This window comes from Brachionichthys hirsutus, chromosome 15 (genome assembly GCF_040956055.1).
Source record: "Brachionichthys hirsutus isolate HB-005 chromosome 15, CSIRO-AGI_Bhir_v1, whole genome shotgun sequence".
Lineage (NCBI taxonomy): Eukaryota > Metazoa > Chordata > Actinopteri > Lophiiformes > Brachionichthyidae > Brachionichthys > Brachionichthys hirsutus.
The window spans coordinates 1,459,780-1,730,751 of NC_090911.1; the positions used below are offsets into that span (position 1 = coordinate 1,459,780).

The following is a 270,972-nucleotide window of genomic DNA, read 5'->3' on the forward strand; positions in this document are numbered from 1 at the left end:
GAGGTTTTCAGTTACTGTTAGATGAATATTAGCCCTCTCAGAGGCAGGCTAGCTGTTTCCAATCTTTATGCTAAGCTAATTGCTGCAACCTGTGCGTGTTCAGTCGTGGTGAGGATCTCGCTCTTCTCATCAAACTCACGTATAAACAGACACAAACAAACAACGTGCTCATCATCTGCTCATTGTTCTATTGTTGGCATATCATCCTGTAAACACAAAGGTTCCCAAACATTTTTGGCATTAAACCTATGAGAGTTTTAAAAGACTATCAAGACTATCAAGTACATATGAAGCAGATTGGGAACCAGCACATCATAAAATCTCACTCGGAAAACAATGTCTTAACATTTCCTAGAGGTGGCGCTACAACTGAGACAAATTAAACTCACTGGCTGAGTTTAACATCAGCTCTGCCTAATTAAATGTGCTCTTAAGTTTGTATCGCTTAAACTGCCACTAATATATATCTATTTACATATGTTAAGGATACGAACAATCCTGATAAGTCCGGCCTTGTGACTGTCTGCACATAAAACAAAGCGATTTTACCACTCTGCCTTTTTTTTTTTCTTGGGGGGTATCATGAGTCCAGGTATATCGAGTAGATCTGGCTGAGGCAGCGGTCCACGCCTCCTGACTGGAACAGGAAGCTGTCATCTGAACAGAGCGATGTCGGGTAACCGCCTCCTGCCTGGCACTGCAGCTCCTGCAACGCGTCAAACCCTGAGAGCAAAAAGAAGAAGAGTCTCAATGTTTTTGTCTTCATGTGGAGTAACGCATCGAAATCAGCTAACAACCATTAAATATCCAAGCGCTTATATATATTTATAATACATGTGACATCATTAAGATGTGACTCGATCTCAAATAAGCTGGCAAAGGGTCACATTTTCTAAATCTGTCCCTCGTGGAAGGTGCTCTTTGTTTTTCATGAAGTTATTCACACTAAAAGTTCCTTCACGTTCTAAACGTTTAATCCGGAAGCCGGGTAGCGGGATCTACTGGAGGCCACGGGCGAGAGGCAGGGAGCACCCTGGACAAACCGCCAGTTCATCACAGGGCCACACACACACACACACACACACACACCCCTACGGACTTTGATTTGATTTGATTTGAATGCTTTATTTCGAACTTGCAAATTAAAAGACAAATAGAAAACAAACAAGCCGAAAACAATGATAATAGTCAAACCAAAAATAACAAAGTCAAAACAACAATAATAATACAAACAAAACATGTCCGAAAAGGAGTAGGATGAAGCATTAGCTTTTTTTGAACCTACCCCCTCTCCACTACTCAACAAGCCATTCCTCTAACATACATACATTGAATACATTTCCAAGTAAATAAAAAATTGCAATTATAAACAAACATATATTTTACATAATTATTATTATTTATTTATTTATTTTTGCTAGAAAATAATTAGAAAATGAACCCGATATATCCACAAGATAGAAAATAAATTAAACAACAAATATACTTTCAAAAAATAGAGTCAAAAAGTGTAAATAACTAATTCATAAATCACTCGTGAAAACACCTGATCATTAAAGCCCTTCTCCCTCACTGTATTTCATGAAAACCTTGTGTTTGTACCGCTTTTTAAACTGGGTCATGCTTGGACACTGCTTGAGCTCCGCACCCAACCCATTCCACAACCTGACTCCACAAACAGAAACACAGAAACCTTTTAATGTTGTACGTGCCCGCTGATGTTTGAAGTAGTGCTCACCCCTCAAGTTATAACCCGCAACTCTAGTAAAGAATAATTTTTGAATATTTCCCGGAAGTCGATTGTTTATAGCTTTGTGCATGATTTGTACTGTTTGAAAATGAACCAAGTCAGTGAATTTTAATAGTTTTGATTGTAAAAATAATGAATTTGTGTGTTCTGTATAACCGGCATTGTGAATTATCCTTATGGCTCTTTTTTGGAGTTTATATAGTGATTGTGTTGTACATTTGTATGTATTGCCCCAAACCTCTGCACAGTAATTTAAATATGGTAAAATAAATGAACAATAAAGAATGTGGAGTGATTTGTGATCCAGAATATGTTTTACTTTGCTCAGAACTGAAATGCTTCTTGACAGTTTGCTTTGTACATGTTTTATATGCAACTTCCAGTTTATTTTATCATCAATAATTACCCCAAGAAATTTATTTTGATACACTCTTTCAATATTGACCCCATCTACTTGTACCTGAACCTGTTTTTTTTTATTACAATTACTGAATAACATGAATTTAGTTTTACTTAAGTTTATTGATAATTTGTTTCTGTCAAACCACATTTTAAGTTTTCCCATTTCAGTAGAAATCCTCCCCACTAATTCCTGTAAGTCCTCTCCAGAACAAAAAATATTCGTGTCATCTGCAAATAATACTAATTTTACGTTTTCTGAGACTTTGCAAATATCATTTATGTAGATTATAAACAGTTTTGGACCTAACACTGACCCCTGTGGGACACCACAAGCAATGTCCAAGCATGACGATGAATATTCACCCAACTTCACAAATTGTTTTCTGTTGCTTAGATAACTTTTCACCCAGTGCAATACAATTTAGTGTAACTAATTCACCTAAGTTCCATGTTTTTTGGTGGTGGGAGGAAACCGGAGAACCCATAGAGAACCCACTCAAACGCAGGGAGAACATGCAAACTCCTCACCCCCCCCCACCGTTGGATTTGAACCTGTGACCTTCTTGCTGTGAGGCAACAGCGCAACCCACTGCACCACCGTGCTGCTGCTCACACTAAAAGTGGCAGAAATAATCGTATGAATCATAGAAACCTTTGATGGCCTCCTCTCTCCCTCTCGAAACCCGGTCGATCAGGAGGTGAAGTCGGACACGCTGCATCAGAAACTCATTGCAATCGTCGGACACCAGGCGAAATGCCTGTGTTTTGCACATCCAACGATCCCTTTGGATCACGTTCGCACTTCCTTACCTGCAGAGTGAGAGGCGGTCGGGCTTGTGAAGTAACTGGCTGGTCCGAAGCCTCCACAGCTGGCTGGTTGAGCCTTCGCTTCCCTTTGCTCACATCCTTGGACAAGCACAGAAGAAACAATCAGCATCAGCAACAGCAGTTTGCATCAAGCTGAAGTGGCGGCGCCGAAGCCATCGCTACCTGGCTGGCTGTAGGCTTCGTGGTAGTCCTGCGTTGTGTCTAAGGATGAGCTCGCCGGGCTGAATAAGCTGTTCCTGTTGGCAGGTAGGAAACGTATCAAGGCCCCACTCAGACCCCCCCCCGAAAGCCCCCCGATAACCTTAGAAAGAACTCTCTTGTTCCTTCATTCATCCGTCTTCATCGCCCGATGGCAGTTGCTTTAATACCACCTCGTCCGTTTCTAACTGTCTTCCAGCTGGCTTGAACACGACTCCTGCTGAACAGTTTAAGGTTTCTGTCTCATAGAAATGACTTCAGCTTCTCATAACGCCGCCGCAGGTCGTCCGCGCTCCATCTCAGAGCCAAGAACACTGATGGCAGCAGAAGATCACGCTATTTTAAAATAAATCAAACAAATTCCATTTGAAATATGAAAGTATGACTAACCGAGGCTGGAGCTATCCAGTCGTCTCATTTGCTGAGGGAATACGCATCATGTTTTTACACCCACTGAAATTGCTTGGCTAATGGACGCCAAGCAAATCTTCGCCTTAGTATTGTGTAACAGCGAAACAGCCCGGCAGCAGCTGTGTGGTCATACACAAACAACTTGGACAGATAGGACAGCTTATTTTAGGGGACGTGGGGCAGCAGGGGCTGTTATACGCCGCCTTTGTCTAAAGCTGTATCCATTGCTCCGCTGCAAGAATGTGCTGAGACAAACACTCTGACTCAACGTGGAAACGAATGAGTCAGAGGAGCCAACTCGAGTAGAAGGAAGAAAGGCGGCCAAATATCTCTCCAAGGAGACATCAAGCTGAACCCCCCCCCAGTATGCTATTTGAATCCAGCCCCTCCTCCTTCGCAGAGCTCGCCCTCGAGTGCTCCAGGACGATGCACCGGAGTATGCTGTTCCCCGGGGACCCCCAAATGGCCTTGGATTCTGCTGGACCGGTTTTAGTCAGGCCTTGTCAGAGATCTGAAGGCTGCTGGACCGAGTGCCGTCTATGTTTGTATCTGACAAGCAATAAAAAGGAAATGGAATAGATTGTTTTTTGGGGGGACTTATCATTTATCATCCTCAGGTCTCTTTATGAGCCATTTCCCATGTCAAATGCTATTACATGAAATATAACGGCCTCTGCTTTCAGCGGAGAGACACAGTAAAAGCCAGAATTAATCACGAGGACTTTTGACTCCTGAACTGATAGAAGTTACAGATGGCTGTTGCTTTTCAAGATAATAAAGGCAGAGGAATGAAAGGGGGCTTTGCTGTAGCATGACTGTTGAAGCGAAAACGCTGCGATGACTTCAAGCCCCAGGAATTCAACACTTTCGCAAATTCCCCTCAGTGGCCCCAAAACCATCAGAGCTGACCTTAACCATAAACACAGCGCCACAACTTTCACTCTTGCAACAACATAACTGAGATGTCTGAGTGGGGGGGGGTGCTATTTCGATCCATTGCCTCGTCCGCCCCAAACATCCGAGGTGCGCAAGCTTATCGGAGAGCCCGTTCTGGATAGAGCAGACTTCAGGAAACTGCTTCTCTGATCATCCGCTAAAGCAAACCCCATCCATACCCCCCCCCCCCTCTGTCTACCTTCCGCCAGCTGCCCTCCTTGTGGATGGAATGAGAACAATCCTGCTAGCATTGGAGCTTTTTAATAGCAGCACGTTGACAGGATTAGAGTGGTAAATATGATGCAAGCACTACAAACAAAGCTAGAGCCAACTTACTCAAGATACAGTCAATCTGAAATATGTGGGCGTGTTAGTCATTAAACTTTAAACCGGTTCCGATGCTGCTCAAAGCTTCTGCAGAGCGTATAATAGTTGTTGTGTGGCAGACATTCTGGTTAGAGAGCTTGAGTCGCACATCGCTGACGTCTTAGCATTGAGACTCTCAAATGTTAAATAGCTAAAAGACATCGAAATGGCTCATCTTAACCAGAGGTTGCATGGCTGGCGATGAGATCAGAGCTTTAGCAGGCCGCTCAGCCGCATCGGAGTAATGCTAATGGAGGAGCTAGATGGCAGCATGGGGGGGGGGGGGGGATTTGGCTGCACACCTTGAGGAGGGTGTGGTATGCTGCGTTCAGGTATCAAATGAAAGGCTACCTTTGCTTTACGATGTTCCGGGGACTACCTGCTCATTAGGAGCAGTCACCATTCACACACCAGTGCAAAAGCTGCTGGGAGCAATTTGGGGTACAGTATCTCACCCATGGATGCTTCAACATGTGGGCTGCAGGGCTGGGGATCGAACCAGCGACCATCGGACAAGCAGACCACTCTGCCACTGAGCCGCAGCCGCCCCTGTCCTGTTATTTTTCTTAAATGTTGTGAGGTTGGGCCTTTTTTGGGGTTAATTGTGATGAAACCTGGTCTAAAGGTTGTGTACTTTAAAAAAACTACATTAAAAAAAACTACACTACAGATTTCTGTCAGACGTGGTGGAAGGATGGGAATCCTGTCGGGGGGAAAAAAACACATTTCATTTTGATGCACAAAAGATCTAGAAATAGGTTTTTGTTTTCTTAAAACACTGGAAAATGTGCGCCTTTAGAAACTATACTCAATATATATAAGTACAAAGATAGTCGGTGAACCCTGCCACAATGGACATCAACTGGCAAAACAAACATAATTCAATGAAGATGTGTATATTTGAAGGCCATTTCTGTGGCTAAAGTCTTAATGTGCTCTGCCTTCAATCGTTAGAACCAGAAAGCTGGCGGGTTTTAATGAAACATGGCTTTTGGATTGGGCAAAAAGCTTTTTGTCTTTCGGTTAAACTTCTTGATTAAGTTTCAGACCATAGCAGAGGAGCGTTCGCACGCCTAAAGTTGGAACAAGCGACATTTTGGAAGGGATCGTCTCGCCTTGGCAGATTTATGTGCTCTACTGAGAACCCCCCTAAGTTAAAAAAGAGGATTTGCTCGATGAATTTTAATTGGTTGGTTTTGTACCAAAACATGATTTGATCAAGTCCAGAATCCAGATCTTATCATGCAGCAAGAGACAGACGTTCTGTATCTGAATGAAGTTGGGTGTTTCTACTACTTATTATCGAATCATGTACTTTCAAAGATATTCATCAGGACATTTTATTATGTTTCAAGCGTTGAATCTTTTCAAGGCCCATCTGAAGTTTAGCAACAACATAAAACACTTTCACATTAGCCTGCTTGTATTGTTATTAACCCCGTAACAACCCTCCTCTAGGGTATCCCTGATTCTCTCACAGCTTTTAAAGTCAGTTAAACTAGAAAAGCACTCAGAGAGCGCAGACCTCCACCAAGCAGCTCGTTTCCCTCCTAACTGGATCTACACCGTCCACATGGTGATCTGGATCTACATCAAAAGGTTCTAGATTGTTCTTGGTATCTTTATACACCAACCATGAAAAGCAAAATTGAATCAGAGCTAAATTGTGTTTTCAATGTTAAAATTTAATATTCTTTCCTGACCTGATTCTGGATCTGAACCGGATGAAATTCAGTGATGACATAGAGACCCCCACCCTACATGACAGTGTCAAATTCCATAAACATCGGTCAATAACCAACCGAGATATTGAGGAACACATTTTGAAGCTGGATTCAATAACAATGCAGGGAAGAAGATGAAGAGAAATGTGTTTATTTCTCAAAAGGTGTTTCCATGTTTTTTGTATTTATTTTTCATCACAGGCCATTTGGGACAATTAATGAAGACTAAGCTGTATTTCACATCGTCTTTTGCTGGACCGGATTAAAACATGTTTGAAGCTGTTCAAGGACATGAAACGCACTGAATGTCAAGCCGTGTTCCTTTTCCCGGCTGTTTGCTACACTGAATATAAAAACCCATTAAAAACGATTTCGTGTGAAACTATGTGAGCAGATTTGTTATAATTCGTTAGACCACTGACGTGTTATTTTAGGCCGTATTAATCCTTTTTTATTTGGCAAGCCAATGAAAGAGTCGAGTCTACAAACTATTGCTCTGGAGGCCGTCAGCTTTTTCTCTGTCGTCTCTAGGCCAGACAAAATTTGTCTCCGTTTACCCGCGTAAAATCTGGCAACTAAAACACCCAACCGCAAAGTCAGAACTCTTTCTCTGATCTATTCAAGAATGCAGAAGCTCACATCCCTCTCCCTGTTTATGTTCGTTTCAGCTACGATATGCTTCATGAGCGGCGAAGCAAAGCGACTGTGAAATATTTAAATTTGTGCCCAAACATAATGGAGGTTGAAACATGACCTCTGAGCCTGATAGGGTCTATGGCTAAGTGAATGCCATGATTCTCAAGAAGTGGAATGAAAGCAGTGGCAAACATCTGTATTTAAACGGGCAGTTCTTAATTGTGACTTCACAACGAATGCTGCCGTGCCACAGATCTGAGGACTCGTTCTCCTGTTAAAGATGCGTAAACAACGGCCTTCAGGAACACCCACCCATCCGTGGTGCCGCCGGGGCTGCTGCCGTCAAAGTTCCCCTCTAAGCCGTGATACCTGGAGCCGGTGTCTGCCGGAGGAAGGAACTCGGAGCGTCCCATGCTGTGGACGACGCTGCTGCTGCTCGAGTACATACCTGAAAGACAAACAAGCCACGCTTTGAGCGTCTCTGCAGTCTGATTTGACTGATTATATCAGGGTAACTGCATACTTACATACTTGTATGCATACTTAACAGTCAGAACGTGGCATTTAACTTTAACGTTTGCCCATTTCTGATAAGTAGAAGGTCCTCTGGGGACATTTGCAAAGCGAAACACGGACATGCTTGTTTCACTCTGAATAAACACAGCTGGCCGTTTCAGGCTCTCCCCCTCAACGTCTTTGGGGATGGCTGCAAGTGGATTGAAGTAACAGACATGGACACTCTTCCCACTCTTTTGCCAGCGGAGTCTCCATGTACAGGACAACTTCTTGATCCCAGTTCAGCCATTGAAATGGAAAGAAAAAAGAGATTGGCTGGAAAACCATTCTGGAGAAGTTGAGGGATGAATGGGGAATGTGCCAACTAGCCCGAGGTTGGTGCCCAGAAACTGGACAAGGTAAACACTGGCATGATGAGCTATCAACGGACGAATGGGAGACGGGGGGGGGGCGAATGAGGCCATGGGAGAAAATGACAGAAACGGCTTAATAACCCAGGCGCCCCAGCATTTATGCTTTAATGTTCGTTATTTTGCTTCCAGAGAGGTTTTGGATGCGACGTTTCCACTGCTTGTGCTACCATTTTGTCTGTGCACACCTGTGAAGTCGTCCAAGCCTGGCAAAGGTGAGCTGTTTCCACAGTGGGATGAGGCGGAGCCGTGGAGATGCTGCCTTGCAAGACAATCGCTCAAGATGTCAGACTCCATCATTGTGTGCCCTTGAACCTGTCAGAAAGGCAAAATGCAGAATGGCCTTATGGACAATTCGTCATAGAATGATTGCAGTGAAGCGGCAGTTTGTGTCACAGTTGGGCAAAGCAATTCCCATAGAGCTCAACTGTGGGCTTGAGTTTTTATTACAAACAGTAGATCAATTAGAAACACAGTTTTCCACAGGCAGGTTTCTGCTTTTCATTTTTCAGCGAAGTGTCTGGTTCCTGTTTTTATCCCACAATCTAGCTGTTCAAGATTCAAGATCTAGAAATCTTACTGGCCAATTTTATCCTAAAACATTATAACACAGTTATAATTTACTTTTTAATATTCTGTGTCAGCAGACCATCCCGGAGGACTTTCTAATTGTACATCCAGGAACCACACAAGACATTTAGTGGTTTACCTAAAGCGGTTTTTCCTTTTTTCATTTACAGACACCAACAATTGCAGAACAGCATCTTAAAGAAATGTAAATCTGCTCGGGGGATTGTGAACTTTCCTTATTTCCAAGTCCCGTTTAGCCCCTCGGGGCTTTCTGCTATTGAAGTGTTAGTCATGTCACAACTTCTAAACACACGTGGTTCTGTTTAAAACAAACAAGGCATGAGAATACACTCAAAGCCCTCATGTCACTCACAGGCCATAGAAAACAAACAAGGTCCAGATAACACAGAACAATAGGCTCCCTATTCTAACATCCAGCCAGCGTGGCGACGTTTTCTGCTGTATTCCATCTGCAGAATACAAAATATTCCAGCTCTGCTTTTGCCCTTCTTCTGGTTGTCCTTCCTCCCTTCCTCTCAGTAGGGTCTCATCAACCCTTCAACAAGGAGCTCCACAGAACCCAGACCTCGCACTAAACTAGACAGCCTTAAATAAATCCCGGTAGAAGGATGGACCAGAAAAGAGCTGGATTAACGGATTGATTCAAGGCAGTGTTATCAGTTCCTGGGATGTTGCCAGACTGCATCAATTTCCACCAAAACTTGTGCAGGGCGTGGAATGGGTTAAAATCCCACCCGGCTTATCTGACATTGTTTGGTTTTGGCAGCGGTAAATCAGCCCAATGTTGAATATTATAATTGAGATGAATTGAAAAGTAAATACTGTTGAATAATACATGAATATAGATAATCATCTTTCTCCACCCAGCAGCTGGGTTTAAGGAATAAGATAATACAAATGTCATAAAACACTGAAACGTTTAATATATTGCCAATAAAAGCTCTCAAATCAACATGAAAAGTTTAAAAAGTTGCTTTTGTCACCTTGGCTTCCCTCTCCTGGACGACTTTAGTGGCGTGGGCTTTGACATGCTTTCGCAGAGAGCTGGGGTCGGTGTATCGCTTGGTGCATCCAGGGATCTGACATGCGTACGGCTTCTGGGAGTGCAAAGATGACAGACAAAAGAAAACTATGAAGGAATACAGAAAGAGATATTATAGTAATGCGTAATTAGAAGTGGGTTTAATCATTTCCCAGAATTAAAACATCTGTGCACCAACACCGCTATATGAGACCCGCTGTCTAACCTTCAGATGCTACGTAAGCAAACGGACAAGAAGAAAAACATCCCACCAAACCCCGAAATGCAGCAACGCATCCATTGTGTTTACTTTATTATTTGAGAATGTTTATTTTCAATGCAAATGAAACCACACATTATCATAACTTCAGTGTTTTTGCACTGTCAACCAATAACTGGCTGATTTTTTTATGATATTTTAGGTTCATGATCAACAAAATGAATTTCAATATACTCAATACTCATACTCCATATTTCCTATGAGGACTTGCACATGTTCAGGACAAAATACATTATTGTCACACAGGACACGATCTCAGACTCAAAACTAGCAGGGGTCTAGAAGTCCAGAGTCTTAATCACTTGGAATAAAATGCTCTCAGTGTGTGACTCGGTGTGGCAGTTTAGCTAACAGAGAGAGGGCGGACATGAAGATTATGTCAACAGTTTGCGTAGGATGCCCCTTTACCTTTAGTCTGCAGGCTTATGGAGAGAAAGAGAGAGAGAAGAGTTAGGAGGAAATAAAGCCGCTGTGCAGACGCCTCCTATTCAGCCATGACTCATCTCATTCATAACGTGAACAGAACCGACCTGCAAGCATCGAAAGGGAAGAGCGTTCATTCCAGCATCAGCATAAATTAGTGCAAGGAACCCGATTCTAATCTGGTCAAATCAGGCTGCTGTCAATTCAAATGATAGAAAGTTTAAGGCGCATAAGTGATGTGTATATATATATAAAAAAAATCTATTGCTTATTTATTTTCTTTTTTAATATTATAGTTTACCATTTCCATTCATGCACTATGCGCATACTGTCAATTTGGTATTGCTGTGTCTTGTTGAGTGCAGCTCTGTGCCTCTGGGATTAATAAAGTGTTCTGATTCTCATTGCTGCCTTTTAGGCAGCACTGTCACCTATATTTGAGTCAATGAGCCCATTTACATGAAACAAATTCATTCCACGTCTTTCTTGATCCACTATTACGAGTGATAAACCACAAGGAAGGAATTAGGATTTCATGAAAAGCACATTTACCGTTGGTTGATCCTTGAAAGTTTACGGACCAGAGATCACGTGCATAATCAATAAGAGCAATGAGGGAGTTCAGAGCATAGTCTTCTATCTAAATGATAAAGGACAAATTCATGCACAAATTAAGAACTGAAAATGTTTGACCTGAGCTTTATAAAAACAGTAGAGGTGAAACTCCTGGCTGTGTTCTACTATTCATTCCTTCTGTCCTCATTGTGTTTTCTTTATCCAATACTGGTTGTCTAATGTAATTTATGTAAAGTAAAAAAATACATGTAAACTCCACACAGAAAAGCCCCCCCCCCACCCCACCCCACTGCACGACTTCACTTGTACTTGTACTCGAGTACTTCTTTCCGGTCATACAGAAAAGAGGTAAAATAAAATAAAAGTTTATGTCGAGGCACTTTTTAGGAGATTTACTTTGGGGGGGAAAACTTTTATGACTGGCTGTTATTTATAATTCGAGTAACACAATTAAAGCTGTTTTTTTTATTATTATATAAGTTATAGTGTTAAACTATTTTCAGTTAGTATTTACATTCAGACAGTCCTCCATCGGGCCTCACTTCTGGCGCCAGATGCAGCTAATTTTTTATTTTAGCCAAACTTCTATTAGCAAGCATGAAACCACAAAAATGGGAAATGATGTTCTCCTCTTGTTATAATAACACTGGACTGCAAACTGCAGCGCCGTCTCACGCGTGGAACAGGAGCGCCGCCTCCCTGGATTACTGCTAAGTCCTCATAGCGTGTCAGCAGGAGCAAAAATAACTGTGGTATACCGAATAAATCCACAACAGGTATGTACTTTCACAGTCCTGAAGACTCCCCAATTCAGAATAAGGAGGAGGAAAGAGGGAGCAGATGCTTTTTAAATCAATGTAATTTTATGTGCATTAAGTTCACCATAGAGTGCATCGTCCTGATTACTCCACCAATGTTATAGATCATGAAAAGGTTTGATGTACCACATGGAATCTGTAAAGTTGTTGGCTTTGGGGATACAGTAATTGATTTTGTACCACACATTCTAAATGACGTCAATGCAGACATGAATAATGATGGGGAAACTCTTCAGAGCCCTGCGTACCGCAGTCCGATAATATTGTTGGATACACAGTTTTTACATGCCTCAGAATCAACGGGAACAGAGATACCGTCTTCGTCTTGCTCGTCACCTCAACCACCGAGGGTTCGGTGCCCAATGCAAGCGGTGGCTAATATACTGTAGGCTCGTACCCATTCATCCTGTTCGTATTGGACATTTATAGAGCCCGTTCTAATGCCCTTCCTCTGCCCGCGACAGACCGATGAAGTCACAGTTGGTTGATGTCTTTTGACCATGAAAAAACTAAAAAATGGAATTCCATACTGAAAAAAAAGATGTTAGGATAATTTAAGCCTGTCGGCTCACAGCAAGTCTTGTGTTCAAATCCACCGGAGGTCCTGGGACGACTGCAATCAATAAATGTGACTAAAGGACAGCGAACCGGCAGCTTGTCGGGTGTCCCCCGTCTCGCATCTGCATCCCTCAATATCACCAGAATGAGGAACAAAGAACGGATAAAGCAAAGACGAACATGAGTCTGAATACATCACAGTCACCAATGGGCCCATGTATTCTGCTTGCTCACAATGAAGAGGAATAAAACTTTGTTTCTGACGCCTGCCGATGCTGATGCCAGCAGTCGCTGTTGGTGAGAGGCACAAACTGTTCTGGTCAGCATGTCTTCTACCATTTATTCTTGGTAGGGCTCCTGAAATCATACGAAACAAACCCAGAGTCTCGCAATGGCTAAGGAGACGCCAGAGAATTCTGCTGAAACCAATTATGGCATACAGACGCAAGATAAATTTAAGCAGGAGAATATTCTTCTTTTTACACACAATGTGTACTGCTGTAAAATTCCCTGTATTTTAGTTATCCTTATTATCCAAGAGTCTCTTTATTTATAGTACACTCCAAAAAAGGAAACTTTATTGTGGAATTTGTGGCAGGACTCTCATTAACCTCAAGTTTATGATGAAACCGCTGATCTAACATTAAAGAGAGAAAACATTTGAAAGTCTCACTCGGCTTTCCTCCCTTTTTTTTTTAAACTTTATTAGTTTCTTTGTGCTTGATTCTAACAATCACACACACACACACACACACTACATGGCTTTGGCTTTGCAGGATGCACATTAGATCGCTCTGCATCATTGTCCTCTGTGGCTCTAATGCTCATAGGTCGTACAGATTTGTGGCTTTTAAGCTTGTCGTAAGGTAACAACGCTTCGCTCCGACTCAGCTGACCCAGGTTTGAGTCTCACCTTTGCCATTTAGTTAGTTCATTTTTGCTATTTTACAGATTGAATAGTTTTCTGCATGTTTTATTTTTTGTCTTGCAGACTTTTGGGAGGCTCTTAAGGTTACAGACGTTATGTGTTTTTGTGGTGTTCAAACTTGACACCAAGGTTTGGTCTTTTTAGTCTACGATACTCTGACTGCATTTGAATTTTTTATGTCTTTTTTGTCCTGAAAGTGTCCCACAGGCTTATTCTGGTAAGAGACCAGCAAAATGATGAAGGCTACAGGTAGCTGGGATTCTATTTTGTGATCTCTAGTAAAAGATGATGCTGACTGCCTGGTTTTATGGTATGTTCAAAACATATCTCCAAGTTGCTCCTTTTTAAAATGTCACGTGCAACTGTTGAGCAAGATGGTTCCGTACTGACCGTGTCCAGATGCGTGCGCTGGTGTTTAGCCCGGTCGCTGGAGTTGCTGAAGGCCTTGAGGCACCCAGAATGCTGGCAGACGTACGGCTTCTCTCCTGTGTGGCTCCTCAGGTGGATCTTCAGGTTCTCCAGACGTGAGAAGGCCTTGGTGCAGCCCTCGAACTGGCAAAGAAGACGGAAACAAGGCCGCAAGGGCTTTTTTGAAATGCTCCTCTTAGAGAGGATGTTTGACTGTACTTGTACTCTAACATTCTATCTAATAAATATATTAATCATCATCAAAGAGAAACATTGTGACTACAATGTGACACAACCGCCACAGCAGATAATTTCAATAGGCCGCAGAATCTGGACTAAAGTGAACGGACCCACGCCAGGCACAAAGTAAAAACCTGTTTCAGCAGGCTACGTTCACAGTCAATCACAAATATTTTAGAAACTGTTTTCATGTCAAAGGGGAAATGTAAATATTGTTCTAAGTCTGATTTGAGCTTCCTGTAGAATTATTGAGCGTTAGGAAACAGACAATCGTGAGCTAAATCAATGGTTTGAGGAATAAACCGAAAAAGTCCACCAATAGCTGACATGAAGATGAAGTGTCCTCTAATGACAAACAAATATAAATCATTGCACTTATTATATGGTAGGTTTAAATAAAATTAGCTAATCGAGTGCCAGCCATTTTCAGCTCAGCTGTATGCTGAGTAACACAGTTTTCGCGCATTTTTCCCGATTTCCAAGCCCCACAGAATATTCTTTACTATGACTACGCACACACTGAATCTGCCAAACGAAAGATCAAAGTCTCTTCTTTCATCAGGAAATAAAACTGTTCCTACCATTTCCATTTTCCTTTCCGCAGTTATTGGCTGTTGAAGAAAATCAGATTTCAATGTCAGGGTTGGCAGTGAATGTTTGGGTTATTAAAAAAATGTCTTTAGATGTGAACGGCACTCAAAGAGTTAATGCTGCATATTGTAGAGTTATTAAAAGTGACATCCGGGCTTGTTTTCTGAAAAGGATGTTTTCTAAATCTTCAAATGAGATCATAATCTGATTCTTCCACTCGTGGTGTACTAGAGGGAAATATGGAAACAGTTGTGCCTCCCATTATTCACTGCAGGGGTTTTATTGGTTGCACTAATGAGTCCGCAAATGTCAGTCACCTCATTTAATCTGTACACAAAAGCACACTACATCATGGTCATTGATTAATCCAAGATTTTGACTCACCTAAAAAAACAAAGAACTAAAAGCAGCACACGAAGCATAATCAATCCCACATCCGCAGTAATTAGCGCACAGAGAACAGATTAAGGACGTTCACAGTCACGAATAAACGAGGAGAACATGTGGCGGATCAGGGAGTTTAAAGTTGTGAACTGCGATGTGAGGACAAACATTAGTTTGGGCTGTTTGACAGGAGGAAAGACAGAATGTTGGTTCAGTTTTGTTTGTAAATGCTACTATAGTTAACAATACTGCAAACAATATATATATAAAGCTAATTCTGAATGCAGCTCCGCCCTGACAAACAGGTATCGGAAGCACTGGCGGGATCAAGCCGGAATGGGTGCCATACATAGGGCGCCACAACCGAGCTCGATCACAGGCTCGGTTCTCGGTCAACACAGCTGGGCTGATGGGTCGGGATGGGGGGGGGCGAGACAGTGGGATCCAGAGGAATGAGATCCATCAGGCTTGGCTGGGGGAGAGCTCGTCTGCAATAGGAGAGCACTCGGATATCTCCACGCTCACAATGTGCCCGCTTGAACCTTACATTTGTATCGCCGTCTGAAAATATATTTAACAAATTGCATTTATCCTCAGGATTCATTTCCAGGAGTTCTTTCATGGCAGATTGTCCCACTCTCCCATCCAATTTCATGGTTATCAATCAAGCAGTTTATGTAGTATCAACTTAAATTGAATAAAAACTCATATATATATTTTTATGGTAAAAAAAGAAAAAGAAAACTCCGGACTCCGTCCCAATACCTGCATTCCCTTCGAAATGTAATGGGTTGTTCTTTTCTTATGCTCAACCCTCCCACCAACAGACGAGCAAAACCAACACTGGTGAAAGCATTACTTCATTGATCGAGGTGATAACATGCTCTTAAAATTCATATAACAATAGCAGTCTGACCGAGAGAGTCCATGAAGGGGAGAATAAACTAAAAAAAATATGAAGGAAAGTAAACTTAGACAGCTTATTGTAGTCACTAATGGAAAAATAGAATATCACCAGACTTAGCATTTTAATAAGCATCCAATTGATTTCAGAATTAGGTCATGCTTTGTGAACCTTGTTGCAGCCTGAATCTGCCTGATTTATGACTCCACACAGCAAGCTGGTCAATCCGCCCGAACTCACGCCGTTCATGGGAAAGATTCATTTTCCATTGCTGCTTTGGAATGACTTAATGCACACGTTCCAGCCTTAAAGCTTGGACCTGCTGTTGATTTAATGTTCTGAATACAGACAAGCCTCCACAGTCATATATTTACAGGCGGGCAGCAGATTAGGTCATTTTAATGAATTAATTCACTTAAGTATGAAGCAAGTCCCTGAGTTCAGATTTCTCAAATAAACACCGTTTATTTAGAGACAGGTCTCGGGTAATTATGGAGGGGAATTACTCACACTGTTCAAGCAGACACAGGTGATGATCATGTGCTGGGGTTCAAAGGTCATTGTTGTGAAGGTCAATGAAGGAGTCTGTGTTTCTATAGGCTGAACACGGCCTGAATTCGACTTTAATGAATGTGTACAACTACACAAGTTCACTTTCTGGAGTGTGCATGAACACTAGTTAAAGGATTTTCATTGAAATTGCCCTTTACTAATCAATGCATCATTATTGAATCATTAGTTATGAAAATGGGTGCAGGTTTGCCTGTCTTTGTGTATGTGTTTAATTGTTTAAAAAGGATACCCGTTAGTTGCTACCCAAGTAACAAATAGTTACGAGATCATCACTGTCTAACACACCTTGGGTCAGTGGCCGCTCAGACATTCTGTCAGCAGGTTAGAAATCAATTCAAAACGAGACGTCCCAGTTTTAAGGAAAACTGCAGAATGTGGGTTCTGCAGAACAGCCTCACACTAATGACCTCCAGAATGTGGGTTCTGCAGAACAGCCTCACAGTAATGACCTCCAGAATGTGGGTTCTGCAGAACAGCCTCACAGTAATGACCTCCAGAATGTGGGTTCTGCAGAACAGCCTCACAGTAACGACCTCCAGAATGTGGGTTCTGCAGAACAGCCTCACACTAATGACCTCCAGAATGTGGGTTCTGCAGAACAGCCTCACAGTAATGACCTCCAGAATGTGGGTTCTGCAGAACAGCCTCACAGTAACGACCTCCAGAATGTGGGTTCTGCAGAACAGCCTCACAGTAATGACCTCCAGAATGTGGGTTCTGCAGAACAGCCTCACAGTAATGACCTCCAGAATGTGGGTTCTGCAGAACAGCCTCACACTAATGACCTCCAGAATGTGGGTTCTGCAGAACAGCCTCACACTAATGACCTCCAGAATGTGGGTGCTGCAGAACAGCCTCACACTAATGACCTCCAGAATGTGGGTTCTGCAGAACAGCCTCACACTTCTCTGCCGGTGCAGCAATGTCTGCTGCTCCATGCTCAGAAGTGACGTCAGAGCTCAGTGCCTCGACGTCAAAAACAGACAACTCCTCCTTCATCCTCTGGAAAACGTGCGTCGCTCGAAAAAGAAAACATCTCCCCCAGCCTCGCCATTTCTTCTTCTGTTTGCACTCCAGCTACAAAGAATCGCGTCTCCTTTTCACTCTGGCGTGCTGAGATGACGCTCAAACTACCTGTGGCGGCGGACGTCGATTAGCTGCGTAAAAACGCACGCGACTCTCCTCGTTAGCTGCGGCATCCGGTCACCGGTCACTCACTGGCTCACGTTGAAAAGTAGCACAGCATGAATTTTATTTTCAATTCAGGTTGGATTTTGTTTTTGTGCGCTGCGGAGATTTTCGCATCAACAGTGCACAATTACGCACGTGCGCAGCTTAGAGGGAACGTTGGTGGCAAGAATTCTCTAAACAGCTTAAAGCTGGACTCTGAAACACTGGAGAACAAGAGAAAGAGAAAGAGAAAGTTTGATTTTAAAAAGTAATTACACCCCATCACCCCCACCCACCCACAACCCCACCCCACTCAATGCATTCCACTTAACACCACGCCACTGAAACGCATGATAGTGCACATTGGACCCTTTTATGATTGTGATTCTTGGTGAGTGAAATGAATGCACATTTTACAAGGTATGCTTTTTGTTTTTGTAAATAAAACATCATGGGATTTTTTTGTTCTGTTGGCTGACCTTTTTTGCGACAAGCATCCAAAAAGCGATGAGTTACAAATAAAAAATAGTACATTGTTTGTTTGTTTTTCTTCTTTTAAAATGATCAGTTTAAAAATCAGTTTACCGTAATGAACCAGCCAAAAGCAAAGAAAAGGACTTACGATGCATTTGTTGGGTTTTTCCCCAGAATGGACCCTCATGTGGATGAGCAGCTTGTAGCGCGCGTTGAAGGGTTTGTGGTGTCGCACACAGCCGGCCCAGAAGCACGAAAACTCTTCCCCTTTGCGCTGATCGATGTGCACCTTCTCAATGTGCCTCACCAGCGCCTCCTGACTGCTGTAAGTGGCACTGCAGTCAATCCAATGACATGGCTGGTCCTGCTGGTCCACTGCAAGGTCCTGTCTTGTGGGTCCATTAAGCTTCTGTAATGTATCTGCGGTACTGTCCTGACCGTCGTGGCTGTGAGGCAGTAGGCCCACCTGGAACAGTGCCTCCTGCTGGCTGTTCCCTTCATACGGTTCCCTCTTACATGCGGAAAAATCCTCTGCAGGCTCTTGTTTGATGGAATGATACTTGTCCTTTATTGTTTGTTGATAACTGTTGTTGCCCCCAGGTGCATTAGAAATAGGCAAAGATAAAGATGAGGAGGAGGAGGAGGAAGAGGAAAGAGAGGATATCGGAGAGCCAAACGGATGAGCTGGAGGGCAACTGCTGAGCATACAGGACAAAGAGAGGCAGGGCTGGGGGTAACAACTGAACCTCGGGTTGTTGTTTTTAGGATCTGTACACACGGTTGTGGCAAAGTCCTCCACAGCTGCTTCTGTGTGGGGTCCGGCTGTCTTACAGCTGAGCAGAGAGGTTAGGTCCCGTCCCAGCGACGACAGGGACAGGGAAGTCCATGGCGCACAGCAACCACCCAAACCGCCTGACTGCGTCGACGACTGAGAAAAACCCTCCGAGGAAAGTGGGGCCTGAAGGTCCTCGGCATCCACAAACAAACTTCCAAAACCTGGAAGAGTCAGCTGAACATCTGGAGGGCCGAGGTCAGGGGGCCACATCTTGGCCCCCAACGATTTCCACTAAGATCTCTGATGATTCTCTTCAAGCAGCTTTAGGAATCCATTGGAGGCAAAGCCACCGATAGGCTCTTTCAATTCTTAAATCTTCTTAGATTGCTGCCGTCGTCTCATCTCATCCAGAGTCTTCTGTCATTTGTTCCGAACTGCTGCTGGGTCAGTCGTCTGCATGCACTGTGGGAGACAGAAGCCAAACCCACATGAGTCATCTTAAAGGACAAAAACCACAAACACAAAGCCCTTTGTGAGCCAACAGCGGTCGAAGTACCCAGAGAGGGTTACAGGGTAACTAATTATTTTAGTCCAAAAAGTTCTCAATTAGATGTAGAAGCTTTGCGTGTAAACTCCTGCCAGGCCCTATTGAGGATCACGAGATGAATAATGAAAGAAAAAGGAAAGAGGAATCACCAAAATCTATATCCAAATTACCTATAATTCCCACAATGCAACTCAATCAACGATACACTGCCTGGAATTTGTTGGTTACGCTAGTAGCAGCTAATGGGCTCAGATACGCTGTCACTCTGCTAAAATTATTTAACCACAATTAAAATCCAACCAACAACGACTCAAGTGACATCACATGTGGTAATTGATTCATCTTCTGCTCCCAGTGTTGCAAACAAAGATAGTAAAGAACTAAATTAAACTTTGTTTGCACAGTACGCATGCGTATACTTGATGTGTAAAATCGTAATTCAGATCAATTGAATCAAAATCAAAGCAATATAGAAAGTACATAGTCCCACATATGTGCCATGTAGCTTTTATGCACCGATTTCAGCTGCGCTCATGCAGGCCTTGATCTACTGCACTGCTGTGAATCAGTGGCTCGGCTGGCGTCACAACGTGCCATGGCGTTGAAAGAGCCGAAACATGAAACCAAAAATGAGTCATATTCTGTTATTTCATCATTTAGTTCAGTCATTAAGCAGCAGAGAGGGTCCCAAATGGAATGAAATAGCATGTCCGAGCGCCTCGTCCGCAGGCTCCAATCAAACACATGGAAGTGTGACGCTCTGTATATTTAGTCTCCTTTGAGGCGCTGTAGGAGTCAGGGCTGATTCATGACTGCGGGCATTAAGGCCACCCTTGCAGCAAATAGCAGCCGTTGTGTGGCCGCCGATTGCCTGGAACCTGGTCCAGATGCTTGTTAACAGAAGAGTAATGGACCACATCGGACTGTTAGCTAATGACGCCGCATAGAGGCTGGAAAAGAGGGGATCACCCTGAGGTTCCACCTCCCTGTCACATGCGCAGTAGTTCTACGGTGATACGGCACTTCAGCGTTTATTGGAGTTGATTTCCCTGTCTTCTGCCATTTAAGAGATATTGATGACCTAATTCACAACAGGATCCCTGTCAGGCGTTAATAGCCATCGACAGATTCAAAGGGATTTCATGCAGATGGTTCTTTCACGAGCCAGCTGAGAGGATGAGTAAGTTCTCCTCTGCGGTTTATATTAGCCGATGATGGAGTTACTAAGTGTGGGTCCTTGCCCCACAGTTTCCTGGTACAGTCGGGTTTACAGCTTTATAATTATTCCTGTAAAGGGCAGGAGTTGCCACCGTGGAGTCACATAGGAGAGCAGTCATGGGAGGCGTGGCTGGTTCTTAATTAGAGTTGGACAGGATTAATGATACGTGCACAGCAGAAGTCATCAATCAAGGCGTTTGAAATATAATTGTTACCCAGTACAAAGGTAACAACCGTTACATTTAAGATTCAAATGTAAAATGAGAAGGAGAAAAAACCTCAAAGGATATTACTGATACGTCATCTTTATTAGTCATTAAAGTCCAGCATCAACTGAGAAACAACGAGGGTGCAGACGGGGGGTTTCTTGCCCCTGAATGTTCAGGAGCCATTTCTTGGCCCAGATCCAGAAAGAAGAATCCTAAATTAAAACCAAGAAAAGCGTCTCGCATAACCACAACCGAGCATGCAAACAATAAAACAGCAGGCACGTCTCATGCGGTGGCTTTTAAAGCCCCACATGTTAAGCTGAGCTAAACACAGCTGTGGCATTTCATGACAAACAAACAAGAACTCATTTCACAATAAGCCCTTTTTTGCAAATGGTTCGGGGCTTTTACGTTCCACTGAAACATGCTGAAGCCCTTCTTTAGATTGTTTAGTCAAAAAAAATGAAAGGAAGCTTAGAAACATTTATGAGGCATGAGGGTTTTTTTATGTTGTTTTAAATTAAAGGTTGTTATTTTTTTATATACTGCGCAAACATAATCGATAAGACTTTTTTTTAAAGATCTTTAATTGTCGGTGGTGGTATAGCATATTCAGTACAGAACCATATGGAATTAGCATCATGTATATCCAAGTACATTTGAGAACACTGCCTTTATTTCATTTCTGTGTAAATCATATCAGATTCTATGACTTAGCGAAGGATAATAAGAGCTGCAGATCTTAGTTCTTGGATTGGATCAGAATACTTTTGTGCAAAGAAGTACCCATATGTGTAGTATATTTTAATGGAATATGTTTGTAGGAGAACAAAATGTCTTAAAGGTGGTTGGCTGACCACTTTCCCACATGTCTCAGGTGTTGTTGTGAAAGACGTGAGAGACCAATAAGGCTATAAAGGAGAATTCTGAGCGGAGGTGGAAAGTTTTCACTTTGATTTGCACCTCGGGGTCCCCATTTTCAAAAGCAGCAACCAGCATTTAATTGTGAACAAAAAGCACCTCAAAGTTGTACAAAGAACGGAGAAGACAAACAGGTCAGCCGCCTCACCAAACCAGGGATGTGGCTCCGATGAGTGACAGCAGACTGGCTAACATCCTCCTGTTACAGGTGTGAGCACAGCAACAATAAGGACCCGCCTGCTCTGCCTGCAGACTCCTGATAGACATAACCCATGAGATACAGGGTTAACCCTCACCCTTCCTCCCACCTCCAAAAACATGCAAATGATCTGAATTGGTTACACTAAGTTGTCCATACGTGTGAGTATGTGTGTGTGTGTGTGTGTTTGTGTGTGTGTGAATGATTGTGTGGCCCTGGCAGCTTGTCCAGGGTGTCCCCCGCCTTTCGCCCATTGACTGCTGAGATCGGCACCGGGTCGCGGGCCAAGCTCGAGCCTGACAAAGCGGTCAAAAATAAATGAATGAAATATTCTGTTAAATGTAATTAAAGGCTGAAGCTTTCTAAACAATAGTCGGTGTTTGGTTGCATTTCCCCCCCGGAGGAAAAGCAAATTATAGTCTTAATTTTGCTGTTTTTGTTGCATCAATAGGTGTAGCCTAAATGAAAGACATATTGGCTATTTAAATATTGGCATATCTAAATTTTAAAAGCCAAACCTCCAGATACAAATCCTGCCAATGGTGTGAGCTCACGTATAAATTTTGAGCCAAACGTAAATCCAGGTGACAAAACCACAGCTGGCTGCAAGAGCTGCTTGAAAAAGACGAGAGGAATGCAAACCACCGCCAGACCCCAACAGGAGGAGGCGATCGCTCCTCCATCCCTGGTATACCAACGCTCCCGCTGGAAGAGGAGATGCAGAGGACGAAGGCCGTTTGAATGTGCTCCAAAGAATTCTATCCACACATGAAAAATAAAAACACTCAGTTAGATGCACCCTCTTGATAACTGTGAGCCACATGAAACGCGCACTGTTTCTGTGGAATGTCCTCACTTAATGTGATGGATGTGATCATTCGTATCCATAACACTGCAGGCTTCTTTGTTGTTGCCAGAAAAGATTATTTGGCTCCTTGCACATTTTTAAAGGCAGTTTGGGTCAGAGGAAACTCAGTGGGAAACTGCGAATAACCGAGTCTCATGTTGCACAGCATAACGACGCGTTATTGGATCAGGAATCGGGCATATCATCTCAGAAAGCGGTCCGCATTGCTGCTAACTTTAGACACTCCCATAGCTCCCTCCTACAGTACTTCCAATAAATCATCGAGAAATGTCAAATTTACTATATCGCCAAACTAACTGCAGCTTTTGTTTCTCATTGTATATTTTTACAGGTCGGATCATTTTTCTTCATTTATCCATCAATTTTCTTGTAGATGAGACAATCTAATTGTCGTAAGATGAAACAATTGTCTCATCGACAGCTGCTTTTCCACTTTACGGGTCACGGGAGTTGCTATCCCAGCTTGCCATGAGCAAGAGGTGGGGTACACCCCGGACGCATCGCCAGCACATCATAGTTCATTTATATTATTTATAGTTAATATAATAATTCATGTTGCTAATTAGGCTGAAATAAAAACAAACAGTCTTAAACTGCGATATACTGCCACAGTGAAATGCTTCATATACATACATTTAATCATCAGAAATAATAATAATCCAACCATTGTTGGATTTATCTCAGACAAACAAATGCCGGCGATGACAGAACCCCCACCTCGGGGGTAATAAAAACATCTCAGCGCCACCACGGCTACATTAACAACCCAGCTGGGCTGTCAGCATCACTATCGGAGTTTGAGATGTCATCATTCTGCCTTACATTTGCTTTCTTCAACCTAAGTTGCATTTCCTTTACACATAAAGCGTGTTTACGGTGTGGATGCCTTCCTCTTCTTCCATCAGTGCTCACCTATCCCTCCATCCTCCTCTCCTGGCAAAGCATTTACAAGCAGGTGTGGATCTGTGAGAAACTGTGAGAGCACAGATGGCAGGAAATTCCAGTGAAATGACAGTAGCTCAGACTAAACCACAAGACAGCCTCAGCAGAGCCGGAGAGCAGGCCCAGCAGGCCCAGCAGCAGCGCCGATGGACTCCACTGAGAGGAGCCGGCTCTCCAGCGCCTTGAAATAGGATCAGCTTCTTAGGGCGTCTGCTAAAACTCTTCTATGATGGAGCGAGACTGGTTTGGTGGGCACAGACTGGCTCCAATGTGTCGTTCCAAACAGAGTTTTGGGTGCTATTTGCTCTCAGAAACGTAGTGAAAATAGATACAGCCCATGTCTGGTTAAACATGAGGAATGCTGCCAAAATTATCACGCAGGTCAATATCAGGCAACACTTTCCAGGTTCTCGCCCAGCAGCTCAAATGGGAAACTGAGAAATAGTGCAATGAAACAACACAAATATCGAACTGGAGAGGGCCCTTTAAAAGCCTGGAATTAAACAGTTGAAGAAAGTTTCAAGCAAACATCAATTTTATGGCAAAAGCAGCAGCCAATAAAGAACACTCTTACAGTTTGGTCTCGCGACTAGCGCTGATGGCGAGGTCTTCCGGTAAATCTTGAGCCAATCATGTCAACGAAAATGATTCCAATCAATCAAACCATCAAAACAGAAAGAAGAGAGGAGTGAGACGAATCAACCAGAGGTAAAGCAAGTGTAAAGGTCAAACACTGTCCCCCGTCGCACCTTTACACAGGAGTGAGTCTGATTTCATTTGATAGAAATGTCCTGCCCCTGTGTAAATTTACATCACAAAACACAGGATGAGATGAGCAGCTCTGATGAAGCACGTTCCTCAAAGCTTGGTGTCTTTCCATCGTTGTCTCTGGGGACACTAAAGAGATCTTTAAAAACTGTGACTGAAATTTAATAAACTGTCAAATACTGAACAGAACCTGTTTTTCCACTCACTACAAGAGCTACAGACACACGTGTTTGCTTGTAGAGGTAATTTATTAGTGACAAAGAGACAATGGCTGAATTAAAGGTGGGGGGGGGGGGGAATGTGAGACTGCATTTGAAGCCCAGATTGTTTGGCAGATAAAAATAGCTTTCTGGCCGAAGGGGAGTGGAAGTTTTGGAGTCGTGTTGCGAAGGCATTTGGGAATGAAACCAGATAAGGAAAATGGCTTATTAAAAGGGATAAAAAATGAATTTATACTGTAAACATACACTTATAACCAAGGTTGTAACTATTACTTCCGGAATAACCATTACTGAAAATGTATATTTTATTCATTGCAAACATTTCTCCCTCCATTTGCAGCGGGGCTTCTGAATCCTTACAAACACCTTCTTTTGTGTGTGATAACATTTCCAAACGTAAACCTGCTTTGCTCCGGAAGCGGATGAATCGAGGACAGCCGAGTGAAACCAGGGCTTCGATCTTCCTTACAGATCCTTTTCATTTCCCTGCCTCTATGTTGTTGTTTTTTTTTGTGACCCTTCTAAGAAACAACTCCCTTCATGTTGTCTATGGACCAACACCAACTACTGTAAAAACAGTGGACTTTGTTGCTCCTGGCTCTGTTAGACATTAATAGGACATAATACTTTTCTCCTGTTGCCGATTATATTCACCAATATACAGTATATGCTGGAATGTTTTTTCATTGTCAATGCTTTGATTTAATCAAAGCTCATGCTGAAGAACTCACGGTAACCAAAGGTGGAAGGGTGATGTTTTTACGAAGGCCTTGTCTCATCTCCAAAAAACAACATATAAAGTAGAATTAGGCTGTGAAACTTTTAAAGCCATGTAGGGACACATCCCTGCTGCGTTAATCTACATTACGACCATTTTAATATTCAATGGAATGAAAATATGTTGAACGCACAGAATAAATCCTGTAGTACCTGTCTGAGTAGTTGAGTTCATTATTACTTTCATTTGCAGCTAACAAATATAACAAGTTTGTTTTTTTTCCACTCACCGAGCCAGGCAGCCAGAGACATTTAGCAGCTCGATCAGGGGTCACAAACTCAGATTACCTGGGGGGGCCACAGGAGGCAGAGTCCGGGTGAGGTCGGGCAGCATCAGGTATTCCACCGAACCACGTTCCCTCTAAGCTGCGTGCGTGCGCAATTGCGCACTGCTGATGCGGTCTTCGCGCAGCGAAAACCTCCGCTGCGCGCAAAAACAAAATCCAACCTGAATTGAAAATAAAAGAAAAAAGTTAAAATTCATGCTGTGCTACTTTTCAATGTGAGCCAGTGAGTGACCGGTGACCGGCTGCCGCAGCTAACGAGGAGAGACGCGTGCGTTTTTACGCAGCTAATCGACGTCCGCCGCCACAGGTGTTTGAGCGAACAACGCGGCGTGGCCGATGTGGAGGGAAGACGCTTAATAATAAAGACAAGGCGAACGGGCGGTGACGTCATCTCAGCACGCCAGAGTGAAAAGGAGACGCGATTCTTTGTAGCTGGAGCGCAAACAGAAGAAACGGAGAGACTGGGGGAGATGCTTTCCAGAGGATGAAGGAGGAGTTGTCTGTTTTTGACGTCGAGGCACTGAGCTCTGACGTCACTTCTGAGTATGGAGCAGCAGACATTGCTGCACCGGCAGATAAGTGTGAGGCTGTTCTGCAGAACCCACATTCTGGAGGTCATTACTGTGAGGCTGTTCTGCAGAACCCACATTCTGGAGGTCATTACTGTGAGGCTGTTCTGCAGAACCCACATTCTGGAGGTCATTAGTGTGAGGCTGTTCTGCAGAACCCACATTCTGGAGGTCATTACTGTGAGGCTGTTCTGCAGAACCCACATTCTGGAGGTCATTAGTGTGAGGCTGTTCTGCAGAACCCACATTCTGGAGGTCATTACTGTGAGGCTGTTCTGCAGAACCCACATTCTGGAGGTCATTACTGTGAGGCTGTTCTGCAGAACCCACATTCTGGAGGTCATTACTGTGAGGCTGTTCTGCAGAACCCACATTCTGGAGGTCATTACTGTGAGGCTGTTCTGCAGAACCCACATTCTGGAGGTCATTAAAGTGTGAGGCTGTTCTGCAGAACCCACATTCTGGAGGTCATTACTGTGAGGCTGTTCTGTAGAACCCACATTCTGGAGGTCATTAAAGTGTGAGGCTGTTCTGCAGAACCCACATTCTGGAGGTCATTAAAGTGAGGCTGTTCTGCAGAACCCACATTCTGGAGGTCATTACTGTGAGGCTGTTCTGCAGAACCCACATTCTGGAGGTCATTACTGTGAGGCTGTTCTGCAGAACCCACATTCTGGAGGTCATTACTGTGAGGCTGTTCTGCAGAACCCACATTCTGGAGGTCATTACTGTGAGGCTGTTCTGCAGAACCCACATTCTGGAGGTCATTACTGTGAGGCTGTTCTGCAGAACCCACATTCTGGAGGTCATTAAAGTGTGAGGCTGTTCTGCAGAACCCACATTCTGGAGGTCATTACTGTGAGGCTGTTCTGTAGAACCCACATTCTGGAGGTCATTAAAGTGTGAGGCTGTTCTGCAGAACCCACATTCTGGAGGTCATTACTGTGAGGCTGTTCTGCAGAACACACATTCTGGAGGTCATTACTGTGAGGCTGTTCTGTAGAACCCACATTCTGGAGGTCATTACTGTGAGGCTGTTCTGCAGAACCCACATTCTGCTGGTCATTAATAGTGAATGTGTTGAATTCAAGTCCATAATGAGGCTAGAACTTAAACGTGGGTCAATCAGCACCTTCTCAGACGTGGTTCTGCAGCACTAAAATCTAGGAGCTCAAACATCTCAGCTGTTTGTGCTGCATCTCAAGCATCCAGAGCAGAATGTGAAAGAGAACTTAGTTTAGTGAAGCGTATTAAAGTAGCACCCAGAAATGGTCTGGAAGTGTTTGGACCAGTCGATGCATAAAGTCAAAGCTGCAGGCAGACGAGGACGTCAACCTGGACAACGTGTCCAACCGTTGGAGACGTGAGAAGTACACAGGACACATGAGGTTATATACTGTATTCTGGAGACGAGGAGTTCCACATGAATGGATGAATGGATGAATGAATGAATTTTGTTTTCGAACATGTATAAAAATATGTAAGTATTTGTACATACAAAAGAAAGAAATACTAATAAAAAACAAAAGACATAACAAAACGCAGAACATTGTTCAAAAAATGAGTAGGAAGAAGTGGAATACTTATTTAAAAAAATGTCTACCCTATTATTCAGTTTATAGCAAAATATTCAACATAAATACTTGCATTAATAAACCAAAAAATACTATTATATATAAATCACCCATCATCCACAGTTAACACCTTTCCTCTTCTGTATACTTGTTTAGAAAAACAAATGTTGTACCTCCTTTGCTTGTTAATTTTATGTTTTATTTGTTGATTTATCTCTTGTTTTTATGTTTTTTTTATACTCTTGTGCACTTTGAGGTTTGCTTTCAAATATAAAGTGCGTTCAACATAAAATGTATTATTATGACGTTGCTCACATTTGTCCGAGGGTCTGCTCAGGGAGTTTGTGTGTTTGCTCAGACACACGAAAAATTAGAGGGAACACACCAAACATTGTTTGTTAAAATCAGACCATTTCAACTGATGGAAAAACACAATAAAATCTGTATGATCCCGAATCCAACACGGGTAATATTGATTTCATCCAACTCTAAAGTCAAACATACTTTTTTCAAACACAGCAATAAGAAGTGATGGCTATGAGATGTTGTGAAATGTTTCTCTGCTTGCGCAAGATAAAAGGAATCTTCCACACACAAGTAGGTAAGTGGCTTTGAGAACACTTTAAATTCTAACCTCTTTTCAGCATTTTTTACAATCGAAAACTCAAAAGACATTCTTAAGATAGCATTAATTGAATAAAAAAATAAATATAAAATTCACGGGCCTCAATCACATAAAATTTCGTTCTGCGGGCCACAAATTATCATCCAAAGGGCCGCAAGTGGCCCGCGGGCCATGAGTTTGGGGCCCCTGAGCATTAAAAACTAGGGCAGCGCTAAAAGGAGAGTGAAAATTATGGCGTGTCCAGGTCTCTAATGGAAACATGACTCAAAGCCAATGTCAGAGTTTTCTGTCTGTTTGTCTGTCCGAGCGCATAAGTCAAAAACTAGTAACCCAATCGACTTGAAAATTTTACACAAGCAAGGTTCTGTCCGTGGCTCGGTCCTCCCCGAGAATGGCGTTGATCCGGATCTGGATCCAGATTCTAGAATTATTTTTACATCTGGAATTGTACCTGTGCTGTAAACTGCCACTTTAAGAGGGAGGGACACGAATGGCATGATGGGAAAAAGAGTCCAGAAGGAGTCTTGTAGTACGTTCCGGAGCAGCAAGCTAGAGCAGGTTTGGCCCCTCTGATCCGGAAGCCCTGTTTACTGTCTCACAAGTTCAAATAGTCTTTTGGAGGCGGGGTCTGCAATCTCTGATTGTCGTTTTCTAGTTTCTATTATATTATAACCCCCAGAAATAATCTGACATTTAGAATCATCCTGTAAAAATCCTCTGCGTATTAACTGGATATACTCTTGCAAAAAAAAGGTTACAAACATATTATCCACCTGTGTCACCCCTGAGTGTGCAAAAAAGCCCCCCTCTGGCTTGGAATAATATATCCAAACAGGATTGCACAGGATTGTTACCCTCGCCGAAGCCTCGAGTGAATATGTCATGAGGTTTTGGCAGAACCCCCCCCCCCCAAAAAAACATGGAGTTTATTTTAAGTTGTGAATTTAAAGCCGTCTGCTCTGAGCTAATCCGAAAGAAAAACGAAACAAGACTACCGGTATATACAAATATAGATCATGTGATGATGTGCAATGGCTTGTTTAACTGTGGTATTAAGTTTCAAGATATATCTCATTATTTCTCTTTTGTTGCTTGTTTGAATGTCTTGAGTTATTACCACATCAAACTGTGGGAGACTGTCATTGTTTGAGGGGATTTATATTTTAAACTAATTCAGCACAAATCCAGTCCTGTTATTTCCTTTGGTTCAGGGTTGTTGTTGTTGTTGTTTTTATCTCTACAAGAATATGTGCGTCACAACAGAAAACCCAAACTTTTTTTTTGCAATCATCTGATGATGTGAATTTATATAAGACAACGCTGTCTGATATGTGTGTCACAAAAGCTGCATTTTATGGTCTCAGTTATCGAATTTGGTTTGTAAAAAAAATACATAAAAACACACAAAAAGAGCAGTTAATAAAGAAATAAATCTTTGTTTCTTTCACGGTCGATCCATAATTTCCCGTTTATCTTTGTCTCCATAATAATAAAATGTGAAAGCCACCCTCTGCTCAGCTCTCCTTGCTTTTTGTGTCTTCCGGAACAACTCCCCTCGGAGGCAGCTCAGATTTTCTCTTGTTACCCTCGCCGAAGGGGAGGCGAGGGTATTGCAATTGGGTCCGTTTGTCTGTCTGTTTGTTTGTCTGTCTGTTTGTCTGTCCGCGCGCATAACTCAAAAACTAGTAACCCAATCGACTTGAAATTTTTACACAAGCAAGGTTCTGTCCGTGGCTCTGTCCTCCCCGGGAATGGGGGAGGAATTCTAGTTTCATATATGTTACAGTTCAACAGTTGTAGTTGTATCTTTTCCTGTTCCGGAGCAGCAAGCTAGCGCAGGTTTGGCCCCTCTGATCCGGAAGCCCTGTTTACTGTCTCACAAGATGGAATAGTCTATTGGAGGCGAGGGTCTGCAGTCTCTGATTGTCTTTTTCTAGTTAATGTTTGTGAAAGGTATGTTTTTAGACATGCTAACACTCTGTGACTCTGCACACTTAAATGCATCAAGTCATCTTAAATCCCGAATATAAACATGAGCAATAAAGTATGTATTTAAGATATAACTTCTACGATGCACCAGAACAGCAGTATTAAATTGTGTTCATCAAAAGTTTATTTGATGCAGAGAAAAGTGCATGAAACAGATGACTGTTAGTTACAAATCCCCAAAAAAAACACTTAATGGAAGAGGCAATACACTAAAACCTTTAAAAACAAATTAATGACAAAATCATGTGAAATTTAGGTCAGATTACAACTTTAATTCCACATGAACATTTTTGATTTTGTGATGAAAGCAAGGTAAAAAGCCTCATTTTGAGATTATCTCTTTCAAACTAATATATCCTAAGTCTCGGAACATCCATAAAATGTCGAGCCAACCCAAAAGTCGACTTTTATCCTCTTTTTCCAAACATTTGAACTTGCAGTAATGTTTTCAGCAGATTCAACAGCTGTGTCAAAATGAACAAATGTGTTTCGATCAAAATATAAAAGACTATATGAGTTATAACCTCTATAGAAACACAGTGTTACCATGTGAATGCTTAAGTTACATCAACAATATGAGCATCTGGTGAAATAATCGCTGATTCACTGGTAATGATGATCAACAACCTGATCGACCTTCCAAAGACCTATTAAGATAATTCTGCATGAAAGAGCACAAGTCTTGTTTGAGATGCCCTTAAAAGTCACATTTATTGGAATAAATGCTGTAATCAGTGATCAGATGAACTGTGAGTCAACATTTTTTACAATGAGAACACCAGCTGAGACCGAGTATGAAGCACGATTCCCCAGCTCAGGCTCCATGACAGTAATGATTAAAACAAGCTCCCCATCTCCTCACAAAGCCACATTTCCACCCCCTGTGCAGCACTTTTCATTCCAGCCACATTACATAAATCAGCGGAATGCTGAAGTGGAAACGAAGAGGGGGGAAACATCACAGGAATCATGTGGCGAAGCGTTCACTAAAGCAGCATATCTATTAATTGGCTCCCTCAAATCGGTGTTGTGCAATCAACACAAATGACGTTGTAACATTATTACTATGATTAAGTTGAGCTTTCAAGTTGTAACTTTAGCTTGAATTTTTGGTTTTAATGATGACTTGTCAGCCATTCAGAATAACTATAATACATACTTTATGGTGCACACAACTTCATTCCGTGAGTTTATTGGATGCTAACTTAGACCTGGTGTTTTCACTGTTAACAACCACAGATTAGGATATCACATATTTTTAACTAGAATAGCACTCACAGAGCTCAGACGTCCTCCATGCACCTCAGTTACCCTCCGTAAATAATAGTCAAACATTTATTGTAGTATCTATGGTTTTAGATTACTTGACCATGAAAGCATACCTTTAGTGATTGAATTCAATTTGATATCTTTATTAGTTCAGTAGTTATTCACAAAAATCACTTATTTGGTACATGCCAGTTTTCGTTTGGATCTAGCACCAAATGAGTCTGTTCGCACACTTCTGATTCCTCAGTGTTTTAGATATATTTTGGTGTTTATTTCATGTCTATGTCTTATTTTGTTCCCTTGCAGTGATGAAAATTCCAAAGATCCATTATTTTTTTCTTGATCTGGATCATAGCACCTGGAATTATGCCAGGAGCCAGATCAATCTTTGATATCCTGTAGAGATCCTCTTGGGAATTTATCCTGTATTGTGTGTTGAAAATATTCTGTCAATGATAAAGAATCATTGAAACAATTTCTGGAGCTGGACGGTGATCCAGATTGCCTCTAAAATCTCTCTGTCACTCTTTTCCTGTACCTGTCCTTGTCTTTGTCTTTCTACCGCTGTCTTTCTCTCTCTCTCTCCATCTCAACTCAGCCGGTCAGACAGATGGCCGCCCACCATGAGCCTAGGACCCTAGGTTCTGTCCAAGGTTTCTGCCTGATAAAAGGGAGTGTTTTCTTGCCTCCGTTACCAAAGTGTTTGCTCTTGTGTGTCAAGTTGGGTTCTGTCTTTCCCTGCTAATCCTGTAAAGTGCCTTAACTTTCTGCTATGCTCTAGCACTATAGAAATAAAACGGAATTGAAAATTGAATTGAATTAATCGCTTGTTCTGAGGCGAAAAATCCCAAAGATTTCATCAAAAACCCTCCACAATTTTTGAGTTATGTTGCTAACAAACAACCAGATAAATAGTGACAAAAACACAACCTCCTTGGTAGAGGTAACAAAAAAAAATTCATTATAAATATGCAGTATAATGGATGGTGAGCTTTAATTTACTGTTGACATGATCCCAACCAATGCAAACGTTTTAGGCATAAAGATTCTATACTATAGTATACTTTTTTCCAAAGAAATGTTCAAATCTCTTCAAATCTCCACTTCTTGTATTAAAATGTCGGGTTCTATAAACATGCAAATACTTCTTTCCATTTCAAAAGTTTAACAGCTGGACACAATATGTTTTCTACATCACATCCATTGAGTTTGTTGGAGGTTTCAGGTTTCCACATCAACTTGTGCAACATTCACGATTTGCCCCCAAACGTCACGTTCCAAAAACCGTGCTTGTGTGATCAAATTAGCTTGAAGAAGAGAGCAGAGAAACTATTTCCTCTCCAGCAGATGGAGATGAAAACAGTGTCAAATCATAAATATTGACGGGAGAGCACACAAGTTAAGCAGCAAGACATAAGACGTTTGTGGTTAGTTGGATGTTTTTGATGTTGTATCTCTTTTGCTATCACAATAGGGACTTTTGCATAATTTCATTACAGTTTACTACACACTATTGTGATATTTGAACGGGTATTACTATAGCAATATATATATATACATATATTGTATTTTCTGTTGTAACCCTGTATTTCAGTACAGGCTTATAAGTTTTTATGTTTTTTTAACTCTTTACTGACTGTGTAAAGGATTCGAGGGTAAAGACTATACTAAATAAAGCCCTCTACTCCATCAGGAGGTGGACTCCTCGTGCCTCCCTCATTTGTATAAATCCCATCAAAATTTGGGCACACTCTTTGAGAGCCTGTCAAACATCTGGACCCTTCTTTACACCGATAAGACTTACATAAATACACAAAGGAGGCAAACAAGCAGAGGAACCTTTAATCTGCATATCTGATTACACAATGAAACTGCAAGTCAACGTTGTATTTCTGATTCCCGCAATGATGCACAGAGCTGTAAACAAATCCTCTGGGACAGTGCTCCAAACGAAACCAGATGGGTGCAAACAATTCACAAAAGGACTCATTCTCCAAGAAAAATTGGGACATTGTACGGCTTTCATCCGCTAACTCAGTACAGAAAACAGCTGCTACTGGTTTGTTCTGCTTGCCATCCACTCGCCTCTCTTACACCTGCAGGGCAGTCGTTCAGAAATAATAATGATCTTTTTTTCACAGCGCATTTAGTGACTTATGATATTATTAGTGTTATTGTTAATCAGGGTTAAATTGAACATTAGTTACCAACCCAGCCATGAATTCATGACATACCATGCTTATAACCTCGTTTACTCATTAGCAGGGTCATAAAATAAGATTACTGCTACTACTACTACTACTACTACTACTACTACATGAGTGATTGTCTGTCTTTGTGTGGCCCCTCGATGAGCTGGCGTCTCATCCAGAGTGTACCCCGCCTCTCGACCATAGCTGAGATAGACTCCAGCAACACCGAGACCCACAAGGCAGATAAAGCAGCTGTAGATGAGACGACTGAGAAAAGGGATGGATGGATGGATGGACGGACGGATGGATGGATTGATGGATGGATGGACACTCATGGGGCAAATCAGGCCAGAAATTATTTCAGCTTTCAGTGAAAAAGATATTGTGCTCACTTTGTGTGCACAATCACTTAGCATGCTGAAATCACTATGACATCAAAAGTAAAGTATTTAAGAAAACCTTTAGACTCGGGTCACTTTTCCACCAAATTGTTTAAACATGGCCTTATTATTTACATGGCATGAGCCCACTAAATACAGGAATCAGTAATAAATAAATGTGGGACAGCATCATTTATTTATTTTTATTTCATTGTTCTGTTCTCTAAAAGCAGAATGTGTCTAATGTCTTGTCCACTCTCTAAATGTCTTTGTCGTCATAAGAGCAGTGTCGCCTCCTGGCTGATTGTGGTAACACAACAGCCTCTGCCCCTTTCCAACATGTATGCAATAAAAATACAGAAGAATTGGAAAAATTATACAGTGTGATTTACAAATGTATTTTGACATGAAAGAAAATGTCGAAGATTAATGTTGCAAAAATTGCTCACTGTTACCCTGTTCTTTCCTCATTATTTCACGTGAAACCTAACCCTAAACCTGACCACATAAAGTCACTGCCAATAAAATATGAAAGTATGACGCACGCCATTGGGCTGACAGCCACTTAGGCAGTCGTCATGACATTTTAATAGGCCAGTTTGACTGTTCAAAAGCACAAGGCAATAATAAAATAAATAAAAAACAATAAAAAAAATAAACATCGGTGTGTTTTTTTAAAGACCGATTGTCATTATAAAGGAGTTTAATGTAGTGTTGATCATTCTAATGTATAGAGTTTATAAGTGTAACGTAACTGTAAGGTGAAGCTGCCAGCATTAGTAGTAATTATTTTCGGATCAACAAAAATAAAATATAAAAACTAACAATGACATTATTTACAAGTAATTCATCTCTCCATTTGCTTGTGTGTGATAAAATACATCAAAGTAAAAGTATCTGAAAGTTAAACAAGTCGCGGTTAAAGGCAGAATTGATTTTCAAAGACAATAACATTTAAAACTGCAGGAGTCTGGAGTCTGGAGTGACCCCGCTCCCTCTGGCTACTCTGCGCAACAAAACCAGCGCCCCTCCCCGCCAATGCGCCGACTCGGTGCGTTATCTCGCTGACGAGGGGAGCTAGCTTGTTGCTAAGGGGCTCGGATCGCTTGACTTAAACCAGGTCGTTTTACTCGTAAAGATCGCGGTGAGTATTTTGGTCCGAGATATTTTTCTTTTTTCCTTCCTTTTTGTTTTGGGACATTTTCCGACGATGCTTTTTGTTTTGTTTTTTATTTTGCCAGTGGACAGAGCATAATATACGCCAGCCAGCGTCATAGCTAGCTTGGCTAATTTCGGGACGCGCACTCCACGAAAACATAGCGGTGGTCGTGCTTTTAAAAATGCGCCTTGGATTATTTTTAGCTCCAGTTTCATACATTTTTGAGGTTCTGTGGTTTTGTTTTTTGCAGCATGTAAGACTTCGTTGATGGGACTGCTGTGTCTTTGCACGCTCTCATCCAGCTCCCAGCTAGGTTAGCGCTAGCTAAGAATATGAGTGTCTCTTGGTTTCATAGCCGTGGCCTGATCCTTATCCGTTATCGATCTCGTATTCTCCACTACAAATTCAAGACCTGTCTGCAGGTTTTCCAAGCAGATGAGCTGAGTTTACTGCATTGTATTTTTGTTCTTTTAATTTCGTGGTTGGCTAACGTCGGCCATGCTAGCCGATGCTAGCACAGGGCCTGTGTTTTACACGAAAGCCTGATGGTGGCGCTGTCGACCTTCCATGCTGGTGTGTTGTCCATGTTTTAGGTAATTTTATATACCGGTAATCGCGATATTTTGCTTTTCTCATGCAGCCAAAGCTGTATTTAGTTTAGTTTTTTGTTGGGTATATTTCTCATGATGAATAATTGTTTTTCCTGATTTTGGAAGCTCTGGATTGCCTTCAGTTTTTTATTGTATATTTTCACGTTATAATAATCAAGCGGGTATCAAAGAATATTGTTTTTTCAGGTGCATCTAAATCAACTTTGTCTCTAAACCCGCATAGATTCAAGACACAATCATAAATATCCATTCCAGTCTTCATTGCTAAATGCTATTATTGCAATTGCCATAATAAAAACCCTGTCTGCATATTTTCTGACAGTATAGAAGCTCGGCTCTAGTATTATAATTATTGGATTAGCAACAGAACTTTGTAGTGAATCCCAACATGGTTATAGCCTGAAATAAATTGGACTGAGTGGCAGAACTTTATGAACCGTTTCCAAAGAAACATCAAACAAGTCATTGCAGATTGTGGTACGAGTGTCATCAATACCGCAACATAAAGTAAAGATTTAATTAAATCTCATCAGAGCATATGGTCGTTCAACTTGATCCTCTGCTGGGATCAATCCTAAATGGCTTGAACTACGAGGTTACACTGAGAGTACTGTTTATCCGACCTACACATCACCGATACGAGACGTGCGTCTCTATGGTGCGTTCAAGTGAGCAGGATAAGCAAACCATGGAGGACCACAATGCAGAGTCTGTTCAATGGGGGGGGGGGGGCAGCTCTATTCAGAACGAGGGGCCTTTTCGGAACCGGGCGGTGTTTGAAACCTTTTTAATCTTCTTTAAAATACGGCACTCTTGGCGTTCACGCAGGAGATCACATACGAGTCACGTCACGAACTCGCAAAAAAAAAAAACGGATTTCACAAGAAACTCCAAATTGAGCATTAAGCCCTGCAGTGTGAACTCGGCCTTAGAGTCCACCTAATGCACCTCTTTGTCCACCTTCCACGTTGTTTCACCCCCAAGTGGCTAGTATTATTAGATTAATTGTTTTAAATCTTGGAGGCGCATGCTTTTTCGTGTCGCTGTGTCTTTTCACTGACCCGTGTCCTACAGCCAGCTCAGTTTGACTGAGGTGTGTTTTCTGTCCCCACAGTATAAATCGTGAGGAGAGAAGGTGAAGGTCCAGACACTAGCCCACCGTGTCAGACGACACCCCAGCCAGCACACAGACGCTATGGAGTGAGTGAATGTTTGACCCCGTTTTCCGGGGCGAGTTCCTCTTCGTGTCGTTGCTTTAGTGCTGCTGGCGCCGTCCACTTTGGCGGAATCCCTAAATCACGGAATGACACCAGAAAAGACGAGTGAATTTGACTTGGACTCATTTTTGGGCTGCTTTCTGTGCGTCTTCCCGATAGTCGTTCCAGCAGCCTGATGGCCAGCAGCAATGTCACCAACAAGACTGACCAGCGCTCCCTCAACTCCCGGGTCTTCATCGGCAACCTCAACACCCTGGTGGTCACCAAGGCAGATGTTGAGGCCATCTTCTCCAAATACGGCAAGGTTGTCGGCTGTTCCATCCACAAGGGCTACGCCTTCGTCCAGTATGCCAACGAGAGGAACGCCCGCGCTGCTGTCATCTCGGAGGACGGGAGGATGATCGTGGGACAAGTGCTTGGTGAGCTTTGTTTCTGTTGCTGGACTTTCTTGACAGAGGGACAGTTTTTCAAATTATTAAAAAAAAGTGGAACTGATTAAAGCAAGTTTTTGGCCTGTAGTTTGCCCAATCTACTTCAAGATACCAATGTCAAACTGGGCGGGGGGGGGTCTACACCAGTGGTTCTCAAATGGTGGGGCGCGCCCCCCCAGGGGGGCGCGGTGCGATGTCAGGGGGGGCGCCTGTGATCGCGGAGAAAATGTTTTTTTGCCTTATGAGAGTAAAGTGTAATTGCACATCCACTCCAGTAGTTGGTAGTGGCGCCCTGATTGTCAGAGTGCGCGCAGGGAGGATTAGCAGAAGAAGAGCGGTTGTAAACAATCTACGGTGGGAGAAGAAGAAAGACCAGACTTCCTCATTTTCTGTTGCAGACTAAACAAAATGGTAATAAAGTTATTCTTTGTTGTAAGTTGATCTATATTTCTTTCTTTTTCATATTTCTTTGTATGTTAATAAGGATAGAAGAGTGGGGGGGTTTTTTCGGGGGGGGGGGCGAAATGTTTTTTTCTTCCTAGGGGGGGCGCGACAGAAAATAATTGAGAAGCACTGGTCTACACATACCTAAAACATGAATTTCTGGTAAATGGTAAATGGACTGCACTTGTAAAGCGCTTTTCCCACCTTTCCGGTGTTACATGAGGCCTCACATTCACCCATCCACACACACATTCACCCTCCAGTGGGCGGCTGCTGCCATGCAAGGTGCTGCCAGACCCACTGGGAGACATTTGGGGTTCAGTGTCTTGCCCACGGACACTTTGACATGCGGACAGTCAGAGCTGGGATTCAAACCACCGATTTACTGACCACTCTACCAACTGAGCAACAGCCAATTTCTGGTGCACTTTTAATAATAATAAAATCTTTCTAACATCATTTCTTTGCTTTTTTCTTGAGAAATATCGGTAAGTCATGATCTTGGAATCTTTTCGCATAATCCCCCACTTCCTCATGGAAACCTGCACTGCACCAGGGATTATCTTTTTCTAAGTTGCATATTGTTGGAGTTTCTCAAATTCCAGTTGGTACAATCATGTTAAACTCACGTTCTTGAGACGAGTGCTTTTGTTCTGGGCCTCATCGCATCATGTTACGGAGGTGAAACTCAAACTTCAAGAAGAGAAAACGGTGTAAACTAAATCTCAGGGCGGCACAAAGCCATGATGAGGCTGGACCCATTATTCCATTGTACCTAAAAGAGTCACATGATAGTTTGATGCTCAGAATGCCCCTTCTAGAGGAAAGCCCTGCTGCTACAGGTTTTATTGTTGTCATTGTTGTCATTAGTTTGATATTTATTCTCCAGTATCTGCCTCGGGAACCTTTTACACCGAACTGGTTCAGCACAGTTCAGACTACAATTTCATCTCAGCTTCCAGTCTGTATCATTAGTACCGGTACTTGTTATCTCGCAGTACCAACCTTTCTGTGAGCCTTTGTAAATGTAAGCTTTCTGGAGATCTGGAATATTAACTTGGCTCGAGATCAGAAGCCGATGTTGGCTTTTTTCTTGTGTGGAGGTCATCTTGTCGTTTTTGTCCAAAGCTTAATAGGCATCTACAAAATGAGAAGCACAAATTAGTCGCAGCTAGTCCGCAATGGTAAAAATCTAATCTTTAAAAAAAGATTGGGCAACTACGCCTTCTCAAAAGGTTGCTCTGGATGTTTTCAATAGTCCTGCTAACCGAGAGAACCAGAATATAACCTCCTTGGCAGAGGCGTTAGTGGAGCATGGAGGGATAGCAGGCGCGAGTAAAACACATTTGGGTTGTGCTCCTCGGTTTCGAACGTTTTGGACATTAAGAGTTTGGATCTGAAACCCTCTCACTGATGTGTGTGTTTTTTTTGTCAGACATCAACCTGGCTGGTGAACCCAAACCCCAACGGCCCAAAACAAGCAAGCGTTCAGCTGGAGACATGTACAGGTCGGTCACAGCATTGTTACTCCTGCAGAGACAAAAGAGCACGACAATCTGTCCGGGCATTGAGCCAGAAAAGTCAGCGTGAAATCTTTGTCTCCCCTCCTCCATACTTGCTGTCTTGGTCCCGCCTCATTCTTCTTCCCGAGCAGCGGCTCCTCCTTTGATCTGGAGTGTGACTTTCAGAGAGATTATTATGACAGGTGAGTTTAATAATCTCATCCGGCGGCTCACCTGTCTGGCACTGTTGGCTCTATTTCTTGAACTTCTGGTTGTGAAAGAAAACAGTGTTGCGTAATTTCAGTGTATCAACAAATACTAGAGCAGCAACAAACACAGTTCAGAATCCAGGACCGAGTTTAATCTGTCCTTTCGTTATTCCGTGCTCGAAACCAGAATGTACTCGTACCCATCCCGGGTTCCCGCTCTCCCTCCCCCCTTGTCACGGGCTGCGATCCCACCCAAGCGCCCGCGGATCAGCCTGAGTGGAGGAAGCAGCCGGCGTAACAAAACCAACTTCTCATCTTCCTCCAAGAGCAGTCCGAGGACCTCCTCGTCCAAAACAAGTAAATGTTCTGACTGCCTGTTGGATCATCTGGAGCTTTCTGGACCCATTAGCAGAAAAGAGACGGGCATCCAGGCAGACGACTAATGCGATGGAGTCGTACGAATGTTCACGTTGGACACGATCCTTTGTTGGAGATTAAAGTCAGGCCGACATGTGCCCTGCTTGATGAAAAGTCTGTGTTGGTATTTTGGGCCTGATGGCATTTGTCTCGCCTCTCTGCATTTCTTCCACTGCGTGTGTGATAGTGAAGCCCATTGTGCTGTCTGACAGGCAGTTGAGGCGCAGCATAGATTTGCTTTTACCGTTTAAAAAAAAATAGCTGCAGTCACATAACATAAAATTAGAGCTCGTTTGACTTCTGGAGTTAAACCATTTCAGAGTTGAACTACCTAAACTGTAAAAAAAAAAAGAAGACTTTTTTAATAGTGTACATGTTGGAGACATTGTGTCTCCACCACTTTCTCTTTTCTCTGTAGTGAGAGTGGACGAGTTGCAGACAGTCAAGCGGGAGTTGACCCAAATCAAAAGCAAGGTGGACGACCTGCTGGAGAGCCTGGAGCGCATGGAGAAAGACCACAACAAGAAGTCTGGTAGGGCGGAGGGGGGGGGTGTTAAGCAGAGAGAGCCTGTCCGCTGCATGGGTTTAAACTGAAACCTCCAGCCGAGCGATCATGTTTCACAAATATAAAGCCGAAAGCACCGGCTGGTCCGGAACAAGCAACCGAACTTCACCGTCCTGTTTGGCAGGAGCTAAGAGCATCAAAACGGAGCCCGGAGAAGTGACCTCCCCGCCACGCCCAAGCCACAAAAAAGATGAGGGCCTGAAGAGAGACAGAGACAGTCAGGAGTTGAACGACTCGGATGAAGACGACGACGACGACGAGGAGCTGGAGGAGGGAGACCTGCTGGAAGAGGAAGAGGTGAGATTGAAGGTCAAGTCAGACCATCGTAGCAGTCCCTCCAGGTTCCCAGCATAAACGGGGACGATCACTGGATGGTTTTTATTATTGACGATAGAATAAAGAAATGCCCGATCTGCTCCATGAAGCCACTTCAGCTCTGAGCTCAAACGTCTACTGGAGATCTGCATCTCTGTCCATGTGACGATTACTGCACGCCTGCTGGGGGGGGGTCACACATGGTCACACATCCTTGCTTTGTTGTTTGTTGGCCGCTGCTCAAATCTGTGACCATTTTTAATCTTTAGATGAGAATCTGTCATCTTGAAACGTATCTTTTCACAGGTGCTTTTATAAACGACTCGATATCTTCCGCCTCCAGGTAAAGAGTCAAGAGAGGGAGGAGGAGGACGAGGAGGAGGAAGGAGAGCACGTGGAAGGCGACAACGATGGCGACAGCGTCAACGGTGAAGTGGACTCGTAGACACGGACCGCGCCCCGCCCTGCCCCCTGCAGCGAACACGCCACTTCCAAAAGGAACTGTGACTCTTGTTTTAACACTCGTAGATATAAGAGGAAAGCCAACGCACGCTGTCCGACTGTCTGACCGCGAGGAGGAACGTGAGCTCCAGAAGGTTTTACTTTAAACGTGTGTCTGTGTTGTCACTTTTTTTATACTGTTCAGTTTCAATTTAACTAAAAGGAATAAATTGCAATAAAATATTAAAATAGGGAAGCTTCTCTTTCCCTTTTTTTTAATCTCCACTGTTCAACGTTGCTGATTGTATAAAGATGAAATGGACGATTCCCCCCCCCCCCCCCGAGGGCAGGAACCCGTTTGTTTAACGGAGAACACGCCCTCGTTCCTGCAGGTTCTCCACGGTGAAATTAGAACACTCTGGACTTTGTTCACCGGTTCTGACATCACTTAGAGCATCAAGTAGTTCTGATCAGTACACAATGAGCTGCAGTCAGATGGGTTTTCAACCTCGCAACTCGAACTCCAGTTGAATTATTTTAGTCATTTATTAGCAGAAAGTACGACAAAGTAAACCAGTACATAAAATACACAATGTCCATGTACATCCTGAACCATCTTGGCCTGGGGGGGGTTAATGGGTCCAAGATAAAGCCATGGAAGTTCATCTTGTGGCATCGGATTCAGCTTCAGGTGCTGTTTAAACAAGTTCAAGAGCAGAAGATCAACGTTCCGTCATCCTCGTAAGAACCCGAAGAGTTCCTCTAGTTGCCAAAGAAGTGTCTGCAAATAAGAACTTAAACCAGAGAATCAAAGTGCAAAAGGATCCAAATAAATGCATTCAAATATAACGTTTGACAATCATGCGTAAATCCAGCGCAAAGGCGTCTTCATAGCATCAGACTGGTCCGGGGGGGGGGTCGAGGCCCTCAGGCCCCAAGCATGGGGAACACGAAGAAGGCCCCCAGCAGGATCAGCACAGCTGGCGGGGGGAGAGACAAGGCCTTGATCACATGCTGGTTCTCACACGCAGGGCGCCGGCGACGCGCTCCGGGGTGCGCCCGGTCCGGTCGAACCCGTCGGTCTGGACCGGCCGGTTACTGTTAATACTCGGCGCTTTGCCAATCACGCGACGATTGCAAAAACAAATTTCATCCCTCGTTATTACGCTGATCAAACATCTCAGACGTGGACGAATAAATCCACGATCACATATGTATGTATGTGTGTACAGTGTATGTATATGTATGTGTGTGTTATTGCTGCTTACCGGGGGCGTGGCCTGGCCCCGTGGAGCCTGCTGATGAGGCTGTGGTGCTGTTGACAGTGGTTGTGACATTGGGAGAAGCTGTGGTGCTGTTGACCACGGTGTTAGCGGCCGGGTCAGCAAGGTTCAGGGGGCCGGTGGTCAGCGAGGCATTGAAGGGACCGAGGGTCGCTGGGGGGGGGCAGACAGAGAGGTGGGGGATTATATCACAGATCAATGCGGCTTAATGTCAAATAAATGCATCCAAGTTACATCTGAAAGATCACGGGTGTTGTGTGGGGCCTATCCCAAATTTGGGACACCCCGGACGTGGGCTAAAGGAATCCATACGCACAATGCAAATCACTTTAAGAGGAGGAATACGATTCGTCCCGCTGGACGATGGAGAGACATTAATGCTGGATGGACATCGTGTTGAGTGTCTGCTTACTTCCATTCAGCGTCCCAACGCCCAGCGTGACGTTGAAGGTGGTGCCGGAGTTGCTGCCGGTGGCGTTGACGCTTGTGATATTGAAATCGCATTCGATCATAGTTCCGTTCAACCTGTATCGAATTCCTGTGACCCTCTGAGCAAGAAATGGGAAACGTCAAACACGCGTTATTAATGCGATGCTCAAATTAAAGGACGACAGGAACGAATCCCACGACAAGACTTCAGGACAATGTTGTCAAAAAAAGACCCGTCCCGCCAAAATAAGACAATGTCCTCCAAACGTCCATATCATGATGGTTTTATTTTGGGCTTTTGGTGCATCCGTCGGTTTGAGACCTTACCGTCTCCACTCCGGTGATCATGTTGCTGGTGGTGTTCAGCTCTGCGGTGACGAAGGCAAACGTTCCATTGTTCTGACCGCAGGCAAACAGCTTGGTGATGTCCTGGAGAGGGAGAGGGAGAGGGAGGAGACGGAATGAGGCGCCCTGCTCTCGCACAGCCTCAGACTGAGTTCAGTTTCCAGTCTTTCTGGTTCCCTTTGTGTGAATAACTTTGCAATCATTGTGCTGTGTTGTTTTTTTTTTTACTTCTACTTCCCTGCTTTCTCGTGTTTGAATTTCTTCAGTCTTCATGTCTCTCAGTTGAACAAAAAGACATGTGACTCACACCACATGGCGCTACTCCGTCAACACGTCTGAGGACAAACGGTGCTTCTAGGAAGCAGCAAAGCGACGCTGACGTCGTGTCGCGGCCATCAGTCCTGCATCTCGAGGACCGCAGTACTACTTAGAACACATTCGACTACTTTTACTATTACTGCTACCTCTAAGGCATTAACTACAATGAAGTACTTTTCTTACATGTCAAGTTGAATGTCTTTGCAGCAAAATAAATAATGTTGAAAGAAAATGTAAAACAAAAAAAGCAATTTGCTTCTGAGGTCAGGCTGAACATATTTGTTTTAGAACGGGATGCAATACTTGGAAAGCGGCTGTTATTATAATTAGAAATCTTATTTTTCAACTTTGTTGGAAATGTTTTACTTTGTTAAACGGTGGCTGCTTTTTCTGTATTAAGTGAAAATACCTAGATATATTATGTTCTTTCCCTTTTTTCTTTTTTAAGTGTAACATGTGCATTACCTGAGACATTATAAGTCCTATTGCGACATATCCCCCGGACTCTCCTGAGAGTTGGACGGTGGCCTGATAACCGTTGGGAGGCATCGCCATTCCAATTACCAAAGAGGAAAACAAGCAGCTGTTTCCGGCACAAGGGATGCATCCAGCCGGGTTCTCGACACACAGTTTGGTGGTTCCACAACCATCCCGGGTGATGTTCGGCTGGGAGACACAAACACAAAACATACTCACATACTTTCCTCTCAGTCGATTAAATACAGTTTATTCCAGGGTTTCAGAGTATTTTCCTTTTTGAAATGTCTGTGAAGATTCTCGGTCATTCAGGTTCAGAACCGAACCGGCTGGGGGTTTTGGGGGGGGGGGGGTTCTTGACCCCATTCTAGGGTAAAAAATAAAATAAAAATGCTAGAATGTCTCTACATTTTTTTGTCTTTATTAACTTGAACTGAGTTATAAATAAAAGGAGAATCAATTCTAAATTAATTGAAGTATAAGTTAAAAGATACTAAATCAAGTCAAAAGTATTCTGAGTTTGAATTACTGCACTTTTTATACAGGATTTATTTCAGTTTCAAGAGTAGTTTTAGCCATTATCATTTTTGAAATGATATTTATTTACACCGACGGGATAAAAGAGAAAGAACGCCGACCTGGCTCGAGTTGTCAAACGATAAATGAGACGTTCCGTGGACAGCCGGGGACACGTAGAGCATCAGAGCTGCAAGCAGCAGGAGAAATCCTCGTTCCATTTCTGACTGGGGGGAACAGGAAATGGACCCAAAAAATAAATAACATACAGCTACTGTTAGAAATAGTCATTTATAGCTTCCAAAACAATAATAACTATGTTACGACAATACAAGGAGGATGTAATTATGATATCGGAGGAATAGGAATGACTTTTTCTCTTTTTTCCAGCCTTTGTGACAAAGTTAACAAAGCGACTAATCACTATTTAAACTTCTCTGTGTACTTATATATAAGGGGCTTGTCAAATATAGTTTATTTGTATTTTATAGCAAAAAACAACAACAAAGTATTTAATTTCCGCAAATGAATCCAATTGAAATAAAAAATGACACAATTGAAATGCAATGCCGTAAGAGAATCCCGAGCAGAGACACTCACCTTGGTTTTAGGGATCGGATGATGAGCTGTGAGAATGTCCTGCGCCGGCTGTCTGCTCGTCTGTGAAGACGATCCCTGCGGGGACGATTTAAATCAGCAAGTGTCAGCAGAGGTGCTGCGAGGGCGTTACCTGATGAGGACTTACCTGACTGGATGCCAGGAAGACGTCCACATCTCACTGACTTTTCTTGTTCCGTGGGCTCTTAGGATTAGAACTGTGTTCTGGACCGACCCAGTTCAAGGGGTTCGGTAGAATCAGACTGGAAATACGGCCTCTTGGCTTTATACACACCAACAAAATGAACACACAAAATATCATTAACACATAAAGTAAAAAAAAAAGAAAAAGAATAAGAAAGAAATGTTGTGTCGTTACTGTCACAGATATTTATCCACCATCAAATGGAATATTATATAGAATGTTTGTAAGAGAGGCCTTCAGGTGGTTTTCATGTTATTTTCTCACACATCTGAATAAATCCGACGGCAATGCCTTTGGAAATCTTCCTTCACCAGAGTGCTTTGCATTCGATCATCTGACAGGATTATGCATCCAATATCGCAGGTTTATTCGTTGCACAATTAGAGATTAAGCTTTGTGGTATGTGTGTGAAAGCAGGAAACTTTGTCACCAGTCCTGTCTGGTGGGTTTGTCTTTGTAACAATGAAGTCCTCATCCATCCTGCTGAGTAAAGGTTATGTTGTAGTAAAAACAGAGAACTCACAAACACCAGAGTAGACGGAGAGCGTATATGTATGTTTCAGTATAATGCGTGGACACTCAACAACGCTCAACGTTAGAAGTAACGCTCAACAGGGACCAGGATCGGTGGTGGTGAAACTACATTCAACTCTTTTCACAGGAAGCAGAATAATTCATTTTTTAATTTAAATGTTTCATTTCTAGTCCCCCGTTGATTTTTCCTTTGCTCAAAAAAAAAAAAAGAGACTTTGGGAAAAGAGTTTCCTTTCTCAAACATTCCAAACTTCAGGGTGAAAAATGGATTATATGAGTTGTAATTAATGTTCTGATTTGTGCACTAAATAACACTTAACTTAAATAACCAAATAATAATGTGCTGCCAACCAAACTACGTTCAGTTCTTGTGAAACTAAAGAGAGAAACCTGCGTGAGCGTGACTCACACCTGCTGTGGGTCGACCCATATTGCAATCTATCGATCCATAAATACGATACGCTGATTCCAAAAAAAGGTAAATACATGTAAAAAAAGAAGAAAATAACAACAACAAATAAATAAAACCCAAAGAAGTTACATTGAAAATTCCATTTAGTTAAAAATACACATCAATTCTGATTCCCTTTGACTTTTCATGTTGGTGTATAAAGATACCAAGAACAATCTAGAACCTTCTGGTGCTGATCCAGATCACCAGTTCGGAGGGGAATGAGCTGCTTGGGGGAGGTCTGTGCTCTCTGGGTGCTTTTGTAGTTGTTGTTTTTTTTATATTGAATGAATGCTTTATGGAGTCTGGGAAAGTTGTGAATCCTTAAAAATGGGATCTCTTCACAGGTAAAGCGGATTGGTGTCCACGATGAGACAAAGTCCTTCAAGAAGGCATCAGGACGTATAAAACAGCCAGAGGGAAGGGCCTTTATTACGCCGGTTATTATACAGTAATAATGATGTCCACTTTTGCACTTTTAATATGTGAATGAATGAACGTGCCGTTTGTGAGAGCTGCTGCAACAGCATAACTTCCTGCAAAGGATCAATAAAGTATCTCTCTTCACCTGGGCCCCGCCCTAACCACCCAGCCCGGGGTCCTGTGTGGTCCATCCCGGGGTCCTGCGTGGTCCATCCTGGGTTCATGCGTGGTCCAGCCCGGGTTCCTGCGTGGTCCAGCCCGGGTTCCTGCGTGGTCCAGCCCGCGTTCCTGTGTGGTTCATCCTGGGTTCCTGCGTGGTCCAGCCCGGGTTCCTGTGTGGTCCATCCCGTGGTCCTGCGTGGTCCATCCCGGGGTCCTGCGTGGTCCATCCCGGGGTCCTGCGTGGTCCATCCTGGGTTCCTGTGTGGTCCATCCCGGGGTCCTGCGTGGTCCAGCCCGCGTTCCTGCGTGGTTCATCCTGGGTTCCTGCGTGGTTCATCCTGGGTTCCAGGCTGATTTCTTAGATGACGCACATGATGAGTCAGCGTACAGAAATATGTGTTTGTTCTACACTTACAGGTTTGGGGACCCAAAAAGGTTCAATTGAAGGATGGAAAATATTGATCAGCCAGACGATTTACCTATAAGGTCTGGAATGAAATCTTTATTAATCTACTGGAGTGATAGCTACCTCCGTCAGCGTTTGTTTGTTTGTCTGTTAGCAGGATTACAGAAAAACTGCTGGATGGCTCTTGTCCTAATTTAGATCCCATTAAATTTTGAGCGCAATCCGGATACCTGTCTGGATGCAACAACAAAAAATGGAGTTTTCCCATTTATTTATTATATTTATTTATAATGGATGTTTTTTTCAAAAACCTTATTTTGTAAAAGATTCATTCATTTTCTAGGTGCAACAAAAATATCATAATCAGCAGATGTGGAAAGGTCTGCACTTAAAACGCACGTTGAATCTGACTTCTGGCGCCAGACGCGTTTCGAGAGATGATTAACCGAACCGGCTCCTGTCACACAACATTCTCGTCAATCTCCAGACATCTTACTGAGATTAACTTCAAAGTTAATCCCAACTGGGTGAACATCTTCCCCAATTCATCAGCCTTTTGCTCAAACGTTTGGGGAAAACTGGGATGGCAAGACCGTTGTCCACCGATCAGGAGGTCTGTGGTTCGAGTCCCGTCGGATGCCAGAACGTTGTGCCATGTTTAATCGTGCACGGACAGACGGCATTCAAGCCAACGCCTTCGCCGCACTTTGTTTCCCCCAGTCGATATAAAACGTTAGCCTTTGATGCTGTCACTCGGGCTGTTGGCATCAAGCAGAACAGGTTCTACCTGCCGTGGGTTCTCTCCAAGCGATGACAGAACGAGCGACTTTTGGGGCTTTCCTCCTCCTGGAAGATTCCATCCGCACCACGTGTCTTATAACAGACGATGACAGGATGATGACAGGATGAAAGAGTCTAACAGACAGAAACCTCGAGCAGATCCGAGAGAGAGAAATAAGGAAACTTTGTATACGGTATCTGCATCTACCTCTGATGTTGGTTGTAATTCTCACTTTATCTGTTATTGTTTAAAAAATATATATAATATTAATTTCTGTTATTTCATTTATTGATGCGTTGACATAGTAATTTCTAAACGATGAAGAGAGTCTCTGCCTGACCTGCTATTATCACCGCTGGAGATAGGGAACTACTTTAATGTGCAGGTTCAGCGTTCTGCTTTGTTTATCTGCAGCGTCTTTTATCAATATAATCATTAGTTATAGAAACGTAGTAATGAATGTCCCCTGGGTTTGTACTTAGTAAAATAATCGAGTACAGATCAATATTCCTTCATCCTTTAAAGCCGATCTATCATAACTAATGCACGTGGCCTTTCAGGATTTTGAGACTTCTTCATCACAAGTTTGATATTATTTGAAAAACTTCATGTACACGATCAGACACATATGCATTATCCATGCAAAAACTCAACAAATTAAAGCACAAATATACAAAAGTATATCTATTTTTTTTTGGGGGGGGGGGGGGGGACACATTTGTAAGAAGGTTCCATTAAGACCCTATTTTCCAAAAATGATATAGTTTCCTGTAATTATTTCATTGTTTAGGGGCATTAAAGGGTTAATTATATTAAAGGATGATGAGCAAAAGCAAAAAAAATATGATTGAAGGTTTTAAAACAAAGGGAACGACAGTTTAATCAAATATGATCTGATTGTTTGAAAAATACAAGAATAATAAAACAGGATTGAGGTCGACCCGTCTGGAATCTGGCTTCGTCAGACACTCGATCTTCCTGTCAGGGGAAGGCGCGGCCGTTTGGGTTGCCGCAGGATGAGCTCATCGCCGCATGCCGAGCTCTGTCACCCAACACAATGCCATCGCTGTCCGGAGTATCGAGGGAGTGTGCAATGACGCACAAGATGCCGCAAGATCAACACAGCTATTTAACTGGAACAGCCGGTTCATTTCCACAAAGTTATTTTCTAATTATCAAAACAAACAAACAAACACAATTTTATTTTGTTTAGTTTCTACAACGGCGGCCATCTTGTCCTCCTGGTATTGCTGTTCCCAGATACTTTTACGTCTCCAGCGATGCTACTTTTGTTTGTCTGTTGGATTGTACTCTTGGTTCTATAAGGTCTGCAGGGCAGATTTACACAGCGTTTTGTAGGAGAATGGCGGAAAGCGTCCCGTAGAATTGGATCTGGATTAAGATATTTTGGGCGTCGGCGTAATTTTCCGTAGAGACTTAAAAACTAGTGACCAGATTTCAATAGATGCGTGTAATCGTTTCTCCCTCGTCGACGGAGTCGCTCTGGTTATATTTAATGAAATCAGATCATACTTCAAGAGCACGACGGGACGACAAGACGGTTCTCGGTTCAAATCCACCCGAGAAGCCACTGAAGCCACCCCCCCCCCCAATTTCAGCTTTAATGATGGGCAGGGTCCTCTATCTCATCACGGAATTTCATCCGGATCGGATGTGGATATAAAATGGGGTACACTTGCGTTTCGGCCTACTCTACATTTAATAGGTTTATTGTTTTCATTCCAAACCTTTATTTATACTCATAGGGCATTGATGTTTCCCTCATTCACAATGACGACGAGTTTACAGCAAGACAAGAAAGAAAGAGAACTAAAAACGATTACGATTTACAAATGTTTAAAAGCAGTAGCAGGTTGGATCTCGTGTGATAAGTTAAGTACCATGATTCCAATCTCGCAAGGAGGAGATATAAGGAGGACGTTTAAGTACCTCAGCGGCTCAGAGAAGGCCTCTAGATAACATCGCCGTAATCTAATCTAACTGATTAATCCTACTGATTAATGGCAGACTAGAGCGGTGTCAAATAGAAAGCCCCACCTCCTGCCGAAGCTTGGATGTGCTTTGAATGAGAGCTTCTCATCAATCCACAGCCGAAGATATTTGAGCCATCAACAGTTGATGTGTAAAAATCAGCATTTCACTAGTTCTGGGAACAAATGTGTGAGTGTCTTGTATTAAAGTGTGTGTGTGTGTGTGTGTGTGTGTATCCGCAATACAGGAAAGAATAGTATCATCTGCATATAAGTGAGCATGGCAACCGGTTAATATTAATATTAGAGAAAGTTCACCAAATATCACAGTCATAAAGGAACTATCATGTAAAATGTCTTCTGGATCTGATCCAGAATGAGGTCTGGAAAAAATATTAACTTTTAACATTGAAAACTCCAGTTAAAAATACACATCAACCCTGATTCACTTTGACTTTTCATGATTGGTGTGTAAAGACACCAAGAACAATCTAGAACCTCCTGGTGCTGATCCAGATCACCGTGTGGACGGTGTAGATCCAGTTAGGAGGGGAACGAGCTGCTTGGGGGAGGTCTGCGCTCTCTGAGTGCTTTTCTATTTCGTTCTTGTGAATGTGGAAATGTTGCGTTGTTTATCGCAGGTTGGTTAACGTTCTATTTCAGAGGCTTCAAGCATGTTTGTGTTAAAAGTTAGGAAAATAAATGGGCAGAAAAGAGAACATTTATGTGACTAATAATTTATTTGTTCAAAAATTCACCAGCACCATGAAAATATTCCCCCACTTAAAAATGACATTGAGTAAACATGAAAGCACAACAAAGTGCACGTTGCACAGCCGTCACCTGAAACCCGGAAACGAGAGACACGAGGAAGGAAACGCCTGATTCCAGGCAACGGAACCAAACGCGGATTTTTTTTCCCACCTAATCTTCCGCTGTTTCCGTCTAGATCAGCTCAGTGAGGAAACTCAGAGGAATATTCCACTCGAGTGGAACTTCCTCAGACGAGGGGAAGTCCCGTTGGTCACCAGGGTGACGTCGGCGGCAGTCTTTCCTGGTAACCGTGGTAACCTTCCAGACTAAATGTGCAGCCCGTCTTCCAGCAGCTTCCTGGACTGCCTTCGAGACCCGCGCTGGCCGTGATGATGATGATGATGATGATGATCGAGGTCGCCATCGTTTGCCCTCATATCTCTGTCCTTCCTCTGACTCCCCCCCTCCCCCTCCCCCTCCCTCTTCCCCCTGTCTTCAGCCCCTGCTCTCTCGAACCGACTCCTCATGCTCTCGATCTTGCTCCCTCGCCTCTCGTCCTCCGGAGCTGCTCCCCTCCTGGAGTCAGATTCCTCTGGCCTGCCTCCCCCCTCCCTCCCTGAATGCTCCTTTATCCACGACGCTTCATGTCTTTGATGTGATTCGGTTCTTCCCGTCTCTCTCTTCTCTCCTCTGCTTTTTGCCACCTCACCTCTCTCATCCCTCTCTCCCCTGTCCTCCTCAGTCCTCCTCCAGCTCTCTGTCCTGTGGCTCCCTCTGGTTTCTGGTTTGCTCTCACTTTCTCTCCTGGGGGGCTTTTCTTTGTCACTGCTGCTGCTGCCATGCCTCCACATACGGCCAGTCCCCTCCTCTTTATTCATCACTCCTTCATCGCTTCCTCTCTGGATCTTTGTCTTGCCCCTCCCCTCTTCTTGCTTTGGTCTACCTGACCCAATCTTTCCTTCCTTGTGTTCATTCCCAGTCTTATTCCACTCCCTTTCCCTTTCCTTCTCACCCGTCTTGATTCCTGCACCACTCTCTTCTTTTGGAACGTCTTTCTTGCTCTGGATTTGTTCTTTTCCAGCTGTAGCACGATTCTCAGTTTCTTTTTTCTTTTTTCTGTCTTTGTCAGGCTGTTCTTTTGAATCCTCCTCTTTGGCTCCTTTCAATGCATCCCTTTTCTGCTCCTTATCTTCCTCTAATTTGGAATCATACTTGTTTTTGCCTTCCCCCTTCTTTTCGGATTTCTTGTCATCCCCTTTTCCCTCCTCCTTCTCCTTCTTTCCTTTAGGCTCTCTGGATTCTTTCGAGCTCTTCTCTTCATTGTCCTCCTTGTTATTTTTTAGATTCTGCTTCTCCAGCTCGTCTCTCTTCTTCTTCTCCTGCTCCTCCTCGGCCTTCTTGTCTAGTTTCTCCTCCAAGAGGTCCAGCTCCTGATCCAGCTCAGCCAGCTTCTCTGGATCAGACTCAAAATCATGGTCGACTTCCACCTCCACCTCCTTAATCTCCTCGTACTCCTCCACCTCGATGCCATCCATGGTCTTCTGCAGCTGCGTCTTCACCTTGTTCAGCTCCAGGAGGCCGTCCTGGAGTTCCTTACACACGTCCCTGATCTTGGTGGCAAACTTGGTTTTGGCACCCTTGCGGAGATCATGGGAGTCTTTGGCAAGGAAGAAAACATCGAGGGCCAGGAAGAGGGCCGACATGACCCCCGTGGTGACGCTGATGGCCTGGGCGGCTTTGGCGGCACCTCCTGCAACCCCTAGAATCTGGACTGTGCTGATGAGCTTATCGGTGTTGATCATCAGGGCTTTTCCAGCTCGGCCCCCCTCCTTCATCACATGCTTGAGGTTGTGGTTCAGGGCCTTTTTGGTAGCACTTTGTGAGTACTTTTCAAAGTCCCACTCGTCTAGGGTGTTCATGCCCGCCTGCAAGACGCAACGAGAAAACAAATGTAGACAATGATTGAATACTTTAGCGAGAAAACGGCAACTTATTGAAATGTTTATTCCACGAGTGGAGTAGGTGCCGAGTTTGGTGTGTTTATATAGATTTTTAGGAGGGGTAGAGGTGGATGCTGGGGGGTGCACAAAGAGAAGGCCAAAAAAAGCACAAGCATTGACAGGCAGAGAAAGGGATGTGAAGTTGGGTGGATTATTCGTCTTATCTGGATACAAATTCATCGCTTTTCACGAGAGACGCTTTAGTCGGTGACATTTCCAAAACGTTATGTATTAAATAAAATAGCATATATGAAAACTTGGAGTTTGGACTCATGAGCCATTTTCTAGAATTTCATAAAATAATAATAATAATTTCTTCACAGATAAAATGCTAATTTGTATTTGCTATTTTAACTCATATCTAGTTCTGAGCTTGTAAAAACAGCTCCACTTGACCTGTAACACGATTTACGCCCCGTGAGAACGCCCGTGTGGCGTTCGCCGACATGTCCTCACCTGTACGAACTCCATACACTCTCTGATGACTTTGATTTCATCCTGGTAGCCCTGGATCATCTTCTCCAGCTTCTTCCGGTCCATGTTGGAGTGGACCGTGTCTGTGATATTGGCCGTCGCTGAGGTGATGCTGCCCGCCGTGGCCACACCGATCCCCACCGCCGTCACAATAATGGACGCACCAAAGGTGAACGGAGCCAGGATGAGCCCGGTGATTGTTGCCACGCTGCCGGCGACGCTGGCCACCCCTCCACCCACAGCAGCTGACACCGTTTTCTTGTGGAACTGATCCGAAGCGTCAGCCAGAGCGAGAAGCTCCAGGATGCGATGCTGTAGGGACGCCCCCCGCTGGTTGAAAAGGCGCACAAACAGCCGGGCTGCCATGTAGACTCGGTCGGCAGCCTGCTCCATGGCCCTGCAGAGACACGGGGAAAGGACATCGTGTGTTCCAGACTGTTCAAGTTCAAAGAAATCGTGTCCAAAGTGAATATTGCAAATAAAGATGGCTGGATCAACCAATGAGATAAGCAGCCTCCATAAGTGGAGTAACAAGCCTGTACAAATCCTGTCAGGGTGACAGCAGAGCTGAGAAAAGAAGCTACCCTCACATTTCCCCTTCATCTTCACTGAAGTTGGATGCCTCGTTCCATTCCGTCCAACCTGGAAGTCGACATCATAAAACGTTTATGTGGAGGGGAGAGAGGAGACCAATAGACAGAGTGATGGGTTATTGTTTTATTCAACTATGAAGGAGCATTTATGGAATCTTTTAAAGGAAAAAAGCACAACAACAACAACAACAACTCGTCTGGTTAAGACAATCAGACAAACCTTTGACTGTATTCCACCACTGCATCAGCTCATCAGCTTCCTGTAAATGGAAACTCGTCAATAAAAGGCACAGTGAAAAACAGCGTTCGCGTCTGACCCGTCGCCTGATCTAACAAAAATTAAAATGGGTAAAAAGCTCACCTCCTCGGGGGCCGCAGGGTCGTGTTCCGTTGGGTACGCTGCCATCTCAACGGGTTGGACCACCAGCTCCTCTGAGCTCTCCTGAAAAACGAACGCAGGAGCAACGCTGACAGAAAGTCACTTTCTTTGTGCATCCACTGACGCAGACACCCACAATGTACGATGAACGAAAGCTAACGGCTAACTAGGAAGCAGCATCTAAATGACCCTGCATGAGAAATGCACCAATTTATTCATGAGATTAGATTTGGTATTGATGAAGTGGATCCATCATTCAAACCCGGGCGGCGTCTTGATGAGACAAGCTGTTTAATAACATCATAATGCTAACCTGTGCTGGTTTCAGATCCCGCATCTCAACAGCCTCCTCCTCAATAGCAGACATCCTGTCTGGACCCTGTGGAGGGGAAGAAACAAAACGTAAGAAAGCGGTAAACGTGTGGAGCCAAACTCAATGCAAGAGACGCTGAATCACACTTTGTGGCGATAGAACATGCACGTTGAGACTTTAACAAGCTGATTGGGTTCTTTAATCATTTGAAAAAGCATCGTAGTAAAAAAAGCAGCTTCATCTCATCACCGTTTTCTTTGACCTGAGATAAGTGAGCAGAGCGCCTTGGTTTCCCTGTGCCCCTGAACGCATCTCATTTTAATCAAAGACGTTGGTGCTCTATTGTGATTTGTGTTATTTATTTATTAATAAATAGAGAACCCACGCAGACACGGGGAGAACCCGGAGAGAACCCACGCAGACACGGGGAGAACCCGGAGAGAACTCACGCAGACACAGGGAGAACCCGGAGAGAACCCACGCAGACACGGGGAGAACCCAGAGAGAACCCACGCAGACACGGGGAGAACCCGGAGAGAATCCACACAGACAAGGGGAGAACCCGGAGAGAACCCACGCAGACACGGGGAGAACCCGGAGAGAACCCACGCAGACACGGGGAGAACCCGGAGAGAATCCACACAGACAAGGGGAGAACCCGGAGAGAACCCACGCAGACACGGGGAGAACCCAGAGAGAACCCACGCAGAGAACCCGGAGACAACCCACGCAGACGCGGGGAGAACCCGGAGAGAACCCACGCAGACACAGAGAGAACATGTAAACTCCTCACAGAAAGGCCACAAGCCGGATTCAAACCTGCGACCTTTTCGCTGTGAGGCAGCAGCGCTAACCACTGCGTCACCGTGCAATGTTCACGGTAATCATTTTAATACAATATAAAAAAAGGGTAAATACTGAGCGTGTCGATGTCTGTAAATATTTTAAGCGGTCCAAATGAGTCGGTGAAGCTCAGTGACAGATCAGTACGCACCAAAGCTACGTCAAACTTGGGTGTTTGGGTTTTCTTGACTCGGAAAGACACAACCTAAAAAAGGAAAAACAAGAAAGGAGGAGTTAGGAAGGATCCACGACAAGGTAGGAGGAGGATTAAACTATTTTAACATCGTGACATATGCCATGCGCCCAATTTACTCGGGTTTTCTTCTTGATGGTTCTTTTGCGTCTCAGGCCGCCTCCTTCTGGGTTCTCCGTGTCCTTACTGTCCTGCATCCGCAGACAGAGAGCAACAGAACGGAGGGATAGTTCAGCAGCCAGTAGTTCGGTAGTTTATTACGTAACGAATCACGCGGCGCTCTTGTTTTCTGAAAAGCATCTTTCTGGGACCACAGAGATAAAAACGTAACGATAACAAACTAAAGGCCAACGGAAGTCAAACAGTCTACAAACTTGACCTGGTGTCAGGAACGAACATCTCGCTTCATCTCGCTTCAATCTCTTTCCTTTTCACACTGAACATTGGGGGAAAATTAGTTTCCCGTTTATTTTGATGGTTTGACTTTTGCTAACTTAAATTCTACTACTTGTGTGAGAATAAATTGCGATTTCTGGTGCACAATCCTAATTATTTTATTAATGAATAACAATTTAAATGTATATCTAATTATTTATTTGTCAGGATCACAATAAAATGTGTGCGATGTTTCCATACACGTCAGAGTTCTATCTGTGCTGCTCTTTCTAACTAATAACAATCAATAGATCGTCACGTCCATACCTGATGATCAATTGTTTTGGGCGTCCTCCTGAAAATTCCACCAAATCCTCCTTTTTTCTCCTGCTAGAAAAAGATCACACACGAAGCATAACTTAAAGGGCCCCCAGACAAAGCGAGACTGCAGAAGTCCTCACCTTGCTGCCGCTTCCTGCTTCACAAAGATTCTCAGCGCTGGCTGACAGTTCTCCTGCGCCGCCCTTTGAGTTCAGAAAATGAAAATCATCAACTATGAAGCCGGTGGTGAAGCTGAAACACGCAACAGAGCTCGACACTCGTTGAAAAGTAGAAAGAAAATATATTCAAAATCTATTTTTAGATGCTCTTTGCTCGACTTTTTTTATAGTACTCCCAGATGTTTGGAGTGTAATCCATGATTTCGGCCGTCAGCATCAGCGTTGTGAGAAGTGTTACCCTCTCAAAGGTGTCAAACACGAACACGCCGGACCGCTTCAAGTATGTCTCACCTGTGCCGTCTCCACGAGGCTGTCCCAGCTGGAGGACAGGTCCATCGTGTCCTGGAGCGGATCCTGGAGAACGAGACACAATGTTTGGTTGGATCTGCTCAAAGTTCAAATGAGCCTTGAACTGCGGCTAACCATGCCGCAAACAAAACAAAGCAAATTGAGTCAATGCGGTCACCGTGGTAACGGCTGAACGCTCAGCCAGTTTAGGCTTTTTGAAGATCCCCGCCAACCCCCCCTTCTTCTCCTGAAACAGACGAAAGTCTAATGAGTTAATAGTCACTCAAAAGCAGGACAAAGAAAAGCTGGCTCAGATTCACCAGGTGTTTGTGTGCCAGCCTCCTCTGTATCATATCATCATCATCATCATCAATCGTATCTATCGGCAGAGTAACGGTGGAACTCATTGATTTTATTTTCATTGATTTTATTTTATTTTTTTATTGTTCTCGTTGTCTTCTTGAGTATAAACTTTTAACTTTAAATGACAGGACTCTGATCCACCGTTGGAATCTTTACGCCACACTACCCCCCCCCCCACTTAAGAAAGCACAACATTCAAAACGCAGCCTCAGCGTGTTCAGCCGCTTTCAGAAACGCTGCTACGTGTGAGCACGCTTTCGTTACACATTACCTTGGGGTTTCCTGACAGGCTGTCCACGCTCCCCGTCAGCTCCTTCCAGTCATCGTTGTCCTGAAGAAGAAGAAAAACAAACGACAGGAAATGACATGCGCAGCAGCAGGTGATGATGATGATGAATATATTTATTAGATAGAATGCTAGGGGCCCAGCGCGACTGGCCACACACACCTACCCCGGCCTCCAGTGCAGGCGTTTTAGCTGTTTTCTTGATCAGCCCACTGAACAGCCCACCTTTCTCCTGATGAGCAGACATCCACACGGCTTCATTCAATAATATCCACTCCACTCATGCTGAGTGTAAAGAGAACATGGAACAAAGACTATTGTCCCCCTAGTGGTGCCTTTAACGGCAGGTAACCGTGGTAATGCACACAGCGACGACTCTGACCTCATCCAATATGTTTTCGATGCTGGCTGATCTTTTGAAGATGCCGGTCAGACCTCCTTTCTTCTCCTAAACATGACAGAGTTCTGTTATCAGGGGGCAGAAACTGCAGTGACATTCCCAAGTCCTGCATGAACCGGATTTGGCTCGCTCATTAGGAACAGGGACACGCAATATTCGGATCCAGCAGGTCCGGATTACAGTATAATCTGAAGCTTCAGCACATTATAGATACTCATGGATCCATCCATCAGTCGCTCTCATTCCTGTTGTGGTGGGGGGGGGGTAACTAAGTACCGTACATGTAATGTATTGTTTATGTCACACTTATTCACACCCTCATTAGTTTTGATTTAAAATAAAAAGGAATAAGAATTACCAAAACTCAACGTGTAACTTTTTGAAGAGAAATCATTTTGTTTTCCTTTTAAAATTGCTAAAAAGAAATACATAAAAATAACCGTATGGTTAAAATATAACCTACTTGGACTGAAAATGTTCGATGAGTGAGTTTCATGTCTGCCCTTTGCTTTTTATTCTTTTATTTATTTGTATTGTATTTATTTGTAAATGCAGCGCTAAACAGCAACAACAACCACGAAAAGCACAAAAAGTCGTTCCTACAGAAGCGAAGGAAAATCGAGATCAAGTGATATGAAAGCACCTTCGACGCGGCGGCGTTGGACAGATTCTCACAGCTACGAGAGAGATTGTCACTGGGCATCTCCTGCTTCTGAATTCAAACAGGGGGGGGGGGGACAAATATTTATTCCATCCAAAACAAGAAGCTATTCAAACTAATCACATAAATCAATGAAATGCAGGACCTGGTCCGCTGCAGCGTCCTCTGCCGGCTTCTGCGGCTTCTTAAACAGGTTGCTGAAAATGCTTTTCTCCTGAAAGATCAATCGTTGTCACTGAGCAACAATAAAGAAATGTCTGTGTTTGTGTCGTTTGCTGCTCACCTTAGTGCTGCTATTCTCAGACAGGTCGTCAACGCTGCCCGCCGGCTCTTTCTGAGCCTCTTTGTCCTGAAAATGAATGAATGAATGAATGAATGAATGTTGCAGGACAACCCCAGATCCGGCGTTCCTGCCTAATGTCGCCCTAACCCCAACAGTCCACCACGTGATCGTTCTTGCACCCACTTTGTGCCGCAGCGTCCGAGTCACCAATCAGCTTTGGTAAACAGTAAACAACATCCAGCATGGTGGCACAGTGGTTAGCGCTGTTGCCTCACAGCAAGGTCACAGGTTCAAATGCAACTTGGGGCCTTTTTGTGAGGAGTTTGCATGTTCTCCCCGTGTGTGCGTGGGTTCTCTCCGGGTTCTCCGGCTTCCTGCCACTTCCAAAAACTTGCAACGTAGGTGAATTGTTCATGCTAAATTGTCTGTAGGGGTGCGAGTGCCTGCCTATGTGTGGCCCTAATGTGAACTGGCGATATGTCCGGGGTGTACCCCAACTCTCACCCGTAGATTGCTGGGATAGGCTCCAGAACTTAAAAGCAAACAGATGCGTTCTTGTACCTCTCCAGGATGAGCAGCTTCATCAGGTTTGGGAGCCTTCTTGAATAATCCACTAAATATTCCTCCTTTCTCCTTAACATACACGTTCAGACAATGAATACTTGTTCTTAGGGTTATGTCATTATTCAGATTCCTTTTCTAAAGCATGTAGAATACAGAACAACGCAAAACAATCCTCACTTTGGTGTCCAGAGCTTCGTTGCTGCCTGAGAGCTCACTGCCTTGCTTCTCCTGGGAGAGAATTAAAGCACAGGAAGCCGAGGAGGCGACAGAACCGTCACATTTCATGAATTACTGCGAGGAGCAGCTGAGCTCAACCATCACTTTTCTAAACTTGTCACAGCTTGACTTAGAATCAGTCTAGGAAGTTCTGTGAAAGCACAATGATTGGCTGAGTGTGACGTCGAGAACAACAGAAATGTTGATCGAGATGAATGCAAGAAATAAAACACTTTTTTTAATCTGTCCATAATTCTTAAAGATGTTTTTAACTGTAATTCTAAACTAGCAAAGGCCTGAAAACAGAAGAATATTAATTCAACTGTTCAATGACATGCAAAAATCTGACCTTGGCGTTGGCAGCTTGGGGAAGATCGTCACTGCTGGCTGACGGATCCTTCCGTGCCGAGACGTTCTCCTGAAACAGGAATTAAATTAAATCCAGATTAAACGTCCAGAACGTTTACGTTTACGTTTAAGTGTTTCAATCCGAGTGCATCGTGTTTTTTGTCATGCCTTTTTTTCTACATAGCGGAGGCTGCTTTGCTCAAACACGGATTCAGTCACGCTAAGCTGTGTGAGAAACCCTTCGGAGCATCGTGAGAGGTTTTCATCTGTTCAGTGGTGTTTTATATTTATGGTGTAATTTGGATTCCTTTAATTACACAGATCGTTAAAGCCTGCTGAATGACAGACACGCAGCTAGTATGTTAGAGTGAGCCCTGTCAGTCCGTGCATCCGTGCGTCCGTGCGTCTGTGTGAAGAGGCCGGGCCTTTGTACCTCTCCAGATGTTTTTGGGGTCTTCCTGAGGAGTCCACTGAACAAGCTGCCTTTCTCCTAGAGGGCAGAGAACAAATTCAAGAAAGTTGATGACTTATTTTCTTGACACTCTTCTCTTTCTTTCGGCTGAGGGGTCGCCACAGCAACCCAACGTTCTCCACTTCACCCTGTCCTTTGCATCGTCCTCCCCAACACCAGCCACTCTCATGTCCTCCCTCACTACGTCCATGTCTCTTCTCCTGGGTCGTCCTCTAGCCCTGTCCTTTGCATCGTCCTCCCCAACACCAGCCACTCTCATGTCCTCCCTCACTACGTCCATGTCTCTTCTCCTGGGTCGTCCTCTAGTCCTGTCCTTTGCATCGTCCTCCCCAACACCAGCCACTCTCATGTCCTCCCTCACTACGTCCATGTCTCTTCTCCTGGGTCGTCCTCTAGCCCTGTCCTTTGCATCGTCCTCCCCAACACCAGCCACTCTCATGTCCTCCCTCACTACGTCCATGTCTCTTCTCCTGGGTCGTCCTCTAGCCCTGTTCGCTGGCTGTTCCTTCCTCAGCATCCTTCTACCGATACGGTTTTTCCTCGCACTGGTTTATCGGGCCGTTAGCGACGAGTCTGACCTTGCGGACTGACCTTGTTCTCCGACAGGCTGTCGGTGCTGGAAGACAGCTCAGTCTGTAACGACGCGGCGCCCTTCACACAACAAAAGGGTTACTCATGTCAGAATGAGAGATGGGAACAATATTCCAGGCAGTTTGTAAATACATGCTTTACCTCCTCCAGTCTGGGGTCCTCTGACAGTTTGGGGGATTTCTTAAACATGCCACTGAAAAGGCCTCCTTTCTCCTGATGATTGAAGAAAAACCACACCGTAAAAAATGACTTGTCCGTTTTAGCTGCTGTTTGCATTTGGGTAAAACTGCCTCGGTGATTTGACAGGCAGCCTGTGCTCGGAGAGGAAGGGGAATCGTCCCCTTCGTCGTAAGATTCGTGTTAGACTAAATAGCTGCAACAAAATAATGTGCGTCAGTGACCAAATAGGCTTTCATAGATAAAACAGGAAGTAGAAGCATCGCATTACAGATGGAAGATGGGTCGTTATAAAATGAATTACAGGTCGGTCGCCGGGACGAATCATTTCGGAGCCTTACCTTGGTGGGGGCGTTCTCAGAGAGCGTCTCGGCACCGTCTGGTGGGTCTGTCGGCAGCAGCTGAACACCATGAAACAAAGATTAACAAACACAAAATAAAACTACAGAAATCCAGCCGTTTGATCTTCCTGCTGCTCACATGGACGCCACCTTCTTTATTCCCTTTCTCTTCACAGCTCAAGAACACGGAAGTCCGTGCATTTCCACTAACAATCAGTGCGTATAAATGTGGGTCACACATTTTCACCTTGCCAGCCGCTTCCTCTCTTGGTATCTTGGGAGACTTTCGGATTATCCCACCAAAGAATCCTCCTTTCTCCTAGCAACATGCGATTAAATTACACTCTCAGTCCAGTAACGGCTCAGCGAATCCAGTCAGATCACAGATCTCTGAGCTCACCTTTGAGTTTTCAGACAGATTATCATTACTGCCTGATAGGTTTTCACGTACAGACTGTTGGTCCTGAAGGGCAGATGAACTGGTTCAGTTGGGTAATCTACTGGATTAAAGTAATCCCACTGAAAGACTTTTCGTCACCTTGTCAGTCGGAGCTGCTTCCACTGGCTTCGGAGACTTCCTGAACATCCCACCAAATATTCCACCTTTTTCCTGAAGCAGAAGTGCATGATTGATCACGCAGGATCACTGAGGAGGATCTAGTCTGTACGTAAACGTTACCTCTGCTCCAACACAAGGCAGAATGAAGACGCCGCTCACCTTACCGCTGCCGTTTTCAGACAGACTCTCACTGCTGGCAGACAATTCAGCGTTAACGGTCGGATTCTCCTGAAGCACCAACAAGAAAGAAGGGATCGTTCACATGCCATGAATGCCATCAGCACTTCTGTGAGATGAGGCACGAAGCCATCTTTGAAACAGACCTGTGCAGATGCCTCATCTATTGACTTATTGGAATGTTTCTGCTCACGAGAGAATAAGCCTCTCATTTCCTGTAAATAAAAAGGCCGGGGTAATATATTAAAACATATATTTGTGATCATATTAACTCAGTAAATGCCAGTGACGTTGAAAGACGTCAATCTAAATCCAAATCTAAGGACAAAAGACGTCAACTGGGATTGAAACTGAATTCTGACTCTCTTCGACAGCCAATGCAAAACGATAGGAACACACATTGTTTTTCCTGATGAAAGAAGAAGCTTTAATCTTTCATTTGGTCTTTGCATAGTCTAGTACCTAATATTCTGTGGGTCTCGAAAAATAGGGCAAAATTAGCTGAAAAAGGCTGGCACTGAATGAGTTAAATGAGAAAGAGCATCACATGCTAAAGATGCTGCACAAAACCACAAAATGACCTACTTGGGACTTTTCAGAACTTTTCTCTTCAGCGTCTTCTGCCTCTTCAGGATCGCTGTTTGCTCTGACCTGGAAATGGAGCGTAACAGAATGAGTTGGGGCAGGAAGGCACCAAATGTGGCACATTCAGCATCTGAACATAAGCAGAAGCACTGAAGTTACCGATTTGTCTTTGGGAGTCCTCCGGAAAATCCCAGCAATTAGATCTCCTATGTCCTGAGTAAAACAAAAAGGGGGTGAGAACAGAAGCCCTGATGTTTAATGATAAGCTCACTTTAAAGGCAGTTCCTAAACTTCTCAATTTGATTCGATAGTCAACAGAAAATCTCTCGTCTTGCAGAAAAATACCGTTTTCCGTTTCTGTCTGCAGAAATCTAATTTTGAAACGGACACATCTACGTTGTCGTTCCTTTTTCTCTGGCTTCGTCAGAACGGACGTTTGAACAGAATAAAGGCCTTTAAAGTTTATTTTCTGTCTCTCTTACCTGTTTAGGTTCTGCATACTTTTCCTGCTTGTTCTTCTCTCTGGATTGTTCTCTTTCTGTGCCTGGTTTCTCCGTGCTGGCCTCGGGACTCGGTTCTCCTTTAGCCTTAGACAAAATCAGCACAGATTGGTTTCAGACAAAGAATTTAAGTCGTAAATGCTTCAGACAACTTTGCTGAGAACTGAGAACGGTCACAAATGGTGGGATATTTGGTAAAATATGAAAGTGCAGGTTTTAAAAGCTGACAGTGAGATAATCTCATGTGTCCCTGGGGGGTATTTTCTGTCTGAGAAATGAGTAGAAATGAAGGAAATGATGAAAAGACATTAAAATATCAGGGGGAAGAAACAAAAATCAACTGGGTAGTTTAGCTGTGCTTCTTAATTACATTTCCTGTTAGTTGCTGAGAGATGAAAAGGTTCTAAAGCTGCTTCCCCAGCACATGAGAAGTGAACCGACTTTCAAGTTGAACAGCTTTTTAACTGCGCTTTGGACAAATCCCACTCCCGGAACGAGCCCAAGCTCACATTCTGACCAGACTCAGCCCTCGTTGTGTGTACGCGACAACGCTTCGTGGAACGATGTGAAAGTGGCGCACCAGATAGGAAGTGTCACGGACAGACCCCCATTCCTATATCTCACTTTGAATGCAGTGGTGTTATGAATCCTAGCATCAAATCCCACGTGTACAAAAAACAAAGACACACACAGACACACACCGGTTTGCTGCCTGGAGCCTGTTTGGTCAGGACAACATCAGATGTTTCTTCTTTATCACCGTCATCCATCACATAACTCTAAGAGGGGGGAGAGAGAAGACCTGCAGCTGAACAGCTGCCCAAAACAGAATCCAACAAATGTTGTAGAATTTGAATAAAGCGGGAAGATTACAAGGATCTTTTTTCCACTTCCTCTGAAATAGGTAGATCAAGCATCTGTTCGAAAATGTTCCTTAAAAAGTCAACACATTTCCTGAGGCCTCTGTTGACGGATCAAGCATGGGGCAAGCTAGCAGACAAGCAGGACTGTTACTGGTCTGTCCTCTACTGGGAGCCACTCGAGTTTGAATATTTCACATGAACACAAACGTAACTGTCTAAATCGACACAAACGTTACAGGTATGACCGCGAGTTCCCTCTTCTGCCTCCAGTAAGAACAGAAACACACATAGTTCAGAGGAGCTGTGGGCTTACAGTGAATGTCGGAGACTTCTCTCTTTTGCTCCGCTGAAATATTCCAGTAAAAAATGTCTGATTGTTCTATGAACAAAAGCACAAATGAGGACGGCGTCACTTTACACACAGGATGACATCAGCGCTGGCTGGAGGTTAGCAGAAGAATCTCACTGTGTGTGTTTGTGTACCTGTGTGTCCTCAGCTCGCACCCTGTGGCGTTGGCTGTATCTAGTAGCGTTCAGCTCCTGCATGCACACAAACACACACAGGAACAAACACGTAAAACCTTGAATACAGTATCTCAGTGAATATTTTGTGTTATGCCTTCTCACACTAAAATGCTGCCGATTCACCGGACAGATCAACCCTAAACTAAATGGTATTTCCCTTGAGAATGAGTGTTAGTTACTGCACTCTGCTGGGGCACTGAAGTACTCGAGTACCGCACCCTTTCTGTGTGGAACCAGAGCAGTCAGAAAAGATGAAGCTGATAAAACCCTCGTGAAAACGGTGTCAGAGTATTTGAGCAGCGCTAACACAATCTGCAGTTTGAGCGCTGACATTGTGTCCGCGTGCTCCGGTTACAATGGAGGACATGCAATGTCAAGTCGATGCAATGGATGCATGTTTGTTACTAAACACAGTTTTCACATGTATTGGTTTTTATTGCATTGGCCTCCGTTGGAATGGGAAGCGGAATGCCGAGGAGGAAACGTGTCCGTCTGTCTGTTAGAGGTTTCTAGAAAGGCTGAACCGGATCTTCTCGCCCACTGCAGGTCACAACTCGCTTCAGACCGCGTCCATCAAGCTGTCCGCCGCCACTGCAGACGGGAACGGGCCGAGAGATCATCCTTGATGTAATCAAAGGGAGCAGCTAGGAGTCGCCTTGCTGGGGGGCGGGGGTTGTTCTCTGAATTATGTGTAGGTTATTATATTATTAATACTGTATAAGAGTAATAATAGACTGACTAAAAGGTAACAGTGTCAACTATTTTGTGTTTCTCCCCTGAGTCTGCTGAAAAATAAACTACTTGACCCCCAGAAAACATGAATCCGGTCATTCAGAGCGTGGAAATGGACAAAACGGTGTCCTGTACTCTTTGTAAAATGAAAATATAACTACTCAATCACTGTTTTGGTGAACCGAAGATATTACGCAATGCCTCCAGCGTCATTGTTTGTGTGCCTGAATGCCTGTCGGGTGGGTGGGGTGTTTAGAGATATCGCTTTGGCCTCTCTAAGACTTATTGCTCAACATGCCAAGTCCAGCACGACACAGACGCTAACAAACTTAAAGTACTACGTCACAGTTCTCTTTTCTCCACCAGGCCCATTCGATAAAATTCAGTCATTCCCTCTGTTCAGACCAAAACAAAAATGTGTTGGTTTCTTTCTTGATATGTGCAGAGAGAACATAATTTACAGTTAGTACTTCATCATTTCTGGCTGCTGTGTGTGTGTGTGTGTGTGCGTGTGTGTGTTTTTGTGTGTGAGACTTAGTTCCTAAACAGAAAACACAATTCTGTTGCTTGTTTTTTTATTTTTTTTTAGCTCTCCTTTTTTCTTCAGCAACTATATGCTGAATTAAGAGAGAGAAACTTCTTCTTTCCATTTCTTACTTCTTGTTTTTTTTAACAGCTGGTTGAATCAGTTTTCAGATGTCAGCAAATATAGATATTCTAATACTGATACCGAGTACTATACTAGGTTTCCCATTTTCACAGACTGGAAACTTCTGCGTCCTAATTTATTTGAACTGCTGCCTGTTCTTAACCTCTGGGATGGATTCATTCAACCTAAAGCGAAACGCTGCTGCTCCACGAAGGATCACTTACAGCATCTGTAGGTCGTGAAGGCGCCGGAGGAGTCGGCCTCTCGGGATCGTTTCTTTTCATCTGCAAGGAGTATTCAGCATTACAAAAGGCTCCAGTCATAAAAACCTAAAATACTCTCTACACTTCAGTAAACCATCTCAGTAAAGTTGCCACAGAGCTAATTATAGATTTATTCAGTACCTCTGGAGGCTTTGGAGGAGGTTTAGGCTGTAAACAGAGACGAACATATTAGTACTGCATACATGAAACAGTAGTATCGTTTTTCTCTGCTTTACCCACAACGTCTTGTGTATTCTCTGTAACTCTGCTTACCGGCCTTGGTCTCTTTTTGACTTCTGGCCTCATCATCCCTGCCTCCATTTTGCCTGAAACGAGATCATCACATCTTCACACTTGCTCATTTCTCCATCCAACAGTCCAAAACACACAAACTCCATTATAATAAGTGCCCCCCAAAAAAGCAGCAAATCCTCATAAGAAAGCATTTTTTTTGAGGGGGGGGGGGGGCTGAAATAATTAATTACTTATGAAAATAAAATGATGAGAAAGCAACAATATTCTCTTTTGTATTCAGATAGATTTGAGATAAAATCTGAATTCTATGCTACGAGATTAAAATGTTTCTGCTGCAGGTGTGTATTTGTTAATAGGATAAATTATGCTGTAAATACAACAAAGAAAAATAATACTACGGTATGTAAATACATGTCACGTGTAAGTACACTTTAAACGTATACTGTACGATATTCTCGCCATTGTCAGATTAACAAACATCCAGCCTCTTTGATCTTCTTTTCAACGCCTTCATTCACTTGGTTGCAATGTGCCAACAAAACTCAATGAACTACGTAATCATTCTGATTCCTTACTTGAATTAAAAAAGAAACAACTCCAGATTCAAGATCATTAGCTGATCAATCAATCAATCAGTCAAAAAAATTAATGAATTTCATTATTATGTTCTTAAAGGAGATTGTTTCAAGCCGTGTTTGTTGTTGGAATGTTTAGATGTAAAACTGATTTCCATGGAACTCAGCCAGAATCGACTTCCATTTGTGTGCAGATTAGGATAAATGTGTTGTTTTTGTGAACATTCCTAGATCATTTCAATATTTTCTTTCATTTCTCATAGAATAATGGACCATGATTACAAAAGAATTAGGTGTACATGAGTGTGACTGATTAATTTAGGACAAAGCTTAATTGAATTAAAGGAGCGTTGACAAGGAATGAGGTCATTTATTTCAAGTTTGCGTTCCTAGAAGCCAAACTAACAAAAGATTTTTAGATCATAAATATAAACACACAATACAATTGTTTAAAAAGGTTCTAGTCTCCCATAAAAGTAAAACATTTAAATTAAATAAATTAAATTCAAAGCCCTATCAGGCTTATCAAAAATCAGAGTAGACCTGTAACAATAATTTAATGTTACTACAGGTAACAATCCATCATTTAATTGGCCAGATCTATGAATTATACCGGAGACATTATAGAACATTTTGAAAAATATGACATGAAAGAAAGTGAAGATTAAAAAAAATAATATTTTGTAATTTTGTAATAAAATTAATTATTCAAACAGGGAACTAAATAAATAATGTGCTGTAACACAAACAAAACAGGTAAAACAGCTGCATCTATTCAAAAGTGACTGAGCAGCAACCCAGAATATTTATGTATATTAGGTTCTGTGTAAAGTACTTCTGCGCTAGAAGTACAATAAAAAATAAAATAAAGCTCCAGAGGAGTAAATCCCTCATTAACTTCTGTCACTTTGTGTTTGACCGGTTTAGAGAAGCGCCACATCTTCGCTAGCGAATCGATGAAAGTTTAAAATACACTCGGATATAAACAACTATCATCTAAAACTGAACAACTCGATCAACCGTGACGTCATCCTGTCACCTACCGAATACCTGAAGACTGTTCAGGGACACAGTACTTCACATTGGGTCGGAACCGACCAACAAACAGCTGCTCAGGCTGGGTCGACGTCATCCCCGCAGAATTTAAACTTCACCGCAGCTGCACCCGCGGTGCGTTCACGAGCTCCCGCAAAACCCCGAAATCACAGCTTCGCTACTCCAGCGGGTTTTCGTTTGTTATTGTTGTACACGCGGCACAATTAATTTTTTTTATGTTCATTACGTATATCACATGACATGTTAGATACATTTGATAAATCAGCGTGGCTTTACAATCGTGAAAGAAACTTTTGTAAAAATATATGTTTACATTATTTAAAATGTTTATTTTAGAGTTAAACAATAAAGAAATATTGATATACACACACAATCGATTCGGCTTCCAGTCTCCATCAACATATCTCAATCACTAATCAACACTCAAAGATATTCTGCCCACCTGTGACGTAAGTTTCATATTTCAAGTTGCAGTATTTACCTTTACATTCGGTAACTAAAATATTTCACCCAAAGACAACACGAGTTACAGGTCTAACAAAGCATCTCGATCAACACGCCATACCTGTGTTACACCCCCCCCCCCCCCCCCCCCCCCACAGTGAAATCCTCCGCTGTGGAATCAGGTGGATTCATGTACACCAAAAGACCCGTCATCAAAAGCCCCTCTCAGACTGATTTCAAAGAGGACAGGTAGAAATGAACGACAAATATCTCACCTGCTTTTTCTTTTTTTTGCAGTAGGAGCGGATGCGAGGCTCCTTCTTAGCTTTGAGGTGGCTGTGGACTCACCTGGGAATGGGGCGGGGCAGCTCAAGTCTACCTGACACCGTGGGAGGGACAGAAACGCGTTTCCCAGTGTGACACTGACTCAACAGTTTCACGAGCATCAGCAGAAGCTACATAGAAACCGACACAGAAAAGGTTTGGCCATCTTGCATCTTATTGTGAACTCACAGCCAAGAGCTGAAGTGGAAAAGAATCGAACCCTTGATTTGACCCACATCATCAGTTTTTATTAAATTTAGCTGGTGGATTGTATATATGGTATATAAATAATGTACATTTTACCTCTCTAAATGATCACCAGACACAGACCAGCACTAAATACAAACTAAAGTTCCATGGATCATTCCAAATATTCCAGTTTAAAATATGGAATATATTGGAATTATACTCATGGGAGACTGATATCAATACTGCTGCAGCTGTTGATTAGGTTTTATGTCATATGTAGGAAGAAATGGGAAACATTTGACATAGAAACACATTTCTGTCATCTCAATAGGGTTCTGACCATTAACGTTTATATAAAAGGTTATATAAAATCAAACTAGAACTTAAATTGTGTCAAAATCCTTCAACATCTTCAGGTAGCAGCCTTCCATCTCAATTTGTCACAGACAAATATTTAATCTAACTCTAACTCTAACTCTGAAAACCACAAGCTATGTTTGTTTATCCAAGTACAACAGGAAATACCAGCTCGAATGATCAGACAGAAGGAAATACATTTCATAAAAAAGTTTAAACTGACAACTTGGTTCTGTTGTTTTAAATAATAAAGGTTGGATCTACTTTTCTGAAACATTTTGCACATGAAAATAATTATTGACTGAACAAACAACAACTGCAACAAGATTGACAAATAAATACGAAGGTGCGTATGAATAAATTATGACTAAAATTATGAATGAGAATAAATGTTCTTTTTTAAAAACGTCACAATAAATGAACTTTAGTTTGTTTTTTTTGTGGACAAGCTGATGCATTCCTGTAAGTGTGAGATCCTATTGGCCCAGTCAAGAGCGTTTTACACCTGTAAAACATGTTCTCACACGAAAGAGGAAAATACAATGGACGAACCTGTCAGACTCCCGAACCCTGATTGTACCTTAATTTCTACCTCCATCAATGAGGTTAGGTTATGTTATGTATGTTTTTGTTTTTAGGTACAATTACATAACGGGGAACTTGAACTAGCTTAGCGGAGGTTCATGCTCCAGTAATTTACCATGACATACTTATGACTGCTGTATTCATGAAAAACCAGTTACGTCAGGCATTCAAAAGTTAATGCCGACTGTTACACGTCAAAGTGCTCAATAAGTGGATGTTAACCCTCCCTGAAGATAAATATTTACCCCTATTGAGTATTAACTAGAGTAAATGTTGCTGACGGAACCATTCCAGGATCCAATAGGATCGAGTAACGACCAGTTCAGACTGAGACTGATCAGCCGACCACATCAAAATGTATTCCCTGCATCATCAAGGCACTGATCCATTAGAGTACAAAATCCTTATCGAGTCAGTGAATTCATCTTTGTTTTTCAAACACAAGCAGTGCACTTGAAAAGTTCAATAACAGTCTAGAATTACTTGGAACATTTTCCTTTTATTAAGTTAAACTGCATAAAATCAAATACATGAATGAGATAAATCTCTGAATCGCATTTTCTTGATAGACATGTCAGTTTTTATTTTAATAGGTCTGAGAAGCGTAATCGAGAAGAGCACGGGTCGTCACTGTCGTGTAAAAGCGCTTTGGACTCCAGAAGCCCGTCTCTTCAGGAAACAGTTCATTTTCACCACTTGAGTCTCCAGACTGAAGTTTGCCATTTTAAGAAACTGGAAATGCAAACAATGCAGATGCTCGTGTATTGATCCAGCACATAAAAAAACCAACTTAAATGTTACGTAGGGGAACTAGTGATGATTGAAGCTCCCCGATGAAGCCACAGTTCAAAGACGTCGCCGTGTTTACGTTTCTGTCAATCATAATCTCGCCTCTCAATGTCTTCTTTGATGGCTTTTTTAATGCGGTCAATTTCGTCTTCCTCTGAACTGTCATATTTGTGATCTTTCCCTTTCTCGTCACCGCCCAAGGCAGCCGACTGGTTGGCGCCGCTTTCTGGCGAGGTGGCCTGCAGCTCCTCTCGGATGGCGTTGAGCTCCACCAGACCATCGTGCAGCTGTGTGGCCACCTCCCGGATTTTGGCTGCAAACTCAGACTTGGCCCCTTTCTTGAGTTCCTTCGAGTCTTTGGCCACAAAGTAGATGTCCATACCCACGAAAAGCCCAGTAAGAACGCCAGTAGCCATACTGGCAATCTGGACCGCTCTGGCTGCTGTGCTGCCGGCCACATTGGCGATCTGTACCACGCGCATGATCTCGTTAGCGTTGATGAGGATCGCCTTCCCTGCCATGGCGCCGTCCTCGTAGAAGCTGCTGCTGAGCACAGGGAAGTCTCGGTTGTAGGCGTGCTTTTTCATCTTGATCAGGTCGAACCTCTTCAGGTTCTCGATACCCTGCTTGATGAATTTCAGGCACTTGTTGAGGTCCTCCATCTTCTCCTGATAGTCCTTAACAATCTTCTCTACCTTTTTGCGGTCCATAGAATTGTTGACCTGGTTGGAGATGCCGGCCCCAGCCGACGTCAGCCCACCCGCCGCGGCAACACCCAATCCCACCGCTGTCACAATAAGGGACGTTCCGAAGGTGACTGGTGCCAGAGCGAGGCCCGCGATGGTAGCCACGCCCCCAATGGCGCTGGTGGAGCCGCCAGTAATTTGAGCGATCTTTGTGTTTTTGTTGAACTTGTCCAGTCCGTCTGCGATGCCGTTCAGGTCTATGACATGCTGCCAGAGGCTCTCGGCGCGTTCTGAGAACAGCTTGTTGAAGACGCGGATGCCCTTTTGCACCTTCTCTGCCGTCACAGCGAATGCTCTGAGAGGAAGCAAAAGAATTAGCTCAAGTTTGCACGAGTCCGTCTCATACAAATGTTCCTGTGATATCCAAATTCCTGTCCAGTAACATATATGGAATATGTCTTCATTTCTACAATGCAAACTGCTTAGCAAATCTGGACATCTTAACATTGAAGCTACATTTGCTAAATATGGGGGGGGGGGGGGGGGAAAGACCTATTTGAACCTTCACTTACTTTGCCTCTTCTTTTTCAGTCATGTCATCCTCTTGAGGCGTGTCTTCCCATGCTGAGAAAGTAGTGAGGAATGATACTTAAGATGAGATGAACTAGTCCATTTGTTCAGCTTACTTACAATTAGGAAGAAGGCTTGAACATTAAGGATATCCAAAAGCAATAATATTTCCACCACATTTCAGATCCAGGCAGAAGGGATTTATTCCCATCGGCTTTTCCGAATGGGAAAATGTGTAAAAGAGAAGAAGCTCTAAGGAACATTAATCTGAAAATGTACTCTACATCCAAGAATATGGAGCATTCTGACTCAACAGAGCATTAATATAACTACTGAAACCACAGCTGTCCATGTATAGAAGTAGAGTCTTTAGTCCCTAGAAAGGCCCGACACTAATGTTGGGATGAAATATCCCGACTTGCAGAATTTGTGCAGCTGATCATTTAGATCATTTCTTTGTTAAGCCGTGCAACACTGAACTCAGAAAATCATTTCTTATTGGACCCGGCTTGGTGCTGCAATGCTAATGTAGCAGTGCCAGAACTGAGCCCACGTTAAGTGTTGTCCCAAAACCGTTGACATAAAATCTTTGGATCACGGTTGTCTAAAATGTATGAAGCAGTGATAATATCTGTTTGATTAGAACCTCGGAACACAAGCTCTACGCAGTCTCAGGACAGGGATGCAAACTAATATTTAGAGATTAAGCTGCTCAAAGAACCAAAAAAAACTGTTGTAACTTACACTCCACTGAGTTCCACCAATCCATAAGACGTTCCGCATCCTGAAAGATAGCATTAGATTACTATTTTTAGATGTGTATGGGTCGCGTTTCTTTAATAGCATGGCATCAGAATATCATGGAATGTGATATGGTGACATGTCTTGCTCCAGAAACCAACCTCTCCCTCCCCAGTCTGTGTTGGCCCGATACGGAAGTCCTCCAGCCGGTCAAACAGGGACCGGTTCCCACCTTCATTCTGCAGGAACACAAATCGTACAGCTTAAAAGCAGACATGGATGCAGCTTCTTGCCTTTGTAGTTTACAGTAGTTCATGTGCGAGTCACTCAGGCAACATGGCTGCCTTTATTTTCCTGTCGCTCTGAGCTCATTCAAGCGATCCCACGGATGTTCTGCACACGGAAAAGGACCGAGTTCTTTTCTCTTATTGTGGAAGTGTTGATCCAGCATGTCTGATATTATCATTTGTACTGACTTTCTAATGTTATCTTGTCACTAGCGGAACACGAAACGGTCCCAGTGTGAACGCAGCTTAAGTGGAAAACCACACATTTCAAATGTAAACTGAAATCATAGAGCCATGTCCTCGTTTTGGCCGTGTGTGCGTGCCGTAGACAGAGAGGAGGAAGTGGCTGTCGGAGGATTCGGCTTTTTGTTTTCTGAAAAGGGAAGCAGAAAAACAAGTTGGGGCACATTGCGGCCTAAACTAATCGTGTGCGCTCGGGGCATGCCCAAACACTTTGTGGTGGAGTACAGGTGTGTGTGTGTGTGGGGGGGGGGGGCAGTCAAGGATGGGTCAGGTGACTGAAACAAAGCCACAATATGAAAGGCGAATCTCGCCTTCTGGTGCACAGACACCGACACCAGAACGCACTTTAACTTCAGCAAAGTTCAACTGTGAGAGGACCGAGGAAGAGTAAGAGAGTGCCTGATGAGGGTTGAATCTTCTCTACCTCTGCCGTGTTGCCTTCATCCTCGTCTTGTGCATTTTTCTGGGCAATTTTGGCCTGGAAATCAGAAACACGACACAAAAAAAGGCAAGAATGAGAATGTGGCTGAAAGACTGAACATCAGATAGATCTAGTTTGCACAAGTCATGGGCGAACGCTACCTTGACCCGAGGCATGAACGGGTTGTACCGCTTAGGTTTCTTGACTTTTACCTAAAAATAACAAAAATAATTAGGTTAAAATGAGCTCCTGGTGGTTTTCATTGTAACAATCAAGCAAAACACTGTTTCGACAATGTGCATGAAGGAAATGAACAGAAAGACCTCCTCTGCTTTGTCTTTGCCGTCCTCCTTCTTTTCCTCCTGGGATGCAGAATCCTCTTTGTCTCTCGGACCTTCGTCTTCGGACAGAGGCTGACGTGGGTGCCACAACGGAATAAACGATTGAACGCGTTAATGACCTAATTTAAACCTACGACGTACATAAAAGGTGAAGCACACATCAAATACCTTGGCTGCAGCTCGCTGTAAAAACGCATTATGGCTTTTGGGTTTCTTCACTTTGGTCTGTTACAGAAAGAACCGAATGTTAGCAGACGTGAGAAACAGCAACAAGTTATGAGCACCAATAACTGGGAGGCATTTGATCATGTTCTCTAATTTTGATCATCTTATTCAAACATACATTTATTTATTTTTATTGTGCTTCAGAATATATTTAACTGATGCTCTATGCTTGTGTTTAAATAAATTCATAAAGGGCTATGCAGTGACCTTGAAGTGTAGGAATTTCTAGTCTTCTCTCAAGATTCCGTCGCTGATGTACATTTCAATAGACTTTTTAATTATAATTACACATAAAGGAAGCACCATCGACTCAAACAGTGGCAGAGCTGTGTAAATACACACGCGTTAACTTTTATTTACTCCGTATTAGACACAGTTGTGTCATTATGAGCTCATCCTGTACGACCTTTAACCCCACGACCTCACTGACCTGCTGGGGCTCGGTGTGGCTGGAACCACCAGCTTTGGGTATGTCTGATAACAGACATGATAACAAATATAACTAGGAGTAATGTCTCTTAATTTGAAAGGGACACAGGAAGTTAGTTAAAACTTCCATTGTTAATGCTGAACAGACAGGTGTGTGTGTGTGTGTGTGTGTGGCACGCTGCTGCGGACACATGTGTGTCTTTCATGAGTCTCACTGATCCGGCTCTGGAATGAATGAACTTCTAAGCAGGAAGCAGGAAGAAGAACAACATGTTACATCCACCGATCAGTGCGTTTGTTTTCCCCTCCTTGAAGCACATTTAGGCCGACACTGGGAAAGGAAACTGATGAAGGCATAAACTCACCGCGCTGCCTCCTGGCCGGTCGGCCTCGCCTCCCCTTTCAGTCTTGCAGGAATCCTCATTTTTGATGCCTTCGTCATCCGATTGGTTCTACAGCGAATTGGACGCATTAAATTTTAATTACAGGGCGGTGCTTTCCACATGCCTGACGTGTTGAAGCCAACGGTGAATATGCTGATCATTGAAGACACAGGCGTGTTCCTCTAATTTTAAAATAATCCGAAACCACTTTCATATCGTCTTTGAGGTCTCCTCCAGATGTTTGCAGACACGCAAGCAGCTGATGATCCTAATGCGTCCGCTGTGGGCCATCGCCTGCCTCACCCCAACGTTCAGTGTCAGGGTACGCGCACCGGCGTACATCACAGATAAACTTGCTATGTTTATTTAACATTTCTGGGCCAAAGCATGCGCGGACCTCAGTCCGTAGTTTGTGTGCATGTCAGTACCTGATGGCAGCTCTTCTGCTTTTGCCAACCACGTTTTGCTTCCCTGTTGAGTTCCTGAAAAGGAACCTTTAACCGCCTAGTTAATAAGCTGTCAGTGAAGTAGATGGATACGCCTCATCTCTGAGACACAGACAGATATTATTCTCTAAACAATGAACGACTAATTCAGCTCCTCTGACAGTCTGCCAGGCATTACTGTTGGTTCTGCCGTTTCCTCATAATCATGGGAGAAAACAAAGCATGCCTTACGACCCATCTAACATGATGGCATAGAGACGCTCTTCTATTTGCATGAGATGCAACACTTTCTTCTTGTTGACGGAAAAATGACATTTAACTAACGCAACTCGTGCACTGACAGATTCCATCTCACACGTTCAAATTCTCATTTAGCAGAAAGATTCAGCCAACAAACACATCACAAAGATTACCTGCTTATCTTCAGCCCCTCCTGGTTCCACTCTGCTGCATGTGGACGTCCCTTTCGTCTCCTGTGGATAGATCACAGCTGTAACAAGGCAGCGCAACAGGCAGCAAAGGAGCGCCAGCACAAACCTCTTCCGTTGGTCGGGAGGGGAGCTGCGGGCTTTCACTTCGCCCCTTCCTCTCTCGCTGGATCATCTTGCCTTTGACCTGACGAGATACCGGGGGAAGCACAGAGTCAGCCACTGAGGGGGAAGCAGGAGGCTCTGACGAAGAACAAGCTGGATTTAAAAGGGCAGGCAACAGGAAGGAGGATGCGGCGAAGGCAAGGAAGAGGAGGAGTGTAAGGAGGAAGGGCGAATTAACAGAGATATTTAACAAAGTTGATCAGCTGTGCGTGTGCGTGTGCGTGTGCGTGTGCGTGTGCGTGTGCGTGTGCGTGTGCGTGTGCGTGTGCGTGTGCGTGTGTGTGTGTGTGTGCGTGTGTGTGTGTGCGTGTGTGGTCATTGATGACTCATGAGTGATGTGAAAACAGACTGACCACATTTGGCTTCTCCTCCACTGGCATTTCTGCTTTCTTGAGACTCTCAGGGTCTTTATGGTCTTTCTGAACATAGAATTCAAAATGTCAGCAATGAAACCAGATCAAGCAGAACCAGACTCATAACTTCAGGAGCAGCGTATTACGGTCTTATTAACAATCTACTTTACGGCCCTGAACTACATCTTTAAGGTTCTTGACTAAAACACCTCTTAGATCTTCGGGCGCTTGTGAACTATGTCTGCTGTGAGGTCATAGCTGGCCTTCAATCTAAAAGTTGCTTCACAGGAATCTGAAGCAAACGCCTGCCTGGGGTGTGTCAGAGACCAGGGAAACATAAAAACACACACAAAAAGTGTATTTTGAATGAATATGAAACCTTTAAGTTTTCAAAAAAACTCTTCCTGCTTTTCCTGGAAGCCTGTAATTTATTATATAATCTTGAAAATGCAAACACGATAAGATACGGTACTAAAGACTTTCCTTTTTAACAAAGCTTATAGTCAATCAATACAATAATCAATATGCTGTCATAGGCCAGCGCTGGTGGCTTAACCTGCTGTGACACACTGAGCTCCTCCCTCTCTATCTGGTTATTCATGTTATAAATATATATCAGTAATCCCTGCAAAAACGCTGACCCATCCAAGTCAGCATTAAAGAAAATAAATCTGAGATTATACTGGATATGACTGCTGATCAGTTTCAAAGATTTATGAGTGCCTTTTGAAAACTCTTAAACATTCTGGCAGACAACCTCTGGATAGAAATTATAATAATTTCATTACGCTGCCAGAAATGTTGCAGTCAAACAGGAAGAAGTAAGAACACACCTTTGTCTTGCTGCTCACAGACGGCTCGTCGTCATCCGAGGCCGCCAGCTTCTCATTCTGCAGAGAGAACACGAGTCCTTCTTTAAAGAGAATCGCACCCCTACGCTTCTCTGACCTACATCCAATCCAAACCGCCCTCACTTTGTTCGCATGTCGAAACGGATTCAGCTTCGTCATTGCCTCGGCAAATTTACTCTGAATTTGGAATAATACAGAAAGAAAAAAATGATCGACAACAACAACAAAAAACATTAAAACCGAAAGAGATTTGCATTTAAAACAAAAGTAAGCAAAAGTGTACCAACCTGCTTGTGACCCTCCCCGTTGTTTAACGCCTCCTCAGCGTCTGACGCAGACTTCTGAAGATTCAAACAAGATTTATCATCAAATACAATCATTAGTAGATAGAGGTAAAAAAAAATTTTTTTTAGCAGATTATCTACCCATAATCCATAATTAAACTGGGATTTATTTTACACCCGAACTCAGAGGACAACGTGTGTTCACCCCCCCCCCCCCCCCCCCCCTTCAGCTCCTGCTTCATGGTGTTAAGGAGGGATAGAAAAGTTTCTGTGAAATGTAGTAAAACATCATCATTTCTTTACTTTACGTAATTAGCGTATTCGTTCTTGACTCATCACCAAAAGTGTCGCTGGTGAGGTCACAACCAATGAATGGCATCAAGGTGAGCTGATAACACGCAGCACTGATCGATCATTAGAACACACCCCCTACCTGGCTTTCGACGTAGAATGTGCTCCTTGTTGCGCTGAAACCGTCCTGAAATAAATCAGCGAGAGAAAGATGCAGATTTTATTGATTTATTTTTGTCTTAAGAGACGTAATCAGGACCTCCTGGTGTTACATTTATGTATCCTGAACGTACCTGCTTGGCTTTAAGCTTCTCTGTCGTCATGGCGATATCCTTTGAGCCTCCCGATTGTTCAGCCTTTGCTTTTTCCTGTAAAAACACACCACAACACATCACCGATTTCAGAACACGACATTCTGACACGCTGGACGGACAAAGCAACTCCCCTGATACAGAGATCGATTGATCCGAGATGAATTTAAAGGATTCTTTAGGGCCTTCGGGACAGAAAACTGAAAGCAGCTAAAAGCTGACGCGTGTTTTGTTAATGTTCACAGCAAGTGAAGACGGATGAGCAGCAGAAGACTCGCCTTTGAAGGCTTCTCTGTGAGAGCGTCGCTGCTTGCAGCAGGTTTGTCTTCCGCAGACAAATCGTCCTACACAAAAAGGACAGAGACAGAATGCAAGACACAAAGATAAGTAAAGACAATGAAACATGCACTATTTGAGTAAAAGAAAACAAAAATCCATCCGATTAGCCTGCTTGATCCATGGAAATCAGATTCTTAGATTAGTGAAATGCCAAAAAAAAATACAAATGTTATAATCCCTTTATCTGGATCACCACCGAAATGCGATGGCATCTTTCCAGGATCACGTCGCCTCCTCTCCAGGTTCTGTGGAAATCTGCTGAGTAGTTTTCTTGGACCCGAGCCCAAGGTGAAGGCAGAGGTCAATATTAAAGGGTCCACGGAGAGCATTTTTATCTGATTATCTTTTGACAAAGGAAGTAAAAATCTGCCGTCAACTCGGTAGCTATAATCCCATATTTTTCGTGACACCTTCTTGGATTCTACCAGAGCCCCTTGACAACCAGCTCAACAAATGCATTGACAAATGTCACATCAGGACAGAAAAGATCTGAAAAAGGATTTCTATTTGCAGCCCGCCTTACCTGAGAAGGAGATTTCGTGACTTTCTTTCTGAACACACCGCTAAAGAATCCTCCTTTTTCCTGACACAATAACATGAAACCAGGACTGAAGTTATTGCTGCTTGTTATTTTTCATTATGGGATGGCGTTGACAAAATGAACCTTGGCGCCGCCGCCGTTCTCTGTGAGATTGTCACTGCTGCCTGAGAGTTCGCTGTGTGCGGACAAATCGTCCTGGAGGTGAGACACAATGTCGGAAAAATCATTTCAACCTTGCTCTCGGATTTTATATCGATACAGTTTCAGGGCACGATCACACTGACCGATTAAAATATGACATTAGCCTTACCTGAGATTGTGTCCTCAATCCACTGGGCTTTGGGGATTTTTTAAACATGCCACTGAAAATCCCTCCCGTCTCCTAAATCAAAAATTATATGAAGATTATAGTCCAAAACAAAGGAACGAAGTTAATCAATCCTGCTCTTACAACCTCACCTTAGCATTGCTGTTCACGGACAGACTGTCAGTGCTGCCTGAGAGCTCGCCGGGTGCAGACAGGTCATCCTGGAGGTGATAAACATCTGCTGATATCATCGTCATCGTCATCATCATCATCATCATCTCTTCAGGTGTAAAGCATTCAGATGATTTCACCTGAGATTGCGTTCTCCCTCCAAAAGTCTTTTTAAACATCCCACTGATTATTCCTCCACTCTCCTGCGTCATGAAACACAATAACTGCCATATGAAGCATTCTCCTTGAAATAGTGAAAAACATCAAAACACCGGCTTGTTTTATTGTTTAACTTAGTTAAATAATTGATGAGACTCACTTTTGCGGCATTTTTCTCAGCCGGCCCGTCGGTGCCCGGCGTGAACTCATTCTCCAGAAGATCCTAAACACATAATAATCATCCGTCAGCCATTGAGCGGGCCGTGGCGTTCTCCTGACAGGCAGCAGAGGATGGCGTTTCACCTGAGAAGGCCTCCGGACATGCCCCGGTTTAGGAGATCGCTTCAGTATTCCACCAAACACACCGGATCTCTCCTTCAGAGAAAAACAGGCTACGGTTTATTTCCACCGAGCGACAGCACAGACTTCGAACCAGAGCATCAGAGGCTGAACCGACCTTCGATGCTTTATTGTCTGCGGCGTTCTCGCTGTTGGCGGACGGTCCAGGATTGTCAGAGCTGCCCTAGAAAACAGGAAAAATGTGGCATTTTTGATCTGCATGCTTCTATGAAACTATGGAGACACACGTTTTATATTATTTTCTGAGATGAACTGGTAAAAGATTTGCGTAAAGAAGCAGCACAGACACACAGGATGAGAAAACGAATGGCCATAGAGAAACACACATTAAAACTAAATTGAGAAAACATGAAAGAGATTTTTTTGGGGTGTTTCTGTGATATTTGCATAACGTTCATCGGATCACATTTAAGGCACAGGAACCACCAAATGGTTTTACCTGTGGCTTAAATGATAAATAAGGAAGTGAAACTGGTTGTTGATTTGTTGATAGACTTGACTAATATGCTAAATTTCAGTTTAATATCGACAGTAAAGTCAGAAGTCCTCTCCCAACCTGGAGCTGATCCTCTTTGGCTGCTTTGGCCGTCTTCTTAAACATTCCTTTAAACACACCTCCTTTCTCCTGAAATGAGAAGATAAGACTAAATGATAGAAAAGAAAAAAGATGGGACAAACGTAAATAACTTAGAGAGCCTCACCGCGGTGCTGCCGTCCGTCAGACTGTCGCTGCTCTTTGAAAAGTCACTAGTGGCTGATAAACTGTTCTGTAGAGTTAAAACAGGCATAAATACATAAATCATCAATCGGGTTTGCGTAGGCTAAATTCAAATGAGGAAAAATTCCTTTTTTCCGTTTCTGGTTATTCATTTTAAATGAGTCAGGCGTTTTAAAGATCAATAATACCACCTCACCTGTGCGTGGACGGAGGGCTCTGCCGACTTGGAGGACTTTTTGAACATCCCACTGAATAATGACGGCTTTTGCTGAATCAGGAGTGGAAAACGTTTCACATTAAACTACAATAAACTAATTTATTGTTGAGTCGTGGAGAGGGGGTAGGTTTAAATAAGCTAAGGCTTCATCCTACTCCTTTTCGGACATGCTGTTTGTATTATTATTGTTGTTTTGACATTGTTATTGTTAGTTTGACTATTATCATTGTTTTCGGTTTGTTTGTTTTCTATTTGTCTTTTTAAATTGCATGTTCGAAATAAAGCAATCAATCAATCAATTCACAGCAGAGAGAAAACGATCACTGGTGGATGGCTGGTTATTAACTCTTTCACCGCTGATGTTCTGGTTCTGGTTCTGCTCTGTAAAGTCAGCCTTTCATCCTGCTCATTGTTAGAAGTGGAGTCTATTCTGCTGGAGTATAAAGCCAGGACAACAGAAACTGTGTGGCATGACGTCAGCGGGTAAGGGGGGGGGGGGGCAGTAAACAACAGCCCCCACCTTTAGCCAACGTTGCGTTTAAACACAGACTGTAAACACTCACGTCATCTGCTCCCTCACATTCCAGGTCCAGTTCCAGGTTTTCATACCGCTCCTGTCAAACAGCAGGAATCATTTCCACCGTCACTTTTTAACTTTTTCTTATTTTTCCACACATTAAGCGACAAACGAAACAATAAATACTGAAACGGTTTGTCCCGAGCAAAAACTACAAAGACGTGACAGCACGAACGCTAACGAGCCAAGTCAGCTACATAAACTCACCATCACCAGCTCGGCGTCAGCGCCCGTTTATTGTTTGGGTGTTGTTTGTTGTTTCGCCTCGGTGAGACGTTCCGGGCTCCCCGTCACGGTCGCTTCTTTTACCTCCCGGTGGTGAACCTAAAGCTCCTCCCGAAAACAAAGCTCCAGACTTCGGATATTAGCCGCTTGACCTGCGTGGGGTGTCATGATACTCCACGGAACTTGTTCATCCAGTTTTCTTTCTTTTACCTGCAGGGCGTCGCCCAGAAGAGGGCGTGTCTGCCTCACTCACCTGGGAGTTTGACATCAGCCCAGTGCTGCTTTCAGGTGCTGCTTAGGAACGTCGGAAACGCTGACTAGTGGCGCGCACATTGAAAAAGTGACGCTATAAACCTTTATTTCACCGGGTAAGCCAATTGAGAATTAACTCTCTTTTTCCCAATAACGACCTGGACCTAAGGTGCATGTTTTGGGTGGTGGAAGGAAGCCAGAGAACCCGGAGAGAACCCACGCAGACAGCATGCAAACTCCTCACATAAAGTTGGATTTGAACCTGCGACCTTCTTGCTGTGAGGCAACGGCACTAACCACTGCGCCACCGTGCTGCAAATCTAATCTAAATCTAAATAATCTAACTCTAAAGCACATTGAATGCAAATTCTCATTATCCTGAGTAGGACTTGGTTTCAGACGCTGGTTCCGTTTGTTCCGTCTTCAGTTTGTGAGACAGAGCCTGATGCCGTAGAGAAACATCTAAATCTAAAGCATCTGGTGATCCAGGCGGCGTCATCCATCGGGCTGGAGGAAAGTTTGCCTTAGAATGGTGCCACTTGCAACAGAGGTCAATTCTTAATTTGTTTCTGAAATACATGGCTTCAGGAGCGACAGACTGTTGTGTAGTCATAACTCAGAATCATCTTTATTGATCAAATGTGTACACAAATAGATTTGGTTTCGCTCAAATCACTTCGACACAGGTGCAAGGATAATTTTTACCTTTTGATGCATGCACAATCAGGGAGGCATGGACAACTTAGGATAAAATAAAAAGAAGAACTGACAGTACTTTGGTCTGAGGCCACACTGAAATATTTATTTAATAGAACATTGTCGCTTAAGTTACATGGAAATCAAATCACACGAATGTCAGACACGAAGGAGATTGAACAAATGTAGGACTATTCCCATAGAGATTAGTTTTCTGTTAGATTATACGACGCGGTTCAGTCCACTTCAGATTATATGGAGTTAGATGTGGCTTGTGTCAATAAAACCAAAGCACTGCAGTGCAGATAACAGATGTGAAAGCTGATAATCTGGATTCACCATCATCAGCCATTCATATCTCACAGCCACCTTTACTCAACTTTGCATGAAACCTGTATCAAGTTACAACTAACAATGAGATTACACATTTAAAGCACCATTCACAAGCAGCTGGATGAAATAAGGCCGTCTCCCCCAATCCAAAAGAAATAGTCCTAGTTAGATGCAAATCCTGTTTCTTTGAGACATCATACTGAATCTGTTGAAAAAGCAACCTTTTTTTTTCATTCCTGAAAAACATAAAAAGACGACAAAGTGCTGTTTTGAACAAACCTTTAATGTCAAAGAAAAGACCTTCATGCTTCTTGTAGCCACATCTCTTGTTACTACTCTCACTTAACACAATTCAAACTAAAGAATTCAACAAACAAACTGATATTTTTTTTAACTTTAATTTTTTTCCTGCTCATTTTGTCTGCAAGTTTCTACTGCTACTACAATCATTAGCATACATGTGCATTACCGTTTATATTGTCAGCTTCAACACAGCGATTAGTGTTTCTATTAAATGCAGAGTTTCTCTTTCCATGAGAGGAAGTAGATGTTTCCCTGTTCATCACCACAAACCAGCTCAGTGGGCGTTTTAGGGTTCACTTCCAAATGCACGACAGGTGCGCCACACACAAACATGCCCACCTGGACACAGACAGAAAAAGATCGTCAGACCATTTACAGTGAATCCTATGCCATTTGTTACCTTTACCAAGAGGCAGGTTAGCCACGTTCACCATGGCAAAGGTTCACATTCAACATGTAGATATGAAGCGGGATTGATTTTCTCATCTAATAATCAGCCGGAGAGGAAAGGACTGCAAACCCTAAATGTCAAACTGTTGTGTCGAGAATCTGCTGCACCTGTTTTTTGGTATTTCTGTCCCAGAGCTTCACCGTCCGGTCGTAGGAGCCCGAGATGATGACGTGGTCGGTGAGTCTCAGCACACTGATCCTGTCACTGTGGGCCTGTGGGATCACACATCGTCATTAAAACACACGCAACCGTCTCTGATGTCCCCTCAGCGTTGAACGATGAATTGATGCTGGAACTGGCAGTTAATCAGGTGTCTTTTGGTAATCATAACTTAGTCAGCGATAGTTTGGGCTTCCCATTAAGTCCCGACCAACAGCCAGGATTATTTTGTCTTACAGGTTTTCTGCCGCTCCATGTAGAAGGTTCCGGTGGCCGGATAAACCACATGTTGCCCTTCACGTCTCCGCACACAATCAAATCTGAAAGAAGGCAAGACACCCTGGGTAGCCACAGGAAACACAAACTGGCAGTGCAGATGGCATTTCTAGCTGATGTTTATTACCCTCAAAACATGCACCTCTTTGGCCTCCTTCAAAACGGCCCTAAAAATACACCTTTTAGGGGGACAGAAATGGAGATAGTCATCACGACTCTCTCCGGATCAAGCCCCCCCCCCCCCCCTTTTTTTTTGTCCACCTACGTTGCACATATTAATTGCCTTAGTAATTTATTGTAATTTATGTAATTTATTGTCATTCATTGTCATTTTGCATCAGTGGTGTAATTTATTTTAGATTAATTGTTAGTTTGCATCGGTGGTGTAAAATCATTTTATTTTTGTTTTTCTAATGTTACGTTGCATCAATTGAGTTATTGAATATTGGTTTTATTTGTATTTGTATTGTTAAATTTGTATTGTTAATTGTGGATGATTTATGTATGAAGGACTTTCAACGGAAACAAGACCGCAAGGGCTTTTTTGAAATGCTCCTCTTAGACAGGATGTTTGACTTTATCTGTACTGTAATACATGCTACTGTGTGACTGTACTTGTACTCCAACATTCTATCTAATAAATATATTCATTCATTCATTCATTACCTCTGTTCAGAATTACAGCCGATATCATGCTTCCCTTTTTCTCCTCCTCGTCAGTCTCCAGTGCGACGGAGCTGAAAGCTGAAGTGAGGGGACTTTTTGGGCCCATGGTGAACTGAGGAACGAGACATCAGTAATGAGTGTGGAATAATACACCTGAATGACTTCCCTTCTGTCGGAATACAAGCACTGCAGACAAAGGAGCAATTATTGTAACCAATAAATGTCTACTAAACAAGGAAGAAATTATTGTTTTTACAAAAAGACAAGCAGTACATTATGAAATTAGCAAATATATTTAATTTCACTAAAAGAAATTGATGGTGTGTTTTGTTCTTGATATTTAGAAACTAACCAAGAAGCTGATTTGAATCTCTCCCTCTGCATCGCCAACCAGCCACATGCTTTTCTCATCATTAGGGATCAACCCCAAAATTCGGACTCTCAGCTCCAAACTGCAAAAACAGAGAAGAAGAAAGTCCGCTCACTGTGCAAGACAAAAGCTGGGAGTATTATATCTAGCTGAGCTAAACTGTACAGCAAGAGACACTCGATAAACAAAGACTTAAATGTTAATTGCTGTGAACATTCAGAATCATTCTGGTCCACCGTACAGGCCTCCTGTAGAACAAGATTCAAATTTATGTATAATGTGATCTGGTAATTTTAAGAAAATACCTGCTGACAGGATGGATTTTAAATGCTAGACAGTTCCAAAAACTGGTTATTGAACGAATTTATATTTTAAATAAGTAATATTTATAGTAATCTGCCCTGAGCGAAGGGTTAAAATAACGCTATTCAGCCCCTGAGCATAAAACACAGGATGCAGCTTTACCTGGTCACACTCCTGCTCCAGAGGTCTTTCTCCTGGCAGTTGATGTCATATAATTTTCCACTGTGCGTCAAACCCATCAGGACTGAGCAGTAGTGGAGGCCGACCACTGGCTGCTTCACTTTGTAGCTGTTGACCTTCAGCAGGCTGGACGAGCAGGGACACGGGACAGGACAGCTTAGTGCCACCAATTAGACGGCGTATTTCATTCCTGGAACCTAAATATCAGGTCATGTTTGCAACTGAGAACTGGTTCTCAAAAGCAAATACAGCGATACACCTTGAGATGAGAGTATAATTAGTTCCTGGACCGAGCCGGTAACTCCAGTTACTCGTACCTCAAATAAATTATTCCCATAGAAAATAACTGGAAAAGAAACACAGGCGTTTATTTTATTTGACATTTTGACTATTTGTTACTCTTGACTGAACAAAGGTTGAAAGTTTTTTGTGTTTTTTTACCTTGCAGTGCCGTCTTGTTGATTCCACACCAGCTTCCACACATTGATGTAAAGTTTCATGCAGCTGACAGCAAACTGGTTATCGGGCATGGAGCAGATAGCGGCGATGCTGCCGTCTGAAGCCTGACACACACACACACACACACAATGTAATCACACAAGCATGAGGTGTTCAGAAAACAGACCTTTTTTCGGTGTGTCCTCACCTGCTTGTAGCCAATCACGGCGTTGTGCTTCCATAACTCGAGCAAACCAGATTCATAACCAGCGAGAAGCAGATCGTGTACGGGAGAGAAACAGAGGGCTGTGACTGAGCCTCTCTGAGTGGGGGAGCGCTCTGGAAAAGCAGCGCATGAACAAATGTTGGTCAGGATTTTTAGTCTGACCCCTGGAGATGAGCAGTTTCTCCTGCAAGTCAAATCAACTCTAAACTGTCCTTTTACTGTCCAGCCACCGGATGAGGTCTGCTTTTCTCACCAATGGTCACTGAGCATGAATAGCAGCGCACTTCAGAGACATTTCAGCTTTAATCATGCCTCTGAGGCTAAATGTTTAGGCTTCCCTGCCTTAATTACAGCACCGCTCAATGATTTCATCTAGACAAACAAAATGTATTTTTCTCTTTAGAAAACGCTGGACATGTTTCATTATAAAGTGCTGAACATTTACAAGAACTGAAAACAAAAATAATAAGCAGCCCATAAACAAGGAAAACAAATTAGATATTTGCTAAAAAGATCCTCAGATTAAAAGAAAACCCTGAAGACAATACTTTGAGTCATCGTGTCTTACCTCTTGTCAAAGTCCAGCATCGTAAGGAGCCGTCTTCGGAAACTGAAAGGAATTCTGGGAGCCCTTCTTTGCGAGCGACTCCACGTATCGCACCGCTGTGACCCTGGAAGGTGTTGAAGTGCTCCACCTTGAAGTAAAAATAAATAAGAGAGGAAGATGGATAAATAAAGTGTGTGTGCATTCTTCTACAACAGCCCTGAGGAGGATACTCTGTGAACACAACAGGAAAATGATTCTAGTAGGATGTAAATGCCTGACGAGCCTTTTCTTGTTTTACGTTGACTGACAGACCTGTAAGGGTTTCAGGAACTGCACTGTGCCATCATCGGAAGCAGTGACAACAGTCAATTCTCCTGGGTTCTCTCCTTCGATGTCATCTTAAAAACAATGGAAGGAATTAAAAAAGAATTGTTACAAAAATCTTACAAATCTGCCTCACTGGTTATATGAAAAAGAGATGGAGAGTCAAAGACAACATGTGGAAGTAAAGGCATGTTTTGCACACGGCAAACCTTTCATCGGTAGGACTGAGCAGTAGTGGATGCGTCGCTTGTGTGCAGCAATGTGGCAAATTTCAACGCTCGCTTCCCAGGTCCAGACATGCAGCGACCCCTCTGCACAGCTGGCGACCACATACGGCCCCTGCATAGAGAAAATACCCCGATGAAACATTTTAACAGCCACAAACGCTAAAATAAACATTAATTTAGGGGTTCAGGAGAGACGAAAGCCACACATACTGCATGTTTGCCGATAGAGTGATGTGTGACTGCTCACCTGAGAGCAGACAGATGTCAGAGGACTCCTCCAGGAGATTTCTTTGAGGTATCCTCCATCCTCCAGGTCCCAGACACAGAGCTTCCCATCATTCGAAGAGCTAACCTGGAAGGAAGATGAAAGGCTGGTGAAGAGCGCGTGACTCAGGATAGGACCACGACTCCACCGCCAACAGCGCCGAACACAAACGTTATGCAAATGTACCGCACAGGCTGGAGTCCAAACGCAGTCGGTGACCCAGTCTCTGTGAGCGTGAGGGAAGGACCTGGATTGAACGGCGGGAGAGACGCTCACATTCCACACCATCAGGGCCTGGAAGCAACACAGAGCCAGTCCGGCGTTCGTTGGGTTAGATAGCGACTCAACATCTGGACCTTTACCATCACAGACACCAATTGTTTCATTTGCATGAACACAATGTACAGGCCACTGATGAAATCATTCTTAATTGGTGTGGATATTTACTTGCTCTTGTTATTGCATTGACCATTATCCCATCTAAGATTGATTATAGATAAATAAGACAGCCATGCTGTACTGCGTTTACATCAAAACCAAAATCCCGACTTTGTCACAACGCCAAAGTACAAACACGTCATACGTGATCTTTTCCACCAGAGAGCAGCTGGGCACCGTCAGGGCTGAAAGCCAGACAGGTGACTCCTCCAGTGTGGCCCCGGAGAAACACCTGAGGATCAATACAGGGCTCCCGGGCCAAATCACTCAGCAGCCACAGCGCGATGGTGCAGTCCTCTAATTCAGCATAATGAAACAGTGATTAGCATCAAGTTCGCCTTTGTGAGAGACTGATGAAGCCTGTTACAAACCCAGTGAGGGTCTCGTTGTTACTTGACGCCACTTACCTGAAGCTGTGGCCAGGTAAGTGGCGTTTTGCGCCAACGCCAGGATGACGCCCGCTTGTGCACCAAACAGTCCCCACATGTTCAGGCCTCCCAGTATTCCCGCTTCTCCTTCATTCCTCTTCCAGACCCTGACGCGTTTGTCACTTCCTCCAGACAACAGCAGGTTTGGTTCGGTGTGGTCGTCGCCCAGGAAGACCCACAGCAGGCACAGGACGGACACGGTGAGGTGATCCGAGGCCCAGATCTTCTTTGCTACGGTTGAAATAAGTAGAACTGATCATGTTTATCGCATCAGTTGTGTGCAAAAACTTAATATAGAAGGGAGGAGACATGTGAAAGAAATTAGCATATTACTGGTACATGAATAGAATAATGTACAAAATAGTTGTTAGCCAATATTAGTATGTATGGTTTGTATCAGCTTTATCTATAAGACATTGCCTAGTCCTGTTTGTAACTGCAATATAGAGGTTTTAATTGATGGACTGATGGCCGACTTTTAATTTATTGGCATCACTGCAGTCTTAGAAGTTAATTTGATCAACTCAAATGCAAATGAACTGATATTTATCAGAGAAGGGTTGGTCTGGTGAGTGCATAAACACACCGGAATCAATACTGAAGAGCTTGAGACCATCGCCATGGTAACCCACAGCAGCATAGTCTCCATCTACAGCCACGCACAAAGCAGCAGGCTCAGAGCTTGCAGACTTCCATTTCTTCAGAGGAGGCTCCAGCTCGCACTGGAAGACCAGAATAGAGAAAATGAGAAATGAACATTTTCATTTATGTGTCAACTTTTATTTAACAAACAGAAAATAAAGGCAAATCACGCAGTAAAGATGAATATCCAATAATGCAACGTGTTTAAAATAGCTAGGGAGCTTACGGCATCGCTTTTCAAAGCAGCAACTGAACGTCCCAGTCCAACTGACCAGAGATGGAGCTGTTTCACAAAAACACAAGTGATCACAGAAGAAAAAGGCAAAGGTTAATGCTGAAACATTCCTTGTGAGCACCAGCTTGGTGCAGCACAAATATCCTGCAGAGACCTGTCTCAACAGAGAGCAAGAGGATGCTGAATGTAGACGGACGTAAACCAAAAATGCTAAATTAAGCAAACTGAAGAAACCAATGATGAGATGCACACCTTCAGAATTCAAACACAACATGAGGGACATTTGTTTTTAAATGTCGTCTTGTACTTTTTGAGGAGATGCTCAAAATACACCAAATAATCCTTCTGTCCTTTTTTTCATGAATTATATCTGGTGGCTGACATCGTTGATATGAGCGTCAATGGTAGGATATTTTCAACATTCTGAAAAGTTTCAATTTCTGTATTCAATTTAACTATAGGAGGTTCTGTACAAACGGTGACGTCTCACCATGTGATCAGATCCAGCGCTGAGCAGCATCTTGCCTTCATCAAGCAGGGTTAGCGTCTCTGTGGCTCCAGAGTGAGCCTGAAAACATCCTACACAGGTGGAGGTGGGCACCGACCACACCCTGATCTCCCCAGCCACCGAGCCAGAGCAGAGCATGGAGGAGGAGGAAGCAAAGGAGAGAGAGTGCACCGAGCGGCGGTGACCCAACAGGGCCTGAGGGAACAGAGGGATTTGTGTATTACGGTATATAAAAACAACATCCAAAGTTCATCCATCAGTTGGGATCTGAATGCCTCTGTGGCCTTTAAAAACAAGTAAATACATAGATGTCATCCATGCATCAACAGAAAAATGAAATGAGTAGAAATGTAAAGGTAATTTTAAAATACATTGTATTCTATTGAAACATTCAAAGGACAACTCAGACTAGAACATGCAAGTCCACCCTCAACAGGTTCTAGATTCTGGCGAGTTCTGCTAGTAGTGGATGATGTGGCCGCAAGTCTCAATCCCAACACAAGAATGAGCTTCTTTTAAATATACATCCTCAACCAGCTGACATCACCTGGGGCAATATTCACACTTTTTGTTTCCCCCAAATGTGCACTTGTTCTCCCAAAGGCCTGAAACATGCCCGTGCAAAAATCAGTGGACTTCCCCTTTAAAATGCCATTTCCTGTCCTAGTTTTTGATTTCAAAGGGTGAACGTTACGTTTCGGCTAGCAATGACTGACCGCTTGAGTTTTATTCTGGAGCCAGTTCCACACAATCACGGTTCCATCCCAGCAACCAGTAGCTAGCAGGCGATCTTCTGGGTCAAAGGTCACACAGGCCAAAGGGCTGGTGCTTTGCATGGTTGCTACCACATGACCTTTAGCAGAGGACCAGACCTGGCAGGAGACACTCAAAACGAGTTACGGAGCTCATCAGTCTAAGCAGACAGCAAAACTCACATTAAAAAAAGCCCAACCCCTATTCTATAACATCCGGCATGCTGTGTGAAAATAAATGTTTTGTTCATATCATTGAATATACAGTAAAAAAAAAAAAGTAAGTAGTAAGAAGATACAAACTTTTATTTTACTAATCAACTCAATTGATTTTTATAAAATAAGTATTAGCATAATCTGAACCGGGACCCTGCAGAACATTTAAAAGTTTCGTTTACCTGGGATACATAGTAAATACTCTCAACTACAAAATGATTAAACGCAATACAGAAAACCAAGGAGCAAGACGATGAAAGAACAGACGGTTACGTTTTCAAACACTCGTATTAAATGACGGCGAGACGAGACTAACCTTCAACGTGCAGTCCAGCGATACAGTGGCGATGTGCTTCTTGTCTGTCGTGGTGTCGCTTGCTGTTATTGCATTAGTGTGGCCATCGATAAGAGCAGTCCTGCAAGAAGACAAGCACTTAGCCTGCACAATAAAATGATGCTTTTTATGTTCCGTGCTACTGTACGACTATTCCCTCCGACCTGCAGCCTGTCCCAATGTCCCAGATCTCAATTCTTCCATTGAAGGAGGTGGAAGCGAGGTGTCCATCCTTCAGGAAGAGACAGCTCGAGATGCCGTCGCAGCTGCTCACCAGCAACTTCACTTCCTGAAGGCATCCACGAGGGGGCTCATGTTCAGAATCTCTCTAAGCACGCATGAACACCTGTAACATACCTGTCCGGTCTGAGTGCTGATGAAATGCAGTAATCCCTTCTCAGTGCCGACCGCCATCAGCTCTCCATCTGAGCTCAAAGCCACACAGGTTGGTCCGGATGAGAAGGTTGACACCAGTTTACTGCGACGAGGCACACAAACCCAAAAAACACGTTACTACGCGTCTACGCAATTAACACAAGGATAAAAAGACAACAACAAAAATACAGCTCCCAAACGTAATAAGAACATTTTGGGAACACAAGACGCTTCCAGACAACCAGTTTACCTGGCCTCATGTTGAAGATGGCGGGTATTGTTTAGCCACTCGACCACACGCACACTTCCTTTTCCCACCAGCCCTTGCGCCCAAATGTGAGCAGAAGTCTCAGGAGGTTCGTTCAGAGCTTGCTGAATGCAAAGAGCTGGCCAGGAGGACAGCAGAAGGGCGTGGCGCTCCAGGAAACTCCGGCATTCCTCGAGACGATCCTGGATTCCAACTGAGAGCACAAAGAGAGAGCATTTTACGGGGAATAAAGCACACTTGGAAGTGATTTGAGTATATTTATGCACTTACATGAAGGAATGGATTTACGCCTGTCATCTACCAAAAATGCACAGGATGCAAATGTTAGCATAAATGGGCTGTTTAAGCCGCACAACGTGGGAATTGAATGAGTAAACAACCAACAGATTAATGAGACCAAAACCGTCAGAGCGTAATGACATTCATCATTCATGCTCACCGTAGGAGCTGTAGGTCTCCAGTAGGTGGTGCAGGAGGCCATGGCGGACATTAGCATACAGGAAATAGTAGCTGGAAAGCAGGGACTGAAGGGCCTCCAACTGGCCACTCTGAATCTGAACAGTAGGAATGAGAAACTGCATTAAGTACCACACACACATACAAACACAATACAATAGTCGTTAATGCTTCTCAAAAAGAGAGAAAACAGTTCGTTAGTGATTAGAAATACAGAAATGCTTGTTTTCCATATTGCTAAATATTTGTATATAGTTTGTGTACTGAACCATGAAAGTGCAGTTTCTGATGCTGTAGAGCAGCGGTCACCCGCGAGCCATGGCTTCTCAAGAGTTTGTATAAAATAAAAGACTTCTGAACAAGTCAAATCTGTCCCCTACCTTGTTAAAACGTTGTTAATAATTAGTGCCAGTAATCATTAAACATGATCAGTGTATGTACATAGATGAACATCATTAATGATTAATGGTACATTGATACACACTTCTGAAATAAAACATTTGCTCAAACTGGTAGCCCTTTGCATGAATCGGTGCCCAGAAAGGAGCCCTCGGCTTCAAAAAGGTTGGTGACCCCTGCTGTAGAGCATTTATTTCTGTCCGATTTCTGACAGAAGACAACTAACCAAGGAGGAAGGCAGGTGCAACACAGTATTAGTCTCGCAGTGAAGGAAGGTATCGGTCCCCTGTTGGTCAGCTAGTGCCCACAAATGACCTGAGATAATAAAGTAATGCACATGTAATTAAAATACACAGGATAGTACACATATTTCTGCAGCCTGTGGGTACTTCACCTGCCAATACAAGGTGAGCTCTACTTCTGTCACTTTCTGCTGGGAGGAAAAAGTCCTCAAAGGTCCTCCTCACCTCTGGATTGGTCAGAGTCAGCTCATTGTCAGATGTGTGGCAATGAGATGGTCCAATCAGGCTGCAGGAATGATCAGGTACATTTTTATTATCTTTAGGATGTCTGCAGAAATAGCTAAAAAGGCATTTTACTCCAAAATGTACATTCCTCAGACAGGGAGCAAATGTGAAAACATAATAATTGTATAACCATTTCGGCTATCAAAATGTTTTACATTTCAGTGGAACAAAGAAAGAACTGGGAAAATAAAAACCTAATTAAAATGATAGCTTCAACTTGCATACCTTTTCAAGCTGTGCACTATACGAGTGAACTTCGTCATTGGAATGCGCCCTTTGGGACTCCTGGACAGAGGCAGTACTTCCTGCCATGATGCACGTCCGCCCAACGAGGACAGGTCGTTGCACGTGCTCAGAATGGCACACAGGTCGCTCTCCCTCAGGGCTGTGGAGCACAGCGAGAACATGCCGAGGCGAACAGCAGCAGCTCAGCGAACCATCGGTACAACGTCCTTTCAGCATCCTCTGAGATTGTACTACCAGCCAGTCTAGCATCAACCTCTCACCGGTGGCGCTGACAGTGAAGGCAGCCAGGGCCCAGCGGAGTCCCACGAAGCCTCTGTACTGCAAGCAGAGCCTGTCGAGGCTGTAGTGCACCAGCTGGCTCAGAGACTGGGGCAGGCCGTGGAGGTTCTCCTTCAGCTGAGGCAAAAGCAAAAGCAAAAGCAGCTCAGGCACACAGCAGGGCGCTCGAATATCTCTAACTGTCAGCAGAGTCGGTAGTATGAAGGGAAAATGTTTTCACTGACAAACAGCAGTGAGAAATCTAAAGGAAATCCATCTTCAGTCGGGAAGTGTTTAGGAAAGTATTAAAACCTTATCAAAGGAGGCGAAGTTCCTCAGGTCTTCACAAGCCAGGTGCAGGTAGAGAGGATTCACGGCTCCCTTCTTCATGATCAGAGTCTGGAGCTGGACAGACGGATGCAGCAGCGTTAAAGGAAAGAAACCCAAAAGTAATTAAAGAAGCCTTAACGGACCAGTATCAAGGATTCATGGAAATCTCTTGACCATCCTCTCCTGGCATTTTCCCGTTAGGGGTTGACAGAGTGGAGCATCTTCTTCCAATCCTCTCTCTCTCCTGCATCCATCCATGGTCTCCCTCACTGGTCTTCCTCTTCTCCTCTTGCCTGGCAGCTCTGTCCTCAGCATCATTTTCCCTACATCGCTATCATCTCCACTACATAGACTCTCACTTTCCGTCTCTTTGCTACCTTCCACTCCCTGGATCCTCACTTTTAACTCCTGTAATTCTCCTCTTCTGCAGATTCGTTCATTCTATAACACACACACACACACACACACACACCTGATTGTTGAAAGCAGAGTCACTAAGCTTCTTCCCGAACGTGTCCAGTCCCTTCTGAACGATCTCCTTCCGGTCCGACATGGTAAGCTGCCCCAGCGTAAACAGGGTGGCGTTTGTTTTCTTGGCCATGGTTTGTAAGAGTGCCGCTTTGGATGTGATGCTCACGATCAGACAAACACCCTACAACAAAAAGAGCGTCTGTGTTATTGGCGCAGAGAGAACAGTCGCAAACAAAGCGATCAGAAGGCGTAAATGTAGGTGGGTTGTTAAGGACACCATTTATAACAAACCTGATAAATAACAAGAATCATTTTAATATGTTTTGTCCTGCTTCCGACCCAGTTATACGTCGAAAGATCAGAATTCTAACAGTTTGAAGAAAGTTCCATCTAATCAAGTAGCTTGTGTGTGAGGATTTTCTTCTTAGAAACTCACCTGTGGAATCTGTTGTGGTATCCAATCACAGCTCTGCTGGTCTCTGCCGTCGCGAACAAGATCCACCCCGTCGACGAGCAGCACCAGAGGTTTCTTCTTCACCTCATTCAGATTGGAGTGGAATTCCGACAGCAAATCCCTTGGATCAAACATAATGAGAGGTGGCTGTGCGGGTTTAGAGAATACGACACGCGTGTTAATTTGACCTAGTACATTCAATTTTCTTCAAGAAAACTCAAAGTGTAGGTACTTGTAAGAATAAGGAAGAGGCGACTCCTCCTCAGCTTCTTTCATATTCCGCAACTGCTGAACAAGAAACTGAAGCAAGATTTCCACAGAGCTCGCCGACTGGCTGGCAGTGGTAGAGTAGGAGACGACGTTACAGATGAGATTTGTCCTCGACTTAATCCCAGTCCTGAGGGCATCGGCGAGGGCAGCCTGCGTGGAGAGAGAGCTAATAATGGTAGCAATGCTTCCCCATGTCGAGAACTTATCTACCTGACAGTGTAGTTTAAAGTCAAACACAAAGCTACATCTCTGGAAATCTAAACCCTTAAAGACAGCTTGGTGACTCAAATTACCCCGATGACAGACGGCAAAGAATTAATGAAGAGGAAATGTATACTCTCGATAGTGTTTGTCTGGTTGTTGCAGTTTCACTAACTTTATTGTACAATGGTGGAAACAACTCATCATTTCATACCAATTTAGTTTTAAATGGAGGTCAAAATGGATCACATCATGTCTGACAGCTGACACCAAGTTACATGAACTAACTTGGAGCAGTAACTTGAATCTAGTGCAACAAAACAGACTATAATGACTGAGATAATTAGTGATTGCTTTTTGCCCAGTCCTAACGGAACCCAACCGCCATCACCGGGTTAAAGGTCGCGGCAGCCAACGCAACACAACGCCATTCCTTTGAGAACTTTACCATGAAAACAGTTTTGCCGTGTCCAGGTCCTCCCTCCACCAACATCAACCCTCCTTTGATCTGGATCTGCTCCACTGTCTCAGCAGCATTGTGCAGCAGCTTCGCCCGGCCAAAGAACTGCCTCCGCAGCGCCTCCTGGTGGACATCTTGTATAGTTGCGTTGGACAAAGCGTCTGCCTCGTCGCTCTTCTGTCACATGAAGACAAGGCTTTATTTTTATATATTGAAAAACACGTGTGTTTGGTGGTTTTACACAGAGGAGCAAAAAAAGTATAAGCACAGACACCGACAACCAGTAGCCAAGTCCAATCCTGAGTATTTCTTTTAGGATAATTATGACAATATTGTCAAACAATAATTACATTCTGTTCATTTTTGTTCAAATTTAATTGTTATTTTCTGGTTAAAATGTTACATGCAAAGTGATGAGTTTGCAGTTTTTTTAATATATAAATTAAACTATTCAACATGTGGGCAGGACAGAGGCGTAGTGGTTAGCGCTTTCGCCTCACAGCAAGGTTCAAATCCGTTTGGCTTCTATGCTCTCCCCATGTCCGTCTGGGTTTTCTCCGGTTTCCTCCCACCTCCAAAAACATGCAATTTAGGCAAACTGATTACTTCAAATTGTCCATGGTGTGTGTGTGTGTGTGTGTGTGTGTGTGCACGTGGTTGTTTGTGTGCCCCTCGCCCATATGAAGCTGGGATAGGCTCCAGCAACTCCCGTGACCCGCAAAAGCAGAAAAGTGGAAGAAGACGGATGGATGGATATTCAACAGTTGATAAACAGCAGCAACATATTTTTCTTTTTTTTATTTACTTATGGAAACTCCAAACGCAGGAAGCCTTCTTGTAGCGCTTGTATTTTCGTGTGGGATTGCTATATTTACTTAATTCAAGTATTTACACTCCATATCTAGCATAACCTGGTTTCCGGTACCTTGAAAATGAAAACTGAATTATCAGAGTGACTCACTTCCACAAAGAGCTTCACAACAGCCATCCACAGGTCTTCAAGTACAGCCTTGGCAAAGCCCTCCAGTTTAGTCAGATATGGTTTCCCATCCACGATACCGCCCCACTCACACGAGTAGCTGAGAACGAGAAAGAGAAAACGTCTTCTGATGCTCTTGCATTTCAGAATGCTCGGACAAAGAGCATCTACTACATCTCTAGTGCGTCTGGTTTGTGTGCTACACAATAATGTGGAGAGAAGGAGACGAGCTATTCGAGTCCCGGTCCTGACCGATGCCGTGAGCTCATAAGAGAAGAGAGGCCCCGTAATCCACGGAGAACATTTCTCAAACAGTAAAAATGGCGCTTCGCAGCTTTTAGTACGACTATAACATGAACGGTCGAACAATTACGCCATTTCTAAGGATGTAGTCATTTTCCTTTGGTCAGCGACAGAATTCAGAGTTGATGCGTTAAATGAATACGACTCTAATGATGTAGTTAATATATTTTAACACTGAAGCTTCAGCATTAAAGGATCCCACATGACTCACTTTTCAGTAACCTTGGCCTCACTGGCCCGGACGCTTCTCTTCAGATAGGCCATTTTTGATTCAGCCTCCTTCGATTCTGGAACAAAGTCAGTTCTCCAAGCCACCGGAATCGATCTGAGAGAAAGTTAAGACACAAAGCAGTTGAACAGAACCACAAATATCTTGAACATACAACCCATAATCCTTGTAACACCACTTTAGGAACTCTCAGAACTTGGTCAACAAGGTTAGAGTTCAAACTGGATGTCAATGAGACCATGCAACGATGTCACCTCGCTCTTTACTAGCATCCCCACCAGGGAAGCAGGAAGGACTGTTTAAAAAAATAAAACAGCTCACAAAAGACCACGCCGCCCCACAGAACAAACCTCACCGGGACCGCATCCTCCTGGACCTTTCCTGTGTAATCCGCACTCCATAATGCGTGTATAATCCGTACTTCATAACGCGGGTGTATAATCCGTACTTCATAACGCGAGTGTATAATCCGTACTTCATAACGCGAGTGTGTAATCCGTACTTCATAACACGAGTATATAATCCGTACTTCACAACGCGAGTGTGTAATCCGTACTTCACAACGCGAGTGTGTAATCCGTACTTCACAACGCAAGTGTGTAATCCGTACTTCATAACGCGAGTATATAATCCGTACTTCATAACGCGAGTGTATAATCCGTACTTCATAAAGCGGGTGTATAATCAGTACTTCATAACGCGAGTGTATAATCCGTACTTCATAAAGCGGGTGTATAATCAGTACTTCATAACGCGAGTGTATAATCCGTACTTCATAATGCGGGTGTATAATCAGTACTTCATAAAGCGGGTGTATAATCAGTACTTCATAAAGCGGGTGTATAATCAGTACTTCATAATGCGGGTGTATAATCAGTACTTCATAATGCGGGTGTATAATCCGTACTTCATAAAACGGGTGTATAATCAGTACTTCATAAAGCGGGCGTATAATCAGTACTTCATAACGCGAGTGTATAATCCGTACTTCATAACGCGGGCGTATAATCCGTACTTCATAACGCGGGCGTATAATCAGTACTTCATAACGCGGGCGTATAATCAGTACTTCATAACGCGGGTGTATAATCCGTACTTCATAACGCGGGTGTATAATCCGTACTTCATAACGCGGGCGTATAACCCGTACTTCATAACGCGGGCGTATAATCAGTACTTCATAACGCGGGCGTATAATCAGTACTTCATAACGCGGGTGTATAATCAGTACTTCATAACGCGGGTGTATAATCAGTACTTCATAACGCGGGTGTATAATCCGTACTTCATAATGAGAGTGAATAATACTTACTTTATAACGTCTGGGTCTCTGAAGTAACAGAACATTCGCTGGTCTGCGCCGTCTGGAAAAAGAGCCTGGAACTGACGGATCTCCAGCTCAGTGATTGACAGGCCTGCTGGGGCCGACGCCAGCTGCACACAAGGAACATTTTACTTCTCCATTTCTAAATGAAACATTTTTATTTATTTTTTATTTTAAAGCAATGAAGGTTATATCATTTCTACAGAACTGTGATTGGCATGATCAAGATTACACTTCTTGATTGAACCATTTCGACTGTTTTTTATTTCAACCGTAATGCAACAAGTGACTAGTAACAGCAGCTTACATTATGAAACACTGGACACATTTGAATCCAATGAGGACAATATCAGATTGCGATCCCTCGTCTTTTTCGTTTTATGGGACAGAGACATCAAGTGTGCAACAGCAACGCTTACCCAGCTGTGCTGTGGCAGCTCAGGCAGGACCGGTTTGGGAGGCACCAGGCCGTACCTCTCGCCCAGCATTCCCACCATCATCTGGCTACGACACACCTCTGACAGACACAGCTCTGTGGCCCGGCCCGACTCCTCCTCCGTCACACCCCAGCGGAGCTCCACCTCCTGCAAGTAGATGCAGTGGAATGCAGCACGGCGGCGGAGCTCCGGGAACACGCTCCTAACCAAGACGTCACGCTCGGCATACATGTCTCTGAAGGTGGAGGAAACAAACACACGCACAGCGTGCCACCTGGAGACGGAGAAAGGAAATGGTGTTAAAGGTCAGGGTGAAAATTCATGGAAAGACCGTCCACATTGGGCGCCAAGCTAGAAAACCGCTTAGAACCATTTTGTTGTCACAATTAAAATGACCTCAACTTCGGGGTTGGTGGTATTGCATCAACACTGTCTGGGGTCTGAGGGCTCTCAGCTCCCTTTGGTGGGGGGATGTTGAACAGTTTGTCTAAATGTTCCACATGGTCCAACAGCCTGGAGGATCCTCGTTCTGCCACAAACCTGATCACACGAATAAATGTTAAACGTTGCAGAAAACACACCTGTAAAGTTTTGATATCACTCAACATGGTAACCATAAAGAGTGTCCCTGAGCCCTGTTTGTTAAATAAACTACACTGGCTGTTAACATAAAGATGTAGAAATCATCCTCGTGTAAGTTTTGGCAACCGTTAAAAGACAGAGCCATTATTATTGTACTGTAATCAGAAATCAATGGTTTGTCTTCAAGTAAAATCGGGTTTATCGGGTCTAATAAATGTTTGTGGCTTAAAATGAGCAGCCAGACATTTTACCTGAGTATCTGTTCACTGAAACCAATCAGGTTGACACAGTTGCTGTCTGAGGGGTACTCCGATGAGCTGCAAGACATCAATACGAACGTAAATAGGTTCCCAAATTAATAAAAAAAAAAAAGAGGCTAAACAGAAAGTGTTCGATGCGATTGGTTGGAGTATAACTTTAGCCTCCCAGCACTATCGATCAGATAAAGGAGCAACAGCGGCAAAATTGAGCATTACCGTCCGGTCAGATGGACGTTCACCACGAGAGCCTTGTCATTTATGTCCTTCCTGTAGCTGCTGATGGCCCACTTAACAACCTCAGTGACCCAGTGATCGGTCAACACAATGATGTTGTCTACCTGAAGCACAAAAGCATGCACGGAAGGAAGCATCTTAATTATGACAACGTAGGTTGGAATAAATGTGATGCTAATATTTGAGTTATCGTCATCAGACAAGTAATTTAATGCAACATCCTAGAGAAACAGAAAAAGAGCACAGCTTAAAATAAGAGTATGAAAGCTGGAGATTAAACATTGATTTTTGCAACACTACCAAACACCAGATTAGATATATGTAAAACGTCAACAAAAACAGGATGAAATGATTTATAAATTGTTTTTAAAACATAAATGCAATTTAAAACTGTGTAAATTCAAGATACTTAAAGTTCAATCTGTTACTTTTTTATGCAAGTAATATAAATTCATGTCTGTTTATTATTTACCTACTGAAGGATTGAAGATCCTGGACAGTCGGTGTTTTTTCATAATGTGAAGTTTTTGTTCATTTTGAATGCAGAAGGTAACATATTCAAATTCCTTGGATGAAATGTCCTTAAACTCTTGAATTATCTACTTGCTCAGATTTTGCCATTGTGATAAACTTTGCTTTAGAAGGGCGGGACTTTAAACAGCATCTTGTGTTATACTTAATTATATATTTTGTTGATTTTTTATAAATATGATTTGGTACATTGTTAGACATACTGTCCTTTGTATTGTTTTCAAATGTTTTGAATGTCAAAAAGGATTACTAAACGGACCTGGGGTCGCCCAGAATAAAGACTTTTTTGAAAAATCTTCGAACTCACCAGGCAGAATCATAGAGAACAGCACCCAGGCAGAGAAACAAATATACATCTCAAACATATCCGTGTTTATACACACACACTGACCTTGTTTTCCTTGGTGAACAGGATGGACTGGAAGTCACATTCATCTGAAAACATGTCACCGGCCTGTGAACACATACATTTCCTTCTTGTACAAGAGCTTCACTTTGATTGAATGACACCACATTAATAATTTATTATCTGAACCACATTATGGTATAAAATGGTACTGACCTTTACTTGTTTCATCACACTCTTGACGTTATCCAAAACAACATCCGACTCCAGGTTGATTTCTTTGCACTGATACCAATCCATGAAGTAGAGCTGGAAGTCCTCCGCTCTGTTGCCAATCATCAAGGAGAGCAAAACGGCCACCTCCATCACCTGGACGAAAGTCAAATGGTGGAAATCATTTATTTATTTGTTTGTTTATTTATTTCGACCACGTAAACAACCATGAATAAAATGATAAAACAATGCCAAATACATGCGCACACATATACATAAACATAAATACATATATATACTGTACACATATGTAAAGACATATTCACACACACACGCAGCACATGTAACATTAATTAACAATAACTCGAACAATAAATAATAACCATAATGCACTAACTATGCAATTTATGTGAGTGAAAGGGAGTAGGAAGAAGTAAATACTTATTTAACCCTACCCCTTCTAATCATCAAGAAATTAAGCACAACCCCCCCCCCCCATTAGACTTACATTGCTCAAACCTGTGTTGATAAATTAAGCATGGACCCCGCTGTTCTCTCCAAATGTTCATTTCTTTATTCAAAGTGTTACCGTTGTTCAGTTGCGGCCATTTTTAGGACACAATATCGATGACAAGTGTCAGCCTGGCTTCAGGACAGTGCTTTTAAATTTGATGAACAAATCGGCCCTGTGGTCAAAGGTGCTTTTTATCCAAGCGTGAAGCTTTCACCTAAAGAATTGGCGGCATCCATGCCTCATCAAGACTCAACCACTGCAACTCCCCGTGTGCGGGATCAGACATGTTCTTTGTGGTGCCTGCAGATGGTGCAACATGCTGCTGCTCGCCTTTTAACTAGCAAAACAACAAAAATAACCACATCGCAGCCGGTCTGGCATCCTGTCCACTTCAGAATGGATTTTAAGATTCTGCTGTTGGTTCTTAAGATGGTACTTAGCTTAGCTCATGCATGTCAATAAACCAGCTAGAACACTGAGGTCGTCAGGTGGGTTGCTGCTGGATGTCCCAAAGTCCAGGCTCAAAACTCGAGGGGCCCGAGCTCTGGCCCCGACTGCCCCTCAATTATGGAGCAGCTGACCTTTAAATATTAGAACTGCACAGACTCTTGAGATGTTTCAGTCGTTGAAGACTCATCGCTTCTCGCTGGCTTTTTTTTTATATACGGACTGCTTTGAGTTTTGTGATTGCTGTACATTTTATTTTGTTATATCCTTTATACTGTAATGTTCTCTGATTGTACTTTTCTATTTTATAGTTGCATTTCTTTGTTTTAGGGCTTTTTAGATTGTATTTAAACAATTGTATAAACAAATTTGACTTTGTTAATTTTGAAGAGAAAACAGTCCCTTACAGTCGGAGTGAGTTTGTCTTCCTCCTTTTTCTTCCCTCCTCTCCTCTTGTCTTGGTTCTCTTCTTCCTCCTCGCTGCTTTCTTCCTCGGATTCTCGTGGCAGACAGAAGTCTTCTTGGAGGCGTGTATCAGACTGCATGTTATGGGAGATTAGAATGGCGGTCCGTCCGGGGAGCGGGGGCACGTTGTGGCAACAGGAGATCTGAATGGCCGCCTCCAGAGCGCTGCGGTAGCAGTTCAACAGAGGAATGGTGTACTTCCTCTCACTGGACACAGACACATTCAAAGTGAGGATACAGTTCCTCGTTTTAAATCCACACAGATGTCAACTTCTGTTTCTAGTCTATATAGTTTTACTTACCTTTCCCAGTAATTCTAACTACTTTTGTTGCACAAAACATTTGATACTTTGCTGCAATAACTACAAATCAGAAACGTAATGAACATGGAGTGTATCAAATAAACACTTCTGAACATCCATCGCATCATACTTGGCCTTCTGGAGCTCAGTCTTTTTCAGCCGGTATTGTCGGTAGATAAATGGCACTCCAAGTGCTGCCCGGATCCTGTTCCTTGGACTTGTATCCCAGTCCTGACGACGGAAGCGGATGCTTTTGGGAATCTTCTTCAGGATTCCCTTCAGGATGTCTTTGACAGGTGGCAGAGCTTTCTGTGATTTTGAGGCTGAAGGACAAAGAGAGGAGATCTGTGTTCTCATTTTCTTGCTTGCTTGCTCCTGCTTTTAGATTAAAACAAGACATTTATTTGATGTTGAGGTGGACTGTTTACACATTTACTTAAGTTCTACAGAATAAATAATTGGTAGATTTATTCAGAATACACATCTGTAATGACACCAATTTACTGTATATATTAAATCAACGTTTCCATCCTATTGTTGAATGCTTTCTTTATGTTTTCTTCATCAGGCTCACCCAGAGCGTGAAGCTGCATGATGACTTTGTAGGCAGTGAGGAATCTGAAGGGGAACAGTCGGCTCTGAATGATTGCTCTCTGTCGGCAGAGAGAAAGCAGCGGTGAATAACAGGTCTCACGCAAGTTACGCGAGACCTGACAGAAACCGCAACGGCCAACTGACCTTGTCGATCAGTCTCTCGAGAATCTTCTGGTGATGAACTTCACTGATGCCCACATTTATCATGTTCCTCAGATTCCTCAGCATGGCCATGAAGGGGAGAGACCGATTATCTAAACACCAGAGATATTACCGGTACTCATTAATGTATGTGATCGCAGACACCCGTGTCCACATTCTGGACCAGATTAGGTATTACAGGTCCGTATATTCAGACAGTATTATTATACACGTCTGCAGACATGGTTTTTATCTTTATAGCAAACACAGGAACCCGCTGGAGAATAAAAGATTCACCTTTCTATCTATGAATCAATGCATAGATAGAAAGGTGGTTTGGCCAGGCTACTCTGAAACAGAAAAAGGGTTGGATGTAATTGTTAAATGGTCAGGTCGTCTGCTTGGTGAAGCTCAGACCAGCCCTGCATCCTTGTACAGTCGGCAGGTGCAGAGGAGCGCCTCCTCCGTGTTACGGGATGACCTGCACCCCCTGTACGGTCATTTTGTCTCTCTGGCCTCTGGGCGGAGGTTACTAGTGCCAAGGTGCCCAACTCAGCGGTACAAGAATAGCTTTGTCCCGACTGCGGTGGGTTTGCTGAATATGCATTAGTCTGTATTTTAATCCTTCATCTTTTTATCGGGTTTTATTTTAATCAGAGTCTTAAATTTTGGTTTGTAACTTCCTTTATTGTGGTTTGCCAACTTTTTTTTAAATTTATTTTATTATGACATCTTGGTTTACTGGCGTTGATGAAATATTATTTGAGCACTTTTAACGGTTTGTTTAAATTTTATATGCATGTTTGCTGGTTTTAAATGGATATTGGACATTTTAACTTTACCTCACAGCAAAACAAATCTACCTTCGGGTACAAATAAAGTAACCTTGAACCTTGAAAGATGTGTGCCTGCATGTTTTCCACAGACCTATGAGCTTCTCCCAGGTGGCAGCCTTGTTGCCTTCCCGACTAAGCAGCCTTTCCCACGTCTCCGGCTCTTTGAGCTTCATTCGCTGCCCGGCTCTTTCCCTGTCCCACGCGCCCTTCATTCCACTGTGGGTGAATGTCTTCAGGTCGGTGGGATACCTGGAAACATCAGGAACATTTAGAACGGAATCAGGTCGTTGCCAGAGAAAGCCCACTGGTAAATTCATCTGTTTTCACGCATTTCCTCCCGATCTTCCACGCCCCACAGAATATTCTTTACTATGACACACCAAATTTGCCAAATGAAAGATTAAAGTCTCTCCTTTCATCAGGAAAAAACAGTGTGTTCCTACCATTTATCGTTCCGGAGTTATTGGCCGTTGAATAGATGCAGATTTCAATGTCAGGGTTGGCAGTGAATGTTTGGGTTATAGAAAACGACGGGAACGGCACTCAAAGAGTTAATTCCCTCATAGTTTGAATATAAAACAAAATAGACAATCTAAACATTAAATTAATAAAATACCAATGATGAGATATTTATATTCTAAATAAGGAGATCTGGAGGTCATTAGTCAAGCAGTTAACTTGACTACGATGTACATTTCCTTTTGTGCGTGATGTAAATGACCTAAAAAGGTCATTTATGCAGTAAATATAAAACATTTATTATTTTTATGATTCCTAGAAACAGTTTCGAGTAAAAAACAGGATTTCTGACAACTATTTTAAACACTTATCTTTTTAGGACACGTTTAAGATACCTGCTAGTAATAAAGTATCCTTGTGTGTGCTTATTCATAAATATAAACTTTATAATGTATTGCTGTATCATTAATCTAAAACAAATACCAATAGGCGGCATTCAAGAATGAACGAGGACAGATAGCAGGTGAATTAGTATCTGAAAAGTACTGCGTAACTAAACTCAATCAACTGCTGCAGAGTGTCCGTGTGGCTTACTTTTTTCCCAGGATGGCCATGACGTGTTCAGCCGGTTCTTTAATGTGAAGTTTTGCAATCATCTTCTTTATGCTGAACTCCCTCTGTTTTTTATCCACAACCGCTTTGCTGTCCTCCAAATGCAGCTGCCAGCACAGAGAGAAATCCAGTCACACAGGAGTGTGACGCTACAGTGAGAAGGTTCGACAAATGGGAGGTAAAAGCCAACCTGAAGAAACCTAAGAAAGCTACTTTATCAGACTAGAAAAGCACTCGGAGAGCACAGTCCTCCACCAAGCAGCTCGTTCCCCTCCTAACTGGATCATCATCAAAAGGTTCTAAATGGTTCTTGGTATCTTTATACACCAACCATGAAAATTACAAATGAATTGGAGTTCATTTCTATTTTTAACAGATTTTTGAATCCATAAATGGGTTTAATGTTATGGTGTAATGTTTTCCTGACCTCATTCTGGATCCGATCAAGATGAAATTTGGTGGAGAGATAGAGCCCCCCCCATGACTGTCAAATTCTATAAACTTCAACAAATTCTTATAAACAGAGATAGAGGAAGACAATTTGAAGGTTTATTGACCGCAACGTTGAGGAAAATGTCAAAGTGATCCAGAATGCAGGATCTCTTCGTGATCATCACTAAAATTCAATCCCCTGTTTCTGGCAAGATTCCCAACATCTGAAAATGTCATCATGATCCATCCAAAACTTTGAGTTATCTTATCAACAATCAGACAGACAGAAACAAATGCCGGCGAAAACATAACCTCGTCAGCGGAGGAAATTAACTTTGAATAAAACCGTGACACAATTAACTTACAAACTTGGACAGAATAGTTGCATCTGATCGAAGGAGGTTCGCCCACTGCTTCAGCTGCTGATCAGTCGGTTTCTGAAAACCAAGGAAAGCGTAAAGAGAAAAAATAGAGAAACCACTATTGGAAGGTTTCACTGAGCAATCGACACGTTTACCAAATTATAAACCAGATGTAGCACAATGCTAATCATGAACCCGCCCCGAATGATGGAAAACATGATGCAGTCATCTTCAGAATGAGTGTGTATTTATGAAGGAGGGCCAAGATAGTAAGTCTTAGTATATCTTCTCTGTGGACTGTACTCAATTGTGTTTAATTTAAAACAGTTTTATATATGATAACATTCTGTTGAGCAACACTTTGCATCGGGTGAATGACGATGAATATATTTAATAGATAGAATGTTAGAGTTAGAGTACGATGGCGCAAATTGGCAGCCTGTCAGTCTGCCCCAGGGCAGCTGTGGCTACAGCAGTAGCTTCACCACCATGTATGGTGTGAATGAATAAAGCACAATGTGAAGCGTCTTTGGGTGCCTAGAAAAGCGCTCTATAAAATCAAGCATTATTAGTAAGTACAGTCACACTGTAGCATGTATTGCAGTACAAATACAGTCAAACATCCTGTCTAAGAGGAGCATTTCCAAAAAGCCCTTGCGGTCTTGTTTCCGTTGAAAGTCCTTAGTATATAAATCATCGACATTTAACAATACCAATAAAAATACAAACAAATCTAAAAAAAACTAAAATTACTCAATTGATGCAAAATAACAATAAAATAAAAAAAATTACACCACAGATGCAAAATAGCAATAAATTACAAAGACACATAACATATACAACGTAGGGGGACAAAATAGGGGGTGGGGTGGGGGGGGGTGATTGATCCGGAGAGAGTCGTGATGACTATCTCCGTTTCTGCCCCCCTGAAAGGTGTATTTTTAGGGCCGTTTCGAAGGAGGCCAAAGAGGTGCATGTTTTGAGGGCAGGAGTCAAACCGTTCCACCCTTGGGGGGCAGTATTGTAAAAAGATGATTTACCCATGTTTGTCTTATAGGAGGGGGTCATCAGGTTGTTGTTTGAGCTCCCTCCAGCCACGAGTTTGAATTTGCGGTTGATTTCACGTACCTTGGCTTGGCGTCTGTTGCGGTTGTGCTTACAGCGGTGTTTACGCGTGTTGTATTTTGCCAGCTGGTACTCGGTAAACTGCTTGAATTTGTCGACCATTGCCTTCTTCAGGCACATCGGCAGGGAGCGGCTGAAGCACTGGAAGCAGGAAAGCGCCGTTAAGACAGGCTAGAGCTAACGGAGCTGATGCATCCAGTCGGCACCAGGAGCTCACCAAACTGTAGATTCTGACCACCTCCAGCCAGTCTGAAGGCAGCTGCACAGCCGCACAGAAGAACCTGCGCAGGTGCGACTTGCTGGAGGGCAGACTGGCAGCCAGCGCCAATAAAAAGTTTGCTGTGATGCGGATATTCAACTGCTGTCGGGTGTAAACTGAAACCTGAATATTATTAGGAGGGGGGGTACAGAAAAAAAAAAGATTAGAACATTTCTCCCGTAATAACTTATCCGATCTTTATGCTTTGATTGCATTCAGACAGACGACCTGGATGCACATAACAACTCTGTGGTAACATTTAAACTTAAACCTTTACACATTAAATACATTATAGGATATTCCATTCCAAAAAGCAACTGTGCAGTGATCTTCAGAAGCATTGAGGAGGAGACACCCGACAGATTTCGGTTGCAGCGACTAAAAAGCTAAAAAGAGAGAAGAAAGTGTTTTCTATGTTTATTTTAGCCAATACTGCAATGTCCTAGTCGGATTAAAACACAGCAAAGCATTATCACGTTAAAATCAAAAGGTACATTTAATGTTTGTGATCCAAATACAGATGCTTTCACATAAATACGGCTCCTCTCTCACTCGCCTTAAGAAGGAACTGTGGGTCGTCGACAGACACATCCTTCGCCAGGTTTATGATCTTGGTCCAAACACTTTCCTTCGAGTCCCAGTCCTTCTGGCCGGGAGCGGTGCTCTTATTGACCAGGGAGCAGCACACTTCATTCAGGAGGAGATACTGAAGAACACCAAGACGAGTGTGTAAGAGTGTTACTCAACACACACACACTGTCATTTGGTAGCACGGCTTCAGGGAAATACTGGAGCATGTCTAGCCATATAAAATGCTCTCCATCACCTTTTTGTCTTTTAGCTCCTCTTTCATCTTAACATCTCCTCTATCAATCTCTGGAAATTCCTCCCGTCTGGCCACCAAAGCTTGTCCAAAGTCCTGGTTGTCCATCTTCATCTCCTGAACCGGTAATTCCACGGTCATCCCGGCACCATCGTCTTCATCGTCCTTGTCCTCCTCGGACAGATCATCATCGTCCACAGAATCGGTCTAAAGCCGAAGTACATTAAAATGTGTAATATTAATAGAATACAATATAATCACTGCAAAATAAGACACAACTGGAGTCGGTCAAGTATGTTAAGTGTCAGTTCTCGATTTATGCTAAAATCAAATGGAATATTTCATTTACCACGCTTGAGTCATCAAAACTGAATTGCATCTCTTCAGATATTTCATCTCCTCCGTCATTCCTCTTCTGCTCTCCACCCAAACCACGATCCCAGTCTGGGGGGGGCGTGCCGATCGTTGAGACATTAGGGGCAGTGGCCAGGGAGAACGCCAGCGGTAAACGGCGGGTTAAGAGCTTGTTCTCTATGCTGATGAGAGGCGTGGTGAGGGGAGGTGGGACGGACGCGGTGGAGAGAAGGGAGGAAGAGGTGGAAGACAGGTGGGAGGGCTGCAGAGAGGGGCAAGTGGAAGGTTGTGCTGTAAAGAGGCCGGGGGGGTGCAGCAGCGTCGAGGCCTGCGCCAAGAGCTTATTCTCCAGTCTCGGAGGACTGTAGTTTGAGGACAAACTTCTCCCACATGTGGCCCTCTGCCGCTGCCCTTGGGCCACGTCTGCCTGCTGCAACGTCAGCGATCTCATCTCTGTGGAGAAACGCATCGATTAGCTGGTCAAAGGCTGTCGGGGGTGTAAACTCCTGCAGTCAAAGCGTTTAGAAGCATATTTCTGCTGTTTGTAATGAAGGGTGTGTGTGTCCATTCATAAAAAGGGATTAAAGTCCACATGGCACGAGAGGGTCGCCCTTCCCTACAAATCCAGTAGACTCCATTCAAAATGAAGGAAAACCACAATGCCTCCATAAAGTAAAATAAAAATATCGCTGTATATATATTGAACACAATGAGCGAGCACTCAGCAGTGAAGTTATGTTGTGAGAAACAGCAGGGAATGTCCATGAACTCAGATGCTCTCCGAGGAAGTGACGTTTGTTGTGCTGCGAGGCCTTCAAGCTAGCAAAGCAATTATTTACGCCTTTTCATAATTGAGTGCCGTAATGGAGTCAAAAAAAAGAAAACAACGCAACTTCAACATCGCAACGAGTCACCATGTCATACAGTCATCACTTCATGTCCCGGTAACTTCATTAAACGACATGTTTGTGGGCGTGGCTCGCTGTCAGCAAACATCGTGCACGGAAAACTCACCGCAGATCACGCACTTTTCGCTGTCCCCGCACTTTTCGGTGTCCCCGCGGTGTTTGGGCTTTCTGTTTTAATGTTCCGGAGTTTTAATGGCATCTATTTCTGTGCTTATCGAGCTAGCTCAGCTGGTGCTGGTTTCCGGTAAGTGTCGTCATACTTTGCAGCTGCTTCGCCAGCGCTGATTGGTCGGTTTTATCGTGGCCTTTTCTTTTACCGTAATAGCTTGAATATGAGACCCTGCTCTACATTAATGGCATTTTAAGTCAATAGAGGACACAATAGGGGGGCGGGGGAGATAAGCTTTACTAAAATAATATTTACTAAAATAGTATTTACTAAAAAGAACAAAAAATAACACTGATTAATGCTGGAGTTTTACTGATCCTATGACTTCGGGAGACTTTACCGTAACTATTTGTGTGCGGCTCCTACGAGGAAGCGGAACGCTCCATTTCCGCTGCAGCAGTGAGAACAGGCACGCCAGGCAGGGCAGAGCAAAGCCGAGCGGGGCGTTCCGTCTACGCTGAGTTTATTTACGAGGCCCTTTAACGTTTCCGGACCGGTATTTAACGGACTGAGGACTGTTTCGAGGACAACCCGTCCCGTTGTCCCTCCGGCGTTTCGCTTTGAGGAAGCAGTTCGGCTAGCCTGCTGAATTAGCTAGCTAGCTAGCTAGCTCGCTAGCGATGGGGACGAGAGCCAGTCGCCTGCAGGAAGACCCGGTTCCCTCTGCCTTCGGGAAGGATGACTCAAAGCGGGATTCCTACAGGCGCCCCCGCTTTACGAGGCCCACCAGTCTCATGGTGGACTTCTCTGGGAGCTTCGAGGACACGGAGACCAACCGGAGCCGGTCGGAGGAGGGCAGCGACTCGGACCTGGGGCAGCACGGGGCTAGCGCGGAGGGCAGCCCCGCCGACCACCACAGCATCCCGCCGAACATTAGCCAAGCCTCTCCGGCGGACGGCAACAGCGGGGGGGGGAGACCCGAGGAAGACGGTAACGGATGCCCAGACCCCCCCGCCGGAGCGGAGCATCAACCCGGACCCGGAGAAGGGCCAGGCCGCACGCCCCAACGCACTTTCTCCGAGCGGCTGCCCGGGAATCGACACTCCTCCGCACGGAGCGTCGGTGCGAGGTCCGCCCGGGTACGAGGCTCACACCAGCGGCCGGTGTCGGAGGCTTGGATCGGCCTTTACCGTGTGAGCAACCGTCACGGCAGTAAGTCGACATGCTGACACGATGCGGGCTCGACGTGGAGCTCGTCTTTAGGCGCCATGACTCCCAGCTGGAGCAGGAAAACGTTCCGCTCATTGTCTCCGGACATCAGTTCAATGTTCGGACGTGGCAACGTCGACGAGCCGGCGTTAGCCCCGAGCGTTGCGGCTCAATCTAAATATCAAGATGTCCAGTCCGACCCCCCCCCCACCCCCCAAAGGGTCGGTCTCCTCGGGAAATCCAAGCTCAAAAATGAGCATTAAAGTCGGCCCGTGAGTTCACTCCGGAAGTGAAAACGCGTGCTGCGTCTCCATCTTCTAGTCAGATACACAGAAATGGTGGCCGTGAATGAATAGACAACAGTAAGGTGGGTGCCCCCCCCCTCCCCAACGTGGAGGTAGCTGGGTCCACGAACCATTCGGGGTTCGGTAACGTCATCCATGCAGGCTCTGGGATTAGAACCCAGCCCTCACACTGGCCTAAGCTGGCCGTCCACACGCACGCACGCACACACGCACACGCACACACACACACACCCTCTGTCAGTCATGTCTCAGCTGGTTGTGCTTCGCTCTGCGCAGATATCCGCTGTCCTTTCTGCTCCAAGCCCTTCCCAGGGGGTCGGATTGAGGATCACCTGTTGAGCTGCCTCACGTCTCCGCCTCTGCCGTATAACAGTAAGAGCCTAGAAACACGCCGACGCTGTGAGCGGCTGCAAACGCTAACGCTTCCCGTGTGTGCGTGCGTGTGCGTGTGTGTGTGTGTGTGCGCGCGTGTGTGTGTGTGTGCGCGTGTGTGCGCGTGCAGCGGATGTGCTCGGTAAAGACAGTGGCGAGTGTTCCATCTGCCTGGAGGATCTGACCCAGGGGGAGACCATTGCCAGGCTCGCTTGCCTTTGCGTTTACCATAAGAGGTGAGAGGTCGTCCGGATCGGCTCCGATAAAAAGAGCGGCGCAGAAGTGCAGCTGAGATTCAAACCATTTTGGCTACAGTTCGGGTTTCTGATTCGTGACATTTCACCGTTTCTGCGCGTTTCGGCCCTTTTATGGTGAGTCTTCCTGTGTGACGCTCACTATCGATCGTTCTCTAGCACAACAGTTGTTTTCTAATTCTTTCTTCATAGAGAGCTGACGTGTTGCTTTCAGATGTTTTGTTTCTTTTTATCGCCCATTTGTGTCCAAGCCGTGCTGTTTATGTTAAAACGCATTAAAGGGCGTGACCCAGATGTGCGGTCACGGCGTTCCAACCCCTCCCCCCGTTCCTCCTCCTGCAGCTGCATTGATTCCTGGTCCAAGGTGAAGCCCTGCTGCCCCGAGCATCCTTTCGATTGACTCCATCGGTCATGCTTCCTGCAACGCCACCAACCCGACTCAGGTACGTCAACGGAGACCCCCCCCCCCCGAACGTCAGGACATTCATTTGCCGTTTTCATGTCTTCAACCCCATTGAATTTAATTTGTGGTCGTGTTGGTGATGGGAAGGAATCTCCACAATGATTAATATTCATATTCGCGCATCCCAGTATGGAACCAGAGCGGCAGCTAATAAGTGCTGATCATCAATTGGCCAATGACTTGCATGCCTAAATGTTTCATTGATGGTATTCTATTAAATACCCTAAATCTATGTTTTTACCTGTACAGTAGTCCCTCATTTACCGTGGGGGTTACATTCCAAAAACAACCCGCAATAAGTGAAATCCGCAATGTATAGTAATTTTTATTTTTTTTAATTATTATTATACATGTACATAAATGTTTTAAGGCTGTAAAACCCCTCACCACGCACTTTATACACATTTAACAGTCAGGCATTAATCTAAATAGATTGTTTCAGTATTATAGAATGAAACCAAAGATCAAAACCTGTTTTCAGAACTAAATATAAATATATAGTACGTACAGTAAACGTTTTCCTGTTAATAATGTTAAGGCGTGCAGGTCGAGGAAAGAGCCGCTTGGAGTGCAGAAGAACAAATATTCTACTCGTGCTGTCTTTAGCCTCTCATGCTGCTTTACTGGATAGCTTAGCACAGCGGAACGGCAGCGGCTACATGTATCAACAGGAAGAAACAAAACCTAAAAGGGACGTGACGTTTATGCTCCTACAAAATAAAAGCCTCTTTTTACACAGAGAATAAGAGCGCTATTAAACAAACGCTTAACAAATAAACATGATAGCTTTTAGAAATGACGAATTTAATTTTAATGATCAACCTACGAGGTTGAACACATAAGAAGTTATTAATAGCGACTCGCGCGTATTTCACAGTTCCTCCGACCGCGCCTCGCCGCTTCAAGGCGCGTTCAAGTGTAGAAAAAAATCTGAAAAATTGCATTAAAACTATATCGAGGGACTACTGTAATCAAATGTTCTGCGGATGTTTGTAATCAGATATTGTGTTCTTTCTCTTCATTCCAGACGTTGTAGCGTTCTGGATTCAGCCAGACTCCCGTGACCAGCCGCTGGTTTTATTTTAACGACGGCACGCTGGGCTTCTCTTTCTGCTCTTACAGGAGACGACACTGAATCCGATCAACTCCGAACAGAACATGTGTGATTTAAATGAAAGGCCCACTGTCCCCCCCAGTGGGGGAACCTCCTGGAGGTGTCACCGGACCGCTCTCTGTTTGGATCGGTCCATCTGAACTTTTGTCTTGGCCATTTCAAGCCAGCCAGCTAACCAGTAATGCTCTGGGTCCGGGGCCCGGCCCGACCGGGACCAGAAGTCGACGAGGTTCCCGCTTTGTTACAGACTTGGCCTGAAACTGATCCCACAACGATGGAATTTGCCCGAGAAAGATCTTGAACTTTGGGAGTAATACAAAACAAAACAAAGTGTTCTCGGCTGTGACGGAACCTCTCCTGAATACATTTGGTCCTTTTTATCCAGTATTTTACAGAAAGAGTTTCGTTAAATGAATGTTTCTCCTACCTGTAAACATTTCGGGGGGGGGGGGGGGGGTTGAATCTAAGTGTTTTTCTGAGTAGGTCAGCTGAGTGATTAGCGCTGACTTCAACATGCTGCTACCTGCTGAGAGGCTCGGGAGGTCAGAGGTTTTTCATTGGGTCATGGTCGCGTTGGCATCAATTTGAGCACTTTCTTCCTTCAAGGCTGATACCCCCCCCCCCCCCTATAAGGTCTGGGATGAAAGGTGTGTGCTCAGATGAGCAGGGACGACCCATCCTGAATATGACTGAGAGTGTGTATTGTGTGTCTTTATGTGTGTGTTGACTGTAAATGGCCCAGGCGGGTTCACGTTCCTTTTTAAAGCTAGGTTTTAGCTACGAGTCTTGCTGTTACACGTAGCATTGGTGTTCAGCAGGGCTGCTTGTGCGGCCCTGTTGTGCTTTGAGTGCGACTTTTGGGTTTCTATTCCACCAAACACCCTCGGGCAGATTCTTGGACCAGACCCCGGGAGATGCTTTTGCCATCTGGGTTATATTGATGCCGAACCGTGGAGGCGTGTGTTTTGGGGTCCATGTTTGCACCGTGTGGCGTTTGCTCGAGGCTATGGGCAGCTGATGGTTCATGAATGAAGCGGCTCCGCCCTCGAACTCTTCTCTTTGGTTTTTTGGGTTATGCTTTTCGATATTTCCGGACATTGTGAACGACGGCGTTCCTTTACCTTCCGTGTGTCGATTGCCTCTGCAGGTGTTTCTCGTGTTTTTGTGACTGAGGTGGAAGCACAATAAGTACCACTGCTAAACGGAGGCTGCCTGCTGTCGGGGCAAACTGGGAAGAGACAGAAACAGGAATTCGTTGCTTCTGCTGCCTGATCAAAAGGTGATTGGGTGTTCCAATCTGTGTTTGAGAGCAGTGTGGATCAATTTAGAGGTCAGGTTTACCGCTGCCCACGCCCCCACCCCGCACACACACACACACTCACGCACTGTTCTGGTTCTGGTGTTCTGCAGTTTAAGGTGCTATGACGAGTCCCACCACTAGAGGTCAGGCCTGTGCACGTTTATCTTTTATGTATTGAATTGAAACATTGCCAAAAGTCTGTGCTTTGGGGGCATTTTGTGGGAGCGTGGAGAGCGAGCTGCATTGATTATTAGGTGTTCGTTTGTTGTGATAAGTTATGATGTCGTCTACTTTGACTGGGAGGGGCTGCGTGTGTTTGGGTGGGGGTGGTACTGTTTTACTCGCTTACCCCTTCTAAGCTGTGTGGTGCAATACCTGGGTTGTTAGCGATGCTAACTAAACGCTCGGAGTAAACTCGCTCCTCGCCAACCATGGATGCTATTTTGTATGAATTCCCATAAATCCATTGAGGCCATTGATCCCCCACGCGCCGAAGTATCTGACGAGAATGTCACCACAGCTGTATCTGCATCATCAAGATACGGACAATCTGCCTTTTCTCTGGTGTAAAAACGAATTTACATTTTATTTATTAAATTGTAAATATGTACCGGTACTGCAATTCAAGAAAAACATGGCTTGGTCTTCGTCTGTTCAATATACTGTTTCTAAGCGCCAACCTTTTGTATGTCTCAGAAATTGTTTTATATGTATTTTTTACAATAAATATGCGTGCGAAGTGTTTTGTGTTTAAGTGTCAGTGATTGATTTGTGTGGCTTTTTTGTGCCGTTCAGTGAGAGCTCAAGATACGAAACATTATTTTCCACTTGACACACTAACTTTACAAATGTGTTGCACAAATCTTTGTGACATAATTTCAAACTTTTTTTTTTGACGTTTGTTGTTCACAACAGAAACTGAGTGGCCTTTTTAAAAATCAGCTGTTACTTCGTGTCTGAGCACGAGACGGATGTAAAACTGTGTTGCTGAACAGTGATATCACAGATGGACTGAAATTTCATTTTAGTTTCACCTTCAGTTTGGATTCATGAAAACATCCCGAGTCGAGTCTGCAAACTTAAAGAACTTCTGCCTAGCAACAGCTGACACCGATCCTTAGTAACACATTACATTTCAGGTTATGTCCAAGTTTATTTAATGTTGCTTCTCACGCAGAAAGCGAGCGTGTTCTGAGAACTGGACCGTGCCAGACTGACCCGAGTCACCTCGGAAGTCCCCGGACCTCACACGGACAGCCTCACACGAAGTGGAGTAATAATGGTGTTTCCAATTTCCAAACTCTGAGCCTCCCCGTCTCGCTGACGGGAAGTGAAACTCCACATCAGGTCGGCAGAATAAAGTGTTTTGTTCTGCCTCCTCCCGGCACCGTGCCATTGGACCGTTGGTCTCAGACACTTCTGGAATCCAAGCAGAAGTAAGCAGAAACTACTCTTTACTCTCAATTGTTGTCAACAATGTTATCTTACTGTCGACCTCATCTTATATACTGTGCTTGTTGTACCGGTAGTAATTACAGCAGGATATTAAAGGGTCTTTTAGTCCAGATGAAAAGTAAATATATGTTTCCATTTAATTTACTAGTGTCTACTTTTGGAATGTCTTTATGTGGGCTGACCCTTTAGTGTCGGGAATGTTTTATGAACCTAACAAGGTTTATTTGTTTTTAAAGGAATTTAAGGACATTCTTTCACACTGACAACAAACAAACCAATGAACGACCTCCAGCTGTCTTGGTTCTCTGGCATTGTTCATATTTCTAGCAACAATATGTCTTTTTTTGGGGGGGGGGCTCATTGTAACGCAAACATGTTTTCAACCATGGATTCAAATTTCTGGTTTATTATGGGGGACCCTGACTTCCAGAGAGTGAATGAGTCCAAGACTTCTATTTTTCTATAAAATGACAAACCGAAACGTTTGTCCTCTGTCTGCTGAAGCGGTTGTCCTCTGTCTGCTGAAGCGGTTGTCCTCTGTCTGCTGAAACGGTTGTCCTCTCTGCTGAAGCGGTTGTCCTCTCTGCTGAAGCGGTTGTCCTCTGTCTGCTGAAGCGGTTGTCCTCTGTCTGCTGAAACGGTTGTCCTCTCTGCTGAAACGGTTGTCCTCTCTGCTGAAGCGGTTGTCCTCTGTCTGCTGAAACGGTTGTCCTCTGTCTGCTGAAGCGGTTGTCCTCTGTCTGCTGAAACGGTTGTCCTCTGTCTGCTGAAACGGTTGTCCTCTCTGCTGAAACGGTTGTCCTCTCTGCTGAAGCGGTTGTCCTCTGTCTGCTGAAACGGTTGTCCTCTGTCTGCTGAAGCGGTTGTCCTCTGTCTGCTGAAGCGGTTGTCCTCTCTGCTGAAGCGGTTGTCCTCTGTCTGCTGACACGAGAGAAGAGGCCCAACTGCTCAAGTTTTACTTCCTGAAGTTCAGTCCGTTTCTGAGAAACGAGTCAGCAGCGTGAGTGTTTCACAAAATATAAAACCACAAGAGAGACATGTTCACTATTGATGAAGGTGAGAACTGTTCATTTATTGGTGAGTGTTACAACCGAGGTTTCCACGGCAACAGGTCAGGATGAGACCAGAGACCAGAGCTGCTGTCCCTTCGCCCTCTTTGTAGCCACTGATTACTGATCAGCTACAACCTATTGGAAGGAGGCGGAGACAAAAATGAATGATCAGGCCAGAGGGGTGGTGTGTAACTGTGTTATAAGTAGAGCCAGAATCCATCAGGAGTTGGCATACCCCCCCCCCCCCCACTATGAACAAAAGCTCTTTCATTTTAGCAGTCAGCTCTAAACAAATAGAAAAGCTGTGTAAGAATGTCGATTTTGTCATTTCTCAGTCACAAACGGCTCTTTTTTTGAATAAACAGGTGTAACTAAAGGCAGCGTGTGGTAGATGTGTGGACACAATGTGTTTAAGATAAATAGTATTTGTCAATGACAAATACTCCACAGACTCAATGTGATAAAATCTAATAAACAATGACTAAATGCTCTCCTCCAGAATGTCGGACACAGCGGACGTCCTCACAGAGACGGAGGCCGCTCCTCCTGGTTACGACTCCACCTCACCGCCTCCGTCCTACTCCTACCAGGAGCAGCGACCTCCACACAAAGTGGACACGAGTTGCTCTCAGCCTGCTGCTGGTTATGAGTCTTTTCGGGACATTTGTCCAGAGGCTCCATCGGACACGACTCCCCTCATCACCTCATCATCTTTTTATGACAAGAGCGTGAGGAGAGGGTTTGTCAGAAAGGTTTGTGCAACGCTGATCAGGGATATCCGTCTATCACGCATTTGAAAAAAACACAACTTTCTCTGAAGTTAGATCAGCTGTAGTTCATGAAGGTAAGTCCATTTTTGGGAATTGATCAATAATCTAGTAAGGTTGTAATAAATAAATAACCATCCTTTTATGCATAAAAGAAATGATTCTAAATCCTGACAGCTGCTGGGGCCTCTTTGCACAGGTCTTCAGCATCCTGGCTCTTCAGCTGCTCTTCACTTTCAGCGTGGTGTGTGCGTTTACCTTCTCCAGCGTGGTCAAGCGTGCAGTGCAGATCAACCTGTGGGCCTACCTCAGCTCCTTCATCATCTTCGCCATCGTTGTCATCGCACTCAGCTGCTGCAGGTCCTTCAGTCGCCGTCACCCCTGGAACCTTGTGGGACTGGCGAGTTGTTTTTTTAAAACATTCTTGACACTTTGACTTTGGAATCAGAGCAACATTTCTTTTTTAATAAATAAATTAGAATTGTATTTCAAGGTTGAATTTCATGTGCAGGTTGTGGTCACTCTGAGCTTGTCCTACATGGTGGGAACCGTCGCCTCCTTCCATGACACCATAGCTGTTGTCATCACCATGGGAACAACGCTGGCCATTACTTTCACAATCATTGGATTCTCAGCACAGGTCGGCGCTGCATTCCAAAATCCAAGGGATTGAGAACTATTACAAGAGTAAAAAGAAGTAAAAGTAAAAGCTAAACGCGCTGCCGCTGTTCTCCGTAGGCCCGTTTTGACTTCACTCTTCTGTCTGGTGTTCTGATGATCCTGCTGGTGGACCTGGTCCTGTTCGGGGTCTTCAGCGCCTTCTATTACTCCTACGTTGCTGAAATCGCCTATGGATGTCTGGGTGCCCTGTTGTATTCACTGGTAAGGAAATAATATATATATATATAAAATCAGATGTCTGAAGATGTGTGTGAAGGCTTCAGGCTTTCAGTTCCCTCGTAAAACAGAACAGAAACTATTTCTACCGATACACTAATTGTGGTTTTATTACTTAGAAACCTAGAATGTGTTTTAGGGTATCATCAGAATGTATTTTTTCTGATACCATTTACCTAGAGATCAAGCCCCCCCCCCCCCCTGCTGATTCCCTATTGGTAATGCTTTAACCGGCCCCCCTGTCCTGATCCCTCAGTTCCTGGTGATCGACTGTCAGCTGCTGATGGGGCTGATGAGTCACCGCCTGGATCCAGAGGAATACGTCAACGCTGCTCTCATGATCTACATGGACGTCGTCCTCATCTTCCTCTGTCTGCTGGGAAGGAGATGAAACAGTGCACGCAGCACAAGAACACACACACACACACACACACACACACACACACACACACACACACACACACACACACACACACACACACACACACACACACACACACACACACACACACACACACACACACACACACACACACACACACACACACACACACACACCAAGCCCGCGGTGGAACATCCTTTATTATCATCATCATGTTGAAACGTCAGTGAATGAATATCAGTGTTCTGACAGAATCCTTCTTATGCATAAACAAATCAATCAGACAATCCCGTCAGAGCAACATTTAAAACAACAACAACTTGCAAGGCATTTTACTCTCTTGACATTTTGGCAATTGTTCAGCAGAATAACAGATAAGATGCCGTGTGTGACGAGCAATGCTGTACAGATTACATGATCCATCTTCGTCCAACGGAACCTTCAGAGTCCAACTGACCCGACGTGACTCGACGTCTACAGCAGGCTTGTTCAGTGACTGGTTCACTGTAAGGATGCCGTTAGTTACCGTCTGAATTAAATAATCGTGGGGAAAAACAACTATTCAAGCGGCTCCCTAATTTGCCATTTAAAATGATATAAAAGCTGGTTTTATTCAACCACAGAGAAAAGCAGTGAGTCCTGACATTCGGCGCGTTTGCCTGCCCCAAGAATAAAAGCTGAGCAGCATCAACCGTAAATGAGGGGCCGAGCGGTGCGTCATCCATCCCTTGTGGAGGACAAGCCTCCCCGAAACACCCCGGCCTCACCACAGCGAGGAGTAGTTGAACCTGATCCGGAGCAGGTACCGCATGCGAGCCTGAGCAGGGTTGTAAACGATGAACTCGTTGTACAACAGGGAGTAACTGCTGCGGTTACCGACTCCCGTCTTCCCCACCGGCCCGACCGGCACGGTCGCTCCGTCCCTGGGAGAGAGAGAGAGAGAGAGCCCTGTCTGTTGATTTGTCGCTTCCAAAACGTGGCGAATCGAATCCAAAAATAATGAAGTGATGCTTCTGGAAAGAATTTGGGCAGCAGTGGCTCAGTCTGTTTGGATTTGGGTTGGCCACCGGAGGGTCACTGGTTCAAGTCCCGGCCCAGACAAAAAGTGTGGACTGGATAGGGGCCAATCTACCTCCATTTCTGGTCATTTTTTGCTCCAGGGCACTGCCGATGTGCCCTGGAGCAAAAAATGACCAGAAATGATGACTTGATGGACCCAATCACTAATTGACTCCAGCGAACTGTTATAATCTAGATCCCGGGCTAAAACGTGCTGCGCATGCTCATTTCATGGGTCCACACCAAAATGTGCGACCGATATTTAGCCTGTATAAAAAAGCATCCGCTTACAGTGTGACAGCGTTTTTGGGGTCGGGTCCCGTCTGTCCCAGGCCCTTGGTGCTGTGTTTCCCCGCTGGCAGCTTGTTGGCCTCATAGTCGGCGCCCAGCAGCTCGTTGCAGTCTCCCAGAGCGACCTGCACACAGACACGGGGGACACGCGCTGAAGAATGCTGACTCACAGCTGGGCTCAACACGTGGAGGGCGTGGGTTCAAATCCTGTTGCTTTCATGCTGCTAGGAATTGTGGCCTTCAGGCTTACGGGGGTTCGACGTAAACAGCCTGTAAGCAACATCACCTAGCACAGTTTGTCTTAGGGTAACTACCACCGGGGCAAAAGGGCAAATGCTCGTCAGAAATGTCACCATTTCCTCAAACGAACTGAAAAGCTGAGATCCAGAATGCAGACACTTTTCATGCTTATTACCCTCGCCAAAGGGGGGCGAGGGTATTGCAATTGGGTCTGTTTGTCTGTCTGTTTGTTTGTCTGTCCGCGCGCATAACTCAAAAACTAGTAACCCAATCGACTTGTAATTTTTACACAAGCAAGGTTCTTGGCGTTGATCCGGATCTGGATCCAGATTCTAGAATTTTTTAAAGGATTCTTTAACATTGCAAGATAGGGCACGTTTTGACATTTTTCTTAATTTCTTCAAAACGCATGGCGGTATGGATCTGATAAGTCACACATCACACATAAGTACTCCTTAAAGGTCTATGACCATGACTAATTTCGGCCGGATCCGGATCACAATCCGGGTCTGAGAGCTAATTTTCGTTCTAAAATCAGCATTTTTCAGGAGTCCATCCTGACCTCAATTTTGGAGCTAGAGACTTCACATTTGGTGTGAACACTCATAGTTCATTCTAGTTTCATATATGTTACAGTTGTAGTTGTATCTTTTCCAGTTCCGGAGCAGCAAGCTAAAGCAGGTTTGGCCCCTCTGATCCGGAAGCCCTGTTTACTGTCTTACAAGATCGAATAATCTTTTGGAGGCGGGGTCTGCAATCTCTGATTGGCTCTTATTATTATTATTAGATGAACTAAAATGATCTTCATCTGATACATGCATCGCGTCCCCAGAATAGAACTCACCTCACACAGCAGCAGCAAGCCAACATGGCTGTTCTGATTGGCGAAGCAGTAGTTGGCACTTTTTGACGACACGTCAGCAAAATAAATACCTTTTCCAAACTAAAAAATGAAGGAGAAGCAGGGAAACCATTAAATGGTGCGGAAAACACGTCAAGAACAAAAGAAGTTCAAATGAACCCCTCCTACCATGTAGCCGGTGACGGGGGCTTCTGGCGGCGCCACTCGGAGCCCCTGACTGAGGATGCCGACCCAGTTTGCCAGACGGGAACCGTGCCACAACAGAGTCCTGGTGCACAACGGCGTCACATCAATGTTTAAATACGGATTATTCTTGTCATAGCGGAAGTCAGAGGAACATCAACGTAGTTCACGCACGCAGCGACCGGAACGTGCACCGTGTGCTACTTATTACCTGTTGTGTAACTGCGAGAGGAAGCTGTCGCTCTCCCCTTCTCTGTCCACCGAGAAGATGTCGAGGACGGTCATGGTGTAGTCGGAGTGGGTGGGGGCGTGAGTGCTCCGCAGGTACTCTTCTATCACCTTCACACAAAGAAGAGGAACGTTCGGACAACGTTCCCGTCAGCCTTTGCTGCTCTCTGAACTGCTATCCGTCAGATAAAAAGCTGAGAAGGGAGTTAGAAACTACAGAAATGCCTCCACATACGAGCGCCCCGAGATACGAGCGCTCCGAGATACGAGATACGAGCGTTCTGAGACACGAGCGCCCCGAGATACGAGATACAAGATACGAGCGCTCCGAGATACGAGATACGAGCGTTCTGAGACACGAGCGTTCTGAGACAAGAGCGTTCTGAGACACGAGCGCCCCGAGATACAAGCGCTCCGAGATCACGCATGTAATCTGGCCTGTGGGTCAGTGCTCCTGTAATCTGGCCCGTGGGTCAGTGCTCCTGTAATCTGGCCCGTGGGTCAGTGCTCCTGTAATCTGGCCCGTGGGTCAGTGCTCCTGTAATCTGGCCTGTGGGTCAGTGATCCTATAATCTGGCCTGTGGGTCAGTGCTCCTGTAATCTGGCCTGTGGGTCAGTGATCCTATAATCTGGCCTGTGGGTCAGTGCTCCTGTAATCTGGCCTGTGGGTCGGTACTCCACAGAGATTCTACATTCACCATTTCAAGCTCACAGAACTCAGTTCATTTTCTGCCGTGCACTTTTTTTCTGAATGGCTGTTGCGGGACAAACAGACCTTGAACTCGTGGCAACTGGACTCCAACGGCTGCAGCTGGCACCTGAGGGACGAGTACTGTCTGTCCAGGGGGTGTTCGTCACCGTCCTCGCTGGACTTCACCATTTTTACTGCTATCTCAATGTCACTCAGAGCCTTGAACAAGAGCAAAGACCTGCGTCACAGATTAATGTGAAGACATGAGTCGAGTATTTATTGACAGGAAAGGGAGGCGAAGGAATGCGGTAAAGGGCAGCGGGTGGAGGCAACCCCGTCACTGCAGGACCCGGCCTCGTCCTACGGAGCCGCATTGCATCCTCCGACTGGAGATCTGTTAACAAGGAAATCCTTTACCTCCAAAAGTGCAATCTTTTCCTTCAGCTCATCTTCTGTGCGGATGATTGGAGGAGTTTTCAGCCTGAAAAATGACACCCTTTAGATTAAATTCTGGAGCAACATCAGGGCATTTCTGTCCAGCCACATCCTCCTTACCCAAAGTCATGAGGGATGCGGGTGTAGAACTGGTTGCAGGCTTCAAGGAGCTGGTGACTGCTGCCCTTCTTCTTTAAACAACCCTCGATCTTCTTCAGGGCTGTGTAGCCTGCACGGATCTGCTCTGAGGTCAGCTTGCCTGAAGGTAGGAAGACAAACACTGAACCTGAAAATGCCCCAGCACGGCAATGAGCGATGGAATCCCTGTTCCCTGCAGAATTCACTGTTACCGCACATTTATTTATTTCAGATTAAATTGCATCGAGGAAAATGTTAATTCTGGGGGTATTATTGAAAATAAAAAGTATATGAAAGACAGATTCTGGTAGAGTTAGAGTCAAACAAACCAAGAGGAGCTTTGCGGATGTCAAACTTCATCTCCAGGACGCACTCCTCCATCGCTCTGAGGTCACAGATGAGCTCCAGCAGAGACTGGATCTTCAGATCCAGCTTGGATGGCCTCTTTTTGGGAACAGCGTCCACTGTGGTCTGGTTCTGCTCCTGGAGTCAAAGCAGAAATCGACGTTCACAATGATCTGCTGCTCACGATTCACGTGCTAAATGTTATTGAGCAGCTCTAGAGACGTCCGGTCCATTACCTTCTCGTTTTTGCTGAAGTCCATGAACACCATGTCGTACTTTCCAGCGACTTTCTCAAACGCCGCTCGGTGTTCCCACTCGTTCTTGGTCTTATCAAAGAACCTGTAACAGAGCAAACCCAGTTTTACTGAAGCCGCTTCAGTGTGACACATTCGGAAATGCTAAATGCTAATTAGCGGCAGTCTCACTTTTTCTTGAAGACATCTTTGGCCTTCTGCAGGTCTCCACCACAGGCAGTCAGACTGTTCTGACCCACTTTTCCCACTGGAGGAAAGAAAGCGCAAAACAAACATGTTGTTTATTATTTCAAGTTTCCAAAAAGCCATCCGAGCAGGAGGCTCGTGCTGCTTCCATTTAAACCCGCACAGGCTCACCTCTGCCCCACCTCAGCCAGACGGCGTACGCCTTGGAGCCGTCGTCCTCCAGCAGCTGCATCAGGTAGTACTTGTTGTTGTTAAACTGGAGGTTTGTCTACGCAAAACAGGCGGCAGGAGATTTGAATGCAAACCATGCACCTTTCTGACTTCATCTGGTAAATGCCTTTCATTCAATGTTAAATATTATTCAGCAGCTTACCTGATTTAGCATCGTGTCGTAAACATCAGTTCCTTCACTGTAAACATGGGCCTGAAAGAGAGATGGAAGAGTTACTCATTATTATAGTTACTGATAATGTGCGGCAACTGCAGCTGATCTGAATGTTGTTATATGAAAATATTACTATTATTATTATAATATGAGACCGGCTAAATGTCCATATCCCTAAATAAGAAAGACAATACCAAATACTTTAGCAATATCTTTTCCATATCAAAGGTTTCCTTGACCTGCTCACAAGATTACATTTGGGAGAGGTTCCACTACGCAAAATAAGGACTTAAAGGATTTAGAGTTGTGTATCGCGAGCTCTAAACTCTGCCCTGCTCACAGAAGGAACTGCAGCATAGCTAAAGCGGGCGTCGAACCACAACCTGGCCGATGGTAACACGGCTTTATTTTCTCATGGGGCCATGAAGACGGTACCTTTCCAAGTTTGGCTTTGCATTCGGGGTCCACTGGTGCTTTTCCTTTCATGACCACTGTCCTCACGACCTCTGTTCAACATCCCAAAACCAGAGACCAAACATTACTGTGGAAACCTGATCCAAGGTAATGCTATATATCTTAATGAAGCTGGAGATACCAAAGGAAGCTGCCATAGCTGCTAAGCTTTGTGGGTAATTCCTGAACACACACAGACAGCGTCAGGTTCACATTACCTTCTCTATTTGTTTCCTCACTGGGCTTTTCTTCTGTTTTTAATTGACTCGCGTTTTGCCCTCTTCTTCTCTTAGGTGCGGGATGCTGACTCGTCTCCTCCTCTTCCTCTTTAACCTGAACAGTCGACTCACGATTCAAACTCTCTGAATAAAGGAAGAGAGAACACATTTCAAATATTCTTAGGAACTTGTTTGACATAAATATCAAAATCATGCTCATGAAAATGAGCCTAACCCTCTTCGGAGTCCAAGTCAAACACCAAATTGCAGCCATGGAAAAGACAGAAATGAGCAAAGTTATAGCTTCCTGTACGTTGCAGCGTAACAATGCCACAACACCAAACACACACACCTGGTTTTACCGTCTGACAGCGGATCTTCCTCTTGTATTTGGTGACGGGATTAATCTGGAGCATTTTCTTGAGGTTCACGTCAAAAGATTTCCCGGTTTCCAGAGACAGAAGAAGAGTGGTTTGTCCTGAAGAGACAGCCGAGTCCAACAAGGCGCCGGCAGAAGGCGAGTACGGTTCCCATTGTCCTCCATCGCCTTCCCACTGCCACACTGAGCGGCAAGGAAAATAGCACGGATCTTATGACCACTGTGAAATTAGTTTCATCTCAAAAACAGCAGTTTATGCCAGAGTAATGCGATGCGACAAGTTTATAAACAATTAAGCATGGAATAAAAAATGAACTATTAATATTGCTAATAACGTTTATATTTCTGTTGGCTTTATCCAGTAATAATTCAGAGTAAAGAGTCAAAGTAGGTAGTAGACAGTACTGTAACTCAGTTTGACAGCTCTGGAGAAGATTGATTAAGTATGACAATTACAAATATTTGCATTAGTAGTATTAGTGGCAATAAAATGAATAATATTACTAATTTTAAAGCTCTCAGCCTTACCCACCAAGGTGAGTTACCTTTATAATAAAAAGTACCAAATACTCTGACTTCATTGTAGATTTTTTCCTCCACGAGTTTCCTAAAACTAACGTATCATGATAATTATTAGAAACAGAATGTATTTATTCTATGCTTCAATTATGTTGTTTAAAAAGCCTTTTGATGTAAGACACAGCAACACAAACGCATCAGTTCACCTGTCCTTTCAGTTTTACTGATACTAATATATAATATATAAGTTGTAGGCGCTGTTTTAGCAGAGAGTCGTTCTTTTCGACACTAACTTGATCAATAAGACCTGGAAGGACAATAAATAATGACATTAATAGATCCTGCTTAAAAGCTGCCAACTCTGCCCGGACGCGAACCGGCCCGAGTGACGTAGATACTGGCTAGCTAGCTAGCGAGCTAGCCTTCTACAGGACGCCAAGCACCAACCTGTTTTTGACTGGACATCTTCATCCCGCTGCGCAGTCTGGCCTTTATTTGCCAGCCGCTTGGAAGACCTCATGGTGGTTTATTAAAACGATGGCGGAGGGAGACCCGACAGTCACCGCAGACAGGCTGCTAAAGGTTCCCCGCGGAGGAAGCAGGATCAGGATGTGTCACTCAATTATCTAAAGAAAATACATTCGTGTTAGAACCTCGTCAGAAACAGCTGACATTTTCTTTGCTATCATAATGGTTTAAGGGCAAAACTGAAATCAATAAAAAAGATATATCTTTAATAATAATGTCAACCTGAACTGTACGGCGTGACCCCTGGGAACAAATCTCAGGACCAGACGTTCCGGCTTCACTGATCGTCGGAATTATTTTGCGGGTGGAACAATACAAATATACTCTCGGTCCGGAACTGGAAGCCGAGTTCCGGTTCCGGTTCCAACCCAAGACAGTCACTGAAGCATGGCGTCCCGGAGCTTCGGCGCCTGTGTCCTCTGTCATCCTGTCCTGAGGATGACGTGCAGGGTGAGCGCGGTTTGTGTGTGTGTGTGTTTGTGTGTTTGTGTGTTTGTGTGTTTGTGTGTTTGTGTGTTTGTGTGTAGCATCGTTGCTTTGGAGGTCAGACACACAAAGACCTGAGAGTTTAACAGTTTAACACACATGCATCCCATGAACAGTTCTTCTTCTCATAGCATCTCCTATTGCTAGTTTTGGCAGGGAATATGTTTTCTTAAGACATCAATTATTATATATAGAACTATATTGAATTAAGATACATTTTAGTGTAGCTGGTTTCATGGGAAGGAAATCCCTGAATCTAAATCGACTGCTGAATACAGTAGATATAAAACAATAAATAGACAACAAGCAACCATGTCCTAGTGTTTTGAAGTGTATTGTTGATTTCATCGTTCATGTGTTGCATGTAGCTACGGGCAGGATATCAAACGAATGATTTAATCAGACATGCCTCTGAGAATATATATCCATACTTTGTAATTTTACTAGAAATGCAACTAAATAACTTTAAAACTTTGGATATGTAAATCTTGAATCTGTCCGTCATGTTAAGTATCAGATAATCAGTGGAACTGACAAATACAATTTCCTTTTAAAAGACTAAAGAATAAAATCAGATTCAAAAATCTCGACATTAAAACTGTCTAATGATATTTAATAGCGCTCTCTGTTCTCCATCCATCCATAGAGAATGAGTGCAGCGGCAGACCTTCAATCCCAGATCGATTTTCTTCAAGGACAACCACACAAGAAGCACCCAGGCGTGACCAAGCTGAAGAATCTGGGCCTTCCTGACAAGCTCCAGGCGGCTGCTCTGTCAGTTATTCAAGGCAAGTTTCAGAAACGGTCCGGCCTAAAATGAGAATCCATCGGCTGCCTATTTGACTGTCACTGATGGGAAAGATTCGGTGAATTTTCTTATTCCACAAAACATTTGCGACGCTTCACAGCAACCGGGCCTGCAGCATTCTAGAAATGGAAATAGAGAGCCTCTGTTGTCATTGCATGGTGGATATAAAACGAGATTAGGAACCAGACGAAGAAGTTTGAGACTTCCAGGGGAACCTCGGGGTAAGAACGGATGTTGAAGAAGCTTCGGTGTTGAACGCCTCGCTGCACCGACTCCTGCTTGGCGTCATGAAACCCGGCAGCTGGGTTTTCTACATGGAGTTGTGTCACGGGTGTTGCTGGAGCTAATCCCAGCTGACTAAGGGCGAGAGGCGGGATGAACGTGTCTCCATGCGCATCACGGCGCCACACAGGCAACCAATCACACGCTACGGATCATTTTGTAATGATTCATTGCCCTAAATGGCATGTTTTTTGTGGTGGGAGGAAACCGGAGAAAACCCACGCAGACACGGGGGGAACATCCAAACACCGCACGCAAAGGGGTCGAACACGGAACCTTATTTAATGACAGCGCTATCCACTGCGCCACTGCTTTTATACCCTCATTATGGCTGCCAATTAAGTTCCAATTGCTACTTTTTGTGTGGCTAAGAAGCCAAAGCGTATTAGGAGTCGTCTTCCTCCACCTGCGCCACGCAAAGGTACAATTATTGTGTTATTTTTATATTAGTGTATAACTGTAATGCGCTTTTATATAATTAAGTTTATCTTTAATTCCTTTCTATATTTTTGCCACATATAATCCCATATAGAAAGTGTTTCTGGTGCTGGAGAAGGGGTTATCTGGATTAACATGAATTCAAATGGGATAAATTGTTTCGGGTCACGAACGACGTCAGAGAACGGATTAAATCCGTGAACGGAGGTTCCACTGTACACCGAAAGCTAAAAAACGACAGAATATAAACGTGAATTGACTCCATATACCTCTTATTATTGCACAAGCAAATCTGCAGCGATCCGAAACTAATCAGAGAAAATGTTATTTACACCCTCTCTAAACTGAATTGTGCACTGTAGCTGTAAAACTGAACCTTTCAGCGCACAACTCCCCAGAATTAGGTGCACAAGCTCAAAGGTGCGATACAGGCCTGTGAAACGGGTGCAAATGTTTTTTGTGTCAATCATCTATTTCAGTCGTTTCGCCCTGCAGGATGGATCCTTCGTGTTTAGTAATGAATTAAACTTGTACGTTTTGTGGGAGAGAAACATTCCTTTTCTGGAACTGTTCCTTTAAACCAGTGCTTCTCAATTATTTTGTCGCGCCCCCCCTAGGAAGAAAAAAACATTTCGCGCCCCCCCCCCCCCCCCCCCGAAAAAAAAACCCCACTCTTCTATCCTTATTAACATACAAAGAAATATGAAAAAGAAAGAAATATAGATCATCTTACAACAAAGAATAACTTTATTACAATTTTTTTTAGTCTGCAACAGAAAATGAGGAAGTCTGGTCTTTCTTCTTCTCCCACCGCAGATTGTTTACGACCGCTGTTCTTCTGCTAATCCTCCCTGCGCGCACTCTGACAATCAGGGCGCCACTGCCAACTACTGGAGTGGATGTGCAATTACACTTTACTCTCGTAAGGCAAAAAAACATTTTCTCCGCGGTCACAGGCGCCCCCCCTGACATCGCAGGGGGGGCGCGCCCCACCATTTGAGAAGCACTGCTTTAAATGAAGTGGCTCTTGCTCACTGACGACTCTAACTTGATCCGACCTCTTCACTGCGGCCGCTTGCAGGAGCTCAGGTGGCCCGGCTGACTGAGCGCAGCCGTAAACTCACAAACTTCCTGTGGAGCAGAAAACGAGCAGTCGAGGATTTCACTCTGAGGAAGAAAGCTGCGAGCCTGGAGAAGGAGCTTTGGGAGAAAGCGATGGAGACGCCAGATGGTGGGTGACGCCCGCGTGAGAAGCACTCGTGGTTGTATGAGGAGTGGACATGTTGCAGCAGCTTCAGGAAGCTAAATGCGCTTCCTTTTGCAGGCGCAGACGAGCAGCTGCTGGAGGAGCGGATCAGGAAGAAAGTGCTTTCAGAGCTCAGGCGCACCACGTACCGCTGGACCGCTATGAAGTAGGAGCCGCTTCTGTCTAATGAGATCTAAGGATGCAACCGGGACTTGATTTATAAAGAGATAAATGACTTTTCAGTAATTTGAATGGAGAAAGCACCAAAGGAAGAATTCAGAGTTTATGCTTTAACTGTTTGTTTTTCTTCCTTCTGCTTGATTTTGAGATGTAAGGTTAGTTTTAACACAGCTCATCTTCGGTCTCAGGTATGATGAAGAGTTGGGTGTGGTCTACATGGCGGCTCGCCTGGCTGGTGGCTATGCAGCAGTGAGGAGAGCTATGAATGAGGTAATGAGGTGGGAGCAATCTAAGACCAGGTCTGCTCTCCAAGAGACGTTGATTCAGATGACAAAGAAACAACATCGCTACCCCTGATGGGTTGGGGGGGGGGGGGGGGGGTCTTCTTTGTGCCACCTTCTGTCCTGTGTGAAAAGTGCATTTTCCTTATTTCATTTACGTCAGATAAAGAAGAGGGATCCCTCCTTCGCCCCTCAGTCTCTCCTGGACTTCGGATCGGGGCTGGGAACAGTCGTCTGGTTGGTGTAACACGCCGGTGCAGCTTAAGACGTGTATCGTGTGAGACTATAGTTGCCCGTCGTCTTCCACAGGGCGTCCCACTCGTACTGGGGGGACTCTTTGAAGGAGATGGTGTGTGTGGACAGCTCCGGGCAGATGAACATCCTTGCAGAGCGACTCCTCAAAGGTTCGCTCACATTTCCTGCGGTCTTGATTTGGGGTGTTTCTTGTTTGTTTTTTTAACGCTTAAAGTGTGTTTGTTGTTTTTTGTTGTTGTCGCCGAGCAGGTGACGATGAACGAGCCGAACCTCCCATCAAGCACGTCTATTTCCGACAGTTCCTCCCCGTCTCTCCGAAGGTAAATACAGTAGTCCCTCGATATAATGCGGTTCATCTTCCGCGACTTCGCTGCTTTGCGGAGTTTTAATGCAATTTTTCAGATTTTATTTTTTGCACTTGAACGCGCCTTGAAACGGCGCAAGGACGAAGGGGCGCGGTCAGAGGAACTGTGAAATACGCGCGAGTCGCTATTAATAACTTCTCGTGTGTTCAACCTCGTAGGTTGATCATTAAAATTAAATTCGTTATTTCTAAAAGCTATCATGTTTATTTGTTAAGCGTTTGTTTGATAGCGCTCTTATTCTCTGTGTAAAAAGAGGCTTTTATTTTGTAGGAGCATAAACGTCACGTCCCTTTTAGGTTTTGTTTCTTCCTGTTGATACATGTAGCCGCTGCCGTTCCGCTGTGCTAAGCTATCCAATAAAGCAGCATGAGAGGCTAAAGACAGCACGAGTAGAATATTTGTTCTTCTGCACTCCAAGCGGCTCTTTCCTCGACCTGCACGCCTTAACATTATTAACAGGAAAACGTTTACTGTACGTACTATATATTTTTATTTCTCAAACAAATGTTTAGTTCTGAAAAAGTTTTGATCTTTGGTTTCATTCTATAATACTGAAACAATCTATTTAGATTAATGCCTGACTGTTAAAAGTGTATAAAGTGTGTGGTGAGGGGTTTTACAGCCTTAAAACATTTATGTACATGTATAATAATTGTAAAAAAATTAAAGATTACTACATTGCGGATTTCACTTATTGCGGGTTGTTTTTGGATCGTAACCCCCGTGGAAAATGAGGGACTACTGTACTCCACTTTAGTTCAGGAACATTAAAACACGTTCTGCGTTCGCTGGGAAGGTGCGTTTCATTTCCTCCACCAACAGGATCTAGAGGCTGTTTGTCAGCAGGATTACACAAAAATAACAAATAAATTCAGACATTCTGCCGCCGTTAGCATGTAGAATCAAGCGCCTCGCACACGTTTCCTCTTTGATCATGGTTCTCGTACGACTGGAGGATGAGCGCCGTGCCGTTTCCCCCGTAAGGTGCAGTTCGACTTGGTGGCGGCGGCCTTCACCCTGTCGGAGCTCCCCAGCACCAAGGAGAGGGAAGAGGCCGTGTTGACGCTGTGGCGAAAGACCGGCTCCTACCTGGTTGGTTGGAATGTTAATAAAGCTCTGCCGTTAGAGGGCGTGCACGTGACTCTGCTGTGAGTCGGGTTGTTCTTGTGTTGCGACTTTAGACTGCATGCCATTTATTTTCTGTCTCGTATAATAATATCAGGTTGTGTTTTACACATTTGCTTTTATAGGTGCTTGTGGAAAATGGAACCAAAGAGGGACACCAAATACTTATGGAGGCCAGAGACACTTTATTATTGGTAATACGAGTAATTCAAAGGTTCTGCTTTATAGATTGTTTAACAGTTAATCGCAGCAGGTCTCCTCCTCCAGACACAAGAGAAAACCCTCCATGACAGCAGGCCGGCGTCGGTCTTTGCTCCAGTGAGTTTAAAGCCAAACTGGCTTCAGATTTTACCTGCTGGTTTTTTCCTCATCTCTGTTTTTTTATTTTATTTTCCAGTGTCCTCATGAACTGAAGTGTCCCAAACTGGCCGTGAAGCCCAGCTTTCCCTGCAACTTCCAGCAACTGTACCAACCGCTGCGCCTGCCCGGGTTAAAGGTCAGCTTGTGGGCTGCACGTTGTTAGTAGGCAAACACCGGCGAGTTTGGCATGAAGGTTCAATCCCGACCTCAAGAAGTAGTTTAATCAAAAAAAAGGACAAGTCAAGTATCTTTTCTGAGGCTACAGAAACAAAATGCACTAGTGACAAAAGCCTAAGAAAAATGTGTGATGAGAAAAGCACTCGGAGAGCAGACCTCCGCCAAGCAGCTCATTCCACTCATAACTGGATCTACACCGTCCACACGGTGATCTGGATCAGCACCAGAAGGTTCTAGATTGTTCTTGTATCTTTATACACCAACATGAAAAGTCAAAGTGAATCAGAGTTGATGTGTTTTTTTAACTGATTCTTGAATCCATAAATGGATTTCAATGTTAAAATTTAATTATTAAATTCTGGATTTAATAATTAAAGAAGACATTTTTTATGACCGTGATTTTTGGTCAGTGAATTGAATGCAGATTTTAAAACGTAATTTTTTTTAAAGCCTTCATTTATCATTTCATTCATTTATCCATTGATTGCAATGTTAATGAACGTTTCAACATGATCCAGAATCTCTTCTGGATCACCAAAATTGAATCAACAGTTTCAAGTCAGAGTCCCAACCTTTCCTGAAAATGTGATCAAGATCTGTCCATAACGTTTTGCGTTATCTTGCGAACAGTCAGACACCGGTGATTACGTAACCTCCTCGGTGGAGGCAAAACATTCAAGTAATTCTACTTAAAGAATTGATCAGATCGCATCATCTATTGATTGATTTTCAGCACAAGGAGCAGCAGGTGGAGGAGTTCAGTTATTTGATTCTGACTCGGACAGAACCAGTACAGGCAGAAACGGCGGCCGTGGACTGGGCCCGGCTGATCGCGCCCGTGCAGCGGCGGTCCAGACATGTCCACTGTCGACTGTGCTGCCCGGACGGACACCTTCAGCACCTGGTGGTGACGGCACGCAAACACAGCAGGTAAAGGCCGTGTGGATTTCAGTCGGGTTCAGATCCCTTTCATGGATGGGAAGTATCGGGATCATGTTTCTTATGTGGGATTTGAGGCGATTGATAATGAGCTAATACCTGGAATTCCTGATACGGATGTATCAATTCAGGTCGTTTGTTTCCAAAGTGTTCAATCACAAGCATCTCTGCAAAAGTGCTACGCTAAATCAAAGTCGCAGATAGGCAGTGTTTTCATTTAGAAATGGTTAAAGGGCAGCGTATTCAGAGCTCCGGACTTTAAGGCCGTTTTATTCTCCTCTGAATGAACGCCGACTCGTGAGAACCGAACTGAAGACGGTTTCGTGTCCTTCCAGAGACTTGTACCGCTGCGCTCACGGCAGCCACTGGGGAGATCAGCTGCCCGTGCTTCAGAAGGCCGATGACGGCAGCCAGACTGACTGACGAAGATCAAACTGCTGGACTCGCCAGAATGTATCGAAGGCAGACTGACAACTTTCAATAAAGTCATAACCAAGTCTGATTTAACTGAACTCTGCTTTATTGTTCACCACGGGAAACCGAGAGCACGACTTTAAACAGGCATGTTGTGATCTGGACAGACATTTCCTCCTCCTTTAGTGCTTCCGGATCAAGTTCAGACAATCTGGACTCCCAATCCTGATCGTCTTCCACAGCTTGATTCTTCAATGTCTTGCGACATTTTGTTTACACCCTATTACTAGGCCAACCGCTAAACAAATCACACACATGCGCGTGTGTATATATACACATCATGTTTATACATATACATATATCTGTTACAGGATTCACAAACCCGTCTTGTGTGATATAAAATACAAATCCTAAACCATCCTCAAATCCAGACATGGGCAAACCCAGGCCCGGGGGCCATACGCGGCCAGTTGGTCTTTTTAATCCGGCCCGCCAAACTTGTCCAAATTATATCATTAAATAAATTGTATTATAATTAAACCTCATTCATTTGACCTTTTCCCTGTAATGCTACCTGTAAAAGGCCAAATCCCTAATGCAATAGCTTTCATGTGTCATTTATATTAGCTCACACAAATACTCCATCTGTTCTCGGTCCGGCCCCTCTGTCAAATTTTAGAACCTATTGTGGCCCGCGAGTCAAAAAGTTTGCCCACCCCTGCTCTAATCTGAAGACTGAGATTTGTAGAATACCAGATTTCTGATTTCCTCCGAATGTTCGTCCGAGCCTTCGTATTTGTTCTTGCGGCTTCTGCTAACTTCCAACTATTTCGGCCAGTGCGGAGACCAAGTCGAGGTACTTGTACTCGAATCCAGCCTCTTGAGTCTTCTTCGGTAGGACCTTTTGACCCTGTGTGAGGACCAAGGCCCTCTCGGAGCCCAGCAGGGCATTTATGAGGAAGGCGGGTATGGGAATAACGGTGGGCCTCCCGAGCACCCGGCCCAGCGCCTTGGTGAACTCCCGGTTGGTGTTCAGAGCCGGCGCGACCCCGTTGAGCACTTGTGGTGAAGGAGACGGCGCGTCCTCGGGGTTCTCCAGAGCGTGGACAATAATTCCTGCCAGGTCGGTCACATGGATCCAGGGAAATGGCTGGCGTCCTGAGCCCAAGGTGCCCCCGAGGCCGAGCCAGAAGGGCAGGAGCACTTGCTTCATGGCGCCACCATCACGGCCCAATACTGCCCCTGGTGGAAGGAGGAGCGGCTGTTACCAGTCAAAGTTAAAGTAGAGTCTCCTATTTGTCTTCAGGTTTTTATTTTTGTGATTATTGGGAATTGAATTTATTTCATTCTAAGTATTTTAAAAATGCTCCTAAAGGAGCAGCGAGCGAACTCCAAACGATATATTCTTACTGTTATTTAAACTTCTATGTTGCTCATTTATGTCGACTGTGAAAGCGTTTTATTTGTTCTTTTACATGCGATCAATCTGCAACGCTTCTGGCGGCTGAACGTAAAACAATCGGGGCTTCCTGCGGTAACTTGAAATCAAACGAGCTCTTTCCATACCGGGTCTGATGACAACTTGTTTGGTCGCTTTGGCCGCATCCTCAGGAAGAAGTGCAGAAGCCTCCCATTCGCTCACAAGGTTGGACAGGAGGTCAAAGGGGGTCCACTCACTGTCTTCTGTATACTCAACCGTCAGACTGGGCTTGTAACAAGCTGAGAGCAAAAAAAACAAGAGACAATCAGAGATTGCAGACCCCGCCTCCAATAGACTATTGGATCTTGTGAGACAGTAAACAGTGCTTCCGGATCAGAGGGGCCAGACCTGCGCTAGCTTGCTGCTCCGGAACGGGAAAAGATACAACTACAACTGTAAGATATATGAAACTAGAATGAACTATGAGTGCGCACACCAAATGTGAAGTCTCTAGCTCCAAAATTGAGGTCAGGATGGACTCCTGAAAAATGCAGATTTTAGAACAAAAATTAGCTCTCAGACCCGGATTGTGATCTGGATCCATTCTCGGGGAGGACCGAGCCACAGACAGAACCTTGCTTGTGTAAAAATTTCAAGTCGATTGGGTTACTAGTTTTTGAGTTATGCGCGCAGACAGACAAACAAACAAACAGACAGACAAACAGACCCAATTGCAATACCCTCGCCCCCCCTTCGGCGAGGGTATTAAAACAACAGGTTTAATGTGCCATCGGTCGATTTGTGGGATCTTACTTTCAACCTGTGGCGAATCAGAATGCTTTATCCTAAGATGTATTATTAGCCAAAGACTTACCAACACCTGACACCAAGACCCAGGAGCGAGGAGGGCTCGGAGCGGCCGCGATGGATCGGGCCAGGCTTTTAGTCGTGTCGACCCGACTGGAGAACAAGTCGTTCTTGTAGCTCTCATTCCACCTGAGAGCAGGTGAAGAGCGACTCGGTGAACTGGCTGCGTGAAAACAGCCACACGTCGTGGTGTAAGTTCACATTCACTGCTCACCATCGCAGTGGATTCAACAGGTTCTCTCCGGCCAGGTTGACGGCGCCCTCGCATGGCGGGAGTCCCCGAGACTCCAAGTCAACCTGCGGACACACAAGGCGAAAAAAGAGCACGCGTTTATAAACGAACACACGCTCACAACGTAGCAAAAATGAATTCAGGCGATTCAACAGAGTGGATTCATCTGAAAATCATACCCACGTAATCCTGCCTGGGCCAGGCCGTCTGGAAATCACCGTGACCTCGTGACCTTTGTCTCTGAGCAGGCGAGTCAACTCACGGCCCACGAAGCCAGAGCCCCCCCCTAAAACAAAGCGCACACAGACGTGGATGACACAAATGACATTTGACCCAAGTGCAATAATCAATGTGGCGCATCGCGTATGTGAACACTCAGCTCAAATCACTTTATTTGTCCCCAACGGACACAAAAGTAGCTTAAACAACACGATCGATACACAAAATCAAAGGTCGTGAACTCAGTTTCAGTTTTGTGATTGTCTCGTTATTTTTATGAGAAAATTAGGTAACAGCTTGTGTGTAGGTTACGTGACGTCACGTTGGCATTTCCGTGCGACGCATAAAAATATAATCGATAAAAAACATCAGACCTACCTACTAAAACTCTCATCGTCACCAAACCCTCAACCTGCACGGTTGATAATCGCGTTTGGTCACCGACACGGCTTCCGTTATCTTCTTCTTCGTTGGTTCGTTTGGCAAACAGTTTGTACGTCCGCCACCTTCTGAACTGGAGTGTAATTGTTTTTAGTCACATCAATTGGTGCGGGTACAAGAACAATATGTGCATCAAAGACCTGTGAATAGAAATGAGTCGATTGAAAGGGCAGCGGCGCAGATTTTACACACTTTTAAAACACGTTAGCTGCAAAGTGATTATTCTGCTTTAATCCCGTTTAACCTTCTGCTTTAATCCTTCATGTCATTCTGATTCACTTGCAATAAAAAAAAGTGCGTCAAATATTATTTGGCAACGATTCCGAGAAACATAAACAATGTCTTTGTTTTAATGCTCATGTGACGTGCGACATTTTTAATGCCTCGTGATCACGTGATATCTACGTGATGAGTCTCAGTCCGTTGATTTTTTATTTGGATTAGTATTATTTCCATATTACAGGCTATTCCAACTGTAATCTGAACGCGTCATGAACCAGAAGCTATAAACGGCACGTGACGGCAATGCTCAAGTTCTATTGGTCCATGGCACGCGTCTGAGGAGCCCGTAGAAAACGTCACCAGAGAGTCTTCCATCCAATCAGAAATGATCACCAAAATCTGTGGGGAAAGTATTTGGAGCTTTGTCTTTTTTTGTGGGACTTTAGTGCGACAGAGAGCATCAAAGGTCAGAACCGGTTGATCGACTAGATTCTACCATATATATATTTATTTGTACTTTTCTACCGGATTGTTGTTTTTTTTATTCAGTTGAAAAAGCTTGAACTGAAAGCTGACGCATGTTTTAGAAATTATTAGAAAGAGTTTTTCACACACAAAAAAAAACAGTCCAACAAAAAAGGGACTGTTTGGCTTTGTTTATTTGTTTCATTTGTGTTTATTTGTATTTATTTTGTAAGAGTTGTGAGTGAACAACACAGGTTTATAACTTATTAGATAGTGGAGAGGAACAGAGGGAGGCATCACCATCATGGTCGAACCCGGCGAGGAGCCGAACCGGGCCGTGCGGCCTCTCCTCCAGCAGGCTGACAGCCAGCACTCCCACCGGATCACCAACTTTTACATCGATAATATTTTGCGACCGGACTTCGGCCTTATGAGAGACGCTGAAAGTTTAGTCCGGGAAGGAGGCCGCCTCAAAGTGACCTTCCAAAGAGCGGAGCGATCAAGGAGAAAGTCCTCCTCCACTGTCCACCTGCAGCGGGACGGATCCGGCGGCGATGAGGACGTGATGGACGGTGAAGCGGCGAACGAGAGCCGGGGGGGTGGCGGAGACTGCCGGGGCCCCCAAACCAGCGCGGCCCCTGCAGCCAAGTCGATGCTGTGGCCAGCCTGGGTTTATTGCACCCGCTACTCGGACCGTCCGTCCTCCGGTGGGTGGACAGTTCTGCAGCCATGCACTTATCATTATTAGATTTGATTGATTGATTGATTGATTGAATCATTTCTAACCATTTTAGTTCAAGCATGGACATTATTCTCTCAGAGCACGCAGACTTCTTTCCATCCTAATCGATATATCAACGGTAACAGTTTGCAAAGCAGTTTGTGAACTGCCATAAAATGTTATTACAATTTAACATCTTTATTATTTGATGCGTTCGATAACCAAAACGATTAGACTGAGTTCAATGGAATGGATGAAATCTTATTATACTAATGTTCGCGTTGTTTTTTTTGGCTTTGAAACTCCATTAGATGAAGAAAAATAAACGTTAAAAAAAACTCTGGAAAATATAAATGAGGGGGGAAAAAATTAAATCGAGAAGTGAGGCAAACTCAAGTTTATCTCCATTCTCCCCAGTATTCTTTGTTGATATCTCATTAACATATTTTTTAACAATGGAGGTGTAAAAAGTGGGTCCCAAAAACCGAGAAATTCGATGCGGAATATTGATCGGTGTTGGCCTTTATCAAAGCTGGAAATAAAGTAGAGGAATTTCAGCAGCTACGGAATTATTGAAACATTTTTTCATTCTTTCACCAAAGTGCTGTTTTATTATAGCACCCAGGATTATCCCGTTTTCTAATCACAGGATGAAAGCTTGTCTTTGAGCTGCGGTTATTTTGATAGGCATAATACGGACTTTTCCTTCGTTGGGATTTAGAAATGAAATGAGCATTAAACTATGTTTGAAAATGACCTGAAGCGAAGCAGAGGAAAATATTCTCCTATAGAGACAATCAAAAGCTAAAACGAACCGCCAGAAATGATGACGTGTTTTACGGGGAAACAAAAGTTTCCATGAAGGTCAAGTCGACGAGCAGAAAGAGGCTGCAAAATAACAATCAGGAGAAATAGCACTTAAATGTATTCAGTATTTATTATCATCCCATCCGAGCATTTCATTGTTGTGAGCCCTTCACCATAGTAGAGTAATGGCGCACCTAATCCTGGATGGCCCGGGATGATCATTTTAGAAGAAAAATGTTTCGTCCGTTTCATAATAATATAATAGAAACAAAACAGTTTTTCATATAAAGAGTTTCTAAGGAAATTGAGAGGGAACGAGGCGAGGACGCTCCCATCCTCCATCCGATTTAACCCCACCCCCACCCCCACCCATTCTTAAACTGCGCCCGTGGATCTGAGCACGTCAGTCACCGTGAAGCTGGTGTGTTCCTGCATGCTGCACAAAATCCTCCATTTAATTCCAAGTTATTGGAACCAAAAGTGTGACGTTATCCATCCTGATTGGGTTCGGCTTAAAATGAACCCAAAAAATCATCACATTTATACGAAAACATTATCATTTCGGTTATTACGCATCATCTGGACGGATTTATTTTAATTACATAAGTTATATTTGGCCTTATGGATTAACTTTAAAGAACTGAAAGGACCATGAAACGGTCCAGTAGTGTTTTGTGTATTTGTAAGACAGGTATTAATTGTTTTTCTGTTTTTAATAGACATATCCTGATGTTTTGTTTTTTTAAGATTCACACACAAATATATAGAAACGGTTCTTGGAAGTGAAAGCACTTCTTTATATTTAAAATGACTGCTCTTAACTTTGTCTCCCATCCAAGGGCCCAGATCTCGCAAACCGAAGAAGCCGCCGGCCCCGAGTCCAGAGGACAAGCGGCCCCGGACGGCCTTCACGGCGGAGCAGCTGCAGCGGCTGAAGGCGGAGTTTCACGGGAACCGGTATCTGACGGAGCAGCGCAGGCAGGCTCTGTCTCAGGAACTGGGCCTCAACGAGTCTCAGATCAAAATATGGTTTCAGAACAAACGAGCCAAAATCAAGAAATCTGCGCTGAATACAAATTCTCTGGCGTCGCAGCTCATGGCGCAGGGACTGTACAAGCACGCCGCGGCCAAGGAGGGCAAATCGGACAGCGACTAGGCGAGGCAAGGGGGCGGGGGGGGGGCAGGGGGTGCAGGCGGGCCTGAGCCATGCATGTAAAACTACAACACTTCTGTAGCCGAGCGGGATTTGTAGTGAAACCCAACTAGAGATGTGCGCGCAGTCCCGAACGCGTTTCCTCTGACGCTGCGTTCCATCCCGGGATGGAAGAGTTCTCCCTGCAGGTTAGGGTTAGGGTTAGGCTCGCAGCCTCAGTCCGGCCTCGGACACGCAGACACACAGTGACAGTGTGGCGCACTGACCGGAGGCCCAACTGGACCCCGGATCTGATGAAATCTGCTGGAATCCAAAGACGTCCTGATGCGTTCTGCTCATTTCCGGGCTTTACGCCCTGATTTTCTCCATTTGTCCTCTTCCTCTTTTTCTTCTTCTTGGGTTCTGCTGGTTCTCTCCGGAGAATGGGTTCTCCGGTTGGTTAATCCACTGAAGGGTTCTGAGATTGCAACGAACTCAAATGGAATCTTATATTTATTGATTCGTCAGTCTGGAGTTGAATTGATTTTCAGTCTGGAGCTGATTGGCGGCCGTTTGTTTGCAAAGTCCGCGCATTGGGCTCCGACGGCCGAACCATGGACCTGTAGTTGGAGTTCGAGTCTCATGTAGCACGACTTTCACGAATGTTAGAGAAAAGAGGCGATTTAAGGCCTCCCTTATTTATAAAAGGAGAACCGGCTCAGGCGCACATTATTCAGATTTCAGCAATGAGGCTCAAACTCAATTGTTTTCTCCTGATTTTGTGAATCGATATTTATTTTTACTACCGTCTCTCAGTGATTCAGTTTGTCTTGCGTTCTTGGAAAAACAACGACAACAACAAAAGCAAGATTTTTCTTACATGTTTTTTAAAAGGCTAAAATGTTGACAGGGTTATAAAGTGGGATGCGATGGAAATAATTCAAATGATGTGATTGTGAAAGTAAATAAAAGACAAAAAAATATGTTGAAGAATAATGAATTACAGCATCTACGTCACAATATTCAGATTATTTCTTTAAGATTGTTGAAGCTCTGCGTAAAACCAGACAAAACAGGAAGGACGCAGTGGTCTTCACAGGTGACGTCACCACCGCCACACCAATGACGTTTTCTTTTCATTCTTATACTGCACTTGTCGAGAATTTCATGTGTTTCTGTGTATTTCTGTTAGTATTCATCTCAGGTTTGGCTAAATGTAGCAGTATATGTAAATAAAACAAGTTTACATTTCAAAGAAGTTGCTTTGGCTGCTTTCTTCTCGTTTCTTGCGTCCTTCGTGTCGAGATAAAGCCATAAACTCCGGCGGTTAAGTGAAATGATGATCAGCTCATTGTGGTAAACGTCCGTATTTGTATTTATTTTTGTGTAAATGTCAGTAAACGTTTCTTTGTGTATATTACAGTAATAAAAGCATTTTATACTGATTTTAGAGGAGCCTGAAAGAGAGCTGTGGTACCAGAGTCAGCCTCGAACACAGGAAATCCTTCAGTACCAACGCTCTGGACTGAAATTATGAAAGTCCACTGATCCTATACCTGACAGGCTCTGAGACAAATCACAGGTTATATTTATGCTTTAAAAACTCTAATCATCAGCCGAATCTGTGTCAGTTTAAACAGATTAGACGTATTCAGAACCTAAAAAGACGCCCGTTTGCTTCCGGTTCAGCCATCAGAGATGGACACGACAGGATGAACGAAGAACTATCAGCATTTTCATCAAGCAAATGACTCTGGAGGTCATTTTTTCATTTGTTATTGAATGTTCATTCATTCATTTTCTTTAGCTGCAGCTGACCTGAGCTTTGTCCACGGCAGCCACCTCATTTGCATTTCCTTTATTAGCTGCATGTGTGGTGGAAATGCCCAACAGTCACTGACTGGACGAGCTGAGCTCTTCTTCACTTGGTGAAAACAATGTGCACAAACCCCTTGGTGGCAATACAGCCTGCTGCTGCTACATGCTAAAGTGCTAAAGCTACCAGGACACAAGACAGCAAGGTTCGCTCTCTGCCGAATGCAAGCTTGGATGGCAGTAATCTGGGTCACCGACTGTCCACATCAGTCCCTTGCAAACCTCCATGCGGACGTTCTCTTTACAAGTGGACCGACCGATTCTCCCGTCCAGGACCTTGAACTGCTTTGACGAGCAGATGTTGGGACATCAGGGCCGCTTGTCTGTTAAAAGACATTGGTATCATTCTGTGGTTGGCATGGCAGCACACGGTGGCCCTGCAGATGCAGCCAGGATCCTTGTAAACTAGATCCAATCCCAGGACGCTGAACCCTCTTGGTGTTCCAGCAGCACAGAGTTCGGTTTACAGTGAGGCCCAGCTCATCAGGGATGCATCTGATCACTCTTATTGAAGACCAGTGACTGGTTACTATAGTAACACTTGGACACATTGATTAGGCATCTTAAGCAACAAGGTGCCTAATCGGGAGACTGACATTCAGACTTGCAGTTGTTTCCGTGGGTAAACTCTCAACCTGAAAGAGAATTTCTGCAATGAGCACATATAGATGTGGGCGAGTGGACCTATCTGGACCTATCTGGACCTATCTGGACCTAACTGGACCTAACTGGACCTAACTGGACCTATCTGGACCTATCTGGACCTAACTGGACCTATCTGGACCTATCTGGACCTAACTGGACCTATCTGGACCCATCTGGACCTGGACCTAACTGGACCTATCTGGACCTATGATAACTCAAAACGTTACAGACGGATCTTGATTATATTTCAGGAAATGTTGTTAAATGTTACCAGGAATACAAGGCTAAATGTTGGTGATGATCCAGAAGAGATTCTGGATTCTGGACCAATTTGAATATTTTGTTAACATTGGAGTCAATGGAGCTTAAAGATCTAATCCTCGATATCTTAGTTGATTATTGGCTGATGTGTATGGAATTTGACACAGTCATGCAGGGTGGGGATCTCTATCTTATCACCGAATTTCATCTGGATCGGATCCAGAATGACATTAGGAACAATATTACCCATTTATGGATTCAAAAATCAGTTAAAAATACATATCAACTCTGATTCACTTTAACTTTTCATGGTTGGTGTACAAATATACAATAACAATCTAGAACCTTTTGGTGATGATCCAGATCACCATGTGGACGGTGTAGATCCAGTTAGGAGGGGAATGAGCTGCTTGGCGGAGGTCTGCGCTCTCTGAGTGCTTTTCTAGTTTCTTCATTATTTTGATGTTTATTCCAACATCATGTCTTTTTTAGCTTTATCCTATATAAAATGTATCAAAATATGTTCTTTGTGAATTTATGCTTCGTAAAATGCGCTTAGTCCAACCCAGTCAGTTAACCATTTGAGTTTATTAACTCAACTACATTAATTTAACTTATCTGAAAATATTTGTTTGGAGTCGAAGGAAGTCAAGTTCTTATTGATAAGGTAACTTGAGTAACTTAATAAAACTCAATTAGATTTAATTAACCAATCTAATATTTGCAATTCTATCATGATATTCACCATGGTGATTTATATTCCAGGTTTTTTCCCACTTAAGTTATCTAGACTCAAAAAAATAATTTGAAATGTGCAAATTAATTGAGTTAATAAAATAAAATAATATAAATCTACTGTTTATGTTGGACTAACTCAGCAAGTTTTACAGTGTATGACATTTGCTTCCGTGATCTGTTTACAAGCTTAATGACAGCTTTCAATTCCATCGCATATTCTTCATCAGCTCCTGAGAGAAGATGAGTTCATTTCACGTACAGATCAAAGCTCAAAGCTCTGGGGCATCACACGAACATTGTTGAAATGCAGAAATATCATTCCATAGCGTTTCAAATCGAGCCTGCCATCCTATTAAGACTCGGCCTAAACCTTAACCATCGTTAAGCAAAAAGACCAATAGAGTATACGGCAACATATACCTCCGTCTAGGACAGCTCATCCAGGCCTCCTCTGTCCAGTCTATAGTTTAGCCATAGCTATGTTATATATTTCAATAAAAGGGACGGGGGTGTTGTGGAAGAAATATAATTACAGCTGCTAAAAGAAGGTGAAGATGAAGAATGGGGGATGACATCAGGCCAATTTCACACTCAGGCCTTGGATGGCCAGGCCAAGCCTGGCTCTCGCCATGCTAGACTGATCAAAGCCCATTGCAGCTGCCCCAAAGGACCAGAGAAGGAGGGACACTTAACTATGTTAAGCTCCATGGCAAATATATTATAATCTTGTTATAATACAAGTTAATGTTGCAGCTCAGCGACCAAACTTCTAGTAAGAGAGTAGAAAGACACAAGAATACATTAGAGGGGTTTCTATTCGACAAGGCAAAGTTGAGTCTCAGAAAATCACCAGATGACTAATTATCAAGTCAGAGCAGCTGGGTCAGAATTAGGGTTAAGTATCATACTCGGCTCTTTTGAGGGTACAAACTAAATCCTAAGGAGGAGAGGCGCACATAAATCAGTCGGTTTCAAACGGAGTGAGAGAATCTCACACCTTTAGGGTAGAGAACTTTCATTAATGCAATGGATCCAGCGCTGAAGTCGAACCCAAGAAAGCATCTGGTTAAAAATTGAATATATTCAAACACTAGACACTGGTCTCAGCCTGGAAGACACACTCTCAGTCAGAAAACCATTTGGACTCATAGCCAATGTGAATTTACGACTTCATGACCCACGAGTCACAGTGCTGTTTATACGAGAAGGAATCTCTTAGTAGTGGAAATGTAGAAATCTGTAAGACAATTGCAATCGGTCAAATTGTACCATTGATCACTAAATATTCAACCTATTTAAACACATGAGAAATTATTTTCTGAAATTCCAAGTTTATATGCACGGTGGCGGAGTGGTAAGCGCTGTTGCCTCACAGCAAGAAGGTCACAGGTTCGAATCCGACTTTGCTTTGAGAGGCCGCTGCCCAACATGCAGGTTCAACAGCGTTCAGTCGTGCAACCCTCAATGCTGGATTACAGGAATTCAGTGCATGGAAATATGTTTCCTGGAGCCTCCCAGGCTTCCGTCACACATTAGAGAAGCGTCTTCCCATGATGCATTGCCAGATAAAAATAAAAACGTGTCACCAAAACTGTAAAGCAGCCTCTAATTCTGGTGTCCCTGTACGTTGGTGCAACCGTAGAAAAAAAAGACAGGACGTAACATTTAACCAATAAAAATACTGACTTTATTGTGACAGAAATGACTAAAGGTTATTTTATTAAAGGCCGCTGTGTGATCACTGAGAACAGGAAACCCTATAACTCCTCAGGAGAGGGGCGTCCATCTTTACAGTAGTCTGGAACCAGAACCAGAAAGACAAAATAAAAGCACATCTGTTGAGGTTAAACATTCAGATTATAAAATCTAAAATCATGTGTGACACACCAGCAGCAGAAGGTGAACGTGATACCTGAGATTCTGCTGCATAACTCCAGGTGAGCATGTTCTGCTTCCTGGTTGAACAGAGCGATGATGTCGTCCTCCAACTCCTCCACCACAGTCTCACACTAGAATGCACGAGTACGGTGAATCAATCTCTGTGTGTGTGTGTGTGTGTTCACATATTACATTCATGACATGCCTCATTTTCCTCAATCATCATCAACCCCTCCCAGCTTGGCTTTTAAAGGTGCGACAATCTCCCTCCCGTCCCGTCGCCGTCTCGGCCCCACCACAACCACAAGCCAGCATTCACCGGATGTACTTCTGACACCGTACTCACTGCAAATGTCAGAGCATTGGACGCTTCGGGGCCGTCGAACTGGAAGTTTACCAAGTCCGGGAAGTCCCCAGTCGTCCTGGGAGCAAACCTCATGTAGCGCTTAATCTGGGTCTCTGGATCCACATGGAGGGCGTAGTCGCTCATGCTGCTGCACACCCCATCCAGGAGCTCGCTCAGGTGAGCCTCTGAGCGAGCAAAAGGCACCTGACCACAGAAAACATGAAGACATGAAGAGGGCTGTTTGCACTGCAAAAAAAAAAAAAGGGCGGCCAAAACAGAAGGAATGCACTCGGAGGTGGATCAAAGGAGAAGAAGAGTTCGTTATTAATAAACAACAACAAAGATTTCCATCTGCAGGTCCCACCTACCTCAGATACATGCTTCTGAAATCTGATTTAAAACATGTAGACACACACAGACACACATCTACACACACACACCTACAGAGAGACACACACACACACACACACACACACACACACACACAATGTCTTGTTGTCTTTCTAAATGTTGCCTCGCCTCTTAGGGTCTGCTTCTCCTCCCATGTTGACCAAAGCTCTGCGAGGGTCACCAGACTGACCTCTGGCTTCCGTCCTCTTCGTCCTCACTAACAAAACTCGCCATCCAACTCTGACTTTTAACCTGCGCGCCTACCCTTCAACCTCTCCATCCCAACCCCACCATCCTCTTCCCCCCGCTCCAGGACACACACACAAAAAAAGAGCAAGGCAACGATGTCTAGACGGGTCACAACAGGTGCAGCGCCTTCCTCTCAGCGTCTCCGGAAGAAGAGCCGGTGACAGACGTGACACGCAGGAGGTGAGGGGGCAAAGTTGGTTTCCTGAGGGGCTGGGGCTACTGCAGGAGACTGAAGCCGCAGGAGGCCTGAAGCGGAAGCCAAGTGCATAGAAAACTGCTCATCTTCTCAACCCCCACGCTGCTTCTGCAGCTTCTTCATCCTCCCATGCTCCACGAGTCAAAAGAGGAAATGACCTCCATCATCCTTGGTCAAAAGGGAACGGGGGGTGCGAATCAGAGGCTCAGCGGAGAAGGATGAGTGGCATCATTTAATAATTCCTGACCTTTATCTGTCTCTGAATCTGCCGAGTTTACTTCTAGGAAAAGCCAACTGATTGCATTAACCCCCCTGACACACACACACACACACACACACACACACACACACACGCACACCCTTTGCTTTGACTTTTCACAAAGGGCCTCTTTACCATCTGGTTTCCACCAAATCCTTTGCTGTATTGTTGCCTCTGACTCTCTCAAAACAGCAACTTCATAGCAGAAATAAATGCCAACCAATCACGGAGCCTCCCAATTCTGACACTTGGATGCTTTTAGCGGAAAATCACTCAAATTTGACGACATTTGTCAACTAAATGTGCTGCTTCGTCCAATCAGGAACGTAGAGTTTTATCCATCACTCAAAAACAGTTGCTGATATCGCTGCAGAGGAGACTCGCTCAAGTGAATTAGTGATTGTTTGTTGTCTAATGTTACAATTGTGTTGAAAGATTATTGGGAAAAACTGCAGAAAAATCTTACAAAATGCAATAATATTGGTCAAAAAGCACAATCTGACATTATTATAATAGTAATAATGACATTATTAACAGTTCATTAACCCAAGTGTTTATTTGTAGAATTACAATCTTCACTGATTACTGCTCAGAGAATTGAGGGTTCATAATAAGTAAATTAAAAGAAAATGAAATTCTTAATTAACTAGTCTGGTGTAGTAGTTTCATATTTGAAACATCCTCATGGAACTATGAGCTATAAAAATGGCCAAAATGATCGTTTAGATTGTGAATATTGAGTGTGTCTCCAGTATCTTATAATCATGACTACCGTAATATATAAAGTAAAAAATATTCTGAAGAAAAATCTGTTAGGAAATTGTAGAAATAGAGAATAAATATTAAAGGAAAGCCACTGAAATGGAAATGGACCCTTTTTGGATTTGTAAATGATGAAATATTTACCAAAAAGTATTGATGATTGCTAAAAGATCATTTTAAGCACGTAGAGCATTTTCCCATCTATCCTATATCTCAAGTGGTTTTCAACGCATTGGATAAAATCTGGTTTAAAATTTGAACTCAAAGTTCATGTCATCGAGAAGCCATTTAAAGCAAAAACAAAACTGCACCCCCCCACGTCAGTTCATCTCAGTCCACGGGCTCGGTTTGGAGTCATTATCATGTCGTGCTACAAAATGCTTTGGAATTAAACCCCTTCCTTGCCAGTCAAAGCCTCGTGAAAGGGAGCTGTCAGTCACAGCGCCGTTTGAAGAATGGGATGGGGGAGGTGGAGGTGGAGGTGGCGTGTGTGTGTGTGTGTGTGTGTGTGAAACCATGGGATAGAGAATAGGCTTCTCAGGGATGCTATCCTCCATTCAGCTCCCATTGGACAGGGAGCCATTATGGAGCGTCAGACAGCAGCCTTTCATTGTCCTGCTCATATGGGCCAGTGAGGAGCAATAAATTAATAACAAATAATTAGAATAGTCATCAAAGATCAATGCGGAACGAAAAGCCGGCGTGTTGATTGTTCGGTGAAAAATCAACGTGTCGATGACAACAATAAAAATAAGGCAACAATTTAATTAAACAGAATTAACCATGTGAATTCCATGTGGTGGCTGATCAGCGGGAAATGGTCATGAAACGCAGGAGGAAGCGGGGGGGGGGCATGGGCAACCTCGCAGGAGGAAGCCGAGCCACACTGGGGGGGGGGGGCATGGGCAAGCTCGCAGGAGGAAGCCGAGCCACACTGGGGGGGGGGCATGGGCAACCTCGCAGGAGGAAGCCGAGCCACACGGGGGGGGGGCATGGGCAACCTCGCAGGAGGAAGCCGAGCCACACGGGGGGGGGGGGGGGGCAACCTCGCAGGAGGACTTGAAACTGCGAGCATGGCTCTGTGAAAAGTAAAGTAAGTTAATGTCAGTGGGACATCAGCGAGGCAGCACGGCATCATCATCATCATCATCATCATCATCATCATCGTCCTCTGCATGACCACCCAAGTTCAAACATACACCAAAACACTCCGATGGTTTGCAGGATGTGTCGCCACCTAGCGGTGACGGTGCACATTACAGAAGAGACTCATCCTCCGGTGCCATCGTTAGAGGCCCGGTTGCCGTGGGAGACGGAAGCCTGGATCTTTAACGTGCGACTTTGAAATGGACCGCGGGAGTCCTCGCCCAGACAGCTTTATTTAAATTGCATTACGTGTTGTTACCGTGACAACAGTGGTTGTGTAGCAGCCTGATCATGTTAAGGCATCCACTGCCATTAACTTGGTATTTGGAACTGACTGCAGCCGAGTGACTTCCAACGCCGAGCCAGAAGTCGGCCCTGGTTCCAGGGCTGAACTCAATGCGCTCATTTCAGTCGGATAAATGTAAAGAATTCCTGGGAGAGGTCGGCTCACCTTTCTGGGATATATTACGTGTCCCCAGCCTTCCGTTCTGAATGCACGACTTCCCATCGGTCACCAGGAGATCATCTCATCGCTCCAACTAAGTTCAATGTCCGTGGAAGCCTTAAATGCGTCATTGTTGCAGCAGGCAGCTCGAACCTTTGTGCTACCGAGCCGCCCCATGGCTCCAGGAAGTCTTACTGTGAGGAGGCCAAAGAGCAGACTTAAAACCTGCAAATCCTCCGCACTGATGGCATCTAAGCTGTGACACCCCTCCCTCTCTGATCACACCGGGTCAAGCCCCACTGAATGGGAGGGAGCCGGGAGGGCATGGGGTTAGTCAAGGTTTGGTTCTGCTCTGGCTCAGCAACATGTGATTGATCCAACAATGCAACAGGTGGAGGTTGGTGACAGCTAAAGAGGAGGAGGAGCTCACCTTGGAGGAGGAAGCACACTGCTAACTGGGATTACATACACCGACACCCCCCCCCCCCCCCCCCCCCCCGAAAAAACTGAACCGAGTCGTAAAATGCATTCGTAGTGAATTAATGAGTCAGTATCGGCAGCCATCAGAAAGCTCGGTCCCTCATCCACAAGCGAGGTTGCTGGGGCAACGCTCTGCACCTCCTGCCAGCCCGTCCATCCCCAGACGGTCCTTCACACATTTCTGAAACAGCAGACATTTAGCCCACAGCACAATGTTTGTGCCAAAAAACGGCACCAGATTTCAAAATTATATCTAAAAGAAATGATCAAAATCACAATTTTAGTACGTAAAACTGTTGCTCAATGATCCATTTCTCACATAAGCAGTGATCAGGCTTTATCCATGTTATCCCCCCCGTTCCCCTTATCAAGTGGGACAGACTTTCAGCTCCCTGAACCATCAGCCAATCAGAGAGCGTCTCTACCTTTTTGTCCTTGATGCTTCCGTCAGGATTGAGTCGGAAACCTCCAACGTTGATGGTTCTCTTTTGATCCACCTGACTGATTGAGTAGTTCAGCTCGTCCACGACCGCTTTGCACGCTGGGAAAGACAGGCAAAACCTCAGCAATGGTGAAAAGAGGAGAACAGGTGAAGGTAGCCGACGATGTCGCCCCCCCCCCCCCCCCCCCACACACACACACACACACACGCACACAGATGACCATGTGGATCCAGATAGGAGGAGATCGAGCGGCTTGGGGGAGGTCTGTGCTCTCCGAGTGCTTTTCTAGTTTGTCTTTTGTGGTTTATTTTCGTCGACTCACCGGAACAGTACAACATCTCATCCCTTCTCCCCTGGCAGCTTCTGACGAACACGGAAAGCATCACAGTCACACGAACGATCCACGAAGCCACGCCCATCACCTGAGAAGACACGAAGAGTTGTGTGGAATCGAGCACCGAGGCAAAAAGCCAGTTCAGTGTTTTCATTTTAAACTTCCTGGATGAGAGGAAGACGCACGCGTGGGTCATTGTGTAGTAAAGCAGTAGCAGAGCAGTAAAAAGTACACCAACTACTAGATCCATTAGTCCAACCTGGTCGCTGATCGCATCAGGATTGATCAGCAAACTTCAGATAAATTATTCAAAAGCCGGTTTTCCATCAATTATTGCTGCAGCAGGATCAACAGGAATGATTTCCGTGAGGCTGAAACGCGCGAACAGCTGTCTGTCGGGTCGGACTCGAAGGACTCGGACACGCGCCTGTGTTTAAATGGGCGTCTCCAGACGGGTCGGACTCGAAGGACTCGGACACGCGCCTGTGTTTAAATGCGCGTCTCCAGACGGGTCGGGTTCGAAGGAGTCGGACACGCGCCTGTGTTTAAATGCGCGTCTCCGGACGGGTCGGACTCGGACACGCGCCTGTGTTTAAATGCGCGTCTCCAGACGGGTCGGACTCGAAGGACTCGGACACGCGCCTGTGTTTAAATGCGCGTCTCCAGACGGGTCGGGTTCGAAGGAGTCGGACACGCGCCTGTGTTTAAATGCGCGTCTCCAGACGGGTCGGACTCGGACACGCGCCTGTGTTTAAATGCGCGTCTCCAGACGGGTCGGACTCGAAGGACTCGGACACGCGCCTGTGTTTAAATGCGCGTCTCCAGACGGGTCGGGTTCGAAGGACTCGGACACGCGCCTGTGTTTAAATGCGCGTGTCCAGACGGGTCGGACTCGGGCACGCACCTGTGTTTAAATGCGCGTCTCCAGACGGGTCGGGTTCGAAGGACTCGGACACGCGCCTGTGTTTAAATGCGCGTCTCCAGAGTTCTGGATCTCTGCTTTTCTTTGAAAAGACGTTTCGTGTTTCCGGACCGAAATTTCAAAGTAAAACTTCAATGACCAATCATTTGCGAATTTTGAGATTACAGTTTACCACGGAAGTATTCCCTCCATTACCGATTATTGTCCCACTGTGCTGATCAACTGTAGTTCGATCATATTCTCCACGAGAATGCGGACACTCGCTGCGTGACTCTGCGCACTGCGCCACGTGCGCCGCCTTATTGTTTCCCACTTGACGCAGGCGACGGCGACCGTCGCCTGCTGTCGGGTCGCCACGTTCTATGACGTGCAGAACTCGTCAACCAATCAAAATGACCTTGTTGCAGACAGACCAATCAAACAACTACGGTGTCTCACGCAGGTGTTCCCGAAGCAGGACAAAGTGAAATAGGTAGGAACAAAAATAAATAAATAGCAGCTGGAACCCAGGTCTGGACAGTCTCATTTTAGGAGGAGGGTCAGTGAGTGACGTCACCTCAAAGATATTTACTGGTCTGTAGCACTGAGGTTAAACTGGTTATGTTGGTTTTCTGTTGGAGCTTATCATTCTAATATAACACAGCAAATAAAATCAGGAAATGATCTAATCATCTTTAGGCGTCAACAGCATCAAGGTCCTTTCATCTTGCAGAGGTTTAATATGATTATTGCATAACACAATAACACAACTCAGTTCCAAAAGAGGAGGGATGCTGTGTTAAGTGTAAACAAAATGATATTATATTATTCATTTGCCAAACCGCTTTGTCTGTTACTGGGTCGCGGGTCGTGCTGGAGCCTATCACAGCAGCCAAAGGGTGAGAGGCGGGGCACACCCTGGACAAGCCGCCAGTTCATCGCAGGGCCACACACAGACAGGTTAGCATTCACACACACACACACTCACACCTATGGACAATTTAGAATAACCAATTCACCTAATTGTTGGTGGGAGGAAGCCAGAGAACCCGGAGAGAACATACAAACTCCGCACAGAAAGGCCGCATGTCAGATTTGAACCGGTGACTTTTTTACCGCGATTTGCATAAATTGAGTAATTTAATATTAGTTTTATTTGTATTGTTAAATGTCGATGATTTATGTACTAAGGACTTTCAACGGAAACAAGACCGCAAGGGCTTTTTTGAAATGCTCCTCTTAGACAGGATGTTTGACTGTACTTGTACTGTAATACATGCTACTGTGTGACTGTACTTGTACGTTAACACTCTTTCAAATAAATATATTCATCATCATCATCAGGTAACAGCGCTTACCACTGCTCCACCTGTCAAAGCATCGGGGCTTTTAGCTATTTGGGGGTCTGCTACCGCTGCCTCCTCTTGGACAACAGTTTCCAAGCAGAGTTCTGAATTTACATATATTACAGACACTAGAATTTTACAATAATTGTTTACAAAATAAATACCAAACTATTAAGATGACATAAATGCTTTGAAAATATTATACCTGGTGCAACCTGGATCCTTGGCATTGGTTTCCTTCCTCTTTTCTGGTGAGGTGGCTCATGAGGAGCAGAGGGACCATGTGTTCAAGCTGACATGCCGGTGGATGGAAGAACTGAAAGGAGAACTTATTTGAATAAACTTCATGAACCCCAGAGTAAATATTCTTACATTATCCCAAACGTTTTCTGACAAAGATCGAGTAGATTTAGTTATTTCAATGTTTTTTCTGATGTATTTTTGTCATATTTTTCCTTTTTGTATAATAAAGAGTGCTCTCGGGCCTCGCTGTTACAGGCAATAAGTAGTGTTTCAAAGACATTTCCTTTTAATATGCATTTTCTTCTTTTGTTAATTTTAGCATATGTTTCTTCTGAAAGTCCTCTTTAAAAAAAACTATACATATTTATGTTTCTATTGATTCAAAATTAAAGACGTTGTTCACAATAATTGAATTCATTTCTGGGTACTGATTTCTTATTGATTGTTCATGACAGGAAATGTTCTCATGTTGATGTTTTGTGTGGATAATCTAGGTTGAACTTCAATTCGCGTTATGCAGGGGGGGGGTTAAATTCCATTAGAAAACGTATTTATGAATATCAGTCCATATAAATCCACCAAATCACAAATGTTTAGTATGATCCCTTTTATATAAAGGTACAATGACTCACATAATTCGTTAAGACTACTTAACAAGAACAGATAAATAAATACTTAACGAATGGCGCATCTGTGACCCCCCTAAACATTTCACAATCATGTAGTCCACGGCGCGCTCAGCGATTTGGCGCTAGAGTGTGTTTAGTTGACTGTGCGCTCAAATTTAGCAGCTGAAATACGGCTTTAGGGTGTTTTTTTAAATATTACATCTTATCAAATCAATGGATAATCATGTCTGAAGAGGAAAACAAGGTTTCCGACGAACTTTTCAGAGATGTCAAATTCTACGTTGTAGGGGACATTGACCAGAAGGTGAGGCTCTCGACGTTAGCCGCTAAATTAGTAGCATGCTAACTTGCGCGATCCATCCTGCTCAAATGAGGCTTTGCTGTGGATGCTAGCAGCTAGTGCTATGCTATTTGACAAACATTGAGCTAGTATGTGACCGGCCACATTTTATACGGTGTAAATCTGTGTGCGTGATTGTGCGTATGACACTCAGCTGTGGATAGAACGCAACTTTACCACGCACGGTACTTCCCGTGCTCCTCTTTAGCATTATATATGAGTTTCGCAGAAAGACGGACAGGGTAGCTGCGAGCTAACAGAATGCGGCGTATCACACCGGCTCGATGCGGTACACAAATCGGTCGTTTGTCAGGTTGCTTTTCGTAAACCATTATTTCTGCTGTGCGGTAGTGTTGCGTAGTAAAACGTCGAGATGAAGAAGATAAGGTGGATCGTTGCTGTGTATCAACCTTCGATTGTCAACATCTTGCTAAATTGGGCGCCTCTTACTGCGCATGCGTCACCGATATTTGCCTGTGCGATCGGAGACCTGTGGTACCGAGGTTCACTTCCTGCCAAATAGTGGCTCGCAGGAGAGGAGCGTGTTTATATACTGCAGATGTTGCGTATGAACATATACATTCCATTATGGTTTGTAATGATAAAGGTGGAGCATCGTCGTGCGGTTCAGGGAAACATGGCGGACACGCTACGTCTGTGAAGAATGAAGAACACGCAGAAGTAGCTTTTCTACCAAAGTCGGAGTCAATTTTACTGTTTACTAATGCAATTATGCATCAGATGTTTCCGTTTTGATATATTTTTTCACAGGCAGTAGTTTTAATGATTGGGTGATGCTATATCTCTATAGCTGACAGACTCATCAGAAAGATGATAATAGGGTATGAAATTCTGTTTTACGTTTTCTGATGGTATGGCAGTTCTACGTCGTATGATCAAAGGTTAGCGAAACGATGTAAATATCCACAGTAGTCTGAAAATGGCATCCATGAAGTAGCCATTCTACCACAAACCCCAACATATGTGGGGCTGCGACTGTCTGGACACAAGCGCGTCTAATAATAATAATGAAAATCTATTTCTATTTGCGCAAGTTATAATTGTCTGGCCTGAAGTAGAATTTGATGGCTCTTATTCCACCTCTTGTCCAGGTGGCGCAGCTCCTTAAAGCGGGGAAAGGGAAGGAGGTGTCCTACAACGCTCTGGCGACGCACATCATAGCGGAGGATGGTGACAACCCTGAGGTGGGCGAGTCCAGAGAGGTTTTTGACCTGCCTGTTGTCAAGGTAAGGGTTGTGTTAAAGTATATGTTCATACTACTACTGCTACTACTGTACTTTATTCTTGTACCGTAAGGGGTCCCCACAGCAAATCAACCTTCTCCACTTCACCCTGTCCTTTGCATCGTCCTCCCCAACACCAGCCACTCTCATGTCCTCCCTCACTACGTCCATGTCTCTTCTCCTGGGTCGTCCTCTAGTCCTGTTCCCTGGCAGCTCCATCCTCAGCATCCTTCTACCGATATAGTCCCTGTCTCTCCTCTGGACATGTCCAAACCATCAAAGTCTGGTCTCTCTGACCTTGTCTCCAAAACGTCTAACCTTCACTGTCCCTCTTATTGTCTCATTTCTAATCCTGTCCAACCTGGTCCCTCCCAAGGAGAACCTCAGCATCTTCATCTCCTCCACTTCTAGCTCCGCCTCCTGTCTTTTCCTCAGAGACACTGTCTCTAAGTCGTCCATCATGTCTGTCCTCACCACTGTCTCTAAGCCGTCCATCATGGCTGTCCTCACCACTGTCTCTAAGCCGTCCATCATGGCTGTCCTCACCACTGTCTTGTAGACCTGTCCCTTCGTCCTATCACAGAGCACACCTGATACTTTCCTCCCCCCGTTCCAGCCTGCCTGCACACGATTCTTCACCTCCTTTCCACATTCTCTCCATCACTCTGCTCTGTTGACCCGAGGTACCTGAAGTCCTCGGCCTTCTTTACGTCTCCATAAAAATTTGGACTTTGTCATTTGTGCAGTACATTTGTTAGTTTAATTCCATACTCCATTTGGGGCACACATCCCGTCTGTTTTTAGTAATGTACTGGACTTTCAGTCCTGCCTGTCCTGCCTGTTCTCACTCATCGTGATTCATTAATGTATCCTGGTTATTTACGGCATGTCTGACGTGTTTACTGTGTAAACAATGACTTAAAGCCCCTTTAAATAAGTATAAGTGAGAGAAAGTGGAATGTGAAGCAGTAACTATTGTTGTCTTCATGTTTCAGCCGTCCTGGGTAATCCTTTCGGTCAGATGTGGTGACCTGCTACCGTATCCTTCCACGATACAGTCCAAAAAGAAAACAAATGATGAAATGTCGGTTGGCATGTTGTTGATCCAAGTAATGATGAAATATATTTGAATCCCTCAAAATGGCATCATTGCTGCGTTTGTTTTTCCATAATCGGCAACATCAGAGTTACAGGATTCTCTCCAGAATCAGGACAGTTGTTCTTCGGTGTTACAGCCTGCCTTCCTCGGGTGAGTGTGTAACGTGTAAGCGTGTGTCGTCAGAAATGCTCCAAACCTGGGATGGGTTTGCCTCAACAGCCCCCCGAAATACAAAGGGATCAGCCCCCAACATGCGTTTAACGCAGCAGTATGGATCTGCTACGTATATCATATTTTTAAAGCCTCTTGCGAGCACCGGTAGCGCAGCGGTTTAGATACTCCCTGTGTGCAGTAGCTTTGGTCTTCATGCAGTGGTCACGGGTTCGCAGCCCTTTGCTGCATGATTACCCCCTACTCTTACCGTAATTGCTGAACTATTATGCGCACCTGTGAAAAAGCCGCACCCACTGAATTAAAAAAAAAATATATTTTGTACTAAAATAAGCCGCACATATTCGTAAGCCGCAAGTGCATTGAGACAAATGATATTTAACGGAACACGGCTCGTAACGATATCCGCAGCAAGTCTTCAAGGTGAACAGCCTCTGGCATGTTAGATCAAGGGAAGTCGGCAAATTAGATCCGTAACTTCGGGATAAGGATTGGCTCTAAGGGCTGGGTCGGTCGGGCTGGGGTGCGAAGCGGGGCTGGGCTCGAGCTGCGGCTGGGGGGGCAGTCGCCCCGTCGCCCTCCCCTCTCCGCCCGTCGGAGGCTGCGCGGCGCGCGCGCCCGCCTGGTGGGGTGTCCCCGTCCCCCTTGCCCCCGTGCCCCTCATCCTCCGTCCGCGGGAGTGTGGTGCGGCAGGGGTGGGGACGCCCGGGAGGTCGAGGGGGTGGGTTCCTTCCCCGCGGGGCGGCGCGTCCGACACCGCGTAGCGGATGGCGGGCAGGCGGCGGTCCGGCGGCGGCGACTCTGGACGCGCGCCGGGCCCTTCTCGCGGATCTCCCCAGCTACGGCGCCCGCCCGGGGGGAAAGCCCCGCTTGCGCGGGCGGGCGTTAATTTCGTAACGAAAATAAATAGGCTTTAACGAAACACGGCTCGTAACGAAAGTGGGAAGATATACGTAAATTTGCCGCGTCGTTGCATAAACCGCAAGGTTCAAAATATTGGAAAAAAGTAGCGGCTTGTACACCGGGAATTACGGTACTCGCATTTCTTGGCATACATCTTCAGCTGTCCTACTAATTAAAGACAAACAACTCCAAAACAATAATGTTTTCAAAAGTATATATATTACAGCCATGATATTAACTCAACAGCAAGTTAGCTATTATAAATGTCATTTTCATTTTTGTGTGATTTAAAGACATTCCACTTCAGTAGTTTGCAGTAGTTAGCTAAAAATACTTTTGTCATGTTTTCTGAATATGCCATGATGTCCCCACAGTAAAACACGAGTCAGCTAATCTGTGAAAACCGTCAGACTCCTATAGCTCCACCTAGCCGCCCTGGCTAAATCTAAACCACAGTCAGGAGGACATTCGGCATCCAAGGCCTCCAAAAACCCCTCCCTGCAGAGGGTATGTGGGGGTGGCACCCCTTCAGACTCTCCCCCGCGTTCTGCATAATGCCGTAGAATTATATGTGGCAGGTTTTTGCAGAAGGCATTGGGAGAAAATGTGATGCTGTTTTTTATTTTTCCAATTTAAGAAACTCCTTTTTGAGATTCCTCCTGATGAATTTGCAATTGGGTCAGTAAAATGTCAAAACTGTAGTGATGAGAAGTTATTGAATATTGAGTGACATTAATTTGGCTTGCTTGAAAGTTTTATGGTGCATTTGAGGCTTTTTTTATTATTTGTATTTTATTTTTTTAGCAGTCCTAGAGTATCCAGTGAATGTTTCACTATGAAACAGGAAGTTTGAAACTTCACTGTTAAAGATGAAATCCCAATAAAGTGGGTTTGGTTGGAAAAATACTTTATAGTAAAACCATATTCTTCCCTTTTGAAACTAAATTAGATGTAGATCTTTTTAAGAGATTTGCATAGCATGCATCTGCTGAGTGATTGAATGCAAGGCATGCAAGAAATATACAATTTAGAACTTTCAGAAATGTTGACATAATTGCATTACTATACTGAATTAGGAAACTGTGTTCAAGTATACTTGCCTGCGTAGTGCCTGAATATTCAAGTGTAGTCTTTTCTCCAATTAGATAATACTGTACTGCGTGACACTTATTAAAAATGGCTGATGCAGTAATTGACCGTGAACATCACATCTCAACATCTGACTAACATTCTCCATACAAGACTAAAGTGAGGAGAGATTTTCAATTTGATAATACTAAGATCATTTTAAGCAGTAATTTTCAGACCTGACCTGCCCGACGTTTGAAAGCTCATTGTGTGTTTCTGTATGTGTTTGTTTGTTTGCACACAGCTTCCATACGACCTTAATGCCTTGTGGGCTTACATAACATTCTATGGCGGGGAATGCCAGCTTAACCTCAACAAGAAGGTCACACACTTAGTGGTGAAGGAACCGAAAGGGGTAAGTGCATGCTTTCACACAGCGCGTGCTATTTCTAACCATTCACGCTGCTCTGGGCTAGAACGTGGCCGACTCCTGATCAACTCCGCCAAGGAGGTTAGCGGTCTGTCTGTTAGCAAGATAGCTCAAAACGTTACGCCCGATCTTAATAACATTTTCAGGGAATGTTGGGAATGTTACCGGGAACAGATGATTACATTTTGGTAACGATCCAGAAGAGATCCTGGATTCTGGATCACTTTGATTATTGACCGATGTTTATGGAATTTGACACGGTCATGGAGGGAGGATCCCTCTGGATCCGGATATGATCAAGATTTTTCAAATAATGGTGGCTACACTTGCATTTCGGTCTCCTTTGCGCTTAATATTAGAAACAGATTTCTAACGAGCGTCTTTTTATAACTGAGTCAATTCCACATTGGACATGGAGGATTTGTTAACTCTTCAAACAATTCTGTTTGTAGGCCTGTTAGCAGAATTATGGAAAACTGAATGGATCTTGATGAAATACAAATCTGAAGATGGGTCTTGGTTTAACTTAGATCCCATTAAATTTTGAGAGCGATCTGGATTCTGGATTTTATCATTTACTTGTAATGGAGTCTTTAAAAAAAATCATATTGCAAAATATGCATTAAATTCACTTTTTTTTTTACAGTAACACACAAACCTTAATTTTTAAATATGTAGCTAAATTTGGCAACCCAAAACAGTTTAATATCCGATACACACAAAAATAGGAGCCGCATGTTCTTTACTTTTTTGCAGGACTGTGGAAAAATTGCTATATTCATCTTTATAAGAGTCTATTTATATAGTGGCTACTTTGGTTGTATTTTTCCTTCTAGGCAAAGTTCGAGTATGCCCTGAAAAACCCTGGCATCAAGATCGTCACCCTGGACTGGATAACAGATTCAGCTAAAGGTAAAGTGACTGCTCTCCTCCGCACTATACAAAGCTGTTAGCGCTATCGTCTCTCGTAGGTAAGAACTCGTAATAAAACCACTTTTTTTGTTATATTACAGTAATATATCATTTTGTGTGTGTCTATATGGCAATCAACATGCTTTTTCCATCGTTAGCGTTGATTCGAGTGTTTTTAAAACAGCCAGAAGTTATTTTATATGGACATTTTTTTAAAATTGAGATATCAATCAGTAAATTGAGTTCTGAGCTCGGCCCAGTAACGGATTATACTCGTATCTCAAGGTATGACTGTAGTTACATCATGAGAAAACAAATGCCAAACAATTGTAAATGAGTTTTTTCTAATTTTGTACAGACAAAAGCAGGAAAAATGAGGCATTCTATCATCCCAGACTCACCTACACGGGGCCTGAGGAAGAGGAGAGTGAAGAAGACTCGTCTGACCGCCACTCGCATTCAGATGGAAGCTACAGCCCTCAGCGATCTCGGTTGTCCTATGGTGGATCTTCTGGTGAGGGGTCCAGCCCCCACAGACGACCAGGACCCAAAAAATTTAAATCCATGTCCCCAACCTCACCCCGAAAGCCTGCGCACAGCAGCGAGCGCATGTTTGATGACTCTGATGAAGACTCCTCCACAGAAAAAGAGGGCACCAACCTCAACTGGACACCAGCTGAAGTTGCCACACCTACCGCCCCCATTCCAGCAGGTACAGCCAGACGGCGGAGTGGGCCCCCCAGCAACAAAGACCCGGCTTCCTCAACGGGCAGTGGGCTGATAAACCTCTGTGCCACCGTGCCTCCTGTACCGAGCAGGGGAGGACTCGCGCCTGCTGAGGTTCGCGCTGGCGCTGCTAGCAGTCACGGCGCACAGCAAGGTTAGCGTAACAAACCTAGCAGAGCACTACACGGTCACTGTTGGACCTCTGTCAAAAACCTGCCCCGCGTTCTGAGGGAGCAAACATCGCTGTGGCCATTTTGTCTCAAAGTTTGTCTCAAGCTGTTTTTACACGGGCTGCTTCTCACGTTTGGGTTGTTGATCAGCGCTCGCCACTGTTCTTGGGTGTTTCTGCCCAACTGCAGTTGTTTTAAAGTTATTTGAGGAGTAGAACGTCTCATAATGTGTTGCTTCTTAACAGTGACTGTCGTTGGGAGATTCGAATTAATAACATGTCACTTTTCACTGTGAAGCTTGTATTTGTAGCTTCGTCATATCACGGTCACGGGAATGTCTCTGTCCCAGTGTGTTGTCTCTGACTCTTAGACCTGTTTGTCCCTTATGGGTTCTTCCAGAGAGCATCCCCGGGTGGAACTCGGCAGCTAGAACACTTCGCAACATCACCAACAACTCTGACATGCAGCCGGCCAATCGACCTCCGAACGTAGCACATGTAAGGAATGGGAATCAACGGCGAGCGAGCCCCACGGTTGTATTTCTGGAAGACGTATATCCTGCGTTTAAAATCATGATGCCCCTTTCTCTTCTTTCTCGCTGTGTCGTAACTTCCCTGCTGCTGTCTGCAGCTTTAATTATTTTCACATTTCACCACACTTTTTTCCTTGGTTGCATCGAGATGAAAATTCTGATAGTCGTACTTTTCCTAATGTTTTAATTCTTTGTCTTTTGTTCCAGATAATCCAGAATCTGACAGCCAATCAGACAAAGCCAGTTGATCATCAGGCCAATCAGAGCCATTCTCAGGCCCCTAATAATACCAACCCTCTACTGTTCAATCAATCCAAACTGGTCGCGCAGCCTCTCACAGCAGAGCAGCAGCAACAATTACTACAGCAGTCACACCAGGCTGCCCAACAACAACAACAACAACAACAACAACAACAACACCAACAGTTACCACAGCAATCGCAGCATCCTATGATCCACCTGCAGCAGCAGCAGCAGCAGCAGCAGCATCAGATGATCCAGCTCCATCACCAACATCAGCAGCCACAGCCACAGGTTGCACAGCAAGGATTTACACAGTTGCCCCAGCTGCCCCAGCAGCAGCAGCAGCAGCAGCATTTCCTACAACAGCAGCAAATGCACCAACAGCAAATGTTTTCACAACAGCAACAGCAGCGCACCTTTTCCCAGCAACACCTGCGTCCTCAGCAAGTCCTACGGCCCGGTTTGCAGCAACTCCAGCAGCAACAGGCACTCCAGCAACAGCTGCAGCAGTTCCAGCAACAGCAACGCATGCAGATGTTACAGCAGCAGCAGAATCAGCAGCAGCTGCATCTTCAGCAGCAGCAGCAGCAGCAGCAGTTCCTACATCAGCAGCAGCTGCAGCAGCAGCAGCAGCAGCACCTGCAGACTCAGCAGCAAGCACTGCAACAGCAGAACCAGCCGGCCTTGCAGGACCAACAAACAACACTGCAGCCTCACCTCCAGCAGTCTTGCTTCTCCCAGCTGTTCGGCCATGAACCAGGGCAAGACGGTGAGTGTGCACAATCGCCGTGGAGGGTGATCGGGGTCACTACAAGCTGCCATGCTGTTAAATCGGAGCGGCACTGTGGAAAAACGACAAACGCGCTGCCTTTAGCATTGATTACGGCAAACAGTCCCCGTGGCCCGGCTCTCGTGAGCTTGTGTGATGTCACAATGTTCATTTCTGTCCAGAGTTGCTTTGAATAGATTCAACTGGACTTGTAGGAAAATGTTAAAGTCGCCAGGGTCTTTAAGTCACAAGAGGCCGAGACCAGTCGTGTGTGTGTGTGTGTGTGTGTGTGTGTGTGTGTGTGTGAGTGATATAAGCTGTGGGCTGCGTTCGGATGATGCTTGTGTCTTTTGCTCCGAGGAGCTTCTTTATTCCTTCTCTCTGGCCCTGATGAGCACTTTTTTTTTTTTTTTAGCTTAGCACACTTGCACGGGTGTAATGTGTAACGTGTGATGTGTACATCCTATTCTTTGAATGAGCGGCCCTTTGTCTTAAGGCACAGTTTGTTGTTCGCGGTATGCGGGTGTTACGCCCCCTTTTGGGCTTGTGGTGGAAAAAGAATTAATCAATTAATAATAAAATAAAAGCTATTTATTCGACAGAAACGTAGTCAAATGAGGAACAAGCAAATGCATTAAGGAGACGGGGGGGCCAACGGGGGCTGCTCAAATCAAAGAAATGAATAAAACAAAATGTCTCGCTCTAAGGTGGCAATCCCAACGAGGTCGCTTATGCATAAATCAAATAAAAGGCAAGTGCATGGGGGAGCCATGCGTTGAGTGGCTGTAGGGGCTGCGTCGGCTGATGAACCCTTCATCTATTTCCTCTTCCTCAGTTTATTCCACAACCTGCCTTTCTTCTTTGTGTATAAATGGACAGGTTTGTGTGTGTGTGCAAAAGTATTGATAGCTCAAATGAATATGATGCCTCTGGTGGTGAAGGTCGCGAGTTCAACGCCCGTGCATGGTACACCTCTTTCCTCCCGTAAGTGTCGGAGCAGACTTGCTATAATTCTGTTCAGTCATAGCAGTTAAAGTGGAATCTGCGCCTGGACGTCGGAAAGGTTTCGGCTTGTGTGACGTTTTGCTGTTGTTGTTTTCAGTCCCACAGGACGGCTTCCTGGTGGGCTGCGTCTTTGCTGTGGCTGACTACCCAGAACAGATGGCTGACAAGCAACTCCTGGGCACGTGGAAGAGGGTCAGTCACACACACACACACACGCACACACAAACAGACAGACGGCGAAAGTCTTTACAAACAGAGGATCAGCATTAAAACATGATTTACTATGGAACCAGAAATAATGATTAGCATCACAGATAGGAAGTTCATGTGTTCTGAACTCTCCATAGGTCATTCAGGCATGTGGGGGGGCTGTTGACCCCACTCTGACCAGCCGCTGCACACACCTCCTCTGTGAGAGTCAAGTCAGCAACATGTATCTACAGGTGAGAGTGTGTTCGGGCTCCAGCACCCCGGAGCAGGCCCTGGTTTCACCAGCAGGTCGGGGAGATGGGAATGATGGGAGGCCGTTCCCTTCACCTGTTAATGGAACGCCGTCCACACGAGAGCGCTCTGCAGATCATGCTGCACCAGCATACGGCCGTGAGAGCCAATCAGAAGCCCCGGGCATGACTGCTTTGGCGCAAACGCATGACCTTCCGGTCGGGAACACTGAGGAACCTGTCCAGACACGAAAAGGGTGTTTGAACAATCTCCAGCAGGAGTTCTTGCATCGATGGAGCAGCCGTTCACGTTTGGACGGTAGTCCCAGGCGCATGAAGTTCTCCAGACGCTTGTTATTTACTCATTTGTGCTAGTTTCCCGGTTAATTTGGGGGGGGGGGGGGGCTAACGTGACCAAGAGGAGATTCTTGGCGAATGTTACATCTGAAAAAACCTGGTCGTTCATCAAAACAGACTCTAATAATCAATCAATGATTTAGTCTTTCTGTGCGGCCCGGTAACACGTGCCTCCCGGACCGGTCCCGGGCCGCGCCCGGTGGATGGGGACCCCTGGTGTTCAGGATACTGGCTGTGAGCTGCGCTTTCCAGATTCCCATCTGCTCCACAGATTGCAAACATGCAATATAGGTGGCTTTAATTTTCACCTGATGGATGTTGGTCTCCATAGCAACGCTGGGTGAAGTGGTGACCTCTTGCCCGTCACCTGGGATGGGAGATGAATGGTCATTCGCTTTACTGTCATCGGTATCACGGCTTCATTGACGTTTTCTGTGTCAGGCACTCAGAGAGGGGAAGCGCTGCGTGACAGCCCATTGGCTCAACACGGTACTGAAGAGGAAGAGGATGATCCCTCCTCATCGGACGCTGCATCTTCCCTTTGCCTTCCCTCCTGGAGCCAAGCCTTGCTCTCAACACGTATGTTCAGCTTCATCGTTCATCGTTCACGGTCAGGTTTGTTGGGGGGGGTCTGGCATCTGATGTTTAGAGCTAAGCTCTTAACAAATGAGCAAAGACTTCCTCTTGGGATTTGAACACATGACAGACCATGCCTTTAGTTCCTTCAGTCCACTCCGTGTTTTTGTCCGGACCGGGACTTGAACTCTGGCTCCCAACCCCCTGAGCCACTGCTGCCCCCTATAGAAAGGACAAATAAATAAATTATAGAAGAACACAGTAAAATTATGCAGTAATACTTAAAAATAAAACATAATTGTACCTTTGTTGTTGAAACTGTGTGGAGCAGGTGGATGGAGAAGAGGGGAAGGAAGAAGACTACTCCTAAGGAGAGCTCTTCGAGAGAGAGTCACATTCCACAGGAACATCAGGAATCTGGCTTTTCTTTTTCTGGTGTTTTCTCTCTGCATCCATTGAAATGTTTCAGGAACATGAACACCATTTTCGTGTTTACCTAATATTTCCTCCTTCATTTTGATTGTAATAGGCCAGAAGCAACTTTCAGCCATAATGAGGGTAAATTTAAAAAACAAATGCACAAGAAACATGTTTCAAAAAAAGAGATCACAATGGCAAAAGTTGCGAACAACACTGCGTACAAATAACGAGTTTGACGAAGCGGTTTAAATTTGAGCCGGACTAGAAAGGACCTTTCTGACTACAGTCTGTCCGTCATTTCTGGACAAGTTGTTTCAAGTTGCTTTATTTTTATTTTATTTATGTATTCATTTATTTGATAGGGACAGTGCACATTAATGAACATCTATACAGACGCATCTAATAGACGTAAATATGCCGGATTTTAGCAAAAATGCTAATTTACATCCGCGGTCCCTGGGCAGGTTACATTCGGCTGTTTGGTCCGCTTTAAACGGACCACAGTTCGTTTCCTCGTTAGGGCCGGTGTGAAAGCTCATCCGAACTCGGGCGCGGATCAAACAAGCGAACTCTGGTCCGCTTGAAAACGCGGGTCTGGGTTTGTTTGCAAGCGAACCCTGGTTCTGTTCGTATGCGGTGTGAAAGCTCACCGGATGGAACACAGGACCAGATGTACGTAGTAACGCTTTACGCAGTGCGTCTAGGGAAGTACAGCTCGCACTCCAAACCTAAACAAGCATGGGAGAGGGAGGGGCTTTCCCTTCTGCTTTGTCCAATCGACGAGCGCCCCTTTCAACCACGTGATGCTGCTCAGAAGGTTCAGTGCGCTATAAGAAATCAGTGTGAAAGCAGAACCGAAACAAGTGCAACAGTGTTACGACTTCCAGCTCCCCAATCGAACCGAGTCCGCTTGGTCGGGTGTGAAACCGACTTTGGTTATTTGTGTAGTGGAGATGTTTGAACACGATGTCTCTTTAACCATGGCTCTGTCTCTGGTTCTGTCCATTTCCCCTCAGATTATTTCGGTGACGGGTTTTTTCGATGCCGACAGGGATGACCTGAAGCTGATGGCCTACCTGGCCGGCTCCAGATACACTGGCTATTTGTGTCGCAGTAACACCGTCCTCATCTGCAAAGAGTGAGATATGAAACGCAACTCTGCAGCAGGGCTCGCCTGCTGTGAGGGTTTCACTCGCACGAAAGTAAATGCCCGATTCTAGGATGTGTGTTTTCTGCTCCTCTAATATTGCTTTTCTCTTTTCAGACCCGTAGGTCTTAAGTATGAGAAAGCCAAGGAATGGAAAATCCCATGCGTGAATGCGCAGTGGCTTTGTGATATACTGCTGGGAAACTTCGACGCGCTGCGGCAGGTCCAGCACAGCAGATACAACATCTACACGCACCCTGAGCCGCTCATCCCAAACCCGCAGCTGGTCCAGAACCTCCTGAGTATGTGCAGCACAATGTGCCAGCCTTTTATTACTAGCTTTATGAGGGGTAATTGTTGTTTTTGTAATGATGGTGGGGTATTTGGCAGTGGTAAATAACATGTGTAAAGAAGTAAAGCACTTCAAGGCATGAGAGAAGTAGCAGCCGAGTTCCAGAACGATGTTTCATTCCCACAAAACGATGAGCTTCATTACACGCAACTATTATTAGGATTAGAAAGGAAATGAAATGTCGCTTGACTGATGCGTTTTTCTTCTGCAGCTCCTTGGAGAATGCCCATCAAAGTATCGCCCGAGGCTTTAGCGGTGAGTTCTGCCTTCGCTGCGCCCCCTCGAGCTCAGTCCTGAATGATCCCGTCTGTTTTATCGGACAGAATGAAATCTCTTTAAATCGTTTGTGATGACTTCTCAGAGGAGTTATCAATAATGCCTTTAATGCCAAACTTGTATGTGAAATTTCCACTTTAAAATAGTTCACTTTTGCAACAGAACATACATGATATGATTATTTTGTTTTGTATTGCTCCCCCCCCCCCCCAGTCTGTTTAAAAATGTGAGTCAAGCTCAAATTCCTTATAAGAGTTTTTATTTCCATTCACTGGGAAACACTTCACATTATATTCTGACTCAAAACATGAAGACAAACAGAAACGGCTCTTTGGCCATGAAAACGTTGAGGCGTGTGAGCCAAAGAACACCGTCCCACGGTTGAATACGGTGGGGGGGGGGGGGTATCGTGCTGCAACTGGGACTCTCATAAAGGTTGAAGGAATCTTGAAGACAGAAGGATGCGTGAGGCTCCAGGACCGTCAAATCTGGAGCATGGGCTGGAATTCCTCAGGAGATGTACCAGAGACTCGTTACAAACGACAACGACAAACTACTGCGTGCCGTTTATCAGCAAAAGCAACACACAGTTGACTGTTAGCATCAGGGAGGCTAATCATTTTGAAGTTGACTGTTAGCATCAGGGAGGCTAATCGTTTTGAAGTTGACTGTTAGCATCAGGGAGGCTAATCGTTTTGAAGTTGACCGTTAGCATCAGGGAGGCTAATCATGTTGAAGTTGACCGTTAGCATCAGGGAGGCTAATCATGTTGAAGTTGACTGTTAGCATCAGGGAGGCTAATCATTTTGAAGTTGACTGTTAGCATCAGGGAGGCTAATCATTTTGAAGTTGACTGTTAGCATCAGGGAGGCTAATCATGTTGAAGTTGACTGTTAGCATCAGGGAGGCTAATCATGTTGGAAGTTGACTGTTAGCATCAGGGAGGCTAATCATGTTGAAGTTGACTGTTAGCATCAGGGAGGCTAATCATGTTGAAGTTGACTGTTAGCATCAGGGAGGCTAATCATTTTGAAGTTGACTGTTAGCATCAGGGAGGCTAATCATTTTGAAGTTGACTGTTAGCATCAGGGAGGCTAATCGTTTTGAAGTTGACTGTTAGCATCAGGGAGGCTAATCGTTTTGAAGTTGACTGTTAGCATCAGGGAGGCTAATCATGTTGAAGTTGACTGTTAGCATCAGGGAGGCTAATCATGTTGAAGTTGACTGTTAGCATCAGGGAGGCTAATCATGTTGAAGTTGACTGTTAGCATCAGGGAGGCTAATCATTTTGAAGTTGACTGTTAGCATCAGGGAGGCTAATCGTTTTGAAGTTGACTGTTAGCATCAGGGAGGCTAATCGTTTTGAAGTTGACTGTTAGCATCAGGGAGGCTAATCATGTTGAAGTTGACTGTTAGCATCAGGGAGGCTAATCATGTTGAAGTTGACTGTTAGCATCAGGGAGGCTAATCATGTTGAAGTTGACTGTTAGCATCAGGGAGGCTAATCGTTTTGAAGTTGACTGTTAGCATCAGGGAGGCTAATCATGTTGAAGTTTACTGTTAGCATCAGGGAGGCTAATCGTTTTGAAGTTGACTGTTAGCATCAGGGAGGCTAATCATGTAGAAGTTGACTGTTAGCATCAGGGAGGCTAATCGTTTTGAAGTTGACTGTTAGCATCAGGGAGGCTAATCGTTTTGAAGTTGACTGTTAGCATCAGGGAGGCTAATCGTTGTGACTGCTCACCAAGGTTCTTCCTAGCGTTTGCCCCCGTACATTTAGTATCGCTGTGGGTCTAGTGAATGATCAAACTCGTTCTCCTTGTTCAGAATCTCCAGCTGCTACAGAAGCAGAGGTTGACCGACTCCACCAACCAGCCTGCAAACAAGAAAGCAAGGTCGGTGTGACTGCCAGAGATCAGATCTACAAATGATCGTGCACTTCTGTAAAAGGACAATGTCGTGTTCGCAGGCTGGAGGAGATCCAGTCCCCCAGTAAGAAGCTTCCTCCCGAGTCCACGCCCAGAGTCATGTTCACAGGCTTCGAGCCCACACAAGTGCAGCTGTTCACGAAGGTACCGAGACATTAACGATGGTGCTGAGCTCGCTGCTTCTTCAGCGTCCTCCTGCTGTGGCGTGTTCTCAGTGCTCTTCATTCTCCTCAGAGGTTGTACGCTTTAGGTGGAGAAGTAGCAGACAGCAGTCAGAAGGTCACTCACCTGGTGGCCAGTAAGGTGACTCGCACTGTCAAGTTCCTCACGGCCATGTCTGTAGTGAAGCACCTCCTGAGCCCCGAGTGGCTGGAGGACAGCTGGAGAAGCCAGCAGTTTGTAGGTACGGGTGTGTTTCCGCTCATCAAAGAAATCAAAGAACCGATCCTTGGATTCAGCTTTTCCTCTTGGGTCGACTTCCCATTTGCTTCTCTTTTGTTTTGTGTTGTATTTTTCCAGCGTAGTTGTCTAAGTAGAGATGTGTGGAATTATAAAGTAATAAGACTTTTCCCCAGCCGGAGTCTTTGTTTTTTTTATTGCTCTGTGTGTTGCAGACGAACAGAGTTATACTCTGAGGGATGCGGAGGCAGAGGTCTTGTTTAGTTTCAGCCTGGAGGAGTCTATAAGGCGAGCCAATAGTACGCCACTCTTTAAGGTAAAACCACTTCGGTATATTTATTCATACATGCTGTGTGTTTTTGGAAAGGTCTTAACCCTTTACCCGCCCGTCGTTACGGTAACGGTGCTGCATTATTAGCGTAACTACTAGCGTAAGGGGCTTGAACGGTGGTGAAGCTGTCTGAACCGGGCTGCCCTTTTCTCCTCTGGCGGCTGGTGTAGGGGAAGTATTTCTACCTCACCCCGGGGATCTGCCCCAGCCTCAGCACCATGAAGTCCATCCTGGAGAGCGCTGGAGGAAAGCTGCTGGCCAAGCAACCCTCCTACAGAAAGATTGTTGAGCACAAACAGAACAAGGTCCTTAAAAATGCCCGCTTCACTTCTGCTGCCGATATAATTACTCTTTCTTAGCGTCCTAAATTATAACGGCTGTTAAAATTAGAACTTTAAAATACAACAAAGTCAACTATTGGAATGCAATTTAAAAACAACAGATTATTCTGTAAAAATGGTTTGACTGTGGTGTTTTGTTTTAGAACCTCCCGGAGATCATTTTAATATCCTGCGAGAACGACCTCCACCTGTGCAGAGAGTACTTCTTGAAAAACATCGGTGAGTAAATGCGTCGTTGGCTTAATGGGTGCCCCCGTGTTTTACCCCGCCCCCAGCCATCGCGGCTGAATGCTCCTAAATCTGATGTGGTATTAAAAACAGTTCCACCCAAAAATCATAAAACTTTGTTGTGAGCTCAGTCTGTGGTCTTGCTTTTGGGTGGCTACCATCGCCCCCTAGGGTCCTGGCATGAATACTACGGTGTTTTGTTTTGTGGATCAGTGTGTTCAGAATCATCTTCATCACAAAGGAAAAACTTATGTGGAGTAATTCTCATCTTCTTGCTAAAACGATCCTGTGAAGGCTTGTCTGAAAGGACTACTGATAATTTACCAACAAAAACAAACTTTATTTTAAGTGGACAGCACGGTGTCTGTGCTGCACGCCACGCCGGCGTTTTAACTTGCCTCATCGTCCGACTCTTGGTGGCCGCTGTCTGTAGCCGCCGTGTTTAACGTGCTCTGCTGTTCTCTGCTGTTCTCTGCTGTCTGTTGGCCAGATGTTCACACCGCTGAGTTCATCCTGACCGGAGTGCTCACCCAGAAACTCAACTATGACTCATATCCTTTTCAGCCAATGACGGCTCAGGAGAAGAGACTTTTGATTTGACTGTACTTGCTTTTCCTTGCATGGAGTATATATATGTATATATAGGATGCATATTTAATTTAGGTCAAATTAGATGTTCTTAGGGATGAAAGGTCCATTAATCCAGAGCACTATGAGAGAAGGATCATCAGACTTCATCATAAATAATAGGAATGATCCGGTGTGGATGACCCCTGACATCGACCTTATCCAACGCCTTTGGGATGGACGAAGACTGCAAGCCAGGCTTCTGACCCAATGCCATCCCTGACCTCACGAATGGTCTCGATGAAAGGTGGAACAGACGCTCCAGAATCTTTTAGAAGGCCTCTCCTGAGGAGAGGAGGAAACTCCAAGAGTTAAATATTCCCGTCCGGCTTTTCTGTTTGTGTAACAAAACAAATGCGAGCATTTGGTGCCCTTCGTTTTCCTTGACAGCCACACGTATAAGTTCACTTGATGCTGTTGCAGTAATGACATCAGGAAGAGGAAGAGGAAGAGGAACGAATCAGGAAGCCACTTTCATTCAGTCCCGTTTTTATTTCTGTGAACTCTTGTCCTGTCATTTTGTAGCTTTTTGTTACTAATTTGAACATAAATCGTTATTTTTGTGAAGTTAATGTTTGAATTTTGAAGGATTTTGAACCTTTCCTGTTCTTCATATGGATCGTGTAATCGCTGTAGCACTTACACGCTGCTTTTCGAATAAAAGTTGTACGTTTTTTGAAATCTCTCCGCTTGTTTTCTGAAGAAGTTTTCACAGGTTTGTTTTCAAATGTACGTGTGCGTAAAGAGTGGGATTTGTAGCTTTGCCCCAAAGGCGCAAGGACCCCCCCCCCCCCCATTTCTGTAAATATAGCCATTTCGTTAGTGATACGAGGTCAGGTGTGAATGGGAAGCAGGTGTGTTTGATCTCACACTCACTCTGGTCTCTGGACTTTGAACACGACACCTCTCCAGCACATTGCTGGGCCACACGAATTACAAACACTCACACCTACGGATAATCTGGAGTAATCCATTAACCCAAATTGCATGTTTTTGGCGGTGGGAGGAACTCCGGGAGAGCCCACAGATGGGAATCGAACCTGGCACCTTATTGCTGTGATGCCACAGCGCCACCTGCCGCCCAGTATGAGATAACACGGTGTAAATTAAATAGTAACGTTTGTGTCCCGCTGGCGACGTGAAAATGTCATGTGGCGTGCGCTGCTCTCTACTGCCAGCAGAGGGCGCTCAAAGTGCAGGAAACGCACACGTGACTGCACCAACGGGAAGTTACCTCCGCCCGACTGCCTGTCAAGTAACTCAAATCGATTGATGACATTTTCAGGAAATGTTAGGAATGTTACCAGGAACAGATGATTACGTTTTGGTGATGATCCAGAAGAGATCCTGGATTCTGGATCACTTTGACATTTTCATTAACATTGCAGTTAATGGAGCTTCAAAATGTGTTCATCAATATCTTGGTTGATTATTGACTGATTTTTATGGAATTAATGTAAATCATGTCTTGTTCTAAATCAAAGTCACGTTACAAAAATGGTTTTAGTGATAATAATGATGCCTTGAACTATGTCCCCCCCTACTCCCAAATAAAAACACTTCAACCTCATTTAACATGGAGTAGCACACACACACACACACACGCACACGCACACACACGCCCTCCCACAGTTTGCTGTTGTCTGCTGATATGTGTCATTGATCCTCTATTCATTCCTGGAGCGGCCCAGCTGTCCACGTCACTGCGCCTCCAACGGCTCGGATGCTTCTCTGGCTTCGGTTTTCTTCAGGGAGCCTAAATCATTGCTGCTATAAGAAGAGAAAGGAGAAGCAGAAAGAGCAGTGAAAATACCAAGCAGACATTTTAAAGATTCTCTCTGAGAAAAGGATTTAGGTTTTGATTAATTAAAAAAAGAGGAGCATATTGTTTACCCCCCAGGGCAGACTCCTACAGGAGACGGGATGGGGTCACATCTCCATTCATCAGCGATGCCCAATCTAGTGTGGGGCTACTGGGGAGGGGGGGTGGGGGCTTACATTTCCTCATCCAGAGATTATGACGCTCAGACTCTGGCAGATTATGTCTGTCCAAAAGAGACTCCACCGGGGGAGGGGGGGGGGGGATTAACAAATATTTCCAGATAGTTGTGTTGAGTGAAACCAATCAGCTTTGTCTTTAAGGGGAGCTCCAGGCATCAAATGGCCCACAGATGTAAAAGCCGTGGCTTCAGAAGACAAATCCGCTCGGATCCTTTCATTTCAATATGTTTGCTAGATTTGATAGTAATTGGCTTTGATTTTACTAATCCAAAAACTGTTCGCAGGAAGTCTCTGCTACTCAATTATAAGCATTAAATATTGTCTCTTCATGGCTTAATTACAAATCTGCTTTTTGTCATAAACACTAATCCCAGTGACGTGGATTAACTCACTGGAATGAATGACAAGTGGCTTGGTGATTATTATGACTGCAGACTGTGAAAAATAGTTTATATATTAAAGACTTTCATTTGATCTTTCTATTCAGGTTTTCTAATACTCTGTCTCATCCATTATTATATTAGTAGCAATATTGCTAATGCTAATTAGATCATGTCAAGGTTGTTGTCACTGCTTTCCTGAATCCTACCAATTTAAAACATTTCAATAAAACAGAGAATTGCAGTCGTCTCATGTTCATGCCGATGGAAATCCGGAGCTCCACGGCGAATTCCAGCGTTCCGAAAGATTGGGACTCAAAAAAACTACAAGCTCAAAATACAAACTATTGCCTTCATGTTGTAGAATCCAAGTCTGGACATGAGATCCCAAAATGACTCCAAAATTGTCTGAATCATTCAGTGCAGCCTCTGAGTTTGTCTTGCAGGTTGTTCTGTAAGGCAGACAGCGTCACTCTGCCTGCGGTAACGGGTGCGAGTGGCGCAGTGTGTAGCGCTGACACCATGCAGTGAGAAGCGTCCGGGTTTGTATGTTCTCCCCGTTTCATTACGCGAACCCGATCAGCGGGTTGTGTCCTGAATTTCTCCTGAAACATAACCCACGGATATTGATCAGATCTTCAGGGGTCTAACGGAATAGATCCACAATCACATGGAGCCGGTTCTGATGCTGGAGCTGCATGAATCGTGTTTCCAGTGCAGCGAGGCTATAAAGACTGTAGAACCGGATGATGAGTGACACTTTGAATGTTTATTCCACTTGATTTGCTGTGTGCTTCGATTCGGTGACGGTCGTCCTTTCATCCCATTAGCTCCAAATTCCTATAACTGGTTCTATAAATACGCGGGCCCCCTTATCAGGGCCGGCGCCCTGCTGGGAGGGCATATGGGCTGCTTTGTTGCCAGGAATGGAGTGTGTGTGCAGGGTCCACCAATCCTCGCCCTCGCCTGGGGAGTTAAACAAATTGATTGGCAGGCTAGAGGCGGTCGGTTCCTCGCACTGTGGTCCCTATTCATGAACACAGAGCCCGGAAAGCGGCGCCGCCGTGAACCGGCTGAAAAGGCGGAACTCAGGCGGACTTAGGGGAGCGGTGGAAGGGGCATCAGTTTATTCTTCAAACATGCACGTCCACATTTTGTTGCCTCCAACAGACTCCCATTCCAAAGTGGAGGTTTGGAATCTAACTGCGTAAACTAGAAAGACAATCAGAGATTGCAGACCCCGCCTCCAAAAGACTATTGGATCTTGTGAGACAGTAAACAGGGCTTCCGGATCAGAGGGGCCAAACCTGCTCTAGCTTGCTGCTCCGGAATGTACTACAAGACACCTTCTGGACTCTTTTTCCCATCATGCCATTCGTGTCCCTCCCTCTTAAAGTGACAGTTTACAGCACAGGTACGATTCCAGATGTAAAAATAATTCTAGAATCTGGATCCAGATCCGGATCAACGCCATTCTCGGGGAGGACCGAGCCACGGACAGAACCTTGCTTGTGTAAAATGTTCAAGTTGATTGGGTTACTAGTTTTTGAGTTATGTGCTCGGACAGACAAACAGACAGACAAACAAACAAACAGACAAACAGACAAACGCACCCAATGGCAATACCCTCGCCTCCTCTTCGGCGAGGGTTTCCAGCTGAACCACACAACGGCCGGGTTGCGTTCACTGTCATGTTCACGTCTTTACAGAAACCTGCATCCGCAGAATTCTGGAAGAATTCTGAAAAGTCCGAGAGTTGCTCTCAGTGGCTCGCTGTACGCACCCATTAAACAGGCGAGCAATTAGCCAGGGCCAGTCATCAGCAAGACCCCCCCCCCACATGCACATCGGCTACAACAGGCTGACCAGGCAGAGCATGATGAACAACACACACACACGGGCCGTAATCCCTGAGTCTTGTCTTGTGCCTCTACGTGCAGTTAGATCTCGGCCACAGCAAGCGTGACTCCTGTTCTGGAGGCCTTTGTCTCGGCTGCCCTGAAAGGCTTCTGGACTCCTTCCTGGGGCGACAGAAAGGCTCCCTTTCAGCTTGGTTGAGGATTTCTTTGACTCAAACGTGATCCAGAAACAGTTTCGATGTCGTTCAGAGCGAACGGAAACAAAGTGAAGCTTTTTGAAGATTGGGACAGGTGCGGAGGGAGGGGAGGTGCCGAAATGTTTGCGACTCGTCTGATTCGTATCGACAGGTACGATGCCGTCCTGATGAAGCTCACTCGGAATACGGGTTAACCATTTCATGCCCGATCCCCCCTGCAGGCGTAATAAATCACGTCGGTCAGTCCCGAGTCCCGAGTACAGGTGCAGGAAACAAGATGTTTGTCGTATGGTGTACAGCTTGAAATGGATGGAAACCTCAACATGGAGGTGTACAGACACCCCCCGCCCCCTCGGACCAGTATCTTGGTGGTCTCGGTCCTCTCTTTGTTTTCTCCTCCAACAGGAGTAGAAGCATCTGGACTCTCTACCAGTCATATAGAACGGAAGAAGCCTCTTGGATGAAGGTGAAACGTCTTCAACCAAACTTGAACGAGTCCAGTCGATTCTTCCTTTTGGCTCTTCTTGATTTACACACCCCTTAGTAGAATTTGAGAGCGATCTGGGCCGCGATGTGGGGGTTTCATACGATGCCCAATAAAAGGCATTGTTTGCCTTTCTGCTCTACAACATCTATATTCACACATGAAAATGTAATGAGAGGAGCTGCAGATTGCAAACACCCTGTAGTGTTTGACAACACTTGTATATTTGGTCAATGTCCGTCCGTGTGTGGGAGACCTCTGAGAGAAGACAAACAGCATACAGGTGGATTCACAGCTTTCAAGGGCTTCTTTATCTAGCTCAAATGTTTGACTGCCATTCAGCCACCTTGAGAGCTCCAGTAGAAACGTTAACAAGACCAATATGCACCATATCTGAGTGATTGATTAGTTGCTCACACCAGGGACAGGCATTGTCCCCTCAGAAATATAACCATTGTAGTTAGTTATTAAGGTGTTATAAAGCAAAGTCATCCCACGATTTTACATCAGTCAGTTTATTTCATTTGTCAGCATGTCTGACGTGGCTGACAAAGACTCTTGAGCCGGTCGGATTACATTTTGCCCTGATCTGAAAACCAAAGCCCTGTCATTTCGGCAGACTTTCTCAAAGAAGGTTTACAAAAATGACAACCCATTGTGTTTCAGCATGAGCTTTACATGCAGGACTCGTGGCTGAATGGGCTGGCGACAGGGAACTTCCATGTGAGCTCATTTACGATGTGAAACCTGCCCTCTTTTAGGAAGTAATGGCCGATGCATCCTCGGGACCATCAAGCCTGCATCGGGGCTCGTAACCTTAATCCTGAACCACACCTTCAGGTTTTGGAGCAACATGCGCTGCCAAGTAGATCATGATTTTAATGTTCTCCTCAGTTCCAAGATGCTTCCAGAGTGTTGTTAAATGAAGAAGTGATGAGCAGAGCGGTTTGCAGCACTATGGAGGAGCTCAGTGAAAGCTCAGCCCACCCACTCTCTATTTATGCAACCATGTGACAATAATAATAAATAATACTAATATGTTTGAGGCTGTATGTTGCTGTAAACCATTCTAGCAATGGAGAAATGGCGTTTCCAAGGCAACGTAGAGGCGGTTAATGATTGACATGCTGAGCTGGCGAGAACGGCGGTGAATGGCGTGAAGGTAGAAACATTTATGATGCGGTCTTCATGCTAGCAGCAAATGCTGATAAGGATTTGAAAGTATCCTGGCATTCTGCCACATCCCCGACGAGTCTGTTCTACTGTTAGGAGCGTCTTCTGTTGTTGTTGTTTCGCTTGCGCTCCATTTTTGTATTTTTTTTAAAAGAAAGACTTATGGAAATGTTTACTTAACATAACCAATTGGGAACAGGGGGGCTATCAGAGAGCTGTTTGCTGATGATCTGGTGATCTCAATGGAAACGGTTAAGGCAGGCATGGGCAAACCAAGGCCCGGGGGCCATATACGGCCCGTTGGGCTATTTAATCCGGCCCGCCATACTTGTCCAAGTTATATAATTAAATCACATTTTATTATAATTAAACCTCATTCATTTGACCTTTTCCCTGTAATTCTACCTGTAAAAGGCCAAATCCTTTCATGTAATAGCTTTCATGTGTCATTTATATTAGTTCACACAAATATTCCATCCATCTGTTCCTCGCCCGGCCCTTCTGCCAAATTTTAGAACCTATTGTTGGCCGCAAGTCAAAATGTTTGCCCACCTCTGGGTTAAGGGACCGTTTAAATTTGAAGAAGTTGCATGGAGAAGAGGATTGAAAGCGGAAGGGGCTGCCTTGGGTTTCTCCTGTTATCACTGTCATATTTGTGTGTTTTCATGATCCTCCTTTGCATGTACGTTAATTGTTCCAATATGTAGAGTTCCTTACATTAAAAGCAAACGCACATGTACACTCTCAGAAAATCATTTTGTTATAATATCTCTTTATTTTGTGTACCTGATGCAGTCGGTCAGACTAACCAAGCAGATAATTAAATAATGTGACTGCAACAATTTATTGCCCTATAGCACTACTTTACTCGTAGCTTTTATTGCTCATTCAACTGCTTATTTTATGTTTACATTACTGAGAATCATTTTCCCATTTCCATGCTCTTAAGTCCGTAACTTCCCAACACCACAGTCATGCATGCATTGTGTCTTTGTGGATCTAAAGAAAGCCTATGACGGGGTGCCCAGAGAGGAACTGTGGTACTGCATGAGGAACTGTGGTACTGCATGAGGTACTGTGGTACTGCATGAGGAGGTCTGGAGTGGCAGAGAAGTACATCAGAGTAGTTCAGGACATGTAGGACAGTTGTACGACAGCAGTGAATTCAATTCAATTCAGTTTTATTTATATAGTTATCTCAAGTCACTTTACAGGATTAGCAGGGAAAGACCTGCAGAGAAATACAGAACCCAACTTGACCCACAAGAGCAACGGAGGCAAGGAAAAACTTCCCTTTAACAGGCAGAAACCTTGGACAGAACCTAGGCTCATGGTGGACGGCCATCTGTCTGGCCAGCTGGGTTGAGAGAGAGAGAGAGAGAGAGAGAGAGACAATGGCAGGTCGGAGATGAGTCAAAAACAAGGAGATGGATGGGGAAGCGATAGAGAGACAGAGCAGGAGCAGACAAAAACAAGATATAAGACTGAAATGCTAATGCCGGCGACGTGAACATCAGTGGTGAGGGCCACAGGTCCAGGTTCTGCAGCACCACGGACAGAAGGACCTGAAATAGAAAGACGGACAAACAGAGGGAGAGAGAGCACAAGACTACAGGAAGAGAGAGAGATTACTCACATATATTTATAACAGTGTGAAGTGTGAGGTAGGACTAACAGGGGGCTTTAGTGTAGAGGTGGGATGCACCAGGGACCATCTCTGAGCCCCTTTTTGTTGCCATGGTGATGGACAGGAAGCTCCTTGGAATGTGATGTTTGCAGATGACATTGTGATCTGCAGTGAGAGCAGGTAGAGGAGAATCTAGAGAAATGGAGGTCTGCTCTAGAAAAGAGAGGGATGAAGGTGAGCAGCAGTAAAACAGAGTACATGTGTGTAAATGAGAAGGTCCCAGGGGGGACAGTGAAGCTACAAGGAATAGACGTAGAGAAGGTCGAGGACTTCAGGTACCTCGGGTCAACAGAGCAGAATGATGGAGAGAATGTGGAAAGGAGGTGAAGAATCGTTTGCAGGCAGGCTGGAACGGGTGGAGGAAAGTATCAGGTGTGCTCTGTGATAGGACGAAGGGACAGGTCTACAAGACAGTGGTGAGGACAGCCATGATGGACGCCTTAGAGACAGTGGTGAGGACAGCCATGATGGACGGCTTAGAGACAGTGGTGAGGACAGCCATGATGGACGGCTAAGAGACAGTGGTGAGGACAGCCATGATGGACGGCTTAGAGACAGTGGTGAGGACAGCCACGATGGACGGCTAAGAGACAGTGGTGAGGACAGCCATGATGGACGGCTCAGAGACAGTGGTGAGGACAGCCACGATGGACGGCTCAGAGACAGTGGTGAGGACAGCCACGATGGACGGCTCAGAGACAGTGGTGAGGACAGCCACGATGGACGGCTTAGAGACAGTGGTGAGGACAGCCATGATGGACGGCTCAGAGACAGTGGTGAGGACAGCCATGATGGACGGCTAAGAGACAGTGGTGAGGACAGCCATGATGGACGGCTCAGAGACAGTGGTGAGGACAGCCATGATGGACGGCTCAGAGACAGTGGTGAGGACAGCCACGATGGACGGCTCAGAGACAGTGGTGAGGACAGCCACGATGGACGGCTCAGAGACAGTGGTGAGGACAGCCATGATGGACGGCTTAGAGACAGTGGTGAGGACAGCCATGATGGACGGCTCAGAGACAGTGGTGAGGACAGCCATGATGGACGGCTTAGAGACAGTGTCTCTGAGGAAAAGACAGGAGGCGGAGCTAGAAGTGGAGGAGATGAAGATGCTGAGGTTCTCCTTGGGAGCGACCAGGTTGGACAGGATTAGAAATGAGACAATAAGAGGGACAGTGAAGGTTAGACGTTTTGGAGACAAGGTCAGAGAGACCAGGCTTTGATGGTTTGGACATGTCCAGAGGAGAGACAGGGACTATATCGGTAGAAGGATGCTGAGGATGGAACTGCAGGGAACAGGACTAGAGAACGACCCAGGAGAAGAGACATGGACGTAGTGAGGGAGGACATGAGAGTGGCTGGTGTTGGGGAGGACGATGCAAAGGACAGGGTGAAGTGGAGAAGGTTGAGTTGCTGTGGCGACCCCTCAGGGGACAAGCAGAAAGTACAGTCGTAGTCATCAAGCAAATAGAAATTGTGCATCCATTTTTGTGTTGCAATGACTTCTAGTTGTTCCTGCGGACACTTTATCGTTCAGTCCTGTGTTCACATTGCTGAAAGAACGTAGCCTGGATGAGCAGATCTCAAAAGAGGTGTGAATGCGCTTTGCATTCACACCGGCTTAGAGTGGCCCGTTTTAGCTCTGAGTGATGCTGAGACCAGCTCTGAGAAACGTGCAGTTAGAGCATCACCGGTTAGGAAGGTTAAAGTCTGTCTGAATGAACAACGCGTAGCAGCCTCTGATCGCAGCATCAGTGCTATCAGACAGAGGAAACAGACACGGGTGGCACACACACACACACACACGCACACACGCACACACACACACGCACGCACACACACACGCACACACGCAGCTCCTGTGGCTATTGATTTTTAGTTAATGGATAACAGCTGGTTCAGAACAGGGTCAACAATGAAGTGCATTCATCAGACTGTCCAAAGCAACACTTACTGCAAACAGCAGGACTCCGCTGGAGAATCAGCAGCGCAAAGATCATCGCTTAAAGCAAACTATTGCCACAGCGGGGGCAGATGCAAACCCCCCCAATCGTCGTCAGTCATTGCATTCCTTCACAGTATAATATATTTTATTCATTTTGGATACACATTCATAGTAGTAGTCAGTACTGCCCATGACAAAGCCCCAAGCAGCAGCCAAAATCACAGCCATTAAAATCCAGCGGTGCATCTTTGAGTTTGTGATTGATCAGTAATCAAAGCCACTGTAAAATGGTGAAAAATTCAAAACAGCTGATGCTTTACTCAAAAAATGTACTACGTTGTTTAATAAAATAAATGCCCCTTTAGCCAATTGAATTAATATATCTATAATACAATATCGTTTCTAAATCTTAGTCCAATTAAGAACTTAAACTGATCGAGTCGTTCGAGACATTAAATCACCCACAGAGGATGGAGCGGGGGCGGGGCACAAGCTCAATGATCCATTCAGGGACCGCATCTTATTTAAGCTGCATGTGCGTGCATTAGAATGCTGCATTCACGGTGAACGGGACATCCCAACATGTTGCAGGGTTGGGGTGCGTTAGAATGCTGCATTCACGGTGAGCGGGACGTCCCAACTTGTTGCAGGGCGTTAGAATGCTGCATTCACGGTGAGCGGGACGTCCCAACATGTTGCAGGGCGTTAGAATGCTGCATTCACGGTGAGCGGGACATCCCAACATGTTGCAGGGTTGGGGTGCGTTAGAATGCTGTATTCACGGTGAGCGGGACGTCCCAACATGTTGCAGGGCGTTAGAATGCTGCATTCACGGTGAGCGGGACGTCCCAACATGTTGCAGGGCGTTAGAATGCTGCATTCACAGTGAGCGGGACATCCCAACATGCTGCAGGGCGTTAGAATGCTGCATTCACGGTGAACGGGACATCCCAACATGCTGCAGGGCGTTAGAATGCTGCATTCACAGTGAGTGGGACATCCCAACATGTTGCAGGGTTGGGGAGCTTTTTGGGTGACGTCTTTCTCTTGGCTTCGGGAGTTCATTCTGTGAGCGGCACGGTGAAGATGTCCTCCGTCCCTTATCGGGGACGGACACCTCCCCACTTGACTGTCCTGCCTGAGGACACAAAGCGCATCAGAGGCCGGAGGGCAGGAGGCCCGGCTCTCTCTGAGGCTTCGCAGTGACAGAAACACTCTAAAGCATGTCTAATGTGACAGCTAGCGCTGCTATTCACGCTCTCTGTCGCACACTGAGAGGGCGAGGCGCTGAAAGCCTTCTTAACACATGCTTTCAGTCCGTTTGATAATGTGAGGAGGGGGATGGGGGTTCCACCCACGTCGGGGCCTTTCTACTGGGAAGTTTGGGCCGCGGCTTGGAATACAGCACCTGATGGGCGCTGTCCAACGGGGGGGGGGGGGGGGGGGGCGGACTGATGGTGTCAGCTCCACCAGCGAGAATAAAAGGCTTTTTTATTGCATAAAACAAGTTGCTCTGGCTCATTTCTGCTCTTGGTCTTGTGGAAATCAAACGGATCCACGGTTCACTTCATTTTCTGAGTGGTTCAGGATGACAGGAAGTTGCTGCTGCAGAGGAGAGATCAAAGTGAGCACCTGGGGAGAGGAAGCGAGGAGGTGTTTAATTCTGATATAGGAGAAATCGAAAAGTCAAACATTCAGAGGATGCGAGAGAAATGACACACGAAGGTTACGCATCAAGGCCATGAATAAAAGGAGAAGATAGTTTTCCTTTTTACGGTGACGGGTGGAGATCCGGGCCGTTCATCATCAGAGGACAGGAAGCAGGCATGTCTCATTCGGGTCTCGGATATAGGAACAGTTTGATGGAGAATATAAAAGTGTGGCTTCTTGTTTGTTTGGTTGGGCCGATGAAGACTCTCCCCCTGGTGGTGTGACAGTGTGCTGGCTGCCCTCGCGTCCTGCCTTATTGATCACCGCACTCCAGTGACCGCAGCCATATTGAAGTAAATCAGATGTTCCGGGGTTGACCTCTACTCCTCCCCGACCTCTCGCTTTCTTCTTTGGCCACAAGCTTTAAATCAGCAGTTCACAATGCTGGCCGAAGGTCCAGAAGAAAGGCCGACACCCATTCACAGCCCAGGACCAGCGGCTACGAGAGAGAGCAGCTCCCGGCTGGCTGGATCAGCGAGTATGAGAAACACAAATACTGCCATTCATCGGAAGCAACCTGAGAGACAAACACACAAAGACACGTCTCCTCAGTGAGCACGAGACCGTCTTCGGGGGTCTCGCCTTGGTCACGCATAATGTTTTCGGTCGTGCCGGGACACACTGATGATTGTGTTGTCTTAACGTTTAGGATGTTCATTGGTTTTTGAGTGGCTGTAAGACCTTTGTAAGGAGGGGGAGTCTTTTAACGCGCCTCTTTATTGTACGTGCAACAGCTCAGTTGTAGTTTTAATCGCTCATTGTTGAGCATTTGCATCAACACCAGTTTCCATTTTTAAAAACTGCACCTCCTCCTCCTCCCCCAGGCTCCTTCTGAGGCCCCAGAATAATCTGCTCAAATGAATCATCGGGCTTCTGTGCATCTGATAGCTCCGTCTTTAGGAGGCTTCCTTATTGACAGAGGCGAGGACGGGAGTGGACCGGCTCGGCCCTCCCGGATTTATCTGTGTTGCTCGTGTAAACTAAGCTCATTAGGCCCACAGACCAATTATCAGCGAGTCAATACGAAGCTTGCAGATTATTGCAGTTCCTCACCAGGAGCTTAGCACAGCCGCGACCTTCACCTTTTTGTCCCACTCAATCACAGCCCCAAGGGAAACACTTCCAGGTGTCGGTGGAGACGGAAGCTTTTGGCAGATATCTGAGTGGAATAAATTCGGAACAACAATGTCATTTCCCACATGCGTTAATTTCTGTGTTGCAGCCCTGAAATTTAAGGAATTGGTTATTATTTTTTTACAAATATAACAGTAAATGTTGTATTTTTCAACTATGTAGAAAACATAAATGCCGTTGAAGCAATTTGCTGCACTGCTGAGTCATTCCAGCTACAATATAGAGTAATTCAGGAAATAAAGTACGAAGCTCTTATTTTGCAATGAAAGACTGATTTTTAATTAATTACTAGTCTTATTGTTTTATTTTTCACCTAATTCATGTTTGATCTGTTCTGCCTCTGCTTTTTTATTTTGCGGATGCAGCAGTAATTCCTCCCGGCATTTTCAATTTATTTGTTCTATTCAGAAATTATTTATTTCATGTTAATGTTTCTGTAGCTATCGCTATCGCGTTCATTAGTATCTAATTTTAACTCAAATTACAGCGAGGCCAAGAGAAAGTTGTCTTTGTGCTGTGCTGGAGTGTCATTCTGTACTTACATGCAACACGCGCTCCAAGGTTTCCGTGATATTATTTTCAGTTTGTTCTCTAATTTTATTCAGGGCTATGAATCCTGCTGGCTGTTGTCTATTCTTTATTAACTAAAGTTTACACGCAGATTCTCATTCCGAGTCCCTTTTAAGAATAACATTGATCTTCACATATGTGCTGCTGATATTGTAAATACGATTTACAGCAGATCATTCAATGTGTGTGTGTGTGTGTGTGTGTGTGTGCACGTGTGTGCACGCGTGTGCGTGTCGGTCCACTCGGTGCGTCAGTGCCACGCAGAAGTCAACAGGCCTGACAGGGAACGTGCTAGAGGGCAACCACCCTTGACCTTCAGCTGCTTCCACCCTGAACAAAGCAAAGTGACCAAATGGGTCAACGGCCCTCAGCTCCCCCCCCCCCCCCCTCCCCTCTCCCCTCTCCCCGCCCCCACATTCAGCACCACCAGTTCACAATCAGTCACTCACCGTGACCCAACCATGTGGTTTCAGGCCACTTCTAGCCGTGTCCCATCCTTTCCACCACCCGGTTCCTCCCGCCTCACGGATCTCTGCTGACACGCCAGTAATCGAGCTGGAATAGATAAGGGTCTGTGGACCGAGCCCCCCAGGTCCTGACACCGCTGAAAATGTGAGTGCAAACACTGCCTGTCACCACATTAGTCCTCTGTCTGCCTAGCGGGGCTGCTGGCCTGAGAGCAGCAACCCATTCCTACCGAACCTCTGGCAAAATCCAGAAGAGACATTATTTATAGAAAACCCGTCTCTCAGCACAAAGACAAGCGTAAAATAAAATCACACGTTATTATATTCGGATTTGTGACAGAAACAAAGAAACCTGAAGGTAGCTTGATTTCGCGCTTTAGTCTTTGCCTTTGGAGTCTTACAGGAGAGACGCACGTCCACATTGGACGAGTCGTTCTTTGCATCTATCCGTGCTCTCCATTGACAATGTTATCATTCATTGGCCAATTAGCTGATGCTAGCTCATGTTCACTGACTTCGTATTTGAAAAACGAGCTCTTTAAGGCCAAGACAAGCGAAACTGACAAAAACTGACTCGCATCATCTGGTACAGCGCCAAAACCCCCCACAACCCCACGGACATCCAACTACCAGGCAGTATGGCGGCATAGTTGCTTTCGCCTCGCAGCAAGAAGGTACCGGGTTCGATTCCTACCTGTGTGACGTTTGTTCTCTGTGGGGTTTCTCCGGGTTTCCTCCCAAAAACATGCAATTTAGGTGAAGTGCATCCTGGGTTTGCCCCGCCTCTCGCCTGAAGTCAGCTGGGATAGGTTCCAGCAACACCTGCAGGGCGGATGAATCGACTGTCGAGACGACCTCAATCGTCTCGTCTTCCAGAAAATGGATGGACGGATGGATTCTACGACCACGTATATGATCTATCCCGGGTTGAGAGGCAGTACCACTCCAGACAGGCAGGCGGTGCTAGTGTTTTCAGATTTTCAGATTCATACTATTCTCAAACCACTCCTTACAGTGAGTTCGTGTAACGGTATGAAAATGTGCATTTATTGTAATGACATTCTGTATGTACTCCCTTTTGTATGTATCAATACACCGTCATGCTATATCAATGCATATTGTGTAAAATAAAGCACTTAAAGATGCTATTATTTATAGCGACTGTAATAAGCAGAGCATCATGGGAATGTTGCCATTTCTCTATATACAAATAAATGCATTTATTTTCTTAGCTCCCATCCCTCTTAGCCGTGTGCTAGCTGAGAAAACCCCGATAAGTTAAGAAGATAATAATTTGTTGAAGCTGACTTCAAACCAAAGCTTGTTCTCTCCATGGTATGAACACGTTTTCCCATCATTTCAGTCCAGCGAGGCTAAAAGAACTCTGCTGGAATAAAGAGAGCGAGAACACGTTGTTAGCAGAACATACAAGCGTGATAAATTTCTGCTCGTCTTTTGTCGGTGAATACGTCTGGGCCCATATGCTCCACTACAAAGCAGCATTTAAAAAGCCAGGCCTACCACATTAAAGCCTATAACAATCTGTGTTCATGGTAAGTTATCACTCTCAATTAATCACCCCCCACAATGGGATTTCTGATGTGTTCAAGCCCCCTGAAAGCTGCAGGTCAAGCTGAGGGCAGACTGACTCTCAGCTTCCTATTCTCCATCCCCTCACTCCTCTTTCACTTTACGTCTCAGCCCCTGCCGACTGAAGAGGCTTTACATTTTTTTCTTATTCTCCCTCTGAAAGAGTTCAGCATCATCCAGCAAAACAAACACGGAGATAAATGTAGGTGGGAAGATGTGGCGTTTTATGAGAAGCAGACGGAGTGACTGCCTGGCTGAGAGCCTTTCTGCCTGATTATTCTGCTGGGCTTGTGTCAGCCTATGAATGGTATTGTATTGTTTGGCCTTTCCCCATTCCTGCACTGCTGAATGGGTGTAACCACTGGTTTAGATTCAGTTACACGGCTTTGGTTGAAAGTATCCCCCTCCCACTGCTTTGGACTCCATGGTCCCCTCGGTTGACCTGTTTAGAAGCTGCTGTGGAAATGTCATGTCGCCCCTCCCATGGGCCGGACCGACATTAACTTTGATAGGTAACAAAAAATGACTTGGGATGGGATGAGACCAAAGGCCACATTTGAATCACAATGAGCTGCCAGTCTGGTGGAACGCAGCAGTCTGGCACCGGGGGCTTTGAGTGGAGGCTGCAGGTGAGATTAGGGATGATGAGGCACTTCAACCGGTTTAGTTAATGTTGAAACCTTAAATAAAAGCTCAACGTTTTAGGTTTCATGATTATCTGTTCCATCACTGGAGACCTTGGCTGTTTGAAACCTGGAATCTGCTTTGGGATTTCTAATCCATACTGGACACACAAGTTTCTGTATCCCAGTTTATTCTGGTCCAGCCAGCATCTTATGCCCTGCTACGACGTGTTGGATTGTCTCAGGGGTAACTTTGAATTTAAAGAAATCATTTTATTTTAACATTTTCATCAAATACAATATATATTCTACGTTGCAAATAATAACTAATTCTCAACTTATTTTGGATTCATTTATTTCCAAGGTCTCAGTAAGTGACCCCCCCCCCCCTCCAAAAAACACAAAAACAAACTAACCTGTCAAAAAACAAAATAAACAAAAGTTGAAGGAATTAAATCACATGTTTGGACAGCAAAAGCGAAGGCAGCCTCCGCCCTGCCGTCCAGAGTGAGTCAAGAAGGCCTTCCAAGATGAAGAGATGATAAACAAGACATTTGTTGAAGCAGGTCAGGATTAGGGTTAGGGTTAGGGTTAGGGTTAGGGTTAGGATTAGGATTAGGATTAGGATTAGGGTTAGTTAGGTTGTTTCCAGCCTCCAGCTATCAGGAAGTCGAGTTTGACGCCGCTGTGAAGTCATGGGTGAGGATCTGCGCTTCCTGAAGGACGTTGCAGACTCTAAGTGCTTCTCACTGCACATGGACGAGTCTGCAGACACAAGCGACACCGCCCGGTTGGGTAGTTTTATTTGGATGGTGTTTATGGCTTAAACACCACAAGCTGACAGCTGAGGTCCAGAGCTCATGGACACTTCTAGAACTTACTCACAAAGGAAAAGTACCCAAACATAAGGACAATGTACCACCGCCATGACCGCGTCAAGAAGTCTACAACCCCCCCCCCCCCCCCCCCCCCAAACGATGTGACTCCCAAAAGAGCTAAACTGTTGCTAAAGACCAGAGAACACACAATACAAATAAATATGCAGATGAATATTCACATGAAATTCCCTGAAGCATTTCTGATCAGTCTCCGGTTGCGCAGGAATTAGGACAAGCTTAAAATCAATTAGCTGTTCTCTCTTCTTGTAGCTGTCAATTAGACTGCCCCCTGGCTGGGGTAGGACTCTGTAGCTGCCCTCCTCTTCTGCTTATTACATTACTCACCACTAATAACTTAATAAGAACATTACGCTCGACATTTATAACACAGACGCTTCGGTGTCGCTACAAACGTGAGGGTGTCTGAACAAATGGCACCCGTGTGATTGTTGACCTGCGCATGGATTCTGATGTGGAAACTCCAATTTGCATTCAGAACTTTGTACAGTAATTTAATTATTCTAATGATTTCACTCTTATTTGAGTCGGTAATGCCAATCTGCCGTCAATGCTGTGGCGTAGGAAGCAAACCTTATAATTAGAATTAGAAATCAGAGTCAATGAAAAATATCAAGACCGCTGCAAAATATGATTGGCTTTTACAGCTGTGCATTTGAGTGAAATGACGTTTTTTGTTTTATTTTACAAACTGCGGACGGCATTTCTCTCAAATTCAAAATGAAAAATCATTTGAAATTTTATTTGCAGAAAATGACAACTGGCCAAAATAACAGAGTCTTCAGACGTAAAATAATGCGACGGAAACAAATTGTTCTCATTTTTACACGAAACATCACTAAAGTTTTAACTTACAAGTTCAGAAATCAGTATTTTGTGGAATAACCCTGATTTTTCCCGACCCACAGGACATCCACAGAACAAGTTAAATGATCAGTGGCCAAGATGTTTCGGTGCACAGAAGACAAACAGTTATTTTGCATTGTGTAATACATTTTTCAAGCTTTTACTTCCTTGTCAATGAATGCACGCTATCGGTCCATTTGTTGATTTGCAATGTTTCATTTCCATAAACGGAGAGGCCACCTCACCACAAAAAAGAATTCATTTAAATGTATATCAACTGAAAAATGAATTTCACATACAACAGATATAAAGACATTAACCAGAAGACAGCTGAGAATCAAGGACTGCAATGTCACATTTTATTTTATGTGTCCCTTTAAACATGCAAAGTGTAAAAGTAAGTAAATCATCTCCACAACATCTTTTTCAAACAGTGCTCTGAGGCTAAAAAAGAAGATGAGCAAAAACAAGAAATATCCCTTAAAGACAACCTCTGTGTGAAAGTTATTAGACAACAACAAACAAAGAAGCAAATGCACAAATAGTGGAATAAATATTATACAACGCTCCACTCGAGTTCTGACCGAGTACTGTATTTGTGTCCTGCAGGCGTCCCTCGGTGGGTCTCCATGGTTACTGACTTTCCATATATATTACACCCTGTTGAAGCCACTCAGGAGGGTTTCCACTTCATGCCTGCCTCTTCTTTCACAGCCATCCTCAATTGGTCTGCAAGAATACAACATATAGTGTCAGCACCGAGGCTTCCTGCTAAAGTAATTGCCTTCATTGGAAAGTAGATAAATAGCTGTGGCTGGTTGTGGAAGGACGTCCTGCCGGGTTTAACCAGTCCTGGGTTAATCATGGTCCCTCTGGACATCCTCCCAGTCAGCGCTGGCTAAGAGCCACTGGAAGCCTCACAGTCATCAGGGAATCTGCATGGATGAACGGCGGAATGGTTTAGGCTGCTGTTTTAACCATGATGATGACAGCAGAACGTCAACAGCAGCGCATCAAGGTAAAGCCATGCAGGGGGAAAAGAGAGAGAGAACAGATGTGCTGCAGCTGCTAATCCTTTTGACACAGATGTGCACAGCGTCGCTGAGCGACACAAGACACCAGTTTTATTGAACGCTCTGATCCACTGACAGTTTAACTTTCATATAAAGAAAGATACTGACAGAACTGTGACCAATGTCATGTAATAATAGACAATAATACAGTAATGGATATACAGTATATATATATATATATAAACTGTTGCTAAAGACCAGAGAACACACAATAGAAATAGATATATATATATATACTGTATATCCATTACTGTATTATTGTCAACTTATTACATGAAATTGGTATATATATATATATATATATATATATATATATATATATATTAATCTCTATTAATAATCTGTAATTCTACAAGGCAGTAAGAAACTTTAAAAGCTGCTTCCAGCTATCTGCATTTATATATTTGAGTACTGACCTCGTGAGCTTTTTTTTTTTTTTTTGTCTATAGCTGACTTTTAAGAATCTTTGTCTATTTTTATTTAGAAAAATGTGAATTATGTTGTTTATTTAATTGTATTTTTTGCTGATTTGCACTTCAGTCTGTTCTCATTCACCCACAGGCTATTTTTTTTATTTATTATTATTTATTTTAGCCTTCAGGCTTGACCATGTTTAGGTCTGACTCTCCAACAGAGGATTGTTAAAGCCATACAGTCTGCGTCTTCCGCGTGCTCGCTTTTGTGTCTGATTGATTTGACGGCCGCATAATGCGGACTCTTCCATCCCAGCGACTGACTGAAACGGCCTTTTTCATGCACTTGACTCCCTCGCACACACACAGCTGCATTTGTTTCGCAAATCCATCCCCGCTGCGCCGCGTTCAGGCGAGGAAAAGAGAGCAGTCGGACATCAGTGAAGTTCACGCAAGGGAACAAGCGGAGAGGCTGCGCCACAGCAGCCGCTTTTGTCGATATCAAAACGGAGAGCTGGTGAAAAATGATGCATGCTTTTACACCTCCGAATCCTGGCAACTGACAGAGGATGGGCCTCGGGTGGGGGGAATAAAAGTAAAAAAAAAAAAAAGAAGTCTATTCCGTCCCAGAAGGCAAACAAAGGAGGTCCGATCTGAGCGCGTTGAGCGTCCTCTCGCGCACGACGGGGATCAGCGGCGCAGAATGCAGGAGATGGATGGACACGCACACGTACAAACGGCCGTGACTGCAATTAGCATATTTGTAATTTATCACTTTTTTCTCGAGTTATTCAAGCTTGTTTCAGGAGAGATCATTTGTCGACGCCTCCGGGTTTCCTCCAGTTCCCCGCAACAGTTCCGAAATGGCTGGAGATGGTTTCCGACCCCGAAACACGCAACGACCTTTTTATCTGCTATATTTATTGCCTTTTGTCTGTTACAACCTCTGATCGGCCCGGCCGGCTTCATTTCCATATATTTTCAAAGGAGCCTCCTCATGAATGGACTGTAATATTTCATGATGGGGCATCCAAAAGCTGTGCTCAATGCCTCTCATATCCTCCCCGCTTTCAGCCGCACAAAGATCATAGCGAGGCGTCTTTGTGACTAATTCAGTCAAAGGCTCATTCCCAATGTGCTGGCGCGGAGGTCAGCCTGCCGTGTTCCGTCCTCCAGGGGGGGGGGGGGGGGGGGGATTCAGGGGTCGGGGGCGGCCAACCGGCTGCGTCACGACGAGGCTCCGCGCACAAACACGCAATGAAATGGTGCAGCTCGAAGGAAACAAAATAGGTTTCACTTAAGAAATAAATCTAATATTATTTGATAAAGTAAACTTAAATAAACTAGCCCGTGTGAAATGATCTGAAATGACGTCACAATGACTTGCTGTGAGAATGCTTTCTGTCGACAGGAGCATAAGTGGGCCTGAACCAATCACATCCTGCAAATGAACCCGAAGTCGTAAGCTTTCTGTGTCAATCAAATTCTACAGTGTGAATAATTTGATGGTAAATACAACAACAACAACAACAAAACAAGTATACGTTCCCGTTATGGCAAGGAAATTATCATTGCTAAATGTCCTTAAATAACATAAAATGATTTATTTTAGTTTGCAAATCGCCTCCTCCCATTTAAAAGAGGATGCGAGGTGGAAATGCAGCCCTACGCCAGCAAGTTAACCCGGAAATACGTTTTACGCATGAATGCGCATCACTTTAAATCAGAGTTAATACTGAGACAAGCTGACTTATTGTCGCATAGGAAACTCCTATAGAGGTAAATGTTTAATGGAATTGGCTCGTATCCTCACGTCACGTTTAATATACCCCGACATAGACTTTTATTACCCCCCCCCCCCCCCCTCCCCCCGACACACACACGCAAAGTCTGTTAAATGGGCTGTAAAAACATTGGAACAAAAATAAACAAACAAGCAAATAACGAGAGTATTTGTTCTCAGTTATTCTATCATCCTCATAAAATTACATCTTTACATGGTTTTTTTTCCTGCCATTCAACTCGCCGCAGCTCCACTGTCCGTGCATTGCCGTGCGTCATAACACATCAAATTGGATCAAGTCCAACACAACATATCCGTATGTGTCGCCCCCCCCGCCTCAAAAAAAGAAAAGAAAATGCACGCAGTGCGTGGGTAAAGAATTGAAATCCACTTATCCACACTCATACAGCTGTCTCTACCGTTTTTCTCTTCTCAACGGGAAAAGCTGTTCGTGCGCCCCGAGCCACTTGTTGCCCGCGCATAAAGTTGGAGCCAAAGAGAAGTTAGTTATCAAGGAAAGAACAGAAGTTTGTATCTTAAGGGCTTCGCGGGGACAAAGGACCAGCGCCTTGGCACCATATGCTTAATGGCGACAGCCGTCTCGTCTTTATTAAAGGCAAAAAGTGTTCCTTCAAAAGTCGGAAAGGCTCCTTTATTTGAGTTAGATGGAGCACTTGCGCACAAAACCAGAAGCGCGCATCGCCATTGACTCGCCTCCATTCTCTTTCTTTCAGGGGTCTGAAGCGGCCACCGTCATCGCCCGGTTCTCTCCAACATAAGCTTTTCATCACGCTGCTTTGTTCTCCGTGAAAGTAATGCGTCGAATCAAAGACATGACAATATTTTCCATCAGCTTGGAGACCCTGGACAAGAGCCCTCGAGCTCTGGCAAAAATCAGGGCCGGTTATTCATCCTGTCACTCCGCACCTGTGCTCCCGCATTCAAAGTATACAAACCTGTCCCTATTAACATTAATTATTCACCGACGACACAAAGGCTGAAATAGAGCAGGTTGAAGTCTGTTTATGGCTCCTAAATGTTTTATCCCTCTGAAGATGTGCCCGGAGCTTTCTGCTCTCTCTACCAACCGAGTGCTCGTCTCTCTTTCAGCCTTGAGTGGCCCTACACTTTGGATTTTACAATCGTAGCATCTGCTTAATCTTACGGCTAAAATATGACACAAAACATAGCTAATAGAGGATTTTATTGAATCCTGGTAATGAGTGATCAGCGCGAGAAACAATGACGCAGAATGGTGAGAGCGCGGGTTCGGGGCCACGCGGGGGGCCGTTGGCTTTCTTGTAGAGAAAAACGACAGGTGATGGCGAGAAACCCGCCGTTCTAAGGAAAAGAGCACGAAAGCCTCCTCTTTTCTATCCTCCAAAAACGAGACATAAATTTAATTGGACTATCAAGACGCAGCAGTTAATTGGCTCGAGGCGCACAAAACAAACGCAGGGATATATATGTTTCAGCCTGGCTGTCCCGAGCAGCGTCACATCATTGAAAATGTGTTTTATTATTGCAAAACGTCATGCTTTACAGTCGCCATATTGTGTCTTCCACAAAGGCTAATGGAACATTAAAGACGCACGCAGAAAACGGTGCCAACCCGTCTCGGAGACACTGCGAGGGCCCCTTTCTTTGCCTGCTTTTAAGCAGCTGCTGTCCAGGGACTCGGGCGCAAGGTCATGAAAAGAGACAAAGTTTGAACAACCAGGTGCATCCCCCCCCAGAGAACGCGACAAAGTGTTCCGCGGTGACACGGGAGCGCCCATAAAGACGCCATTTAGACTGGGAAGTCATGTCTGAAGAATAGCAGCGCGACGCCTCCCTTCCGCGCCCGATTCCTCCGTCAGTGCGAGACACCTGTTGGTTGTCAGCGGCTCCCACATGAGCCATTCAGGGCTCCGCGATCCAGGTTTGATAGAAACCCCCGTGCGCTTCACGGGCATTATTATTAATCACTGCAGGGCTGAGATCATCCGCAAACCAAACCCATTATTGAACGGCGTCTCCGAGATAAAAGCGGATTTGACCGCATGAGGGGCAATAAACCGCTCACTTCCTAATCACAAGGTGTTCAAACATGCACACCCGCGCACAGTACCCACCGGAGACACTCGAGACATGTGTCCTTCATTTCTTCCTCATGCGTTCTTCCACGCAAACCGCGCAATATGCACAGCCTCTGGTGCGTAAAAGTGCCGATCACTGTCCTGTTACCAAATCATCAAATGACCTTTGAAAGAACCGAGACGTAAATGTCACCAAAGATATCGATAATTTATTAACACGGAACACCCGGAAATATTCACCATAAATATAGAAATGAGTCTCATAACAATAATAAATGGGCTGACATCTAATTTATGGTGTTTCAATAACGCGTTGTGGAAAAGCAGCCTTTTGTGGTGGAGTACACAGATTTGTTTTTTTGATTCTCAGTAAATGTCTTCATCACAAAATTTACAGAATGCGATAAAAAATATTATCGAATTATTTCAACAATGAAATCAGCGCTGCTGGGACATGAAGGATATCCAAGACAAGGAAACCGCGCGCACGGACGCTGAAGCGCGCACGTCTTTTGCACAAATCCAGATGTGGAATGGCTAATTAAACGTTACTCGTTACTTATTGATATGAAGCCCACTGCTCACCGACACGGGGTCAGCTGTGGCATAATGACGTCACGCGTGGCCGCATGCATTCATCTTTACCTGTGTTCCACATTGCGCCTATTTCAGCACGATGTCTCAAAGAAAAAAGTTAAATCCAAGTTAGTTCCAAATAGTGGGCATCAATGGAAATGCGTAATGAGCGGACATGAATCAGATCACGACTATTTAAACTCCGGAGTGGTTGTAGCGCACGTAATTAACGCACGTAAGTAACGTTTCTGCATTAAATCTAATGTTTTTCCACGCGTGACGTCAGAATAATTTCTGTATAGCCAATAGTGGGATGCCAAACTTTAGGTTCTATTTCCTGAAGGAAACAACCAAACAAATAAACAAACACACAAGCAGCAAGACAACAAATAGCTTTAATTCATTTCGGATGATATTAAAAGGGTCGAATATTTACAAAAGGACAGTTCAGCTTGTTTTTCAGTGTTTTTCCTTCATCGAATCATCGAAATGAGATCGAATCCGGAAAGCACTTTATTGTTTCATCATGTATTCCGCCATACTGTCCACCGCAGAGACGGCGGCTGTCTGACGGCCTCAAAGCGCAGCACTGAGCCTTTTCCAACCCAATTCCGTCTTGGCATGGCCGCGGACACAAAGAAATCAAACCTGTCACGCAGTGAAACGGTCTCGTCTGTCCTTTAATGCCTTGCCAAGCCGTAGCCGGAGTGACAAGATAGCTTGGGAGCATTTCAGCCTGTCCCTTCCGCTTGGACGCGACCGCACCAAAGATTAGAGAGAGGCGCGCAGCCGCGCACATGCACTAAAAACGGCACAAAGGCGCGAAGGTGCGAGAAACTACAATGCTAGCAGTGTTTTAAGCCACGCAGTCAGAGTGGAACCGAGCCTCCTGCCAAACGGAGAGCGACTCGCTAACGTTTGACTTTCTAATGGATATAATCGGATTACATGCTCCTGTCGCGCTGGTAATGAGCGGTGAATCAAGGAGGGGGAGAGAGAGATGGCGAGAGAGAGGGGGACAGGGCGAGAGGGAGAGGGAGAGAGAGAGGGAGAGGGAGAGAGAGAGGAAGAGAGAGGGAGAGAGAGAGAGAGGGCGAGAGAGAGGGGAGAGAGAGGGAGAAAGAGAGAGAGGGGGACAGGGCGAGAGAGAGAGGACGAGAGAGAGAGGGAGAGAGAGAGGGCGCGAGAGAGGGAGAAAGAGAGAGAGAGAGGGAGAGAGAGAGGGAGAGAGAGAGAGGGAGAGCGAGAGAGAGAGAGAGAGGGAGAAAGAAAGAGGGACAGGGCAAGTGAGAGGGAGAGAGAGCGAGAGAGAGAGGGAAACAGAGAGAGAGAGAAAGAGAGGGAGAGAGAGCGAGAGAGAGAGGGAAACAGAGAGAGAGAGAAAGAGATGGAGAGGGGGGGGGGGTACATTTGAATCTGAATCTGAATCTAAATAAAACAGAATCATAAAATGGCCGACCTGTTGCTGCAGGATTTTAAATCCATTTATTTCCAGTCTCCTTCCAGAGCGCGCCGCCGCGGCTCTGCTGCAGGCCGTGCACGGCGTGGATCATTGCGTCAGTGCGTCGGTGACGTGGGGGCGGCCACGGAGGAGGCCGTGGGGGGGCCACATGATGGAAGGATGCCGCTTCCACGGGAAAATCTGTCCCAGCAGCACCTGGCAGCATTCAACAGCGTCACGCCACACTGTTGCAGGCCTGCGTGCGTGCGCGCGCGCGTGCGCTTGAAACATCTTCAGCTGCGTGGGTCGAGGGTTCCGTCATTTGCATGTCATTAGCATATGGGACAGAGTTTAGATGCTTCGACATCTCACTGCACATTTTAGTCACCATATTTATATATATTCCCATATTTATGTATATTTGTAGATTAGCATATATACTACCCAGTACATTATACTATCTGTTACTGTAATAGCCTCTACATACTGGGAATACAATACAGGAATATATATATATATATATATTTGAAAATTGTTATGCATTTCACTTTATTTGAATTTTGGTTGGATGCCAAAATTCTTTTCGTTTTACTGCGCTATGCAATGATAATACATGTAAATGTGTGTAATGTAACGTAATGTAATGTAAAGTAATGTAATGTAATCTATGCACGAGGCTTTGTGTTGATTATTTTCATTCATGGGTTTGATATTACGCACCGTCATTTTACGTTTGTTTTCGTTTCATCGTCAAAATTAAAGTAATTATAGCAGCAAAATGTTTCCTTCAGTGTTCCAATAGATGCAGCGCGTATTTATTGATTTATATTTATTGCAGGACTTATTCCAGAACGCGCTCGTCGTTGTTGTTGCATCAGATTCATATAAAGCCAATAATGAACCATTAAGCTTCAGTTCCACTAACTTTATCCGATCGATCAACAATCCTGCCATTCGTTTTAGATTGTTATGACATAAGTCGTTCATTTTGATCAGCGTGTTTTTATTTTCACAGCAATGAATCAATAAATATGAATCATATAAATATGAATAATCGTACAATATATTTCTCTGACATTCGTAACAATTAAATTAATGCATATATTACCGCTCGTAAAAAAATATAAATAAATACATGATTGCCAGTTGCCTGAATTACAGAAATGAAATTATCAACGTGATAAAACTATTTACAATATTGAATACAATATGAGAAACAAACTGTTCACCGTTTTACAAGGCGCTCAGGTGCCCGTTCGATATGTTTCACGGGACGGGCCGGAAGGAGGTCCGTTCACGCCACGAGGCCGAAAGGAGGCTCGTTTTCCCTGTCGGCGAGGCCCGCCTTGCTCGGCGCTTTGCGCGGGTCTTCTGGCGTCCACACCTTCGCGGTGCGGATGACGTTCTGCTCCCGGAGCTGCTTCTCATCCGACCAGGACAGGGAGTGACCGGCCAGCGGGGGCAGGCCGTAGTCCGGGTCGCTGGGGGAGGGAGACCCTGGGGGGGGGGGTTAAACAACAGAGCAATTAGTATTATTATTTGATCTATCACTTTTTTTGTTGTTCATCTCTCTGTATCTTTGTTTGGGGACGCACGGCGCGTCTTTGAGGACGCACGGCGCGTCTTTGGGGACGCATGGCGCGTCTTAAAGTGGACCTACTTGTTGCTCTGTGACAGATGATGATCTTCTTGGGCTGCGCGTCGTGCGTCCCGCTGCTCGGGTTCCTGATGGGAAGGTCGGACTGGACGAGCTCGGCCAGGAAGTTGATGTAGCCGATGGCGAGCCGCAGAGTGTCCACTTTGGACAGCCTCTTCTCGTAGGGCAGCGTCGGGATGTGGGTTCGGAGCCCCTCGAACGCGTCGTTGATGGACTGCATCCTCCGCCGCTCCCTCACGTTGGCCGCCTGCCTCAGTTGCTGCATCTCGTTCTCGGATCTCATCCGCCTCCTGCGCCTCAGGAACGGCTCCCCGCTGCGAGGAGACAGTTCCGGCGTGTCCGCGCATCCGTACGAGAAGCCGGAGGACGCGGAGGAAAAGGACGCGCTGCCCACGTCGCAGTCTCCGTCGCGGGGGGCTGCGCGCACGCCGTCGCCGTCTTTGCTGTAATAGTCTTGGAAGTGACTCGTGAGGAAGTCCACGTCATCATCCAAAAAGTCGTCCGTGTCCAGGTGTCCGTCTCTCGAGGACCGGTCGGTGAAGAACTCGTCATCGTCGAAATACGGAGGGGAGGAGAACGAGTCGAGTCCGGAGAACGGGTCCAGAACGCTGGTCATGGTTCTGGTACGAGCGCGCGTCTCTGTGTGCGCTCCGCTCCGCGCGTCACCGACGAGACCGGAGTGTATGATGGTCAACTGGCACGCGAGAGGTCTTTATAGCGACATCCATAGTCGCGTGGCGTTTATGAAGATTGCCAACCAATCACAGTGCGTTCCGCGAGATAATCCCCCAGGCCACGCCCTCTCCTCTCCTCCACGTTACATCTATCTATCTATCTATCTATCTATCTATCTATCTATCTATCTATCTATCTATCTATCTATCTATCTATCTATCTGTCTATCTATCTATCTATCTATCTATCTATCTATCTATCTATCTATCTATCTATCTATCATCTATCTGTCTATCTATCCATCCATCATCCATCTATCTATCATCTATCTGTCTATCTATCTATCTATCATCTATCTGTCTATCTATCCATCCATCATCCATCTATCTATCATCTATCTGTCTATCTATCTATCTATCTATCTATCTATCTATCTATCTATCTATCTATCTATCTATCTATCTATCTATCTATCTATCTATCATCTATCTGTCTATCTATCCATCCATCATCCATCTATCTATCATCTATCTGTCTATCTATCCATCCATCATCCATCTATCTATCATCTATCTGTCTATCTATCTATCTATCTATCTATCTATCTATCTATCTATCTATCTATCTATCTATCTATCTATCTATCTATCTATCTATCTATCTATCTATCTATCTATCTATCTATCTATCTATCATCTATCTGTCTATCTATCCATCCATCATCCATCTATCTATCATCTATCTGTCTATCTATCTATCTATCATCTATCTGTCTATCTATCCATCCATCATCCATCTATCTATCTATCTATCTATCTATCTATCTATCTATCTATCTATCTATCTATCTATCTATCTATCTATCTATCTATCTATCTATCTATCTATCTATCTATCTGTCTGTCTGTCTGTCTGTCTGTCTATCTATCTATCTATCTATCTATCTATCTATCTATCTATCTATCTATCTATCTATCTATCCTCTTTGTAATTACTCCACGCCCGCCACGCAGGGCAGGATGCGTGATGGAGCGGTGCGCTCCGCGGCTTTTCTTCCACGAAGCCACCTGATGACGCAGAGGAGCCCCCCATCCTCATTTATTAAGCAGTAAGTGGGCAGCGCGCCCCATAAATAGACGCACCAGTGAGCGGTCGGGTGCCCGGCAGAGTGGGCTTTATTGGGGGGACTGGTTGACTATAAAGGCCCAGTGCGGGTCCCGGAGCGCGCGCCTCTCACCTCGAGCAGCAGCGCCTATTAATGCTCCTCGATCCACCGAGAAGAGACGCGCCACCGATCCGCGCTCTGGAAGTGCGCGTCATTCAGCCCATTCAGGCAAAGCCTTCACTTTGTTCTGGGGACAACGTGGACATGAAGGGCAGCCGGGGTGCACGCGCAGCGCGTGTGTGGATAGAGCGCAAAGAAAGCTGCAACACGGGACTTGACCGTGGGAAGAAGGCCACTTGCGTCCCGATCGTAAGTCAATGGAACAAGTCGCGTTATAAATGAGGCGTGCTCTGTTGTCTACACAATCAGCGCGCACAATACACGCACGCCCCGACACCAACCAGGTGTTGAACACTGACAGGACGACCCGAGGGACAGCGCGCACTGCGTCCACGGAGGAATCCACGACGGTCTCAGCGCGCTGTTCTCATGGCCGGAAATCAACCTTCAAATGACCTTCAGAACGCATCAAATCGTTTTATTTCGCATGATGTTCACTTAGAAATTTCGACAACAACAAAAACCTTCAGAGGCTTTAAGGAGCTTTTATAACGAGAGTAATTCTACGTCAGTGACGTTTATTGTGTCATAACTGCGAAAGACAACATTTATTTTCTTTTATTCATGTTAATCAAGTTTTCTTAGAGGAAAATAAAAAGCCTGAAAATAAAAATGCAGATTAACTCAAATGTCGCTCCTTTGTTTACCTCGCTTGACATTTGCATTCTGTTTCTGTTTATCTTTGAAGGATGAGTTGGGGCGACGGTCGCGCGGGTGGTTGAGAGGGTCGTCCGATCGAGAGGTTGGTGGTTCGATTCCCGGCTTGGACACATGTGTACACTGTTGACACTTCACCCACATTGCCTGTGTGAATGTAGTGGGCGAGTGAATGTCGGTGGAGGTCAGGAGGACCGATGGTGCAAATTGGCAGCGTCCTCCTCAGTAGTGAATGAATAACGCACATAAAATGTATAAAGCGTCTTTGAGTATAGAAAAGAGCTATATAAAATCAAAGCATTATTATTATTTGATGTTTTTTTTTTGTCAGATACCTTTCAAAACAAGCAGTTTAATGGACATGTGGACACCAGGATGACATTCTAGCCCGTTGGATGCAGCGCTCTGACTTAGTGCTTCATTTGTTGCACCATTTGTCACTTTGGCACAAAAGCACATCCTTGAAACAATCGGAATTGGGGAATCTTTAATTTTCATTGGTTTTATTTATTAATTGTAATTTTGTGAAAGATATTTTTCTTATTGGCACTTACAAAGCACCTTTTCTTTATTTATTACTTTAATTAATTTGAGAGAACTGTTCAGGGGTAATTTATTATTAATAAATTATATTATATATAAAACTATGATTAATTATTAGTTTTTAGTTTGTATAGACTTTAATGTGACTTAAAAAATATATTACCCTGACTAAAATATTCTTAGGTAATCAATTTCAGCAAACATTTTGAGTAAATGTCCAAAGATTTTTAGGTTTTGTACAAATACATTTATTGAGCTTAAGATAGAATTTAATGTTAATGTCGTTATATAAATTTAAATGAGTAGTCAGAAATTGAAAATATCAGGAAATGAACGAAACACATTTAAGCTAAGACTACAAATAAATAAATAAGTGAGGAATTTGTTAGCAGAAATATTTATTTATTTCTTATTTTATAGCGTTAATATTCTTTCAGCAAACATTTTGAGTATGTTCACCTTATCAGGTTTTACAGTGCATGCATGCTGAAATGACCCAGAAGAGCCTCTCAAAGGGAAAAGGCTCCACCTTTTGAGACACAGGTCCAGGATGAAGGACCACATGGACAGGAACTGTCCAAGTAGCCACTGATGATGAACACGAAGCTGCAGCGAGGAGAATCATGCTCGTCACAGAGTGCATGGACGGACAATCAATCACACTGATCAGCTTTTAAACACAGTGTTCTTCATTTTGGTGTTGAATGTCAACGACCTGTTTGAAATGTCCGCCTTTCAGGCGGATAATCTTGTCCCAGCGTGCGTCGCGCTCTGGCCACATCTGTCTGTGCAGGTTTTCAACTCCATCTTGGACCTTAACGCTCTTCCTCCATCCATCAGAGGTGTGCGTATATGCGGCTGATGTCTTGTCTGTAAGGCTGGTTCCGGGACTTCAGGATCCAGCAGTCTGAGTTAATGTGCGTTAATCAGCCATGCAGCACCCCATGATCATTTTTTTAAATACAAAAATGGGATTGCTTCATGGGCTTAAAAATATATATTTTTAAAGATAATTTTGGTTATAGTGATATGTGGGTATGAAAATCATGGGCATCCAAAGGCAATCTTTCAAAACACATTTTTATACGTTAAGATCCTGCACGACCATGAAATAGCTCAAAGCCTCCTTGTGATCAAAATGTATTTAGTTTAACAACCAAACTTGAAATAAGTCATTCGTCCAAAGTGTAGATCAATTAAAGACACACCATTAAGCCACATTTCACTGATAGACTGATCCTTCTTATGTAATTAGTGCATCATTGCCCTTTTGCGCGCAGTGCGCTCTGATCACTCTGCGCAAAACTGCTTTTAATAGAAGAGTTACATTAGAAGAACAGAACGCTGCATGCAGCAAAACATGGATTTCACTTTCGAATCTCTGCCTCTAACACCAACTGTTAGAGGCAGAGATTTGCAGCCACATTTATTTTTAGTAGCGCGAAAATAAAATGTAGCTTTTTTTAAGATACCCGGTCTGACGGGTCACAGATCAATAAGAACTCATAATGAAAACAAAGCATCCCTGCCAGTGTCTGCTGTGTGTGACTGATTGAACGGAAACTATATATTGATTTGTCTTGATCTAAAATCAGCATGAGAAGAAGAATTGTTTCAGTTCACTTTCGGGATCAACACTTTCGTTTTTGCGCTGCAGACCATTTAATCAGTCATAGTTGTGGATTTAACATGTACTGGGACTGGACATTGTGACACAGGTATGCGCGTGCATGTAGTGGAAGTTAGCTGTGCGCGAGAAACCCACAAGCCCTAGAATGTGCGAATAGGGCGACACCTGGCGGGGATTGGTTAATGGTGCATTCACAAAGTTTGAAAATTCTTGTCAAACTATTTTTTATGAGACATGAATAAAATAATTTCAAGATGGCGTAAGATTATTTTTGCTGTTCGCCATCGAGCTTCATCTATCTATCATTTATCTATCTATCTATCTATCTATCTATCTATCTATCTATCTATCTATCTATCTATCTATCTATCTATCTATCTATCTATCTATCTATCTATCTATCTATCTATCTATCTATCTATCTATCTATCTATCTATCTATCTATCTATCTATCTATCTATCTGTCTATCTATCTATCTATCTATCTATCTATCCTCTTTGTAATTACTCCACGCCCGCCACGCAGGGCAGGATGCGTGATGGAGCGGTGCGCTCCGCGGCTTTTCTTCCACGAAGCCACCTGATGACGCAGAGGAGCCCCCCATCCTCATTTATTAAGCAGTAAGTGGGCAGCGCGCCCCATAAATACACGCACCAGTGAGCGGTCGGGTGCCCGGCAGAGTGGGCTTTATTGGGGGGACTGGTTGACTATAAAGGCCCAGTGCGGGTCCCGGAGCGCGCGCCTCTCACCTCGAGCAGCAGCGCCTATTAATGCTCCTCGATCCACCGAGAAGAGACGCGCCACCGATCCGCGCTCTGGAAGTGCGCGTCATTCAGCCCATTCAGGCAAAGCCTTCACTTTGTTCTGGGGACAACGTGGACATGAAGGGCAGCCGGGGTGCACGCGCAGCGCGTGTGTGGATAGAGCGCAAAGAAAGCTGCAACACGGGACTTGACCGTGGGAAGAAGGCCACTTGCGTCCCGATCGTAAGTCAATGGAACAAGTCGCGTTATAAATGAGGCGTGCTCTGTTGTCTACACAATCAGCGCGCACAATACACGCACGCCCCGACACCAACCAGGTGTTGAACACTGAACCCGAGGGACAGCGCGCACTGCGTCCACGGAGGAATCCACGACGGTCTCAGCGCGCACTGCGCCCGTCAGTATCAGATTCTGGGCTTCAGTGATGTTTAAAGATCCCTAAATGTTTCACCCTAATCACGTTTTCTTGGTGAGTGGAGCTCGACGTCTTTTGACGTCTTTCTGACATCAGACTCTGTCAGGCGAGACGAAGCATTTTCACATTTCATAACTTTATTTATATTAAGACTCTTTATTCTAGTTGACTCTGCAGCACAGCAACGTCTGAATCAAGTCGACGCGCCTTCATCCTTTCCGTGACGTCACATTGCAGAGGTGGAAACAGGTGATCACGCACTTTCAGAGGCCGATGATGTCTAAATATTATCCCCCCCCCCACCCCCCCACGCAGCCCTTTAATGTCCCGTGACCGCGCGCTCCACGCAGTCTCTTTGATGAACGGGGTGACCCGCGCTAGCGGAGCGTTTACAAGTGTTTCGGTTCCCATGCAGTTCCTCGGTTTGCAGCATGCAGCAGGCACACACACACACACACACACACACACACACACACACACACACCCACGGACGCACACACGCACACACACACACACACATACACACACGAACACACAGACGCACACACACGGACGCACACATACACACAAGAACACGCGGACGCACGCACACAACTTATGTTTATATAAGAAGAATTATTCCACGTTTATCCTGAATTATTAAAATAACATTATAATTGTCATTAGTATTTTAATTTTTGTTCAAACATTTTATTAATTTAATAAATCTAGATTGAACAAAAGGGATATTAATTTCAGTTGTAAAAACACAGCATATTTAAGTTTATTTTTTCATTACAGATAAATCCATTCAGAAACTAAAGTTCGAGTTGGCGCAGTCACAGCTTTCAGTTTCGTGGTGAAGACAGTCATCGCCACGTCTTAATGACAGTCCAGCAGCTGATAAACAGTGTAAAGAACCAAGACTACTTTTGATGTAAAATAAATACTAAAATGCAGGATTTCCTATTGTCAGCAGGTGGCGCTGTTAAATTACAGTTTTTCTCAGTCACTTTGGCGCATTTCTCAGATCAGAATGAAAATTCTCATCATGATTATTAAATTCTGTCGTGCAAATTTCTATACCATTCTTTAATCTTTATGCACCAATAGCAGCCCTGGATGCAGCACGTGATGACATCACAGCAGCGTCATGCAGAGGGTGGAGTCACAACTCCAGGAGACTCTTTCCTCACTGCATTGAAAGCGATGACATCCGTTGTGATGTAGATGAGAACACGTGTCCAGATAGACAGGAACATCTGGATGTGACTCAATGATTTACCGTGTTCAGGTACAATATGTACTGTTATATTGTTCACATTTGTGTGTTTCTTATGTTTGTTCTAAATCAGTGACTCGTGTATTTTTCTTTTGCACAATGCAGTAGAACTGCAACGAGCATATACAGTGAAGAAGTGAAACGTACGTATTCAGTTGTACTCACTTACTCCCCTAACGACAGCAATGTGTAACTCTACTGTAGTTTTCAAATGGCTGTATTAGTGTATATTGCTGTCTGGAGCATTCAGGTCATGGCACCGAGTTCTGACCTTTTATTGCACTGCAAAACACTGAGAGAATAAAGTGTCCTCATGAAAACATGAAAAAGCCGTTTTGACTCTCTTGTTCATAACTTCTCATTTTGATGACGCCGGCAGCGCCATTGACATGAAGACTTGCTTTTGAGGAATGGACCGCCCATTTTGAACAGGTGATGTGCTTTTGCAGGTTCTTCACTATAGGTTTTGCAGTTTTTCACTAATTGCTTTGAGAAATGAACTGCTGTGCAAATGTTAATAGTGATGTGAGAAAAGCACCAAAAAGAATAAGAAAAACTGCAACTAATTTTTGGACATACGGATGTCCTCAGAATGTGAACTCTCTCTCCACGTTGTTTGGCTAAAAGTCTCGATCACTGACAGTAAAGTTATAACAGCTTCTTTTTTTTTGTATTGAAGGCACTAGAAATGTTAAGGTGGCCCCTCAATTCGAGGTCTGGAAAAATATTTTAATAAAATTTCACGAGTCTTGTTTTATTATTGATGAAACTTCAAGTAGATCAAACAAAAGATTGTTAAAGTATGACACCTATAAACCACAGAAAAACAGATGGCCAAATGAAAATGATGGACTTCCTGTATAGATCATGGGTTCATGAGTGCAAATATATACAAACCACGGCTAGAATATTTTGATCATAGTTTCCGTTAATAACCACAAACTTCCTGATAGGATCAATGTTTTTTATACATTCTATTATATGAAAATACATTTCATATCTGTGATGTGGAGTGTTTTACATTCCTCATCGGTGCGGCCGCAGAGCATCGTCCCAGACGCCTACAGTTCACTTTCTGGATTAGTTGTCTGAGACAAATGTATGGAATTAGCGTTGGAGCTAATCCTCCACACAGTGATTCAGTTTTAATCCCCTTAATCTCTGGCTGCAGGGCATTATCCATCTGGTTGACTAAAACAAATTAAAGGGCTTCACTGAACCTTAATGCTACGACTTGTTTCCATGCGCGACCCTTCCCAAATGTTTCGCAATGGGACACTTAAAGGAAATTAAGATGAGATTGACTTGAAAACCATTTAGGAGTCGTTACCCACAGCGCCTCGATTGCAGGATATGTAGTTTATCATGCAGACATGTTTATCTGCGTTCCCTTCTCTGTGAATTTATGCGATATTTTTCTCCCAATCTATTTCCACACTATAAAAGGAGGAGACGGGTGGGGGTGGGGGGCAGGGCATTCTATGAAACCACTGCTTGCTTGTCATTGGTCTGATCTGGGACGATCTGCAGATGGGAGGTGGAACAGCTGGTACACTCATGCTGTGCAGCACTGTCTGCTCCACACACACACTCAGGTTTTTAGGAACCCCCCTTCCTCAGGATCTGAAGTGCACGGACAGTCCCAACACCCCGGTGACTTCTACATGCGCCTCAGCTGCTTCTCTGGTGGAGGCCATCGGCACCACGTCGTCAGCAAACGCCCCGTGATCCACCGTCACTTTGCCAGCGCCTCTTCTGGACCTCCTAAAGAGCTTTTGGTCCAGTTCGTATTGCAGCTCCACTCCAACATCTTCCACATCCTGCACTGCTTCTGCCCACTTATCAGCCACCACACAGGCATACAGGTTGAGTTGGGGCCACATATATATATATATATATATATATATGCAAACAGTGATTTTCTTTACATTTGTTCTTACGTTTTGGTTGCAGAGCTCGACTCAATTCATAAATACAGTCCCTCATTTTGAACAGCCTGAACTCCTAAAGAATAACAATATCTTTTTATTTATTACGGACAAGATAACTTGAAACAAGTGTTATACTTTGACATAGAAAACGGTCTGCGATGAAGAAATATCTCTCAGACAAAAAATAATCACTCACTCGTCACAAGCATTGATGAAAGCAGGTCAGCAGCATCCAAGCTGCTGGGTCAGCACCAGCGAGGCCTGGGAGTCCTGCCACATGCAGGCAGCAGGGCGGGCATGGGCAGATGTCAAAGGACTAGTGTGTTACTTTTTAGTTTTTACAAATTTCTATTTCTCACCAAAGAGAGAAAAATCCATGTTTAATTAGGTCGTAGTGAAACGACATCTGAGCTGGTCGGAGGCTACGGCGAGTCAGAGGTTGCACCAGATTTCTTTTATAGCCGGCCACACATGCTGTTTGAAACTTTGCTGCCTCAGCATGACAGGAATGGATTCACTCTCTACCCCCAGACAAATATTGCCATCAAGAACGACGAGCTCAGGCTAACGTGGGTTTTGGTAGCATAGCTGTCAGCTTCACTACGACACTAAGCACAAGCTAATGATTTAGCGCTCACTCTGCTGAAGCAACTGTTCCACGCAATGGAAGGAGGGTTACCAAAAAGTCCTAGTTTGTGAATCCTTTCACTGACGAATGGCGAATAAACGGATTCTGATGTGTCTTTATGTGTCCTTGGATTTTCTAGCGCTCACTTTTTAAAGTTCTCTGCATCACACTTGAGTCAATAATCCAGGCAAACAGAAAGTTGCGAAACCAATTTAAGACATTAGCCATGGAAAAAGATTTGATACCTAATTTTATTCTGGAATATCAATAAATATGAACATATAATCATCTTCTTACAATCAAACAAAAGATCAGAAGAACATGACCACTATAACATAACCTCATAGTTTAAAAAACAATATATAAGAGAATCAATAAATCAAGTACATGTTTTCAACGGATATATCCATTTTTAAGTACTAATATTGTGTCTGCATGCATTATGGAATGACTTTAACCATTGTCTCTACAAACACGAGACACCTGAAGGTATGAGCGGAGGCTGCCGACAGGAAAAGGAACACAGGAAGCACACGACTGTATAGAGACCTCACACACCCACAGTGCATATTCCAGTATGGTAAAACGCACAAACCTTATAACACACAAGCTCTCAACCAACACACAATTTGAGTCACAAACAGGGGGGGGGGTGTTAAAATGCTGTTTCTGGTGCGCTGATGCATAGATAGTGCAGGAAAATCTGAATATTGGGAGACATTACAGTGCATCATGATAATAAAGCAGAACATATTTTATTTGTTTCAATCATCAAGCCCGTTCAGTTTGGCTCCACTCGGGTTCGGTTTGCTCTCATCACGGAACACATCTGATTTGATTTGTTTACTTTTCCAAAATGTAAAATTGTATTATATATTATAATAAAAGCACATGCCCTTTTGGTTTAACACCTTTAAATTTCATTCAACTAATTTTTATAAAAATAAATAAATAAAAATAAAGAATGGCATATTTCAGTTAATTTATTAAGAAGTCTGTCATTAATCTTTGTTAATAGATTTTTTAAAAAAATCTCATTTTAAAGATCCAGTTTCAAGTTTTGACAGCACAATTTCATTCAATGTTAAAATGCAATCTAATTTTATATAATTTATTACAATCATGATAAGCTGTGGAGATCAAATTATTCATCAAAGGACTTTCTTCTCTTAAATTTCGACACATAAATGTTAAACAAGTTAGAATCAAAAGATTTTTGCAAATGAAACATGAACAATTAAATACAATTTTATGGCAACCTTGTTTCGGTTTTGAGATGAAGATGCTGAGGTTCTCCTTGGGAGTGACCAGGTTGGACAGGATTAGAAATGAGACAATAAGAGGGACAGTGAAGGTTAGACGTTTTGGAGACAAGGTCAGAGAGACCAGACTTTGATGGTTTGGACATGTCCAGAGGAGAGACAGGGACTATATCGGTAGAAGGATGCTGAGGATGGAACTGCCAGGGAACAGGACTAGAGGTCCACCCAGGAGAAGAGACATGGACGTAGTGAGGGAGGACATGAGAGTGGCTGGTGTTGGGGAGGACGATGCAAAGGACTGGGTGAAGTGGAGAAGGTTGGCGATTCAGCTAAAGTACAAACAAACCTTTCACACGTGTATGACCCTTCCCTCTCGATTAGAGGCGGGTTTCACATTGATTATGGCTCGCTGTCACTGTCGTCGTCTTTAAAACACAGAGGTAATCAGCTCCTGTACAAAATGACATCTCGAGCTCAAAGGCACGCACACATGCACACACGCACGCACACACGCACGCACGCACGCACGCACGCACACATATCCGGAATCTTTTCAAGACAGTAAATACAGCGTTGTGCACGTTCATGCACACCACACCGTCAGAACAGACGGCGGCGTGTGAATCAATGTGTTTAAAAATAAAAAAGAGCGATCACCATAAACGTTGGCAGAAGCAGAGCCCCCCCCCCCCCCTCCAGATACCACCGTGCTGGGATCGGCACGTTCAAACATGGAACATGACGCTTGTACGGACTGTTTCCTCAGCAGTTTGGTCAGAACGTCCCATAAAGCATTGCGGTAACAGAGAGCAGGTTGGATGCACTGTTGGTACTTTCGTTGTGGGTCATGCCGTCAGATAAAAGTTGTGTGTTGGAACTCAATAAGCGTGCTTTTTATTCATGCATGTCGTGCTATGAAAGAGGTGCTCCAATGTGGCTTTTCGTTTGCATAAATGTGGTCGATATGTCCTCTCACGGCTGCGCTGTGGTTAGGGCTGGGGCGAGCTAACCCGTTAGTCTTCCTGACTGGCAGACACACCCTTGATTTTCAAAAATTAGAGCGTCTCATATTATATTACTGACCTATTATAAGGTGTGCCATACAGGCTGCTCAAAGTTTGATAACACTGCAAAAAGAAAACACATGAAAAGCAATTCAACTCCCAATAAGTGCGTCAAAGCTGATCAATCTGATTTTAGCATTCACTCGATGGATTTCATTAGCTCAAAATTAAACTCTACTTATTTATGACCAAAATCAAATATGGATGAGGAGACCACATGAGACAGCAAAGGGAACCCCGATGGCCTGATGAGTCCCGCTTGAGCTCTGGAACAGTCAAAAAGGAAATAAAAAGACACCCGAACAAGCCGTGCAGAAGTATGGGAATACATGTCGGTTCCCAAACAGCAGGGTTCACCAAAGAGAACGAAGATAACTGAAGTGTGGCGCTAGTGAGGGAGATGAACAATAAACAGTGATCATGGTGCTGCTTCTCCGGGGGGGGCAGAAGATATATTACAGCCAGCAGTTTGTACAACAGACCTGAAAGAACCTGTATCCGGTGTGTAGGGATGACCGGCCGTCATCAGGAGAGTATGATTGTCCATCACCGAAACATCCGTTTTTCATTCACTTTTAATTGTGCTTATTTCAACTGATATATTTGAGGCATTTAAACAATAAGCTATAAAAGCACTGCTGTATGTATCTGAATTTCTTACACTGGGAAATCCTGAGCTGACGGCTCGTTGCTCGGCTACCTGAAGCCAGGTGAAGTGTTCACCTGGGTGATGTCACAAACAGCCTTCATACAACACTATTAAATACATCGGATTCGGTGGAGGAGAATGTGAAACTTTAAGAAATAGCAGCTGTGGAAGGCCAGTGTGGATTTATTCTGCACTGCAGCTGATCTGTGGGAGAGGAATAGTGAACCTGATCACGTCACCGGCGGTCCACCTTTTACTCGGACTGCTCTCGATGGAGACGACGACGCCACCGTTATCGCTCCAGCACATCAAATGTTGAATTTGTTGGGATAACTTGATTTGCTTTACGCCCTGGTGTGGACAACCATACCTCGTTGTGTCTGCGATGTTTGAGGTGTGTGTCTGGACGTCAGGCCTGTGTGCGTCCTGAATTGCGCCCTCATAGTCTGGTCTGAGCCTCCGGGATGTAGATCTCGATGCTGTCGGCGCTCTCCGTGGCAGAGTTCTGCCGTACGGACGCAGCTCGCTTTGCGGCCATCAGGCGCTTCCTCGCCTCCAGCCGCTGCCTCTCCGAGCTCTCCAGAGACCGGTCTCTGGCCAGGGGAGGGGGGTGGCGGGGGCCCTTTGGTGGCTTTTTTGGCACTGAAGGTGAGAGTCGCCTCTCCTGTTGGGAGAGAACAGTTTCACATCCACATTTCCAACAAACTGGGTCACAATATTATCTTACTCCCTACATGTGCTGATTCCCATATCACACAGAGGCTGGGGTACACCCTGGACAAGTCGCCAGCTCATTGCAGGGCCAGACAGTAGACGGACACCCACTGACTATTTGGAGCAAACAATCCACCTAAGCGATATGTTTTTGGAGATGGAGGGAACCCGGAGTGAACCCACACAGACCTGGGGAGAACATTCAAACGGCGAACAAACCCCGGATGGACTCGAACCAAGACCCTTCTTGCTGTGAGGCAACAGCGGTACCCACTGCACCAAGAACAATTCTTTTTTTTCCATCTTCATTGTAAATTTTTCCCTTTGAATGGCGACAGCAAACGTTGTGCCAGGAGATTATTACAGCCAAATGTTCTTCCCGGGTTCTCCGCCGGCCTCCCACCTCCAAAAACATGCAGCTTTGGTGCATTGGTCAGGCAAAATTATTTGTAGGTGTGAGTGTTTGTCTTTTGTGTGGCCCCGCAATGAGCTGGCACCTTGTCCGGGGTGTCCCCTGCCTTTTTTCCTGTTGTCAGCTGAGCTGGGCTCCAGCAACACCCGTGACCCGCAAGGCGGATAAAGCAGCTGTAGATGAAATGATTACAGTTTACATTATTATAGTTGCCAAGAGGATGGATGGATGGACGGATGGATGGACGGACGGACATCATATCAAGGAAGACAAGTAACACGAGTCATCAGATGCTCAGAAGTTAAATCACTAATTGACACGATGAGGGGAAAGGATGAGCAGTTTTAGATTACATTTGATTAGACTTGTGTCACATGAGATCACATTGAGGCGTCCCTCTAGGGCTGCTCTAATGCCCCATGCTGCAAGCTGCAAGCTGGGTGGGTGTGTGTGTGTGGGGGGGGGGGGGGTGTACCGTTCTCCCAGGGAGATCCAATGGTCTCCAGCCGTTGGCTCTGAGCTGGTGAAGCTCATCAAACTTGAGGCTTATGTTCTCGATTGACAGCTGAAGCATGTCCCAGAAACCAGCCAGGTCTGAAGCCACAGGACGGGGGTGGGCTTGTGGGTTCTTGTGCATTTTAAAGAGGGAGTATGAAAGGTGAAGGTCAGAAAAAAACAAAGAGACGAAAGCATTAAACACGGTCAGGCTCAAAGTGTTGAGCTGCAAAAACAAAATAAACAGAAGAGAAAATTAGATTAGATTTCATCCAGTTTTGATTTATACCAGTACGGTGCCTGGGATTTGGTCGAGTTATCCGGTGGCACTGGTTACCCGGTCGTTCACCGTTACTATGGTAGCAATCATATACGTTTTTATTTTTAGAGAACTGGACATGCATGAAGAACAGATGCAATAACAGTGCATTATTGACAAGATAAAAACATGGACAGCTGTCAAACGTATTAAAATACCTGCAATGATACTAAACAGGTTGTTTCCAGCTTCCAGGACTTAGATCCGTATCCTCGGGGCCGTTCATTAGCGTGGAGCGACATGAGATCAGCAACAGCACCGTAAGCCCAGTTACAAAACCCCGCCGCCATAATAAGTCCACTATAACCACAGCCCGTCCACCGCCATGACGCCAGTACCACAATAACCACGCCTCCACTACAACAGCCAGCTTTCCACCCAGGTGAGGAGTAGAGCGCCAGATGCTCTTCTCTGAGACCGTTTGTATTCATGTTGAAACTCTTTGGTTCCCAAATCACCTGACAAATAACAGCTCAGGACATTCCTGCACAAATTACAAAATGTGACATTGTGTTGCATGCTGTGTGTTGTTCTGTCTCATCTTGGCACGCAGCCCATGTGAGCCTGATGGAGCATTCTCAAAGATTGTCTATGTGACGGGGTTCACACTCACCAGGTTCTCCTCACACAGCTCCCTGAACTGCTGAAACTTCTGGGATATTAGGAGCTGAGCACTCCCTACAGCACTCCTCATCTTTCCAAGGACTGGGCAGAGTTAAGGAAAAGAGGAAAACCATTACAATACAGTTGAAGTACATTTTGTATGCTTCCCAGGGACAATGCATTTCTATGTGTGGACATTTGCTGAAACTACTTGTGCTTGAAGGCCTTTAAGAAAGAGATATTTTATTTTGACTAATCAGACTTAACATCACAACAGTCATGACCACACATGCAAAAATAAGCCACGCCATGTATGTGCTCACATTTTGATGACTGGAAAAAAACCTGTTTGCTTTTAAAGTAGATATTTCCTTTTATATTGTTTATTTTCTCTGACTGTCCTGTTAACTTCCCTTTTGTTTAATAATCCTGGGCAAAAAAGGGAGAAGAAACAAATAGAACTTGTGTTTTTGTTATATATATATATATAAAATGTTGTTATAAAATACAGTAATACATTGACAAACAATTATAATTTGTTCCTGGACCGAACTCGTAACGCAAATCACTCTTATGTCAAATACATTTTAAAAACTTTAAAAAAGGAGATGGAGGTGGCAGAGGTCACATGGATGGAGGAAGAGCGCTGTAGGATCAAGGCCGTGTCACAGGGACACCAAGGACGCTGGACAACTCGGGAGTTGAAGAAGTAGAAGTAGCTTCCTAATTCACACAAACTTCCCTGTCCTCCTAGCCTTGTAGCCTCCAGTGCTTTGGGAATGAGGAGCTTTGTTCACTATGGAATGCTTTCACTGTCAGGTTGTAAGACAGCACTCTCTCACGGATGCTATAGGTGGCACCATGACCAAGTCCTGAGGAAGCTGGATGAGGTACTGGAAGGGTGCTGACAGGCTACAAGCGATTACCATCAGTGGAGAGCCACACGGAATGAGGGGGGCAAAAGTACACCAGGGTAAGAGAAACACCGAGGCTCGTTTCCCCTGACCAAGAGGAGGACATGAGGGCTGAACCCAACAAGCAGCTCCGGTGTCCCAAGAACATCTAACCTCAGCAATAGCTGGAGGAAGGTAAGGGACACCTATCAGCTGCAGGGCGGGACAGGAAGACGTCCTTCTCACTGTCCCGCCACCAGGATTAACGGGGTGAAACGTTCCTGGCTGATGACCCTAGCAGCTGACCCATGGGTCTGGAGGAAGTGCGGCTGGCAGCAATGCACAGCAGGAAGTTCCACCTACCTGCATAATAATTCATATTGAATAAATACTGTGCAGGTATGTCATTAGCATAGCTGTTTACTCTCTCCGTCTCAGTCTGCAGGTCCTGTAGTTTCAGTATGTCCTGTATAGCAGCTCTCTAATCAGTAGCTTCATCTACATAGTACCTCCCCCCCCCCCCCCCCCCCCCCCACACACACCTACTGTTCAAAAACATTCATGACAGTTACAAACACAAAGTCCTACTATCTTCAGAAAGGGCGTTCTCTCTCTGGTCAAGCTCTATCTGTCGACACCATCCGTCCATACGGTCGGTCTCCGCCCGCAGCAGCTTCAGAAACCAGCGTCCATCCCTCTGACACACCGACCGCTGCACCACCTGCCAATCAGAGCTCAGAACATTTAGACACAAACCTGCACAATCATTTGGTTTCTCTGCTACTATGGAACAACGTTAATATTATCAGAGACCTCATTTAGCACTTGCAAGTTAATATTTGTTACATATTGGGATTCATTTTCATCAAGATGCCAACTACAAATTCTGGATTGATAAATGGAGTAATATGAAAGACAATTTCAAGAAGAAATTTCACTGAATGAATTAAGTGATTTACTCTTCTGCAAAGGCTTAGGGTTTGGAGTATTGTCTAATTTCCCTCTTCTTTTCGGGGTAGCTGAAAAAGTGTGTAATTATAAATACAACGTAAACATGCTGTCACCCAACCTACAGTGGTGACCATAATTATTAGAACACCTAAACGATCTGAAAATATTCTCATTTCCAAAACACGATTTAATTAAAATATACTGATGAAACATGCAGATGGTTGCTCTTAGCACAAAAATGTCAGCTGACTTAATTCCATACATTTTCATAAGATTCAACATTCAACATTCAAGATTCAAGATTCAACCCTTTCAACAATAATAGAATCCCGTACCTATTATTGTATTCCATACTTCTGCAACTTAAGACAAACAGTTTTCCTTTGAATGTACAAATAGATTTCTCCAGTTTATTTTCAAACTTATTCAAGTAAATAATATTAAATAATAAATAAAGAAAAATATCATCCAACAGAAGTTGTGACATTAACTTTGTTCAAAATTCTGTTGTCAAAGTTGAGAGGGGAAGAACTACAGTACAAACAATTCACAATTGTGAGCTGCAAAGAGCTCTTGTGGGCCACAGAAAATGACATGGAGGGCCACATTTGGCCCCCGGGCCTTGAGTGTGACACATGTGCTTTAAAGCAGTGGTCTCCAACCACCGGGCCGTGGCCCGGTACCGGTCCGTGAGGCATTTGTTACCGGGCCACACAGAAAGAATAACTAATTTATAACATTTATGTTGTATCGATTATTAGCGTCTAAAAGGTGTTTTATTTTGAAAAACCACCGGATTTTCTCCAACGTAACATTCGCCTGGGAATTTTCTTGGTCACGTGATACGTTACTTAAAAAAACAGGCGTAAACAGCAAAAATTAATAAAAACAAACAAAAAACGTCTTTGGAGAGCTTCTTTGCAAAGGGGAAAAGTTGAACTAAGGAGGAAGAAAAAAAGAAAACTGATTTTAACAGACAAACCAGGAGCTACAACAGCTGATTAGCTTCGTTAAGGAGGCAATGAGAGACCAAGAACTCTAAAGTAAAAGGCCAGAATGTGGAATTTATGAAACAAAAAACGTGACCATGAAGGACAGAAGCAATTATTGAGACCACAACTAATTGTGAGTAGATATTGGTGTAATACTTGTTTAATAGTTATTGCAAGTGCATAATATAAAGTTTATTTGTAAGATTATAGTCCTCTCTTTTTATTTAATTACCCCCACGGTCGGGCGGCTCGGTGGTGCAGTGGTAAGCACTGTTGCCTCACAGCGAGATGGTCGCGGGTTCGTCTCCGACTCGTGGCTTTTCTGTGAGGAGTCTGCATGTTCTCCCCGTGTCTGCGTGGGTTCTCTCCGGGTTCTCCGGCTTCCTCCCACCACCAAAAACATGCAGCTTAGGCTGATTGGTGACACTAAATTGTCCGTAGGTGTGTGTGTGTGTGTGTGTGTGTGTGGCTGATTGTATGTCTCGTATATGTGTTGCCCTGCGATGAACTGGCGGCTTGTCCAGGGTGTACCCCGCCTCTCGCCCATTGATTGCTGGAATTGGCTCCAGCTTGGCCCGCGACCCGATAACGGATTAAGCGGTTAGGACAATGAATGAATACCCCCCCGGTCCACGAAAAAATTGCCCGGTATGAATCCGGTCCGTGGCAGGAAAAAGGTTGGGGACCGCTGCTTTAGAGGCTTTGAATTTACACCAATTTGTTGTGTGTCCTCATTGACAAAACCTGATGTTATCAATCATTTAATGAGCAGGAGAAGCCTCAAACATTCAAAAGAATGACACAGCTGTCCACGACTCGTGGATCACTATCTGTTTAGCCACAACTACACCTGTCAGTGATTACACAGGTAGCTCCGCTTGTTCTCTGAAGTTACTGTACATGATTGTGGCATAGACATCGAATAGGAATAGCTTGTTATTTGCAATGAAATTGATCTAAATCAGCATATAATGACTCTATTCTATGGTTAATGGAGCAACAACAATGATTTTGCAGTTATTTCATTTGTTCTATTTGTATCTTTTTATTGCCTATTCCACAAAAAACAACTGAAACATCTGAAATATGCCAAGTAATAATTGTGGACACCACTGTAAAGAAACACTAACATAGCAGAGCGCTGTTCTGTTGCTAACAGTGCCGTTTAGTCTCTGGGTTAAAGTTGTTTAATGCTCTGTCCATTCAAAACAACTCCTAAAACAATGATATATATACACAGAGAGAATGAGACTGAGAATCAAGCAAATAGTGCAAAACAGCAGCAGCAGCACAGCGGGACAGGCACAGAGCACAGAGCATTCCGAGTCCCAGCTCGCTACGAGGGAACGACTGCTTCAGGGCCCGGGGGAAGAAGCTGTTCCTGAGCCTCGCTGTGCTGCTTCTTATTGTCCTGAACCGCTTCCCTGATGGGAGCGGGACAAACAGTTTGTGGCCCGGGTGGGTGGGGTCTGTGGCGATGCGTCTGGCCCTCCTCTGGACTCTGGACGTGTAAACAGAGTCCAAATCAGGCAGACGGTGACCCACAATCCCCTGAGCTGTCCTCACCACCCGGGATAGGTCCTTCCTGTCCTGCGCCGTGCAGCTGCCGTACCACACGGTCGCACTGAGACACAGGATGCTCTCTATCGTGGCCCGGTAAAAGAGTCCAGCCCGCTTCAGCTTCCTGAGGAAGAAGAGCCGTTGCTGGGCCTTCTTCACCAGGTGTCTGGTGTTGAGTGTCCAGGAGAGGTCAGAGGAGATGTGGATGCCCAGGAATTTAATGTTCTCCACACGCTCCACTGCTTCCCCTCGTATGCACAGGGGGGCGTGTTCAGTCTTCCTGGACCTCCTGTAGTCCACTATGACCTCCTTGGTCTTGCCGGTGTTCAGAACAAGGCTGTTCCTCGAGCACCACAGCATCAGGTTCTGGACCTCCTCTCTGTAGTGGGTCTCATCGTTGTTGGAGATGTGACCCACCACAGTGGTGTCGTCCGTCCATAATGCTGGAGTTAATGGTTTACAAGGTTTAAGTAGTCACTGGGCGAGGTCAACGCTGTAATGAAGTGTTATGAGTCAGGGCATGTGATCAAGTACAATCAAGTACTCACTCTCATCTTATTACTGGTTGGCTCTCTATCTCCTCCCCTCGTCTCACAGCTGTCTGTTTCTGCTAGAATCCGGATGATGGAGTTGATAGACAAGACACTCAGTGAATGGTACACTGAAATTTAATTTGATTTAATTTGTTCAGTGTTACAATTTCAATTGGTCAAACATTTCTTTGCTGTGGTTACTGGGAGGACGACCTAAATAGCTTTATGTAGTCGACCAATCAGGTCAGCTGCTTCTCCTGTCTACTGTCAGGGAGACGTAGGAATCCTCCTCATCATTGCTAGATCTTTTTTTTTTTGTATTAATCAGTAGTTAGCTTAGCATTATGAAAGAATTAAAAAGTTGTAGTACAGCATTCTGAACTGAGAACATTATTTCATGATGAATGATAATACAGTACAGTGTGACTGAAACTGTTGGAAGTCTGGCCCACGCACCTCCAGAATGGCTGAGCTGCTGAACTTGGCATCTCGTGGGTCATCTGATATGCTGTCTATCCATGGGTCGGGAGGCGGGAGGATGGATGGGTCAAAGCCCACATCCTCATATTCATCAGAGGCACAGGCGTGGTAATGGTTCCCTGAGCCCTGGATGCTGACAGTGGAGGTGGTGCCATCACGAGAGTATTGTTGGGATATGGCACCAGAGAGCATGACATCCCTGTCAGTGTCTGGGGAGTCCACAGCCGTGTCCAGAAAGTCGGGCATATCCAAATCAGCCTAGATGCAAAGATGAATAAACCTCAGTAACTGTGAGCCAACACATGTCCGTTGACGTGATCTGACGTCATCCTAAAACATATTGTAACTTGTCATGGTCTCCCGTGTGATTTGCTTCTCTGACCCTGGTTTTCCTTGTCTTGCAGTGTGGGCGTGGCCACGTGACAGTCGGCTGAACACCTGGAGACACACCTGTCATTCATTTTCCACTTAGAATTGTTGCTTATTTAGGCTCTGCCCTGCTGATGTGCCGGCACCAGGTCATGATTGTTTGTCCGATTGCCAACTCGTGTTTCTCTCGCCCATGTGTTTAATACACATGTGTCAAACTCCGGGCCCGGGGGCCAAATGTAGCCCTCCAAGTCATTTTTTGTGGCCCCCGAGAGCTGTGTGCAGACATTAGTTTTCGTAAAATGCTGCATCCGTCACACATGTTCTTAACAGCCCACATTTGTTGGTTGTTCTGCAGTTCTGCTCCTCTTAACTGTGACAAAAGAGTTTTAAACAAAGTTAATGCCATAACTTGTGTTGGATGATATTTTTCTTTCTTTATTATTAATTATAATTTACTTGAATAAGTTTGATTATTGATCGATGGAGTAGTGTGGTTTTCTTAACCTGATCAATTGAAAGGATTTATGTTATAATAACAGCAATAATCTATCCATATATTTTTACAACTATACAATTGAATATGCAATGTTTGTAACTTAAGTAGTGAACTGATCAAACGGAAAAATTCAGCAACATGGCAATAAAAGTAGCAACACGCTGCAGTCAGGAAATTAATAATCTGCTGGAAGTAACTATTTGAACTTTTTTATTTTTCCCAGCATGTGCTGAAATGTTGATCCCGGCCGGCTACATATGGCGCTCAGGATCAGCACTGGACAGCTCCATAGGTAGTCGGCTACATATGGAGCTGTCCAGTGCTGATCCTGAAGTGACGTCTTTTTCGCGGCATTGACTCGGGGAATGTTCTTTATCTTGCCCACTTCGGTTGGTTTTTTTTGGTTTCTGCATGTCCATGACAAGACAAGGTGGTGGCTTTTTGGTTTTGCTTTGATTTTGTATTGATTATCTTTGTTCCTGCGTGATGATTGCATTTGAATGGAACTTTTCCACATTATTAGATGTTAATTTATTCCCATCACAAACTTTGGTTCATGCTTATGATTTTACTCATTTACAGTATGGCTTTATCTCTAACAATTTTTAAGTTACAACCTTTTCAAAAAGTGATATCAAAATGGAATATTTTATTGTAATTACTGTGGTGGCTAAAGAGTTAAATAATTTTTTTTATAGTTATTTAACTCTCATTCATGTTATTCATGTTAAGGAGTAGTTACATTTATATTTATTTTACATTAAATGACATTACATTTAGTTACATTTTTTACTGTGTTCCGGTTTACATTTGGCCTTTGGAGGACAAACATAATGCTAATGTGGCCCTTGGAGAATATGAGTTTGACGCCCCTGTAATACTTGGTGTAAATTATTACGCTGCATGTGAGCGGATGTGATCCTGCACGTCCTTAATTCAGCGCATCACCTAAAACAAAGTTCCTGTCGTTCGTTTAAACATAGCTGGGAAAGGGAGTTTGGATTTCTTTAAAGAGAAGAACGGGTGATATGCGACCTTTGCTGTGCAGGACATCGAGTGTGCAGCGGCATTCTGAGACTAAACACAAACAAAAACGGTGTTAGCAGGTATGTTAATCAGTGCAGCACCTTCAAGACGTTTTGTACTGTTACAAATGGAGGGGAGTTCTAATATTTCTTATTGCATAGCGACAAATAGAAAACTATTCCCTGATACAATACATAAGAATACATAAAGGTGGCTTTCCTATTGACTGCGGTGAAACAAGGATGAAGTGTTCCCATACACAGGATCGTTTTCTTCTACTCGCCTTCTCCAACATTAAACTTATCTCACAATTTAAGGGTTGACCCGCCAAGCTTTTCGTGTCTCCTTATAATGAAGGAAGCGGCGCCAAACATTCAAATCAATCACGTCTCTTCCGGTGTTTCATTGTGACGCATGCAGACACCGACAGTGTTTGGAACCAGTCTTCGTTGATACAGTGAGAAGGGCTTCGGCGCTTCAGTCTCAAACGCCCCGTCTCTAGTTTATTATTTCCGTCTTCTTCCAGCGCCTGCCCGCTGTGTAGTGTGTAGTACCGGTATTTTGTTTTGGCTCTATTTTGTGTTGGACCTCAGCCAGTCCAAGCCTTAGCTCTTTTAGTATAGTGCGTTTTTGTATCCTGATTTCTGTGTGTATACAGTAAGTAAAGTGTTTTTGCTGAACTTTAATTCTTGCCTCTGTCGCTGCATTCTGGGGTCCACCAGTTGGATCATTCTAGCCTGTGATAGTTGTCATAGACCTCAGAATGTTCTTACACATATAAATACAAATACAAACACATACAAATCTGTCTTTTACTGTATAGCACACACCTGTATGAAGTCTCCTGATCATTTATAGCAACCTGCAGTAAAGTCTGCAATGTTAATGAGCATTTGTATCCAATGGATACTAAATCTCTTGAAGAAATTCATATCAAAAGTGAAGACACATGGAAAATAAATTAGAATAAGTAATAAATAGAAACTGAAGAACTTAGTTACCTGTACAGCCGCTGTCACACTGTTAGAGCGCTGGAAACGACGATACCTGAAAGGGAGACGTGGTGAGTATCAACTCGTCACGTACCAGCGGTTCCGTGGTCGCACTGAGAACACGATGCAGCAGACTCTGGGTCTGTTGTTGGTGCGCCCAGATAAGGGGGAGGTGATGACCCTAACCCTAAAACTAACCCTGGCGCAGATACGGCTGCCCTGGGGTAGACTGAAAGAAGCGAGGCTGCCAATTTGTACCAACGACCCTCCCGACATTCACTCGCTCACTACATTCACACAGGCAATGTGGGTGTCGTGCCCAAGGACACAACGACAGCGTCCACATGTGCCGGAGACGGGAATCGAACCACCAACCTCTCGATCATAGGACGACCCGCTCAATCACCGTCATATAATTTATCACTTATGCTGTTGGACTCACAGTATTCAACTTAATTTGGAATTGTGAGGCGGCTTGTGGTTGAAGAGGTTGTATTAGATTTCTGGGTGGGAAATGGCCAAGCTATTTACAGCAGTCTGACCTGGAGGGTTTTTCCAGATTGTCGGGGTGGGGGGGGGGGGGGCATCTCTAGAAGGTGGCCATGAATGAAAGCTCACGAAGGAAATTAGTTGGTGGAACATCTGACTGTCACAAAGGGTAAGTCTGCTGCTTGGATGAATGAAGTGATCTTCCAGTGGTCAGAGAACACTCTGCATCCCCTCTCCATGCAGCATGTGCTAAAGAGCGCCGAGTCATCACACCGAGTCGCTAATTCTCACTGAAGCAGGAAGCATTACCCCGACAGGCTACACACAGAACACAGAACACAGTTTAAAGCTGCCAAACCTCGGCGCAGTGGTGTTCATTGAAAATTCCTGTTTGTGTAAAATCAAGACTGTGACAAAACCTCATGGAACAGATCCTGGGAGAACCCACACACTGTGGATCAAACGTCTACATGCAAGCGAACGGCGGTGAAAAGTGACCGACCCTCTGGCATCTTCCACTTGAACGCCCACGGAGGTGAACTTGGATGGGTCCTCTTGATTCGGGATCTCCTCGGGGCCGTCCACCTACAGCAGACGGGTAGCAGAAATCCTTTATAATCAAAACCAGTGATACACGTAAACAATATCTGGGCTTCTTCGTGTAGAAGGGGCCCGAGATTACATTCCCATCTACCGGTAAATAATGCAATGCTGGTTGAAATGATTTGGGCAGCCGGTCTTTAAAGCTTTGTGAGAAGAAGAGGGACTCTTGAACTGTAAGTAGGAATGACTTCATCATCTTTGAAGACTAGAAGACTGTAGTCGTCCCGCCTTCAGCCGCCGATCGGACGTGCGGGACAAGGGTGTCGCTGGAGCCGAGCCCAGGCGACTCAGGCGGGGTACGAGTCGCCAGTTCATTGCAGCGCCACACAGAAAACAGGAAGCCATTCACACCTATGGATCATTTACAGCAACCAGTTCACCAAGGAGAACCCAGAGAAAACCCACAGAGACACGGCGGGATCGAACCAGGGACCCCCATGCTGTGAGGCAACAGCGCTACCCACTGTGCCACGTAGGAATGGATTAATGTGTCATGAATACCTGGATGCCGATGGAGAGACATTTGCCTTTCCTGAGTACTTCTTTCCTGTATTCTGCTTGGTGACCTTCAACGATCGGCCTCCTGTTCAACCCTGACGGGGCCGGGCTGCTGACGATCATGGAGCTGTGACTGACGTGTTGACTGGCTGGGCCATGGATCTACACAGCAGACACGAAAGGGCATGTGTGATTTGCATAAAAGCAGCAAACATCACTTTAGTACTTTAATATAAAATGTTATTTTTAATGGCTGTCACAATGAAAACAATGTTAGTTACATACGCTTGATGTCGATTTGTAACTTGCACAAATAAATATATCCTGCTGCAGGCAAGATGTTAAACTGGACAAATAAACATGGCTGGAAGCATTAGCTCGCTGTGCTAATTACAGCAAGGTAAAAGGAGCTTGTTGAGAGTTCCAGTCAGAAACAAGGGCATGGATTCAAACTAGAATGACCTGGAAGGTGTGTCAAATCCTTTTACTCATACCATAGATGTTGATTTATTTTACACATTTTAAACCGTATCAACTGATGGACTTCTGTACCAAACGTTTGTTGCATTTAAGTGCAAAAGTTAAAAGAAATTCATTCCTCTATGATGCATGTCATGAAATAAAATTTCTTAACATTTGGAATCTGAAATGTGTAAATTCTGTTGCAACGAGACAAAGTCAATTATTCTGTCATCTGAATTATGACCCTGAATTTCAGCATTTAATTAAATGATTCAAAGGACCTCCTGAGACAAAATATTGTGAGACTACAGATGTAAAGAAACAGCATCAAACCTGGTGGACCAAGTTTGGTTACACATGTTTCATGTATTTTGGATGAACTTTAATGGCAATCTAATTTTCATTTTTGCAAAAAAAAAAAGAATTCTGAAAAAGCTGTGATTCTCAACTCTGACATTAATTAGAGAATGTTAAAATCTGTATGCATGATTGTTAGACAGTCACCATGAGGTCAGCGAGAGAAATATTTTTTATGATGAACATGAAAAAAAAGATGAAGAACAGCACCAACCTGTGCGTTAGCCGCTTCTATGGCAGCTGTCAAAGCCTTCATGCTATCGATGCTTTCTGTTGAGTTACTGAGTCCTGACTGGATGGTCATGTCCCCTCTGGGCCCCTCCTCTTCCATGTATGCATCCTGGTTATGTATAGAAAACATGGCACATTTCAAGGTGAACGTTAACGTCACACATAGTAAATACAATGAAGTCTAAAACTCGCTGTGAAAGCTAAGGAAGGGGTTGCACCCCAGTGATGGATGCCCCCTCCCCCATCAAGCAGGACCTGGAAGCATGTTTATGTGTTGAGAACTTGAGAAGCCCAAACTTTAAGAGTTGACTTTTGTCAAATAACGTTGGCAGCGAGGATTGTCACCATGACAGAGTTTTGAGTTCCCAAAGTAGGAAGATTGAAGATTTAATACATGTCCAGAGGAGACGGGGACTATATCGGTAGAAGGATGCTGAGGATGGAGCTGCCAGGGGACAGGGCTAGAGGACGACCCAGGAGAAGATACACGGACGTAGTGAGGGAGGACATGAGAGTGGTGGTGTTGGGGAGGACGACAGGGTGAAGTGGAGGAGGTTGGTTGCTGTGGCAACCCCTCAGGGGACAAGAAGAAAGTAAAAGATTTATAATTATATAATATTGTTTCAGAGGACAATGAGTTTGTTAACTTGTACTTCTAAATGGAACGGGCCATTCTTGTGAAAGGTGAGTTTTTTTTAATTAAATTGCAAGGTCAAGAAAAAACAAAACAAGAATAAAGGAACACTAAAATGGTGCATAATTTGCAAATACCTGCGCTGATTCTGTGCTGCTCTGGGCTGTGATGGAGATGTAGGGCTTGGAGGTCGTGGAGCAGGTGGATGTCCGGGGGGGCACTGGCGGTGGGTTTTTCTTGTAGGTGGTGATGCAAGACGAAACTGCAAAGAGTGAGAGAGACAGAAATGAAACGGCGAGTGAGCTGAGCAGTTAGACACCAAACACTGGCTGCATGTTCACAGGAGAAACCGACAGAAGAACCCACTCGGGCTGAGCCATTCCTACCCGTGCTGCTCTGGATGGTTCGAACAGTGGTGGCAGGCGTCCGTGGCGGGGAGGATGGCAGCAGGAGCAGCCGCCTCCCTCCCTCTCGTTCTTCCTCTGCAGCACAACCCTGATCGATTGCCCTCACATAGCTGTGGCTTCGCATCCGAAAACAACCCGGCATGGGGAGGGTGTCCATGGCGTCCATTCCGGGTTCCATGGCTTGCGACTGCATCGCACTGTAGACCTGCTCACACAGCTGCTCGATCTGCCCATTCACCCCCACCTCCTGAAGATAGGGGGCAAGAGAGAGGAGCAAGATGAACATTCGGACCGCTGGGAAAACATCCAGTTTTGATGGCTCTTCCTTTATAGGACTTGGGGATATGGTGATGGGCCTGCTGATACCACATGGGACCGCACAGCCACATTCATCTCACCGAGACTTAAATCAGCCGATTAGGGTGCACCATTCTCAGATAAAACCATAACAACAGGCTTGATGTGACCAAACTTGATGTTTCGTTTAGGGCTAGGCTACATCAGTCACAAGGGATAAAGACTTCTCCTGGCAGAGCAATACAATACTAAACTGCATTGGGTCAGAGCTCGCCGTGATCAGAAGGGCCGAGCACGTTGCTACAAAAATACATGGAAAACGCCATGTGCCAAAATGTGATCCGATAAAAAAAAAATACGATACCAATGAAAAGCTGGAACGCCATTTACTGTTCAGAGAAGAGGAGGGTGTGTTCAGATGCTCGACTAGCACTAAACAACTGAGAGGAAGAAGAAAAAGATGTTTTATGCTTCACAAATCAAGGTGGCGTCATGTAGCGCAATGAAATCAAACGAAAGCACAATTAGCTTGCGCAAAACTAGAACGTATTCAGATCAGGCACACACTTCATTTCTGCCTGACTCCAAATCAGTATTTTAACACTCGCATGGAGGAGAAGTCCGTGCACAACTAGGCGTCCCTCTAGGTCTGAAACGTTTGGGATATTTAAGTACAAAGTCAATCAAATATATTATAGATCAAGTCATTTTTATAGCATTTGGATGAACTGCTGTCTGTTTCAAAAAGAACGTACAAAACTGCCTCAACAGAAAACTGCAATTAATGACCTATATGACTGTTCTTGTAACTGTACACAGATCTTGTACTGTGCACACCTGGATGTTTCCCTCCTTGCACATACCAGGACTTAAACTGAGATGCTCTTTGCCAATGTGCTGCTTGAAATGCACTAATTGTTTCATTCCACAATCTGCCATTATATTATTGTTAATGAGAAAACATTATTACTTACCGAAGTGAATCTAGATTAGAAATGTTACTTTAATATTGACAGCTAATATTTCAGCCTTAGATCTGTATATTTCACATCAGTATAGATGTGAAATATATAACAACCCTACACGGTGCAGTGTAGGGCTGTTAGAACTGCAGAGCTAATATTTATAGAAACATTGCTTCTTCTTCTTTTTTTTTTTTAGTTCTACAGTTGCAATTTAACTAGCAATTCTCATGTTTGAATCACAAGGCACGCATCAAGGGGGGGGGACCTGGTTGATCCAAGTGTTTTCAATGACTCCCATTTGATTCTAAAAATGTTTTAATAATAAATTAAATGAAATAACATCATCGTTCGCGATGTCATTTAGACGTCTGGCAACAGCGTCATTGGACAGAGGGATAGTTTTCATTTTTGCAGCACTTGCGTCATCCAGCATGGCAGAGACCATGTCGACTGCTGTAGGCAGGGTCAGCTCCTCTGCTATGGTGTGTGTGGGGGGGGGGTTGCATTGAGCAATTTGGTACGCCCCCTTGTATGACGCTAACAGTGCTCTCCGGTTTATTGAAGTAGCGGCTACATACGCTTCGTCATAGTTCCTCGTCTTGGCTTTCGACTAACCTTCCTTTGTTTTATCATCTCCGCCTCTCTTTTCCTCCGTGTTAAATATTTCTCCACGCTGTCTCTTGAGGGTTTGCTTACAACTGCTCTTCCTATCGCCTGCTCTGTCCTGTGTGTGTGGCGCGCATGTTACGTGAAAAAACACCATAGAGCTAATACTCCCTGCGTGCACTCTGACAATCAGGGCGCCACTGCCAACTACAGGAGTGGATGTGCAATTAAACTTTAATCGAGTACGGCAAAAAAAAAGCACGTTCTCCGGGGTCACAGGCACCCCCTCCTGACATCGCACCGCGAGCCCCTAGGGCACATGTGTCAAACTCAAGGCCCGGGGGCCAAATGTGGCTCTCCAAGTCATTTTTTGTGGCCCCCGAGAGCTGTGTGCAGACATTTGTTTTTGTAAAATGCTGCATCCGTCACATGTTCTTAACAGCCCACATTTGTTGGTTGTTCTGCAGTTCTGCTCCTCTTAACTGTGACAAAAGAGTTTTAAACAAAGTTAATGCCATAACTTGTGTTGGATGATATTTTTCTTTCTTTATTATTAATTATAATTTACTTGAATAAGTTTGATTATTGATCGATGGAGTAGTGTGGTTTTCTTAACCTGATCAATTGAAAGGATTTATGTTATAATAACAGCAATAATCTATCCATATATTTTTACAACTATACAATTGAATATGCAATGTTTGTAACTTAAGTAGTGAACTGATTAAACGGAAAAATTCAGCAACATGGCAATAAAAGTAGCAACACGCTGCAGTCAGGAAATTAATAATCTGCTGGAAGTAACTATTTGAACTTTTTTATTTTTCCCAGCATGTGCTGAAATGTTGATCCCGGCTACATATGGCGCTCAGGATCAGCACTGGACAGCTCCATAGGTAGTCGGTTATATATGGAGCTGTCCAGTGCTGATCCTGAAGTGACGTCTTTTCCGCGGCATTGACTCGGGGAATGTTCTTTATCTTGCCCACTTCGGTTGTTTTTTTTTGTTTGGTTTAATTTTGTATCCATTATCTTTGTTCCTGCGTGATGATTGCATTTGAATGGAACTTTTGCACATTATTAGATGTGTTAATTTATTCCCATCCCAAACTTTGGTTTATACTTATTATTTTTCTCATTTACAGTATGGCTTTATCTCCAATCATTTTAAAGTTACAACCTTTTCAAAAAGTGATATCACTTATCAGAGATGAGGATAATATTAAAGGCGTATTAATTGGCAATGAATCGCATAAAATATCCTTATATGCTGATGACGTCCTTTTATATCTGACAGATCTACCCACGACTGTCCCATGCTTACTTGAAAAGTTAACATCGTATGCATACTATTCAGGGTATAAAATCAATGTCGATAAGACGGAGGCCATGGATGTTTTGGGAAATATCTCACCGGATTTAAAACGGCAAAGTGGTTTTCATTGGCCTAAAAAAGGCATAAAGTACTTGGCCATTAATATCCCTCTCGCACTAGACAATCTGTTTGATACAAATTATGGTCGACTAATTAATATAATAAAAAGTGATTTGGATCGCTGGTCTGCGCTGCCTCTGTCCCTCTTCGGCTGCATAGAATCAGTCCGCATGAATGTCCTACCCAGGCTCCTATATTTATTTCAAATGCTACCAATCGAAATACCCAAGTCAACATTTGAAGGATTAGACAAAATAATTTCAAAATTCATATGGCAAGGAAAGCGCCCTCGAATAAAATATAAAACTCTCCAAGGATTTAAGGAAGAGGGAGGCCTTAATCTTCCTAACTTTAAATATTATTTCTGGGCCGCACAATTAAAATCATTGATTTCATATATAAAAAATGATGCTGATACAAGATGGTTAAGCATTGAACAGAAGATGTGCATTGACCCACTACAGGCGTTGCCATTTGCTGATATTCCATTTAAGGGGTTAGCAGAGTGGACTAAATTCACTTTTGACATTTGGAAGAGAATCAGAATTACTTTCAAGTTACCAACCAACATCTCTATACTGTCTAGCATTGGTTATTAATTATTATTTTAATTTAATTATTATTAAATCCTTTACACCAGGCAAGATGGACACAGGCTTCCTAAAATGGGCTGATCATGGTCTTATTTATATACACCAGTTAATTGATAATGATTGTTTATTGTCATTCAATCAGCTGGGCAGAAAATACCAACTTAATAAAAACTACTTCTTTAGGTACCTGCAAATACGATCTTTCTTAGTGTCTCACAGAGATTGGAAAAAAGTGCTGGAACCATCGGCCATTCCTTATACTAATTCAAAAACGAGAAGGAGATCAAAAAGTAATCACAAAGTTATATAAAATATTCAAGTCAATGACTCAAAACAAGCCCATTTTGGCGAGGCAGAGATGGGAGGCGGAGGCATCACAAAATATATCCGACAAACTGTGGAAAGAGGCGTGTATAGCGGCACACCAGACCACAAACTCAAATACATGGAGAGAATTCAAATGGGAAATACTCAGCAGATATTTTAGGACTCCAGACATTGTAGCTAAAATGACACAGAATATACCAAGTCTATGCTGGAGAAACTGCGGCACAGATGTGCCTAATCATACACACATATTCTGGTCATGTCCTAAAATACAACAGTTTTGGGACGAGGTGTATACTGCCATAAACCGGATCTTTCAGTTAGAAATACCGAGGGATGTGACGGTGGCTGTTCTGGGTCTTACTCCACCAGGGCTACAAGGACGATCTGCAACCTACCTTTTATCTATACTTTTTACAGCAGCCCTGAAATGCATTACAATCTCATGGATGAAGACAGAACCACCGTCGCTTAACGTTTGGAAAGTAAAACTGAAAGAACTTTACGAAATGGAACAGATAACTTACTCACTACGACTGCAGTTACACATTTTTATGGGGCGATGGCGACCAGCAGAGGGCTTTTTGATGTAGAGGCTAATCAAAAGGATAATGGGGTCATGAATACCTGGGTGTAACGCCACTGTGGTTAAGATTTGTTTTTCATTGTATAGGAAGATTGGACCTGGGGTCTTGATGCTGTGTTGTATTGTGTATCATGTGGAAAATAATATTAGTATTAAATGCTCTGTTGCTGTTAAAAAACTGAAATAAAATTTAAGTGGAAAAAAAAAGTGATATCAAATTTAATATTTTATTGTAATTACTGTGGCGGCTAAAGAGTTAAATAAAAAAATAGTTATTTAACAGCATGTTAAGGAGTAGTTACATTTATTTTACATTAAATGGCATTACATTTCGTTAAATATTTTACTGTGTTACGGTTTACATTTTGCCTTTGGAGGGCAAACATAATGCTAATGTGCACCTTGGAGAAAATGAGTTTGACACCCCTGCCCTATGAGCATATTTGAGAACCACTGAACTCACAGGAAGAAGCTGTAGCATTCATTAGCTGACCCAACGCAGCCCATGCTGTAAATGTGTTGTTTTATCCCATGAAGTAACTTAGATCACTTTATCAAACAAACCTCCACTCAGAACTGAGCAGCTTCTCAGCACGGCGCTCTCCCACCATGCCAAGCGTGCCTTTTACATAAAAAAAGAAGATTTTGTCTCGTTGTAAATCCTCCCTGATGAAGCATGTTCGACAAAATATAAATAATAAATAATGGCAATAAATAAAAGTCAAGTGTTGTATAGACCTCTCTCTATATACTCCATGTCACATGAACCTATTGTGTCCAATGACAGGATGAGGCACACACAATAGGACAACTAACCTGACTGATGGTGCTCATGGCCCTCATGTAGCTTTCATTTCTTGAGCGGTATTGGGGCGAGGACAGCAACGATTTAGGGTCTAGGAGCTTTTTGGGGTCCAGGGTATCCACACTTCTATTGATCGAAACCTCACTCACTGCACGGAGGTAACTGTGGCTCCTGATCTGCAGTTTGGGTGAGTGCTCTGTGGAAATCCTGCCAGGGATACAGAGTTATATCGGTGCTCATTAATACTCAGTCAGAGCGCTGGTCACGTTGCAACTGCTGAACTCATCAATCAATCAATGGTTTGATAAATGAAATCCACAAAAACAGATTTTAGCTGGTTAACGTTGCAGTCAATGGAGCCTCAAAATGTCTTTCTCAATATCTCGGTTTATTATAGACCGATGTTTATGGAATTTGAAACAGTCATGTAGGGTGGGGGTCTCTATCTTACCACCGAATCTCATGTGGATCGGATCCAGAATGAGTTCAGGAAAGAAAATAAAACGTTAACATTGAAAACTCTATTTATGGATTAAAAAATCACTTTAAAATACACATCAACTCTGATTCACTTTTACTTTTCATGCTTGGTGTATAAAGATACCAAGAACAATTTCGAACCTTGTGATGACGATCCAGATCACCATGTGGACGGTGTAAATCCAATTAGGAGGGGAATGAGCAACTTGGTGGAGGTCTGCGCTCTCTCATTCTTTTTATTAATTGGTTGCTTTATTGTGTGTTCTTTAAATTAATCTGTTCATGTCGCTTACTTATGTGAATTGATGCCCTTTTAAAGTGTGTTGCTTTAAAAGGCCAGTATAGTAGTTTTTGTACTTTCCTAAAGACGCATAGAGTAGTACTTTGAATCTAAATAAAATACATAACTAATACATAACTGTCTGTTAAGACTCTCCTGAATAAGATGATGTGTTGCTGTGTTTTTGTGTTGTATGTTTTTACTATTGGGTCTAGAGCCTGTATTAAAGTTTATATATATAATATGGTGTACATCATAAGCATTGTTATAACTGTTGGTTTGCTGGTACAATGATGAATGTAGCACGTACAAATACACCAAATACCCCCCCCTCCTAGTTTTAACGCAATTTTCTTTGCAGATATTCACAAATCTGTTTGTGGACATTTGGTACTGCACTTTACTACACATTTGTTTCGTTTTTTTTTGTTTTTTCTTCATGTTGTAGAGTAGAGTTAGGCTCCATTAACCTTTCAAAGAGTACCACATTGGGACAGTAATGGCATCCAATAGCAACTGTTATCTGCATTTTGTGTGTAGTAACAAATATTTAATTGTTGTTGTGATCAGGAGGCAGTTTTTAATTCTGCAAACTTAACCCAATATAACTGAAATAAAGGAATTAATGAAAAATCAACACAGCTATGAAATACAAAACTAACTATAACACTCATAACAAACACTAGGGGGCAGCAGAACACAACTGCCTGATCAAAGCAGGAACGCATAAGCTCTGCATCGTCTGGGTGTTGTGCTGCTCTGACTGCATCACTGACTGTGCATTGAATTCATTGATGGATGTTGTCAATGCCTCACTAAAGGTTTAGGGCTACTGGTGCTGGCCTTTCTTAGCCGAGAGATGCTGTCCAGGCCAGATTTTAATGTGTTGTTATGTAATGTGTTGTCTTCCACCAGATTCCCTTGGAGGTACCAGCATTTAAAACGTAGGATTAATCAGAGATGGTGAAATCTTACTGCAGGGTAGCCATTTCAGTCAGAGACGGCTGCGTGGCTTTCAGGTAGCTGGCACGGCGAGCCTGGGCCTTAGGGGAGGGCTTCGGACTCCCATCAGAGTCCCCGCTGTCATCCTCAGCCATAGCTTTGACATAGCTGCCACTCCGCATCCTCCGACAAGGGATGTCGTCTTCCTTTCCCAAAGGCGAGAAGCCACTCCACTCATCCTGAGGTACCTGACGACGGAGCAGAGAGGAAAGGTAAACACGGTCAGGATGAGCCGTCCCACTGCTGACCGAGCCCAAGCCCCCAAAGCTGCGACCTGAACTGTCCTGATGCTACACGAAGCCAGCTAAACATGAAACGTGCATCACGCTATAGAGCAAAAGCTAACCTCCAAAGATGCAGCCTAGGCTTAGAAGTTAGTCTCACACACATGCATCTATACACTACTGTAGTACAATGTGTCACTAGTATAGTAGTACGTGAATAACTCGGCCTGGGCTGCTCAGGCTAATTCAATCATATGCTGTTCAGAGGTCAGATCAATGAACTGTGTCCACAAGTGTGAGAATTTATGTATGTGTGTGTCTTGTGTGGTATATGTGTGTGTCTTGTGTGGTATATGTGTGTGTCTTGTGTGGTATATGTGTGTCTTGTATGGTTTATGTGTGTGTGTTGTGTGGTATATGTGTGTGTCTTGTGTGGTATATGAGTGTGTCTTGTGTGGTTTGTGTGTGTGTGTTGTGTGGTATATGTGTGTTTCTTGTGTAGTATACTCTGCACTAATCTAACCCGAGGGTTGCTACAGGAAACCGTGTGAAACTGACGGGTGGCACAGCAATGAAATAAAGACAAAACAGAAGAAAACCCTTTTTCCCTTCTTAGAGAAAAACAAACCATCCTGTGTTTTACATGTATTAATGGATAAATGGACACACTTTCCTGCTTGTAGCTCATCATTTGTTTGTCCATCAGCAGAGCAACCTTTGAGCCCACAAAGAGCCAAGTGCATTCACAAAAACAGAGTGAAACCAGCTGAGGTGGTTAGAACCGCCGGGAAGACCCAAGACAAGATGGAGAGACTCTGCCTCTCATCTTGGGTGTCCTTCCCTAAGAGCTGGTGGACGTGTCTGGTCCGAGGACTGTCTGGACCGCTCTGCTAAGGCTGCTGCCCCACAACCTGGAGCCGAACAAGCGGAAGAAGACAAAGACGGAGGTGGAAGAAAAAGCTCGTAATGCCAAAGGTCAGGAGGCTGAACAGTAGGGGGCTCCTCAGGAGACAAGCTTGGTTTGGATCTGTGCTCCTTCGCTGGTTCTTTATATGCGCCATCAAACAGCAGGAGGCCTCGCCAAACATCCGCAAGAATGCCAACATCTGCCAACCTCATTGATGATGATGGGAACAAGCAGTGGCCCGAATTGGGAATTGACTCGGTGAACTCTGACAAGGTGAGCCTGCCACCTTCCCTGGAATCCGTGGCAGCAGCGTTAAATGGAAGTCCCTGCAGGTTCATGCGTGGTCAGTGCATGCAGGACAGATTCGTGACCTGGCCTCTTCGGCTGCAGCGTCCTTTATCCTGGCAAACGCACGCCTCACTGCTGTGCTGGAGCGCTTTGCTGACCTTCATTGTATTTAATGCTGAGCTGCTGCTGATGATCCTGGTGTGGATTTTCTTCATCTCCAGATGTAACCGAATGAGGCGGAGCCTAACAGAGACAGCATCATTTGAGGGACCGATTGTTTTGGTATTCAAACTGTAGTGGATCCAGCTTTGCACATTGAGCCAACTGGAGAAATTCCTGTATGTGTGTGTGTGTGTGTTTTATTTTACATGCGTACCACTTTCATACTAAGTGAAAGAAATTGACAAGCAAAGCCAAAGAGACAGAGAATTCCTCAACTAAAAAAATATTAATCATAGTGAGAAAGAGGCTGAACAGACCTGCTGGGTTTCATTCTGTGTGTGTGTGTGTGTGTGTGTGTGTGTGTGTGTGTGTGACGTCAAACAGACACAAATGAGCAGTTTGGCTATAAAAGGAGACTGGAGAAAGGACCAGCTGCAGCAGCATCAGCAGCCTCTCACCCACGCATCGGCTCCTTCCACTGCAGCTTGTTCTGCTGTAGCGGCTGAGGAGCGGTGGAAGGCTGCTATCTGTTTTACATTAACTCTTACACTGCTGGCTGACACTTGATGCCTTTTGCAGTTTTAACTACCTCAATCTGCCTGTTTCTAAGCCTGTCCGTGACTCACTTGGCATGTATGCAGTATGTCCATCACATTTACTGTGCATTTCATGAAGCAGCCTCTACATTGTTTCCTTGACAACACTCGCCTTCTTTGACGGAGATCTGGAAATAACAGGTACTCTAACCCCGCAGCCAGCAGCTGTGCTGTTCAGTTGCTGGAGATGATAATTTGTAGGTTGAGCATATACAGCCGGAGGGATAGCTTAAATGTGCTCTCTTAACTCGGCGGCGCTAATGCGCTGCTTGCATCTACCGTTAACCTCCATCAGTAAGTCTATTTTGATACAAATGGATTTTCTTTTTTTACCTCTTTTCATTCTTAGCTTTGCATGAAAGACTGTGTACACTTTCTTTGATAGCAGGAAGCTTGCAGTTGAATAAGATAAGAAACTTGAAAATAAGCCTGGATGTGGCCCTTTCTCCACTCTACAATATATTTGAGTTAATTCTGGCCCAAGTCACATCAATTTACAACACAAAGTTATAAAAATTGTAAATAGCAGAAGGAACCCCTTGAATGTGAGATCATGGCGTGTGTGTGTGTGTGTGTGTGTATACACCTACTTTGAAAAGTCCAATTTTAAATAACATTTCAAAAACACAAGCTTTTGACAAAACTGAGGTTAATAGATTTTTGACTCATACAATAAAACTTTAGTTCTTCATACAACTTAAGACATCAACATCTTCAGTTTTACTGAAATTGGCTAGCCATTAATTAGCAAATATGATACAACAAAAAATACCCCATCTAGTATTTTGTAGAACCGCCATCATTTATAATAACAGCACAAAGTCTTTAAAGTGTAGAAAACCCTTCTTTCAACCCTTCCTGCTGAGCTGCTAACTGTCTTGGATGGCCAGGAAATTTATCTGATGGTTACAACTCCATATTTTTTGTTAAATGTATGCGTGTTTAATGAATATTAGACTGGCCAGGAGTTTTGATAAGGATTGAAACAAGTAAAGATGAAAATGACATCGACAAAAGAAAAAGTGTGCCATTCCTCCTCAGTTTGTGTCGTTGCCTAGCGTTCAGAGAGGAAGGCCGCGGCTGGCTCTGCACTTCCTTCTCTCTTCAAATCAAAAGGAGTAAAGAGGAGGAAGAGGAGAAGGAAGAAGAAGACTTGCCAAACTAAGGGGAAGCAGGAGAGGTGAAGGTGGGTTGAAGTAAGTTGAGTGAGTGGAAAAAGAGGGGAGTACTGGGAAGGGAAGAGGCGGGATGGATCAGTGGGGTTCTTGGGGGCATTAGCAATGTTCCCTCGAAGGCTGTGGATGCACGACAGAACATTACTATTAGCTTTGAATGCAGATCAAGCAGTTCATCTCTGAACATTACACAGACCTGAAAGGCATCTTAAAATGTGGCTACTCTTTTCGTTCCGCCATGGACGAGCCAATGCCGCCCATCAAATCGGGATGAACATCCACCGACCCGAGACAGGCGTTCCATTTAAAGCCGTAAAAGCATGAAACGCCTGCTAACCCAATCATCAGTCAAGAAAACTGCAATTAAGATAAAGCTGATATTATGACATTCATTTTGGATATTTATTTTTACTGGTTTCTGTTTTCAGCTCAGCATAACCAACTAAACTGTCTTTTATACGCCCAAATATCTTTTTTTTCTGGCCTTCTATTTCCGTCTTCATAACATCATACTGTGTACTTAGTTCACAATGCTTTTAGCTATTTTAGAGGTTTATTCCAGTTTCCATCAAGTAACTTTGGAACTGTACGTAAACAAAAACGTGGACAAGGCATTGCTGCCGAGTAAAACTAGTACTTCACGGTCCACGCGTGAAAAGTAAGGACTGAATTGGCAGCTCTGTGCATCCTGGCACGAACAGTTGACTTATCCAAAGCGTTAGAACAGTCACCTAACTTCTTGAAAATGGATTACAGCTAACTGAAACAATCAATTATTGGACTGGAGGTATACAGAGGGCTTCGTCCTTTTTGTAACAGTATCCCAAAATGCTATGCAGTCGGCCATATTGCTTGGTTTACAGAGGCTTGCACGTTGACAACAGCGCTCATCATAACAAGCGTCATTTTTCCGAAGTATTCACTGGAGATGAACTTTTCATTGGCTTTGGTAGCATTCCGAGTCACCAAGGAGAAAACAGCTGTAATTGGGGGTGAAGATTACCAGATCAACCAGCCTGAATGGAGTAAAGATCACAGCATGTCTCCAGACGCTTCGTAACCGGGCTATCTGAATAACCGTTAGCGTTTGCCAACATACCGGACAGCTTGTTGTGTATGCTATGTGTAGCTGAATAGCTGCTAATGTATCACGTTAACATTTAGTCAGGAATTTTGTTGCGTGTGTAATGCAATTTATTTGTTTAAATGTGGCTCGTGCAATGTGGCACGGGTTGTTTTGTTTGCTTTTTTGTCATTGCCTGAAATAACTAACTAACTAACATGCATAATGAAAGAGAATAAAGATTTAAGATTTTAAGATATTCACTGGATGAATGATCAGCAACAATGAGCGTGCACAAACGAAGCCTTTCAAAATACCCACCAGCAATGCATTGTGGGAAATGTGGAAAAGCCCGAAGCCCTCCATTGTTTGGTAGGAGCAAACACCTGTAGCCTTATAGGGACTAGACACCACAGACTTTGAGGAGACATTGGTGTGGAGAGTGTAGAAAAGAAAGGGCGAAGGGAGAATCAACTAGTTTTGGATGGGAGTCCTGAGAAATGATTTACCTGTAAGAAATGGCAGGAGTGTTCCTGCTGCTGACTGCCCTGAGCTTTGACTAGCACTCTATCTAGGTTCAGGTTACCGGAGCCTGCGCTGTCTCGGAGTTGGCTGTAGCTGCTGCTGTTGGTGTAGACCTCTCGGGCCCTGCTCACCGTTAGGCTTGATGACCACGCCCCCTTCTTCACAACGGGTCCATCCATTAGACCCAGTGGCAGCAAGGAGCCACTTCCTCCACCGACGCTGTTGCTACCGCTAACAGGCACACATGCGGGTGATGATGCATATTTCACATCACTGTTGCTTCTGGAGGATTTGAGTGCAGAACTGTGGTGTGTGTGGCCATGGTGTGCGTGTGTGTGTGCGTGCTCATTGGCCGAGGTGTAAGGGTCCATTATGAAGTACTGGTGGTGGAACTGTGAGGAGGAGAGACTGGGGAGGGGAGTCTGAGGAAACTTATCGGGGTTATTGCCAGCGTACCGCCCAATCGTCAAGGCGATTGGTGAAGGAGAAATCGAAGGTGAGGGCGAGGGTGGAGGTTGGTGGTAGTGAGGGTGGTAGAGACACAGCTCCCGTTCCAGATTGTCATCTGAGCTCCAATATCCAGAGCCTGGAGCAGATGCTGAGCCGTGGAGCTGGTGGTGGGGATGATGGTGGCTTCGATGTTTGGGCTCCGCTGATCGACAGCGCTCACGGCTCTTGCTGCGCTTTCGGTGGCGCGCTCCCACTGGTGGAGTTTCACCCTCTAGGCTTGCCCTAGAACCACCACCACCACCTCCTCCACCTCCCCCACCACCATTAACGCTCCCGTTATTGGCCCCCTTGAAGGACTGCGTGTGGTGAGGCCCCTCCAGTGAGTGCGACTTGGTGAAGAGTTTTTGGACTGAGTGGACCAGGTGGCGAATTCTCCCTGGACTGTCGTTGTTATTGGTCCCCACCCCCCCACTGTGGGCCAACATTCCTCGTTTGTATTGCAGTGTATGGTAACCATCTCGGGAAAATGACGGTTGTTGGTCAAACGGGTCCGCAAAGTTTGCTGGTACCCGGGTAGGCATTTTACCTCCATATCCTCCACCTCCTCCTCCTCCTCCTCCTCCTCCTCCTACATATGGTACCATGGCCGTACACTCATCCTTTACCTCAGGATGGTTAGATGAGGAGGTGGAGTGGCACCTCCTTGGGAAGGTTCCATATGGGACAATGCTGTTGCTGTCAGAGGCGTACAAGGTACGCTGAGCATTGTAGTACGATGGCTCAGCTGGATGCGGCATGGGAATAGGTATAGGCATTTCACTCTGACTGATCAAATATGGCTTGTGATGACCCATTGGATCATATAGTGGTTCATAGGAAACCACGTGATGATGGCTCCGACTACTGGATAGGCCTTTCATGACAGGCGGAGGGATAGGTGGACGGAATGAGGAATGGTATGGATGAGCGATGCCAGGCAGGCCTGTGGCCAGAGAAGGGCTGCAGAAGATTGTCCCTGAGTGGAGAGCTGCAGACTCTGGAAAACAGGGAGAGAGAAGAGCAATAAGAGAAAAGAGTCAACAATTCAGTCAAGATTGAGGTTAAATAAATGATACGAGCACTGAAGATGAATTGGCTACTTTAACCCTTCAATTTAAGCACTCCCGCGTGAGCCACAGTCATGTTCCATTGTGGCCAAGATATTGTGTCGTAATATCATAATTTCCGTTTTGTAATCCTAAATGCATCAACAATCACAAAGAATAATACAGCATAAGAAATCTGGAGGTTCGTGTGTGAGAGGCGGATAACTAGTGCTTGTTCCAACATCCACCGGGCTCATACAGAGCACGATTGGTATTTCACTTTCACCGACAGTGATTTGAGATACCTGCCTCTAAACAAAACCTTGAAGATGCGAGGAATGTCCAAAGAAAGGACTCCAACGCGTGCCAGCTGGCAGCAGTGCTATCCTGGACTGGCCCTAATGCTTTATTAGGTTCAGACTAACGAGTTCAGCTATACCTTGCAGGGTTATATGAAGATATAAGAGCGCAAGAGAGCTGTTCTTCATTCACTCATTCATTCATTGACTCATGTTATTTCCGTTTAGCCTAAATACCGGTCACAGATTTATTGCAACATATCCCAGATATCTACAGACGAGAGGTGAAATACACCCTGGAAGAGTCGCCAGTTCACCTATGAATTTATTAATCAGTTTAATTATACAATTAAAATAATATACTGTAAATAAAAATGTTTTTAAACAACTGGAACATATACGACAACTGCATTGTGTACATGAAATTATTTACCCAATCAAATTATTCTAAATGGCCCTGTGATGAGCTGGCGTCTCCTCCGGGGTGGATCAGCAAGCTGGAATGGGCTCCAGCAACGCTCCTTAAGCACCTTCCCTGGGATGTTGTCGGTCTGTGTTTTGTGCATCAAACCTATCAAAATGTGCATTGAGCTCATTTATTTATTTGTGCCATCCCTGCAGGCTGGTTTGGTATTCCTGCACCCGGTAATAGTCTGGATACCTCGCCGCATGTTCCTGGTGTCTGACTGTGGGATCATGAAAACGCCTCCGGGCCTTCTTGCCGTCCTGAAAACACCCGGTTGAGTTTCTGCTCTCGCTCTTATCCGTGCATCCTTACATCTGGATTTAAAGGCAGCGTTCTGCCCCCTGCGCAACACCCAAACTTCTCCAGTCATCCACGGTTCGGAGTCGGCACAAGTTCGCAAGACTCTGGTGGCGCTGTATACATGCAAGACTAAAAGTGGGTGACTGGACGACTTAACCCGAACCCTATATCTCAAGGAGGATGCATGAGAATCAAGTTACTTCAGCTGGAGTGAAGAAGGACACAATTAATCTGGAGAACAGTAAGAAGTAGACGAGAGAATGCGGCTGAAATCCCCACACGTCACACTGCTACTTGTTTCAGACAACCATGTGTGCTCGGCAGGTTGAGTCGATGCTGCGTGTGTAGGAGGAAGGAAAAATGAAAATAGGGCTCAGATCAAGTTATTTTTGGCTAAATGGAAGCAGGAAAACAAGAAGCCTTTGAGTCACCCTCTGAGGGTGGATAACAGCTCCGGAGGCAGACAGGAACTAATTCACTGTAGGCTGATGGGCCTTTTCTTGCACATCCACACACACACACACACACACACACACACAGATGATAGAAGGCAGTGTGCCTCATCAGATCATCAGTTTTCTTGGACTGACACTTTATTCCGAGGTGAACGGATAGCTGCTCACTCAGATAATACAGAATCCACAAGACTGTCTCTCCACTCAGTGGACAGTCCATTTGTATGTGGACAGCACACGAAGAACCAGAGCAGCCACCGGATCCCAGTCCATGCCACAAGCAAACTCTATCCAGATGTACAACATCTGTAACCCTTGTGCTGACAAGATGGTCAGCCTGTGTGCAGGCCCTGCAGATGCTGAGGGCAGGGACCACGGGGGCCACTTCTGCTGCTCTGCAGGATTTATTCATTCATCCTTTCATTCATTCATTATCCAACCGCTTATTCCGTCACCGGGTCGCGGGCCAAGTTGGAGCCAATCACAGCAGTCAATGGGCGAGAGGCGGAGTACACCCTGGACAAGCCGCCAGTCCATCGCAGGGCAACACAGAGACATACAATCAGCCACACACACACACACTCGCACCTACGGGCAATTTAGTGTCACCAATCAGCCTAGGCTGCATGTTTTTGGTGGCGGGAGGAAGCCGGAGAACCCGGAGAGAACCCACGCAGACACGGGGAGAACATGCAAACATCGCACAGAATGGCCATAAGTCGGAGACGAACCTGCGACCATCTCGCTGTGAGGCAACAGCGAGACTAATACACGGATGTGCTGAGGTAAACTGAAAATGGATAGTCGCTCTGGATTGGTTGTTGTTGTAAAGATTACTTTTACTGTTATTTCCTGCTATATAAATCAAATGGGGTTTTTTTTATTGGAAACTGGCTGAAAAACAAAAGAAGAAGACAGCAAAAGAGAAGAGGAGAGGACGTAGTTAAAAACAGCACATAATAGGAGGTTGTGGGGGATTCCATAGAGACAGAGCTGCTGCCTATTATTCATAAATGAAATCCTGGGCTGCGAAGCTTACAAAGTACAGACAGATAGAAAGGAACAGCTCACTGGTGGGATGTGTGAAAGAGACGGGGACCGAAATGACCAGCTGAAGACGTGTGAATCATGTCTTTAATGTCTTCTCCTGTCATATTCCTCAGACTGATTACGCTGACTGTTTCGCTGCTTTCTCCACACAGAGGTTTTTCTACCCTCATTATTGCGCGTTACAAATATGTGCATCCGCTCTCATGCACAGCTCAGTTGCCGGCGATGAAGTGCCGCTCTTAGCCAATCACTGCGGTGGACGAGAGGAAATGAGCGGCGCCCATCCCCCTGCCTCTTCCTCCGCCATCCCATCTCACATGTCATTTCTGGGTTGGAGACCTCTGGCCTCAACAAGTGTGGCTGCCCACGGCCTCATTTCAGTCGCCCAGTCATTTGGTGATGCTTCAAATGTCTCATGTTGTACTGCGGAGCAACGTTTGGGCATCCGAGGCTCCTGTGTGTGTCATCATGTCCCACCTCATGGTGATGAGTGTTTTCTCTCTCTCCACTCATGTTGAACTTGGTTTATCGCCGTTATTTTCAGTGTCTGTCGCCATATTTGTAAGAATTTGTATGTTTCTTTTTCAATAAAATGTTGGGACATTTTCAAGTTCATGTAATTTGGCCAAACGCTGAAGGTACATGGCTAAACTTTAAACGTTCTAATACATAAATATATTTTAAAGACATTCTGCCATTCCAAAAGAGAACAATTCAATAGAATGTCTCCCTTAAGCAAGGGCCAACGGGAAGACGGTATCTTAGAAGGAACGATTTGTTGCCTAGTCATTACATTTCTAAGTCCTCTAATGTACTTGGACATCGATCTACCACGCTTGAATGCAGGTTTAAAAATGTCTTCTGATTAAAGTGTGTGTGTGTGTTTAGCAGCCAACCGACACATAGTGTGAGGTTATGAGGAGAGGTCATCCTGTTACCTTGATTTTCATTTTTGGTTCACTGTATGATGAATAAGGAGCACAGGAACGAAATTCCCTTGCTCTGTGATGTTGCGGAATTTCTCATATCATAACATCCAAATGATCTGTCCCCATTCTAGCGTCTCGCGTCATTTGGCTGGTCGTGTTGCAGTCCTCTCAGCTCCGTAAATGACCACTGATGATTTTTGATGCTTATGGGCGTCCCTTATGGACCCTTATGGGAGGATTTCACATCAGTTATTCCGTCTATGTGGATAAAATCAGCTGCCCTCATAGGAAACGCTTGAAGATATTTCCCCTCTCCTCCAAGAGGCTTCTTCAGTTCTATTGGCTGGTGGGACGTTCCAGACATTTAACAAAGGGGAAGTTGTCGAGGTTGGTTCGTCATAATGATAGACGTCAAAACACAGATATATATATATATATATATATATATATATATATATATGTTCCACCAATGGGCTGAAGCCACTCCCCCACAACGCTCGCCGCATTTGGGAACCGACTGCTCAAGCAAGCTCGAGTACAGGGAGATTTGATTTTGCAGATATTGCTGCACTGCCATCTTTATCAGCTCAAAAACTTTTAGAACCACCAAAAGAAACCTGATTACTATCATTAGTCTGATTAGCATTGTCTTATTTTAGCCACTTCTCTGTTAAAACACGTTGATGAGTGACAATCTTCTCTTCACTACTGAGCGGCTGTCAGTCGTGAATGTGGCTGCTTCACGAGTTGATGAAAGAGCTTGTTAGCGTTTCAACTTGGGTTCAAAAGCTAAAGTGGAGTCATTCAATGAATGACTCCACTTTAGCTTCAGAATTAACTCATGAAAGCCAGTAACTTTACATATAAATACACACTGACCCTTTTGCATTGGGTTTTGTGCGCATCTCAGTGTCAGAAGTTCCACCTCATTCTTTGATGATTCAGTCGTGCAGTATTTATCCAATGTTTTCTCCTCCAGTCTTTACCAGACAAACCTTCTGTAGTAGTTTCTACGTTCAGGTTTTGGTTTGATCTTTTTTTTTTCTAGTGTTTCTTTCTGTGCTCACAAAACTTAAATCAGTGAATTCTCTCTCCTCCTTTTGTCAAATGCAGCTGGTTAATGCTCACCTTGCTTGGAATGCAGCATTGAATTGCAAACAAATGTTTCAGGAGAAAATCAAGAACACATTATGCTGCATTGACAACATCGATGTTTGGTGGAATATCTCCCTGTTGAAGAAGCAGGATCGACTTTTGTGCTTGTGACTATAAACCAGGCATGGGCAAACCCAGGCCCGGGGGCCATATGCGGCCCGTTGGTCTTTTTAATCCGGCCCGCCAAACTTGTCCAAATTATATCATTAAATAAAATTGTATTATAATTAAACCTCATTCATTTGACCTTTTCCCTGTAATGCTACCTGTAAAAGGTCAAATCCTTTAATGCAATAGCTTTCATGTGTCATTTATATTCGCTCACACAAATACTTCATCCATCTGTTCTCGGTCCGGCCCCTCTGTCAAATTTTAGAACCCATTGTGGCCCGCGAGTCAAAATGTTTGCCCACCCCTGCTATAAACACATCTGTAGAGTTCAGGAGACTTCAAGAAAGAGTTCCAGCTGTCAAAACGCCAAACAATCTGCGCTCATTGGTGAAGTGCAGGCAATGAAATGTAAATTTACATTGTTGGCGGTCAGAGCTCTGCAGTCTCCTGTAACTTTATAAAGTGGTTGAAAATATTTGTGTATTTTTCTTGACCCAAATTGATCCAGTACATTTACAAATACAGTTTATCTGCATATTGATCCAACAATTAATCCATGTCAACATTGAAATTCAGCTAATTAAATGTCCCACAAGTTAACACAAATTATTTAATCCTGCATAGTTTGCATCAAATTTAAATTGAGCCGTTTCTTGGTTGGTAATGACCCGAAACCACCAAAATATGAGTGTAGAAAAGTGACTTTTTCCATCATATGTGCCCTTTAAGGATTTATTAACTCATTGAGTGCCAGCGTTCTTCGGCTCAGCTATATGCTGAGTGCCGCAGTTTTCCCGCATTTTGGCAGTGAATGTTTGGGTTAGAAAAAAATGTCTTTAGATGTCAATGGCACTCAAAGAGTTAAGGAGTCATTAATTGGCACGCATTTACTCTTTATAAATTTGGTTGAATTACAAGCACACATCCTCTGAGGATATCTCCTTATCCCAAACTGAAATAAGAGTCAGGCAGCCCATCACTGTGGAATAGAACAAAGTCATTTGTGTACAACTGTTAATGAACAGGGACTGATTGAAGAGGTCATAAACTACTGAAAACTACATTGAAATGAAGTCAAATGATACATAATCAAACGTGTGTGTGTTGATCAGGGTCTGCAGAGAGACTAAGAACTCCATCAATCTCACAGTTATCACGATTGCCAGATTAAAATGAATGGATTACATACCGACGACTACATCCCTTTCATTTCCTGTGTGGGGGCTCAAAAAGCAGCGTGGGCACAACAGCAGAGGACCTGCCTGACCCACAGAAGACTGCAGGCGAGAACGAGGTCATGGCAGTGCAGCAGTTGTTAACCAAAAGAGGGACAAAGACACTGAATCTGTCCTTCCAACGGGAGCGTTGTGTCACCAGCACAGCAACTGGAGATGCTACAACTGAGGAAGTTCTGCCCATTTTATTGCACGTGATTTGTGGAACTCTGGAGTCTGGACACGCCTAACCAGGAGGATCAGAACCATGGCCACACGCACCACCTGAAGAACTCGTCAATACAGCCATCGGAGACAGTGGAGCATCAGAGCGTTGGAAAAACACAACCATAATGACACATGCAGAAAGACACAACTACATACACAACATGGTTGCCTTTACTGACTGAAGAAGTTCTCAACAGTTCCTGATCGTTTGTGATCTTTTAGCAAGAAGGCAATCAGAGAGCACAGACCTCCTCCAAGCAGCTCGTTCTGCGCCTAACTGGATCTACACCGTCCACACGGTGATCTGGATCAGCACCAAAAGGTTCTAAATTGTTTTAGGTATCTTCATACGCCAACCATGAAAGGTCAAAGAGAATGAGAGTTGATTTAACTGATGTTTGAATTTATATTTATGGTTTTTTAATGTTAAAATGTTAAATATTTTCCCAACATCCATGGAGCCGAACCAAATGAAATTCAGTGGTGATATAGAGATCCCCCCCCCCCCCCCATGACTGTGTGAAATTCCATAAACATCGGTTAATAATCAGCCGAGATATTGAGGAACGAATATTGAAGCTCTATTGACTTCAATGTTAATGAATATTTCAAACTGATCTCAGGATCTCTTCTGGGTCATCACCAAAATGTATTAAAACTGAAACTGATGTATGTTTGGAAGATCGGCAAAATGCTCATGTAGCAAGGATCTAAAACGGACAATATCAGTGTACGGTCATTTTCTTGGTGCATCTGTAAGACTCTCCATAACGTCCAGTGTCTGACGACATGGAATGGATCCTACAGAGATACCGCTGCAGCTGTTTGCTTCAATAATGGTAAAGAAATAGTCAGAAGTTTCAGTTTGAGAAAAATAATAGCTCTAATCCCTGTAGTCACATGAATGTTCTACACCAATGGATCTGCGGGAGGAGGTTGGTGAAAATGGTGAACGGTGACTTTGTGCTTGCGTTTTCAGCAAACTGCTTATCTAATTCTGTAAGTTATTTCCCATAACCATATTCATCCTACTTTCATTCATTTTGGAGATGCGGACATGTGTTTTCATGCATTTCAGGCGAGTTGACTGAATGAATTAATGCGAGCCACTTCTGATGGGATCAGATAGGATGGATGCTAAAATTGGGCTGGAACAGGATAAAGTGAAAAGAGACCGTTTGAAATAAACTCCAGTCAAAGCAAAAAAAAGTGCCGTGAACATTCCACATTGAGTGGAACAAATAATGGGGGAGTAACAGGCCGTTCAGAAAGAACTCGTCAAATTCAAAGTGTCAAGTCACTCATTGTGTTCACACAAGATGTGTTGTCTAGGCAACACACAAAAACCCAGAGGTGTTGAAATACTAACAGGAAGTGAGACCTGTTGGCGACACATCAATGGGCAAGGAGACACAAACGCATCATCATTCATATTCATTTAAAAGTTGCCAAACAAATCTTCGTGTTTTAATAAAGGTGATAGTAGTAGCCAAGAATGTTAGCAAAATTCATGCAACTTTGATACCAGCGTTCTTTGCTTTCTGACTGAAACAGCAATCCTCTTATTAAGCTACGACTAGCGCAGTCTGAAGCGCATCTGAATCCGTCACAGTGTAAATCCAGAACAATGTTTATTACTCTGACCTCACCAAACATCTAAATGTTCATTATATTTAAAATCCCTTTAAAAGACGAATGCATACGACAATGACACAGAGGACAGGTGGGCTCACTGCTGGCCATTAACATTGAACCGCAACGCTAATGATGGAGCAACACAGCTAAAATAATTACTTTCTCCAACATACAAAAAATCTAATCTGTATTTTATTTAGTAAAAAATGTGTACAAATACAATAAAAACAAAAATACAATTATCTAAAGTATAACCAGAAGGACATTTGTGCAGCCAAATGTAGATCTAGTTACTGTAACAGCAGAGATATTCCACCGGCCATTATCGTGTAAAGAAGCTTGTGGCGCATCACGAAAACAAATTATTGACATAAACAAATGATTTTCATAAAGCTATTTAATAAGCACTGACATTTCAAAAATTTACTTAAGTGATTTGTGTGTATTGTCTAGGGCTAAAATAACCTGCATCACTGTGGGGCTACTTGGATCATTGGGGCTACCTGGATCGATGTGGGGCTACCTGGACCGGTGGGGCTACCTGGATCGATGTGGGGCTACCTGGACCGGTGGGGCTACCTGTTCCAGCCTAACAGACCTGGAGTCTGTTAGGCTGCAGCAACAGACTCCAAACAAAAACCAGTAATATCTGCATTAACTCAAGTGGTTCGCTCCAGACCGACAGGTTGGTGGTAGCAAATTGTTTTAACAGCTTTTTCACCACTATTGCCACCCTGTTGGTCAGCAAACTACCCCCGCATTCAGGTCTGTACGGTTCTGACCACATCCAAACTCACTATGAGAAGCTAGGTGCTAAAAAGGACACTTTCTCTTTCACACCTGTAAATACCGTTGATGTGCTAAAACAACTAATTGCCCTTCAACCTAACAAGGCCACAGGCCTTGACAACATACCCACCCGGTTCCTCAGAGACGCAGCTGTCTCTATCGCCCCCGTGGTAACCCATCTGATAAATTTATCCATCAATCAGTGCCACGTCCCACAGGAATTCAAGACGGCGCGGGTTATCCCACTGTATAAAAAAGGAAACAAATTAGAACCTGGCAACTACCGCCCTGTTTCCATCCTTTGTTCCATCTCAAAGGTTATGGAGAGAATAATCCAGGAGCAAATCAACCGCTACCTCGCCGAGCATAGCCTGCTCTTTGAATTCCAATCAGGCTTCAGAACATCCCACTCCACTGACACGTGCCTCATATATCTGACCGACTACATTAAGCGTGAAGTAGACTCGGGCAAGTATTGCGGCATGGTCATGCTGGACCTCCAGAAGGCCTTTGACACGGTCAACCATTCAATCCTATTGAATAAACTAGGGGCGATTGGTTTTGATAGCACATCAACAAACTGGATGAAATCGTACCTTGAGGGACGAGAACAAATGGTAGACATAAACGGAACCTTGTCCTCGTCCCTCCCGGTAAGCTGCGGGGTTCCTCAAGGCAGCATTCTGGGGCCGTTACTGTTCCTCCTATACATTAACGACATGAATGCTGCCTGTAACTGCAAATTGTTCCTGTTTGCTGATGACTCAGCACTCCTGATTTCGGGAGAGGACAAAGTGCAGGTTGAGGAGGCTCTCAGCTCTGAGCTCACCAGAATCCGTACTTGGCTTACCGATAACAAACTGTCACTACATCTTGGTAAAACCGAATCGATTCTTTTTGGGTCTAAACACTCTCTGCGTGAGATAAATGTTAATGATTTCAAGGTCACAGTCGATAATACAGTCATCTCCAGCAAAGAAGAGATTACCTATTTGGGCTGTGTTCTTGACAAATACCTGTCTGGTGATAGTATGGCAACTAAGGTGATCAAAAAAGTCAATCAGAGAACAAGATTTTTGGGCAGAATGTCTGCTTTTGTCAACAAAAGTGCTCTCCGGACGCTTGCTGCAGCCCTCGTTCAGCCCCTCTTTGACTATGCTAGCACCTCCCGGTATTCAAACATCAAAATGTCCCTGAAAACCAGGCTCCAAACCTCCCAAAACAAACTGATTCGGCTACTCCTCAATCTGGGGCCCATGACCCACCTTCTTCCTGGACATTTTGCTAGCCTAAAATGGCTCAGGGTAGAAGACAGGGTTAAACAACTCAAAATGGGATTGGCATTTAAAATAGTCAATGCAGCTCTGCCCTCAGTCCCCTCAATCCCTGCATACCTGACGGAACACCTCCACAGATTTAGTGACACCCACAGCCACAACACTAGAGGGAGCTCAAACAACAACCTGATTACCCCCTCCTATAGGACTAACATGGGTAAATCATCTTTCTACAATACGGCCACCCAAGGGTGGAACGGATTGACTCCCGCCCTCAAAACATGCACCTCTTTGGCCTCCTTCAAAAAGGCCCTAAAAATACACCTTTCAGGGGGACAGAAACGGAGATAGTCATCACGACTCTCTCCGGGTCAAACCCACCCTCCTTTTTTTTTGTCCACCTATGTTGCACGTATTAATTGCTTTAGTAATTTATTGTAATTTATGTAAGTTATTTATTGTCATCTCGCATCAGTGGTGTAATTTATTTTAGATTAATTGTTAGTTTGCACTGGCGGTGTAATAACATTTTATTTTTGTCTTTCTAATGTTACGTTGCATCAATTGCGTAATTTAATATTGGATTTATTTTTATTTGTATTGTTATTTGTATTGTTTTTTGTGGATGATTTATGTACGAAGGACTTTCAACGGAAACAAGCCCGCAAGGGCTTTTTTGAAATGCTCCTCTTAGACAGGATGTTTGAGGTTATTTGTACTGTAATACATGCTACTGTTTGACTGTACTTGTACTGTAATACATGCTACTGTGTGACTGTACTTGTACTGTAATACATGCTACTGTGTGACTGTACTTGTACTCTAACATTCTATCTAATAAATATATTCATCATCATCACCTGGATCGATGTGGGGCTACCTGGATCGATGTGGGGCTACCTGGACAGGTGGGGCTACCTGGATCGATGTGGGGCTACCTGGACCGGTGGGGCTACATGGATCGATGTGGGGCTACATGGATCGGTGGGACTACCTGGATCGGTGGGGCTACCTGGACACATATTCCGCCCTCACACTCAGATAGTGATGAAAGTGGATAAAGTTTGTTGGCTTGTTGTACTGTTGGAGTATTTTTGCCGTCGGAGTACTTTGCCGTCGGAGTATTTTGCTGGTGGAGTATTTTGCTGTCGGAGTATTTTGCTGGTGGAGTACTTTGCTGGTGGAGTACTTTGCTGGTGGAGTACTTTGCTGTCGGAGTACTTTGCTGTCGGAGTATTTTGCCGTTGGAGTATTTTGCTAGCGCTGTAACAAATGCTTCAACCACGATTGCGCTGAGCAGCACAGAATGGAAACCCAAGCTGAGTACTTATATGAAACTAAAGTAAACACCTCTTCGTGCTGATTGAGGGATGAGTCGCCTGTGCGCGGACACGCTGCCAACGCTGCTGCATCACCAGCGACCTCCTTGAATTAGAACACGCGTGGACGCGTGGACGCGTCTGTCCTCCAAACTGACGCTGCTCGTCTGAGGCGCACAACTTCTCCGTGAGGTGGAAGACACGGAGCGCGCGTCCGCGCCACGCAACGCTCGAGCCCGCTCTGAAACATCCCCGGAAGGACACGGGTTCTGCACCGCCCGACCCTCCTCCAAGACGTTCCAGACGATAACGCACGCGCACCACAGCCTGCTTGACGCGCTGCGTGTGCGTGACATGCGGCGGTGGCGTCATCATTTCATTACAGTGTTACCCCCCCCCCGTCACGCTGCTACAAACTTTAACTTGGATTGGATTTCGTGCGTAAAATGTTTCGCCATTTGCCTTTGAGCTGAGGGCACCGATGAAGCTCATTGATAAATCCGCAAACGGATGGAGAGTGTGATCGATCACGCGTTTCGTGCTGATGCTGAAGCGTCCATTGACGCCAATGCAGCTAAAGAAAGGCGCAGCTCAGCCTTCGGTCCACCAATCGCGGCTGTATCGATACCAATCGCGTCGCTTGATCACCGGTGCGCGCGGCGCGGCGCGGCGAGCCCCGGTCGGAGCTGTACGTGTCGCGGTGCGACCGAAACGCAGTTGAATCGTGTGCATTTCAGTCAATCAATCAATCAATACATCCCGGCTTACCTGTAACAGATCCTCACGCCATCGCTGAGAGGAGCCGCCGGCTGCTAAATCCAGAAACACGTCCGCTCCTGGAAGCAAGTGGATCACTTCTGAGTCACCCGCGGAACGCGTGAGCGTGACCGCGAATGCGTGGGCGTTAAATCCCGCGGGCAGGTGTTCTGCCCAGCTCCACACACCTGCTGAGATTTAAAGAGTGCGGGAGTCACAAATCATCTCCATTATGAATTTATTGAACATTGATGCGCTTCTTCTTCGAGGAAACGCGTCGTTTCCCCCTGGTGGTGACGCAGCGCAACTGCAACGAGAAGGAGCTGCGTTCTGCTCGTGTCCTGGTGGAAGGGGTTCCGTTCTTCACTGATTGAGGCTCCTCTTCCAACAGTCACACCTTCATTCACCGAAGTCTCCTTCATTGGGCCTTGTGGCTTTAAACAACCAGGATGGAGTGGCTGACATTCTGTCTTGTGTTCAGTGGCGTCGTTAGGCCTGTTTTAGGGGGGCTTCAGCCCCCCTAAAATATTCTTACGCACCCCTAAATAATTTTGAGTTGTTTTATAAAATTATTATTATTATTTTTTTGTTCAGTGACCAAAAAATGCCGACATATTCTATTAAAACCGCCAGAATATATGTTTAAAAACATGTAACTGTCATTATTTACTTAAATCTGATAATTAATCTGTTTCCCCTCACTTCATGGCGTAAGGTAGAGAACCCGTTCCACCTGTTCCTATAGAGAATGCCCACATCACTGAAACTCCAGTCCACGTTTTCCCTGTGACCGCTAATTGTCGGTCCCTGCGGCGTGTTTGACGCACAAGGAGCATAATAGAAGAGCTTTAGGAGAAGAACGTGAACGGATGGATGAAGAATGGATATAAGAAAGTTTTTCAAGAAAGTAAGTTTATCACTGCTGGTAGTAACATGTAGTTATTGTGTGACACACTTAAGGGCAAACGCACAGATGCATTAGCCATGGAGCTGTATGGGAGAACCACAGCCCTGTGCCACGCCCACAGCCTCCCTGAATCAGGTGCAGAGACCTGCAGAACCTGGAGGAACCTGCAGGTTCACGCACTGAATGGAACTCAGACACAGTGAAAAGAGTTACTTTTCCCTTGTGTGAATCGGATGGCTGGCGAGCTTGAGTTCAGATTCTGCAGTAGATGCAGAGCTACTAAAAGGAATGCAGCATGCAGGCCTGAATGTGAGAACTTCTTGAGTGGATCACAATTGAATGAACTTGCAAAACACTCCAGCCTGAAAACAGAGGAGGTTCTGGTGGCCAGAAAACAGAGGCTGGATGTTCTCCCAAAGATATATTGTCTGTTCACAACCTCCTTGATTCAGACATGTTTCCCTCTCTGAAGGTTCTACCTAAGTTCCCCTAACAGTGCCTGTAAGCAGCTGCTCGTGTGAAGGGTCCTTTAGAGTACTGCGTCGGTTGCACTGCATCGGTTGCACTGCGTCGGTTGCACTGCGTTGGTTGCACTGCGTCGGTTGCACTGCGTCGGTTGCACTGCGTCGGTTGCATTCCTGGCTGCATCAAACGACGGGTCAGAAAATACTTCACTCTTGCAGTCATTGAAGAAGACGAGCTTCAGAATCGCAACAGAGTGATTGACTCTTAGAGACAGACGGCGTTCTTTGATGCTTCCATCCATCAAGTAACTTGTAATTTTAGCCATTTTTTTCTTGTTAATGCTGTAAACATCCTGCTACTGTCTAAACCTGTTTGTTGTTGTACTGTATTGAAAAACAGACAGAAATAATAATAATGTATAATTTCTCAGCCCTTGTTAGCCGTTTGAGGTTTTGTGCTCGTACGCTACATCTGCTCACATCCTGTGCATCTCCTGGGGGCTAAGCCCCCCCTGTCCTTAAAACCTAGTGACGCCCCTGCTTGTGTTTAATATCCCGATTGTACAATACTTACCGGTACATGCCCGGTTTGTATTCAAGTGGGAGGGGGTCTTTGTGGGCTCCTGCATGGTTGGGCACCCACATACGTGAGCTTGCTGCCAACTCTTCGCTACTCTCCTTGACAACCTGCCTTCGTAAGTTACAGTTCGGTCCATACACATTTGAACAGAGACAACGTTTTGTCTCATTTTGGTTCTGTGCTGTACCACAATGAATTTTAACTGAATCAATTTGAAATTTGAAGTGCAGACTTTCAGCTTTAATTCAGTGGGCTGAACAAAAATCTGAAATAAAAATGTGAGGACGTAAAGCTTCTTTCTTCTTTTTCTTTTTTAAACACAATCGCTTCATTTCAGGGGCTCAAAGTAAATAACTGACAATGAAAATGTTAATGTCTAATGCTTGGTTGAAACCCCTTTTCTGGTAATGACTGAAGTCTTGAACTTATCAGCATCACTTGAAGTGAAGTTTGGTCTAACAGGTTACATGAATGTCGAATCGGGTTGAGATCAGGCGACCGGCTTGTCCGTTGAACAATATTCCACTTCTTAGCTTGAATAAAGTACTGCGTTGCTTTGGCTATGCTCTGGGTAATTGTCCGTCTGTATTAAGAAATGCTTTCCAATCATTTTATACTCTATATTACGTTTACATCCTGGGGCATTACGGTGGCGCAGTGGATAGTGCCGTTGCCTCGCAGCAGGAAGGTCCTTGATTCAGGGCAGCTTGGGGCCTTTCTGTGTGGATTTTGTATTTTCCCCCATGTCTCTGTGGGTTCTCTCCGGGTTCTCCAGGTTTCCCCCCACCTGAAAAAATAAGAAACTTAGATGAATTGGTCACTTGTTTGTCTCTATGTGGTCCTGCGATAAACTGGTGACTTGTGCAGAGTGTACCCCACCTCTCACCCTCTGTGTGTTCCAACACGCCACAGAGAAGCTCCTTCAGCAGCAGATTAGAGCGGCTATTTAGAAAGTCTTTGTTACCCTTAACAGGTAGTAGACAGAGTATGATAGCACTGTGGTGCTACTATCTATCTATCTGTCTATCATCTATCGATCTATCTATCTGTCTATCATCTATCTATCTATCCATCTATCTATCTATCTATCTATCTATCCATCTATCCATCTATCCATCTATCCGTCTATCTGTCTATCTGTCTATCTATCTGTCTGTCTGTCTGTCTATCTATCTATCTATCTATCTATCTATCTATCTATCTATCTATCTATCCATCTATCCATCTATCCATCTATCCATCTATCCATCTATCCATCTATCCGTCTATCCGTCTATCCGTCTATCCGTCTATCCGTCTATCCGTCTATCCGTCTATCCGTCTATCCATCTATCTATCTATCTATCTGTCTGTCTGTCTGTCTGTCTGTCTGTCTGTCTGTCTGTCTGTCTGTCTGTCTGTCTGTCTGTCTGTCTGTCTGTCTGTCCATCTATCCATCTATCTATCTATCTATCTATCCTTCGCTCTACTCTATTACTTTGTCACGTTTATCTCCATTCAGCCTCATTTGTTTTTGCCCTCATTGTACCTAAACTGTGACAAAAGGTCAACGTTGGAGATTCAGCCTAAAACTGGACCCTCTAATCCTCTGAGAGGCCTTTGTTCACCCAAATGCCCCAAACATGACCCAAGTAACAAATGGGATGAATAAAACTCAGATAAACGAGTGACTGGGCTCCGGTATGGTGAGGAGGTCAGAGGAGAAGCTGCTCCTCCTCTCCAGAGGAGCCAGCACGTTGGACGTCTGAGGAGAATGTCTCCTGTGTGCCTGAAGAACGGACCTTCCTGACAAACAATCGTCATGAAAAATATGATGATAGAACATGTCACGAGAGCTGCCTTGTGAAGAGGAGGGTGACGTCAGAGCGGCGAAAAGCGTGAAGGTGATGCAGTCGGAGCGGAAGCAGCAGCTCTGGAGGGCTGCGCTGTTAACTAAGACCAAGCCCACCGCTCCTAGAAGCTTATAAAGCTGCGCTGCTGCAGGACTCTGTCAGCAGATCATCCTCTGCAGCCTGGGTCAAACATTTCTGTGTGTCGTCAGGACAGGACGGAGGAGGAATCATGTCTCACGCCTGGGGATACGGACCGGCGAACGGTGAGGAGCTCGCATCATCCAGGCCCAGCAGGCATCAGCTGTAGTTTCATCAGTGTAGGCCCTAAAAGAGACGCTTCACACCTAGAGTAGAATATCATAACGTAAAAAAATAGGATGCCATTCAAATGTCACAATAAGGTTAGAAGATAATCTAGAAACGAAATCCTTGCTCTCAGCTATTCATGAATAGGGTTAGGCAAGAGATGGGACAAACGTTTTTAGACGCTTCCTGTGAAGCTTTCATGTGATTATTAACCCTTTAGTTTTCCTAAATGATCAACATTCACCCAAAGCTACGTTAAAACCTTGAGCGTTTGTTTTTCAATTTGAAATACAACAAATTTTTTCAGTCTCCAAAATGTAAAAAAAATACAATAAAATATGAGGCTTTCATATTTTCATGCAATTTTTATACCAATAGTGGAAACAATCGCCTACACAGTACACAAATAAAAACTAGCAACCACAAACATGGTGATAGTAAGATCAAAAGAAGTACATTTATAAAGTAAAGTTTAAAGAGTTTAATCATCCAAATATAATTAACAAATGTCTTTGTTGTATTATTTAATACAATACAACATAGTACGTAACACATAGTGCCACGCATACACATTATTGTTGTCTTATAATGTCTGAATATTCACAGGACCCGACACATGGGCTAGAGATTATCCTGTCGGCAACGGGCCCAGACAGTCGCCCATCAATATCGCGCCCAAGGAGGCCCGATACGACTCCTCTCTGAAGGCCCTCAAACTCAGCTACGACCCCTCAAACGCCAGGGGAATCCTCAACAACGGGCACTCCTTCCAAGTGGACTTTGTGGACGACACAGACAGTTCCAGTAAGCATAGAAGATGAGCATTTACTTTATTCACACCAATCTAATGTTTAAGCAGGAGTTAAACGTGATCGTGTCTGCCTGCACCACAGCAGATAAGGAGGGTGTGGCTGATAAGACAGGTCCACACCTCCGTCTTCACTGCTACGCTGCATCAGGATACAATATGAACATTTATTTGTACAAACCTGAGTTGTGCAATTGAAGTTCAAATATCTCACACATGATGTGATAAATTATGAATATTCATAAATGGAAGTTAAATAAATATGCTTGATTTTTTTTATTGTTTCAAATGATAGTTATACATTAAACAAAAATAAATAAATATTAGATTTTATCTCCGTTAATTCATGTATTTCACGTGTATTTTACATGACATGTATCAATTCAGGATTCTTTTTTTTATGTTTCTCCGCGATGCCTTAATGATGATTATTTATAATTTCCTATTAAATGAAAAGTAACATGTATCTTTCTTTCTACTGCCTTGTTATTGTTGACATGTTGTGTCACACTAAAGAGTATAAAAAAATCCCAATACAACTATCAAAATACTACAAAATAAATATTTGTTCTAGGTTTTGATATAGATTTGCTGACACATTACTTTTAGTAGAAGTAGTGTGGATTTGGCTCTTCATCTGCACTGACTTTTTTAAATACATGTGAAAATATTAACTTCACTTTTTTTAAATGAAATGAAATTACTTTTTGCATTCACTTATTCACATCTGCCACAAAATCTAAAGCGTCTTTCCTGATGGTAAAACATTTTTTTGGGGGGGGGCATATCTCGCTGTGCAGCTTTGGCGTGTGCTGCTGTCTTATGGGTCCATCCCTTATCACGTAAAGCAGCAGTGTTACAAACTCCCCCTCCACCCCAACTAAACATCATATCAGGACACGTGCAAAGACTACATTCAGGTCGAAATCCCATTAAAGTATTGGGCTTTCAAAGTATCTAAAGTATTTTTGTATTGCTTGCTCATAAAGTGAGGAACACTGACATGGGAGTGGATTAAAACTTAAACGGGCCACATCTCCGACGGCTCGACGGCGTGTCGGGTGTTGACCGGCTTTTCTCCACCATTTATAATAAAGCTATAACTTTCTCTATGTTCTCGCCAGCCCTGACTGGAGGTCCTATTTCTGGAGCGTACCGTCTGAAGCAGTTTCATTTTCACTGGGGAGCCCGTGATGACAGAGGCTCTGAGCACACCATCAGCGGCATCAAGTTCCCCTCTGAGGTACCGGAGCTGCACAAGCTACCAGAAGAGATGCAGAGACTCCGCACTCTGGCACAAACAGCTAGGAAACCTTCTGCTAATGGTGCTCATATTTATCTATACATTGTGTGGCGTAGTGGTTAGCGCTGTTGCCTCACAGCGTTTGTATGTTCTCTCCGAGTCCACCGGGCTCTCCGGTTTCCTCCAGCCTCCAAAAACATGAATTGATCGCTCGAAATGGTTCGTATGTGTGGCAGAACATTTCAGACATGTTTGGTGGGGGGGCGAGTGTTGGACAGGACGGTGTGGCGTGTGACCTCAGTCTATCTAAAATTCTTACGGTTGAATGAGATGATGGTCTGTAGCCTCTCCCAGTAAAGTCAAAGCGGTCCTCTTTTTCTGTCCAGCTTCACCTGGTGCACTGGAACACCAAGTACACCAGCTTTGGGGAGGCGGCCAGTCAGCCCGACGGACTGGCGGTGGTTGGAGTCTTCCTCAAAGTGAGCCTTCAGATGCATTATTGTCTGTGACTGCATGACAAACCAGGATGGGCCTTTAAATATTTATACTACACTTACGTAGTTCTCTAATGTTCCCATGTTCAGACCTGAGAAGTCGATCGTCACACTTCAGTGTGCTCTTAACTAATAGATTGTGATCAGTGTGGTTGGTATTTCATTCATTGGTTAGAACATTTAAGAAACGCTTTGATAGCTTGAAGTTTAGAACAATCTGTTTTGCAAAGTAATTGCCCCTCCCAGCGGTGTTACTGCACCAATTCCTTTCCTAAAACTAGAAAAATTCCTAATGCATTCGTGTTTGAACGACTTTAGATCACAGACAGGAACCAATTTTTACAACCTGCAAAACCTTGGATGTTCTTAAATGAAATGTAGTTTGAATTGAATTGTGTGTACATCATTTGTGTTTCCAGATTGGTGCAGCCAATCCATGGATTCAGAGAATCTTGGATGCTTTAGAGACCATTAAAACCAAGGTGAGGACAACTGTCCAGCCCACCCACACAATGTGTCTGAATAACAGTTAAAAAGTTAAAATCCAAAAAATGGATAATTCATCATTCCTTCTTTATTACAGGGAAAGCAGAGCAACTTTGATAATTTCGATGCAAAAACTCTCCTGCCTGGTTCTCTTGCTTATTGGACCTATGATGGCTCTCTGACCACACCCCCCCTGTATGAGAGCGTCACCTGGATCGTCCTCAGGGACCCAATCAGCGTCAGTCCTGCGCAGGTACTTTGTTCTCACATCTACTCGCATTTTCTGTGTGTGCTGTCTGCGTGTGTATACTGAACGACTGCGTTCACAACAGCTTTAAACTTGTAAAAGTACAGTCATTCAGTGTCCATCAGAGACACAGGCGGATCAGGCTGTGTCTCTGATGGACAGCCTGATGCAGGTGGATCAGTCTGTGTCTCTGTGATGGACAGCCTGATGCAGGTGGATCAGTCTCTGTCTCTGATGGACAGCCTGATGCAGGTGGATCAGTCTCTGTTTCTGATGGACAGCCTGATGCAGGTGGATCAGTCTGTGTCTCTGTGATGGACAGCCTGATGCAGGTGGATCAGTCTCTGTCTCTGATGGACAGCCTGATGCAGGTGGATCAGTCTGTGTCTCTGTGATGGACAGCCTGATGCAGGTCGATCAGTCTCTGTCTCTGATGGACAGCCTGATGCAGGTGGATCCAGACCAACCCTTCCTGAAGCGAGTGATATTCATGCTTCTGATGATCTGTATGGCACACAGGTTTGTTAGTTTGAACATGACTGATCTGCTGCGATTAAATATGTTAGAAACAACACATATCACGTCACAGATATTTGTCTCTCCCTCGTTACTAGATGGACAAGTTCCGCTTACTCCATTTCACCGGAGAAGGAGAAGCTCCATGTTGCATGGTGGACAACTTCCGGCCTCCTCAGCCTCTGAAGGGCCGTCAGGTCCGTGCTTCCTTCAAGTCGTTTCCCCTTTGTCGTCATCACTTTCCCTGACATCCGTCCTGCTGCTGAAGCCCACATACCATCCTACTTTTTATATCCTCCCTGTTGACAACAGGTTCAGAAGTAGAGACCCATGTGATAACTTTGTGACACAGAGAATGTCCTCATTTTGTCTTTAACCGTATTAGTGTCTATATCTTTGCTCATTTTATTTCTACATTAGCAAAAGTAATAAAATTATGTTATTGCTCGAATATTTCAGTTCTAATTTAGAAATGTTCTCAAAATGTTTAATGTTTGTGTTTCAGCTACTCTTTTTTTTCAGTGTGTATATTGTGTGGCATTGTTATTAAAAAATATATCTTTATGATGAATTTGAAATCCTAAATTATCTTATCCTATAATATTATATTTTATATCTATAATTTCATGAGTGTTCTTTTTAGTCGTACAGTTTTGTCAACAATAGCTCCTTTAACTGAACTGATATTTATATGACCAAAACAACATTGAATATCAATGCTATAATAGAGAAATCAGTTTTCAGGGTGTGGCTACTGGAACAAATGAAACTGAATCTGTGATGTGTGTAATTTTCAATAAAAATTACGTTTTACAAAACTGGTGGGACAATCTGTCACTTGTGTTTTCCACACACAATAATTAACATCTCATTTCCATTTTCTTTTACTCAAATGTTTAAAAATTAAAAGTTGCACATTATTTATGTATTTATTAAAGTTGTATCATTTAGACACAGAATAAATTCGGCGGGCCTGTGTCTCCCTCTTGTGTGGCGCTGCGGACAGGAACATGAGATGACTGGTTCTGTCCCACAAGCTGGGCTGATCAGCAGCCACTTAAAGGCACCTGTGTCTTTCACCAGCTTGAAATCCCATCATTGCTGCTTTTCAAGGTGAAGGTGTAAAAAAGGGTAATGTGACCAGATTTTCTACTTTGATTTATTCAAGTACAGAAAATACTATCGAGGAGCATTGATTCAAACATTTTATTTGGTGTCTAATTGACATGATCAGTCAGAAAGGGGGATGTTTTCTCTAAATATGCGATGTAATTATTTTATGACGGCCTTTGAAATGTTTAACTTTTTTTAATATGTTGCAAGTGTTAATACTACATTGAAGATCCTTCACAATTTTAGGTTGTGTTGCTCCCTCAATGGCAAAACCCAGGAGGAACTCCAAAACTTACAGAACAGAATGCCAAAGCCTTGGCCCAGAAACTCTCACAGCGATTTAGCGTTTTCAAATATTTATATTGTTGTTTCATTATTAAGTTGAACATTGTATGTATGAGAATTTCATTAAATCCTGTTAGACAAGGAAAGATTCATGATATTTTAAGGCAGACACGCCTTAAAATTTCAGGTCAATTCCTGGATCCTTTCTTTAGCTGTGTGTGTGTGACGCTAAAATTTGATGGACCTTCTTCATTAATCAAAATTCAAAATTATGACTGGCTTGCGAATACATTTCCATCTCAGGCAAACTGTACTGGGCGGCTGTGCTTTTAACACGTAGTTTTTATTTACCTAGTTTATTTTATTTATTTGTTTCAATATTTTTTCTGTGGCACAACAATATCCAAACAGCAAAATAATTTTGGGAGCACTATAGAGCACTTAAGTGGTGTGATTAAATATTCTACTTTTTGAATAAAAAAGCATTTCACTGAGAATTATTCTTTTTAATAGGTGGTTTTTAAAAATGTGGTTTTAAAGCATTCTATTGATACAGGAAGCTGAACGTATCTTTTTTTTTATACTTTTATTTATCAAAAGCTGAACGTATCTTAATGACTGTGATGCTGGTGGTTTAAATTTACAGCAGACGTTTTGACATTTTGTCTGCTAGAAGGAAGGTTCATACAGGCTTGATGTCTGTCTTCCATCGCTGCAGGTTGAGCATGGCAACCGGACCTGCACCGCCTTTGAGTTACCCGGGGATGAACGTGGAGAACCGGTTCTCTTGCCCTAACATTGGTATGACTAATGCTGGACTGCAGGATCCTGGACTCCAAGGTCTCAGCCAGGATCAAGGGCCTCCATTCCATCCCCAACACTTCTTTACTGGCCGGCCCATCTTCTGCATCCCGACTCCACCTCCACCACATTTGGTCCAGTGGCCCGTGCCGCTCTCTTCAAATCCCTTTGCTTGCTTTCCAGGTATGGGTGAGCTGCGTGTACTTTCACATTGATTTCTAGTTATTATTATTTTCCTTTTGGCCAAAGATTAAATTGACAAAGAACAGTTACTACTGAGGACAGTTTGTTATAAGGGACAATAAAATGCAAGTACATACAGACTTAACAGTCAAAAGTTTGACACGCCTTCTCATTCAGTGGTTTTCCTTTATTTTTATTACCTTCTACATTGTAGATTAAAAAAAACCCGGAAGACATTGAAACTATGAAGCAAGATAAATGGAATAAATTGATAAAACTCTGAATGTGTTTTATATGTTAGAATTCTTCTCCCTTTGCTTTCATGATAGCTTTGCTAAACACTTGCTCTTCTCTCAATGAGCTTTATGAGGTCGTCACCCTAAATGGTTTTCACGTCACAGGTAAAGGTGTCATGGCAAGGCTCCTTTGTGCATTTTCTTGCCTCCTTAATGAGGTTGGATCATCAGTTGTGTTGAAGTCGGGTTGGTTACACAGTTATCAGTCCTATTTGACCGCTGTTAGAACCAATGAGCTGAGTAAAGAGAAACAGTCCATCATTAGTTTGAGTGTGACCGGTGGACTTCTGCGTTGTGTAATTTCGTGCAGCGTGTGATGCAGGAAGGAGCCGCGGCATACAGCGGGAACTTTTGGAGGCGCTCTCCGTTTAATCTGGTTGACATATAAAATAAAAGAACATCGATATGCGTCGCTAGCATACGGTCCAGCCCAAACTAAAGGGGGAGAAGACATGCAACAGTTAGCATCTCCCCACACTTACTTCACACGTACGAGTTATTAGGGATGACTGACCTCTTCCGCAATCAGATACGAAAAGGGAAGAGGCAGCGGGAGAACTCAGTATTTATAACAGACGCACAGACACACGAAGAAGAAATAAAACCATAGAAGAAGGAGCTGGAGGACCTGAAGTCTGCACAGCGTATGACACACCAGGTATAACAGAATTATGACACACGGACAATTTTGTGTAATTATATTAACACTTAATGAACCGGTTACATAAGAACTGAAGGTTGGTCTGACAGGAAAATTGCAACAACTTGGAATGTATCCCCAAGTGAAGTTGAAAAACCATCGAGGGCAAAAGGGCCAACGAGTGTTCAGAGGAAACTCCGTCAAGAACTGTTGGGAAATCGAGAATGCCAAGAGTGTGCAAAGCAGTAATCCAAGCAAAGGGTGGCTGATTTGAGAATCAAAATTCCCTTTTTGTTTTTTTTTTACATTTTTGTTCATAATATTGATTTCAGTTAGAATCTACAGTATAAAGAAACGTTAAATGAGGTGTGTCCAAACTTCTAACTGATGGTATATTCCACGAGTGTGTCTTCTGAGTCTGGAGCTCTATTGTGATCTAACCATTCGGTGTCCCTGTGGAAATGTTAGCCTGAGCTCTGCAGATGGGTAACAGTATGGATTGAAATTCGTACCTATCAACTTGGATATCTTCCATGAAGTCATGTTTGGTCATTGGAGCTACTACTTATGTGCGTAGCATCCTCATATAAATATGACCCCTGGTATGTCTGTTTTTTGCTACAGGCTATGGTATGGTAATGCCCCAATTCCCGCTTCCCTCTTACATGGAGTCACCTGCTTATGCTTTGCCCATACCTCACGCCCAACCAGTTGACTGCAGGCGCTTCCTCTACCAACCGATGCATACTTCAAGTGCACCCAACCAAAACCCGAACCACGCTCGTCGGATTCACCTGCCACTTCCTGTTAGACAGTTGGTGAACTCTGCAGTCCAGACAGAGACCCCACAGAGAGGGCGAGGCAGCTACGTTGTTGGAAGCCCACCTGTCAGACCGGATTCTGGGCATGAGACGGTCTCAAGCTCTCCAAGTTCAGGCAGCCAAAAACAAGTCTCTGCCAAACATAAGTCTGTGACTTCAACTGGCAGTACTGCAAACAAATTGCCGCTTACCAGGAGAAGTGAGATCAAACGTGGCCTTAACTTCCATTATTCAACCAAAACTTCCCCTTCACTTGGAGCGGCGGAAACCGTCGGCCGGGAGGCTGGTCATCCCAGTAGGAGTCACTGCAGCGTGTGGTCAATGACTTCTCCGGATGGCATCAGTCCTGTTTGCAGCTCTTCTCAACAAGATGAGGTTACCAAAGACAGCCTCGCCTCACTTCCTGATATTATGTTGAGTTGGGGAGGGAGCACGCCGCTGGTGGTGACGGATGACGCGCAGCCACTGAATGGTCAGCCGCTGTCTTGTGAAGCTGAAATTGATCATGAAAGGTCGAGTTATCGGCGTGGAGCTGGAGCTGAGGGCGGTGCCGTGGTGTTGGGCAGGCCTGATGAGTCTGTTTGGTCTGTGGAGTCTCTCGCCCCATTTATTCCCACTAAAGCGGGGGCGGTGCCGAGAGGCTCGTCTGAGCCTCGAATAACCAAGATGGCAGAGGAAGCTGAAACCGTAAGACTCTTGTCCCAAAACGACAAGCTGGTTGCCAAATCTGATAAAGCAAGGAGTTCTCGCATGTTGTCCTCTTCTGACCTGACATTGCCTGTTTTTGGTACCCCAGCCGGCAAGCCAAGTCCAAGACGGAAGATGGAAATGAGGACTGAAAATAACACTCCTGAATCAAAGCAAAGCCACGACGTGGCTCCTGTTGAACAGGGTCACCTGACTGCTCTGCCGTGCAGAGTCTTATTAACCCTTACTGAAGACGACGAGCGTCAGAATAGGTCTTCGGAACCTGAGGTCACTCGAGGCCCAAAGCAGCAAGGCCTCATCATAAATGAGCAACAATTGGTTGCTCAACTCCTGGACTCGGCCACGGAGAGAATCTTAGTTATAGGCCAGGTGCCTCTCCACGATGGAACGTGCAGGGATGTGGACGATGGGCCATCGACGAGCGACGAGGCCGGTCAGATGAGAAATGAGCATCTGTGCGTACCAGGAACGGACCAGCTCACCGAGAAGTCTCCGCCAAAGAGAAGATTAGTGGACTGTTCCACTCAGTGTAATGAAATGCTGTGTAGACAGTGTGAACAAGAGGATCTGAAGAGACTCAAGAGGCCAAGCAGAAGACCCTTTCTTAAACAATCAGGTAATCGACTTCCTGGTCTGTGATGAATGTGTGCTTTGTCTCGAGGGGGGGGGGGGGGGGGGGCATGCCGTGTTTTAATTGTCACTTTTCCAGACGGGAGTGACGAGGCTCAATCCCACATGCAGAAAAACCAGGAGTTGTGCGTTCAGTGCAGGACCGGCCATCAAGGTAAGAGAAGGGGTCAAATAATATCTTTCTACAAATGTAAAAAGGCTGGTGGCTGCAGAAAGCTGTGGTGCGGTTTGTCAGAAATGGTTACAAATCCTTTAAAAGGCTTTTCCATTCCTCGTGTTTTCTGTTTAGTTTCTTCTTCTTTTTTTGGTTGTGGCTTACGTTCGTTTTCTGTAGGATGGAATGGGGTTTAGGTTTTTGAAGCCTAAAGATCCAGTATTTATAAGAGGATAACAGGAGATGTCTGACAAATCAAATGTTCCTTCATTTTTCTTTCTGAAAAGGTAAATTTCAATGCTAGCTCGAGCTGTAATTAAACAATTGTCAGTTTGACTGATCATAGCCACATTAATTGACAAATTAAATTTCATCACCTTTAAAATTGTTCATTACACAATATTTTTCTCTTTTTAATAAATTCATGTTTATAGTATTTTATTCTATTTGAAGAAAAAATGTTTCTTTTTCCAGGCGGAAATGGGAAGAACGTGCAGCACTGAGTCCTGATGGCATCTGTTTTTAAAGCAATTAAACATAAATAATTTCCTATTACTAATAAATTCTTGTACAAGTAATCACTGTTTGGATTTATTTGATCAAGATCTATTTTCATTCCCTTTTTGACGATGCTGAAAATTTAAAGATTTATTCATTTCAATTATTCAAATGTTTTGGGGTGTCTGTTGTATTCGCAGATGCATCAATGCCCCTGGACCAAGGTATACAGGGCAGCGTGGTGGCACAGTGGTTAGCACCGTTGCCTCACAGCAGGTCGCAGGTTCAAATCCAACTTTTCTGTGAGGAGTTTGCGTGTCTCCCTGTGTCTGCGTGGGTTCTCTCCAGGTCCTCTGGCTTCCACCCGCAACCAAAAACATGCAACTGGTCCAGGTTGTTGTTGCAAAAGAGAATTGGTTCTCAATTGACTTACCTGGTTAGGTTAAGGTAAAGGTTAAAAAAAAAACCTCCATCTGGCTGTTAATCAACACTCAGATGAAGGCGTTTCTTTGATTTAAAAAAAATAAATAAAAAAATAAAAAGTGTTGCTTTAAATGTTTGTATTTAAAGTCACACGTATGTAATGTTTACTGGGTCCAACTCATAAAAAAATACAAATACAGAGAATTTTGATATTTCAATCAATATTTACTTCACAAAGCAGACCAACAGATATTTTAGACAGTCTTTGGTCTCCAGCAACAAAAACGCCTGAAAGTTCTGCTGAATGTTCTGTTGACCCTTTTCCTGAAGGGCCTGGTGGAGTCGGGAACCGGAGGAACTTCTGCAGCGTCTCCAGTCCCGGTTGGAGATGGTTCATTTTTTTGGACCCTCTGCAGCATCGTTATACAATCCTTGTATATCTTGGAACTTGTTCCAGGACCTTGGTACCCCTGTTAGGGATCCAGTTATTTTTCCTCGGGTCCAGTGGATCTTGCAGCACTGAATGGATTCTTGCTGACTTGCTCCTCTCATTGACGATGATGGTTTATCTGGCTGATGTACTCCTCCAGTCGTCATCTTGCCAGTCTCTGCGAGCAGCTTGAAGAGACACTCCAGTGATTCATCATCACGGCCTGGGCCGTCAACAGACTTGCCGGGACCCGGGACGAGCAGGAACCATATGGGCCCCCCTACCGAATAATCCTCCGTTTAAGCCGCACAACAGAAATGTGAAAATTACTCCTAACAAAACTGAAGTGTATATAAGAACATGACAAGAACTTCACAACCAATTTAGATTGAATGAAACACAAAATGAAATGCTGTTTATTGTTAATAAAATATAATGCCCTCCTATCCTAATTTAATTAGTTTAGCAGTACATATTTCAGCCTTCTTTATTCATTAAAGCCATCAAATTAACAATTCACAAAATCAAAGTGTGCCTGTTTCATTGATTGCAGAGTCATTAATAATGTCACTGAAATGGAGTCTTTGTACGAGCTCCCTCTCAATGTTCAACATGGCTAAACTGGGACATGGTGGACCGCGGACTGCAGTCCTTAATTATAATTTTACTGAAGGGATGCTCTCCTCCAGCTACGGTCACTGGCAAGGACAAGAACGTGTGCGGCAGGATGCACAGGTTAACTTAAATACTCTGCAGTCTCATAGATGGATTAAGCAGGTCTGGAGGTCCCAGCAGGTCCTCATCAGGCGTTACTGCACATATTTTATACTCGGGCTCAGGTGCCTCGGCTGTTGTGCTGTTAAGTCATGGAATCATATTTGGGCTTGTTTCAATACACTCTGTGGGGTTTAAACTTTTTACAGTGCTCGGACAAATCGAACCCAAAACATGCCGGACCGAGTCTGTTCAGGGTTCACCTTCTGCGCGCTTGCTCCCCCCGGCCTGGCTGCCCGTCCGCCACCTGCCCCCCTCTACGCTCATTCTCCATCTCTCCACAGCGCAGAGCCGGAGTGTGGAAATGGACAAAAATGTCAGGCATGCCCAGGAAGTGGCACCTGCTGGCGTAGACCGCCGAGCTGGGCTCTGAGACGGCCTTGAGCCGCTCCTCGGTGCTGATCTCCAGCTCTTCAACCTTCTCCATCAGCTCCAGAAACTCCTGAGGTGTTAATTGTAGCAGGGGACACCACAGGGTGAAGGTGCTGGAGGCCACCACAGGGTGTCGCCCTCTCCTGGGGCGCTTCTCCTTAAAAAGGGAGCGGCTATTGGCCAAGGTGATGCCAATTTCCTGTCGGGTGACCAGATTGTTTGCTGGGCCCACATGCATGGTCGAAGCATTTGATGAGCTAAGCCGGTGAATATTTTAATATGTTGATTTTATATATCATGTTTTAGGTTTTAAATGTGTTTTACTTCGGTGAATATTTTAATATGTTGATTTTATATATCATGTTTTAGGTTTTAAGTGTGTTTTATTTGATAGGGTCTGTTGAAGACCGGAGTGATTTGAGCTCGGATTCGTAAGGGTTGAATGACTGGGCGTGGGAGAACGACGCCTCAGGTATGCGGTCTTTTAAAGTTTTAGGCATATCTTATTAAATGTGTTTTAACAAATAATGATGTTGTATTTGTTTTGGTTGTTTCAGTGTTCATGTCGCCGCTGCCTGCTGTCTTTTTGTATTAAGTTTAGTTCGAGTTTTGTTTTGAGTTAGTCCGCTCAGTGTCGTACATCTGTGTTTTGTTTATTGTGTAAGCTTGTACGAGCGGACTAACTCTCTTACCTATTTTTATTTTTGTTTGTTTATTCTTTTGTTTCATTCTTTTCTTTTGTTTTGTCACTTCCCTCCCTTGTATCCCGTTAGCACTCCAATACCCACCATACCCGATCCTATTTTTACGTGTGGTTTTATTAGTGCATGGGTTTGTGGTGTGTTGCTTTTAAGTTTGCAGTGAGTTGGAGTGTTGACGTTGCGGGTTTCTTCCGCCTTGTAGTGCGGTGCTATTCGGGGTGGACTGGGGACTGGCAGGCAATACGGGATAAAGTGAAGAGTGACTTTCCATCTGTCATTTTGTAATAAATGCTGGTAACCCTTCGTCATTGTGCTTGTCCCTTTGTGCTCCCCGTAACATTTGGCGTTGTCGACAAAGCAAAACAGGGGGAAGTGACTTTTTTTTTTGTTTGGTAAGACAGCAGGAGCGGCAGCAGCGCAGTGATTCCTCATCGCGCTGCGACGTTGGCATGGATTCAGGAAGTGACAGCGGCGTGGCTCGGGAGGAGCCGGACAGACAGGCCATGTCTCAGCGAATCAAGGACTTGGAGAATGAACTCGCCACGTTAAGAACTGCACAAGCTGCCACGCATCCAGAAATGCCCTCCACCTCATCTGGAGCAACGGGTGGAGATGCACGAAATGTGAGACACACAGACTCTGTTATTTACGTGCAGCAGGACAGAAGAATGCCTCGGTTCTCGGGTAAAGTGGATGGTTCCGATGCGCTAACACTGGACGAGTGGATTGAGAAAGTGAGAGACTTTGTGCAAACGAGAGGGCGCACTGAAAAAGAACGTGCCCAAATAGTTTTTGACCACCTAGAGGGCGCTGCCCGTACAGAGATAAAGTTCTTGCCAGCTGTTCAAAGAGAGAATGTCGAATTCATTTTTGATGTTCTTAAGGCAGTGTATGGTTGCATGCACTCCCGTATTACATTACAACGTAAATTTTACAACCGTAAACAGCTAGAGGGAGAGTCTTTCCTTGATTATTCACATGCTTTAATGGACTTACTGGATCAGGTTTCCAAAGCTGATGTGCACGTTGCAATTAAAGATTTACGTGACCAGTTTTGTGATGGGGTGAGAGACCAGGCACTCAGAATGAGACTGGGAGATTTAGTGAATTCTAACCCCCACTGGACTATACGAGATGTTAGAGGTGAAGCCACAAGATGGATGGCACAACAGGAAAATCAGTCCCCCAAATCCAAATGCAATAATGCTTCAGTCTTAAATGAAATGTCTGTCTCCTGCGAAAGTGCTGTGTCTCGTCCTTCAGAGTTTGGTGAGCTGGTGTCGTTGTTAAAGGCACAGCAGACGCAGTTGGAATTGGTCATGAAGGCCTTGGTCCCAAGTAGTGCACCTCCCCCAAGAGTACGTAACTTTCGACCCTCAAAAGCCGCAGATGGAAGACCAATTTGTTTTAGATGCAACGAAGTTGGGCATATTGCACGTAATTGTCCTGCGGTTACAATCCATCCTAAAGATGGAACCCAGTTCCCAAAGTCATCGGGAAACTAGAACCCGCCAGTGTTCAGAGCCAGACATTGGTGGGGGCTTTGCAGGGCTCTAGTGAGTGTATAAGTCCAAAGTCCAAGTCCAAATGTCCAAATGTATCTACTTTGGTTGGTGAGTGCTTGGAGGGGGAGGTGGATTTTGGTGGGATCAATGTAAATTCTTTGTTGGATAGTGGATCCATGGTAACAACTCTAACTGAAAGTTCTTTCAAGCAAAGATTTTCTCATTTGTCAGATAAAGAACTCAAAGACTGTGGCTGGTTGGGTCTGAGGGCTGCAAATGGGTTGAGAATCCCGTGCCTTGGTTATATCGAGTTCGATATTACTGTGCTGGGTGTGACGCTTCCACGGTTGGGAGTACTGATTGTTGAAGATCCGAGCGACCATTACATGAAAGAGAAAAAGACGCATGTTCCTGGGGTGGTGGGAATGAATGTCTTGAACTCTCTTTATGTTGAGCTGTGTAAAAGATATGGTCCCGACCTGTGGGAGGCGCCAGTGCTCACAGCAGCCCCTCGTGGATGGAGGCTGGCCCTCAGATACTGCGAGATGATGGAGGT

The 270,972-nt window shown here is 44.3% G+C and overlaps 17 protein-coding genes and 2 long non-coding RNA genes across 23 annotated transcripts; 7 read left to right on the forward strand and 12 right to left on the reverse strand.

Annotated features, from left to right (window-relative positions):
• Positions 1-580: 580 nt before the first annotated feature.
• Positions 581-19,161, reverse strand: LOC137904601 (zinc finger protein GLIS1). Its single transcript, XM_068748799.1, has 8 exons — positions 18,265-19,161; positions 13,763-13,924; positions 9,752-9,865; positions 8,366-8,492; positions 7,564-7,699; positions 3,143-3,216; positions 2,963-3,058; positions 581-723 (listed from the first exon to the last, which is right to left on the reverse strand). Exons 1-8 carry the CDS (start codon positions 19,159-19,161, stop codon positions 581-583), a joined length of 1,749 nt encoding a protein of 582 aa, XP_068604900.1.
• A 16,345-nt stretch (positions 19,162-35,506) lies between these two features.
• On the forward strand, positions 35,507-42,007 carry LOC137904418 (heterogeneous nuclear ribonucleoprotein C-like). The gene is made up of 9 exons (XM_068748595.1): positions 35,507-35,590; positions 37,331-37,416; positions 37,593-37,852; positions 39,744-39,816; positions 39,963-40,013; positions 40,207-40,376; positions 40,855-40,968; positions 41,126-41,298; positions 41,660-42,007. Exons 2-9 carry the CDS (start codon positions 37,412-37,414, stop codon positions 41,759-41,761), a joined length of 948 nt encoding a protein of 315 aa, XP_068604696.1. The 5' UTR covers positions 35,507-35,590; positions 37,331-37,411; the 3' UTR covers positions 41,762-42,007.
• A 252-nt stretch (positions 42,008-42,259) lies between these two features.
• si:cabz01007794.1 (putative ferric-chelate reductase 1) lies at positions 42,260-45,809 on the reverse strand. Its single transcript, XM_068749198.1, has 7 exons — positions 45,726-45,809; positions 45,248-45,352; positions 44,598-44,798; positions 43,797-43,898; positions 43,453-43,588; positions 43,026-43,193; positions 42,260-42,737 (listed from the first exon to the last, which is right to left on the reverse strand). The coding sequence occupies exons 2-7, from the start codon at positions 45,344-45,346 to the stop codon at positions 42,685-42,687; spliced, it is 759 nt and encodes a 252-aa protein (XP_068605299.1). The 5' UTR covers positions 45,347-45,352; positions 45,726-45,809; the 3' UTR covers positions 42,260-42,684.
• A 5,598-nt stretch (positions 45,810-51,407) lies between these two features.
• On the reverse strand, positions 51,408-62,674 carry LOC137904602 (myb-like protein X). The gene is made up of 24 exons (XM_068748800.1): positions 62,627-62,674; positions 62,089-62,148; positions 61,712-61,783; positions 61,571-61,630; positions 60,941-60,997; positions 60,509-60,577; positions 60,121-60,171; positions 59,380-59,445; positions 59,242-59,310; positions 58,418-58,483; positions 58,202-58,267; positions 58,021-58,080; positions 57,565-57,633; positions 57,390-57,452; positions 57,060-57,122; positions 56,926-56,988; positions 56,343-56,414; positions 56,182-56,235; positions 55,188-55,253; positions 54,857-54,937; positions 54,716-54,755; positions 54,493-54,544; positions 53,885-54,299; positions 51,408-53,353 (listed from the first exon to the last, which is right to left on the reverse strand). Exons 1-24 carry the CDS (start codon positions 62,672-62,674, stop codon positions 51,755-51,757), a joined length of 3,381 nt encoding a protein of 1,126 aa, XP_068604901.1. The 3' UTR covers positions 51,408-51,754.
• Positions 62,675-63,416: 742 nt separating this feature from the next.
• On the reverse strand, positions 63,417-63,964 carry LOC137904179 (uncharacterized). Its single transcript, XR_011105809.1, has 3 exons — positions 63,892-63,964; positions 63,569-63,622; positions 63,417-63,475 (listed from the first exon to the last, which is right to left on the reverse strand). It is a non-coding gene; the product is annotated as an uncharacterized lncRNA (long non-coding RNA).
• A 7,249-nt stretch (positions 63,965-71,213) lies between these two features.
• apol1 (apolipoprotein L, 1) lies at positions 71,214-78,394 on the reverse strand. Its single transcript, XM_068748966.1, has 15 exons — positions 78,372-78,394; positions 78,208-78,261; positions 78,067-78,123; positions 77,234-77,299; positions 76,825-76,902; positions 76,701-76,760; positions 75,824-75,910; positions 74,973-75,029; positions 74,787-74,876; positions 74,625-74,675; positions 74,467-74,520; positions 73,674-73,751; positions 73,516-73,555; positions 72,774-72,825; positions 71,214-72,556 (listed from the first exon to the last, which is right to left on the reverse strand). Exons 2-15 carry the CDS (start codon positions 78,241-78,243, stop codon positions 71,602-71,604), a joined length of 1,761 nt encoding a protein of 586 aa, XP_068605067.1. The 5' UTR covers positions 78,244-78,261; positions 78,372-78,394; the 3' UTR covers positions 71,214-71,601.
• A 2,427-nt stretch (positions 78,395-80,821) lies between these two features.
• LOC137904255 (uncharacterized) lies at positions 80,822-81,454 on the reverse strand. Its single transcript, XR_011105814.1, has 3 exons — positions 81,404-81,454; positions 80,945-81,010; positions 80,822-80,862 (listed from the first exon to the last, which is right to left on the reverse strand). It is a non-coding gene; the product is annotated as an uncharacterized lncRNA (long non-coding RNA).
• A 2,166-nt stretch (positions 81,455-83,620) lies between these two features.
• Positions 83,621-110,482, reverse strand: tep1 (telomerase-associated protein 1). The gene is made up of 55 exons (XM_068748797.1): positions 110,027-110,482; positions 109,681-109,884; positions 109,411-109,560; positions 108,813-108,977; positions 108,599-108,736; positions 107,474-107,545; positions 106,659-106,783; positions 105,697-105,854; positions 104,773-104,882; positions 104,609-104,687; positions 104,165-104,357; positions 103,675-103,939; positions 102,310-102,462; positions 102,139-102,201; positions 101,199-101,320; positions 100,974-101,039; positions 100,537-100,680; positions 100,123-100,414; positions 99,692-99,813; positions 98,362-98,475; positions 97,830-97,947; positions 96,857-97,045; positions 96,170-96,357; positions 95,920-96,058; positions 95,485-95,664; positions 94,995-95,087; positions 94,685-94,820; positions 94,404-94,563; positions 94,046-94,179; positions 93,878-93,966; positions 93,236-93,350; positions 93,067-93,093; positions 92,779-92,989; positions 92,511-92,631; positions 92,318-92,442; positions 92,136-92,235; positions 91,568-91,723; positions 90,834-91,046; positions 90,335-90,391; positions 90,053-90,188; positions 89,446-89,697; positions 89,184-89,335; positions 88,787-88,894; positions 88,583-88,687; positions 88,318-88,447; positions 88,097-88,182; positions 87,806-87,932; positions 87,220-87,350; positions 87,015-87,136; positions 86,556-86,699; positions 86,073-86,172; positions 85,721-85,832; positions 85,016-85,098; positions 84,727-84,831; positions 83,621-84,507 (listed from the first exon to the last, which is right to left on the reverse strand). The coding sequence occupies exons 1-55, from the start codon at positions 110,480-110,482 to the stop codon at positions 84,376-84,378; spliced, it is 7,767 nt and encodes a 2,588-aa protein (XP_068604898.1). The 3' UTR covers positions 83,621-84,375.
• A 1,246-nt stretch (positions 110,483-111,728) lies between these two features.
• Positions 111,729-114,842, forward strand: zgc:66427 (uncharacterized protein LOC406256 homolog). Its single transcript, XM_068749293.1, has 5 exons — positions 111,729-112,260; positions 112,839-112,934; positions 113,065-113,170; positions 113,531-113,631; positions 114,774-114,842. The coding sequence occupies exons 1-4, from the start codon at positions 111,729-111,731 to the stop codon at positions 113,586-113,588; spliced, it is 792 nt and encodes a 263-aa protein (XP_068605394.1). The 3' UTR covers positions 113,589-113,631; positions 114,774-114,842.
• Positions 114,843-119,072: 4,230 nt separating this feature from the next.
• si:ch211-284o19.8 (protein lifeguard 1) lies at positions 119,073-120,627 on the forward strand. The gene is made up of 5 exons (XM_068748477.1): positions 119,073-119,324; positions 119,539-119,739; positions 119,851-119,979; positions 120,078-120,221; positions 120,493-120,627. The coding sequence occupies exons 1-5, from the start codon at positions 119,073-119,075 to the stop codon at positions 120,625-120,627; spliced, it is 861 nt and encodes a 286-aa protein (XP_068604578.1).
• A 28-nt stretch (positions 120,628-120,655) lies between these two features.
• On the reverse strand, positions 120,656-127,017 carry parp2 (poly (ADP-ribose) polymerase 2). The gene is made up of 16 exons (XM_068748475.1): positions 126,926-127,017; positions 126,587-126,726; positions 126,351-126,421; positions 125,904-125,954; positions 125,702-125,798; positions 125,516-125,591; positions 125,327-125,429; positions 125,075-125,228; positions 124,728-124,866; positions 124,590-124,653; positions 124,257-124,391; positions 123,465-123,592; positions 123,239-123,338; positions 123,053-123,151; positions 121,969-122,093; positions 120,656-121,541 (listed from the first exon to the last, which is right to left on the reverse strand). Exons 1-16 carry the CDS (start codon positions 127,000-127,002, stop codon positions 121,382-121,384), a joined length of 1,719 nt encoding a protein of 572 aa, XP_068604576.1. The 5' UTR covers positions 127,003-127,017; the 3' UTR covers positions 120,656-121,381.
• Positions 127,018-128,386: 1,369 nt separating this feature from the next.
• mettl17 (methyltransferase like 17) lies at positions 128,387-135,456 on the forward strand. 3 transcript variants are annotated; one of them, XM_068748474.1, is made up of 14 exons: positions 128,387-128,462; positions 129,145-129,286; positions 131,108-131,257; positions 131,351-131,438; positions 131,641-131,722; positions 131,897-131,970; positions 132,043-132,137; positions 132,238-132,308; positions 133,338-133,445; positions 133,604-133,672; positions 133,746-133,796; positions 133,876-133,974; positions 134,749-134,945; positions 135,290-135,456. In XM_068748474.1, the coding sequence occupies exons 1-14, from the start codon at positions 128,400-128,402 to the stop codon at positions 135,375-135,377; spliced, it is 1,377 nt and encodes a 458-aa protein (XP_068604575.1). In that variant the 5' UTR covers positions 128,387-128,399; the 3' UTR covers positions 135,378-135,456. The 3 variants fall into 3 exon arrangements, with proteins under 3 accessions (XP_068604575.1, XP_068604573.1, XP_068604574.1); XM_068748472.1 differs by having other exon boundaries at positions 133,344-133,445; XM_068748473.1 differs by lacking the exon at positions 133,338-133,445.
• On the reverse strand, positions 135,457-138,555 carry sdr39u1 (short chain dehydrogenase/reductase family 39U, member 1). The gene is made up of 6 exons (XM_068748476.1): positions 138,485-138,555; positions 138,067-138,173; positions 137,870-137,952; positions 137,663-137,784; positions 136,935-137,087; positions 135,457-136,610 (listed from the first exon to the last, which is right to left on the reverse strand). Exons 1-6 carry the CDS (start codon positions 138,498-138,500, stop codon positions 136,183-136,185), a joined length of 909 nt encoding a protein of 302 aa, XP_068604577.1. The 5' UTR covers positions 138,501-138,555; the 3' UTR covers positions 135,457-136,182.
• A 983-nt stretch (positions 138,556-139,538) lies between these two features.
• Positions 139,539-141,918, forward strand: LOC137904603 (homeobox protein engrailed-2b-like). Its single transcript, XM_068748801.1, has 2 exons — positions 139,539-139,941; positions 141,602-141,918. Exons 1-2 carry the CDS (start codon positions 139,539-139,541, stop codon positions 141,916-141,918), a joined length of 720 nt encoding a protein of 239 aa, XP_068604902.1.
• Positions 141,919-147,077: 5,159 nt separating this feature from the next.
• Positions 147,078-153,596, reverse strand: cnpy1 (canopy FGF signaling regulator 1). Of its 3 annotated transcripts, none has more exons than XM_068749116.1 (6): positions 153,459-153,596; positions 152,330-152,429; positions 151,990-152,105; positions 147,638-147,841; positions 147,326-147,422; positions 147,078-147,211 (listed from the first exon to the last, which is right to left on the reverse strand). In XM_068749116.1, exons 2-6 carry the CDS (start codon positions 152,424-152,426, stop codon positions 147,171-147,173), a joined length of 555 nt encoding a protein of 184 aa, XP_068605217.1. In that variant the 5' UTR covers positions 152,427-152,429; positions 153,459-153,596; the 3' UTR covers positions 147,078-147,170. The 3 variants fall into 3 exon arrangements, with proteins under 3 accessions (XP_068605217.1, XP_068605215.1, XP_068605216.1); XM_068749114.1 differs by lacking the exon at positions 153,459-153,596 and adding an exon at positions 153,246-153,361; XM_068749115.1 differs by lacking the exon at positions 153,459-153,596 and adding an exon at positions 153,143-153,215.
• Positions 153,597-155,683: 2,087 nt separating this feature from the next.
• paxip1 (PAX interacting (with transcription-activation domain) protein 1) lies at positions 155,684-173,155 on the forward strand. The gene is made up of 23 exons (XM_068748670.1): positions 155,684-155,764; positions 156,913-157,047; positions 158,040-158,083; positions 158,230-158,293; positions 160,590-160,700; positions 161,552-161,627; positions 161,986-162,507; positions 162,923-163,020; positions 163,263-164,067; positions 165,170-165,264; positions 165,420-165,515; positions 166,311-166,448; positions 167,882-168,003; positions 168,130-168,314; positions 168,576-168,619; positions 170,468-170,535; positions 170,610-170,712; positions 170,803-170,971; positions 171,183-171,283; positions 171,469-171,603; positions 171,783-171,858; positions 172,358-172,417; positions 172,890-173,155. The coding sequence occupies exons 1-23, from the start codon at positions 155,684-155,686 to the stop codon at positions 172,904-172,906; spliced, it is 3,345 nt and encodes a 1,114-aa protein (XP_068604771.1). The 3' UTR covers positions 172,907-173,155.
• Positions 173,156-198,717: 25,562 nt separating this feature from the next.
• Positions 198,718-199,696, reverse strand: ptf1a (pancreas associated transcription factor 1a). The gene is made up of 2 exons (XM_068749259.1): positions 199,084-199,696; positions 198,718-198,920 (listed from the first exon to the last, which is right to left on the reverse strand). Exons 1-2 carry the CDS (start codon positions 199,694-199,696, stop codon positions 198,718-198,720), a joined length of 816 nt encoding a protein of 271 aa, XP_068605360.1.
• Positions 199,697-212,285: 12,589 nt separating this feature from the next.
• LOC137904199 (disks large-associated protein 1-like) lies at positions 212,286-240,051 on the reverse strand. The gene is made up of 14 exons (XM_068748347.1): positions 238,666-240,051; positions 233,715-233,929; positions 231,976-232,186; positions 226,345-226,612; positions 226,096-226,220; positions 225,308-225,433; positions 224,278-224,436; positions 223,676-223,758; positions 222,694-222,739; positions 219,775-220,056; positions 215,871-216,003; positions 214,400-214,491; positions 213,448-213,600; positions 212,286-212,510 (listed from the first exon to the last, which is right to left on the reverse strand). The coding sequence occupies exons 1-14, from the start codon at positions 240,049-240,051 to the stop codon at positions 212,286-212,288; spliced, it is 3,504 nt and encodes a 1,167-aa protein (XP_068604448.1).
• Positions 240,052-256,176: 16,125 nt separating this feature from the next.
• On the forward strand, positions 256,177-260,894 carry cahz (carbonic anhydrase). The gene is made up of 7 exons (XM_068748350.1): positions 256,177-256,245; positions 256,895-257,092; positions 258,221-258,339; positions 258,726-258,818; positions 259,253-259,315; positions 259,417-259,572; positions 260,181-260,894. The coding sequence occupies exons 1-7, from the start codon at positions 256,212-256,214 to the stop codon at positions 260,328-260,330; spliced, it is 813 nt and encodes a 270-aa protein (XP_068604451.1). The 5' UTR covers positions 256,177-256,211; the 3' UTR covers positions 260,331-260,894.
• The last annotated feature ends 10,078 nt before the right edge of the window (positions 260,895-270,972 follow it).

Excerpts from the sequence above, each read along its gene's own strand:
- LOC137904199 (XM_068748347.1), bottom strand. The coding sequence starts at position 240,051 with ATGAAAGGCCTATCCAGTAGTCGGAGCCATCATCACGTGGTTTCCTAT. Across the intron at positions 224,437-225,307 it reads TAGAAGCGGCTAACGCACAG|ATCCATGGCCCAGCCAGTCA; the intron begins GTTGGTGCTGTT and ends TCTGCTGTGTAG. Across the intron at positions 212,511-213,447 it reads TGGATCTCCCTGGGAGAACG|GAGAGGCGACTCTCACCTTC; the intron begins GTACACCCCCCC and ends CTCTCCCAACAG.
- si:cabz01007794.1 (XM_068749198.1), bottom strand. The coding sequence starts at position 45,346 with ATGGAACGAGGATTTCTCCTGCTGCTTGCAGCTCTGATGCTCTACGTG. Across the intron at positions 43,899-44,597 it reads TAGGACTTATAATGTCTCAG|GACATCACCAAGCTGTTTGC; the intron begins GTAATGCACATG and ends CTCCCTCTCCAG. Across the intron at positions 43,194-43,452 it reads CGTTGGGACGCTGAATGGAA|CGACCCTCGGTCCCTTCAAT; the intron begins GTAAGCAGACAC and ends GCCCCCCCCCAG.
- paxip1 (XM_068748670.1), top strand. The coding sequence starts at position 155,684 with ATGTCTGAAGAGGAAAACAAGGTTTCCGACGAACTTTTCAGAGATGTC. Across the intron at positions 155,765-156,912 it reads TAGGGGACATTGACCAGAAG|GTGGCGCAGCTCCTTAAAGC; the intron begins GTGAGGCTCTCG and ends CCTCTTGTCCAG. Across the intron at positions 171,284-171,468 it reads ATAGTACGCCACTCTTTAAG|GGGAAGTATTTCTACCTCAC; the intron begins GTAAAACCACTT and ends CGGCTGGTGTAG.
- cnpy1 (XM_068749116.1), bottom strand. The coding sequence starts at position 152,426 with ATGGGCGTGGCTTCGTGGATCGTTCGTGTGACTGTGATGCTTTCCGTG. Across the intron at positions 152,106-152,329 it reads TGAGATGTTGTACTGTTCCG|CGTGCAAAGCGGTCGTGGAC; the intron begins GTGAGTCGACGA and ends TGTCTTTCCCAG. Across the intron at positions 147,423-147,637 it reads CCAATGCTCTGACATTTGCA|TGTGAGACTGTGGTGGAGGA; the intron begins GTGAGTACGGTG and ends CGTGCATTCTAG.
- LOC137904602 (XM_068748800.1), bottom strand. The coding sequence starts at position 62,674 with ATGTTCAGGAAGTCTCCGAAGCCAGTGGAAGCAGCTCCGACTGACAAG. Across the intron at positions 60,578-60,940 it reads CCCCAAAAACATCTGGAGAG|GAGAACGTCTCGGCACGGAA; the intron begins GTACAAAGGCCC and ends TTCCTGTTTCAG. Across the intron at positions 57,123-57,389 it reads GCCTCGTGGAGACGGCACAG|GGCGGCGCAGGAGAACTGTC; the intron begins GTGAGACATACT and ends CTGAACTCAAAG.
- si:ch211-284o19.8 (XM_068748477.1), top strand. The coding sequence starts at position 119,073 with ATGTCGGACACAGCGGACGTCCTCACAGAGACGGAGGCCGCTCCTCCT. Across the intron at positions 119,325-119,538 it reads GGAGAGGGTTTGTCAGAAAG|GTCTTCAGCATCCTGGCTCT; the intron begins GTTTGTGCAACG and ends CTCTTTGCACAG. Across the intron at positions 119,980-120,077 it reads TCATTGGATTCTCAGCACAG|GCCCGTTTTGACTTCACTCT; the intron begins GTCGGCGCTGCA and ends TGTTCTCCGTAG.
- zgc:66427 (XM_068749293.1), top strand. The coding sequence starts at position 111,729 with ATGGGGACGAGAGCCAGTCGCCTGCAGGAAGACCCGGTTCCCTCTGCC. Across the intron at positions 112,261-112,838 it reads TGTGAGCAACCGTCACGGCA|ATATCCGCTGTCCTTTCTGC; the intron begins GTAAGTCGACAT and ends CGCTCTGCGCAG. Across the intron at positions 113,171-113,530 it reads CTTTGCGTTTACCATAAGAG|CTGCATTGATTCCTGGTCCA; the intron begins GTGAGAGGTCGT and ends CTCCTCCTGCAG.
- parp2 (XM_068748475.1), bottom strand. The coding sequence starts at position 127,002 with ATGCTCCAGATTAATCCCGTCACCAAATACAAGAGGAAGATCCGCTGT. Across the intron at positions 125,799-125,903 it reads ACGACACGATGCTAAATCAG|ACAAACCTCCAGTTTAACAA; the intron begins GTAAGCTGCTGA and ends TGTTTTGCGTAG. Across the intron at positions 124,654-124,727 it reads CGCATCCCTCATGACTTTGG|GCTGAAAACTCCTCCAATCA; the intron begins GTAAGGAGGATG and ends GTCATTTTTCAG.
- sdr39u1 (XM_068748476.1), bottom strand. Across the intron at positions 137,785-137,869 it reads CTGTTGAATCCACTGCGATG|GTGGAATGAGAGCTACAAGA; the intron begins GTGAGCAGTGAA and ends ACCTGCTCTCAG. Across the intron at positions 136,611-136,934 it reads ACAAGTTGTCATCAGACCCG|GGGCAGTATTGGGCCGTGAT; the intron begins GTATGGAAAGAG and ends TCCTTCCACCAG.
- mettl17 (XM_068748474.1), top strand. The coding sequence starts at position 128,400 with ATGGCGTCCCGGAGCTTCGGCGCCTGTGTCCTCTGTCATCCTGTCCTG. Across the intron at positions 131,439-131,640 it reads TACCGCTGGACCGCTATGAA|GTATGATGAAGAGTTGGGTG; the intron begins GTAGGAGCCGCT and ends CTTCGGTCTCAG. Across the intron at positions 132,138-132,237 it reads TGCAGAGCGACTCCTCAAAG|GTGACGATGAACGAGCCGAA; the intron begins GTTCGCTCACAT and ends GTCGCCGAGCAG.
- LOC137904601 (XM_068748799.1), bottom strand. The coding sequence starts at position 19,161 with ATGTGGCCCCCTGACCTCGGCCCTCCAGATGTTCAGCTGACTCTTCCA. Across the intron at positions 8,493-9,751 it reads TCCAGGAGAGGGAAGCCAAG|GTTCAAGGGCACACAATGAT; the intron begins GTGACAAAAGCA and ends CCTTTCTGACAG. Across the intron at positions 724-2,962 it reads GACCGCCTCTCACTCTGCAG|GGTTTGACGCGTTGCAGGAG; the intron begins GTAAGGAAGTGC and ends TTTTGCTCTCAG.
- LOC137904418 (XM_068748595.1), top strand. Across the intron at positions 40,377-40,854 it reads GACCTCCTCGTCCAAAACAA|TGAGAGTGGACGAGTTGCAG; the intron begins GTAAATGTTCTG and ends TTTTCTCTGTAG. Across the intron at positions 41,299-41,659 it reads ACCTGCTGGAAGAGGAAGAG|GTAAAGAGTCAAGAGAGGGA; the intron begins GTGAGATTGAAG and ends TTCCGCCTCCAG.
- tep1 (XM_068748797.1), bottom strand. The coding sequence starts at position 110,482 with ATGAGATCGCTGACGTTGCAGCAGGCAGACGTGGCCCAAGGGCAGCGG. Across the intron at positions 95,665-95,919 it reads TACCACAACAGATTCCACAG|GGTGTTTGTCTGATCGTGAG; the intron begins GTGAGTTTCTAA and ends TTTTTGTTGTAG. Across the intron at positions 87,351-87,805 it reads ATGCTGGACTTTGACAAGAG|AGCGCTCCCCCACTCAGAGA; the intron begins GTAAGACACGAT and ends CTGCTTTTCCAG.
- ptf1a (XM_068749259.1), bottom strand. The coding sequence starts at position 199,696 with ATGACCAGCGTTCTGGACCCGTTCTCCGGACTCGACTCGTTCTCCTCC. Across the intron at positions 198,921-199,083 it reads CATCTGTCACAGAGCAACAA|GGTCTCCCTCCCCCAGCGAC; the intron begins GTAGGTCCACTT and ends CCCCCCCCCCAG.
- LOC137904603 (XM_068748801.1), top strand. The coding sequence starts at position 139,539 with ATGGTCGAACCCGGCGAGGAGCCGAACCGGGCCGTGCGGCCTCTCCTC. Across the intron at positions 139,942-141,601 it reads CTCGGACCGTCCGTCCTCCG|GGCCCAGATCTCGCAAACCG; the intron begins GTGGGTGGACAG and ends CTCCCATCCAAG.
- cahz (XM_068748350.1), top strand. The coding sequence starts at position 256,212 with ATGTCTCACGCCTGGGGATACGGACCGGCGAACG. Across the intron at positions 258,819-259,252 it reads TGGTTGGAGTCTTCCTCAAA|ATTGGTGCAGCCAATCCATG; the intron begins GTGAGCCTTCAG and ends TTGTGTTTCCAG. Across the intron at positions 259,316-259,416 it reads TAGAGACCATTAAAACCAAG|GGAAAGCAGAGCAACTTTGA; the intron begins GTGAGGACAACT and ends TCTTTATTACAG.
- apol1 (XM_068748966.1), bottom strand. The coding sequence starts at position 78,243 with ATGACGAAGCTGAATCCGTTTCGACATGCGAACAAA. Across the intron at positions 74,877-74,972 it reads TACAGCGAGCTGCAGCCAAG|CCTCTGTCCGAAGACGAAGG; the intron begins GTATTTGATGTG and ends CACCCACGTCAG. Across the intron at positions 72,557-72,773 it reads ACTGAAAAAGAAGAGGCAAA|AGCATTCGCTGTGACGGCAG; the intron begins GTAAGTGAAGGT and ends GCTTCCTCTCAG.